Source organism: Enoplosus armatus, chromosome 11 (genome assembly GCF_043641665.1).
Source record: "Enoplosus armatus isolate fEnoArm2 chromosome 11, fEnoArm2.hap1, whole genome shotgun sequence".
Taxonomy (NCBI): Eukaryota; Metazoa; Chordata; class Actinopteri; order Centrarchiformes; family Enoplosidae; genus Enoplosus; species Enoplosus armatus.
The window spans coordinates 7,927,639-8,143,982 of NC_092190.1; the positions used below are offsets into that span (position 1 = coordinate 7,927,639).

General features: G+C 41.2%; 5 protein-coding genes across 8 annotated transcripts; 3 read left to right on the forward strand and 2 right to left on the reverse strand.

The window, feature by feature from the left end:
* Positions 1-5,362: 5,362 nt before the first annotated feature.
* On the forward strand, positions 5,363-6,680 carry gpr183a (G protein-coupled receptor 183a). The gene has a single exon (XM_070914967.1). It carries the CDS (start codon positions 5,363-5,365, stop codon positions 6,497-6,499), a length of 1,137 nt encoding a protein of 378 aa, XP_070771068.1. The 3' UTR covers positions 6,500-6,680.
* A 4,882-nt stretch (positions 6,681-11,562) lies between these two features.
* gpr18 (G protein-coupled receptor 18) lies at positions 11,563-13,585 on the forward strand. The gene is made up of 2 exons (XM_070915122.1): positions 11,563-11,600; positions 11,955-13,585. Exon 2 carries the CDS (start codon positions 11,962-11,964, stop codon positions 12,979-12,981), a length of 1,020 nt encoding a protein of 339 aa, XP_070771223.1. The 5' UTR covers positions 11,563-11,600; positions 11,955-11,961; the 3' UTR covers positions 12,982-13,585.
* A 10,052-nt stretch (positions 13,586-23,637) lies between these two features.
* Positions 23,638-114,581, reverse strand: dachd (dachshund d). 3 transcript variants are annotated; one of them, XM_070914515.1, is made up of 11 exons: positions 113,898-114,581; positions 67,140-67,255; positions 60,599-60,751; positions 47,370-47,542; positions 47,092-47,227; positions 46,799-46,930; positions 34,571-34,716; positions 31,981-32,128; positions 31,187-31,330; positions 29,905-29,973; positions 23,638-25,863 (listed from the first exon to the last, which is right to left on the reverse strand). In XM_070914515.1, exons 1-11 carry the CDS (start codon positions 114,446-114,448, stop codon positions 25,826-25,828), a joined length of 1,806 nt encoding a protein of 601 aa, XP_070770616.1. In that variant the 5' UTR covers positions 114,449-114,581; the 3' UTR covers positions 23,638-25,825. The 3 variants fall into 3 exon arrangements, with proteins under 3 accessions (XP_070770616.1, XP_070770615.1, XP_070770614.1); XM_070914514.1 differs by having other exon boundaries at positions 31,172-31,330; XM_070914513.1 differs by having other exon boundaries at positions 31,172-31,330; positions 47,059-47,227.
* Positions 114,582-147,658: 33,077 nt separating this feature from the next.
* Positions 147,659-152,218, forward strand: klf5b (Kruppel like factor 5b). The gene is made up of 4 exons (XM_070914731.1): positions 147,659-147,835; positions 148,684-149,608; positions 149,733-149,792; positions 150,184-152,218. The coding sequence occupies exons 1-4, from the start codon at positions 147,659-147,661 to the stop codon at positions 150,360-150,362; spliced, it is 1,341 nt and encodes a 446-aa protein (XP_070770832.1). The 3' UTR covers positions 150,363-152,218.
* Positions 152,219-157,745: 5,527 nt separating this feature from the next.
* Positions 157,746-192,603, reverse strand: klf12b (Kruppel like factor 12b). Of its 2 annotated transcripts, none has more exons than XM_070914896.1 (6): positions 192,545-192,603; positions 177,771-177,853; positions 170,498-171,029; positions 167,290-167,425; positions 160,305-160,462; positions 157,746-157,927 (listed from the first exon to the last, which is right to left on the reverse strand). In XM_070914896.1, the coding sequence occupies exons 2-6, from the start codon at positions 177,834-177,836 to the stop codon at positions 157,746-157,748; spliced, it is 1,074 nt and encodes a 357-aa protein (XP_070770997.1). In that variant the 5' UTR covers positions 177,837-177,853; positions 192,545-192,603. The 2 variants fall into 2 exon arrangements, with proteins under 2 accessions (XP_070770997.1, XP_070770998.1); XM_070914897.1 differs by lacking the exon at positions 192,545-192,603 and adding an exon at positions 192,255-192,311.
* Between the last annotated feature and the right edge of the window lie 23,741 nt (positions 192,604-216,344).

A 216,344-nucleotide genomic window follows, 5' to 3' on the forward strand; every position in this document is an offset into this window, starting at 1 on the left:
ATTAGCTGTGGTTATAGTCAGGTAACAGTGGCAGAACATCTATGAGGCTGTAACTTTTGCCTGCAACAATGTCTTGAATTTATTTGGAGAAGTTGCCTGACACAGCAGTAAAGACATTGCTGCCATCCTGTGACTTACTGAAGTTATAGCACAAGTTTTAGTGTACTGTAAACAGGTGTCAAGTGGGTCAAACCCACTGTACCCACTGTGAACCCAACATGATCTGAAACTCATCAGCCACAGTGCGCTATTCATCTGAGAAGATGTGCCTGGTTTTATAATATGACTTAAAATGTTATATATTGTGCATAGAGGAAAATGTGCTATTTTTGGCCATGTGGTATTTTAAATGTACTCCAAATTCTTTCTTCTGGGCTTATTATTAGAAATGATATATGACTTGATAACCAAATACAGTTATTGAACAAATTACTGTGGCACAGCACAGCAGCAGTAAGTGGAAGAATGGCCTTCAGAATAGAGAGAGGCCTAATAAAAGTCTACAGCATAATCATTAAAACACGTCCTCTTTTGTAACTGGAGCTCTTTCCCAATGATCAGGTCACTGACTTGAACTTTTAAAGGTGTTTAAGGGTGTCAGTGCAGCACTCATAGCCCTTTTAACCCTTGGGGGACCTCTTTTGGCATTGTGGGACTTTATATAAAAAGGGCCACAATTTCTACTCAGTCCATCACATGAGGATGTAGACAGACTTGAATATTGTTTTGTTTTAAATCAAATGTGCTGGAGTGCAGAGCCAACACAACAAAACTGTGTCACTGCCCTAAACATTCTCAACTTACTGTATATTACACAAATAATGCATAATTTGCTCAGAATTTTAGTCCAAATCTGCTGCTTACTAGACTGAAAGTCAAATATAAACAGAAAGTATTGTGGGAAAAGTTATTTACTATAATTTGATGGATGTAAAAATGTAGAAGCACTCCACAGTGTGTGAGAGCAACCATAAAATTTAAGTATTCGGTTTCAATAAATAATACATTATTGTAACTCTTTAGTTGACTACTCTTCGTCATTAAATGCTACATTCAAATACTATCAATAAAATCGAGTGCTGTGAAATGTCATCAGATAGCAGTCTGATGTAAATGTAGTTACCCAACCAATGTATTTTTTCGGAAGAAGCCACAGAAGTTTCCTGTACAACTTTTGCAATCTTATCTCAACCACGTGTTATCCAGACAGCTGAGAGGCCCACTATCACACTATTGACACCATGTAGTAAAAACAATTTTGTCACATGTTTGGTACCAATGGTACAATGTCAATACATTATAGCCATTAAACTGCATTCATGAAATATGACAGATACATGGATACACGTTAAGAACCACATATTTTCATCTTGGTACCACAGCGCAAAAGCAATGCTGAAATATATTCACTCCAGCCAGCACTGTCACACAGTGATCAAACTGTGAAATCATAGCCATATAAGAAGAGAACCTCTAAATACACTGAAAAATGCTAGGGATATGCTAAAGCACTAACACACACAGCACTTCTGAACTGGTCATCGTTATTCTAGACTCATTGCATTCATCCATGGCATCCTGACCATAACCATTGGTTTATATCTTTATTTGAAAATAAGATCCCAACAACAACAAGAACAGAGTGTAAAGAGACTTTTCTTTGGTATTCTGCCCCATTGTCTTCTATGAATAGCCATGGCAGAACACCATGTCTGTTGTCTGTCGGCGATGGGTGTGAGCTGGCTGTCTGAAGCCCAGTGAGTCAGACCCACATGGCAAGGCCGTGAGGAAGTTGAACAGCTTCCTCTGCCTCGCCACCGGACTTGTTTTGAACAAAGGAAGGCTGTGGTCAATAAGAAACAGAAAATTATTCTTGTAGATTTTAGATTTTATTTGTATTCAGCAGCAGTTAACTATCAACACAGTTCTTCACATTCCCCATACCGTCACATGTTTCTTGAGCTGTTGCGTTATCTTGCAAAGGACAAGAAGTCAATACTGAGCACTATTCTTTTTTCTTTTCTGCGTGTAGTAAGATTTTTCCAAAGAAATCAGTTGATTGATTAGAAAAATCAGATGTGCAGGTAAATGTTTATACATACCATCATGCATGCACGATTGTAGTTCATATCCTGTAGCTGAAAACGTGTTGTAGTAGAAAGCAGAGGTGAGCAGGAGTGATACAAAGGTGTGAAAACCGCAGGATAACAGTTAGTGCAGCAAACTTAAGTACGTGTTCGGCAACCTCTGAGTCTACTGCTTTTGGGTACACAATTACACTTATTGTTTAACTTAACATAATGGAACATTTTCTAAAAATCCTCTCATTTTGAAAGTGTAGCTGGTCACTGTTGGAGTCACATACACTTTCTTTCTCTTGACCACATCTTACATTTAAAATGGTCTCTGATCTCTCACTCCAAAGCACATCTATGTTTTTTCAGTGTGATGCTACTCCTACATCTGAAATCACAGCCTTTACTTGTTTGCTAAGGCCTTTATGACCTATGTGGCATCAGTATGCTCTCACCGCAGGAAGGCATTGTTGACTTTCAGGCAGAAAAGTCATACCTGCATTCACAACTGATGACACACAAGATACTCAGTGCTTGAAAGCAAATGATCAATTGTTTCAAAGCCTTCAAAAGAAATAATTGTTGAGTCGTGTTGCTCTTCTTTTCTAAAAGTCATTCTGAACTCAAAACATCAAAACAAAGGTGTGGTTGCAGCAAAGAGGAAGTTAATTTTGTGCATTTTGCTGTCACTCATTTGCATAGTCTAAAGGGAAACTGGTCTGAAACTGAGAAAGAGTGAATTTGAGTAACAGGGGTTATCAGAGAGAAATGTGATGTAATTAATGTACAATAAAGCACAGCTTTTGGCATTAGTAAAAGTGTCTTAATACCAATACAACAAGCTAGGTGTCTAATAAAAACAACTCTGGATGGCCTCATCTGTGCAGCTGAAGCCACATCCTCCCAAGAGTACACCCCAGTATGAAACCTAGATTTTTCTTTCCCAAAATATGTCACAGATGGCTCAACCCCCACAGCTCTATCAATCACAAAGGCCACATTCAAATTAAGTATTACATACATCAGGTTATTGTCACATGACGTTGGAAACCTTTTGGGTGCAATCAGTAGGTGTTTCAAAAGTGTGTGCTGATAGAACATTTGAAAGTTTTAGTGAGAGAGATAGAGAGACACGCACACACACATAGGAAGAGAGAGAGAGAGAGAGAGAGAGAGAGCTACAACAGGATATTTTGTCACTATGGTTACTGGCAGCAGATACGGATCTTGATTTCTGTGTGTCATGCTGTTCTCATTCAGGCCAGCGTGGTTGTAGTGCTGTCAGGACAGCCCTTATAATTGAGATGAACTTGGCAAAAAAAGGGTCATGTCTTCTGGATTAATGTGACTTCAATAAATCTCAAGAAAAACATATTCCATCTGTGAGGTAAGCTTCGTTTCCAAACTGTATCTTTTTTAGGGTCAGGGTGAATCCTGCATGGTGACATAGATGGGTTATCGCATGGGGAATGCATTTGGATAATGTATATAACTGTTTCAGTTTGCAGTTGAGCTTGTAATGGATTTACGTTGTGAAGAAAGTGCGGTATTCCACAGTCAGATATCTACCACAAGCAAACGTCTGAAACCTACTCTTGCAAAACGAAGGACAAACTAAATTTGCATTTAAACTACAGCATGGAATTTTCAAATGGCAAATCATCACACCTTTACAAACTATGTTCTCTATAGTTTAAACAGAAGGAATACTGGATTATGAAATAATGTTGGTCTTCTTTGAGGGAAATTCAGTGTGAAAAATACACATTTATATCAGATTGAGCAATCAATTACAGTTACAACACTCAGAGTTAGAAGAAAACCACTTTCACAACAGTCTGAGTGTTACTGGAAAAGTACAAAGTATATTCTTGACATGAAACACAGATTTGATGTCAAATGACTAAATGTATGTGTATAATTTAATTTTAATCATTTGATTTTAATAATAATTTGACAAATACTGCTGCATGTTCACCCCCAAATACCCCTTAACTTGTCTTAATGGGCCAGGAAACAAGTTTCTCCTCTGCACCATGTGCTTGAGCTGATAGCCACAGCTAGGGTGGGTTATAACTTTGGCTCAAACAATATGACTTTCCAAATGCCTACCATTCTGAGGCTGAGCGCCCTGGGGAAGCTGACTTCCTCATGTACAAGTCTGTCTCTCAACACATTTTTGGCAGTGTGTGAGAGTGCTACAGCTGCATTCAGAATCACAGTAAAGGCACGTTATTGTTCACAGACTTCCGTCATGTCACTTTTAACCTCAAACAAAAAAAAACAGCTATGTCCTGTAAGTCAAATACATAGTTTAGTGGTTGAATGGACTAAAGGTTGTGAAGGACGGTTAATATGTCTCTCCTAACTCCTTAATTGTCATCTTTAATTATGCTTTGCTGCTCAAATAATACGCTTTATTTTCACATGTCAAATTACAGAATGAAAAGATAAAAATGTATTGATAGTGATAAGTGTCAACATAGGTGCTTTCCAGCTTGAGTCAGACACCAGAGCATATCAGATCTGAATTGTACCTTTTGTTTTTAGTCTTGAATTGTACTTTCACCTTTTGTTTTAAGAAATGTAAAGGCTTTAGGAAGTGCAAAGTCTTTAGGTTAGTGAAAATGAGGTGAAACGTGAAGGTAGAGTTTTGTCTCTGCCGGGCTTTGCTCAAAAACAACCACATGGTGGCACTAGAAACCACAAAATCAACAGGACAGGTTGTGTCTCAGTACATGACTGTCAGTTACTGATGATAAATCAGCAGAGAGTCCACCTGCTCGAAACCCAAGCAAACAAACTCTGTGCATTCATTTGTTCTTTTTGAGAGCCCTCAAAATATGGTGAAATCATCAAAATCATGATTTGTTTAGCTTTTTTCTACATTATTTTACAATTTATTACAGTTCAGGCAGACATTGTCAGGTTTTTTTTTTGGGGGGGGGGGGGGGGGGGGTTTGATGAAATTGCCAGTAAGTTAGAAATACTGTTAACTTCTTTTACTTCCTTTTTGAAAGCAAGTTCTTATATTTGCAAACCTGTGCCAGGGTTTCATTTCAACATAGGCAGGGACTTGTTTTTTTGGGGGCTTTTTTTCAAACTGACACATGTCTGGTTTTGTTTCCTTTAAATACACATTTTCTGTATTGTGTTTTTTGGATCAGAGGAGAAAGAAAATGAGAAGAGAAAAGATAAGAAAATGCACAATGAAATCTCTGAGTTAAACAAAAGCATTAACACATTTTATTTTATTTTTTACAGGTACTGGTTCCTAAAATATCAAGATGGGTTCTACCACTGTGCCTGTGACCCTGACATCCTCATCCACCAACAATGCCTCTAATAATTCTACCTGTGACACCCTGTACGCCCACCGAGAATATGCCAGGGTCCTCATGCCTCTTGTCTACAGCATTGTGTTCTTTGTGGGACTGCTGGGTAACTGCCTCGCCCTCCACGTCATTCGTCCCAATCTGAAGAAGATCAACTCCACCACCTTATACTCTCTCAACTTGGTCATTTCTGACATCCTCTTCACCCTCTCTCTGCCTGTGAGGATTGCCTACTATGCTCTGGGCTTCCACTGGCCTCTGGGTGAGGCGCTTTGCAAGATCTCAGGCTTCATCTTCTACATCAACACCTACGCAGGGGTCAATTTCATGACCTGCCTCAGCGTGGACCGCTTCATCGCTGTAGTCCTGCCTCTGCGCTTTGCCCGACTCAGAAAGGTCAGTAACGTGCGTTACATTTGTGTTGGTGTGTGGCTGCTGGTCCTGGCACAGACCCTCCCCCTCCTGGGCAGTCGTATGACCAACGAGGAACCTGATGGCTTCATCACCTGCATGGAATACCCCATCTTTGAGGAGATGGAGCATGTTGCAACTATACTGATTGGCGCTGTCTTCATTGGTTATGTCATCCCTGTGGTGACCATCCTTGTGAGTTACTCCGTCTTGTGCTCTAAACTCCACTTCACAGCCAAGAACAACCATTTGACAGACAAGTCTGGCCGGAGCCGCAAGGCCATCGGTGTGATTTGCTGTGTATCCCTGGTGTTTGTTGTCTGCTACAGCCCCTATCACATTGACCTTCTGCAGTACATGATCCGCAAGCTGGTGTCGAGCCCCGATTGTGCTGATCTCACAGCCTTTCAGGTGTCGCTGCACGTCACCGTGTGTCTGATGAACCTCAACTCCTGTTTGGACCCTTTTATCTACTTCTTTGCCTGTAAGGGCTACAAGAGGAAACTTCTGAGGCTGCTGAAGCTACAGGTCAGCATGTCCTTCTCCAGTGTAGTGAGGACATCACCTGAAGGCTCCTCCAAGGATTTTATTGATGGCAACAAGATCCAACTCAACAGCTGTACTGCAGGAACAACCAGTGAGAGACTCACAGAAAGGAGATTACAGCATCTTGAGTGAATGAGAGAACTGAGGCACTGCACCAAGAGTTATGCAAGATGAGAGGACCTTTTATGCGTGGGCATACTTTAATCACAACCAGTCAAATAATGTGACTCACTCATGCCATCAGGGACTCTACGCAGCTACTCAGCATCTGGATCCAAAGAAATTCAGCTGTTTTTGACCAAATTAATTTACACAAGGGGGGGGGGGGGGGTTAAACATCAACAGAATGATTCAGAATTTCAGGAATTTACATATTTTCTCTTTTTTCTTGAGATCAATAAATTACTCAGGAAAGCAGAGATTATTGCAGCTAAGGAAAGAAAGGAGGATACTTTTTTATAAAGCCTGCTTGTCTCCTGCCCGTAGACTGAGCGCTGATGAGGTAGAGCACGTTGAAAGTGGACAGTCAACTGATCAGAGAGCGGAAAGAGAACATCTATGAGTTGACATTAAGTGTGTTCATGTATAGTATGTGAAGAGTTATATTGCTAAATGTATACTCAAGTGAAAAAAACATGTTTGAATTTTAATATTTGCAACCGGACAATGACCTCACATCTGATCTCCTCCTCACAGTGTTACTTTTATGAACTGAGATATTAAAGAAGAAGTAGATATGAATTTCATTCCAAAATGAAATCAGACTCACAATCTCAGGTTTGTTTGTTTTTTTAAGTTTCAGTTCAGCATACAGATGTAATATCTCAGGAAAAATTGACAAACTGTACACTCATTATTTCAACTGCTTGTAAAGTGAATTAACCTTAACTGTTTGGTAAAGCATATTTGTCTGCTTTAACATTCATTTCCTCATGATAAAGGTGGGTGTGGTCTATGATGTCATTTAATTTAAAGGGGTCCTGTGGAGCAAATAAAATAAAAGGTTAAAATAAAAGTGATGTTAACATTCTGTGTTAATGCAATGTACACACATGCTTGAGGTGTATGCATGTTTCTTGTAAGGGAGAAAATATTATATATCTTCACACCATTTGTGCTCAAGAAAACCAAATGTACCAACAATTCCCAGAATTAGCTGAGCAGGCCCTGTAATGAGACTAGATGGGCCAATCCTGATTTAGTTACTAAATCCACAACTTTACTTTACACTTAGATAGATACAGATAGACAAAGGCCACACTGCTTCCTGCACAGTCACTTGCACCAGGTCTAAATCATGAACTGCAGAAACATCCGTTATGAACAAAATCCTCCGGATGCTCAATAAGTGTGATGTAGTCAGTAACACATAGCATGTGTGTGTGTGTGTGTGTGAAGATGTGTGAATGTGTGTGACCTGTTAAACAGTCAGATTGTCTGTAGAAAGAAACTGTATTTACATTTTATTTTTAGTGTTTGCTTTTAGATTTGGGTGTTGCATATGGTGATTCTCCAGTGATTTTTCCTAAATAGCAGGAGATAATTATATTGTTTTTCTTCCCTTCATGAAAGTTCAATTAGTACTTAAAGTAATTTCTTTTAAAATTCAGGTTGTTGTCAAGACCCAGAGATTCAAACACATGTACATGTAATATAACAGACCACTGGGTTAGCAAACTGTGACAAAAGCTTGGCTTGTGTGAGTTATAGGAAGGACATCGTTCCCTCAGTTCTGAAACAATATGCATCTCAACCATTCTTTATGAATCATCACACTCATACATCCGGAAGGCCTCAGCATCAGATGGCTCTGAAACAAGACACAGGTTAAGATAGAGGCAAGAGAAATAAGCAAGAAAAGTTCAACAAAGTTCATTTCATCATGTTGATGGCAACCAGCAAAGCTACTGCCAAGGCTCAAACAAAACCACAGAGCAAAACATGTGCCTGCAGTGGGCTTCCTGTTTGTAAATGTTTGAACTTAACAATACAAATTATTTTTCCTAATAAATAATGAAATAAACTTGACTTTAATGTATTTTTTGTTGTTGCATAACAATCTTATGACAAGAAGGTCATTAACCAAATAATGTAATGAATTAATTCCAGGAACTGTTGACACACACACACACACACACACACACACACACACACACTTTTAAACCTTTAATCCCTTTCTGTATCTGGGCAAATTAACACAGTAAACTAAGATATACTATTCATGGCAATCAACCATAAAACACTACAGGGTATCATTAGATGTTTATTTGCATCTCGACCTCTTAATGTGCTGTATTTACAACTTATACATTTTTTTATTTTATGTTACTGAAACATGTCCCTTGCTGATAGTCTAGCTACTTGTATTGCAACGAACATTGTATTTCACACATATAATTGCCATCTGCTTTATCACTCCCCACCGGATTTCTTTGGGGAATAAGGACAGTGTTCGTTTTAAAGGGATGGGCTGAAGGCATCAGAGAACTTAACAAGGAGAAGAAGTAGGAGACATCTCGTGTTCAGTTTTGAACTCTTGTCCAACTTTTGAAATGAACAATATTTGCGTATTCTGGATTTTTCAGGGGGGAGAAGGAGAAGATGTAATTTTGAGAACTCTCGACACGGTAATTGAACTTTTTCTTTTGTGGAAAAGCCATATCACACACGGATTATCATTCAAAGAAGAGTATTTCCATATCTCTTAAAAATGTCTGGAGGGGGTCTTTAATGTTTGAATTAAAGCAGCCAACTTCAGCTACCAACTCTGATCAGTGATGGAGAAAAGGAAAAAGACAGAAGACCTAAAAAGAAAGAGGGACAGGTGAAGAAAAGGAGACAGAGCAACAGAACAATACATAAAATCATCATTAAGATACAACCGTATTATATTTTGTATAATAAAAGTTTGGAAAAGCTTAAAATGTAACAATGATCTCACTAAGACTTTTTTGCTTTGTAGCTTAAAGGTCTGTTAAGTCATTTTGCATTAATTGCCACAGATGAAATGTCATCTAATACATTATATTACAAAAGCCTAGTCTTACTTGCACAAATAAGAAATTGATTACTCTAAGACTAAATTAATTATTAGGCACAGACTGCTACCTAAACCTCAGTCTTGTAGTGATTGTTTTTGGCCTCTAGAGGACAGTGTAGAACAGGCTAAAGAGGTGACAGTAAAGGAAGTTAAATGGGCTTTTTACAGGCACCTTATAGCTAATCTGAATATTGACAGATGTAACAAGAGTATCAATTTATCTTTAATTTTATTTGACCATTTTCTTTCATATAAGTATATAATAAGTATAAAATAAAATAAAACAATTTAAGGGAAGTACAAAAAGAAAGAACATGATGTAGTCTAGATAGTGAAATTGCACTTATATAGTCTATTACACAGGTGAATAATAAAGACCAAGGATTTATTAAGGAGTGGAGGACTCGCTGAGGCAACCACATGACAAGTATCAAAGAGAGGAAAACATCACACAGACTGTTGTCATAACAACATATTGCAATGAACACAAAGTACCATCTGGTATGAGATTTTTAAGACACATCGAGGGGACAAGCCGAAAGATAATTATTTCCCAGGAATAAGAATTATAAACCCTGTGATGAAAAATAACATAGTGAGCATGGAAAGAAGTTCAGCATCAAAGCAGTCAGACGGCACAAAGGAGGAAATGCTGTAAATCGTGTGAAAGTATGCTTTGCTCTCTATTTTGTGTAATGGGAATGGAAAGTAGCAGTTAGGAAATCAGGGGATGTTTTGATTGCACAATGTTCTTTGAGTCAAATGTCCTAATTCATAGTTGTTATCAGCTCACACACACACATTAATCACACACATTAATCTGTATTCAGTCCGGGTCCAGACTGACCTTGAGCTTTTCACCTGAGGTATGCGCTTTGCATCCATTAAGACAACGCGGTGTAAAACCATCTCACAGCATCAGCGTGAAGTGTCTATTACCACCTTCTTATTTCCTGTTTATATGGCAACTGCCTCAACATCCTGTTTTTAATTACTTCTCTCCAGCAGCAGATGCTTCTCACAGCAACCTGCTGTGGATTACTCCCCTGAGAACTAATGTGCTGTGACAGACCCCACTTTTCCAATCAATAACTCGCCCTAAATCTGCCATCTCTCTGCCTGCCAAACACACTCCCACTTCTAATGGCACATCATTTTCTTTAAGGGGGTGTAATTGCAGACTGTGGAAAGCTGTGGCCCTTTGTGTTCCAACTACGTAGATACTGTAAAGGAATCTAAAGTACAGAAACTACAGCTCACAGTCAACACAGGAAGTGATGGGGGTTTACACTGTGCTCAGTCTCGCCACCATTCCATCACATTACCCTTTGAGAAAGCATTCACTTCCCTGTTTTGACCGAGTGCTCAGATAAGTCGCCGTGCTGCTTCATAAACCTGTTGGCGCAAGCTTGTCAGGATGTTTGTGTAATTTCTGTGGTAAGTGCAGTCTTTTTATTGTTCAGGCAAGACTACTTGATCTGTCTGACCTTTAAGATGGATGGGAAAAGTCATTTTGGCTGACATGTTTTATTTCTGTATGTGTGTTTTGTTGCTCAGTTTTGGGACAAACTGATTTAAATCACTCAGCTTATTTAATTTATTTAGCTAGTTTCATTCTGCAGCTTTACATTCATTGGTTTTCTGATTCTTAATGATCACCCACGATTCACAATATACACAACAGACAGTACAGTAGAAAGAATATACTTACTTAAAGGTGAAAGGCGGAAGTCACATGATTTATTATCAAGACACATCAAGTTCACAGGGATAAAGATTTCACTTCCACATTGTACTCTGCTGCTCACCACAGTTACAGTTTTGTTTCTACAGTGTAATGTATATAATGTATACATATGTATACATTATGGAATTACACATCTAGACAGACATGGTTTCTCTTTCTCTTTTTTTCTCGCAGTGCAGCTGCACAGCTTGGAAAAATAAGTATTCAAATTATCAGGCATCAGGTTCTGCAAACTGTAAAACACAGATATGTACATATTTAGAAGCAGCCTCTAGCTAATTCAACCCCACTGTTTCTTCTGGAAACCTAATTGTTTCATACTCTTTTTTTTCTCTCAAACACAGTGCTTGAATGTGTTTATATTGTGCTTTTGTTTGTTTGTTTTTTTCTTAGATTTCAAACTAATGACTGGACTAATGAGGATTACTTCTACATAATGTTCAAAAGTAAGTTGCATTACCAGGTTTTGCTCCTCGGATCATTTGAAACTTAAAATCTTATTCAAAATTGCAATCAGTAAACATGTCTCTTAACATGACTTGGCTGTACTGTTTTTGTAGCTGATAGTAAATCAAAGGACTTTGGTTATCTTAGATTTGATCAATTTCATAATTGAGAGATGCCACATTGGCCAAAATATCCCCTTTTCCTTATTAAGGCTCTGCTAGAAGCACATGACCTTTCAACGTAAATGAATTAACAGGACTTCAACTCCAATCATGAAAAAAAATGGGCAAAAAAATATGATAAAGGAATTGTTCAATGGAAATAAACACCAGTATCTTGCTGTATTCTGTAAGTTTCAGAATGAAGCTAAATCTAAACTTCTCCAAAATGTCTGTGGAGTCTGGTGCTGTAAGGCCGGAGCAGGGACCGGTGGAGTACCGATTGGTAGGCCTGATCTTCTACAGCTTCATCTTCATCATAGGAGTCATAGTCAATCTCACTGCTTTATGGGTGTTTGCCCTCACAACCAAGAAGAGGAACTCTGTCACTGTCTACATGATAAATGTGGCTTTGGTGGACCTCACCTTCATCCTGCTGCTTCCCTTCAGAATGGTTTACCACCACCAGGACTATTGGCCCTTTGGAGATCTTTTCTGCAGAATCAGTTCAGCTCTCACCATCTTCTACCCCTGCATGGCTCTGTGGCTGTTTTCTCTGATCAGCGCTGACCGTTACATGGCCATCGTCCAGCCCAAGCACGGCAAAGAACTGAGGAATGTCCCTAAGGCCGTGGTAGGGAGTTTGGGGGTGTGGCTAATGACTCTGGGCTGCACTGTACCCCTGCTCTTCTCTGAGGACGACCCCGATCGCATCTCCAACTTCACCACCTGCATCAAGATGCAAGACATCATCTACATGCGCAATGACAACCCCGTCAACTTTGTGCGACTCATCTTCTTCTTCCTGGTTCCCATTTGTATAATGATTGGCTGCTATATTGTCATTGTGGATAATCTGATCCACGGCCGCACCTCTAAGCTCAAACCTAAAGTGAAGCAGAAGTCCATCCGGATCATAATCACACTGATCATCCAAGTGTTGGTGTGTTTTGTGCCTTTCCATGTGTCTTTAGTGCTCCGGTTGCTGGGGACAGGCAAAGATGGGGGATTTAGCACATGGGCAGTCTTCACCACGTTCCTGATGAACATGAGCACAGTGCTAGACATCATTCTGTACTACATTGTTTCCAAGCAGTTCCAGGACAGGGTGATCAGCGTGATCCTGTACAGGAACTATCTGCGAAGTGTGCGACGGAAGAGCAGGCACACGCACACAGGCAGCATCCGATCAATGAGCAACCTGACCAGCGCAATGATATGAAACAAGCATCAAACTTTCATGTCAAACAGCACACTGACATGTACTGTTGCACGCTTTGGCACAATGTAACACTGAATGCATCACTGTGTACATGGTTCATTATCGAAAGGATCAAAACTTGCAATTAATTTCCAAGGTGTAATTTACACTCACAGTATGGGAGTGCTGCTGTTGTGGCAAAAACATCTGTGTTCGGAGCTGATTGACTCACCCATGAGACTTGAGATGTTTTCTGTGCGTCTTTGCTCCGACAGACAAAGCACAAGTATCTGTGGCTCAGGTGTAATACATGCAGGCAAAAATAAAGCTTATAATCATTAAAAAACATAGCCCACAGTATCTCAGTGTTTGCTTTGTTATTATGTAGAAACACTGAAACTCTTCTCAGCCTTATATAACTATAACTATAACGCCTGACTGCCTCCACAAGGGGAAACCAACAGGAAACGATGGTGGGTTTGTGAAGGTAGCAGCTTTTCTTTTGTTTGGTGTTTCGCACCATATTTGTAAGACCTCATCATGACTAAATATAACCATCAGTGCTGAATGATGTCATGCACACGAGGTCCAAATAAACTAAGATTGCTTGACTGGTGTCACTTCACCTTGTAATATTTAATATTATATTTATTATATATTCATAAGTCCAACCACTTGAAACTGGACATTATTATAACACTCACCACAAGGACCCTGAAAGTTGCTGTAAACATATTGGCCAGGTGATGGCAGCATGGCACAGGTAGATCCCATCTACCTCCCAGAGTAAATACAAAACAGTGCTTTCTTTACTTGGCAGGATTTTTGATTCTCTGTTTTAAAGTTCTTTATACTTTTCTTTTGTTTCTGCATTTTTATTACATTTTAATAGGCCTTATAAATGCAAATATCTCAGTTTTCATTCTATATATAACCATTCCACCTCATCACAGAGAAGTTGTTAACTACAGTCATAACAGCTTCCTCAACCACGAATCAGACTTAAAGTGTGTTTATGGTGCAACGCGAATCGTATTGATTGGATGTTAAATGATTCAGTCACTTGAAGTGCATTTACAGTAACATACTCAAGAGATATCAGCGAGGCTATTTACTAGATTTAAAGCAACCTTAACCTTAAAAGAGAAAACCTTTTCTGCACAGGGATACTTTAATGTCAGGTCTCTGCTGTGAGTACAAGCACCACGATGCAAGATCCTGCAATTTATCCTCAATTTATTCCTCAAATGACAGACAAGTGATGAGGTAGAGTGCACAGAATGTGTGACAGTCCTATCTCTGTGAAGAGACTGTTTAATTTAAATGAAGGACAAAACTCAGGTTTGAATGTGACAGTATTTGATAGGTGTCCTGCACAAACACCACGCGAGCTAAGAATTGATTTGCCAGTTGCTAAAATAATCAAGTTAGTGTGTCTGCTACACCTACACTGTCCTAACTAGATTAGACAGTGAGTCAGTGTAGCTGAGTAACTATGTAGTGTCTCATGCAATTAGACAGTCAAGGCACCCTGTGGTGTAACCACATGTACCTTGGCAATTCTCGGAATGGCTATCGTACGGCTGATCAATTGCAAACACAACTAAATAAACTGTGTTATACTGTGTAATTCCTTAAAGGGATGCTGGTTGCATCTTCACAAACAAGCACAGTTAAATTCTCACGGAGATAAATGAGTGTAATACGGTGGTAAAAGGATAAACTGCACTGGGAGTCCATATGGTTCTTGGTTGGTTTGTACAGTATTCATAGGTCAAGAAGTGGCCAATCTGTTGGATATAGACAGCCTAGATTTACACAGTGTTTAATAAGAGGAGGCAGACTACAAGATTTCCATCTCACATGGAATTCTGGGAACTGCAGTTCATCACACGATGATAGGTTTATTGGCCAGTGGACTACAAGTGGATTTATAACCAAGAGGTCAAAGGTCAAATGAAACATCAGAGGATCGTCTATCTGTCCCACCTGTTAGACATCAAAGAAAAAACAGGCACGCTGCTCACAGCAACTGGCATTTAAAACAATTAAGTTTCCTGTCAAGTCCCTGTGATGAATTATCCGGAAGCTTTACCCGCTGTAATTCTAAATCTTCCCAACAAGTGCCTTTGTTGTAGAGAAATTAATGAAAACAAGATTGTCTTTCATAGGAGCTGATCTAACAGCGCGACAGCCAGCTGCTCTTCTTTGGGAATAAAAACAGTCAGCATTAAACACAGCGCACACAAAATACTTTTTTTCCCCCTACCACTCGTGTGGAAAACAAATCAGGCGGCGAGCACAGTGGCCATCTGTTTTGTTATTTGATATGTGTGAATACATGTTGTAATGACTTTGTTTGTGAATCACTCTGCGCGGCAGAACACACGAGAGCTCTCGAAGTGCTGGAGTGTTCAAAGCTAATCATATAATTGGACACAATAGTCGATGACAAATGGAGACGCTTGGAGCCAGCCAGCTGGGGAAGTGAATATGTAATCATTGTAAAATCATATCATTTTTGCATATTTGAAGACAGCTTAATAGAGTTTGCGTGTCAGCACACTATCAAATGATGATCAGAGACAGTGTTGCTGTATTTGTTTTTCTAAATAGCACTTTGGGTTGGACTATTTATCTTTACCATGATTAAAAGTGTTTCTCAAGAGTTTGTATCTTACACGTACATTTCTGTTACATGCTATTTTGAATGTTGAAACAGATTTGGGACAAATGACCCCTCTGAATATGAAAAAAGAAATATGGTACAGCAGTAAACAGCCAACAGCAGCAATTCCCAACTAGGGGTAATTGTAACCCTGGGGTACTTATGCATTTGCCAGGAGGTGCGAGCAGAGTCTAAACAGTTAGCTAAAATGAATGGATAAATGGTTAAAATAGATAACTAGAAGTAATGAATAAACAGTTCAAATAGTTAGCTTAAAGTAACAGATGAATGGTTAAAATAGACATCTAAAAGTAATGGTTAAACAATAAGAAGTATTGGATAAATAGTGAAAAGCCTAAAAGTAGTGGATAAATGGTTGAAATAGTTAGCAAACAGAAATGGATTAATAGGCTAGTTGAAATAGTTAGCTAAAAGTAATGGATTAATGGTTGAGATAGTTAACTAGAATTAGCCTAACTGAAATAGTTAGCTAATGAATAAATGGTTGCAATAGATAGCAAACAGTAATGGATTAATAGGCTAGTTGAAATAGTTAGCTAAAAGTAATGGATTAATGGTTGAGATAGTTAACTAGAATTAGCCTAATTGAAATAGTTAGCTAATGAATAAATGGTTGCAATAGATAGCAAACAGTAATGGATTAATAGGCTAGTTGAAATAGTAATAGTAAGCTAAAAGTAATGGATTAGCCTAATTGAAATAGCTAGCTAATAAAATGGTTGAAATAGTTAGTTACTAACAGTAATGGTTAATGGTTGAAATAGTTAGTTCAAAATCAATTCAAATGAACATATTTGGAACATAACGAGTAGTGTCATTGGAGGGGTCCTTGAGTTAGGGCCGGTGGAGATATGTCAGTAAAAAAAGGTAGGGAAGCACCAGTCAGCAGTATACCGTACTGCCAAAAGTCATATGTTACCACGATACTATTAAATATCAGTAATGGTTTAAGCCATTGTAATATATACATATATCTATGTGACCAAATTTGGCCCACACATTTATAGTACAACCTCAAAAACACACAACAGTTTTTGCCACTCCAATGTGTTGTTGTGTTTGACACAGAGACAGAATATGGTTTGGTTTGGAGCACTGTTCCCTACACTTTTACTATACCATCAGTCTTCATATTGTTCCCATTAGAGAGCACGAGGACATGAAAGAGAGCCTATAATGTTATATAGATACTGTACACATCCAGCCTCGCCTGGGCCTCCTCGTCTACTGTACGGCATTAGCAACAAGCAGCTGCCTGCATTTACATCATTTAGCGTTTCTCTCAGGGCACTTTAATACACTGAACCTCTCCCCTGGTAAACTTTACAATAGGATGTTGAAGGATACTTCTGGACTGCCATAGGAAATGAGAGGCACATGTGTGTGGATGTAGCGGCGCAACAGTGGGTTCCCCCCTGTGATGCTGAGCTTTAGGGCTGCACAATAAGACTAATGGATTCCTTTTGCGGACAAAACTAGGTTAAGCACACGAGCTATTGTTCTTATCGGTGGTAGATGTACAATGATATCTTACGTACAGTGGGAACTGTGTGAGGTATTCCTTTAGTGCACGTATTTAGCCAGGATAGCTTTGCAGAGGTAATCTTTTCCTTCGGCAATCGCAATCTACTCCTGCATTGTCTTTCGTCTCCATTAAAAGGAGATAATCTACTGCAAGAGTTTCAAATGCTACTAAACTGACTCCAATTGACCCTGCAGTTAGCAGAGAACAGGAGAAGGAGAGGAAATGTATGGCCTTGATTACAGCTGTGTATCTATTTTAGCAGATTGTTCTGTTGCTGATTCACACACACAGACAGCCACCATTAGCACGTATAAATAATGTAAGGCCCTCATCTCTCTCTGTTAATTTTTTTTCCAACTCTCTACTCTGCTAAGTGCCTGCATGGAAACCTTGGCCTCCTCCTTGTCAGGTTCTCCATAGATTAGTATAAGATTTATTTTAAGTCTGTATAGCAGCATGTTCTTGACAAGTGTTCCGCTCAATGCATGTGGGAATGTTTTTAATTGTATCATGTGAAGTGGAATAGGAGCTCCGGTGGGGACTGTGTCAGATTGTGTTAATATTTAATCCGACCTCACTTCTGTTTCCTCATGATCCACTGTATCGTAAGGGCACAATGAGAAAGCAACATTACAAGATGGATAAAGAGACATTGTAGCTCCAGGACGCTGTGTCACTCAGGATGTAGTGTTGTGAAAAGCTTGTGAAGACACTATTAGGAGATTCCACTTGTGTCTCTCCTCTCTGCCGGCGTGCAGTGTGCCCTGAACAGTGAGTGATATTATGGCAGCTAATGCTAATGCACTCGTTTCAGCTGATGTGCATCTAAAGAGAGCTGACTGACAAATTTAATGTAAAAGCAGGTAGAGAGGAAGAGTTGTGCGTGTGCCTGGGAAGAAAAAGGAGGACACAGCGGTAGCCTGTGGTCTGTGTTTGTGTGTGTGTTAGAGAGGGATGGAGGGTAGGGAAAGAGTGAGAGAAGGAGGGATGGAGGGGAGAGCGAGAGAGGCCTTTCACTTCCTCTGTGTGCACATCACGTCTCCTCTCCCTGAGCTCAATTACAGGATTGATACTCAGAGAGGAAACTTCATCATGTCGTACAGATGTCTTCACCGGGAGAAAGAGGGAGACGATGCATGTTGTCATTTAACGTGACATGGTCTGCGTTCATTCAAAACAAACAAAATGAGAAACAGTTGGACTATAGATTTCATTATAGGCTAATAATAAATATGGAGCACCAGTAAAGAGAGGGAACTCAAGGGAGGAGGACCGGTAAATACTTAACTGACGGAGGAATGAACTGGAGGTGGCCATGCCTGTTGGATAGAGAATTTAACAATTCTGCTGAGTGAATTAATCTAAAACAATAACTTGTAAACAATAATACTCTTTCAGTGAGCCATTCCGCTCCATCATAGTAAACATTTTTTATAACCCAGACAGCTCCATAAAGTGCTTTAGGCATCATTGGGCACAACCGTCATTAGTCAGTGCCTGTGTGTAAATGTGAATAAAACCACGGTGTCTGTGATGCTGCGCAGACACAAGCCCATATCTATTTTACACTGTTTCATTTCAAACGTGACACAAGCAGAGAACACACTCCACAACAATGGCCATGTTTTGCTTTAATTTGATTAGGTTTTGTCTCAGCAAATGCCAAGTCCTGTTTTGCCTCAAGAACATATCTCTTAATCACGTTCCATCCAGACTGTGTCTTTCATCTAAATCTCACAGCCGTGGCTCACACCCAACTTTATTTCGCTGAAAGGTAGAAAAAAAGAAAGCACACACACACACATATGTGTACACACACACAAGCATGCGCACACATCCAACAAGGGGGAATACAATGACAAAAGCCCAGCTCTCATCTCTGTCACATAAAGTGATGTTTTGTGTTTAGCTGTGTGCAACTGAGGTGTGCGTGCGTGCGTGCGTGCGTGCGTGCGTGTGTGTGTGTGTGTGTGTGTGAGTGTGTGTGAGTGTGTGTCTGTCTGCAGGGCTCAGATCCATGTTGTTTGGTTTGCTTCTCCATTAAGAGAGCTGTAAAGGAGAGGGAACAGATGGCTGCTGGCCCGCTCTGTCCTGCATCCTCTCACAACTGCCACACTTCCTGTGCGTCCATTAATCTTCTCTCACTACTCCTGCAGCACAACTTTATTAAAACAACTCAGGAGAGAGTGAACAACAAGCCCGCGCAGCTGTCAGGAGCAAAAGACAGAACCATTCGTCCACAGAAGAACGGCCTCGGATTTCTAGACGCATCTGTAAAACAGCTCAGAGTAGAATCTGGTTGGCTTTGAAGCCGGTCTCAGCAAAGCGCTCGCCGTACTGGAGACACAATAAATGCTCATTAGAACGCAGCTGGAGCTGCTGTTGTTGCGAAGTTCATAGGCATAGTTTGTCAAACTTAAACATGTGAGGCTCTCGCTGCCTGCCCGGGACAGACTACTGTTTCCTCCTGCTCTGAGAGCATGTGGGAAATGCAGTGTAATAGTAAAGTTTGGCCTGAGTGATGGCTTTGAGAACCCCATAAATACTAAAGCAGTCTGTCTTATAAACAGACTTCTCAACGTGATGGTACATGTTTGTTTTCATAAATGAATAAAATGGTTCCCTTTGCTAATTAGTGTGGACCTGTTAGAGGGATATCAAAATAACATTTTCACAAAACACCACATAAAGTGAGAGATAACACCTGATGCTATATCACACAAGGCCTAAATGTGTTGTCCTGCCTGATTGTTCTCTCATATATTACTATTTAGGTGGCCTGTGCAAATTTACATGTAGCGCGCTGTCATGACAAATATTCTGGGAACGTAGCTCTATTTGGCCCTGTGCTCTGTGTCCGTAGCAGTCAGCGGGTAAATTGAAAAATCAATTCCAATTTAAATTATTGGAATAAAGTACTCCAGGAGCCAGAGATAAAAAAAAAAGAAAAAAACCTTCTTCTTCTAGATCCCCTTTAATTGGAAAGTCATTTCTTCAGGGTATTCTAATGGTTCTGAGGGAAGATTGCAAAATAAAGTTGATGAGCTGGGGGGGGGTTAATAGCGCAGGCTTGTGTGTTTGTGTGTGTTCGACTGACCCTGTGTGTTTTCTTTGCTCTGCCACACAGTGTTCAGTCTCCCCCTCCCTTATGACAGAGGCACCAAATGAAGACTAATCCAGTGGGCTCACACACACTCAGACACACACTCCCTCACGCCTGTGGTCACTCGCCTCATCCATCTGCTATCTGGGGGAGTGTCGGGGGGCTCTTGGGTCAAACTAAATTAACCACCCCTCTCTCACAATTGTAAAAATGTAATTGACTTAATATAAGAAACCCTGGTGATTTGGATACTCCGGCTGTGAGTAATTTTGTGGAAGCTTACAGATGCCACTTCAGATCTGAAGCGTATTCAAAGTCTAATATTGTATTGATGTATCATGACATAAAGTGGGTGTTTAAAAATTCTACAGTAAGCTTTGTGGTTGCAGCTAATTTAATTTCTGAGCATTGTAGAGCATCTTTCAGCTCATTGGGTTTTACGGCGCGTAACTGTACTGTTTTGGTTCACTCTTCTTCACATCGTTTTGGCAACTAAAGGCAACTAAAGGCAGCTTAGTCAGCGAAAAAGCTTGAAAAACCCACTGTATGCTGCCTACCCAGCATTGCCTTCAGGAGTTGGTGATGACCAAAAGCAGAGCTAAAAGAGAGAGAATACTGGACTTGAATTTGTCAGATGGTCAGATACAAGACTTTAAATGAATGCTAATGTTGCTCCGTGTCTGTTTGACGTGTAATATTCAACTTGAAAGGTGATACTACCGTACGTCAATGTTGTGTTTACAGCTTGTTTTCTCTGCCTCCTAGTGGCCAAAAATATTGGTTATTGCAGGTATTACACTGTGCGCAATTCTGTAGCTGTAAGTGATTATCCAACATGGCCGAGTGACACATCAAAAAAAAAAAAATAGAATAGAATAGACAGAAGTGATGTATTATGACTTGTCTTAAAGTTTCTGGTAGTCATTAAAAGCGGAACATGTACCTGTGCGTTGGTTTACACATGAACTAGTTGAAATAGTTGTAATGAACAAGCTAATTGGATAGTTGTTAATTAAAATCATTACAAAATAATATATAAATTATCGAATCTCATCTCTGCTTGTGCAAAGACATCACCTCCGTCATTCCTGCTGTTTGACCATTATCACTTCAGTAAGCCTTAAATTGGCACGTCACAATCCACAGGGATCAACGTTGTCTGCATTAAAAAAAAAAATGTTGCAAATCAATCTGCCTTTCTTTCGACCCCTCTTGTGCCAAACTGGTCCGAGACCTTTCTGCGCTGCCTTGTTGACATTAAAGAAGCACTGCGCGGAGACATTTCCATTCAAGAAACTTGTTGACATAGTTATCAGACATCAAAGAGCCTTGTGCCATTTTGAAAAGGCCTTACGAGAGTAATGGAGATGTTAAAGGGCGTGTTGGCCCCAAATATCACAAAAGGATGAGAGGATATGAACATGCTTTGACTGAAAGACTGAAAGGAGAGAGAGCATGATAAAAAAAACAAAAAACCCCACTGAAATACATTCTCTAGAGAGAGAGAGAGAGAGAGAGAGAGAGAGAGGGAAGCGCTCGGCTCCATTTCCGCCTAAGAAGCGCAGAGTTAAAAGGTGGACCCTGTACAAATGAAACTCAATTTCACGCCACATTATCCCTCCCTGTTCTCTTTCCTGGCTTTCATTTTCATTAAGACCAGAGACAATCATAAATTAATAATTACTGCCGAATGTCTAAGCGCAGGCCGCAGTCCTAGCCCTCCCCTCGCCTCTGTGGTCTTCCATGTTCACGCTTGCAAAATGTTAATTTAGGTAATGTGGCCTGGCCCTTGTCAGATAAAACTGTTTTGTAGTTTCGCTAATACATAATGGTCTATCTGATTAGGTGACATTAGTCCCATCTTTCAGACGATCAGCCTGCACCTTCCTAATGTGTCTCTGCAGACTCAGGGCACCACTGAGTTATCAAGAGACATGCGATGTTACTGCTTTCACTAAATGGCCATCTCCTGCTCGTGCTGATGAGCAAGGAGTTAGCTCAGTCAGGGGTTGACAATGCAGTTGACAATATGCTGAAGTATAAATACAACTTTGTTTCTCTCTTGTGAAACTTTTTTATCCTTAGATAAAAAAAACATCCGTCAGCAGTGTCAGGAGAAACACGTTGCTTCAGCTGGTCAAGCAAGCGCAAAAGCAACAACAAATTGTGCAATGTGACGTTAGGCAAACCAACAGTGAAATAAGAGGCGGGATCATGCGGAATAATCATGTCTGGATGATGTCTTCATGAGCACATCTCCAAGTCAAACCAAGTAAATAAAGCACACCGCTCACACGGCTCTGAATGCTGTGAATATACAATCAGCGCTGTGCTTTCTACACCACAGCCAAGTCAAATGCAACAACACAGCTATAATGCACATTTGGTATTTAAAGCCTTCGTGCCTCATGGTCATATTTGTACTGAATTGAATTTATTACAAAATGTGCAGTGATATGAAACATGTAGCTGCGGGGCCTCTTCGCTCAGACGCCAATGCAGAGAAAAAAGGCATCAGATAGAGAAATAAACAGAATATCTGAGTAATAGCTGTGAACAGCCCACGTCTCACAAGCTTATTGGAGGCGAGTGGAGTGAATCTTTCGCTGCAGCAAAAAGAGGGAACGATTGAGTCATTAAATGGATAAAGTGGACGTGATGTCAGAGTTTCTTTCACTCCAGAGTGAGCTCAAGTTCCGAGTCTGAACTCGACGAGGAGCGTGGTTTCATGATTGATCGCCCATTGTGTGTCATATTGTTCTTTCAAGGTTGATTGAAACTTTAACCTCATTTTTAATAAAAAAGAAGAAAAGCTTGAAATATTTCAGGCCTTGGATTTTTACAATGCAGCATTGAATTATGCAGCAATCAGTCAATTATTCATCTCTGTGGCTGCGTTACGGCCATGCTTTAAAAAGCATGCAAAATGGGTACGGGCCAAGCATGCTGTGTCAACACATTTCACTCAGAACTGCTTACTGGAGAAATTTGTCTCTCAATGTCGATTTCATATTTTTTTTGATGCTGTTTTAAGAGCTGTACCTGTTATTGTCGTTCTGAAATGATCCCTGTGGATAACTATTGTGTCTCGAGAGCAAAACAAATAATGTCACTCAAGAACAGTCAGAACAAATTATAATTAAAAACACACACAAAGAAAAATGCATGAATAAAAACTGTCACATTTGCAAAACAGAATAATTTGACAACTGCAACATTAACGGAGAAGCTTCATCATTTCCCAACAGCGGCCTCAAAGCTTAAGTGTTATATGAAGTGAATATTAGGATGCGCGACCCTGCAGTGACTGTTGTGTATTCTATGGTGATATACTGTGAATTAGTGTCATACACTTGAAAGTACACATGAAATAATTTATTTACAGTGAGCTTGGTCACACCCTCATTTACATAGTTTGTCTAGGATTAGCCTGTGCATTTCTTTAAAAAAAAAACACACTCACACATGCAAGTCAAAGGGCACACACACACACACACACACTCGCATTCACACACAGTGAAAAGAAAGGAAAACTTACACAAGACATTCTCATCATTTCATTTGATTACTCATACATGTTTTTTTTACTGCTATACAAAGTGAAGAACAATATGCTCATTTATTTTTCTACAGTACAGTTTACCTGCAGTGTGTTTTTTTTAGGCAATACATAATACACAGAAACGAGTTAAAAGACTGAGGGCTGATTGTAAAGGTCTTAAAAACGAATACGGAAAAACACAACAATGATTCAGCATCGCAAAAAAAATATATAAGAAAAGGAGCTGCCCTCAACGCTTGCTTACATTTGTACCAGATCATCTTGAACTGATATGTTTGGCCGTCTCCGTGGCGATGATCTACATGTTTATGTGTTGGTGGCCTTTCCTGTGTCCAGCTGCGTCTGGCGTGTTAAACCAGTGTGTGACTTCTGACAGACAGAGCGACAGAGAAGCGTGTTCAAGACCTCGGGCAACACAGTTTATCATCAACATGTTAACTTTATTTGAATTTGAAGTACAATGAAGAGATGATTCGAGAAGCTATATAAGTTATCAGTGACAACAGACCTAGACACTCAGAACAAAAAGAACAAACACATCGTGAACATGGGACACTCCTCCTCCTCTCCTGATTGTAACACATAAGGTCTAAACTGTTTTGCAGTTAAAGGACTGACATCAACTTATGTCTAGAGAATATACACAGGTGTTTCAGCACCGAAATCCAAAAGTCTTCAGGGAAAGTAACAGGAAAATTATAACTTATTATGACTTTGTTTTCTTTCTTTTTTTTCATCAGGATATCATGAAACACTCAAAAAAGAAAAGTGTGTTTGTGTTGGTTCAACAGGGATTTGAGCAACGTAAATAAATCGCATTCAGTTTTTTGAAAAAAGTTGTGTCATGACTGATTGTTTCTCAAGCTGACACGTGATCAGAATTAGTCTGGATGTTTGTTTTTTCCTTTTTTAAAAAAGCATTGAGAGGTGCTGATTTTGAGTGTGTCTCATGACAAAAATGTACAGTAAATTCCAAGAAATATTACCTCTGTTACAAAGATTACAGTACTATTGACAGCAAAAGTCTTCATTTTGAAAGTGAAATGTTTGATAATTATGTTTTCAAAATCATCTGGGCTTGAGTGAGTCAACCCTAGTATTTGTTCAGCACAATATAGGATTTATTAAATATCATAATTCCAGGACAAACATTTACATGCCTGCATGCTTTCTCACCAAAATGGCAGCTATAGGAAAGAATGATGGCTCAGAAATAGAACAAAACAAAACTGTAGGTTTATATAAATGGTGGTATCGTTTGCCTAATAGCTCTACTGCATACACAATACCTCTTAACGTTATATACACATACCTTATCAATCCGCTCGGGTTCGATAGAGTTTTCCTATCATTATCATCAGATCTTGTATATACACAAATGGTAAAAAGGAAACTTGATTGTATTGTCATCTAATTTAGAAAACATGAGAATCAAACATCAGTCTTCTCTTTTTGATGAACACATGGATAGATTCACATTTTTTATTTCCTCTGACAAGGTTCATCTCCACGTGTCATTTTTAGCTTCTCAAAATTCAATTTGAAATACAAAAACAAAACTTCAGTCGAATTTCTTTTTCGAAGCTTTCTCGCTGGCTGAGATACAGTATAAAAATCTTCAGTGCTGAGAATTTATGAGTTATTACCAACAGTGTACCATGGGTACATTTTTACTGTGCTCGATATATATGTTTATCCTTCACGCTGGCCAAGCTGCTACGTCAAAACCTGCTTCATCAAACTATTTAATGTCGGCCTCTGTGAGAAAAAGACTTCTTATTCTACATTCAGACACAACCTCCTCAAGCATTTGAGTGAATACAGCATTTCCATTGAACTCCTACAAGCAGCTTGACTTCTTTCCTCTACTAAATCAGCCTGGTTAAGGGCTCTTGAGAATCTTCATGGGTTTTCTTTTCTTTCTTTTTTTTTTTTTTCTTCCTTTTTTTCTGAAATTTTTATTTCCTCCAGCTCCTCGCGGCCTTATCAGTACATCACTGTGGTTTTCAGGAACAGTCTTCCATCTGCAACAGAGGACACACAGGAGCCAAGGATTAGCCAACAGCGAACATCCTGCTGACGCAAATGCACTATTCAGGATGTGATTGTTGATGAAACGTAACTTCAAAATGTTGCCCTCTGGTCTTTCAATTTCAGCAGTGTTACTATGGATTCAGAAACTGATTTAAGGATAAGATTAAGTTAGCAACCGTGACAAATATGATTAAATATCATGTGCAGTAATTTACTTTATTACTTGCAACAAATATTTGTGTCATTTATTGGAGCACCTTGTTGGTGTCAGGTAGAAAGAAAATAACCAAAATACTTTACCCTTTGTATTTAAGATCACATACAGCACATCAGTCAGGACGCACAAATATAATTACACTGTTACATGCATATTTCATTACCAACAAAGCACACACGGCAAAAGCAGCTCTGATAACCACACTGGAAGCATCAGAATTGTTTGCCACATGTGTTTAAGACATCTCTACTGATACGCTTGTTTGAACATAGTACTGCACTCACGATGTAAAGCGCTCTCTAAGTGACATTTCCTGCATGGAAATAGTGTTTATTGAAAACGGCAGACATTCCTCTGCTGCGTTATCTCCAGACACCTTCAACCTAACGAGCTTTGTCCATTTCCAGTGAACACTCTTGTCTGAGTGTTCGCCTGAGCGAGCAGTGCTGCTTCGACGCCGAGCTGGTAAAAGCATCTGTTAGGCACAGCTCAGGAGCATGTTTGACGTTTATTACCTTCACAATTCCTCCGCCGGAGAATGCTACAGTAATGCCTTTAAAAGATCCACACGTCTCTATGGCAGCTCGCCTAAATAATTCAACGTTAAAGACAAACGCACACAAAGACATTTAGCAGCGCAAGTTGTTGGACATGACACCAGCCGCGCAGGACATCGGAGACAATGCTTGACTCTTATTCTGCAGAGACGTAGAGAATACACCTGGTTACAATGTCTGAAAGTGCTTTTGCCTCAGCTGGGAATCACGCTTTAAGCATCAGGTTATTTTCTATAATTAAAAAGATACTTTTTGCTTATTTCACCACCGAGAATTCAGCCACATTTAAAATCTGTACTCATTACGTTATCAATATTCTATCAATTAGGCCTGTTGTCCCTTTTAGCCGGTGTTTTATGTATTGTCGTGAAGAGTGGAGACAACAAAGGCTTGTTGTGTGTGTGTGTGTGTACAGTATGTGTGTGTTGGGGGGGTTGGGGGTGGTTGGGTGGTGTACAAACACACAGGCTAATTACCCAGCACTGCCGTAGGTCTCAAAGGCATTGCACTCTGGCTGCCTTTATTCAAGCAGCAACCACCGAGTTCAGTGTAAAAGTCATTACAGCATGAATGCAGCGCTACGAAGAGCAGACAGCCAAGGAGGGGGCCGGTGAGTGTTAAGAGTGTGGGCCGGGATACACAACTTGATACACACAAACACGCCTTTCATAACAACAGCAGATGAAACATCACACGCTCACCTCACAGTCTGTCTACCTGCCCCCCCCACCCCCACCCCCCCGAGTTTATAGGGGTGTTAATGAAACCGAAGACGATTTGATTATTTGACGGATGATGACATTTAATACGTCGTCGAGAGCAGGTTAGATATTGCAGCATTTTACCTCTGATAGATGACGATTATCACGAAAGACAGGGGAGTGTGTGTGTGTGTGTGTGTGTGGGGGGGGGGGGGTCTGATAACCAAATTGCACTAATTCAAATTCGTTTTCAAATCAGGGCGCGATATTAGTGCAAATGTTGAAACATCTGCTTTTCACACATGACGAGAAAAAATTGGTGACGTCTTGGCATGTTGTTCTATGAAAGGCAGTCTCATTAAAATATGTTAAAACTTTAGTATTTTTATATTCAAATCAAGATGAAAAGTTCATTAAAGAGAATAAATATTTCATTAGATGCTAAATAAAACAAAGGGAATTTTTGGCTTCTCTCAGCATAAAATTCCTTTGAAAGATTAATTAATACATGTAAATTATGCAAATTATGCCCATGCAAATATTTTATGAAGACAATTAAGGGATCCATTAATTACAGTCTTTTTTGCTTCAGTGACATTCATTCATTTAATTTTAATTTCACTTTAACTGTTTTGATGTTTAATCTTGCAACAAAGAACTTTATCTCTGCGCACAGGGTCGTGTAAACTTGCCGAACACATCGAGTGGGAAGCAGCAGGGAACCAGAGAAGATACTGGGGGAAGATATTCACATGTGCACCGTTGCCAGGCAGTACTGGCAAGGTACAGTCCCAGTAGCTCGCCTGCCTGTGAAAAGAGCCACGTTCCCACTTGGACCCGATTCAAAACACTGTAAAAGCAATTAATAAACACAGACTGTGTTAATATCGCAGAATTAGAGAAGTGTGACAAAAGACAAATAGAAATAATTAGTTCTCTAAAATTATGCCCTCATTATTTTTTTCCCTCTCCCTCTCTCCCTCCATTCGCCTCCCTCAGTTTGGAGTTGTGAATATACCCACACATTTCTCTCGGCTTTCATGCGAGTGATAGGCTCGTTTTTTCCCCTTCTGCTTGTGTAATTTATCAACATCATTTTTTGCCATTTGAGGTTAATTATACAGCGAGGCTCGCAGAGTAGAGCAGAGGAGACATGGGTGGCAGACAAATGCTTCTCTAATTGAACGAAAACACAAAATGCAGCCTGTTATTCAGTTTCCTCCTTCATGCCACTCTTCAAGGCAAGGATCAGAGTGATTGAGAGAAAGCAAAAAAATGATACGCTCTATGGCTGCATCACACTGCTCCTAACAGGGATTTTATAAAAAAAAAAAAGAAAAAACATTAAAAAAAGAAATAAAATCTAATTCTGTTTCATTTCAACTTAGATTATAGATTTAAGCGGCTGCTGTCGCTATAAGTGTAAAGCTTTAACACATTTAATTTGAAACAATTACACTACAAAAGGGCCAGCTCTTCATATAAGTGTAAAGAAATTAAAGTGGCTAAATATACTAATTTGGTATGAAATAGGGGGCTATAATTACGCTGTATCTAGAAGTTATCTTTATATTTAAATGATGACATATGGATTTCCTTTTTTGGGACATCAAACTGTTTCAGATCCCTGCAGTGACTGAATGACATTTAATTACGGAGGAGTCATCACTTCTCTCAGTACATTTTCTTTCTTTTTGCCCTTTCACAAAATATCAGTTCAAGTAGACTAATCAAACATTAAAGAGTTAAAAGGGACCCAACTTATTCTTGCACACAAAGATGAATATTTTCCACTTTTCACAGCAAATTACATGGAGCATTTTTCCGGATAAATTGGGACCTCTCCCACTGATAAGGGCGCTTCTGAGCAGACGCAGCTGAGGCGTATTAAAGGAAGACGTTCGAGTAATAATGAGGATATTCAACCTCTGCAAGGTGTCTTGTATCTGGGTAAACACAGATAGCAGACAGTCTACAGAGGTTATCACTGGAGCGCCCTTCCCCAAACACATACTGCACCCCCAAGGCTAACAAACAAACAAACCATTAAAAATGTACAAGGCTTATTCATAAAATGGATTGATTTGCCCCGTTTATTACTATCAAAGGGGGGATTCCACTGCTTTTTGTGGTTTTATGACTCATTAATGCTTCCTGAGCTGTAAACAAACCACTTCTTTCATTCTTTCCCAGCGACCTTCTAGGTTTGTTGTGTCACTATTTTATCTACTGTATTGTACAGAGTTTTGATCAAACAAGGATCTGTTTCCTTAAAGCATCACAGCCACTAAAAGTCAAGCAAAAGAACAATATTATTTCTACAGAAAACCAATGATCTTGACCTAGTGCTGTGGCCCAGATGGTGAGCTGTATGCCTGAACAGCAGGCACAGAAACACTAATGTTCATAAGCTGAAGCAGTGTGTGTGTGTGAGGGAGTGAGAGAGGAAGTGGTGTGTGTGTGTGTGGGGGGGGGGGGGGGGGCAGAGAGAAAGAGAGCAAGAGTGAGAGCCAGAGAAAGAGAGAGAGATTTATTGTCTCATCTGAGCCCCTGTACCTTGTATTGTCCTTTCAGCATCTGTTCTTCCACTGCTGCGGTCACTCTCCATCTCAGGGGTCAGAGAGTCTGAGAGAAGAGAGGGATCACCGCCGTTAAACATCCCTGACATCCACCTATCACAATGCCAGTTTCACAGCATCGGTCATTCAAAACAAGAGGGCTAAGCCTTCAAGCCATATCTCCAGAACTGTATGAGTGTACTGGATGAATTATGATTCTCTGTGTGCTTATTATCAGTGGTGGGAAAAAAAAAAGTGCTGCAATCCTCGATTCAACACTTTGGAATAATTATCTACTAAAGGTGTGAGCCTGCATTCAAACGTTTGCTTAAATAAAAGCCAAGATGTGTTGGTAGCGTGTGTCAAAGGTGAAAATGTACTCAGATTTGACTTTATGTATGAAAAATATCTGCATCACTCACTGGCATATTAATATGAAATCTTCTGACACACTGGCGACTTTAAACTCGGACATTAAATCATATTTTATGAGCTCATCGTGTTTTGTATGCAAAACCTAAACTCTGCAAACCAGCTAGTAACTCCTGTCAGACACAAGCAATGAACAATAACTGTATTTAAGTTTAGTGCTTGAATATATGTGGTTAGTTACAATAACTGAAATGTCCTGTAAATATGAATTACATGATTTAACTCTGGATGAGACATTTTTATGTTTTGCTGTGTGTACTCAGGGCACAGTAGCACTGATTAATCTGCAGCTATTTTGATAATCAGTTAATTTGTCAAGCAAACATTTGAATCCAGCTTCTAAATTGTGAGGCTTTGCTGCTTTTCTCGGTTTCCTATCATTGTAAACTGAACATTTGAGGGTTTTGGACTGTTGGTTGGGCAAAACAAGGCATGTGACGACATCACCATTAGACATTTCACAGACTAAATGATTAATCAAGAACATAATGGAGACATTAATATAAAATGAAAATAATCATAAGATGCAGTCATTGCGCACAGCATGCAAAACTTCATATGAAATAATGGGAATGGAAAGCAAACGTAAAAAAGTTGCACTTTAGATAAGATAGTATTCATATTTTGAGTGAAACAGCATTATTATGTATATAATATTATATACATATATATACATAATATATATATATTATGTTTTAGAGTTTGAGATCACAATATTTGCTTTGGGTTTATCTCCTGAAAATCTAACATTTTGGATTGACACATTTGCTTTTCTCCCCTCATTTGTCCCACTAGAAACTGTGGAAGTGAAATGTTCAGTAGGAGTGTCTCACTGTGGAGCGTCTGACCGTTGAGTGAACGCATGCTGTCAGAGGGCGAGGGCTGCTTCAGGGTCTGCTCAACCTGCTCTCTCCTCTTGGATTCATACTCCAGAGCTTCTTGGAGTTTCCTCTTGGCCTTCTTCTCCTTCTTCAGACGCTTCTGAATGATTGCTAAGAAGGGGAAAAGACCACAGTGACAATAAATGAGCAATGGGGCAACTGAAATCTGATTATCGTAGCTACTGCATTCTTGCAGGAAAAGATAATAACGTCATTTTTAAAAGGGAAATCAATTAAACCTAAATATTTTATAATATATAAAGACCTTCCTTAATAAAAGAAAATACTGACTGCGACTTAACAAACTGCTAGAGGGAATCAAAGCAAATTGAAAAATGTATTGGGATATTTTTCATGAATTTCTCTCATTAAACATAAACGACACAGTTAGCGTATGAAGCTGATGCATTTAACATGAGACTGAGAGTGAATTTCTCTAAGTTAATGTGTATTACCAATTACGTTAACTGACTAAGAGCAGGAAAACCCGGCGCTAAGCAGATCACTGTACGTGTAACCAAAGAAACATAGCCGCTTACTGTATGTCAGTGTTTCAACGAGAAACATACACGCGGAACTGTGTATGTACAATCAGGAGCTATCACGTCTACATGAGCACAGGCCTGTGAAGTCTGAGCCGCTGAGAAAACACACACATTTACGCGTGCCCACACACACACACACACACACACACACACACACACACACACACACACACGGCTGACAGGAGGATTCAGCGCCAGGTAGTCGTCAGGCAGTACCTCTGTTCTTCTGCTCCATGGCGAGCTGCTTCTCCAGAGTCTCCCTCAGCTCTCTCTCTCTGAACAGCTCCATCTTCAGCTCCGTCTTCTCCAGCTGCACCTGCTTCTCTTGAGCCCGCGCATTGTCAATTGCCACTTTGAGCAGGCCCTGTACAAACACACACACACACACACACACATGAATATATACACTTGGAGACATACAGAAAAACAGGAGAGAGGGGGGGGCAGGGAAAGAGAGAGTGATGTGGGCTATTTAAGAGCTTCAAGATGAAGTGACAGCAAACCACACTGAAAGTATGTCACAGCAGTTCTTTGTGCTGCCCACAGTAGTGAAGCAGAACACAGGGCCAAAAGCTGACTGCTGCTACATGATTCCTTTCAGGCACGTATTACACGTATTACCACCTTGCTGGTCCTTTTATCTGCAAAGACGTCATTATCGTTCAGCTGCTCCCACAAGATCTAGAAACATGAACATAGATCTACCCGTTTTTGTACTGATCATTTTTTCAAATAATGATAGCTGATGTGAGAGTGCTGAGTACGTCTGACCCCTTTTGGTCAAAGCTGTGAAATACAAGCGTAGATAGATGTTTCACTTTCTCACCGAACCAGAGAGACATTCGCCTGATTGAGACGGTTGAAGGAGAAAACACCACCAAGGGTTAAGAAAGAGCTCCCCTCTTGGTCAAAGCTCCAGTTCTACTAAGCAGAGGTGAAGGTTTATAGGCAAGGTCAGCATTACTCCACAGACTCTTTATATCTTTATGTTTCTTTCTATACTTCTCTTACATCTTCCCATTTAACTACACAGCTGACAACTGTAACGGGATTGGTGTAAATATACAGTATTAGTCTCTGTGGCACATTTTCAAGCTCCTCACACAGCACCGCAGGAATGAATAACATGAATGCCAAGTATCTTATCATGTATCAATTATATTACTGCCATCTCAAATATACTCCTGACAGCCCCGAATTGAAAGATACTGCGTTCTCACGTGAAAGCTGTACAGTACCGCAGCCATTTTCATCACAATTATTCCCCATCCACATGCAATTATATCAAATGCACTGGGCTATATCTTACTAATTGTTGATTCTTCTGACCCCAATTTATTCTAAGTTGCTTTATCTTAATTTTCTGCTTGGTTTCATTTTGTTGATTTGTATATAAATATTCAACGTGAAGATCATTATCAAAGATGACTTAGTGGAGTGTTGGGAGCTCGCGACGGGTTTACTTCTGGCTTTCTAATTACCACACGGAGCCAAAGGAGAAGCAGGACTCTGATGCCAACCGTACAAGTGCAATGAGAAGGGCAGCAGTGTACACACATCATTACACTCAGACAGAAGGCAAATACATTCATCTTTCTGACTGAGGGTGTTTGAGCTGAAGCCTAAATGGCACTCTGAGTAGATGGGTATTGTTAAGGTATGCAGATTTACACATGAGTGTATCTGTATTCCTAATGTTCATATATATTTGAAGGAGGATGTGGATGACGGCCACCTTTTTTTTTTTTAAACTAAAAATGAGCCTGCAACATGCCAATGACTTTTACCAACATGATTTAGGATGAAAAGCCATACATTGTGGAGAAACTACGGTAGTGTTATATGAGTCATTAAGCTCCTAGAGATCTGGCAAAAATAGCATACAAAATATTTAGATATAATGAGTGGAAAGCACTGGCTGTAAAAACACCTGCTCAGTCTTTTTTTCTACTGATTTAGTCTCAGTCATTGACAACAAATTAGATTGTTTGTCAGTGGATTTCAAAATGACCCATATGAGCGTTTTAGGCTCTGCCAAACTGACGGTGATGGTGCGGTTAGTTGAGGAAACTAATACTACTAGGTTAAAATCTTATATTAACATTGCCTTGCTAGCTATTTCCAGAGCTTTAAAATGCATCTCAAAGTATTTTCCAGCAGATGGAGTTTGCTCAACTGCGTAGGACAACAGCAGTTGAACGCTTCAGAAAAGCTAGTTAGTCGACCTTGAGTTAAGATATTTTCGTCAAAGCACTTTTTTCAAGGTCTAGAATGAACTTTCATGCCCTTCTTGGGTTATATTTGGAAAAAATGTCGGTCATAGTTACATTAATGTAAAGTTCGGTAGGAGACGGGACATACACAGGTCTCTATCATCAAAGTCAAATACTCTGCAGGCCCAATTAGCAACCAACCTCAACAATCGTACTATCCGATCGATCTGAAGTATTTCGACAATATATTTCTTAAAAAAGCTTAAGGAATGTAATAATGTTCTACTTTGGCGCCCTCAAGTGGTAGTTAAAGCAAAACATTGTGGCAGACACAGGATGAACCAGGATTGTCTCCTTGTTCTATACCAAGCACTTCTCAGAATAATTTCAAATATGCCCCAATCACATTAAAATGTCACACACAGCAGCTTGAAACAATCAATGTTAGTGAAATGGCTTGGCTAGGTGAGGCTAAAGGCACAGTGCAGAGATCCTTTACTGTATAAACCATCAGAAGATGCTGAAGTTACTGCTCCTAACAGTTGCATCAAAATCTGTTAACTCTGCGCGACTCAGAGGGCAGTAGGCAGTACCTGTATGTTGGTGAGGAGAGTCTCTATTGACGACAAGCCATCTGGGAAGAGAAATGGTGAGGGGAAGCCAGGAGGCAGGGCCTGTCCAGCCAATGACAACCTCTCGTAGCTATCTCTTGCTGTTGGGGTGCACATTATGTTATCCTCTGCAAAGACAAATAATGACATTGATTTGAAATTGATTAATCATTCATGGAATACCATTTGTGAAACTTGAAAACAAGCTAAGTGGTGGAACACGGGAGTCGTTTTTGGTGATGCTGACACATATTGATCCTGCCTTGAACTGACTAGTAGCAATGACTTGGTCTGTATTGATCTCCAGCAGCCAATCCCAGCTCTCCCCTCCTCTCACAAATATAGTGGACCGACTGGTCCCTTGGAGATTCCTTTGTGTTGCTTCTTCTCAAGGTCCGAGTGTGGGGTTAAACAATATCAAGCACGACATTAATCCAGCTTCCCCCATTTAAGAGATGTCATGTGGACTCCAAAATCAGAAGCAGGCCCACAGTTCGACCCCAGAGGCTCGGGCTTCCTTTGTGTATGCACGCACGGGTGCCTGTCAAACCTAAGATGACATCATCCTCCATTCATCACCGGCAGAGGGGTAGGGCCCTGCCATCTGCTGTCCAGCCTCTCCACCAGGCCTCGGAGGAGGGAAGAGGAGCAGAAGAGGGAGGGAGGGAAAGCAGGAGGAAAACCAGCAGACACAGATGCAGCCTGGTCAAACTAAAACAGTATGGACACTGCCGTTTGTTGCAGATCTGACACATGTTTTTGTCCAGTGAGCTTTTATCAAGCCAACAATTTGTAAGTGCTACCATCTTGCAGAGAGACAGTTTATTAAACACACCCAGTCTAAAAAGGTCTCCACAGGAAGTCTGCACCATCAGCTGGTTAATTGTTAATTTAATAAAAGGGGGGAAAAGTTTTATTTGTAATGTGGAGCCCTGGCTGTGTTGTGCACAGCACCTCTCTGCTCTCATCCAGTATTCATATCTGTTTATGTGGCAGGCTGAATCTTGTACAAACAGCGAGTGGAGCTGAACAGCCCTGCCTCTCCCTCCCATCAATATTCACCAACGCTAGCCAAGTGCTGGGAACAGCTGGTCTTACATTAATTAGTTTAAAGTATTTATTTCACCCATCCTCAGAGCAGATTGAGCAAAAACATTGGAGATTATTTCAAGCATCTGCAAATGCCCTGGAAACATCTCTGCGCCAAAAGTCGAGTGTTAGGATTCACAGTTTAGGTTTGTAATTTGAAGAACATTTTCTTTTTTTTCTGAGAGGGGAAGATGGAGAAATATGCACCGCTGGTCCGTGGAGAGAGAGTAAACAACCTTTCTCCTTTTTCAGATGGAGTTCACTCCTGTTGATTAATTAGAATGGATGGTTGCCTAATGGATTAAAATTTGTTTATAATTTGACTTCATAAAAATAATGAATTGCCTACTTTTAAGAAGCCACTCCTGTGGTAATTTGTTTTGTTTGGTGCAGTCCTGTCTGCATTTTGAGGTGGGCGTCTAGGTGGAGATATAAAATGCACTCCCCTTATACAGTGGCACAACATGAAAGTCCCATTTTATCTCAATAAAATAACTAATCAAAGATCAAAAGCATTACAGTTGGCTCCAGCTCAGGTTGATATAGATGTATTGCATGCATTATATGCATGCATCACCCACCTCCAATAAAATCACCATAACAACTAGAGACGTTAGTAGACCTCGGGGAAAGGTCTGCTGTTGTAGCTTTGTAATTGATTTGTACTGTAGGCACTTTGTCCCTTATTTAGTGTTGGCATTAATCATAAATCATTGCTTTAACAAACTCCGGCTTCCCACTCAGCAGGCCTCCCCTCCAACACAATGTTGGATCACACAGAATATTTGATGGCTTTGTTGCAGGGGAAACAACCTGTCATGCTCTGGGAAAAGCAAACAGCGTGTTTTGTTCGACAGACTCCAACTACCGTACAGCACCCCTTGTCAGATAACATTTCCACCAGGAGCTATGCATAAATACAGGCGTTTTCAAAAAAAAGTAATGGGAAGCTAATAGGTGACTAATTTAATCAATATAATCAAAACAGACTTAATGAAACTCAAATGTAAATTCCAGCAGAACACGATCTAGATCTGTGGTTTCTGTGCTTCTAATGTTATTGCCCCCCGCCCCCCCCCCCCCTTTTTCTCTGTGCCTGCCTGCAAATGCTGGCATGTGTTTGCATGTTTATTTCTCACCATCGCTCCAGAATCATTGACTTCAACTTAATTACAGCGACAGGCGTTGGAGTGATGGGGGCCGGTGGAATGGAGTACTCTGTTTCCAGGTGATATTTCTCCACTAGCAAGGCTGCCAACAGCAGCTGTGACAGCCTCTTGTGCTTACCGTACGGTAAAGGTACAGTTAAGGCCCCCGACTATGAAATACTGTGTGGAAAAACACTCGCAGGTCACCCCTGTCACAAATAACATTTCATGCACAACTGTTTCGGCGGATAATAGGAGCCACAAATAAAAATGGGACGCTGTAAATACAATGCATTCTGAATGAAATGCCATAATTTAAAACAACGCCCCCCCCCTCTCCGTCCTCCTCCTCCACCCTGCTCTCAATAGCTGCAGAGGGAGTCCTTGACAGTGTGCTAGCAATGATGAATCACCTATCCAGTTAATTTTCTCACTCCTCATGTGTTGTGCTGCTAAAACAGGGGCCCAGGAATTGACTTGACAAACTATGAATGTAAAAAATATCACTTGGAGGGATCTGGGCTTATCTCCAATTTACATGTTATTAGATTTGTGTTGCAAGCGGCACTTGGACCTAGCAAAGCTGAGGCAAAAAAGATGGGGCACATGATAACCAGAGATAAAACATGTCTAAAACCCACTTGAAAGCCTTTGAAATACTTGATGGAAAGTCACAGGGAGCGGAGAGAAGCAGAGGAAACTGGCCTGATTTAAAATGTGACAGACACACATTGCAATCTGTGGTAAATCTAGAAGAAACCTTGGGAAATTTAGCTGCAATCTCTGGATAAATAGCTGTAATTGACCTTGGGAGTTGAAAATGTGCCATATGTTTCTGGTTCCTGTGTTTGAAACTGGGTCCCTCAGGACATTTCAGCTGAGTCCTCACACGAAGGCAGCGGGAGGAGAGGAAGATACAGAAAGACACACAAAGAGAGAGAGGGAGAGAGAGAGAGAGAGAAAGAGGGCGAGAAGGATGCCAGGAATGAGAGATAGATGGTTGAAGACAGAAGATGGATGGATGGATAGATAGGTGAGGCAGAGTCTGAGGAAGAGGAGGCTGGGATAGAATGGGTGTGCAGAGAATGAAAGACTGACAGAGAGGAAGAGAGATAGGAGAGAGAGGGGGAAAGAGAGAGGGAGAGCAGAGGTACATTTGGCTGGCCAGTCAGTGTGATATATTGACAGGTGAAGCCTTTGTCCTTGCAAACCTGTGTTCCTCCCAGCAGGAGAACTGAAGGCTAAACCTGGAGGTTGTCAGCACAGCCAACACAAAGCAAGGCACTGCTTTTCACTGCACAATTACATTGGATTTGACCTGCCAGGGCTGCGGAAAAACCAGCCTCCTTCAAATGGAGTAGTTATGACCTCTCGGACAGCCATTAGCAGCCAACACAGCATTATTCCACCTGCACTTAAAGCGCTGGATTTGGAAAATCTTGTCAAGGGAAATATCTGTCTTCTGGAACACATGCAGTCATGCAGAGCTGGGCAAAAAAAAGTAGTTGCACGCAATTTAGGCACTTAAAAAAAACATGAGCCTAGCTTATCTTGCAAGTGATGTCTGCACTCTGGAAGATAAATTCAGCTTTAACTGTATGATAGTTTAAAAAAAAGTACTGTAATATCTTATAGGCTTAAAACTGTAGCTATTATTGTATGTCTCTTGTTTTTAAATTGTAATCTCGGTACACTTGTAAAAGTAGGTTTCCAAGTGTTAACAACGGTTGAAATTAATTTATTCACATCATCTAGACAGAAAAATTATGATAGTACATAATCTAACTACTGGAGGGTTAGATGACTTGTAGGCACACTTTTCTTAAAGTAGGAAGCTGCAGGACCTACTGTGAGAATGTGTGTGATGATCCATACAAGACAAATTCCTTTAGAATGACTATCACTTGCATATGTTGTGCATATGTGTGTGTAATGTACTGTATACACAGTGAAGAAAGAGAAAACACACACATGCATGCTCACCCTCAAACACATACACACTCGTTACACACACGCACGGCACACACACTAATGTGCCCTCATCACATTTAAGCTAATTTCCTTTTCATCACGGAGAGAGGAAAATGAGTGTTTGCCCCATCCCTGCTGGGGGACAAAGTCAAGAGCCCCGGTCGGTTTGGGCTAGATTAACAGGTAACATTTGGCTCCCACTCTCTTATCACAGCATGAAAATCAAACCGCGTGTTTTCCTCTATCGCTCTCTCTTTCTCCCTCCCTAATGTTCCCTTCACTTAGAGATGAAATCGCTTGCTGCACAAACCCATTTGGAGAGAGGAGAGAAGGTGAGCGGGATAATCAGGCTGGCCACTGGGCCGTGTTTCCTAAATGCTCTCCAAAACATTACTGTGCACAGGCATAAAATTAGCGCCGGGACCTTAAAATGTTGACATTTAGCATGACTTTTTGGAGAGTGACACCCTCATATTTTCTTGTTGGATATCATTAAATTTCAACTGCCCTATGGCTGTGCCTTTCCATTAATAACCAATTCAGTGTGTCACTTCTCCCTCTTTCTCACTCTCTCTCTTGCCACCTTTTTAAAGTAATGAGTCCATTGCTTTGCCTTAATAAATTGAATCGTATTCTCAAGGCCATATGAAGATAGAGCCACAGATGGACAGGCTGCATGGAGGAAATAACCATAAATCCTTTACTGTCAGAGAGGCGGTCTGAGGTGACAAAAGAAGACAATTGCGATGCTCAATTGGGATCACACCGAGATTACAAAAGACAGTAAAAGGTTGATTCTCTCTGTTAAAATGGTGTGGATAAAGATATATAAGGATATTTTTTACTGCTTTCCTTGCTGAGGAAACACTCGCTAATGATTAAATGTAAGAATCTAATCATGCATTAAGATTCGAAAACAGGTGATTATCCATAATATTCTGCAGTGTACATTATGAACTACAAATTGTGCCTTTGGAGCATAGATTGCACTATTTTGGTGCAAACAATTAAAATCAATTTCATCATTTGTTTAACTGTTAGCTGGAAAAAGGAGGGAGAGAAAAAAAACAGCAAGGGAGCGAGGGAAGGAGAAAGGGAAACAGAGAGAGAGCAGGAGGCAAGGGAGCAGAATCCGTGTTGACTTCCATTCAGGAGGAAGATATCTTGTCTTTTTATGCGGCCCATGTCATATTTATTGCATAAAGGTCAGAGTGTTCATTTGTTCAAAGTCAGCGTTTTCCCTCTCTCCTCTCCTCCATGTAATAAATGCAGGGGCTATGTCATTATCGGACCTCTGAGGATTACAGGCTTGGCTGACTGTGATGACTGCATAAAAGCATACAGGACTTTTGTTTCTGCCAGCGCGCACCTTCAAATGAGCTCTTAAAGCGAACAGGAGTGGAGACAAAATGGCATTTTGTAGAGCGACGATCACAGTTAGAATGGTCGAAACTGAGCGGGCCATGGTGATTTAAGGTTAGCGATCACAGCGCTAAATCCATGACCTTAGTTTTTAGTCAAACCAGGAGGGTAAAGCTCAGGTTGGAGGAGCGAAAATAAACTTGTGGCTCTGAAAAGAAAATGACAGCCAGGCAGACATGAATAGATTTCTGGAATTCATCTATTGACTATGAGCCCAAACTGTCAGGAAGATACTCGAAGAAGGACATTATAGTGAGGCACTTTGAAGGTGTTTAGATTGTCTTTGCATATTGACCTCCGTTGGCCGGGTCCACTTATTGACAGAAGAATCCCAGAGATTAAATTGGCCTAAACTATTGATTGGGTATTTTGCCTGAATCATTCTCATTTCAGAGGGGGATCATTTGTACTGTATACCCCACTAATCTCTCTGACCCACTAATCATCAAGCCATTTATTTTCTCACTCTTTGTTTAGTTCTCCTTTGTTTAGCATTTATTAATTCATTAGAGCGACTTCTCATGCAGCTTAACTTAGACAGTGACTGGGGAGTCCTGTTTCTACCCGATAGCAATGTGCATTCCAGTAAAATATGCCACCGAATACGCACCCAACATCACAATACACATGCCAATTACATATTGATAATTAAGCATTCAAACAAACAAACAGAGAGGAAATCCCCCATAATCACCGGGTTTTAATGGAACAAGTATTAGCTTGGTGTGGTTGGCCAGATAGCTTGCTGCTAGATCAGAGCTTCGCTGTTTTTGGGAGAGGGGGGGGGGGGCAGGGAGACACATTGGTGTCATTGCCTGGCATTGCAATCCTACAGGGAGAGGCGATGCCGTTCTGTTGCTGCTGAACGAGCGTCGACGATGGCTGGCGCTAATCCAGACTGGATATACTGAGCTGCTTTTAAATGAAGATGAAAGAACAAAAGAGGAAGTGGGAAATGTAAACTTTAAAAGGCCTGGCTTAGGAGCACTTGCTCTGTGCTGCCTGGCGTAGAAGCTCAAAAATGGATGCAAATCCATTAGTAGTCCTGGTTTCACAGTTATAAAAATACTTAAGGGGTTTTAATAGGAGCAACGTGTTAAACGTGTGGAAATCTGTTTTGATAACATTATTCATAACACTGGCTTTGCGCTGTGTGAATTAATAACACTTCATTTACAGACGGAAGAAAGCTGGCATGGTATTTCCAGTTAAAGAGATTAATTTTTAAACACCTAATTGACAGGCTGGGGTTAGGCAGGATAAGCAACAGACTATAAGGCTGCAGCTGCAAAGTCAAGGTGACTGGAATACTCAGAGAAAGGCTTTCAAAAAGCAGAATGGAGAGCAGAGAGAGAGAGAGGGAGTGAAGAGAATTAGTCCTCAAGCACTTTTCCCTCCGCCCCCTATTCTTCCTCTCTTTATTAGGAATGATTTACTTTCTCAGTGAAAGGATATAAAAGCTCAAGTATAGCAGCGTAATTATCGCAGAGTGAAAATTTAAAGGTTTGACTCACAATGTCCTCAAGTCAGCGAGTATACTGCCAGACGATAAGAGTGACTGTGTTCAACACTCGGCATCCAATTGGTTGTGTTTTATGGGCTTTGCCAAGGAAGAGCACACAAACAGCACTCGGCTCCGCAAGTCTGTAAACATGATGGACTGTGGCAAACTACTAGGGCTGGTGTTTACCTTGGCAGAGCCTGGCCCTGGCATGTCGGTAGCATCACTTAATTACTGTTTACATGCAAATATTAAATTATACAAACAACCTCACAGAATGTCTCCAAAAGTACAGAAATACATATTCAGGGTCAACCTTATCTGTCTGCAACAGTTGCCACTGCTAAGCTATGAATTGTTTTGAATCACAAATTTTCTGCATTGTACATAATCTTCATAATTGTTTAATGCTGTTGTCCAAGGGCATTCGGGTAAATATGTTCACATAATCTGCATAATAGCAGATGCTCAGATATGTAAAACGCACCTTGTGTTCTCAGAGAGGAAGAACTAAAAAAAAAAAAAAGGTTATTGTTCAAAACTGTTTTATCAGGAATAAGGACTATGATCATTAATGTGTCCAGTCAAGACCGATAGATGATTGCTTTGATTACAGACCTGTTTCCCTGACAGTCCAGAGAAGCATATATAGTAGAGCACTGGTGCCTACTGTGCATCTCTGGTATGGCTGAGTAAAGCACTTGTTCATTTGCAGTGAAGGGTAACATGAAACAGGCCTCAGCCTTCTGATGGACAGGGAGATTTCACCTTCGCCAGTGAATGATAATGCATTATTAAATTTGCCTCTCTGCTCACTAGATACACTTAGCTGACCACAGCATATTTATCTCCCCATCCGAGGCTCACGTCTTGGCAGGAGAAAGCATTCTGTCACTTTTGAGGCATTTCAAAGATTAAAAAGAACCTCTCTCTTTTCAACGTCCCTAAAAGCTTCCCCCCTTTTCAGTGAAATGTGATTAGCAGGAGATGGTGTCACGCAATGGAACATTCATGAGGGGGAGAACAAATATCCAAATGAACTCCCATGTCCTCGAGGAATAGCCCCTCTCTGCACCATCAGCAATCTCTCTCACATGGGCTGGGGAAATTTGATTGATCCTCTATTGAATTATTTTTTTGCACTCTTTCATTTCAACAGGACGCACTGACAAGTTGTTTGATCATAAAGCATTATTGTCTGCCAAGTCACATTTCAGGGTTGTGATGGCTAATGATCTTGCCTCCTGACTTAGGGAAAGTCAGGTAGTCAGCATGTGTTTGAAGCTTGCAACGCCAAGGACATCGGGAGGACTGAACAAAACACTATGCATTAAAGTCAGAAAGATGAAGAGAAGGAGCTTACACTGAACATATCGAACTTTTAATGATACTGTACGGGGATACCATCAATGTCAGTGAAATATTTACACCGCAAAAAGAGCATAAAATGGATGCCGAAACTTTTGCCTGACCCAAAGTCCCCTAACTTCCTTTTTATCATTGCAAATGCTTATGCAAAGAAGGAACAGAACAAAGACTACAAAGGCTAGAAATCATTTGTCTTTTTCATCTTTTTTTCAAACTATATCCCTCTCTCTACATGAGCCAATCAGCGTCCACAGGTCCTTGCCCAAAGCAGCTGTGTGTAATAGACTGTGACACTGGGACCTGCTCCGCTTCATCATTCAGGCAGTAAACTGGGACTGCAGACAGTGCACAGTGCACCAGCCCCAAGCACATCAACCGGACATCTAGGCAGCATCCTGACAAAGAAAAGGCGTGGCAAATCAGCTTTGTCCATTGTGGTCACACCAGTGCTGGATACATCAATGATTGCCCAGTTGATAGCAAGCATGAAAGGATGCACCTCTAGGTGACATAATACACCACAAGCATCCATTTGTGCTTGGGAGGACATTATGAGTGCATCTCCTGTTGTGTCAACACGGATATATAACGTTTACCAGGGAAGTGCCAATATCATATTACCAGTGAATTACCCACTTTTAAAATATGGTTTACAGAATCAGTTTACATACTGTAGTTGCCTCTGACTCTCCAGTCAGGCATTTCAGCTCAGTGTAAAAGAGATGTGGCATGTTTAACTGCAGTGGGAGGGCTGAGGTAAAGTGGTGAAATTTGTTGTTGGCAAAATGCTTAAACTGCCACATGGTATTTACAGAAAACTCTTATACTTCAACGTACATACATATGGCTTGTGTTTCAAACACCTTTTCCCCCAAGGAAATAAAATGATGTCAAGTGTTTGATGTCCAAAGTGAGTTTACAGCCAAAGGCTTCCGTACCTTTCAAATTTCCCCTTGTTTGTCAGCTACCTGCTGTTTCACGAGACAGAGGCTTGTCGGAAGCTATCGCCACAGACTTTCTGTTTGAAGCAATTCAATTAGTCACATGCGAGATAACACTTAGCTTTCTACTAGCCTTTTTTCTTACACATCATCTAATCTCCCCTTTTTTTCTCAGACAGAATTTGGACAAAAAAGAATCAAGTTCAAACAACCCCCCCCCCCCCCACACACACACACACACACACGCACACAAAAAAGTAACCATCTGGTTATTCTGCACTGGGTGACACAACTTTGGAAACAGTCTTTTTTAGACAACAACAAACAGCCTTTGTCCTTCATCAGCAGAGATGACATGAAAAAGATGAGAAAATGTTCATAGGATATGAGTGATGTGACATTATAGTGGCTGTCTCTGAGGTGTCTGGCTATTTAAATAGCCTCCATATGAGCCAGGGCACTGCATCCTTCCTCTGCGCCCACCATGCTCTTTCCTAAGACTGCATTGCAAGAGATTAATTTAATGCTCTGCCAGGATCATAAAGATCAAACAAGTGGAGAGATATCATTAAACCATTGGAATGTTATCTCATTTATCTAAACAAACTGATGCGATGAACAAGCCTAATTAAAAAGCTCACCATAAACAAAGCTTTGGATGGTGAGGCCTCTCCCCTCCTTAACAATGGAACACATTTATTTTATTAATCTAATGCATCATGTATCATATCATTACAGTTCAATATATCTATCATTAATTTTATTCCCTTCACTTAAAGCTTTTATTGGAATTACTTTGGTTATTAGTTGGTTCTAATGTATTGGTTACCTCTGAATCTGGCTGCTACAATCTCTCTTATCTCGCTGCATAAACCTGTGCATGTTATTCAAATTGCCTCATTTATTATGATAGCTTCCTCATGTAAATTGTGCTGACTGCTCGCCCTTGCACAGTCCTCATTAGACTAATGAAAACCTTCAAACGAAAAAACTAAACAACCTGCCAAATAAAGGTCTGGGGTTATTATGAAAATTACAACTGTGGGAGCCGGGAGAAGCTCTCTTCATTAATTCATGCTCAGCAAATTGGTAACTAATTTAGTTGCACTCCTCTGCATTAATGGGTTATTTTATAAAAATGTTTTCCACAGCCCGAGACCTCTGGTGCACACACTGGAGAGCTCAGAATCCTAATCAAGTCCAGTGACATATTAGGAATTGACAATCTCAAAGATAATACGGCGCGTGTTTGCGGGTAGATGTGTGTGGGTCAACTAGCTAGAATTGGTGTGGATTGCTGGGTCATTTGCTTTCTCCTCTAATATTGCGAAGAAATTACAGTCCATTTGTGTTGATTATCTGAGTATGGAGGAGGCACTTCAGTTAAGAAGTAAGATTTCTGCTACTGAGGAAACATTCAGTTGATTTATTATGTGGATACTTGGTTAAATCTCCTCCTTTCTCTATTTGTGTTGCTCTATTTGCCTGACTCTCTTTTTATCACACACACACACACACACACACATGCACTCAGACACGTGCATAGACAGTTAGACAGTTTGTGACCCATAAATTCAGCTCATGATCCCGCTAATTATTACTATTCACTGCTTCACACCCTGTGAGTGAAGGTCTAACACTGATCTTCACGTCAGCCTAGCCAACAGGGAACATACAGCCCAATGATTTCCATAGTGGTTTTAATATCATTATCAGCTTCACCCCACCCTGTATCACCCAGCCCAGCACAGCACAGCATCGCCCGCCCCTGCTCTGCTCAAAACCAACAGAGAATACTAAAATCTATTATTTGCCTTATTTTGTATCTAATCCGCCACGCTTAGTAGATTTCTATCTTTTTTCTTTTTTTTTTAACAGCACAGCAACATTCAAATGAAATTATGCCAGCAATTAATAATAAAAACATTTACTCATGACAGGCTCAGAATTTTGAATATTTAATTTCGAAGTTCAGAGTTAATGGGGATGATAGGAAATGTAACATGTGAGCAAGTCTACTGCTTCATACAAAGGGCTCCTTATTTCTCACATTTCTGTAAACGTATCAGTATTAATTTGGTATATAAGAAAAATGGTAAAATTCTGATTTAAAAAAATTAATGATGTAAAATCTGATAATACAAAACCTATTTCTAAGATTCAGTAGACGCACTGTTTATGTTAATGTTTTTATAATTACTTAAGACAACTCAGAGCAGCTCTTTTACATTTCTACACGATCTTTCTTTTTTCTTCCTGTTCTGAGCTGTCCACGCCTGTTCACTGTAACTGCAGTGAACAGTCCTATCCGATTAATGTACAGCAGAGGACATGTGCATTGTAACTTTTGAAAATTAGTTGAAAGTGATCTGAGCCTTTCAAAATATGCAGTTTTGTTTCTGTTTTTTTTGCAGAAAATTGTTAAAAACAATGCGCTTTATCTATTGATTTTTATTGGAAGAGGTTGTCATATATGTTGTTATATTATAGGCTCCTAGAGCCTGTCCAGTACAAGTAGTATGTACAAATGTAGTATTCAGTCACTTGTTTCTCTTAACATCTGTCATTTTCATACATTGTGAACATCGCAAAGAAGGAACTAAAAGCTACATTTTAAGTCCCTTCAAATAAGATTTTGTGATATTGTATGTTTAAAAAAGAGAACATAATCATTTCTGTAGCAGGAATTCTGAAAATCCTTGACAGCATACAGCGTATCATGTAGACTATACCACTCAAACTTCTTTCTTTAAAATGAAACCTGACCCACCTTTGTCAGTATGCATCCTCTTTACTTCATGGCTCATGTCGTGGGCCAGGTCTCCCTCTTTAGGCCCAGGCGGCATGTTGGGGGACAGGCCTAGGAGGGCGTGGTTCATGGACAAGCCATTGTGGTGTGCCGCTGGAGAGAGGGGGACAAAGCAGGAGTGGCGTTAGGAACATTACTAAGAAGACATGTTTCTACTCCATCTTTGTACATTAGATAAAACGACAACTGTCTGGACAGCACATTTGGCTTTTTTTCTTCACCATTTATCTGTGTTCTCTTATAAAGAGACGTACGTATCCTGTCTGAGGAGCTTTCTGTGTGGGCTGGGGAGCTGGACACACTGCTGCTGCGGTGGGACGATGGGTGACTGCCTGGCCTCCTGTTGTCTTCTAAGGAGGGCGCAGGGGAGGGACTGTCCGGCACACGTTCCTGGAACCCCAGCAGCGACAAAAAACCCACACACACAAAATAAATATACAATATAGACTGAACCATCACACCACAGGAAGGAGGAAGTTAGCATTAAACCATGCAGTATTGTGGCATGGCTGCGTTCAGTTTATAAATTTACCTTTATAACAGAGGTGACCATTCTGGAGGGCAGACTCTGGCCCTGTGCTGCGGCGGCCATGTTTGCGATGGTGCTGAGGTGGTTCATCTGGCTCATCGCCATGGTGACAGAGGCTGGGGGCAGGCTGACTGGGATCAGGGGGTGTGGCATCATCATGAAGGGGAGTTCCAGGCCTGAGACACATGAAGAGGTCGTTGGTTACTCAATGATGCATATTATGAGTGAGATATTCACAGGGGAAACTTCTGAGGCTCTGGCCGAAAAACTCAAAACCTGCTGCTGTTAATTCAGCAATCAGGAATTCCCACCACTGAGATACCCTTTAAAAGTGGTGTCCAATAACACTAAAGCTTTACACTGCCATCCATTAGAGAAAAAGTGGAATAATTCATATTAATCGCTTCTCGGGTATCTTTCCATGTTAACATAATACACATAAATGTTTTACAACATACGTTAATAATAGATAATACTGCAATAATAATAAAGAAAGCGGGGATGATAACTATATACACAGTCATTCAAAGACCAAAGTTTACACAGCAATAAAGATGCATCAATTATTCTATGATGAATAAAAAGGGCACATTATGGAAATTGTCTCAATATTTACATATAAAAAATATCTGTAAAAACAAAGGCAATCTTGAAAGCCATTACCCAAATGACTAGTTAAATGTGCTAATGACAAACAAGTACCATCAGACCACAGTATGGCAATGACTTTAGGCTAATTATAGCAGCCTATATTCTAGACAAGAGAGAGAAGAAGAGAGCGAGACCAAAACGAGTAAAGTCACTTTCAGCTCACACAATAATGGGATTTTCATTTCTTTCTCTTTTATATGCACACAAATTATTCCATTACAACATCAGAGCTATCTTACAAATGTTTTCAATTATTCAATTGCTGTCTAGCAATAGACGCCTAATTGGGAAAATGTAACCATTAGTAGTCCGAAAATGTAAAGAATGTCTAATAAAGATACCATAGGGGGTTAGTAGTTAGTCAAACTGTGGTTCTGCACTGTGCTTCTGAATGGCTTAATGAAAACAAGCCAACTTTCAAAGGACATGAGCGCAGAGAGAAGGTCAAAGCTAGGTGTCTGTACCCCCCCCCCCCCCAACCACGGCACCCCCTCCCTCCCCCTCTGCTCTATGGGGACTTTGAACTGGTAGGATCAAAAGTGACTGGGAACAGTTTGGTCTCATTCCTCCGCCACTCAGATGCTTTTCCTCAAATCCTTTAAAGAAAACCTCATAGACACTATTGGATCTGATTGAGCCTCTCTGTTGATTTTTCACTCCTTTTTTCTCTCTTTTTCTTGGCAGCCCGGTTCAAGGTAAAAAAGCTGCGTGAGAGAAAGAGGGAAAAAAAGATACTGCACTACAGAAAGCTGATCCACAAAACAACTCCACTCTTCTTTTCTGACAAAACATCAGTAGCCAAAGGGCAAGGAGATCTGCATGGCGAAGCCTCTAAAGAGAAGGACACTGGTTGAAAATGAAAGGACATGAGAAGTACTCCTCTCTGTCATTCTCCTCCTTCCAAAAGAAGCATTGATTTCCATAAGAAAGATGGCATGCAGTTTCTCAGTGGCGAGTATTCCCAAACAATATAAAGCAGCAGAGATTAAAGAAAGGCGGAAGCCAAGCAGCACCTTGTATCAGCGCCTCTGCTGTAGCTCAGACTGAATCAATTACCACTCAGCAGGCTAAGCTCAATTAAAAAACACCACAGAGGGCCTGATTGCAGGGGTACTTACTGTAGGACAACATGGAGAGGTTTAGGCTACCTATCAGCCTTTCAAGGCCACTCAAGGGCCAGAGTGAAGAGACTTATTTTGCCTTTGAGGTGGATACATTACACCCATTCAATCAAACGCAGCTACACGCACAGAGACACATGGACTTCAGCAGCCAAATTTTCACCAAATCAATAAACTAAGAAAACGTGGCGAATTCTTCTGCTTGTATCTTTGTTATATCTTGTACTTGATGGTATATGAATTTTGATGATGTGTCTCCACCTGACAAGACAGCCTGGTGGGGAAACACTGGACCTCTGTTCGCTGTAAGTGGTATTAGTCTCGCTTTCAGAGCCTGTCCAGCCCCTTTCATGTCACCCCATCCTAAAGCGGTGTTTCTCCCATAAAGGCCCATTCAGGCCACTGTAGGGGAATGTGCCACAGACCAACGAGGGTCCACCAAATCCCTTTATTTGTAGCTGAAAGGAGCCAGGTGAGGAGGATATTGGTTTATTCAAGGAATCTGGCATTTTTGCAAGTGTCCTTGTTTCATTCATATGTATTTCTTCCCATTTGCTAGATTTATTCTTGCTAAATAAAAGGACCACAAGCAACTACAGTAAATAGTCCTGAAGAATTTCTAAGTTGGTAATAATAATATGCAGGGATTTCTGTCTAATTCCTCCTCCAAAAACAGAATCAACACGCATTAGTTAGACTCATTAATCACCTCGATATTGTGTATATATTCCAGTGGGCAAACCGTTAGAAACATATTTGTCAGTTAGTGTTTATCTCCGATACAGAAGTTCAGACCTGATGAGAGGTGAATTCCCACAAGCTCCCCCTCTCTCCTGAAGGGCATAAACAATGCATTTGGAGTAATTTACCTGAAGTAAGCCTGAGGGACCTGCAAAGGTGAACTCCTATTTACCATCATTAAAACTACAAATCACTTAATACCAATATAAACAGCTCAGCTATTATGTCGTGCAGTGCTTGGGAGTTCACACATGGATAAGCAAAGATCTGAATCGCGGAGGATGAATTGAATGAATTAAAACAGCCCTCAGTAACAATATGATTAAAAAGCTGTTACATCAGAACCAAGCCGCTCAGCTGACGGTAGGTCCGATACTCAAAAGAATCACAATGAAAGAAGATTGAATGCTGAATGTTTTAAAATGATTAGGAAGAGAGCAGTAATTTATTTTGATGACAGAAATGATAACCTGCAGTGATTTGTGCAGCAGTTAATCTTCATCTAAACAGGACTTTCAGCCGTTCTGGCCGTCCAACCCTACAGAGGAAAATAAGAAAAAAGAAACTAAGCCCGTTGTCATTGAAAATGGTATGGAGGTAGCAGCCAGCCCCTTACCCTTAACTCTGTTGTGGACAGATTTCCCCTGACAAAAATTAAACTAGCTCCTACTTGGCACTTTATTATCTCTTCAACTGAATGATTTATTGTTTGTGGAGCGAAAGAACCAAAGAGAGGGGGAAGATTACATTTCCAGCCAAAGCTCAGGCCTGATCTCGTTTTTTACTCCCTCTGTCCAGGAAAAAAGCTCCCGACAAACAATAATGTCAGCTGTAATTGATCGGAGGTCGCCGGCTGGGCCTGCAGTAAAAGCGCACTATTTAAGCGACAATCGGCCCCGCGCTCTTCAGACGCTGGCTAATGAAGCTGTCTGTCTGGGCTATTTACCTTCTCTTAAATGGAAGGGGAGAGATGTACTGTAAGAGACAGGGCTGGAGAGGATCTGCCTCTCCTTCCCGTGAAATAGGACCTGCACATGCCTCAGGAATGTATAATTGGTTGGCGCAGCCAAAGCTGGGGATCCGGTGCTAATTAAATGACTTGTTTAAAGCCTATCTGTCTTTGTTTGGGAGGCTCTGGGCTTCAGAACAATGCATTGTAAATGCTGTTGTCAAACAAACATTCCTGGTTATCCTTTGATTTGAATTGAACAAGACAAAGGGCTGATTTGCTCAGCGCTAAGCCTTTGGTTTTCATGGCGTTGAGATATTTTTTCCTCCTCTGATCTGTCAAACTGAACAGGACCATTCCAGTCAAGCAACTAAATGAACTGACTCACTGCACAATGCATATGCAGTCTGCCGCTACAAAACAATCTCCGTTTTCCTCCTAATTGTGCTTGTAAAATGCCCCCATGTCGTGTATGTATTTTTCCAACAAAGGTGAGACGGCAGTGCACACACGGAGAGTCTTTGTTGTGGTCGTATCAAGGATTTGCACACCAGTCCCAAAAGGAAATGAATGGCTCATGACAAAGTGTCTGTCATTTAGAGGTCTCTCCATAGCACTAATCAGCTATTCATCTATACTATAACTGTTAATCTCCTGTAAAATCAGAAGCCCTGCCATGTGAGATGGAGGGAGCCTTATAGCCATTAGATCAAACATAAGACACAGCCTCCATAAATATGTTGTCTGGCATCGTGGTGCCACTTTACACAACACAAGCGTATGCTTACATATGCACAGAAACACATCCCGCATTCACACACAAGCGCACGCACACACATACACACACACACACACACACACACACACACACACACACACACACACATGCAAACAAGAAAAAACAGACACACACAGATGGCAGGTTCAGTCAAGGCTGGTGAGTCCTGTTTCTCATTAAAATGGGGGGAGAGAGGAAGGTATTGAGCTTTGATGTAGCCACCCACAGCCCCTCAGTGTCATTGAATGAAACTTTGAAGCCTTTTGTGTTTACGCAGTTAATGTTGATAATAAAGCAAACATCTTGCCTTTGTTAAATACCTGCTGTACACTCACATATGCACACACACACACACACACACGCACACGCGCACACACACACACACACACACACACACAAGGAAAAGAATACATCTCACAGTAACAAGGAGAGGTAAACATGAAAACGTACGGGTACACACTCAGACAACGATGCAGGAGAGATAATCGTGTATAGGTACATGTACGCATGGAGCCCGCCAGACATTAAAAACACATGCAAAGAATATTCTTTACATTCCAAAAGCCATGATGATTGGACACATTTGAAGCTAATTCACATCAACAAACCAAATGTGTTTAGCGTGCCAAGATAAAGAGATACACAATGATTCAGGTGGGCAAAGATTTCCTGCCAAGATGCCTAATGTAATGTAATGTAAGAGAAAGTATGATAAGAAAACATTTCTGGTTTGATGAGGTAACATAATTGCTTTCCTACCCAAACCACTGGAGTGTAACATGTGGTAGAAATTATCAAGGAGACAGACAGAGGTGTTTGTCCTTTAAGGGTATAAAATCTAAGGCAGGCAACTTTTATGGGATAATTTAAATCCTTGGCTCTAATGGCACGCATTCCTTATGAAAATTGAAAGATCAATCATCTCTGTGGCAGATCTGTTGTGAAAAAAGTTCTTCCTATCTTTGAAGAGAAAATGCTAAACACGTTTCGCCGTTGCCCCACCCACACCAGCCCCTATTTTAGCTGTCTATTTGTCTCTTTGCTGAAAATGTTAACGAACAGGGCAATAATCAAGCCATATGCTTGCATGTGGCAAATCTCATTACAGTAAATGACCTTTACCAACCAATGCCAACATCCTTGTGCTTGATAACACAGAGCGTATAGAGTGAGGGAGACAATGGTGGGTTTAGTTAACGCAATCATGCACATGGCCGGGGGTGGCCAGGACAGCCAGGACTTCAGGGCACATTAGCGAACACCGTTCGCTTCTCTAATTTGGGTCGGAACCAGGCTCACTTTACATTTGTCACACATCACTCCTGATAAATACGCAACATCGGCACGAGAGCGCCAACATCTGATCGCTGACAATAAGCCGTGGCAGAGAAAGTGCGGTGAGCAGAAGAGCAGAGCAGAAGGAGAGGAGAGATATTACAAGCAGCTGTTACTACTGCGGGTGCAATATATTCAAGCCCAATCAATAAAGCTCCTACAGACAGTGACACCCAAGCAGACAGAGGAATCATTTTCATCTGATACTTAGCAAAGGCTCCCCTTTTAAAAAGATTGCTTTCAGTCAATGACAACCAGTTGTCATTTGACTAAGGCTTCTGAAATGAAATATATTGACGAGCGTTATCAATCACGGCCCACTCTGCCGTCATATCTCTTTGGTGGAAAAGGGGGGATCGGTTTGCATGTGGTCATCAGATCATCCGTTTTAATTACAAAATTAGCATCACTACCTCCTGTGCTCTCACTTCCTCCATTACAATCACCTCATGAGAGAAAATCAGTAATGCAGTGTATAGTTTACAGATTACAGCAGTGCAAATGAGTTCAAGGTGAACTGACTGTAACATGTGAATTTTATATCCCTGCAGTCCAAAAAAATGTTGTTTGTTTGGATTTAATCACATTTAAGTACACAGATAGAATAACAACTAACATTATGTTGAGGTTATTTCAATTATTTTGTTGGAATGACTATTTTGTTAGGGCTTCTAAACACAATTTATCAAGAAATACCTTCCTGTGTTTGTTCACACTGTGAAGGACATGCTGAGATTGTGAAATTCCTTAACATTGTTTGAACTTGCTCACTCTCTCCCTCTTTATCTTGGTCCCAGAGGAGAGGCTGTGTGATGGTGAAGATGTCTGGGCTCAGTATGGCTGATAGCTGTATTTGGATGAGGGTTCCCATATCATAATTGAGAAGAAACACCTTTTCGGTTCAGGCAACCAACAGAGTGCTTTTGTGGAACAGAACCAACTATTTCAAATGCTCTTTGATTCTCCCCCTGATTGCGGCAACATCTTTATTGGGTAATCACAGTAAAAGAGATTGTCATTTTGTTGTTGTCATCGCTGTATTGTCATTACTGTTATTGTGTACACAGTAATATTATTACTCTATGCTAATGTTTCCTCTTAGACATAATCATAGTGAAATGAGAGCACGATATCCAGCCTCTAATGCTGCACCATCTTAGCTGTGTATGTGAAAACTGCTCCACATTCTACGCAATTACACGCTGAGCATATTTCACATTTCTCCAACCTGCGAAAGCTCATCATCACTGAAAGGTTGAATGTCATTTATTACACGTATCACATTTACACCAAGTGACATTGTCTTTTCAAATTGTGTTGATCTCTTCACTTTCAAAGGTCAGCCCCTTCCCTGGCTAAATTCAACCTGACAGAGAATAGTGAGGAGGGGACAGCCGAACGCATGCATCACCCCCGCATCAAAGCACTCCAAATTAATCTATCCAATTAATGAAGAATGAGGCCTAATGTTGATGAGGGATGACAACTCGACTGGTCAGTTGTTTTTTATAGCTCTGCTCCTGCTATTGTGAACTAACCACAAGAGACAATCGAACAAATATTTCCATGACACGAGGTTTGTCTAGCGTGTTGTCTCTCCTTGTGTCTATTCCTCTCTATAACTCCGCTGCCACTCAAAAGATGATAGAACTTGATATGGATCATTACGGAAATAATGTTTAATCAATTCCCCCTGTTATTGTAATGTATTTTTGCAGTTGTCTGCGCTTGTGTATTTTAGTAGCTACATCCGTGTGCCTCACAATTTCCCAATCATGCATATTCAAGTATTACGCTGATGCTTAACAGCCGACGCAACTGGAATTAGAACGAGGACATTAGACTTCATTAAAAAGAGAAATGATTATCAGGTTTATCTTTTGAAATGTCTATTAAAATGTGTGTGTCGTTCTTCACTTATCTGTCACCTGGCTCCCATGAGCCTGGCAGACTAATAGAGAGATGGTGAGGGCCAAAGCCCAAGAGAGAGACAGAGACCCATCAAGCTCTTTACTCAGGCTGGAAGGCTGTCTGTCTATTCTGCCACTCTGTCTAGCTCAGTGTGTCTGACTCAGTTACTAACACTACTCCCCCTTTTCCCCAACACTTGCAGCTTAAACGGACCCTATTTTGTCCGGTGCCGCCTTGATATCAGAATAAAGAAAATCAAAAACAAACCGCATTGTAATTGCATAAATCAGACAAGACAATACTCTGTGGCAGTGAAAGAGGTGTTATGATATGATCGTGAAATGAATTCTATTCAGCCTATGGCTACAATCTAGTCTCTCTCAAGAGCTTCGGCTGACAAAGGCTCCCACAAGAGAGCTAGAGAGGAAGATGGATGAAGTTGCCCCTAGACACTCATATCAGGTCAGTATGTGCTTTATCCCCTAATGGTTAAGGTTAGGATTGAGTAGGGGGTGATACTAGATCTGAGCCTGAGGGCCATTGTTCTGTCTACAGGAGCAGGAAGTAGCCACCATCCTCCATCATGGCCCACATTTAGCTGCGCTGGGCCACCAGCACTTTTGCAGCTAGCAGGTTGGAGCGCTCAGCTAGCTAGTTGGATGTGTCCTTCCACCCAGAGAGCTTTATTATTAGAAAGGACATAAACAGACTAATTAAATCGCAGCAGTGGAGCTGGGCTGACAGCTGGCGCAGAGAGTGTGACCAAACAGATCCCTATCAAAGTGCAGGAGCAGTGTCGCTATATGTGTCCTGCTTTTGTGTGCACGACCGTCCACTGACACGCATGCCTGTATGTTTTGTAGGTATACATCCGTGTGTGGCTGTTAATTTGACCCATTTTAGACTCGTTTTTATTTTATAATTGATGACGATCATTTTTTCCACTGTAATTTCATTCATACACACCATCATCTTAATGTCTTATTTATCTGTCTAGCGCAGAGCACATTGACTCACTGATATGATCCAAAATGGTACAAATGCTATCCAGCAGAGCAGTAAACACTCCAGTAATTAGTGCGTGGTCTCCAGGCTGACTCCACTCAGCTCTGCAGCATGGCCAAGCGTGGACCCCATATAGAGAGGAGCCTAGTTATGCATTGATCTTAGAAAATTAAGGCTAACTGCCCCAGATTGCAGCGTCTTGATGTACCTTCTGGATGAGCAATGTACTATACTTGTATTGTTTGTAGAGTAAACAGGATGATTTGGACTCGCTGTGCTTTAAAATGAATACATCTTGAATAATTAATGATGCTCCCTTAAAGCGCTGTTATCTGTGTGACCGCAAACGTAAAACCACTGATGATGAGAAAATATGGTTTAACAAGTCAATAATGGTGAGTGCAACAAGAACAGCCTAATCAATGAGGCTGCAACGTTTGCAAACAAGGACTTGAATTATAACGCCAATAATTGATCTCTTCCATTTTTTCCTCTCTCCTTCGTGTGATGTCATTGTTTATTGATTGCTTCCTGCCAGTGAGGGATGATGGGAAGTTTCAGAGTTTGTTTTTGCTATGACTTTTGCCCCCCCTCCCCTTCCCCACCACCTTTCCCTCCTTTCTCTCCCCCCTCAACCCCCCCTTCTCCATTTGAAATTTGCAAGCTGTAGCACCAGCTTAACCAAAAAGGATTAAGTCCCATACCCAACTGAGAACACAGATAATGCTCAGTAATTGGTAAAAAATGAAGATGAATGGGACAGCTAGATAAGGACCAATTAGCTGCTGGGAGTGTACAGCTGTGGTCTCCTCACAGAGCGCTCTCAGGGGCCAAGGCCCCCTCTTTCTCTCTCACGCGAGCATGCACACACGCATACACACTAACACGCATACGCACATACAAACACAAGCATGAGGGTGGGGCCTGCAGAAATTAGCCTGATGACCCTGGGAAGAGAGAATGATGCTTCCTCATCATCTCACCCAGAACCTCTTCTCTCAACTCTCAGTCAGGCAACACTCCAGGTACCTGTCACCATCCGTCCAGCTCCAGCCTAGCATGTGGCTCTCCACTCCCTGTTGGGAGCAGGCAGCCTGGACCGAAGCCACAGATGTGAGACAAAGGGCTTTCAGGTTTTGAAGTAGTGCTTGTACAGCTTAGATGTGGCGTTACAGCTTTAGGATCGATTTAAAATGTACAGTAAAATGTGAAAGTTAGCAGTTCCCTTTTCACTGCGGCTCTGTCTGTCGGCTAGTTATTTGGTCGTGGCATCATCTGGCTGATGACAGTGGAATTCCCATATCTAATTACAAACAGGATTTCGGCTCCATTAGAGTTGTGTGGTGAGGAGTCAGATGAGTGGCAGGGCAGCACCCAGTGGCCAAAGAGAGACAGAGGGTGGAAGACAGAGAAGTAAGTGAGACAGAGAAAAGAGGACAAGGGTGAACGCTGCCTTATCTTTTCTTCCCACTCCTTTTCTGCAGGTCTAAGAAACACTTTATTTTCCTTCCGCGGCTGAAAAAAGCAATTCCTTCTCTTGAAATTGGCAGGTGTTTGTTAGTGGGCAGCTGACAATATTTTCTCTCCCAGTAATGAAGGTTGTGGCTGGGGTCAATGCACTGGGAGGGAACGGCAGGCTGTTTATCCCCCTCAAGGCCCAGCGCCACACGTGTTTTGCTTGGTCTGTGATCTGTAATTGTGGCATTTCCTGAGAGGCGCAGGAACAATCCACATTGTGCTTTGAGAGGGCTCCCTCTGCCCAACTAAAGAGTGTGAGAGAAAATCAAAGAAAGACACCCCCACACACACACACACACCTCTCACTCTATCTCTCTTTACATTTATTTTCATGTCCCTCCATCATCATGTCCTTTTATCTGTCTCTCCCTCTCTCACTCAGGATGTTTGGTTATTTCGGCTGAGAGTCGAACTGAGCTGTTTTTTCCTTATAATTAATAACATTGATGCAAACAGGAAGGTCTAATTGTGATGAATATTTAATGCGAGGGAGAAATATTAGCCTGTTCAATTTACATCAACACAAAGACAACGACGGGCAATCCAACTCTACAAACAGAACAGAGCGTCCTTCACTGGCTGTCTCTGCTGTGCTTTGCTTTAAGCGCTTCACAAAGATCTGCTTCACACAAACACTGAGATGAGGCACCTGTATTTTAGCCCAAGGAGGATTTTTTTTAATGGGTTTATGTAGTAGCTCTTTCTGATTAAATGGGTCCCTGTCCTTAGTGGTATAATCTGAAGCATGCTCATTATCATATCAATTCCTATCACGGTAGGTAACATAATTTGTGTAAGTAAACGCATCCGTTTGTGTGCGTCTTAGTTTAAGCTGGATGATTATAAAATTCCAGTCCATTTCCTCAGAGCAGCTGTGGTCTGAGTCTCTTAAAAACAGAATGAAGTCATACCCTCAGTCAGTACTGTGAACAACACAGTCCCAATAAAGCTACAGCCAAATACAGTTCCCCCTCTGCCCACTTCATGCTATATCAGTCAAGTGATTTATAAGCTTGGATTGTATTGGATAATGGGCTTGAGAGCTAGACATATTAGGCATTCACACTCCAAAATAGCTTGTGAAAGCAGGCCATAGTGAGACACTTTTGGAATGTTAAATAATTCTGTAATCACGTTTTCTTGTAAGTCAGTTCATATTCTTGTGAAATTACAAAATGCTTTTATTAAAAATAAACATGTGAGTGGAAGCCTGAGGCTAGATGAAAAAGACAGCATGCTGCTAGCTGTGTTTCATGGCCCCGCGGTGCCAAGCAGGCCATATTTCTCCCACGTATTATCAGGATGACTCCTGCTGGCCACCCTGTCACAGAAGAGTGCTTGATATAAACAAGAGATTGCTGCGACACCCAGTAATCAATATTAGGATGGTTTCAGTACCAAACATCATTTGTCTCTGCGACCATTCCTTTGACCAAACGAAGCATTAATTCAAATCATAAATCTGAGCTGATTTAAATCCGAGGAGAGTGAGGGAGAGAGAGAGGCCCCTGTCTGACTGCCTGCCCCTAATGATTTATTTTCTACATTTCTGCGAGCGAGAGATTTGTCCATACTCACTGACAGGTCACCTTCAAACGCCAGTGGCAGACTGTTCATCACCATGCAGACGAGCATCTCATCGCTGCGAGTAAATATTAAAGGAAAAGAATCCAATTGATTGTGGATGGGGCCGAGAGGCGTCACTGCCATATATTTCACTCAGAGAGCTAATGCTGTGGCCCATGCACCCACACCTAGAGCTGCTCCCCCTTGCCAGAATTATGATTCTACCGGGAGCCTGTGTGGCTGGCTGTGGGCTCAAGGTTACAATTTAAATTGTAAAAAGATAAAACAGTTTCTTATTAGCTCCATTGCCATAGCCTTGCTGTTGGTACTCACATTTATCTTTATTTCCGTGACCTCGTAGGCTCGTTTTTTTTTTTTTTTTACATACTCCATTCTCTTGGAGTGATGACCTCACACTTTATGCATTTTGCATTGTTAAATCTGCTTAGAAACACATCCTGTTTTCATCTCGCACACCATAAGCTCCATGGTGTCAAGTATTACTGATGAAATGTATTCAGGAGTCAAGCCATTTATTACAGTAAGTGAATCAAAACCTCCATTTAGCAACCAAAGCTACAGGGATTACATTTGGTTTATAATTTGGAATGGGCTCATGGATCCGCACTAACATACATTATCATTCTATTTAATACACTAAGTGGTTCTGTGTGATATTACATAAATCCTTCTGCATTTTAGGGCTAATAATTAATTGAAATGGCACATAGTGAAAAAGCAATGCTCTCCCAGCAATTCAATTAGACCTTATAAAAAGCTGATAGCTTTGGGAAACTGCGCTCACAGTTTCACTTAGCGTTTCAGAAGATTTTTTTTCTTTCAACAGTGTTCAGTGTAACACTTCAAGAGAAAACAAGTCTTTCCTCACCAAGGTGACTTATTTGGTTTAAATCAAGCTGTATATATAGGATTATCTATTACCTCTGGCTATTGCCTCATGGAAGCATGGAAAGTAATGTTATTTATTTTTTGGGAGTCTATAAGTATAGGCCACACCCTTTTCAGCCTAAACAGATTGTCCCTATTTTAAATTTTTGAAAAAGCAGCTTTTCCCATACTCCTAGAAGATGTTTCATCACCTCTTCACCAAAGTTGGTGCATTAAACATTTGCATGAGTTCTGAAAAGAAATGTTATTTATTGGTTTTATGATACGCCCTACCATTTTCCAATAATCGGTTGCCAACTTCTTGTGAGCGGCCTAATTAACAGAAACTGCATTAACCCTTCAACACAACAAACACACATTTACTCCTAGCTATCCTGCATACATTTATAGTATTCTGCCCATAGGTGGCGCTAACGAAACTTCAAATGGTCACAACTCATAAGTCATGAGTCTGTCTCACTTGAAATTAATTCCTCTACAAACCCCTAATTTTTGGACATGATTTAAGATTTCTTCAAAAATCAGCAAATCATTCTGCATTATTTTGAATCCATATGTGTATTTTGATGCAGATCTAGCTGCAGATTCATAAGTGTCTTAACATTTATTTTTCTGTTTTCAAATTAGCACAGAGATGATTTGTGGACTTGCGTACAAGAACATAAAATAGAAGCATGCGTTTGTCTTCCGCTTACGTGAGTGCGAATGTGTTTGTGTTTGTGACAGTGCGTGTGAAGGGCATCCTCACCGACGCTGGAGCTGAGGTCTCCATTCTCTCCGTCGGCCCCATGGTGGTTGGCGTTGCTGTGGTAGCTGCTCATCGCCTCCAGCTTGATCTTCTTGACCTTCATGGCCTCTGCGATGGCTGCGTTGGCAGCTGCTGCCGCCGCTGCTGTCAGGCCTGGAGAGAGGAGGCAGAAGAGACAGAGCGCTTACAGACCGCTACATGTCTGCTGGGGCTGAGCCACTGCACCTGCAAAACCTTTTAGAAACCTGCTCTGGAGAATAAAAAACCCCCAAAGAAAAAGGACTTTTGAAATAATAAAACAATGAATAATTTTATACACTATGGGGAATAAGCGCCTATGAGATCACAGCTTGGTTTTTCATCTTCTGACAGGGGATATCTTCACAGCAGGTTATCATGCTGATGGGATGGATCGCTGTGTGTGTGGCAGCATATGATTTTTATGAATGTTTCACAGACTCCGGTAGTCCTCGCCACTAGATTGATGTATTTGTACCTTGATGGGAACAGATGCAGTCAAGATAACAGTGCATGATGCAAGCATTTTGTCTGTACAACTTTTAATACACAAAGTATGTGTATATATAATAGAGGCACTGTGATACAGTGTGACATGGGAGGTTTCAGGGAGAGAAAAATTGAGGCAGGTTCAATATGTGAACAAATACATTGAGAGAACTGTGCTTTAAAAATCTTTTTATCGAGGGTACTTCAGTGATACCTTCTAATGTATTCAACAGATCTAATCGCCCTGAATAATGCCTAACATTGGTATTCAAATTCTTCACGGCTATATACTGTAGTGTCTCATAATAACAGGGCTCTTCTGAGTGTCAAGGCCAGTCATCAAGCAGAATGGAAAACTATAAACAATGTACCAAGGATTCAAGTTTTTTCTTTTATTCTTTAACACTTGTTAATGGCTTTGAGTGTGTTCAATACTTATGGGCCATGTGTGAAAATGAATTAAAGAATATGCTCCGCAAAAAACATGAAGGAATGTTTGAAATTCAATATGATCTCTATTACATTCTCAAAAGAACCTCAACATACTCAGGACCTTTGAGGCAGATTTGAATAAAAAAATATATATATGTAAATATAAAAAGTACATATTTGTACTCTTACAGTCTTGCCTCTGTAATATAGGCTGCTCAGATGATCATACTGTTTTATGGTAACTTCAATCTTACAATACACCAATTATAATACACTCTTTAGTCTGCATATCACTTGAAAAATGCCAAATATCTTTGAGAATCTCACATGGATTCCCCTCAGGCAGGAGGCTGCTGTTTTCATGAGCACACTAAATGACTATTGACATCACATTTTAAATGATCATTCAGATTTCCACTGCCATCTCTGAATATATACTGGAATAGCAATATTGGACATGGTCGTCCACCTCGATCAAAATGGACCTGATATGATTGATATAGTGCGTCTGAGATTATTCACATACATATGCTGAGCACACTGCAGAGATCATAAAGCACTGGTTTGTCATTGTAGTATTTCCAGGGTTCTGGTGTATTGAACGTGACTGAAATCTTTATTCATGAGGCTGGTCTCAAACAGCAGGGACAGATAGTGCTAAAGCTCCTCTAGGCCTGCCGTGTCTCAGGAGAGTTCCACCACTCCTCTTGCCAACCCCAGCAACAAAATCAAAAGATGTACGGCGAGAAAAAGATATGTACCTATTAGTGGAATCACTCATATCCACAATACGGTATATCACCTGCTTTTTTACAGACGCTGCTTATACTGGATATGCAGGTTTGCCTTACGTTTGACACAGAACAAGGCAACGTCTGCGTTTATCATCACTAAGCTGTCACGTCTCCATGATGGGACTCAAGAGCAGCTATTAGCCATGCATCTGAGGGGAGACACAAGTACAAGGAGAGGTAGAAATCGAACATGTGGCTCTAATAGATACATGCGAGCATGCGCACCCACAGACACAAACACACACTGACAAACACAAGAACATACCGGCCTGGGCACCCTCTCTTCTCATCCCCCAGCTGATAGGCAGATGGCGAGAGTCACTCTGAGCCACTGACATGGAGGTGCATATAATTTAAAGCCTTGTTTGCATCTTAAAATACATCAGTACCATATTGACGTACAGTATACATCATGTCAGCGAGGGCCCTCTCGTTTGCAATGGGCCCTGGCTGCTGTTCAATATGCATAGGCAGAGCAGGGGAAAAAAGCCACTGCCTCATAAGAAGGTGATACTTCTCCACATAATGAATGTGGCCTCTGCCCAGTCTGAAGGTCAGCCTTCATTTGTGTATAATGGGCAAGAGTCAACTGTTTTCCAAATGAGACGTATGCAGAACAGACTGCCGAGTAAATATTGAAATCACCTCTGGGCTGTTTGTGTGATAAATTCCCCCCACAAATCAGGTGCCGCTCAAAGCAGTGCCGCAGCGGTGCTTTCTGATGCTCTCTAACTTTGGCTGTGAGAACACTGTGGTTTATTGCACTGCAGCCTCACCATTTCTTTTTCTAAAGGAAACTGGACTACATTGTAAGAACAACAAAACAAAGAGAAAAAAAAAGGAAATGATCCACCCCTGAAGAAGAGGGTGACAGGTTTTGATCATATGTGTACTGAGTAAATAAAGACTAAGAGATTGATTTGTACTATTGTGAAACAGATGGAATGATCACTTTTCCATTTTTCATTTATCATTCTGCTCCAACCTCCACCCCGTCTTTGACTAAGTGACACACTCCATAAATCGAAAACTTTGTTCTGATAATTGTTTCATTTCACCAGATCAATTGTCATATCCTCATAACACACACCTCAATACAGTGGATGTAATGAGGAAGCCAGGGAGATGTTGGCGCCCAGCAACAAGTCTATTAAGCCACTAGAAAGTCTAAACGTCAACAAGACCAATCCCACTCAGTGCTAATCTGCATTCATTACTATGCAAACAAAACAATCCTGCCTCATATATTCTTTCAAAGTCACCTTTAGATTCAGACACTTTTCTCATATGGGCACACGGGCAAGTCAGAATTCTCCTGAGCACAAAACAAACAGCGCATCACAGCCGCATGTAGAGAGCCACGCCAGTGAGAGAACAGAAAAGGGAACATTTCAACAAATAGAGAATAGCATGGCACTGTCACATGGGGAGCACAAAACAGCAAATAACAGAGACAAGGTCTGATGGTAGCCCTTGGAGCAGCTGTCATATTAAATAATAATGAAGGATCTATTAATATGCAAAGGAAGCAGCAGCCGACTGGCTTAACGCTGTCATGCCTCTGCATATTGTCAGGATCTTCATCATTAATTAACATGCTAGCTGCCCCATACCTGCGCCAATGTCAGAACATTCTTACAACAAACACCCCAATGCCTGTGCCCTCCGCAACTAACTCGTATAATTAAATTAAAATCAGATTAACTTCACATCAGTACACAAAAGACTGACTTTTACGACTTTCTCTAGCAGTGATTAAAAAAAGAAAATAACCAGAGCTTATCTGTTGTGTTTCTGTTCTGTCTCTGTTAGGGACTGCAGCATGGGCAACAATGAAAACACACTTTATTTATCGGGCAAGCAGGATAAGTAGGGAAGAGAGACACTCCATGTCAATGAGCATGGCCGCCTAATTTTATGCATGGACTGGTGGCAGCACAGCAATGACAAACTGGGGTTGGGAACAACGCGACTCTTAGGTACACTGCACCACTTGAACTGTGCTATCCACATCATGACAAATTTAGTATCAATTACACAGCGCGCTAACCTTATGACAAGCAGCGGACTGAAAGAGGAGGGGTAGAGACACAAAGAACTGACACTAAATTACCTGGTGCATACTGGATCTATTTTAAAGCAGCTTGAAGTGGCACCGGATTAGATGATCCACTCTAGGAGCTGACGTACTAATTGTACATCAAAAGAACATAAATATTACATATGTCTCCACCTACAGTGCTTGCATGAAGAACCAGCTCTCCGAGGCACTGGAATCCACACACAGACTTGCAGTAAGGCAGAGCCAGGCAGCATTAGAAAATATTGTTTTTTATCAGTAAAGTACAGGATGCAGCCTGGTAAGATGTAGGTGACATTCATTCCTCTAATGGTAAATGCAGTACTCTTGCCTTATTCAAAAGGTTGAAGCCATATCTAGGACATAAATGAATTATATTGAAGCTGCTGCTTAAGTACTGGCCAGAGTGTGAGTGGAGGCCCTCCACTTTAAAGGAGATGTCATCTCAGTGTGGTGTCAGTCCACAGCAAATAATCCGATTTGGGGGCCAATCTGCCTGTAATGCATCAGCAACTGGAAAGGCTCCAGCGCACCCCCCCCACCCCCACCCCTCGGGGGCATGAACGCAAGCATGCACGCCTTCAGACACTCATGCATCCACACTTGGGCTTTCACACACATATGAGGGTATTTCCTTAAATGGAAACCTAAGCATATTAAGATGTCCTTTCCTAAATGGAACTGGTGTCAAGGGCAAAGATACATATGTTAACAATGTGTTTCACATAGGCCTTTCTGGTCCTGTTAGAGTGTGAAGAAGACATCTTTCCACTGTGTTGAATATGGTCATTGATTTGAATCTAATATGATTTGAGTCTGTGTCTAATGTCTATGTCTAATATCTAAAAAAAGACATTGGCTGATTGCTGTTTGCAGGAAGAAATCACAGCAAACCTACAACAGTCAATTGAGAACGCCACATTGGTCCAGGTTGGTTCATGTCGTACTGACTTCTATGGCTACGAGATTAGATCAATGAAAAACGTCCTGTATCTACAATAAAGTGAGACCTTTTTCAAAATTTGAGCTCCAGTCAGCCACTCCTGAGTGATAAGGAGCTGGGGAGGAAGCACCAGCATAGTGCATTTGCAAATGTAACACTGTAGAGAAATGACATGCTACTGTGAACAAAACATTTCATGGAGTGCTTCGCTCTTTCTCTGTAGCCCAAATTAAACGGTGCAGTGGCTTTTTCGCTGCGTCTTGGGAGTATTGGTGAAGCCTCAGGAAAAGCCGTCGGCCCACATTCTGTCTGTGTGTGCAGGCGTTAACTCATCTGAAAAATGAACTAATATGACATGACATGATAGTGTAACTATTTAAGACAGTTTCTCAATGTCGGTTTTTTATCATCAATCAGTATATTTGAACATGACAGGGAGATCAATTAGTCGCCTACTCAGATGCTGACTTATGTGTGGTCAATTATACTTAATTATCAATCTGTCAAAATATGTAACTTCCTTGACATTTAATGCTTAATACTATAATCAAAACAATAAATGATTTAATCATAACACAGAAACTGACGGAAAAGTTCTGTCTCGCCACAGTTAGGAAGCTTAAGGCAGTTATGAGAAGACCAAAAACCTCAATTACTTTATCTCTGCCCCCTGAATACCCTGACTAAATGTCAAGATCATAGAGTCCCTCTGGGCTTAAAGGGGATGATATCAAAAGGCTTTTCTGTTGCTTTATGTTCCACTAAATAACACGGGTCTTTCTCATCATTGTCCTTCTCTGTGTTCACTCCGGCCTTTAAGTTCGCCTTCTATACCATGGCGCAGATAGCCAGTGACCTCACCCTATTCCCAGAGTTCAAAGCACTAGCCTGTGAGCCTCCATTGTACTGAATCACGAGGATGGCCCAATCTGTGTTTAATATTGAACTTCAAACACCTCACAGACGCTGCATTGCTGCCTCTTGGAGAAAGAGAAGGAAAAAAAAACACTTCCAGACTGTTTTTACAGATTAGGATAATTACAAGTCTGTTAAAATTGTTATACACCAAAGATTACTGTGGAAAACCAGCTGTGGTGTTTAATCTCTTTGCAAAGTACTACAGTTAATAGTTGGTTAAATACAATGTGTACTGTACACTGAAGCTCCGTTCAACAGTACAATATCATTAAAGACATATCAAGAAGGAGAGCAAAATATGCAAATCAGAGCACTTACAGCCACCAACATCAAAGCAGTCACAATGAAGCCAGCCACAAATAGAACAAAAGCATTAGTTGCAATAAGACTTGGCCCAGGGGTAAGTTAGGGCACAAACGGTTGTTGTTGATTCTTGTGGCGATAAGCTTGCTTTAGCATCACCACCGCCTATGTACATATACCAGTGGAGTGGATTTAATCGCACTAATTAGAATGCACTCAAGGCAAAATGCAACATCTACTGGAATAATCTGAGAGAAAAGATCTCCACTCCAATTTATTCTCCCCCTCTTGGTTTCCGGGGGTTGAGCACAGGATCTGTTTTTGGTAAACGAGTGAGCGGCTGGTGTCTGGTGGTTGGGTGCATGTGTCACATTGGACTGGTTGCCATTTCGAGGACAAGCTGCGGGGAGGCCACTGGTAGGGAGGTTGTGTATGTGTGTAAATGAGTGTGTGTGTGTGTGACAGAAAGAAAGAGAGGGATAGAAAAGACCCAGACAGAGTGAATGTGAGTCAGTGAGTCTTAGCAACAATGACAGAGCGCTACAGACTAAGACCAGACCATACCTGTGGGTGGGATCATGCCAGGGGACATGAGGCCAGGGACTGAGTGGGGCATGATGTGGGGGTTCTCCGGCGATGTCACACTCTGGGTCCTCTTCGGAGGCCGACCGGGTCTGGAGCTAAAACACCGGGCAGACAAGGAGGAGAACGTGGGTGAGAGACGAGGAGGAGACTGGCAGGGGGAGGAGGAGGGGTTGTGTGGGTGGTGGTGGTGGCAGCGGCGGGGGGGTGTTAACATTTGGTGCACTCCAGAATGCAATTCCATTCCAAATAGCTAACATGTACTGTAAATAAATTTCTTTTCAAGGACAGTTGCTTTCTGCAGCTCAACATAATAGACTTCCATAACTAATTAGATTACACGGTGAATTCATTTCCTTTATTGAAGATCAACCACTTTTTGATGCATAATTCATAACCCGTACCTCGTTACCTGTTCCTCCGTATTAATATCCCCACACTATTTGAATTGCCTCGTTTGCATATGCTAAAATCCAGCGCGCGGCCCTCGGCCTGGAAATTACATGTTAACTTGTTATAATTATTGCAGTCAGGCCACTATTGATTTATGAGACTTTTAAAAACCAAATATGTGTAGTTCTGGTAATGAATGATATTTTAAGGTTCTTCAGGAAATTAAAAGGCAATGGCTGCCTTAGGAAATGTTCTGCTTGCTTGATTTAATGCGTGCCTTAGCTGGAAGGTGGTATGACAGAGTGATTCAGACCTGTTGGACGGTTCTGATGGGGGAGTTTTATTACACCAAACGAGGGGCACAGATCCAGCCGTGATAAATGACTGTGCCACCTTACTGTGGAGGAGAAAAGGCCTTCAAAGCAGATACACCTCTGACTTTCCACACATCTTACTCATTCACTTATTAATACAGCTTCGAGTTGCAATCAATACCTACTTTGTTGGCTCATAGTTACAAAGAAAAGCCTATAGGGTGAAAAAAAAAAACGCAATGAGCATATAATGAGGGAGTGTATAGAGGTATATTCTTTATGAACAAGGAGCTGGATGTCTCAGCTGAAGATGAATTATGGTGACTTGACACAGGTGACATATTGGCTTCATACATTATTTCACATACAATAGTCTATTTTCAAGCTTTACCAGGATACTAAGTCCTCTCTAATGTGAACTGAGTTTAATCCATCTTTAAAACACCAAAGGGTTTCCGTAGCGTGATGTAACTGTGAGAGGAAACCTGGACAAACAGGAGTAAATTTCACAAAGACGGGACAGGGCAGGAAATCAAACCTGGGACGTGTTGGCTGAGCTTCTGTCCGGCCCTTTTAGAGGAGTGCATTCAAGTTCATTTTATTCTATTAATAAGGTTTGAAGGGGTGTGCCAACATCCTTACACAGTAATGCGATTGTCAAGTTTCTTATAAGGTGTAATTTATTTTGTCTAATCCCGAGAAAAATCTCTCCACAAATATATCTTACTAGGTACTAATTATTTTGATGATACATTACTGTAATCACAAGAATTAATTTACTGTTTACTTGTTTATTACTTTGTCTGGTTTTGAATCTTTGGCATGATTACTGACTTATGTTTGTTTTTTTTTTAGGAGCTGTTTATAACCAACAAAGATTTAAAATCAAACAAATCAATGTAACCAACTCATGAGCTGTGTTTTTTTAACAACGATGTCTCATTCTGGACTTAACAACCACTACAGTATATGAAGCTGTTCATGTTACAGTACATTTCACTACATTTCCCAAAGGCAGTATCTACAGAGTGATGCAGTGTTTTAGTTCTGATACCACACAGCCTTAGTAGTCGAATTTATTCAGCCGTGCCTTGTGAGGTTTATTTACCTCAGTCCTGCTAATAGAGTGCACTCGCTCTATCTGTCTGAATGTGCTGACTCTCTCATATGCCGGCTCTGGAGGTTTTAGGACTAAAAGCAGACCTTCACCCAACTGTGTCCCTTTGGAGGGAAAATACAAGTGATAGAAAGAAGTAGCGAGAGGGGGAGCGAACGACAGAAAGTGAGAGGGAGGTAGAGAGGGAGAGAGAGAGAGGGGCAGAAAGAGAAATGAGTGCCCGCTCAACCTAGGAACGTCTGGAAATGTAATTCCTATTTCTATAGAAGCACCTCTTTGATCTTATGAGAGGGAGAGATCGCACACAGTTTTGCTGTCATCACTTTCACTTGTACTCTGGCTGAATTATTTATGAAAGACCTCAATAGAGGGTATGTGATGGGTAAAAGGCTTTTTTACCAACAATACTAAAAGCAAAAAGGCCCTCAAATGGACAAAAAAATGTCACATCAACCTTAGATCATGTCAAAGGATGTGAACCCAGGTACAAAGACCCAGTTAAGTAAAGGTAATGTTTAGATAGGCCGCAAGAGAATCTGTCTGTGTGTTTGAAGGGATAACATTTCAGTTACTCTCTGCACACCAATAACACTGGCTGGCCATGAAAGCAATACACCAACTGAAAAGGAGCTTTGAACTGAGGAACCTCCGAGCTACAGGAAAGCCTCTCAGAAGTTAAGGTTATCGTCTGCTTTTCTTATGACATTTAGGTGCATAAATGTACATTTAGGTGTATAAATGTACAAAAACAGCATACACTTCATTATAGAGTGAGTCATGACTATTTTCCTCTTTTATTCAACGCTTTCACAGCCTTGTGATTCACGTCGTTTTGCGTAATGTTTCTTAATAATATGTAATGTTGTATGAAACGCCACAGCTGAGGCATGCATGCTAACATCAGTGCAGATCTGCTATGGTCAGAGCCATCCAGGCTAATACGCTGGGTCCAGAGAGGAACCCAACCTGGCCTCAAACAAAAGAGCCAGGCTATTTATCAAGCAGCAGATGCTGATTCCCTAAATAGCCTGGCACAGAAACTGCTCCAAACTAGGCCATTATTGCAAAAAAAAAAAAAAGATAGCACAACTGGATTTATGATTGGAATTTTTGGTACTTCTCATGTCTTTTACGCTGTTTTCTTTTCTAATCTTTCTTGCCGTCTTTTCATTTTCTCTTCTCTACTTTAAAATGTAAAAATAAGAACCTCTGGGCTTAAAATTGGACTTATTTGGACAATATTATTTCTGTATTGGAGGTCAATCATGAAAGAATTTTATTCCCTGCTTTATTTATATTTATACTAAAGATATTCAGGGCCCTCATATCTCTGGCTTCAATTAAGGAAACAAAATAGGCCCCACCAGCTTTGGGCTGGGGCCACAAATATGTTACACATCTATTCTCTCTTTTTTGTTTCGCTACCATGGTGAAAAGAAAATAGCGGTGAACTTTCCCTGAACCAGACTTCCTTTAATGGCCCGGCCGTGTGTTGACCCAGCAGAGTCGGCTGGAACCTGATACTATCCAACACACTACGCTGTGCAGGCAATCAGATTACACAGGGCCCAACAATACACTCCACACGAGTCCAATTTCAGCGCTACAATGCAATAAAAGCACAATAATTAAATTCACGTTCTCACCCCGTTTACAGGAAGCCAACACAGGGTGATAGGCATAATAAGAGGTATAATATCGCATGAGATATCAGGACGGTTTTTGATCTCATGGCAAAATTCTGACATCTCACTATCAGACTCTTTTCTGTCGACGGAAGCAGTGACTGAGATCTTATTACCCAGAACGCCGTTAATGCAGCGATTATGATCTGTTATAAATCAATTGAAACCACAAATGTAATGTTTAGCCCAAGTGAGCACACTCCCTTAGTGGATTTAGTTACGCACAAAAGTCGTCTGCTCCTCCCATCTTCGGATATCTTTAGGAATTCAACCTGATTATGTCAATAGTGACTCCAGTTTGCAGAGAAAGAGCATAATATTATTTCCTGGTGGTTATGATTGAGCCATTAACCTTTTATCTCAGTCTTTTGTTTGACGTTTCTAAAAGGTAAGGATGAAGATATTTATTCCATTTCCGCCCAGTCGGCCAAAACAAGCGAGTGAATCATTCCGTCTGGGGCTTGTGTAAACAAAAGGCCTCTCCAGGTCTCTGCCAATCAGGCCTTATAAAATATTAACCCAATGTCATTGCCCTTTTAAAATCTCTCACCTAGAATTCCCTAATTGTTCCTTTTCTTTATCTCTCCAGTGCAGAGAGTAAATAAATTAACAAAATAGCTTTTATCGCCCCGAGTAACCTTTTAACTGAAGGATTATCTGGGGTTTATTTTTCATTTCTCTCACAGCGATAGCAGAGCATGCCCCATTGATTGGTTTGCTGGGGTGGTGACCAGCCATGAAAACAAGGTCTTATTGATAAAACAAAGCAGCTCCTTACCTTTTAAGTGCCAGGTCAGGCAGAAATTCAGAGGCCTCAGACCATCAGGGGCCTGAATATGCTGAGGTTTTTTTTTATTTGGTTCAATCAAACAGTTTAACAATATGCACGCAACTCCCATGAGAGGTTAACTATGTTTGTTGAAAGACAGGGATAACATGGCTGTGGTGTATTACTACCAATTTAAAATCCCCACAGATAAGATAACAGGGTCGGTCGAGGCGAAAAGACGAAATGTTTAATTTTAATTCTAGAAATCAGTTATTTTAGAAACAAGCTCTGCTGTTTGTTTTCTCCGCTTTGAAGAAAAAGCTGCCTTATGGCAATAAAAGCAAGATTGACATGCAAGCATTAAACTTTTATTCAAGCTACAGTGTAGAGTCAAAAAGGAACAAACGCTGATTTCCCACTGTGGGTTTGTGGTGATAACATATATGTCTAATTAATTGTAGGCTGATTTGAATGTGGTCTCAGTTCTCTGGTTCCCACCTTGACCAGCAGCCTTTAACAATAATGTTAGCACAGAAGCACAGATAACATCCCTGCCTATGCAAACTATCAGATGAGGAACCAACAAGTATTTTATTAATCATCTACATGTTTCCATTTGAAGAGGATATCCTTTTTTAAACTCGAAACATCTAACATTAAACATTATTTAAAAACTAATCAGCAACCATTTTATAATTGATTAATCATTTAAGAACTTAATCAAGCAAAAATGTCAAGCATTCTCTGGTTTTGCATCCTAAATGGTCACATTTGCTGCTTTCCAGTTTTTGTATGAATGAAAACCAAATATTTTATGTGGGTTTTAGTCTGGATGGACAAAAGCCATTTTTCACTTTTCTTCTAGACCAAACAATTAATAAATTATTTTTTAAAAATAATTGTCAGATTAATTGATAATAGCAATGTGACATAACAGTCATAATACTTTGACAAAACAAAGCCACAGAAAATGACAGGAATATATGTTGCCTTCAACAAAAAGGAGGGGGGGTGATTTATATTTCCTGCTGACCTTGGCAGTCTATTGGTTGTGATGATCATAATCTCAGAGTCACAGTGTGATACATGGGAATGTATTCACTCATCCATCTTTTTCATGCATCCATCTATCCTCACCCTCATCTTGTATCTGTATTTGCATTGAACCTATTCTTGGATTATCTCAATCAGCTTCCCCTTGCACCTGTCAAACACCGCCTCGCACAGGTAGCCACATCGCGCTTATCTGATCTAGATAGCTGGATTACAGCGAGTTTGTGAGTGCGAGGAGAGAAAAAAAAAAAACGCACTTTTATTTATTAGGGGTAGGAACAGCTGCATCCGCCTGCAAACTGTGAACCTTTGTTACGGAACAATATATCACAGATCAAATGGTGTGAAATCAAAGGCGGGAGAGAGTTAGCATCAATCCCACTAAAACCCCTTTTAAAGTGCTGTCTGTGCTCTGATCCCTGTGTGGACTAATGTGTAGGGTTGAGATCAGTAGTAGTTGGGAGAGTGGGTGTCTTCCTGGTGCCTTTGTCTGGGCTCAGGCCTGATTAGAACCACGCTGGGTGAGACCATCACACAGTCTGATGGCACGGAGGAACTTGGAGCCAGTCACTCTCCTTCCCCTTCCCCTGTCCTCAAGCCTGTGTCAAAAAACCACAGCCAGACTCCAGGAGAAATCCACTGTTACAGTAGCTACAAAGAGCTTACCCTTGTAATCACATTCTATTAGAGGTGTTTGAAGCCTCTCAGCTGTGAAATAGAATCTAAAAAAGATCTAAAACACGATAAATTGCTGATTATTCCCATGCATCATTAATGTTAAAAGCTGATTTCATAATTGTATGTCCCGTAACTACAGAGTCCAGGATTGTTTAGTATCACATCAACAGACTGTGATAATGAGTAAGCAGACTTCCTACACCACGGGAACTGATGAGGAAAGCCTAATTGGTTGACTTTTCCATGCCTAATGGATGATTCCCTTAATTAAAAAGATACTGTACCAAATGTTAGAAATCAGATAGCGCTTAAAGTAAATGCAGTTAATCAAATGTATGAGAATGAGCAGTTCCAGGAAAGCCTAAATGAGATTGGTAGATATGATTTTGCTCCAATATTTATTAATTGCAAGTGCCTTTGGTTAGCAAAACAGAACAGGTCTTATCTTCAAACTGCGAGGAAATTTCATCTAACCACTCTCACTGATCTCTCTTTTTCATGAACTGCGATGCATATGAAACAAGTCTTCAAAACAAGGCTTTAAAAACTTACCCAGTCAGGGTGCCTTTGAGGATATTTAATTAAAATCTAATCCTGCATTCATTAAGGCTCACATAAATTAAGCTGTCATTCATAAGATTTATGGATTCTCATTTGCATATTGCATACAATTCATCAATTACTCAAGTATGAAAGGAGCGCATTTCCCTTGGAGCTGCCTGCTAGCCTGCCAACATTTGAAATGAGAGAAAGAGCACGACTGTCAGGCATTCACTGCAAACTTTTCCCCACAATGTCTGTGCACTGATTAATCTCATTTTCTAGGCATCCCTTACAAGATTGTACACAGTCCAGCTGCACTTTTCAATTATTTCTCCTGTCCTCTCAACTAACTTTGAAAGCAGGACAGGCTAAATGTGGACTGGGGGCTACTTTAGTCTTTATGTATATAACATGTCTTTTTGCCAGGGTAATCATAAATTAGAGAGAGGGGTTTTAGAGATCCTAATGGAAAGGAAATGTAGTAATTTTATTGCAAATCCCATCAGGCAAATATTCTGCATGCTATAATAGCATATTTCCTGTCACATTTAGAGAGGAACACATCCAGCAGGCATTCTGACAGAGGGAGAAAGAGCGAGAAAAAGATAGGGGGGAGGGTGGACGGATGAGAGAGAGAGAGTTGCAGAGAGAAAACAAAAGAGAGGGGGAGAATCTTAGTGCTAAACACATAAAAACTCCCTTTTTGGACGTGAGGCTATGGGAAACACAGTATGGAGTAAGTGCTTAAATCAAGCGAAGCGTGAACGCATCTAAGATAAAAGGTCAGGCAAAAACAAACAGACCACTCGCGAGGACGAATGGAATTAATTGACTCATTAATATGCATGGCTAATAAAGCTCAAAATCCTAAAACAAAAATCATTGTCAACCATTCCCTTTTAATGGCTCTTATTTTCAGCTTGAGAAGAGCTAGTCTACAGGGTGTATCAATCTTAGGAGGGGTGGAGTTCCTCCACCAAACAGGCTTGGGGTAACCTCGGTGTTGTATGCTCATGTCCTCCCCAGCAGACAAAGGCAGAGTTGTTCTGGTAGAGGGATTAATTGAGAATTAATCCCAGTTTCTGGCAGTGGAACAGACCGGCAGTTAGAAGTGAAAGTCATCCTGAAGGGTAGTTAATTGGTTCCCCATAGCAAAAGCTTTGGAGAACAGAAATCAAGCTGCATTTTCATTAATCCTCCCCATTGTTTTGTGAAATTGTTGTGGAGAGTGACTTCAGATAGAGTCAATAGTTAAGGCTTTTAATTTGCTTTTAATTCTGCCAGTGGGGTGACAATTAACAAACCCCAAAGAACAATAGCTGTGAAAATAATGCGTTCGATTGACTCTAAATGACTCTGAAATCAAAAACCGATAAGCAATTAATATACTGTACTCTACAAATGGTAAGTACCTCCAACATGCTTGATGCACTCCATCTCGCTCGGTCTGTCCCTCCAGCTCTCTCCCTCTCTCTCTCTATCACTCTCTCACCACTAAAGCTTTTGAACTTTGGGAATAGCACCACCAGATTGTCGGATATGATTAATTTCAGGTCTAAATGGACACAACAGACAGAAAGGGTGATGTAATCATAACGTGAGGAGTCACAGTGACTAACAGCAGAGGTGGAGGAGGAAGACAAAGCAGAGAAAAAGAGAGACAGAGCATAAGGGAGGAGAGATGTAGACAGAGAGACAGCAACGACTCACAAACACACTCCAAGTTCAAGCTAAACAGGAAGACCATGGTGATTAGCATTAATTGCACTGAGGATTGGAATCCTGTGTGAAACATTAAACAAAAATTATCTACTGTTTATTCACTTTTTTTTTTCTCCTGATTTTCTTTTTTTTTTTTCAATAATTAATGAAAAGTAAATACTTGGAGGAGTCCAAAAATGATCTAGGGAGGAAAAGAAGTGTTTACATAATCAGGAAAAATGTTCCTGTCTTCTCTCTCTCTCTCCCTCTCTCTGTATACATGGAAAGGTTAGGGCTCGAGCCTGTTTCTCACTGTTTCCCCATCAGAAGTAACAGTGTCTGTTCCCCCGAGTGTCGACTGCTGTGAGAGTGTTTGCATATTTAGATACAAGCAGTCCTGTTTATGCAGCCCCACTCTCTGCTGCTCAAGTTCACTCCAACGCAAGCCCTGATCAATTTGGCCAGCTGTGCTTTAAATGCTGTTTACAACAATAACATTGCGGCTAACAGAGCAGAGCCTAGCGTGCAAGCACACTTCCCAGAGAGAGAGAGAGGGAGAGAGAGAGAGAGAGAGAGAGAGAGAGACAACTTCAGAGGGAGCCCCCGGCCTGCACATTCCCAGACGAGCATTTGTACTGAGTTAAAGACGAATCAAAGTCCGACTCCTCTGCAAGACACGGAAGAATTGGATTCCGTCTGTGTACATCTCTGTGATCCTCCCGGAAGAATCTCTGACTACAAGCAAAGAGAGGAAATAACAGGAACTCAAACTAGAGTCCCACCCTGAAGTGGGGCAAATTGAAGGTGGCACGTACCAGTTACAGGCTTTATTCCTGATGAGTGACTGGCACTGAGCACAAAACATAATGTCAGGCTCACTGAAATCCCCACATAAATAACAATTGCCTTCGACAAGCTGCGGTGCGTTTCGCAAATAACTCAGTTTGGGTGAGATACTACTTTCCTTGAGACTTCAGATTTCTCTTAAAAGCTTCATAAGAGATAGAAAAAAAAAACTCCATTTAAGCCTGGCAGGAGAGCAAATAGGCCTGCTCAGCAGATAGCAGTGAAGCTGCTGGTGTCCTCTTGCTTGATGATATAATTCTTAATGTACAGCCTGACTAGACATAAATCTTACCCAAGCATCACCTCACCTGAATTCTTTTCTCCCCCTCTCTCTCTTTCTCTCTCTCTCATGATGAATTGTTTGCTACATCTCGGAGACTAAAACCCTTCAACCTCTTCAAACCCGGGTTTCTAATAACGCGTAGGTGTTGGGGAGAGGTGACAGCATGATGAATATCACAACAGACAGCTCCAATATGGGACAATTTTACCAGATCGATATCTCACTGCAATATCAGAGAAAAGGAGCTGATATTAGTCTACACAGTGTATTACAGATGGGGTACATTTCTTCTCTCTGCACTCCCAGTGAACCTAGGCTATATTTCATCCATGTCGGCAATGGTTTACACACTCACAAATGCTCTGGAAACTAATCATAGCATGGTAGCCACGCCAGATGCATCTGCTTAAAATTATCCATATGTGTGACGCACCCATAACCCCTTGTTCAGCGCGGCGATGGACTTGCAAATAAACTGTGAATCACATTAGAGGATGTTACAGACCATTATTTCTAGTGAGAACAAATGTTTCGTCACATTCTAATAGAGAGATCACGGGTCTCATGTGGGAGATGCGGCAGCTTTTGAAAGGAAAGCTGAGGCAAAAAGGGTTTCTCACATTTGAAAAGAAAAACATGAGAACCACATAGTCACACAAACAGTAAAAGTTTGAATATTTGCTGCAGATATCAGTAACTACCACCATTTCACATCAGGTACAATATCAATGTGAGTGAATATGTTCATACAGGAATTTCACTTTTCTTTTAAAACAAAAACAGTGAAACTAATTAGGTCCACAATTATTAAAAAAAAAAGAAAAAAATAGGGTAAAACAAATTCTAAATGATTTCTTTTATGGCTTTTGGTGTGATTACAACTTTTGTGCTTAATAAATCTTAAGTCCAAGTAAACTGTTTTTTTAATGAAATGGTACATACATATCTGTGTGCGTGTGTGTCATTAGAGGACTGAGTTTAATTTGCAGTAAATTATGGTTCAGGGGATTCATCACAGTACAAACATTTGTTGAGCCCTGGATGAATAAATCAATCACAAACACTCGCTGACAAATTAACTGACACAATTCTCTTTGTCAAGCTCCGTGCGAAACAACGTGGTCAAGTAACGTGTGCCTGCAGAAATAGAATGAGACACCTTTTACTTCCAAGGGAGACAGATGCATATAGGGAGAGAGAGAGAGAGAGAGAGAGAGAGAGAGAGAGAGAAGGAATGACAGAGAGACTGAAGGAGAGAGTGCAGACGTTGCTAATGCTTAATATCTTCTCTCTCCAGGGGGCCAGGGCTGAGGGCCCCTCTGCTGTCAGCTGCAATAGGACCAGCCTTTTTGTGAGTGCCCAAGGTTCCTTAAGGGCTATTAATGGAACACAGTATCCCTTGTGCAGGGAACTTGTCAGTGTTTCATTAGAGACTGATAAACATATAATACATAAATGTCAAACAGTGTGTGTGCAGTGCGATGCAGCGGCGGGAGGGGAACAGGATTTTGGGATTGCAGTACTACAGTCATTCCCATGCTCTACACTGACAATATTAATGATTTCACAAAGAGGGAGGAGTGCGGGGGACACATCAAGACCTGTGGAGCATGCTGTTGGCATCACAGAGAGGAAGTCTATAACTAGGGTGCAGCTTGGCAAACACTGAGTTGTATTATAGTCCTGAATGCTGATCTGAGTAAAGAAACGTATTTTTGGGTCGATATCTAGCCAAGATGAGACAAGCTGGCATATCTCTGTTGTTCTCTTCTAGCAGACTGAGTCCAAAAGTACAAGAAAAAGAAATACATCATATTCAATTAAAGTTCTTTTTTCACCACTACTGAACAAATCAGCCCACAGCTGGGACTCTGGGTCTAGTTCACAAAGTTCTTTTGATCATTTTGTGGCAGTAAGAGAGTTTGGAGTCCCATGGAGTATGGGACCAAGCTGATCTTATTATGATAATTGGGATACATCAACTTCAGATAGCACTAATGGAGTGAGATTTCAGTGATCAAGAGCACATATTCGACTGTAGAAGCAAGTTCACTTTTTTAGAAGGAGTTATTATGCAATGCTCCGCTTGTGTTCCCAGTAGGCAGCTACTGAGACCGCCAGCACAACCAAGAGTATGCTTTTAGCTTTGGTGTTGGAAGCGCCGCTACAGCCTGTGACGTTTAGCGCTGAAGAGAAGTGTTTCTGGGTGAAGTTACATCTATTTCCCCATGAGTGAGTAATTGGTTACCATGGCCATTAATCAGTTAATCTTCTCTTTTTACCCCCTCTCTTCAACAGAGAAATATCAGAGGTTCAATAATTAAAAACGTGTCAGGTGAAAGTCCAACGCGCTTCCTCACACTGTATGTTCTCACATTCCCTGCTTTGTTCATCTTATTAACCTCCTCTCCGCTCGCCGCGCCTTTAAATGAAATCTTTAGCCCCTTACATGTGAAATTAAAACTGCCCTCCCTTGAGCGCTTTTAATTATTCTTCTTCAGGAGAAACTTCCACTTCCACTTTTGTCAGGGCGGCCTTCTTTCTTCCCAGTCGCCCTTTCCTCACTCCCACTCACTGCCCAGGTCTGTCATGCTTCACTCCTCCCTCCAACCCGTTGCTCCCTTTTTTTTTTTCTTTTTTTTTCTTTTTCTCTTCTTCTGCGGGTCTGTTTAATTCTCACCTTGCTCTGCCCTTGTCATCAAGCCGTTGAAGCACAAAGCCAGGAGCAAGGGAGTGTTTACTCATTTCCCCACTACATTACCCCTCCTATTAATCACCACATGGAAACTTCTGGACACTGAAACATCTCTGCAGTCGCTGCCCCAGCTGCCCCCTATGCTAACAAGGCCAACTTTAAATAACTGGCATTCTGAAAATGATCTTGCATTATTTTAAAGGCCTGTGAACAAAGTCACAAACAGCTTGTTTATCCAACTCCAACAATTCAGATAACTCGTCATTATCTTGAAGGGTTCAATATGTCAAACTTTCTAAAATCTATTTCTTTAAATGACTCAAATTACGCCTTTGTGGAAACTAAACATAATGATGGCTCTTGATAAACAAAAATTTGAACTAAACATGAGTTAGTTGACATTGAAATGCATGATACATTATGTGCACACAGGACGGGCAGAGGTTAGTGTCTCTAATTAATCAAATTTAATTGCATGTAAATTGTATTTTAAATGCAGATGAGGGGAAAAAATAAAAAGCTGTTTTTTTTGAAGAGGAGAACGCACACTCTTGTTACTCTTCCCTTGTTCTATTTGCTGAGATCAGTGAGTAGCTGCTGTCTAATATTAAGGTTTAGAGAAGTACTTGATTGTTTTCTATTCGTAATTCTATTCAACAACAACAAAAAAATTAACAAATAAATAGTGAGGGAGAATTCAATTCAGAGTCCCACATGTCCACGCTACCCTGTGAACAAGGCAAAGCTGCTGCAAAAGATTCTTATGAAATTCAATTAACACACCAACAGCTTTCCTTTTCTCTCCTGCCCTAATTCCCACATTCCCGCTGAAATGACTGCATTCCCAGCGATTATGCTAACCGCTTGGAGTGCACCATAAATTCACAGGTCTGGGAAAGGCTGTAACGAGAGCTCCTTAAATATGGGAAGGAGACGTTTGAGAAGATGGATTGCCGTGGGCTAGCGGTCGACCGGCAGTGGGCAGGGGGAACTTGTTTGTGAAACACATGCTACTAGCTGCTATACTGCCTCTAATGAGACTATGGACATAAGCAACATTATCATTAATGATTGAACCCCTCCTTTTCCGGCTTTCTCTTCATTTTTTTTTCCTTTTTCTGCCACAGCCCTCTGTCCTTTTGCAATTACTGTTTTACTGGATAGCCCAAGGCGGCAGGCAGCATGTGTGTCTGCTATATATAGGAGGAAGAAAGAACCCAAAATATTTGAAATTCAAATAAATGAGTAATGTAAATAGTTTTGAGAGAGTTTACCCAGTGAACAATGGCCCCTTATGAGACACAAGTGCAACAGAGGGAGAGAGAACAGGACTGCTGGTGTGGGGACCGGAGCGGTGGGGGTTGGAGGGATGATCCAACACAATGTGGCCCTTCTCCTAAAGCAACTTGTTATCAGGCGCTACGCAGAGCCCCCCATTCAATCTGCATTTAAATACATTTCAGTCCACTCACTCATTTGCATTCATTTCTCCCATTATATTTGAAAATGGCCAAATGTCTAGCCAGCACAATGTGGGAGCCTATCACCGGCCAGGGGAAGCCCACACCTGATGCCAATTTAGCCCGCTTGGATCTATTCATTGCCATGGCCTGATCTGACAACTCCAGCTCTTCCCCATCCAGGAGACTTTTCAATTGGATCTGCTTGTGGTGACAAAATTGTTTTGCTCATTGAGTTTTTCTTTCTTCTTCTGTTTCCCCCCCTTTCCGTCTCGCTCTCCCTCTCTCATCGTCACTCCCTCCGTCTGCGAGTCTGGGTGTCTATTTGGGAGCCATGGGAAAAGGAGAGGCAAATGATTCTCAGTGGCTTCTGATTTCCACTATTTGTTCAGCATTAGGCCCACTTATCTCTGAAAGAAAAAGCAACATGTGGAGAGAAAGTGACAGGCAGAAACTCAGCCTCACTAACAGGCCTATTGTGTGCTGAAGATCTGCATTCAAACATGAGGGGCCCTCTAACTCTTTCTCTCTCTCTTTCTCTCTCTCTCTCACTATAAAACACGCACATACTTGTGCATAGACCTCTGCTGCAGTCAATTACTGCTGCTAATCTGTACTGCAACGGAGAGTAAATATTTCATTACTTTTTCAAATAAACAGTTGGTCTGAGCCCATGAAGTGTCATCTATCCTGTGAAAGGAACGGTGACGTTCACATTCAATTACACCATAAAACCGCCAAGCTTCTGAAGTGGACTTTTTTGTGCTGAGAGTACACTACTTAAATCATTAGACTTGGTAGCAACATCTTGAGATGAAAAGCTGAGTGGAGAGCCCACCATTTACACTACAGCACCTTTTCTTCGGCCCAAAAACATTCTGTGAGCGCTGCCCCCGCCTCCCCTTCCTCTTCCTCAATAATGCTCTCTTCCCTCTCTTTTATGCCTCACAGAAAAGTTCATCAGAGTTGGTGTCTGCGCAGCTCGGCAGAGACACACAACACTGTTTTACCAACTAAGTAGTGTTGTGTGAGATTAGCAGATGAAATAATGCATGGAGCTGGGAGGGCAGGAGGGGAGGGGGGCTGGCGGGGGGTTGACACAGAGATCCCAGAGTCTACTGCTCATTAATCACTGCAGCGTCTTTGACCTTTCATTTGCCAAGGGCGCAAAGAGAGGAGGAGGAGGGTGGCCGCTGCTGCAAACGCTGCCCAGGAAAGAGGGAAGGCGAGCTGGAGTGAGGGAAAAGGCTGGAGAAGAAGCAAAAAGATGACCAAGAGACTGTGTGGTGGTGAAGAGATATGCTGGTGTCCAGAGAAGACACCACAACACATTCTTAATGAAGAGTGAAATTAATCAGCTTCACGGGCTGTTAGATGAATCAGGCATTTCCCAGCCCCTAGGTGGTATCAGCTGCTCTGCTCCGCTCGCCAGGCCTGATAAAGACCGATAGGCCCCTTGCCCATTTACACATGTTATTAAAAGAATTACAAAGATGTCTGCTCGGCTCCCTCCCTTCACACCAGTCTGGGTTTTGGGAACCGGGTGCTGGAAATGGCAGGGGGGTGTGACATTAGCGTGAGGCATATTTTTAGCGTCTGGATGCTCAGCTCTTAGTTACCAGGTGGGATGGGATCACAGAAGGCAGCCAGGCAGTAGCGGTGGTGAGAAAAGCTTGACACACTACAGCTATCAGAGAGAAGTGAGTGTGTATTTGTATGCGTGTGTGTGACAGAGAAGTGAAAGAGAAGAGAGCAAGTGACAGAGAGAAAAGTTTTTTACAGCTATAAAAGCTGGATTCTGACCCTGCTTTCAACACTCGTGTTGATTAATATGTAGAACGATGCCTGTTAGACATCATTACATCTCTATTGTCTATTGTAACTTGGAAAACACTCTCCTGTAATTAGATAATGAAGTCTCAATGTTTCACAATGAGAGCGCTGTAAAAAAAATACTCTGGTCTAAATAATTAAGCTACAAATAAGGATGAGAGAAAATAAATGATAATGCGGGCTAATCAAGTGAAAATAATGACACTTACAGAATCAATACAGGGGAAAAGACTGATACAAGTGTAGTATAGCTTAGAATCAAATATGGTGGGCAGTTATTAAAATACATTTAAGCTTATTTTTAACCCTAATTGATGTTCAAGGTTAATCTAATCAGACCAATTGTACCTCTGAAAAGCCTGCTCCAATTTAATTGGCTATTTTTATTGCCTCAGCGAGATTTTAATTGAAACCAAAGGGGATCTAACAACAACTGTGACATGTTGATGTCTGGGGGATAGTTATAAATATGTGACAAAATATGTGCATTATTAATGTGATTTCTTAATGCATTATTGTAATGTGTCCCCAGAAACACAGAGATATTACTTTACGCAACAAGGAGAGGGTGGGGGCAGAAAAATCATTTCATCCTGAATATGTCAACAAAATAACACACATTTTCTTCTGACTCCAGGCAAATCTAGAGATTTAAATCTGAATTCTTTAATGTACATCTTGAGACCGTTGAGGCCTTCTTGTTGATTAAAGTGTTAACTCAGCTATCAGCATATTCAAAGCTTTTGGGCTTTAGATGATGTGATTCAAGAATAGTGTTACCATCTACATTGCAAAAGCGATGAGACCATAAAAAAAAAAGTGTCATTGATTCAAAAGAAGAGATTACATTGTGTCTGACACAGGCGTGAACATTAGCATGACACTCCTGGATCAAATTCTGCACGGCAGCAGTAGCCATTGAAGATATCAATCAGAATCATGGCTACTACGACTATACTTGGGCCACCAGTTGGCACTATGGAAATGTTCTCCCTCTTCTGATAGAGATTGCGGACATTTTCTCTTATATCTGTTTGAATGTCTCTTCTGTGTTTTTCCCATTTGCCAGGGCTGTGATATTAGAGGTAAAAGGCTTATTAATTGCATGCCTGCTTCCTGCTGACAGATCCACTGAGAATTTAAGAGGCACGCAGGATTCAGCACTGGTGGAGTGTTGTTATTTGTCCTCGCAGGGATGACAGTTAGTCTTTACCAGTACTTTAAATATCAGACCTATTTCCAGACCTGAAATGACAGAGGTTAGGAGATAAAGGGAGAGGCAAATAGGGAGACTAGAAGAAGTGAGAAATGGTAAAAATATTAGTATTGCTCTGTCCTCTGCAGATGAAAAGAGAGTACGACGAAGCCCATAGTCCCACAGAAAGAGTGGAAAACACCACCTACTCAAGCCTGACATCTGTATAAAAACAAAAATAATCTGCTGTCAGCAGAATGTTCAATGACTCCTATCACCCGGGTGCTGATAAAGACTCTGGCCGCTGTAAGGATTGGGCTGTTATGCGAGGGGCTCAGTGGATCGGAATGCATGCTAATTGCCATCAGAAATATGTGGTGAGCCTTACAATTTCTGGCATTGCTCCGCACCTTGGCGAAGGACATGCCAGAAGGGTTCTAGCAAAACAAAGATTAATGAACAGTGTTGAATCGCTGTAATGCCATGTCAACAGTACCATACATTTCATTACAGAGGTCACCAGTGCTTCTGTGTTAATGCCATGCGAAAATGTTTCACAGCACAAGTCTTAGTCCCTCCAACAAGCTGAAAACAGGAGATAAACATTTTACTTGTTGGATGATATTATACTGTTGATGTGATTATACGGACCCATTTACAGTCGCCAAATGCACATTTACTCAGCCAAAGGTATAAAAACAGGCTGTTGAAAATGGAAAAGTTCACAGCACCAGCACAGTGACCGCAGAAAAATATATTCAACGTGTCAGTATAATGCAGTGTGTCAGTAAAACCTGATGCTCTAAACAGGAGCAAACCTCCCCTTTTAAATAATTGATATTTTCTGATTAAATGTGGCAGTTTGAAGATAATGAATTCTTTATAGTGTGCCTTGAGCAACTCAACAGCTTTGCCCTCCATGACAGCTTTATGGGGCGTCTTTTTGCCCAAATTTTGAAAGTTTAACCTATGTAGATCAATGTGCTTCCTTAAAAGAGTTTAATAAATTAAAGTGCAGGGGGCTTTTTTTCCTCAGCGAGCAGAAAAAGCTGATGAGACAGGTTTAGTTTAATCTCAGGCAATAGAAGTCATTAACCATTCTCCCAGGAATTAAAATATAGCTTGCCCTTTTCTTCTCTCACTTATCATTAGCATCACTTTAATCTCCCCGCGTTTCACACTGCTATTTTAATCATTACTTACTGCCTTTTGACAACTGAAGAACATGGCTTCTCCCCGCTCAGGCAATATCCTGATTTTAGCTGACAAAATGTAGGACATCATTTAAAAATATCTAAATTTCCTCTTCCTTTTTTATTCTTCTAACTTCCACTCTTCAGACCCCTGAATGTCTGTCTATTTATATCAAAGAAAGCACAAAAGACGAGAGGAGATTGAGTGGACGACATTCAAAATGTAATTTGAGTTAGCTGCAAGGGTAACGAAATGTATAATACAGTTTATTTGTGTCTATCATGTTATTTTAATGGATGGTGAATTGCACATCTTGCTCTATGTGGGTCATGTAGGGTGTTGGGGGTATATTTGTCTGCCCTTGAATCAATGAACATTTACAAGAGAAACCACATATCTCCAGAGCAGAATATAAATAAAGTATTATGGCCAGTCTCTCAATGACAATGACAGATGTAGGGCAAGCAATTTCTTCAACTTTTGTTTCTTTATTGTTACTGGTAACAGTAAAATTGAACAATAGGAGTGGATCTGGAGCATGATTAATTTGGAAATGATGAAAAAAAAGAAGATACAATGGCCGACAGCTGATTGTATTATGATTCTAAATTTGGCATTGTGTGAAATTTGTGGTTTGGGGATGTCATGATCCGAATTCAGCACACAACATACATTTCGTTTTTGAACAATATAATGGATCACCATGGGTACTACTTTCAAAGCATTACATGTGACACAGTACAGGCAACTGATGTAATTCCCATGATTCAGTTTTTGCTGTACATTTGCAAAGAGAAAGTTGCCACAGCTACATGTTTATGCAAATAGACACATTTTGCGTCATTACATTTCAATTCACTGATTCAACAGTAATCCATCTAAGCTAGTGTAGTTCTCCCCTAAAATACATGAAATTGAACTAATCTGCTTTTCCCTCAGTGACTCAGTACTTCACTGCCTTTTCTAAAACTGTGCCAAGATTAAAGGCATTATCAAAGAACAGAAACCTCAAGTCCTTTAGATTAGTGTTCAATTACTTAATCCTTTAATAGAATTTAGGTTTGTCCAAAACAACAAAGTATCTCAAATGCACATTATTACTGCTGTCAAAAGCAACAAGCAGATTAAGTATAACTGTTACAGGAAGGTTTAACTCCTCAGATTCTGTGCACGTGCATGTCTTTTACAAGTGGGAAAACTAATATAACGATCATTTAGTGAAACATATGGATGGCATATTATCCTAATGAGCCACACAAGCAAATGTGGAGCTTGAGACTTTGGAGTAACTTGAAGACTGTATCGAAGAACTCTCCCATACTGAGGGGAATAAAAGCCGCTGTTTTCCTTTCCTTGTCACTGGGTGCACGTGAACATGAAACCAGCACCCTCCCTCCTTTCCTCTCCTCAAACCCCGCGCCTCCCTCCCTTTCTCCTGCCTCAATTTAAAAATCAACACTGAACTTGTTCTCTAAACGGTTGGAAGCAGTTTATGAACATTTCAACAATAAAATCCCCTCCTCTTACATCAAAAAGAAGCTCGATTCATTTCTGATCTCTATCCAAGTTCAAAGGCTAAGTTAAAGTGATACTTCAAAGAAGCGTGTAATCAAAGACATGCAGCTGTTAAAACAATCTTTTGTTAGCTCATTGTCTTCAAACCAGACTCTTCACAAAATCCCCAAATGAAGGGAAGCAGAATCAAATAAGTTACATTCAATCATTCTGAGTGGGAGGCTTTGGTGTCATGCTAGAATAAATGCAACGCTAAAGATTTACTACTATTTACAGCAGCTGAAGAAGTACAATAAGGCTGGTATCCTGCCGCAGGAAAAACTACCATGGTCCTCTTAAATATGCCAAGGGCTCGAGGCACTGTAAAATATGCCCTAGACAAAAGTGAGGCATTTTGACAAATTAAGCACCTAGTTATGAAGGCTACATTGTTATATTTGATGTTGTATCCTTGCCTCTATACTGCAAGGCTCTGTGGCTCTATGTAAGCGGTATAATGTCCTATCAGTCTTTCCACTGTGGCCTGCTGCACTGTGTCATTTGATTTCCTCCACAAGGGCAAGCTGCGACTGTATTAACAAGTCCCTATCACTACTTGATGCCATTGAAATTTTAATGTTAGACCATCCAAAAGGAGGTACATGGAATGGAGAGAAAAAAGGGGGGAGAAAAAAGGAGCTTTGCCAGTCCACTGGCTTGGCTTAATTTTTTAATATGCGTTAGCACCTTGCCTTAATCCGACTCTAATGTACGTCGTCAGGGGTTACTGTTGAGATAGAGAAAGGGGCTGTCAATCAAGGCTTGGTCAAATTATATCCAGACTCCATTAGGTTTAAAATAAAGCGATGAGGTCTTGCGTGAGTCAATCAAATCATTTAAGGATGGCTGTTATAGTTATTACGTTCTACTTGTTATGGAACCTGCTCTTACCTTTATTACCATCACTGGCAAGTGAAAGTGAACGATCACTGAATTGCACCTGTTGTTTTCATGTTAAAATGTTATTGTAAATTTTCCTGGAACTCTGCTTTATATTGTCTCTCATGCAGAGAAACTGAAATGTGCAAACCATCTGTCCCTTACAAACAGTCAGAAAAAGTATCATAATGCAAAAATGAGTTTATTTTCATTGCAGCTCTTATTTAGGCTTATGAAAAAGTAAAAAGTATTGAAAAAGTGGTCCGTTTTAAAATTAAGTCACGTGTAATATGGAAAATCTTTGAATAGAGTAATAATATATCAGAGGTAAGGCTGCCCCCTAGTAATCAACCAAATCGTTAGTCGATGAGAAGTTTTCATTGGTCGGTTGAAAAAAAAAAAAAAAAACGAAATTCAAACTCCTTGCCGTTAGAGCAAGGACGAAAGTATCAGGAGAAGGTTGCAATAAGGACCTTTTCTCTTGTAACATGGAAGACAGGAAAATGCCATCAAGTCCATGCGAAGAAGACCCCGTCATTGAGTCTGGAGCCGAGTTACAGTAGTAAAACAGATTTTTCACTTGGTAAGTAAAAAATACAAAATTAAAGTGTTTTCTGTCTTTAACCTCCTAAGACCTGGCATCCACATGCGTGGACATCACATTTTGGGTTATACCATAATACTTAATTCTGCTTATATGGAAATTCAAAATTGTCCCTGTATGCGGAACCACATCATGTCAACAGATGATGCTTAGTTTTTATACTTATCAGGTCCCAATAAGCCCAAATAGCAAAGAGAAATTAAGATAGAGCTTGGGTCTTAGGAGATTAAGGTAATTTGTTGAAGATTGTAAATGTATATCATCTGTTAGACCTGACTGCAAGCTAAGTATCAGTGAAGGTGTCATTTATCATGCTAGCCTGGTTGTTCCAACGCATTCAGAATCGCTTTTGCCGTTAACATTGTTGTTAACTGACGGCTCGCTTCGTGCATGCGCTTGTTTATGTTTTAAAGGCTCATTATTACGGTTTTGTATTTCTCTGCAATGTAGCACAGCGTTAACAGTGTTACTCATAACATTCTTCCTCAGCACTGGAACTCAAACCATTTTCTGAAAAATTATACATTTAATCATTAACGTGCTATGACTAGTGGACTAATGGCTTGAACTAAAGATTACTAGTCGACTAGGAAAATCTTTGGTTGGGGGCAGCCCTAATCAGAGGACTAGGTGTAGGTGTAGTTTGGTCTGCTTTACATTTTGGTAGTAAAAGACTACGAACCTGTACATCAGAGGATCCAAACAGGAATAGAGCAGGACGCCACATGGAAAAAGAGAAACAAACAAGAGAAAAAGTTAGTATAATGATAAAAGAAACGTATTTTTCGGAGAAGGTAACTTATTAACTGTATTTATTAAGTGAAGGAGAGGAACCATAATGTGTTTCATCTCTAGAATAAAGAGTTTCACATTGTGTTGTGCTTTTTTTGGGCATGACTCCTTAGATGAGTGTAATTGCCAAATAAAACAAAGCACATGCATCTGTTCTGTGAAGCGTCTACAAATTCTTTTGGAGGGAAAATCTGCAAGTGAATAACAGACCAACTGACACTATGTGTAAAATGAGAATACTGTTGTGAAACATTTTCATTTGGACTGTTTGTAAACATGACATGAGCTGTATAACCACCAGGCAGCTCTTAACAGCCACATTTCCAACTAACAGAAAAGTAGGGGAAAGACAAATTGCCAAAAATGACATTATCATTTCCGTATATGTCACAAGGCAAGTAGATCTATGTCAGCCATTGAAAAGAAAGTGTGTGAACCTGTGTGTGAGTGTGTGTGTGTGTGTGTGTGTGTGTGTGTGTGTGTGTGTGTATCTTTGTGTATGTAAGTGAGTGAGTCTGTGTGTGTCTGACCTGCTCCATCTGGAGGATTCGAGCACTCGGGGGCTGTCACACAATAGGGAGACGAAAGCCCGCTGAAGGATAACAAATGACTTCATGGCAAAACAGCCATTGAAATTCTTTCAGTATGTGGCATTAAAAACAACTGAACAAATAGAGATAAGAAGGTGGGTAGGATTTGAAATGAGATTTTTTTTTTTCGCTCTCCCCTCTCCCTTCCTCTCTCCCTCAGCTTAAAAGCTAAACAAAACAAATGGAGCTTATTACTGCAGATTACCTTACACTGGACAGATTCACCGCATGAGGCCTAGTGTAAACAATGTCTTTCTCTCCGTGTACTAACTATGTGCCATTTATAACAGTGAGCAATCATATCCACAGTGCCCATAGATAAAGCAAAATATATCCTGGCCAGCAGTTTAAAAATATAATTGTTTAAGGGGCTGTTTCCATGTGGGTCACCATAGCAAATACTGATAAACCAATTAGAGTCTGTTATATTACTGCTTATATTACCTCTGCATAAACAGCGGCTGCCATAGGAGACTGACTGGGTGTCTATGAGCCAAGGGAAAAGCTGAGCCCTCTCACAGTGTCACTCAGGAGGTGTTGGACATGTTGTTAACACAGCCAAGACCCAAAGAGTCTTTTCTATTTCCATTTACTAATTCACTTTATGAAAGAGTTAATAACATTACATGTACTGTATTGTCCTTTTGACTAGTTCAACCATAACTTTTCCTGTGTCTACAGCCAGGTTTCCATCCAAATTGAGATGGACAATATTGTCAAGAGAAAATGCAAAGTAAGGAACATTTTCATCCACTATTGTTATGCAAATATTAGGAGTTGAACACATCAAATCATCATCATTGAACCACTGAACCACAGAAAAAGAGGGCGCAAGAGATGACGTAATTAAAAGAGAGGTGTGGAAAGAAGTGATGGAAATATGACTTTTCTACTTTTTTTCATGTATTCATTTAAGGAAGGTTACAATCTCCATAATGGTCCACACAGATCTGATGTCTTGTCGTGGAGCGGAAGCTTCAGTGGACGTTTATGTCAAACGTTTCATGTTTCTATTGCACTTTGTCACATTTTGCTTTTATTGATCCACCGTTTCCACCACGGCCAGCATAAGAACTTTTTTCAATATTATGCCTTTTTTTCAAATTGCAAGCATTTCCGCTTCGTTTGTTTAATTCATGAAAAGAAATGAAAATGCACATAAAAACTGGTGGATGGAAAAACTTTATGACTGATGTAAAACACCACAATCTTTTCAAGAGACGGAAAGATCATTTCCTTTACATTTCTCCTGTGAAAAAGCTGTTTTCTGTATTGGGTGTAAACGGCCAAAGGTATGGAGTTTAAAGGCAGTATGATTCACATAAGGTACAGGGGGCATGAAACACACAGCTATTGCACAGAAACAAACTGCTCGAAATTTATCATGCGACCTAGTCGGCCTAACAATCAGGCATTAAAGAGAACAAAAGCCCATTCCAAATAAATTCCCACTGTATTTGTGCTGGGATTTGATTTACTGGCCTGTGGGGAGGCACCATTTGGTAGCACAAGAAGAGGCGGGGAGAGGTAGGTGGTGTCTGAGAGGAGAGTGTATGTGTGTGTATGTATGTGTGTGTGTTTGTGTGTATGAGTGTGAGGGGGCTGGGCACCAGGGGATGGTGGGTAAGGGGGGTGCTCATGTGCCAGAAGTGTTTATTGTGTCATGGTGATTTATTGAGTGAGCTTCATTTCACTGAATGTTCTCAGATATTTATTTCCCTAAAGGCCCCACAAAGATATGAACAGGCCTGCATCCACATATGTCATCATTGCCCATTTTACAGCGTCAGGAGATTTCTCTCAAACTAAGAGGGGGAAGAAAAAGAGAGAGGGAGAGAAACAGCTAGTGGCGATCAGGGCACCTCTCCATCAAAGCCCTGTAAACAATGGTACCTCAGCAACACGGAAATGGCATTTTGGAATATGGCTGATGACTTCTCAGTGTTCATCCCTCCTCCTCTCCCCACTCTTTCCTGCCAAATACATACTTACAGAGCATACATAATTTAAATCAAGACTTTGAAGGTCCACTCAGCAAGACTGGTTCAATGTTAAAGAACTCCTTCAAGTTTTAAGTTTCTAGCTCCTTAAGCAGAACTTCTGGATTCACCAGAGACTCGGATAGCTTTAATATCTGCAAGGAATCAAAGACAAAACCATCATTGAAAACAGGACAGAGTTTGCAGTCAACCCTTGTACATCATACACTGAGAAGTCAGGGGCTACAATTTTAGAGCCGCTTGGAGTCATTTACAGATAGCAATCCTTTCGATTCTGCACACTTGGCAAGCGTTCATATTAAATTAGCATTTAATATGAAATTTCAAAACTGAAATATGATTAGAAAAAAATAAATGCTGTTATTCTTCGTTATAAAGCATGAGGATGATCTTAAATACGGTTATTCCAAAACTTATGCTATGCATAATTCAAATATATACTGCAGATCTGAAAAATGAAAAAATGTGTTTTCCAAGCAGATGTCAGAGTGTAACACAAAGGTGGAAGTAGTAAATATCAGGTTTGGCAGTACAATGTTAATTTTAAAGTCTGAGTTTAACATATGATGGCTTGATGGATGAGGGTCAATTCCATCTTCCCAGTGGTTAAAAAAAGAGGTGTACACACAGGCCAATCAAATGCCTGTTTTCTTTTACCATGTTTATGAATGTTGACAGGCCTTTTTTTTTTAAAACTTGAATGCCATTTTACCTAAGTTTTTTTTTCCAAAAGGCCAAGGAGTGTTATGGCAAAGTACTATCTGGTTGATTCTTATTCTGTGGGGGTAGAGAGTGGGTGAGGCAGCCAGATGGTAGGAGTCTTTGATTCTCCAGATGGCTGTTCTGTGTGGTGCTCAGTGACACTGGGCAGGCTCATTGACATGCTGCCTCCCTCCCCTCCATCTCTTCGCCTCCTCTTCCTTCACCTCCTCCTCCAACATAGTCACTGTTACGAAGATGGATACCAGCCCCCTGGCCTCTAGCTGCAGATCTTGAGAGGATGGGATGGGACTTTCCACTTAGCCCACCAAAGAAAATGTCAATGTTTGGGATCATATTGATGACACCCATTTGCTACTGTCAAATCTACCTAAATTGTCTATGGGAGGTGACTGCTATTGAAACTAGAGTGATTTGAGGGATGAGCAAGCACTGATCTTAGGTCAGCTGCAGCATGTCTACAGGGTAAGTTTTGTATTAGGGTATAAAGTACAGCTCTCAGTTCTGGAGATCTTCAATCACACGTAGCAGCATGTCAAAGAACATATGTTCAGCCCCTCTTCTTATTATTAAATTTCTGAGAGATCTGTTTGGTGCTTATGTGATTATCACTTCTATGTTTGGCAATGTAACAGTGCATAATAAACTTGGCTACTTTTATATGACAATACAACACACACTATTGCATAATTATCATTAGGTCATTTTGTCAGTGTGTAGAAATGATTATATCAGGCATTGACTGCTGACATAGAGAAAAGTGTCATTTTGACCCATATCATTATTTTTATGGGAGGAGAAAAACACACCCTAGCCATACTCACTGCTGAAAATGAATCTACATTCATGCACATCTAAATTAGCCAGTTAAGAAAATTTTGGCCTAATTTGAATTGGACCAGTTAAGACCGTGTTTCTGCAGATCAGCCAAGCTCTGGCATTAAACGCTCCCAGCTTTTATTCCCTGACCCCTGGTGCACCTCTCCTTTTGGGGTCATATCATCATTACCATAGTGCAAGCTCAGAGTCTGTGTTTCTGTGTGCCTTAATTAATGTGTGTTTATAGGGGGCCACAGGAGTGAGTGCACTTAATGAAACATTGCTACGGTGGCCTCCGGGGTCCAGAAGAGACAGCTTCTCTATTGTGCTGCTGATTCTTACAGGCTGTAAACACTTAATTGATCTGAGGAGCACATTTCACTGCACATTCTAGGGAAATCCTTTTCGAATTGGGACCATTCATGATTACTTTTTAACGTCTCTTTAAGGAGGGGTGAAAAAAAATCATCACTGTCTGGTGTCTGTTTATTTGTGCAAAGCAAGGGTTAATTAATGATAACTGTACGCAAACTGAAAGCAAAACAATAAAGAAAGGGAAATGGTAAATGAAGATACAGAAAGAAATCAAGAGAAAGAATGTGTGTGTGTGTGTGTGTGTGTGTGTGTGTGTGGTTATGATGATACCACTGAAAATGATCTCTGATTGTTGTGATGTCACGTCTGGGAGTCTGGGGGGAAAGTATTGGTGCTATAAAAAGGCCTGGAGGTCCCTCTCCTGTGGTGGATTGCTTACCTCTAGCGAAGAGTGATCCCGTGTGTGCGTGTGAGTGTCTGCGTGCGTGTGTGTTCTGGGGCCGATGACAGGGGCCATGGCCTCCACACCCGGGGGACCGGCAATGAGAAAGAAGCATTTCCTCTAACATTCCATGGGTCACAAAAACAATTTGCCCAGAGAAAAGTGGCTAAACAGCCGCAATGCTACTCAGTGGAGCTGGGGGGGGGGTCTAAAACTAACTGCAGGGTTTTCTTTCGCTCTTCAACTTTAATGGGAAAAAACCATGTGCAATACCTTACAATTAAGCAGACAAAACATGACAGCATTTAAAAATATTATTCTGCTAGCTCAACAGCGCTGTATAATTAATAAGTTTGCTGTGTGTGTTCTGAAACTGTTCTGCATTGGAAGAAACAAATTCATTTTTCACGCTTCAATTGCTTTGTGATTACTGTTAATCGAGAACACAGAATGATTCCCTACTTCATTACCCTGTACACATACCATGTCTGCTGCAAAAATGTAACTACGTGACCAACCCCACTGAAGGGTTCCCATCCAAGCAATTCCTATTCTAAATATGTCCACTTCAGTTGGCCATACCATCTAAATATAAACTTGGACGATCAGCAGCGCACACACACACACACACACACACACACAAGCACACACACATGATTATCTGCTGTCCTCTAATCAGCACAGAGTCTGGACCCCCGGAGAACGTTCATGATGACATAACATCAGGTCAAGTGAAACCCGGAGTATATATGCCATGGCTAAGCCCACAAAAAATAAGCCATAGCTAATAGAGACACATGGCTCGAATGCTGCTGGAGCACACAGACCACTTTCACTTTCTTTCTCACAACCCACATGGGCTGACTTCTGGGACAGGTACAGAGAACGGAGCGGACATTCCTCAAAATACTCCCAATCTAGGACAAGTGAAAAACAGACAATGACAAGTGGCTGGTGCAGTGTTACTGAGACAGTAATCTGAAAATAAATAAATAAACAAATACATAACCTTTGTCAAATGACCGTGAGGCTTGCCCATGATAAACTGCTGTGTTGTGGGACACCGTGCGTTTAGGGAAACAGCACAGCTTGGCTTATCCTTTTCACTCATCCAGATAAAAGTTGGCTAGGGCGTGAAGTGGAGTTTTCTCGCTGGCTAAGTATGAAAATGTGTTTAGCGGCAGTCTTAAGAGGAGTTGATTGAGGGGGGGGGGGCTCTCCCTGAACACAGTGCTTTCCCTGGGAGAGTGAGGCCAGGTAGTTAATAGGGGTCAGAGCCAGGGCTGAAGTGTAAATTGGCAGGGGTGCATCAATTAGAGGGTGGCAGAGGCTAGGATAAGGAGAGGAGAGAAGAGCTAGATGGAACAGGAGACAAGCATATAATCTTTATCACCACTGTGAGATGCTGCAGGAGGTCTGTCCAAAGGAAAAAAGGAAAAGCTAAAATATTGCACAAATTAATGAGACAAAGCACTGGCTTTATGTTCGTGTCCAGAATGAGATTTGTGCAATCACTGTGTCGCAAAGAGAAGCTTGTCAAGCTTAGCTTGTCGGACTGGATATATTATGCTTAGTTGTGCCATGTATCTTTCTCTGAAGAAATAGAAATGTGCTTTTTCTACTTCTCGAGTGTCTGCCTCTATTTGCATGAGAGGGATAGAAGCAACCACCCAGCCTACCTGGATACAGAGGAAGTACTTCAACAACATACATAGAATTAGGCATCCATGAGAAAATAACTCAAGTAGGCTCTTTTTCTCTTGTGCAAAGCAACTGAATGGATCTGTTTGTGTGCATACAAATGTGCTCGTGTGTGCCAGTGTGCCCTCTTGTCTGCTAACATGCATGTCCTTGTGTGCATGTGCAGGAGTTATTCAAAAGGAGTGATAGTTGATTATATTGTGTTCACCTATCCAAGTGATCCAAATGATTTGAACATTGAGCATTGGACCAGACGGGCACTACGGAGCTTACATTTGCAATCTTATACCGTTTAAGTGTATATTGGAAAAAAGACAATCTCGCTTATTGAACACATTCACCCTGGAGGGCAAACTGCTACGGTAATGAACACCACACTCTCAGAGAATTACAGTGTCCTTTATCCTGCTGTAGTGGAGGATGAAAAAGGATCTGGCCAACACGTACACACAGACACGCACACACAGAACGAGGCAGAGAAAATAGAAGAAAAGTGGAAGAGAGAGAAAGAGAGCAAACACGCATTTCAAGACCCCATAAACCTGTAAACAAAATCTGTGGAGCAGATAAATTATAAACGCCACAATGCAATTAAAGCTAAATTCAATTTGAGCACACACTGTCCATCTGTCACGGTGAAACAAAAGCCGAGAAGCTCCATTATTACCAAACCCCTGCTCCCGTTAATTTGCTTGCTGGGAGATTTTTAGTTTCTAGGAGCGGGCCGTACTTAAATGCCAGGGTTGCTCACTCAGGGCTGTGTCCTCTGAAAACAGCCTCCAGATGCTCCCAATCAGCCTTCATCAAACTGCCACCTCTTTTTCTCCAATAAGAATATTTTTCTTTTTTCCCTCTGATCTTAATGAGGTTTTTTGTTCAACAAAAACACACCAAAACAAGGAATTCCCAAGCATTTGCTAATGGTGCAACGGAAAATGGCAATAAAAAACAGAAAGAAAATCAAAATATCTAAACAAGAATTTGTATTGGAGTGTGCTTTTTTTAAAAAAATGCTCTTTTGATCACATCAGCATGTCTTACAGGGGATGTCTAAAAGCCCTTCTAACAGGTGAGAAAATAACAGCTGATACAGTCACAGTGTGCATCTAAGATCTTTAGTCAAGCTCTGGTGAATCATTGTGTACGCTTCCTTGGTCCTGGTGAAATAGAAGCGCTCCTCTTCCTAATCCTGTTTGGCCACTTTAGAATGGGAGATAGAGATCTGCGCCCCAGAATCTGAGAGTGGGGTTCAAGGGACTGAGCTTTCGCTGCTTTAAGCCAGCGGGGAAAAAAAAAAAAAAAAGACTATCATCTTCAAAGGTGGAAGAGTGTGTCAATTTAAAATCAGAAATGTATCTGGCATCTTTATGCTTCTTAAACTACAATACATCTAGGCTGATTAAAGCACATCAAAGACAGCTCATTCATTCCTCAGAGCAATGAGGGGAGATTTTAATTGCAAAATGTTAAACCTCACAATTAAAGGCTTTGTGCTACTGAGAACTAACCCAAACACAACCATTAAGGACAGCATACAAATTAGCCTCAGCACGTATTAGACTCAGGGACAAGGATGGTACTAAAAAGTGTGCTGCGTAAATGATAATCTTCCATCAGAACCATCTCAAGTCATCGTACACGCTATTAAGAGACTGAAGATGCAGCTGCTTTTCATGATCTCTCCTTTCTCTGTGACACTTTCTCTTTTCCCACTGAGGGGCACGCCTGCTAATGAGGGGAGAAAACCACTCCACCTTTTTCTTTGACGAACAGATTTTGACAATATACATAAACAGAAAAGTACATATAAACATCAAAATAATTTGCAGACATAGGTGTGTGTATGCATGCAAACAAGTGCGCAAACACACACAAAGATACACACACACACACCATTGAGGTGTCAGTGTGTCAGAAAGGGCTGTGCCTGCCATGATAAGAGGCTGACAATGATACTGTACAGCTATTAGGCTGGAAATAGCCTGCCAATACAAACAGTTGTCGGGCCAGCCCATTGTCAGGCTCTGGATTTACAGTGAAGCCCAAAGAATTTAGTCAACTGCACTTTTGTAGGTAGTTTCCTGAACCTATTAACAACATTGTTTTCCTTCAAAATACTGGAGCATTGATAAAGAAAAATAAACACAATGGAAAGGTGTGACAGTAAGTGAATAGATAAAGCTCGCAATTACCTTGCGCACACACATGCCTCCTTGTAACAAGCACAGAGCCCCTTTTTACAACCCCTCAGAGTAACAACCGTGTCTAATTAAAATTCACATTTCAACCAAAAAAGGAAAACAAGCCATCTTTGAACAATCCCGTCCGTCCTCGCCCTGGTCATGAATTTCAGATAAACACTGTGATACACCGAGAGTAGTGCCACATTAATTAAAAGCCTTGATAGACACGGCTTCCATCTAACAGACCTATCAGGAATTAAATTTGTATCAGCGGCAGAAAGAGCAGTTGAGGGGTCCCTCAGGGGGATTAATGAAACAGACTTTCATAGAGGAGTCATCAGAGCCCTGGACTGAGGGGAGGAGGCAGGGAAGAAAGGGCCAGCAGCAGGATGTCATGTGTGGGTCCGTCGCGTCACTGACCTCTCATTTCATACTTTAATAAAGTCGCACCCAGGTGTCCTTGATGCCTTCCAGTCGCCTGGGGCTCTGGGAAAAGCTAAACAGGAGGCAGCCATAACATAATTCTGAATGCTCACCCCTCCCTTTCTGTGTTCCCTCTGTGGTGTTATGTTATACATCCATGGGCATGCACACACAAGCACTCCTGTAAGCGCACACAAACGCATGTTGCAGACACTCGATATGCTTTGTGTTACCTTCATTGTACAGATTTTAGGCCTTTTATCAAGATGAAACGGCGCTTTGGTTGAGAAACACAGGGCTGTTTCCTCATCGAAGTATTTAAGTGTTCAACTTGTGCAATACAAAGTAACAGTGTTACATCAATTCTGCAAAACAAGCCTCAAATTCTATGTAGTTGGTACAGCGTTTGCCATGTCACTTCAGCTTCATGATTTACTGTCGTGTGCAGTTGGTTACAGGAAATTGGAACAGCGCTGACTTGCTTTTGAATTGTGGTCGAGACAGTTTTCTGTTGAAAACAGAAGCAGATTATCTCGATGAGAAGGCAGCAGATTTAGAGATGTACTGTATGCAATATGTTATCACAACACAGTCAGCCCAGACAGCTGCTATCTGTCATAAACTCTGGCTATTGTTGGCCACACTACACAGCAACATGTGACCTAATCTAGATGAGCAGCCACTGAGCAAATACAGAGTGGAATGGTGTCATTTTTAATAAAGCTGTTTTATGGACTCCAGTCAACAGAGCCAGAGGAACAGGCTGAAACTTCCTTGTGCAAATGATATGGCAGTAGGAGTTTCATAACTTCCTCTGCTCAGACAAGCCTGTGGCAAGTCTTCTAACAGAGCACAGTGCAGCAGTCGGAGAGAGAGAGAAAGAAAAAAAAATAACCTTAGCCTTATCAAGATTTTACAGAGACATTTCTTTAATTAGTTTTAATATTTCTTGTTTAGATAATGTCAGCCAATTGACAATTCGGTCCCAAACGGAACATGGGGGGAACTCTGCACTTCTCTGATACAGAGAAAATGGCTGATTATAAAGATTGCTTACTTCATTTGATTTAAATGCATATGCATATTTTGGACAGGAATCAAATACCTTCGCAGGCACATACTCTCTAGCTGATCTTATCGCTAATGTCTGAATGGTATCACGCCATAGTATTTGTTAAACTCACAAGTAAATTGTTGAAGAAAGAAAGCTATCTCCGAAACATTAATTGTGCAAACACACTCACAACAGCTTTGTGCTTTCCTAGTGTTACGTGCTCTATTTGCTGCCTGGAAGGCGGTGTGGACGTGAAGAGTTCACACTGGTGACGGCGGAGTGATGGAAAAATAATTAGCGTTGCTGAGGAAAAGTTTCCTCTCGCGGAGATCTCAGACAAACACGCTGGGCCTCAACCCCAAAACAATGTTGATCAAAGCACGTAAACATCTGGAGCAATGAGACTCCAGCCTTTGGAACAAAGATATCTATTTATATTTTTCCAAGATTGCCACTAAAGATAACCAGACTGTGCGCATGAGGGAGCATTTAGAATACCAAAGGTTTAGAGTGTGATACTGTAGCCTACCTGCATATCCCCCCACCTGTCTCTCCTATAATCTTTGTATTTTCACAATCCTCACTTCCACATTAACACATTCTCAGGCTTTTGTACTCATGTCGCCTCTCCCTAACCACCTAGCTCTGTCTCCCCCCTCTCCCGTCTCTCCTGCACACACCTTTTCTCTTCACCGGGCAGCAGGTGTTGAGTGGTTGTGTTTACTCCCCCCGCCTCCTTCCTACCCTTCACTCTCACTAAGGCTCTCTTTCCCTTTCTCTCTCTCTCTGTCTTTCTATGGGTGTCTTGCTCTCTCTCTGGCAGCTGGTAGGAGGAGGGAGGATGCTATAACAGCTGCACATGAGGGCGGGTGGAAAAAAAAAAGCACACAAGGCAAACAGCTCCAATCCCCTCAGGGTTGTCAACTCCAATCCCCCCAACCTCTGGCGTTTTTTAACCAGGCAAACAGAGGGAAAACTGTTGCAGTCTGAAGACATCAGGGTCCCCGTTCCATTAGCCCTACCTGGTGATCTCAGCCACAGCGAGCAGAGCTTACACTCCCAGAGGGTCTCTGTGTGGAGCGGTCTAGTAGCCTGCATGAGAAGTATCCACTTAAATCCACTTACTACCATTTAATAATTTCGAGTTTGAAAAACATGTCACTTCCAAATGGAAATTTAGCTGGAGGTACTTACATCTGTTGGAGGAAAACACAAAACAACGGACACCATCAGGGTGCTTTTTTTCTCTCTTTTTTTCAGCCCTCTCAAAGTCTGAGCTGTGTGTGTGTCGTTTTCACAAACAGCATCAAAATACATGAGATCAGCTCTCGGGCTTTGTTTGGTCCTGGCAAGGTTAGGCCAGCCTCATTCCAAATTTCCTGAGGGGGAACAGAGAGAAAAACGATTCCATGCAGATAAATCACTCGCACAGATCAAAAGACAAATCAGTGGCAAAGACAAAAGATGCTGACTTGCAGAGAACAATGGAGACAGGGAGACGTAGGTATCAGAGGAGCCGGCCCTAAGATCCCCAGCTCCGCTCAATCAAACCTGCTAACCAGGGTTTGTATACTAGGTCAAACAAACTCTGTTTCAGCAAGAGAGGAAGTGTATTTAAACTGATCTTGTTGAGCTATTTTTTGGGGGACTGGTGAGCTCTGAATGTTTAGTTTTGTAGAAGTACAAGTAGGATTGAGTTTCTGGCTTTGCAAACTCATCTTCTAGGTATGATTTAATAGCTATCCAGAGAGCGGGATGTGCCCTGGTTTGAAAAGAAAAATGGGAAGAGAAAGAAAGAGAGGGGGTAAACTATTTGATATAGAGCATCGGTGCATGTGTGTGTGTGGGTAGTTGTGCACGCACATCTGTGTGGTTTGATGTATGCGTTCAGCCTGGCTTTCTATAGTTCTGCATCTAAGACAAGGAGTCCTGTCCCATGCAGCCCTTCACGCATCACAGCCCACAGTCTTCTATTAACTTCTTCAATACGAGCAATAAATAAATATATGGAATCCACAACTCTTTATCATCCACTCATCGCTTTAGAGAACTGAGGTGTCACACAGAAAAGGAGCCCTTTGGGAAGTAACGTGTAGGAGACGAGAACCAGCAGCGCCCCTCACCAATATTACCTTTTGATCAAACTGCTTCACAGATATCAGAGGAGGCAACACATCACTTTTACAGCTCTGTTCTCTGTTTAAAAAACAATTCTCACAAAGCAAAGGGTCATATGAAAAGCACCTTGTGATTTAGCTTTAAAGCATATCTTATAATGTAGAGGACAAAATTATGTTCAAAAACACAGTTCACCATGCACCACTGACAGTCATTATTTGATCCCCTCCTCTGAGATCCATGTATGATAACACATCAATTTAGATTAAGGTGATATGAAAGAGAAATGTAAAATAGGTTCCAAGGGGGAGGAGCTGGTGCATTTGAGATGAATAAAATGATATTAAAATTAACATGTTGAGCTTCGCCACAGTCACAATTGACCTGCGAAGTGTGCTTAACAAGAAAATATTTCAAATTGAAGCACTGGGTTCAGATAGGCTGTAATAACTGCCCGTAAAATCTGCTGAACTCGTCAAAAAATGTCACACATGTCTTGACATCAGGCTTTACTCAAATGTCTTAGGGGGATAAGGAGGCCGATAAGGTCAAAGGATTTACCTAATAGATTTGGATGGAGGGTTAGAGCCCCATTCAGGTGTCATGAGGAAGAGTAGGAGAAGCATTAAAATATAACTGTTAAACCGAGCTGGGTCGAGCCCTCCATGAAACTAACCCACGTTCCACACTCCAGTCGCTATCTCCAGTCCAAACAAGTGAGATTTGATACCGCTGTTCTGGCCTAGAACAGAGGGAAAAAACAAGCCCACTGCCACAACAAAGACAGGAAATTCAACATAGATTCCTACTTCTCTCTTTTCTCCTGCCTCTCTATACCTAACAATGCTGGTAATGGAGAGAGAACAGTGCCCGGGGCTGGCAGAGACACCTGCGACATATTTTCTCCCCCACACCACCACCCCCTCTCCCCGCCAACACCCCCGTCCACCCTCCCGCTCTTCCCACCCCCTCGACATTAAAGTCCTTCACAGAAATCAGAATTTAATAAATCACCCCAGAGCCTGACAGAGTTTATCTCCGGGGGTCGCCTCCACTGTGCAGAGACTCACAGACAGACAAAGCCCGGCCCGATAAGATGTGAAATTAAATACAGTTAGCAGTTTGAGACAAAGGAGGGAGAGTGTCACACCGAGCTTTGTACGGTGTAAACGGCTGACTGCTAGTCGGGGCACATACACACGCGCGCACACACTCACACAAACGCCACAGAGACAGCGGGGTGATTCATTTCAGGTTTCCTCTCACATTTAGCCTCATTTGCATCATCCACTGTCAACATATCGCCTCTCCCAGATATGTTCAAGAGCTTTCATTAGACGTCCAGGGGATGACATCCTTTTTACCCAGATGCACCATTATTAATCACTAGCTCTACTCCTATGTGGACTCATCTCCATCACGGATCAAACGCTATCTGCCTGTGTTTCCTTTCATTCAGCAGACATCCCTGACATCAGCCATCACTACAGCTAAAGGAGACTTATGGGAGTGTGTTGGGGCTCAGACGACCTTATGAATGCAGTACATAAGCATTTAGTACTGAGAGGATATAAATGTGAGGATTTGTTCGACACTGGTAGGATCTGTCAGAGCAAACCTCCGGTAGCCTAGCGCACATGCTGTATGGCATACCAACTTGAGGGCTCTGTAAAACAATTAGCGGTACTTTAAAAAATGAAACAAGCGATATGAAATCGCTGCCCGGTGTTATAAAGACGCATGATTGCAATGCTTTCATATGTGTATACAGTTATATTCTTTTCAATTAGCTGTGGTCTCCAATTCGCATCAGGATATGGCCGACCTCAGCTGTTCAAAGCTGATTTTTCCCCTACTCGGTAGTTAAGAGAAAGCACAGTCAGGTTTCCAGGAAGAAGTGGTGCGGGTTGTTTAATAGGCTTAGCCTGGTCGTTGGACCTGACCTTTCCCTTTAACAATACTGAGGCCGACGGACTCAGGCCTGCTCTGGGAACACAATGACCCGTGGGTGAAGCCTAATCTTCTCCAACTCCATTCTCTCTACTGACCAGGCGGCCATCCACAGCCTCTCTGTTGCTCCAACTGAAGTCTTCCTGCTGAGACAACAGTGCCAAGGAACTGTCAACAGGCCTGGCCCAGCAGGGCCCCGATTGGGCCTCTTACACGGAGCCCTTCAGGGTCCACAGGCACCGACACTCGAAGCTCAGATTGCGAGTGCCGCTCGGTAGAATGTCGAGAATGACAGGAATGCTGGGTGCCATCATGCATCCTGATAACGTTCTACATCTAAGAGCATGATTAGCGCGCTCTGTAGTCAGGCCGTCTATGGATGTGATTGAAAAAATGGGCTGCTGGGTATTGTAGGCCTGTCATTACAATGCAGCAGCTTGTCACTTTGAGAGAACCTGATCCTGAACCTCCCACGTCACACATATAACCTTCAACTATAAATCGTGTTGCAGTCACCATAGTAATGCAAAATGATTATATGTGCAAAGTGAAGCTGTAAGTGAAGCTGTAAGACTTCAGAGAACATCAAGTGCTCAGAAACTTAAGATTAACAGAGTGCTATAAATAGAAGTGCAGCGGACTTGAAATCTTACAGGCACACATCCATTTCATCTAAAGCTTTACCATTCTTTTCTAATTATGCGTTTCTATTATATGTCAATGACATATAATGTAAAGAGCAACGCAAACACTACTGCAAACACGAACACACACAGACGCACTCAACAGCCAAGTCCCTGGTGACTATGAATGCCCCCATACAAAGCCTATTGCATGTGGAAAGAGCCTATCAGATAAAGGGAGAAATAAAGAAATGCCTCAGAACCTAAATGTATCCGCTGCTGCATTACTTTAACTTTTTAAGTGTTTGATCTGTGCAGGCGCTGACAAGGCAGTTCATTCTTTTCCAAATACTTTTTTGGTTTTATTTTTCCTATGTTCAAATGATGGGCTGTGAAAGGTTGTTCTTTCTTCTCCATGCAAGTAAACTATACAAAGAGGTGTTTGATCTCTGAAATCCGATCTGTATTTCTAGCATTGTTTCCAGTTCCAACTGTGGCATCTTAAAAGGTCAGGAGTGAAAGGCCATTTGATAACTACAGAAAGACCTTTTGGCTTCATTACACTGCCTTTCATCTCCTTTCCTGCAGAGGTTAAAACAAAGCATTGCATCCTTTGAAAAAGAAAGGATAAAATGGATCGCTTTGGAGCCTCAAGCCTTTTTTTTTGTCACTGGGGGAAGTCCGGCATCTAGTGTACAAGGAAAACTCTAGTGGGATGTGTTTCTGAGAGAGACAAGTCTTCTCAGGCACAATTAGCATATGTCCTCTCAACCTTCTACCAAACCTCTCAATGAGACCCTGAAATCCTATTGAGATATTATTAACACTCAAACAGGGCATTACACAAAACATCTAAAGCATCCACGCACACGCTCATACAGGTGCACACATGCAAAAACACACACACACACAAACACGCACACACATACAATCATAGCTCAATGACACCCACTTCCCACTGAATATTCCTTTCTTTTTAATGGTAACCTTGGGAGACGGGCTGCACCGGCGCAACACTTAACAGCCACTAGTCTGAGAAAAATGTTTTTGATATGCTTGTGTCATTTAATCATCCACATTCTGCCGAGGCTGTGCAGGACAATTTTGCAGGATATTAACTCCCAACTAAACCCTGGCTTGTATCATTTGTGGGGCCAGTCAAGCAGGAGTCCCAGGAGGAGCAGAGACTTCCTCCTCACAGTCGTAGTAATCTAAGCTTGACTGGGCGCACACACTCACACACACACAGAAAACACACAGCTAATAGACAGGTAGAATGATCCATAAAGGAATAAAGGAATCAGGAAATGTAAGGCACAAATGAAGTCCTTTACTGACAGTCGCAACAGTAAAAGGATGAGTCTATTTGTGATTTGGGTGATCAGGTACACAATAATACAGCCAGTAATACAGTTCAGTAAGTAGTGGTAGAAAAATAGCTTAGCGTGTGCTGAAGATATATATATTCACAGACAGCAAAATGACTTCCTTTTCTTTTTATTTCCTCACCAAAGTTAGAGATTGAAGAGCATTCGTAAAAATGTCACTTTAACGTGATCCATTTGGACAGCTCACATTGCTTAATGGGGTAGGAAATTCATTTTTTCTGCTGTGGAACAGACATAGTGGATGATGTGATTCTATGCAAAATATATGAAGCCATTACTAGAAAAATGCATGAGTTTCAATAGTTGAAGGGGGGAAAAGTATTTCATTGCACGGAGGCTATCCCTATTCTTTACCAGGGAGCGTCACATACACACACACAATGCATAAGACAGCAAAGGCAACTGATGAAAACCATTTTTGTTCCATCACAAAGAACTAGGTCACCCTCTCATAATTGTCAATCATGCAATAAATCTCTCTGTGGCACAAATGAATACAGCATTGGAAATGAGACAAAGCTTATTGGCATGCTATGTCAGCTTGACTCAATTCATCCTCCTTTTCACACAAGACCATTCATATGTGAAGTTGTGCGAGGGTGTCTCTCTCTCTCTTTCACACTCTCCCTGTCTCTCTCTCTCTCTCTCTCTCTCTCTCACTCACTCACACACACACACACTCTCTCTCTCTCTCTCTCTCACTGAGCATCTCACACACACACTTGCACACAAGCAGACATACTCACACGGTCCTAATGTGAAAGTTACAGAGGGTTAATGTATATGGACAAATCATTTCAGCCGAGGGCTGCTTTATTATCATAACCATGTTTATTTCCATAGAGAACATGTCTCACTGCATTTTCTGCACTACTGTTGAATTACTAGGAACATACACGAGTAACTGTTACAACGCATTGCTTTCAAGGCATTAGCACAGCATGGAAATGCAGTTTGATGACTTAAGATCACAGTTAAAGTGATTCCTACCATATAAACGTTATTTTTCTGCTGAGTGTTTTCTTTCGTCTGACAACAGTCTGTGATATAGATTTTATATCTTTAAGTAGAGGCAAGCAGAAGACATGTTTTTAATGTATGAAACTGAACTGCACTGAACTGACTCCTGACTTGTCTGCTAACCTCGTAGCAGACCAGATGTACAGTACAGTGGTCTGTTTCATGCTATCTGATTGGCTGGGAGCATTGGCTTGACACAGCACCACAGCTCCATCCACAGAGGTTTGTGTCACATCTCTGAGGACCCGACTGTCACTCTTTAAGAGGAGGGTAATAATAGCCGGGCGCCACAGCAAGTGGTGGCACAGGCGATTTTAAAGAAACATCAGGGAGACGGTGACATTTGAGTCTACGAGGAGAGAAACCCAAGCGCTGCAACCAATAAAGACTCCCACCAATATTCTCACTAGGCTTAGAGGGAAGGAGACAGAAGCAGAGAGAGAGAGTGAAAGGCAAAGAGAGATGTCAGTGTTAGATGAAAATGTGTTGACCTGGTGATATTGATACCCCGCTCATAACCTCTACAGGTGTGCAATGCCGTCAGGAAGCAGCTCTGGGTGTGGCTATCTCTATGGATAACAGCCAAAATTGCAGACCTTATCATTTTACAGTACACCGAACGAGCTGCCTCGTCCACTTTGAACTGCTGACGACTGAAATGATTCTGTATTTAATATAGAGCTACTGTACATATAATACATTTATACACAGCACAGAATATTGTATTCAACATTTGTATTCTTTTTATTAATTTGAATTTTCAAGAACATAAGTACTGGATCAGGTTGTTAAAAAAAGATAATACATCAGCTAATAAAAAAGACAGATCTTTTTTTATTTGACAGTGGGAACATTATAGCTTGTTACTTTTTCTTGATTTTCTAATTTAAGAAATAGTCAGCTGACAATGACCTTAAGATTAATGACTTTACTGATTAATGAATTTTGATTGAGCTGATTTAGCAAGGTTATAGTGATTTTTTTCATCACTTGAAAGACAGATCTGGAACAATCTGCTGATCATGTTGTAAGAGAGCAATCTAAATTGGTATTTTAGCATTTGTGGCACACTGAAATTACAGAGCACTGATCGTACAAAATATTGCGAAAGTGGAGAAAGGCATGTTGCTGCGAAAAATGAATATAAATCACTTACTTTGATTGTTGTCATCATGATTGTTTATGTTTGCTGGTTTAGTTTACCTTCAGTTAAAAAAATTTTTTTTATTTTAAATGTATTTACTTTTAAAATAGTTTAACGCTAAATAGTTATACACCAAAACCTGAATCAAACACCAGAGTCTCCGAAGCTCCAAAACCAGACACAAGAGAGCAGTTTAGTGTCTAGCCTGCTGGCTCAACAGGAACTCATTTTATGCACATTGTTAGTTATAATTCAATGCAACAAATTGACTGCATAAAGTGTTTCTGGTGTCTAAGTGAATTCAGACTTCACATAAATAGCTGTGGGGCCGTTTTCTTAGTTTTTCATCAGAAGGTATTGACTGAGCAGATGCTTTGAACCACCATAGAATGTGCTGCTAGTCTCAAGTGTCATTAGCTTCAGGGCTTTTCCAGCTAGCGCCAGGTAAAGATTAGATAACAATCAGCCCTTTAATAGATACTGTTGGAGGCACTGGAGCCGTTCCTGTGCTGCGCCGTTCATCTGAAGCTAACAACAGAAGAAGAGAGAGTGGAAACCGATGTCATTTCCTCCCTGATTTCTTTTCTGTGATGTGCCGCTGAGCCCAGCAAGGAACACGGTTGTTGTTAAATTACATGTAACTGTTGGCTCAAACTGGTGACATTGTACAGTGTGTCTGTCTGTCTGTGTTTGGGCAGGTCCAACTAGAATTAGAAAACATTTATAGTGTGGGGTCTATTAAATAGAAATAAATTGCAATATAGTGAAGACATTTTGAAAATCAATTGATATATTTGATTATTTTGGTATTAAACGTTTTTAACAAAAATGCATGCATCTACTCTGCAGTCACCTGCCATAAACACAATACTGTCCTAACACTGTCATATTAAACTTTAAACAAGATGTCATTCAAAATGCATGATATTGGATAAATAGTCTCTTTACATAAAGAAAGGTACATCTGTGAGTGTTTCCCAACTTTCAGTAAAATAAGAAAAAAAGTTGTGCTACCTTAATATGATGGGCATTACTTCACTGAAATTCCAAAAGTACAAAGGGCTTTTTGTTGGATGACATTCCTTTCTTAATATACTTCAATTATTAGGAGGAGTCCTTTGTATTGAGTAGAGAGCTCCAAAAACATTGACACTGAAGGAATAACATCTGCGTGTTTACTCAGGAGAAGATTCATCCCTGATAGCCTCCACGAAAATGAAGCGGGGGAGAAAAAACAAGTGGAGGAAATTTGTGGAATCCCATCTGAGATTGCTTCCCTGATGGATTCCTTTTCCTGTCAGCTCAGACGAGAAATGAAGCCGGGGAAAATTAACTCCTGATACAGTTACGCTGAATTAGACAGAGAGGGGGGAAAAAAACCTACACACTTTTTAAGGATTCCAGCCTTGTCATTTTCAATTTTCTGCTCTTTGGACATGCTTGTATTCAGATTCCCCAACATCTATTCGCCATATCAATCCTAATTAGACAATCTGGGCCCACGAAGGATGGGAGCGGAGTTATTTGCATAATTTAATCATAAATACTCAGTGATACATATTTCCAAATGCATTTGTACAATTATCTTTTCATCCTTGGGGCAAAAGTATTAATATGATTAGGCAATAATTCTTTAAAAAAGGGGGAAAATAGGAAACCAGCAAGTGTGCACTCTTTTTTAAACTCCAGCTTTGGGCTATATGAAAAATTAATTAATTTCTGAGGAAAATCAATTTCTCTATGTGACCATATTAGACAGAGCAAGGCAAGGGCCTGCATTCCTTCTCCAATCAGGAAATCTCATCTGCTCCCTCTAACTTCTGTCAGTAGTATTTAACATCCTGGTACCAGCGTCAGTGACTTCCGCCATGCTCCCTAAATGTGCTGTAATGTGAAGGAGCCCGTGAGTAAAGACAAGCAAGGGAGCAGTGACTGGGGAAAGAGGAGAACGGAAATCAGAGTGACCCAAAATCTATTGCTGGCCTGTCAGGCAATCAGTCTCAAGTGCAAAATTATCAGGTAAAATCACTGCTAACAAATCTAGTTTAATATGCTAGATAAGTCATATTGACAGATAGATTTTAAACAGCTTACGTCTGTTGTCTATAAAAATCAAAGCTAATACTCCTTTATGGTTGGTGAACGTAGTAAAAATAGGTCATTTTAATATACTGATCACCGTGGAAAGACCTGATGTCGATGTGTGATTTTAAACCATTTCATTTGGTAGAAGAATTAATTGGTAATTCAATTGCTGTCGCCGATCCAGTAAAGGCATGCAAATAAGATAGGAGCTTGGACGACTAATGCATCCAACAGGCAAATTAACAATACAGGCCTCTTTGCCATGCAAATAGCCTCTAAATCCACAAATGACATTAGACAGTGTCAAACAAAGCCTCTTTAATAAGTGAAATCTGTGGATTCGGCAGTCCTGGCTCAGCTTCATTGTAAGATACAAAAACTTCATTTCTTAAACGAAATGAAGAAAATGAATATTACTTTTGTCAACTGAGCTAGTCTGTGGATTTCTCTAAAAAAATGTTTTAATTTGCACTTGTTCCAGCTGAATGAATGTCAAGTCAATAAAGCAATTCTGATTTTCAAGGAGACTATTTGTTTGAAAAAAAAAACAAAACACCTTGCCGCCATCTGCCAACTGCACAGTTGACTTGAGCACATGTACTGTACCTAATCAAATTTAGCAGAGCCCCACTGAAGGATTAAAAATGTAAAAAAAAAGAGAGAGAGAACTTGAAATGCTTTTTTTCCCTTCAATAAAGAAACAACACACAATATGAGGGCCAATTTGACTTCAAGAAAGTACTTGAATAGATTTGGATTTTAAACAGCTTTGTATACCATTCTCTCTCTCTCTCTCTCTCTCTCTTTCCCTCTCTCTCTCTCTCTCTCTCTCTCTTTCCCTCTCTCTCTCTTTCTCTCTCTCTCTGTTTCCCTCTCTCTCTCTCTCTCTCTAATCAGGCATCTGTCACTCTGTTTTTGAAGTTATTATCGCCCAAGCTCCCTCTTGGATGTGGTTGCTGGGTGACGGGTATCTTAGCACCCACTCTGACTGGGAATGATTTGAATGGAATCCAGAAATCTCCCCTGAGTACCTGTAAACACATCCGTGCCTTGTAGAAAACAAATATATTATAAGAGAGCTCAGCAGAGGAGAGGAGGGAGAGAGACAAGCTGGCACCCTCAGTGGCAGCTCACACTGAGCGCTAAACAAAACAATTACCGTCATTTGCAAATATGTGTGTTTAGGCATAAACACTCTTGAAATAGGAACAAGAGAGGTGATAGCTCTCATAACACTCTCTGTCATATCAGTATCAATTAAATATATCTATTAAAGAAAAAGTCTTTTCACTGTGACCTGTCACATTTCAGAGTAAGATCTGTTTGACTGAAACGAGCCGGGGAAAATCTATTTAAGAAGGGCATGTAAGTGAAAAGCCATCCCATTCCCAGTGGTGGGACATTGTCTGGGGCGTGTGGTTAACCTTCAAGGGTAGACAATGATTGTCAATTAACTGCTGCATTTCTGCGCCCCAGCATCGGATAGCCTGCCTCCACAAAGCAGACCAATGAGAGATATGCGATATCTCTGCACCGCCCCCTGTGTTATAATAACCTTTCAGAGAGTTCAAGTGTCACACAGCAATAAGAACCTTTTCCATCCCACCACAGGGAAAATGAAAAGGAAAACAAGTAGCTGGAACAGAGGGCTCCTGGAGGGCTCCTGGAGGGCCAGAGTCATAATGTAGGAGAGATTACTGAACCTGGATCAGTCTGGGAGTGAGAGCGAACACTGCTAATCTGGCACGAGAGTCCTTAAGAAAATGAAGGGGTCGAGAATTACTATATTCCTAGTATCTTTAAAGATGACAGTAATTACTAAAATACTGTGTCGCTTATTAGGCAAAGTACACATAGTTCAAACACTTACAGTAAAAGTATGCAAAAGGAATTTTACATTATAAATTCAAATTTTTTAATCCATCACTAAAGAAAACACTACACTGCGTTTCTGTTTCCCATTTAATGTGTTCAAAACGTGTTATGCTAAAGTGAGCATAGTAGGGAACAATTTGGTTGGAGCTTGTTTGTGTCCACATCAAAACTAAAACAGCGGGATGCAGCGGTTCTCTGTGATGCTATTCACATTCACACTGTGTGCAAAATGAGAGTAGTGTTCTTTTAACACAATAGGCCATGGGAGGGAAAAACAGCATGTGAAATAGTAAGACCCATTGTACAGGAGTATCATTCACTTCATTGTTACCACTCTGCTGCTGTATAAAAAGAGTAGTGACATTGTAGTAATAGGGCGAGATGAAAAGCTAAACTATCTCAGGCAGCAGGCTGTTGTTGTGTAACCTGAGCGGGTTAACCAGTGAACTCTAACTGACAGTAAGTCGGTGCAAAACGGAACATCGACTTTGGAGAGGGAACTCGTTTTCACCTACAGGGCAACCTGTGTCCTGTTTACTCAGACTGATCATTTTGTCAGCAGCAATTCAATGACAGACGGTGTAAAGCACACATCTCTGCAAATAAAATCAACTCTTTCTAAGTAACAGAAGCCTTTTATCCAGCGGATGCCTCACTGTTCCATGATGTAATTCTCCAAATGGGGCAGGCAGGCGGGCAGGCCGGGTCTGAGTGATTGATTTCAGCCCAGCACCGGGAGTACCTGGCTGCTTTCAGAGACAATTACAGTCCTGTCCATGTGCCCGTAATAGCCCAGCACTTTAGCGTCATTAAAGCGACGCGAGGCACTGCATTATCCTTTAACCCCATCGCTGGCCATCCCTCCATTGACAACCCGGAGAGTTCAACCACATACTTTGTCACCTGAAGCCCCACGCCAGGCTTGAGAGGAGGATCACCGCACGGTATGTCTTTCTCTATAGAAGGAGGGGGGGGTCTGCTCCCTTGATGCTTTATGTAAATGATGCTTAAGCACCAAAGTGCACAGGTGAGTTGTTGAGACGATTGCTACTGGAATATGGAACTGCAGTACATTTATATGCTCCAAATATTATATGTAGATATTTGAGGCTGACTGTTCTGCACAAGAAGAACTGTGTTTATTGTGGGCTACTAAATGAGAAAAAAGATTTAGAATTAAAAATGTTTCATTCTAATAATATGCCTCTCAAAGTCTTTCTCAAAACGTTTTGCAAGTTATTTGATTTTGCTTTTTGTGACCAGGCCTAATAGTGCACTTTGCAGTTAAAGCAAATGCTTTGAGGCTTAAAATGTATTCAACCTCATCGTACATATGGATCTTTTTAATGGTACAAAAATGTTACATAAAAATAGTTTGTTCGCACAGCAAATTATGTATGTGTGTGCATGTTTGTTTGGGTCTATTTTCACGTGTGCATCTGAAAGTCAAAATTAAGTTTAATCTCACACTATAATTTTCCAGAAGGCTGTATGCTTTTAAACTGAGACAACCAAGTGACTCAAGTGTTTATTGCTATTCCCCACTGATGTGAGCCTTTCCATCATATTTGCATTTCCAGCTCATTTCTGGGTAGGAGATCAATATGGAATCAATCATAGTGACAGGTAAGATGGTAAATTTGACCAGGCTGAACCATCCTGCGAGACTGAGCGATACATCACAGCTAGGAGCAACAGGGCAGCAAAAATGGCTTTTAATCAAATATTGATCCCCACTTAAATCACTCCATATTAAAACATATAAAGCTCAAAATATTTGATTTGGTAATATGGCTTAATGCATTAATTTTCATGTGTGTAGTTGTTTACCTCACTCACTGTATTGATTTCCTTGTTTAATAGAAAACAAGGATGTTTGATTAAGGCACACTCTCATGTGTATGTGTGTGTGTGACAATTATCATTAGCATTTAGAATGAGAAAATAACTGGCTTCATACACTATTTTTCAACAGGAGCCGTAAGTGTACTGTAACACCCTTAAGAAATGTACTGGCTGTCAATACTAAGAAAACAATTACTACAAAAAATGTTCCATGTCATCTAATTATGATAAGCTGGATTTGACTTGTTTACTTTCTGAAAATCAAAGTTATCATAATTGAAATTGTAGTGCCCCTGTGGCAAGGGCACATAATAAGGCATAACCTAGTTTTATTCCAGTCATTTAAAAATATAGTTCAGCGAAAAGTTTCCTTAAATTAAGAGGAATTACAGTAAAGTAAGGCTCATAAAAGATGACTGGGCTCTTGTTTATGATATTGTCGTTGCAGTGGCAGCTCTACACCTAAAGTTTATTCAACAGCATTGTGAAACTCAGCCGAGGTGTAGCCTACATTATCGATTCATTTGTTCTGATGCAGACAGGCTATCCATCATGGCACAGCTTTGCCCTGCACGTGTTAAAAACTTTCACTAAACTTTTTCACTGATGTTGCGCGCTGGCCACTTCCCGTCCCAACAGACAACTACGAGCACATTGCTTGGATGAAGTTTGAACCCCATGCTCAGGCATATTCACACACTTACACACACACCACAGCCGATTATTAAATTGGGCTGATAACATCACATTGTTTTACAAAAGGAAAAATGTCTCCCCCTTCCTTGCTCCCGCGCCTTTACGCACGACTGTCCGTAAAGACATTTAAACCAAAATGCCGTACAGAGCTCTCCACTAACCTCGCATTGGTGCAGTCGTTGTACAGGGTCTCGAAGTCTTTTCTGGAGATGAGTTTACAGCGGTTCACCCCGGGTTGGATGGCGCCGAGCCCTCTGAGGATGCGGACCTGCTCCACATTGCACACCACCGGCGTGATCTCCAGCCGCTTCAGCTTGGTGTAGACCGTGTGCAGTCCGCCGACCAGGTGCTTCAGGAACAGGTCGAAAGCCTGAGGAAGGCAGATGAGCTCGCAGCCGTCCACGGTGAAAGAGGCCACCTTGGCACCGCGCAACTCGACCATCTTGCACTCATTGTTTTGCGGTATGTTTTCAACAGGCGACGGGGTCGAGTACACGGGTTTGCCGGGGGGTAGAGCCGCGTTTGGGATGCCCGGGCTGCCGGTGGCGAGGAGCTCTGATCTGAATAGGTTCTGTCCGGGTCCGGATGGGGGGGCCAAGGATGGAGATGGTGATGAAGTTGTCGACGGTGGGGACGTCGTCGCGGAGGGAGTCGAGATCGGTGGCGGTGGGACCAGAGGAGTTGGTGGGATCAGAGCAGCCGGTACGGCCATGGTCACCTACAGGAGGGGAAGAGAGTAGCCGAAGTTCAAAGTATAAAACCCAGCCTGCCGAGACACCCCTAAATGAAAGAATCCACGAGAGTTTAGCTCCTCAGATAAGTTGGGAAGTAAAAAGAGCTGCCGAAAAAGGCGTGCTGAGTGAGGGTTCTGGGGGGGCTGAGCGGCGGGACAATGATCAAAGATAGGAGGAGGAATGACAGGAGGAAAATGAGCTGAAAAGTGCAGCTCCGCTCTGTGGATGAGTTGTTGTTGTCACACGGTACAGAGAGGGAGGAGCTAGGGGACAGTGGAAGCCTTTGAAGAACAGATAACTGGGCTTGGGCTACCACTGAAATGCTTCAGGTCTGTTAAAATGTTGCACTGTTTATTCCACACAAGAGAGATCCGGTCCAAATACGCATGTTTTTCTGTGGTCAAAAAGCATGCACTCACAAGGTATATCTGAAAATTCAGTTAATAGTTATTTCTGGTTCTAACAACACGTTTGTTTTTTTTACAGCCACACGTTACACCTGCTATCCAACAGTATGCGCACCCACTGCACCACAGTGATCTTATTGAGAGTTGATCGCCCTATAAGCGCCAAAATGTTTAGAAAAGCTCGTGCACTCTGTTTGCTTACATCCTGCAACTGTTTCTGCAACTCAGCACTTTGCAAACTTGTAATTTTCCTTTCATCTGTGCATTAATGCTGCAATGCCTTTTTACTTTAATTCTAATGTCATATTTTCTGACTGAGCATGCCAGTGTGAGTCCCGGTTCGAGCTACACCATATCCGTGGAGAAAGGCAAATATGTCTAATTTAATTAGTCCTCTCTGATTATTGTCTTTGCACAGCCAAAGTGACAACAGCTTTTTGTATGAAGCGACAGCATGACACAACATGAGGCTATGGTTGTTAGCGAGAGATGGAAGTTTTATATGCAAACTAAAACCACTATTTAGATTACAGTGTATACTACATATATAGTACATATGTACAGTTACTAATCAAGGTTCGACTGTAGTCACTAATCTCCAATGGAATGCATAGTAAACGTTTTATCACCCTACATGTGCAGTGCTTCATAGTTGTTTTCCATTTACTGTTAAATACTCATGATTGCTTTATGTAAGAATTACAGGTGAGCAGGTGCAACATGTCACAGTGTTAAAATTGTCACTAACTCAAATGTGATAAAGAGGCACTACCTGAGAGAAACCAAAACCTTCATACTGCCAGAGCCCATTACATTTAAGAATTTGAGGAATTGTGAGAGCACAAGACAGGCAAATACTAAATTAAAACTTAAAAGTAAAACTAACATTTGAACACTGACCATGAAAAACTGTAACATTCTGGGTGTCTTGCACAGTGATGCAGTGTCAACTTTGGCCACTGTACACACACTGCACAACCTTAGAGACAGAACACCAGCTTGCTCAAGGGTTTTGCTATGTTATGATGCTTCTCTCAATCTCGGACAGTATAGGAGAGAAGGATAAAGGCAGAGAGGGAGAAGATGCGGCGCTGCATCATGGGGTAGAGTCAAGTCCACGTGCAGTAAGAGCACATACACAGTTTACTCATGTATTCAACCACTGTAGCACATCATGAATTACAGTACCTTTCTTCCAGCCTTTCTTAGCAAATCAATCAGTTGGTGTAAGATAGTGAACTATGTAAACATGCAGCTGGATTACCCTTATTTAGATAATTCAGTAATAGATCAGTTAGATATGTTAGATGGTGGCAGAAAACCATAAGTGGATTTTCAACTCTGATTTGCAGGAAGCTTGTTTGGAGTTTTGCAGTGATGTTTAAAATTTGTTTTCAGTCAGCACAACTGTAACAGTCTTTTCCTTCCATTCCCCAATTTGATAGCGCTCATTAGGTGACATTAGATTTCCAAATAACCAGTGGGTCGTCATATATGATAATGTAAGTCAAAGCTGTCTTAGTTTTGCTTTTACTTTGCACAGTTTTTATCAAAAGTGTGTATTTGCTGTTAGATGTGTCCTGTTGTGTCAGATCAGCTTTAAGATAAGCAGTGTGCCATTTTAAAATTATCATTCAGGGAAAGAGGTAGCTTGTAGTGTAAAATCAATAGCTGCTTAAAATTCATTGCCAGGCAATCCATTTGCCCTTTATGTTGCTAACCTTTCACTTAAATATGCACCATATTAAGATTTCATTATATACAATGAATGTCACAACAGTTTGCCCACTATTTCCCTTGTTTGCATGGGTTAACTGCAAATCATTGTGCTTGTAATGTCTGAAAAATGACTTTCATTAACAATATGCAGGAAAAAAGGAAAATATATGAGCCTGAGTAGCCTAATACGTATTAAAAGGCACCACAGGATATGTATGATGTTTTAGATACAAAGGCCTTTCAACAGACTGGGTGGGCTGCATGTGTGTGACCCCAGTTATGAAAACAAAGTGCAACACAAAAATAAAGCCTGTGCACTGGTGCTATACATTACACCACAATACTTTGTTGATATAATTCAGCACAAATGCAAAATCATTACTGCATGTTAAAATCCTGTATGGGAACCTATGAAAGGGAACAGGAAACAAGAAGACTGATTACTTGTGACAAAAATGTGTCTTTTCTTCAGGTACAGTGCAACTAAGTTGTGGCAGTTTCAAAGTGTCCTTGCAGAAAAAGTTGGAAGTTAGTACCATGAATGAAGTTTCCAGCGTGACTGAATACTTGGTCAACTAAGTAACATTAACAGTTAACAGAGTTTTCCTAAAAGTACACAGAAGTACAGTACATGTGGATGAGATTGCGGTAAACAAATGACTACGTCAAAATGTAATCACCCAGTATGATGTATGGCATCAGGAAAGTGTTTCAAAATGTATGGATATGGGACAAGACTTGTGTATGATCAATGACACAGTATATTGTTTGATGTAATAATTTATTCACCCCATAAAGCTTTGATAAAACAATGTTGAAAAGCAATTTAAATTGAATTCATTTAAATGTCAATTCTCATGGTTAGGACTTTTCTATAATTGGCTATTTAATTAAAATAATTTTCATAGTCATTAATACAGCCGGCAACTTGTAGCGCACTGACGTGTTTTAATTACATGGTATTAACAAAATTGATATGCTTTAGAAAGCATGGTGAATAAGAAATAATTAGACCAATCATACATCATCCTCTTATGGACATTAAGTGTATCACAATATAATTGATGAACTTGAAAAACAAGAGAGATAAATAACTTTAATTGAACAGAGTTGGTGTACAGAGCTTGGAACAAAGAATCATACTCACGATGTATTATATTTCAGAGGCAATTCATTATCTGTAACATCACTTAGCTCTCAGTGCCCAGCACTCTCCCCTAACCTATGATTACATGACATTTGAAAGCAGTGATACTGTGTAGTCTTTTAAAACGTCCTTTTACCTAGTCTGCATAAATCTTCAAACTGCTTTTCCGCATGGGCGAATGAGGGGGAGAGAAGCTGCTTCAGACATAAGAATCATTTAGATGCTTGGAATAAAGCACTTATTGATCATGAATATTTGTTTCTCCAAGGTTACACTGCCTTGACCCCATCTATCCTTAGACACCGTCCAACACAAACATGCCACTTGGGGTGAAGGGGAGATGTCAGAGAGCACACATATCAATTGCATTCTAGTTACAAATAACAGTATAGGTCTTCTCTCATAATGTTAACTTATTGAGAGTGTCGGTACTCTTCTGACCAGAAGCACTAACTTTTCAGTCACAGTCTAAAATGTGTCTGTATTAGAGCTGAAACGATAATTGATTAGTCGATCGACAGAAAATCTGTAGCTATTTTGATAATCGATTCATCATTTAAGTCATTTCTGTCCAAATACTACAAATATTCTCTGATTCCAGCTTCTCCAATCAGAGAATTTGCTGTTTTATATCACTGCAAATGTAGTCTCTTTGAGTATTGGACTGTCGAGGACTTTTTGACATTTTATAGACTGAAAGATTAATAGAGAAAATATCCAGCAGATTAATCGATAATGAAAATAATCATTAGTTGCAGCCCTAGTCCACATAAAAATTTCTTCACAGTTGTTGCTTATATAGTTATACTTATACAACCATATAGTTTTATGGTCAAGTCTTATGAACAAAGTTAAAGTCACCTCATGTGTAAAGCATATTTAAACACACATTGACCAAAGTAATCAAAGAGAAGCATACAACAAAGAAAACAGAAAATAAAGTTAGAAAAGTCAGAAAAGGAAGACACAATCCACATATCCAAGATAATTTAGTACCAGTAGCTATTTGCACAGTAGAGTTAACCTAAACAGACATGCACTGTAAATATGGGTGGTGTACATACACAATCTTCCACCTCTCCATGCAACTGTTACAGGCAGGACTTGGATTCAGCTGAGCTAATAGAATGCTCCTTCACACAAAGTATGTAAAATAACAGCTTTCTGGTAATGTAACTGCTCAAAAGAGGAGCAAAATGAGCTCACTTCATTTTCAAAGAGCCAGCCTCAACGATAGTCCCACAATTAGAGTAGTCACGGCCCACATGCTACAGCACTTCATTTGCTGCCATGCAGCTTCCAATATAACCGGAGTGCAAGAAACAGAGAGATTTGTGGATATCTAAATTGCTAAAGCAGAAACCTGTATAAACAGCGGTAATTACCGGGCCATTGACAGTCTTTCAGTGTTGTGCTCATTCTGCCACAGCCGCAGTGATTAAAATGAATCCTCATCGACTTCTCCATTAAAGCGCTGGCAGGAGCGATCCCGTGACCTTTCCCCATTGATTGAACATAACAATCACAATTCAATTGTAATGCAAAGAGAACATTTGTTATAATGTACACGAGATGCATGAGCCATTTCCTGGGAGCGGGGAAGGGTAATCAATGGAGTGACTCTTGGCGTGATGCAAGGAGAATGAGGCTGTGTTTCAAGGCCCTAATTCATACAGCCTGCAGTGTATGATGGAAGGCAATGATATGCATGTAAACACTCTGATTTCTCTCTGCTCGTCGTTCAATAGGATAACAGCAAATCCTGATTTCTTTATCCATATACACTAACAGCCAACGCTGCTGTGATTGGCAGTGACGTAGCTACGCACAGTCTGATACACTTCTGATTCAATCTGAGATCAAAGTTTGAATCATGTATCGCGTTACGTGGCAATATCTCTTCCAAATTATCTTTCAGAGAACAGCTACTGCCATCTTTCAAGAGGAGTGACTTAATGTAACATATGACTTCAGAGACAACAAGGCTCTTGCCTTGACACTCGTAGAATTACTAAGTGGACTGACTGAGTACCCTCATAAACCTATATACTATTGGAACAATCTACAATGCAGCTATACTGTATGTTCTGGTGATAGTCCAGCAAGGACAAGCTTGTAAAAGTGTAATTACTAATGATTAGCTAAACTCAAGCAAGTGAAACCACAACTTGCACAATCCATGGGCCACAGAAAAGAAAACCATGATAGGCAGAACAACCCATCACGGTTCAGTCCCTCTTTAAAAGCTGCACTCGATCATGTCTTTCAAAAACTGTCTTATGAAGAGTGTATGCGAATGATGTCCTTAAGGGATTTCTTTTTAGAATCAGGAGATTATAGTTTACACGGACATTAAACAGATTAAACCAGCCAGCTCTCTAAAGGCAGTTTATCTAATGGAGAAAATGTGGTATGCTAATTGAGAAATTCCGATGGTAAAATTATATGTAAACCCCCCACCCCTCTCTCTCTCTCTCTCTCTCTCTCTCTCTGCTGGAGGATTTTAGTTTGGCTTGATGAAATCAAATGGCTAATCACAGCCATAAGCTGTGAGACGTTAGCTGAGTGAAACAGTGTTTGCCATGCTAAAAGGTAATTGTCTCAGAAAACTTCATCGATGACAGATTCAATTCCATTTAGTAAATGTTTAATAAATGCTGTACAAACAGGCAGCCCTATCTCGCTGTGCTTAGAAAACAAAGGGAAACTTTAATTGCTTTAATCATCCCTAGCTTTGACGTTGTTATTGGCCTTAAAAATAGCAGTTAACAGAAACTGTCCTGCTGAGGAAATTGAACCACATTTGGAGTATGATCCGTAATTAAGATAGGGGCATCCCGAGCAGCTAGGTCCAGGCAAACTGTTGTGACTAGGAAAAACATTCCAAGTCATACAAAGCTATTCAATTAACAGAAGGACCCAAGGAAAACAACCTCCCTATTATGTATCACTTACTTTAATCAGATCGAAAGCGATTGTATTCCTTTTTGAAAATCCCTTAACACAAACATGTTAATTAACAGATAGGAGGGTGGAAAGATGTATTTTTCATTAGTGGGTGAAATAATGTTCCCCTTTAACATCAAGGAAAATCAACTGCTTACTGCAGTTAAACCAGTCAGCGGTGTAAATTCCCTGCCAGCATTTTTATTTAAAACCTCATTAATGTGTTTCAACCCAGCATAGCTGTACCTTTAATCTGCACTAAAAGGAAATAATGCGTTTCCTGCTTTATTTACCAGCCTTACTTAACAAGTGTTCCTGTACAATTAGAATTGTTAATAGATCTGGAAACAAAAGGACTTTGAAGGTGGGAAAGTGCTGACATTATTTCACAGGGGAAAAACACTCTTGAGAAAAAAGATCTGCTGTAAATGTAGTTTCCTGGAACACAGGCGCACTGCAATGTTGGTCTCTCTCATTAGAAATGCCATGCACAGGACATAAATCAAGGCCCGTAAAACATTTCATTGCCACACCACACTAAATTACACACTTGCTGGTTTGCCACACTGATTGTGTTTAAACATTGTAATTTTACTTTATTCCCATTAAATCTATGCAGAGTTTTACAATCCATAAACAGAGTATCTGTAATAAAAGTTAATAAATGTCAGAATTTGCATTTGGAAAAAAAAAACACTCTGCTATATTTTTGCAAATATCAATCTATGAACCTTTCAACATTTCGTCAAACAAAATGCTAATTGTACCTTTAGGAATTTAGAAGACAAGTGACAAGAAATGAGATGCAATGTCCTTTAGAATCAGGAAATCAGCTAAACTGGAATACATTAAGTGTGAGGCCAAAGCAAAGTGGAGGAAGACGGTTTGTAAAGAACAAAAGACAGCAACAGGATATATATTCATACAGTTTTGTATGTTCAGGTGTAATTTAATTGCACTTAAGTAGACCAGTAGTATTTAAGACTGTAAGAAGTTTGACTCTTGTTTGTTAGCGCATTCTGTTGACTACTGTTTCTTCTCCTCCCTTTCCTCTTCTTCTTCTTATTGAATGGCACTGTATTGATATCAGATACATGAAATTATTCATGGTAACACTACAGATGAATATCTGAAAAAATATTATGTTACAGTTGATTACGATTGAAAATAACATTGACCTTTTGTTGACTGTATTTTCAGACATTAATCTGTCATCTTAGTTATCACTGATTGCTAAGTAACTGCATATCAAGGTCTTTGAATTAGTTCAAGCAATCCTGTGCTTCTTCATGAACTAAGAAAGCCCCAACTCTACTCTTTATCTCCCGATACTGATTCCAATCAAGGTATTCGCCCTGATCCACTACCAGCATATTGTTTTCATTTTCAGTTCAAAATATGTATTCCTAACTGGAACTAAATGAGCATGTAAGGTAACATGAAGCTGTAACTACACTTCATTTCTTAGCTATTGCAGGAAAGTTTGTGTACATTTGAATGCATTGTTCTAAAAGATTTATAAAAATGAACTGTTCCAGTTTCATATAACTTCATTAGAATAAAAACTATTTAACATGGATTGCTCATGTCTTGCCAATACCCAGTTAGTTAAGGTCAGCATCAGCACTGATACCGATCCAGCATATCGGATCATTATGTCATTGACATGACCACCAAAAGACAAACTTCAAATTACTTTATTGTTATGCAAGCCAAGCTAAATAGAAGCTGCTCCAACAGCACCAACAGGCTGCAACAATAGAAGGTATCAGTGATGTGTAACATTATCAGTGTGTCACATGGGTCATGTTTATGTTTAGTTATCATGATCACCATATGATACTGATATTATGGTGCATGATACTAAAACTTTATATTGTGAGTTAATGCAAGAAGTCATTCTTCATTTTAGTATCCAAGCTGTAATACATCAAAAAGTCGAGGCAGGGCAGCCCCTTGTGCTATAATATCTCTGCGTTTGCAGTAGGTCACTATCCTCTGCTGACTTAATAAACTATGCATCCAACAACAAAGATTATTCATGTCATTCTTCAAAGGTCCTTGAGAGGATCTTGATGCTGCAGCGATTCAACCTTTCGTATTAATTCAAGCTTGGCTAAGATTGTACCATCTGGGCTCTTGTACTTCATGATTAATGCCAAAGAGTTGATTCATATGTGCAATTGGAGTTTAATAAACAAGGATTTCAGAGTTAAATGGCACATACAAATGCTTGGGATGAACTCATTCATAGTATCTAATTTGTGTTCTTGGTAATAAAGCCCAGTCATAATTGCTCACTACAATCATCTCCCAAATACACAAATACAGGGATTTTGTGATTAACATAATGTGTTTCTTCCAGAGAGGAAATAATCCTACAATTGTAAGATGCCTTCAGACATATGTACATAAGAATCTTTATTTGGTCCAAATTAACTTACCACTGGTACAGCATGATTAACACAGGCACAAAAAAATAATTACTGTTCATCATTGTACAGATTAAGCATCAAGAAACTTTTCCCTTTTAAAACAACATTGTTTGTACTAGACATTATGGCTTTGCAAACAAAGTTAACTTTGTAATTCTCTTCTCGCTCACATTGTCTTAGTCTATTTCAATGTCACAGTACTTGCTGCAGACTTCACAAAAAGAAGGTATAAGGGCTGCTGATGGTATCCCAATCTGACAGAGGCACCACTCAACAGTGACCTCTACAGGAACCTAGAACACATCAACTGCAATCTAGTTCATGCTTATTGTAATACTGTTACATGCCTTTTCTTGTCTCACGGATGGTTTCAGGTCAAGGACGCCAAAATGGATGCATTAAGCCTTTAATTTACCAGATTTTGTTCTACAAAAGAAAGATCTTTGTTACTGATAAAGTAGTTTTATTTTATTCATCATGTTATCACACAATCAAAGTGTGAAGGAGTTCTGAGAGATGCTTTGACTGTATATAATGTATGATATCATCATGAAAGAAAATTATTCCTGCTTTACCTTTGTTTTGTTTGGATCTAAATTTGATATTATTGTTAGTTTTTTATTATTATTACTATAAACTGAATAAAGAAGCAGATCAAGATGCAGAAAGACATATTGGCAAGATGCAATGCAAACAGGTGAGGCTGCTGCATATCAACAAGTAATGCCCTCACACACCCCAACCCCTCTGCTTTTAGTTGAAGACAAAGAACAGTGCAGAGCAGTGTCTTTAGTGGGATAGAGCAGGAATGGGAGGGTGCCAAGCCACGCAGACCACAGCCAAGTGCAGGATCACAGAGGAGGAATGAATGATGCTTAGATAAGGGACAAAGTAAAGAGGGCAGACCAAACAGGAAAACTAAGAAGGGAGAATGTGCGGGGCGTTGCCTGCCTGAGCAGGAAAATGTGCTGATACGAATATGTTGCTTTCTTTTTTGTTTTGTCTTTTTGTGTTGTGTAATGTTGCGCTGTTTTTTGGAAGGTTTTTTTACCTGAAGAAGCAATAACAGAAAACATCCCAGTTCAGTTTACACATATCAATCAGGGCATAAGTGGAACACATGGCCAGTGCAAAACTCCAATGCTATCATTAAAATTTTAGGTTATTTTATGACAAACAAATCCTTTCAGGTTTGAGAGGTCTCTGTTAGTTGTACAGCTAATATAAGACAGTCCTGCATAAGGAAATCCTAGACCCAGAGCCCTACCAGAATCTAATCCTTCTCTCCTTGGCACATGGCCCATCTGTCTGCCAAATTTCGCACAAATCTGTTGAGGTTTTGAGATATCTAGCTGACAGAGAGGCACGAAAATGAACTAACTAGGCAGAAACATGTAACTTCTTTAGAGGAAGCAATACATCTGTGCAACACTTTTACTGCAAAGCAATGTATCTGTGACAGATTTGTGAAGTGGGAATGGATACTTTCATTAGAAATAAATGAACTACCATTGAAGAGCCATTTATTTGACACTTTGTCACACAAAGTGTGATGTGTGAAGGTAAGACATGCAGTTCTTGAGCTTATGTACTCAACGCACATTTGCAGACCTCAAAATATAAAATTAATAATTGAGAATAGGGCAGGAATGGGGAAAAAAACGTAGGGTAATCTGCCTCTTTTCCCACACAAGGGACCAGGAGAACACAGGCTATGTTGTACCCCCCTTTCCTTCTTATCCGAGTTCTCCTTTATGTATTCAAATTCACTTCAGCAGCATAAAATTCTCCCAAGAGACAGCATTGTCCTCCTACTTGTCCCTTGGGCTTCCCATCTCTCAGTAACATCTCTTCACTCCACACAATTTAGCCCTACACCTAGCAGACAGATTTTTTCCACAGTACTCTCTTTTTAAATAGTTCAATGCAATTTAATGAAAATTAATTAAAATGCTTTTAACAGCCACCACTGAATGCACAGAATGTTTAAAGGCTTTGTTCAAATTACTCCAGTTTTCAGTTTTTTAGTAGGACAGTCTGAAACAAATGCACTGAATAGCCTTTCACTGGTTTTACCCCCTGAATAATAATCTCTGTTGTGTTATTATGTGTGAAAATAAAGGGTACACACATTTCTCCCTCTCTCTGTCTCGCTGCATTCAGGAAACTTAGAATAGCACATTTTACACTGATGGCTGAGCTGCAATTGCAGTTACAAATGTACGAACACTATACTTTCATAATAACGCGGTCCAAATGCTTCAAAAGGCGCGTAGGTCTGCTCTAGTGAACTTGAATGTGTGGTCTTTGGTGCATAAAGTAAGCATGAGGCCAACTCTATAGCAATGAAGCTTTCCTGAATGAAATGAAAAGCCTAAGGCATCAGAGTTAATACATTAACTTAGGGGAGGACTAACAGACAGAAATACTAAGACCTGGAATGAAATAATAATTATTCTGGCATATATTTTGACAAGTCTTTCACATTTAAGTGGTGATCATCAGTTACAGTTTAAAGGTGCAAATCTGTAATGTTTTAGGTAAAACTAAATGAATGTGGGCACTCTCCGATAGCATGTGGGGTACTGCCAGAGGCTCTCACCACAAAAAAATCATCACATAAACCACTTTTGTGGGAGTGATTCTAAAGTATCACAATATTATCATATCTATTCACTCCTAGCATGATGCAAATAGGCTCAATGGCATGCTTGCCTCTACAAAACTCTCCCACAGGGTTCTAATAAAACAGTACAATTTCCCACTCTCCATTCTCCCTCAGAAATGTACCAGTCTGCAGCCCTGTGATCTGCGACAGACAAAATGAGACGCAGCAGCTACAACAGAACTGAGACACAGTCAGAGTATTCCCTGCGCTCCTTGAATAGATAATGCTTTTCCTTCACATTCCTTTATTCTTTCAAAAAGAATGCATCAGAGGCCAAATATTAATTCTTCTCGTCATATGGAGGAGCTACGCAAGTAGCATACTAGGATGAGTTTTTGAATGATTAAGGGAACACATAAAGGGTTTCTTGTGGCGCTTTGAACTTTTTGCAGAGTTCTGAGAACTCTCCACTTATTCCCCACTCTGCAGGAGACTTGATGTTAAAAGACAACATTAATGAAAGCTCTGTAACAGGTAGAGACAGAGGGATTAATGCAATCTAAACACAGCAAGCCTCTCAGAACTGGCTCTGGCTAGCAGGTGAATTGGGAACCACTTTTCCTCACTTTTCCTCTGTCCTCCCACCATGAATCTCCTTTAAAGAAATGCCAATAGATCTGATTGCCTGATTCTCTATTCCCTCCCTCTCTCCCCAGGCCCACGAAGATGCACGTGTGGGGGAATCACTTCAAGGAATGACATTGACTGGGGATGTGCTGACTTGCACCACTGTTTGTCTTTTGATGTGAGAGATCAAATCAATGTACACGCCGTTCTCCGAGCAATGTGCAGGCAGATTAGCATTAGCCCGAAGGTGCCTGCTTGCCCTCAATCATTAGCGTTTACGTCTTGCTCTCCAAATAATCAGGATTTACTCAGTGCTGTTGTGCGCTGCATTGATAGGTGCAAAAACAGCATAACATTTAAGATGGAGGGTAATGTAAGGCTGTCATAATGAGACTAACACCTACATAAGCCATAGACACTGCCTGACACTGACATTTGTTATTGGTGTGAGCTGCGTTATTTGTCACTGGTCTGGTGTGCAATGGTGCCTTCACATGGAAAATACCACGATGAGATCTCCTGAGTGCTTAAGTCAGATGGATTGAATGCTCTTGAACACTGATAAAGGTTGATTTCAGGTTGTGCCAACATTGTTGTGGGCAAACTAATGCAGAATAATTGTCATATTTTGTCCTGTCAAAACCCAGAACAATGACATCTTTAATGCTCTAAAGTTTGCCTTTGCATCACAAGGGAGAAATTAGCCCATTGTATCAATATTTTAGTATATATTGATTTATGTTTTTGTGTACTTTCTTACAAATGCATATCCTTACTGTCAGAGTTAAAACAGGAGTACTCAAACAATAATTGTGTAAAGAAACTACTAAGGGGTGCAACTCTGAGATTAAAAAGGCATAAGGATCTTGGCAGTGCATTTCTGCCACATTTGAATTCATACTGTTTGCCTGTAACTTCATGCTAATGATCAAAGTTGAGGGGGGGGATTCTCCTGAGTGCAAGTTATGAAGATGAGATGAAGAGAGAGAGGGAATGGGAGAGGGAGAGAGAAACTGCTTTGCTGCCCTGCTTTGAACACTTTTACACTTTCCAACAAGCTTTGTTTTTTAATTGGCTGAAATTAATCTTAGGGATGTAGATGCCTGATTTGCATTCATTAAAACCCAACCAAAAGAAGTCATGCTTAATTCCAATCAAATTTGCTTAATTATGCATGGCGAGATATTCCCAAATGAGCTGTGGATTTTTGTTAGACCCTTTTTTTGTTTCCTATAGCAAATAAAATGTAATGAAGCTGTCTTTTTGTGTTTTACTGAATGTTGAGGAGCATATGAGGAGCACCTTGAGCCTGGGCTGAAAACAATATTACTGCTAAAGTAATTATAAGAATCTGCATTTTTCATTGTTAATTGTGGATGTCAGCATCATTAATTTTAATTTACGGCAGGCAATAAAATTAAGAATACTTTGTGCTGATGTTTTAAATCATGCCTGTGAAGGGGACACATAATGCAACTTAAATCTCAAGTAGATATTGATTGGGGTGGATGGTCTTTTCTATGAATCTTAAATAGGCAGACGCTGGGAATCTGCTTGAGACTTCACTTTTACGAGTTAACTCCAGCAGCAGATAGCACAAGTGCAATACAATTAAAGAAGTGTCAGTTTATGCACACACGCATATGAGCGCGTGCACACACACTTAATCAGCAAACTGCATAACAACAGAATGATGTTGAACCAGATAACAGTCATTAAGGAGCAAATGCAAAACAATAAAATCTAACCATGACTAACCTCTTCATGAAGAGTTTAGAATAATAACACACCTACATATCCAAATCAAATTCATCTGCATCATGCTACCTCTTCTGAGCAGTTTTCAATAGTCCTTGTTTTGATATTTTGACAATCGTATTAATTAGATCGTCTGACAATGTAAGGCTGTTTGTACAGACAGAATGAAAGCAGAATGATTTGAGGTGCGGTACCGTACAGTGCGTGGTCTATGGGGATGACATTATGTGTTTCTGCTCCAACACTTGATTTATAGCTTCATTTGGACCGCGCTTGTACGAAACACATCCTGCTGCTGCAGGAGCTTTAGTGCATTGTAGTCTGAAAACAAAGGAAGAATAAAATTGATCTTTCTGGACACACACAAAATCAATGAATGGCTATTTCCTGTTCCATGGCATGTTAGTCCAACTGACTTGCTCAATCCTTGAACTTTCCTTGAGTCCTCATTGCTGGAGAGGAAAGGTCTTCAGAGTTCAGTGGAAACTTAAGATGATGTCATTGCGGATCCTTTGGATCAGAGAATTTTTGTTTTCACTCCCTGCCTTGACCCCTAAAAGGAAGATATTAAAAGGACCTCGGGTTCATATCTATGTTGTTGTTGTTTGCTTATTACAACTGATGTTATAAAAGTTTTACATTTGTATTCTGCTGACTTTTGTGGTAGCCTACCTTTCTGTGAAATAATATTACAGCCAAAGGGAAAAGGGAAAAAAACAAAACATCACTCATAAATGTATGTCTTGAAATATGTGGACTAAATTCCACGGGCTCGACTATTATTCCAGAGGATGTGTTTGTACCTGTTGTACAATGCATTCTGTTCTCTAACAAGGTGATTGTGTTTCCAACACAAAAAGACTCAACAGTGATGTTCAATTGTTCTCTTTCAGGCTGGCTGTTAGCCAGCGGCTCCTTCATGACACATGGAGCTGGTACACTATCAGCTCCCCTCTCCTCTTCCTGTCTGCTTTCCTGGCGGTGACTGAAGCAAGTCACTCTAATGCAACAATGATGGTGATTTCACTCTGCTTATCGAAGCGAGTAAGTACTTAAGCAGCTGCTTGTACTTTGATCCAATTTACTTCCTGAATGTGTGCTTCCTCATGCACAGTAAACAGGCCTGCCTAAGTTGTCATTAGTTCAAACCCAAGGCAAATAGTTCACATGATTATTGTTTGCCCATTTTTTTTTCTGCTTTGAACAGTAGCTCTGTTAACAGAAGTGAGTTAACTTTAGTGACAGGCCCTCTCAATATGGGGCGTATTTCAGGTATCAATTTGTACGTTATGGCAATGGCTGTAATTCAATATTGCCAGCGGAGCTCTGGAGGTTGAATGGAAAAGCCATAAGTTGAATACCGCAACCTTTAACATCATTGTGTGCTTGACTCATCCCCAAGGACAGGACAGATAAAAGATGATCAGTAAGGAAATTGATAGCACTGATTTAATAAACATCCTCAAAATGATCTCTGTGACCTGCAGGTAGCGCGGCAGTCACTCGTACTTCGCCTGGGTTAAAGAATCAAGTGAGATGATTCATTTGAGTGACTGAGGTAGTTGAGTTTGATGGATCATTCCTAAAAGCATCATTGCTAATCTTCAGCTCCTCTTTTTTAGGTTATTCACAGATCAGTGAGTTTTCCGGCTAATCCTGGACCTGACGCTGCTCTTGTCTGTGTACATGGTATTCATCATACTCTGACAGGGAGAGTCCTTCAGACGACAAATAACCTTCAGAGAGGGGAGGCAGGCAAGCAGTAGGTGTGCAGTTATTTTGGATACATTTCACAGTGGAGTAGGAAAGCTGCATGGGGAGATGTATGGTGTCCTTGTTGGGTGCGGAGAGATGGACCCCTCTCCGTTTCCTAGCATAATCATTCTGAGCCTCAGCCATGCCTTCGACAACTCAATCAGACAGCCCTCTACCTGTAAAGTGGCTGGGTTGATTTGATTGCCATTTTTATTGGATCCCGGTCACATAAATCAAACCAATGGGGACAGCTGTACAGACGTGACCACTCGTCATTCGCTAGTAGCCTTGGAAACATTGTTCCGGGGCCGCGTGGCTGTCATCGGAGGTAAATCAGGGGTCTGAAGTTTCTTTCCTCCAACACAGGAGCATGGAGTTAAATCATCTCGAAAATTGATGTCACTGTGCCCAAGTGTTTTCACCTATCCCTTGGATAGAGTCCCATCAACTGGTGACAATGTCAGCACTTTTACCCTCCTCTCAAAAAAGGGATGTTTCCTGTCGTCAGGCCTAGAGGCCTGTTGTGGCTGATAAGAGATGATACAGTTTTGACCTTTTTCATTATAGATTTTTGTCTGCTTGTTTAAAATATAATAAATGTTTTGCTGCTAATCCAAACAACTAGAAACTTTAAAGTTTACAGGCAAATGTGCATTACACCTTTAGTGGTAAATTTGTTGCCTCAGTTCAGAACAACTAAATCAGACAGTTAGGTCTATTTGTATTGTGAGAGTAATGTGTCTTGTGAAATTAAGTAGGCCTCCATTCTAGGTGCTAAACTCAGAGACCCTGTCTTTGAAACTTTATACATTGTTCATCGCTAAGCACTGTCTGGTGAGCTTTTTGATTCAGTGTGAACTGATTAAGTCTATCATGTCCACCAGCGCTTACAGTGGGAACATATTAGATTAAATACAGGTAGCTAATTTCCTCCTCTGCATGGGTGAGTGGGAGTATGAATGAAAGTGATGTAAAATTAATTTAGACCTCTAAAATTTTGATCACGCCGAGGCTATTTTGGTTCTCATGATGACAAGTAATAGGAGGTTGTTGCTTTCTAACCTCACAATATTAACACGTTTGCCTATAGGGCTTTCAGGATCAATTTCATTCAGCATAAATATCACTTGATCTGTAAAACAAATTAGAAATAATAAAAGCAATAAAAATGCACCCAAGCTCTATTGAGATGTCCCTCCAAGCCATGTGTCAAGACTGAAGACATTAATGATACACGGAGGAGAGAAAATTACCATCTAGGATACGTCCGAACCAGTAAACTGGTAAACAAGCTGGCCGTTAGGAGTGGGGATGATTTGAATCAACAAGGGTGAACAGATATGGATACTCGGCGCATTAGTGTTAATAGGAATAGATTATGGAGGGATTTCGTGGAGTGACCTTCAGTGCACTAATTGAAATAGTATTCCGAGTCAGCAGTGGAGTAATCAACTTAAACACAGAATCATAAATCATCATGAATAGCGCTGTCACAACCAAGCCATTAGCCTCGTGTTTTTTCCCCAGCAACCTCATGAAAATATCTGCCACACCGATCCGTAGGTTAATAGGAACAGAAATGGCATTTAGAGTCTATTTGGATCAAATGTACTGTGAGCTTGAAAGTAGAACTTTGCTAATTTGCAGGTAATGTGAATTGATGTAGTAAGGGTTGAAGATAGTTCAGGCAACGAGTCAACACAATAACTCAGTGGAAAAAAACGCAAGAGCTTAGTAAAGCCTTGATCATACACACTGCTTTGTGACAAGTCTTCTCTCCTCTGTATGTGACTAAGGGCCCGGTAGTGGCTAGATATGTTATCATGCAGAGGTTAGGTAATCATGTTGGCTTGGTGTGACCTTTGTCTTTTGTTATTAATTATGGCTGACAAAAACGCAATAAATCGTGGGACCATAGAGCTACACTTGCTTTCTCTCAGAATGTGCAGTGAGCAACTTTTGTGATCACTGCACTATTCACAACAACACTGTGATATTGCAGGTAGTTAGTAACTACATGGGTCTAATCCACATAATGCAAGTTTATTTACTTATTATCACTTAATGGCACATTTATTTCATGTATCAATACAGAGTGCTTTGTCAAAGTTTACAACATCTATATTAATATCAACAAGTGCTCTCGCGGTAAATAGCTTTTTAATTGAAACTAAAGTGAACGAATTAGATTCTAAACAGTCGGTTAGTGTCAGTAAAACGTCTTTCACACAACAATACCCAGCAAACTTGTCAGAAATGCTGATAAGAGGGCCGATCCTGAGCGCTTACACGGCATTAATCAAATAGCAGGTCTAATTAAAAGCGCTTTAAACAAAGCTTTTTTTCTAAATGTTGCTCAGGTATGGCAATAATTTTTGATCAGCCAAGCCTGGAAGACAAATAATTAGAACTGCCACAGCGGCCTGATGAGTGATGTCAGCATCTCCGAGTGACCTTCCCCTGCTAATTAATTTTCATTCCAGGGAAAAAAGACCCCGTTGTTGCACATTATTAATTGAGTTCATGAAAAGATGCACCTGATTAATTTTTGTTGATAATACTTGTCATTCTGGCCACCGTTCGTAATCATTTTATGGGTTTTCATCTTAGTGTTTTTCAAAGTTGATCTAAGTCATCTTTACTGGAGATTAATTTGTCCAAAGTAGAGCTGCCCTGTCCCAACAGACAGCAGGGCCTCAGTCTGTCTCACTTAGATGCCTGGTGAACACATGGTTTCTCTTTATCAGCATTTGTTTATTCTTATTCATCCTAACATATTTATAGTGGGCGCATTGCAAGGGTAAGTGAGAATAATTAACCTTACCAATTAATAATTAACTTTTATTACCAAACCACGTGAAGTATGTATAAAAATGCCACTACAACACTAAATTCAAGTTATGGCATCAAAAACCTTTAAGCCACACTCCAATAGGTTTACTGCTAGATATTTTTCCACATCTCATGTATTAAAGTAGATGAATGTATGCACCACAGAGAATACTGGGAAAAACTAGCAAGAATGGAACCAATGAAAAGGTTGTTTCCTTGAATGTGTTATTGCTGAAACGATATGTATAATATTATAGCAGGTGATGTGATCGGCAATAATTGACGCAGTTCCCCCAAACTTATGGAAAAGTTAAAGAGCTGTCCTCATGCTCTTTAGGGGTTAACTTACCTCTCAAGCCCTTTATATCATATAAGATTATAATGATGACTAGACTCCGAACACAGCCAACAATTACAAATGAGACCCAGGATTTCTGCTGGGTCAAGTTTTAGGTTCATCTGTACGGAAAATAGTTTCGTATAAACTAATATAAAATGGCAAACCATTCACAAACACGAGGTGTAATTGTTCCTGGTATTTTGTGAAATGTAATGTGGTTTCAGATTAGCTGGGCATCCAGGCTGTAAACACAAAAATGAAAGTGGAAGAGACATACGATCCAGGAAGCCTAATTTGAGTAATAGATCAATGAGTTTGAGGGCTTATCAGATGCCAAAGCACAGCACAGTGTTTTATAATACTTTGAGACTGGATTGTACAACTCGAGCACAAGGTAAACTTTAGAATTACCCCGCTTAAGTTACATTGCTGGATGATGTTGCATTGCGTGGTGGCAAGATCTGGGCCACGTTCAACTTTACTGGTAAGACGGCCTCGCATTTTTTCTGCTGTGCCAACACAGTGGCCTCATTCTGGCTGGTAAAATGACGGAGTTCAGGAGGGAGCCAGCATCATGTCTAACTGATGTGCTGGTGCCTTTTTCCCAAAAGCTGGCAGTAGCCTCTGCTTCTACTGTTGTGAGCTGTACTATTTATCATAGGTGCAGCAAAGATTCTTCTTAAGGAAATGTTAAATGTATATGACAGTTGGGTTGGGGTTTGATAGCTGAACTGAATACAGTATTAAATCTGTTACACTGCCGTTGCTGCTTTCTAAAGTTAATAACTATGAACTTATTTTATCTGGTCAAAAGTGTTACCTTGACTTGAGGTCGACTTGTCACATCATTTCGGGAATCAGAGCAGCTTGCCAACATTAAGGAGCCAGGAGGAGTGGATGGACGGTACCGCAGCTGCTTTGCTCAGATAATCCCACACACTGAAAATTTAAAGCATGTCGTCCCATTAGGTTGTTAGTATTACCTATATCACACACTAAACTGTAATGCAAATACACTTAACATTAGCTTTATTTTTATTGACCTTAAGTCCACTCTTCTAAGCATTTTATACTGTCCACCATAACAAGTCCACAAAATGGAAAAAGAAACACAAACATCATTAGCGAATGATAGTTACATGAGGGAAATGTAATGTGGGAAATGAGGGAAAAAATGAGGGAAAAATAAAAATTTAGGCAAAATGAAAATAGCTATCCTTAGATGAATGAATGAATGAATAATGCTCAGTAACAACAGTAGCACTGACCATCAGCATATCAATATTTAGTTTCTGACCAATTAGGAGCAACTACAATTATAAAGCCAGAACTCAGTACCCTCCCCTACCCTTGTACAATGTTATAATTTCTTCATTTTGTGGTAGGTGTGGCACCCTAACCCTGATAAAATCCACCTGCACACTATATTCCTATGCGAGTCAACAGTATAAAAAAAAGGCTCTTTAAGTCCCTAGCAGACATGAGCAGGTGACAAAATTGATGTCACACGGATGCTCACAGCCAAATGGATCAGGAAAGAGTGATTTCAGCTTAAGCTAATTTGAAGTAATTTGATTCAATGTTACATGGAGCCAATCCCAGCTGACAATAGGCGAGAGGCAGGGTACATCCTGGACAGGTCGCCAGTAAATCACAAATAAAAAAAACCTGTCGGCCAGATAGGGTGGCAGGTTTGAACACCACAGGTTGTGTGAAGTTAAATTTTATCAGTGAAATGGTATTGGACCATTACAGGTGTGCCATTACTATGCATCTGTATTTCCACAGTTCAACCATGGCACTCCATTAATGTCTAAATTACTATTAACAGGTTGCCAAACATATATCCCTGCAATATGTTGATGATTGTCACTTTCAATAACTTTCATGCTAAACCCTGAAATCAGTTACTTTCCCCATAGCAAAGGAGTACCTGTGAAGTTGTGAAGGAGTTGATGGTGAGGTTGTGTCACCTCAAGCAGTGAAAATATAATCACCCAATAAAGTATCATGAGCCATAAAGGTGAATCAACACCTCTCTGACACAGTCTCAACAAAAATGTTATACTTTAAGTTTCACCATGGTAGGATTTATGGCCAGGCTCTTGTGCTGGGTGGCATTATATGTTATTGTACGGGGGGGGGGGGGGGGGGGTATATTTCCTGGTCACAGACTGTAAAATATTCTGACTGTTAAATATATGTATTTGAATTTAGCCAATGTTTCATCACATCGTCTTTGCGTCTTACCTGACCAAACTTTCAGGAAACCAGTAGATTATATTATATAACAAGTCCTGATCCCTGATATTTCTGTGATGCTGTCTTTCTAATCTGTGATGAACAGGGAAAACACATATGCTGTATATCATCTACATACCACAATGTTTCCAAAATGTGACATGGCAGGTCCTCCATAAGCATTTTGCAGTGTGCTTTTTGCTGTAGGTGTTGCAGTCATCAGAGTCCATTTATTTTTACCAAACCATGAGAGGGAAAGTCAGTCTTTGTGGAAGTCAAATAGGACATAGGCCATCACCTGAAAAAAAAAAAACAATGCAATTTTAGGCTTACAATATTCAACCCCTTGCATTACTCAAGTTTGACAACTTAATGAACTTATAGAAGTGTCGGCACCCTTGCCTAATAAAGTATTACATACAGTATCAGCACTTTCACAACAGATTAGGTTAGCTTTATACACCCAACAATATATTTGCAACATAGTACCTTTCATCTCGAAGTTAGCTGTCGGCTAACTTTAGTCTTTCGCCAACATTAAACAAAAACTGCATTAGCTTAAGGTTAATCTACACTTTTTAAGCTAACACTGTCTTAGCTAACATTGGCTAAAAACAGTCCCTCTGTATTTCTGTGGTAGCTGTAGTGGCCACGCTTTATGCCATTTTCTAAGTGAACAGCTTTTAAGCTAACAAAACCGGAGCTATTTAAGCTAACGTTTTACGGCTAACATTAACAAATCTTGGACCACTTTATTACTAAAACTGTAGTTTTCTTACCACGTTACTAACGCGCGTCCTTTTGCACACTTCCGTGAAATGTTCGTGTTCGTGTGCGTGACGGCCTCCATGGTGACGGCCTCCATGGTGACGCCCGCTGGAGCTGCTCAGAGTGAATGTACTGCTGCTGTTGGCTCTGTTTTTGGATGGTCTGGTGGTTAACTGGACGTCAAACACCACAGTGGTGGAGAGAGCCCTGCTCAAAATAAGGGTCAGAAAACATGCTCAGCCTACGACCCAACATACTTTGCTTACCTGCACCTTACCTTGTACTGTATATGGACACATAGTGCTTTGATGACTGTGACACTGCTGTACCACGGCAGTGTTTGTGCCTTGGCCATTACCATGTAACACTCGGCCTATTTACACCATGACCAGTATCCTCGCCAGTGCCATGGTCTATTATTTACAGTATATCGTGGCCAATACATTCACAGTACCCTTATACTTTTTGTAGGCCTAAGGAAGAGTTGGCTAAACATGTATTTTACAAAATAGTTGAAAGATTGACTGAAAAATCAATGAGGGATTCGTGCAAATTTGTATTTTTGGACCTTTGCAGCTGATGGAGTGCAGGCAAAATGTTGGGATTGAATCAGTTGACTAAATTAGTTTAATCAGTGTTTACACATTATAACATTATACTTGGAATACTTAGACCCAGTGCTGACTTCATCATACTTAAATCATTATTGGTAATACTTTTAATTAGACTCAGAATATTACTTTGACGTTATGCTAAAATAGTTTGTACAACAGATCACCTGATTGTACCTAAAGAAATCAATCACCAGTCGAGAATTTTAAGTTCAGTTTATGTTCATTTGTCATCTTTTAGAATGAATAAAACCATCACAATTTTAAGGATTAGGCTTATCTGAGGAGTAAGGACAACAGTCTCCATGTTAATGTATGCCTTGAGCTTTGTGGAATGTAAACTTTTTTTACTTCAAATTAGGTAACAGGATTTTCATTTGTTGTTTTACTGTGTTGTGTTGAGACTCCTGAAACAGAAACCTTAACAATGCATTGCAGGTTTTTTTTTTCATCTTCTTGTTCTTAATGGAAAATACCTTTACAGCCACAGAAGCCTGCTATTGTATGATAAGCTACAAATGTAGAGAGGTGTCTGAAAAAATCCATTTAGAATTAATAATACCAAAATCATTCCGGTTAATGAAAAAGTGTAATTTATCTGAAGAGGCTCAGAGTCGTCTTTGAAATGCAAGATGTCACTGAGCTGGTATAAATGCAGGTTTTAATGGATACATTGACAGTGCTACTGTATTGTTCTTGACGGTAGAAAATGATGTGAATAGCTTTGCTTGTCATTGTTGTGAAACTATTAATAGATCTGTAATTATGGTGGGCAAATTGTTGATTTTTTTTTCCTCTGTGGTATTTGATATGCTCAGCACAATGAGGAGATGAATTAGGACTAATAAACAGGTCTCATGATTCTGTCTCTAATTGGAGGATCATTATATCTCTTCCACAGAGATGCCCACAGCTAAAGCCTTTAACAGCACTATTTCAAACAGGACACAAAGGCCTTAATGAATACTCCTGTGACTTCACACCATCTCTCACAAAGGGAAGCACATATTCTGTTTTTATCTTACACATAGTTTCCTGTAATTGTTGGATTGAGGTGCAAGATCAACCCTGCTTCCCTTGGAAACCACAATAATTATACCAAGGTTGTATTTAGGTTAAAGAGCTAAAAGATCATTTGAAGATGTGTTAGTAACTTAAGATGCCAGTGGCATCAAACTATAATAACTTTAGAGTAAACCTGGTGTGTGTGTGCATATGTATGGGGGGGGTGAATATTTCTATAAAAAATCTGATATTGCTATGGTGTAATTTCAAATGTTTTACAATGCCCTTACATGCATACTTATGCATTACCATTAGAACACTATAAGGAAAATAAGGAGAGCAAATGTAATGCATGCTCAGGGAATGTGTTGAAATCTCTGGGTGCCATTTGCTCCCATCAGTGTAGCTGATAGAGTCATTAGAGAGCTGCTGCGGCTCGGCTCTGGGGTCTCTCTCTTGTAAATGGCCCTGTTGGATGGGTGAACAACCTTCACATGGCTCCGCGGCCTCAGAGCACTTCACTAAAGCTAATAGGTCATAGCTGCAGAGATGGGTGACAAAAGCATGAGTGTTAACAATGGATAATGTGAGAATGGATTGCAGTTATCTGGTGCTTTCTCTGTCTCTCGATTCAAAGTGTTTGACATTGCATCAAGTGAATTTCAAGCATAAGGCACGTTGTTTTTTTCTCTGACTGCAATGACAGCAAAGTTTGGGAATTTTTACATTACACATATGACCTCCATGCTAATGGAGGACCCTGCTCTTTATCTATTAGTGACTAACGTGATCACCCTTGGACGGCTGGAAAACCAAAAGTGCTGAAATCGTCTAAATGATGAGCTAAAGGATCTGTGGGTTTTTGCATATCACACCTTCTCTATGGCTTTAAGAAAAAGGGTGAGAGAGGTCAGCTCAATATGCATATAATTTGGGGTTACATTCGAAGTTTGGGTTTTAAGCTTCTTGATGAAAGACAGCTATGAATAAATGTAATCTTTTCTCTCACATATGGTCATTTGCTGAGGGCTAGAAAAAAGTCTTTGTGTGGGCGTTCACTATTAATATTCCTTATTACTGTTCTTTGAGGTTCATTGTCCTTCTGAAACACCCTAAATGATTGAGCAATGTCACTGATTTCAGATCTTTATTTACAGAAGTGAAGTTACCACTGATTTGCTTTACCCAACATACCATCACAAGAGAATATTGTTACTGTCATGTTTTATGCCCTCAGTTCGTCATGGATGAATGTATGGGAAAAGTTTAGGCCACACTGTAGAGGAACTTATTTGTTGAGCAAGGGAAAACACAACGAGACGAGGGCAGACTGTCAAAGGACTGAACGCCATTCATCTGCTAACCTGTTCAAGGTGTGCCTGGTTGATGTCCTCCTCCTTTGGTGGGGAACATATGTCCACAGCAGCTGTGCCACTGTGAATAGGCAGTGATTGTGTGCGAGCTAACTGCATTCCTGGGAGCCAGGCCAAGTCTGAGTGGAGTGAGCTGTCCCATTTTTGATACAAGCGTCTCCTACATTCCACCTGATTTACATGTCTCTTTTTCCACAGAACTGGTGGACACTCACTCTGGCCAAAATACCTGACTTAGAAGATCTCATTTTTTTTTCAGACCAAAGATGCTGAAGAAGTGATCATGAGACATATTTCAGTGCTATGAGGCGTGTGACTTGAACAGGTGTGTTACTGTATCCTCCCAGTGACACAGTTTTCAAGAGCTACAGTATAGGCTCTAGTGGTATAACTCTTGTTCTAATGATGTATGATAAAAAATTGATACACGCTAGATTGTCCAGTCAGGCAAAGCTATTTCTGTTTGGCACAAGTGAAAGCAGAAGATAGAAACGTCTGTAGCTAAAAGAAATAAGAATATTAATATTGACCTCAAATAATAGCATGAAAATAATCAGAGCTCGGCAGCGATGAGTACTTCATCCCTAACCCTATTTTCAAATGTGTCATTCATCCTCTCTCAAACACCTGTAATTGTTATCAGACACAGGAAACCAGGGCCTGTAAAGGCAATCTAAATGTAAACATTAAAAGGCAGTTGCGAAATGGAAATCTCATTTCTGTGTGGGCTGATGTCTGATCATACAAACAAACAATAGACAGCTGCAATATTTCTCTGTCCTATCACAGACCTCCATCCCATGAGGAACAAGGTCAACAGAAGAGCTCTGAATGGGATGGCGATCCCAAAATAACAATCCCCCCCCCCCCTCTCTTAAACAACACAATCACACAATCAAAGCCCTACTGCCTTTCCCTCATTGTTTAATTTCTGCTGGCTATCTTAGATATCTCTGCGGCTGTTCTTATCTTTGACCTTCAGCTTGTTGCTTTGTCGTCGCCCCCTCCCTCCACCCACCTACCTGCTCCCACCCCCACGCCAGTGTGCTGCGACCTTCAGAGGGGTGTCATTACTCCCTGACCCATTTGACGATCCCCTCATGTGGAATGTGCATATGCCGAATCGCTGCGGATCTGCACAGTATGGGGTGAGGTGAAGTACTTACAGAAATATGACTTGACACGCTTTATCAAATGGGGAAAGATGAAGACGAAACAGCTGCTGGTGCTGTCGTAAGCAATCTGGCCGTGATTGAATAAAAGTGTCAGGAAAAGGGCCGCTTGATGGTCTTTTGTTCTCCCCCATCCAGCTTGATGTTAGTTTGAGCTGTCAGGAGGGAATCACAGCTGGGTGATTTATCAATACTTGGAGTGACCTTGCAGCCACACTGCTGTGTGTATGTATGTGTGTGTGTGTGTGAGAGAAAGAGTGTGTGTGTGTGTGTTTGTGCACACGCTCGTATCTGTGTGTGGCTCTCATGGATTAAAAAGACACAAAGTGGAATATTTTCAAAATAGTTGGCACACATAGACAAAGACTTGGCTTGACTTGGAACAAAACTCTCTCCTCTCTTAGACACAGTAAGTGGATTGTTCTGCCAACACGATAAGGGTATTTTTCTCAACATCAGAGCACTCAAAGTACCACCAGCAAATGTTTGGGAGATGTGTGTCTCTTTTAACTAATGCTGCTTTTGAACAGGTTTTTTCCCTAAATCTCTAGACTATTTTTTTCCTAACCTGTCCACTCTGTCTCTTCACCTCAGTACTTTCTTTGAGATGTACTTGGACAGCCTGTTTTCACAGCAGCCATTGACTGTCTCTGTTGTGATTAAGCAGATGTTTTATTGCAGACTGGAACAGTCATTACTGCCATAAACCCATCTGTGGAATTGCTTTTTATGCAAATTTACAAAGCATCTGCATAAATAAAGTTCTAATTAATACCTTTCTGCAAACCTCTGCGCTCTTTGATTCCTAAGTGTTCTTAATTGTGTACAAGCAGGTAGAAAGTACAAATCAATGCTCGCAACATGAGAGGGTTTTCTTCTCCATCTACACCTTTTGTGATCGTTTTCTATAACTCTTTAAGTTGAACTGTGAATAAATAAATATATGTTGTTTGGCAATATTTTACACATTTATAGATTTTTGAAAGCACACTGCTCAGCTGTTATTTAAAGATATACAGGATATTTATAAATAATTACATTTTGACAACCCAATGTGGTTAATTATTGACAAATCTTTGATTAAGAATGAGCTTAAAGTAATTTCAATCAAGGATAACATTTATGTAGAGTTGCAGTGAGTAGCATTTTTAGCTCCCGTTGTAGGTTACAAGGGAAATAAAACAAAATCTGCTGCTACCGGTTGATTGGGAACTACTGAAGAGTAAAGTTTCCCTGAGAACATTAAGGCTGCTTTATAGATCCCTTTGTTGTGAGGGTGCCAATGGAAGCTCATTAATTTCCCCAGGTTTTTAATGGGGAGTGTTGAACATGTGGCAAGAGTTGTCTTGGTGGGACCCTTATGAGTTGCACCTCTGCTGTTGAAGGGATGCCATGCTTTTTAATTGTAAAGGTGTCCCTTTGCTAAGTAATCAAGCGCATTTTATTGTTTGGAAAATTGTACAATCCTATTTATTTAAGCAGTGTGATTGATGATTCATTTTTTAAATGTATTTTTAAATGTTGTCACTTTTAATATGCCATATTATATTTGTCAGTTATTTTAGCTGTAAACTGTCAACAGCTTCCTGTTTTGTAAAAATAATGGTATCAATAATTAATTTTCAGCTCACATTCCCTTATGCTTATGATCTCTGTAAAGTACATCATTATAATGAACCTAACTTAGTGTAGCTTTGGTATGGCTGTTCTTGTATACCAAAGAAAAAGTAAATATAAAAACTAAAAGGCATTTAGAGTTGAACTGGAACTTCCATTACCTTTGAAATCAGAAGAAGAAAGAATTTTTGTGAATAAAGAAAGACTTTGTTTAATGATTAAACAAGGCATCGAGTGAGGAGGAGGGGCTGCAGTCAGTGAGGTCAGGGAAAATGAAGAATGGCTTCAAAAAGTGTGTTGGGATGATGCCAGGGCTGTCTGCATTTAACTTTTATTTTGTAGGGATTAAGGAACGGCACTGTTTCCAAAGCAAATGGATTTCCTAGTTGCTTGAACTTCTGAATGTTACTTTCAAGTGTGAAACGACAGATCATCTTAAGTGAATTCACTAGGTGGCAGTGTCACTTTTTAAACACATTAGAACTTGAGTAACACTGTGCTATACAATATGTGGTAACTGCTGTATGTGATTGGGTTACTATGCTTAGTTTATTTGTGTGGAGACAAAGATATTACTGGACACTGGAAATTAGCATTAAATATCACATTACGTTATGGTTACTGACTGCTGTATATAGAAGTTGGTACCATTCACTTTTCTAACTTGGTGACAGCTCTCTGGTAATAAAGTGCAAACACTCTGATAGAGGAGAGTCTGCTTTCAGCAGCATTGCAATGCAGAGCCAGGATTTCTTGTACAGCACAAAATACAAACACAGGTTATATGCTACTCTGTCTCTCTCTCCGTCTCATCAGCTAGTGAGATCTAGCAACTTTTAGCATAATGAATTTAGCAGGGATGCCTTCTCTACACAGTCCATCAGGCCTGCCATCTAGGAGATTAAATTATGTCTGTAAGCATTAAAGCTTTGATGCTGTATTTGGGCGGCATGCATGCATCCATTTGCAAAATTCTATATAACAAAATTAAAAACATGGACACCTATGGAAAATGGCTTGGCACTAGCACTTAAACCCAACCACTCCAAACAGTCTGCTGACTAATGCATTTCTAATCATTTCTGTGATCAATGTTAGCTACTGTGCAATAAGATTAATCAGCCATATGCAAAGCTAGGATCACCTTGAACACGGCGAGAAGAAAGAAAAAAAGGGAGATAAAAGGACTGAAAGAAAGTGTCTTAGCTATTATGTATGATAAGCACACTATACAGAAATAAAGCACACCTGCATTATTCACGTTTTTCATGCCGTGGGTTTTGTGTGTGTTTGAGCGGCGTTACTCTGCTGTGCACCCCTCAGCTGTGCTTTGGCATCTGTGCGTGGCCATCTCACTGCTGAATAGCTGCCTGATTATTCCAAATCTAAGGGAATATTCAAACAAGGCCGATAATGCATTCTTCCATATGATTCTCCAGAGCTGGGACAGCTGTTCAGCAGCTTTCAATGCCATGTTCAGAAAGGGACAGATTTCTCTGCTCAATTAATAGGCCCCATTAAAAAGCAGGGAGAAGTTTGACAAATGAGGCAGAGATTCAGTTTGTCTTAGAAAGAAGGCTTCAAAAATAACTATCTCATATAGCTGATAAATAGCTAACCAAAATGATTTGGAAATTAATGTTTAACTTCATAATCAATGGCCACACAGGATTTCAACTGCTCTGATTCACTGTATTGAAATCTGCTTCTGTGAGCACACAAAGCCTGCACTATACGAAGAGTGCCGTTTACATTTCCAGACAATAACTGTCAGTAACTTTGTCACAAATGCAGTTGTCCAAATCAAACAGATTACAACCCGGGTCAATTTTACAAACCTGTCCAACAAAATGATAAAACTTTAATGACAAGAATTTGTCAGCTGTATCAGACAGGAGGAATTACTGGAGATCAGTGTTTCTTTGTTCACTTCACTTTTGGCCACACAGTGATTTGAGAATGCAGAGTGGTGCTGCTGTGCCGGTGCCTTGTAAAGTTTCAACTGGCAGATGAATTCTTTCAGTCTGGCTTTCCCCCGTCTCTCTCTCTCTCTCTCTCTCTCTCTCTCTCTCTCTCTAGAACAACGAGGAGGTTGTCTGTCCAAGGGCACACCTGTAAGGTGCAGACCCTCGACAGGCTTACCTCAGTGGCCTCTCCTGCTGTATTCAAAAGGCAATTATTCCTCCCAGAAGATAGAGCACTGTCAACTTCAAACAGAGGACATTCTTTAGGCAGATTAGACTTAAATTATGTTTTATTATTTGGGCCCTGAAGAGTGAATTGGACTCTATTTGGTCGTCTTTGTGATGAAATCCAAGACAGTTTAAATGGCAGAGGTATGTTTGGAGTCGGGGTATTACTCTGGTGTCTTTATGAAAGGGCAACAGAGAGGATCAGATTAGAAACTGAACAGCGAGAGTCTTTCAGTGCGGCTGTGCTATCATCTCTGTCTTCTTGTCCGTGCCTGTAGAGAGGTTAAATTAAATGGCTGTAATAAATGTTTTGGTCTTGCTGATGTGGTATGGCTGGCTATCAAACGAAAACACTGTGGAGAAACGGCATGGTGGAAGATCAGAGAGAGGAACAAATGGAGGGTGGGAGAACTATGTCAGCACATTACCAACATTAGAAACGGACTTGTTTTCACTTAAACCTCAATTATAATGGTGGCTCCAGAAACAATTATATTGATGAATGCTTTCTAAGTTACTGTAATTAAATTATTCCATTTAATTAACGAATTATATTGAATTTCTCCCCAGAGGACGGCATTAGCCTCATCTGCTGTTTTACAAACAGGAGTACTCTAATGTTGTGTGCTATATGGAAATGATTACTAATGAAACTGTGTCAGATCAGATAAATGCTGTACAGAGTCAACAAGCCAAGCTTGTACCACAGCCAAACTTGAGACGAAATAATAAAGCCAAAGAAGAAATTATTGATTGTGTTTTTTCAAGGACAGGCTTTGTAAAGCTGACATCAAATAAATTATGATTCTGAGTGCCTGCTCGAGGTTTTAAACTGAGTATGGAAAGTCAAACAAAATACGTATTAAGCAAGCTTTTTAAAATAAGCATTCTTACATACATATGTAAGATTTTAATTTTGAATGAAAATAAGTGTTTTAAAATTAACATGCATGTTTCATCAAAAGCACATTCAGACAAAAAAAATCTTAATAGCACTAAATGAAAGTGTCAATAGATTGCATAAAAAAGCTGTTTCCACTCACTGGCTATAGGAGGTTATTATACACAACATAAAACTGGAACGCATTAACAGTTTTACTTTGATGGTTCAGCACTACAAAGCTACAGTACGTAAATGCACAAGTGAGGTTCCACTGCAGCTGACCATTGCCCTCTGGTGGGAGTGCCAAGCACCTGCTTGAATTTAGACTATATATAGAGCATACGATTTGTTAGTATTTCTTGTGTTACACTGAATGTCACCTCATTTAAGGTTATTCACAGACAAACAAAGATAAGATGCACACAAATATACACAGACCATTAGTGCTATCAATTTCACACACAAAACACCAAATCATTCGATCCGCTTATTGAGAGTTGTTTTACCCTTTCAAAATAAATAAAACACTCTGTGCTTACAGTAGCAATGTGCTGCATGTGTTTATTGTCCTATCCCCTCTTGGCTTGGCCATATTAGTCCATGTGAGAGGAGAGAGGGGTTGTGATGCTGTAAGCACATACCGTGCATTCTCTCTCCTCCGCTGTGCAGTTGTTGGGCATATTGTGAGGTTTTAATACGGGGGATATGGAGGAGGGCTCGGCTCACATTCGCCGTACAGGAAGAGCCACAGCCAAGAATGACAGTTGCTCCTCTTGGAGCTGAGACATCCATGGATTTAAATTGCACTTTGAAAGGTCAGCACATGACAAGCAATCAGTCAGCTCCTAATTGGATGATCAGCAGTCATTTGAATATGTTTCAGATTTCTTTACTGCATCATGAAAAATATGAAGAAGTGAGTGTTGAGCGATCATTCTGATAACATTAGTACTTTGAGGAAATTTTGATCAACAATACCATCACATAATCAGAATAAACATGTATAAAGCATTTCACAGCAAAACAAGTATAACACAGTAACAGAGGGTAAAAAAATTAAATAAAACAAATACAACAACAACAGTGAGTTAGGAGAATGCCATAAGATAAGAATTTGTTTTGAGGAGGGATTTATGAAAGGAAAAGGACTGAAGACAGAGCTTCACAGCTGCGGAGCCTGGACAGCAGAGACCTGTTACTTATAAACCCCAAATAAAGAGCAGTGTATGAAAATGCTTTTTCAGTGTATGCATGGTAAAGATTTGATTTCAATATGTTTATGTTTCACATATGACCCTATATAACCTGAGAGGAACTCACATTGAAAACGTGTTCAGTCAAGCCTACAGTGGGTGCAGTTACAACATTTTAATGAGAGGACAAAAACTGCCTGAAGAAAAACATGGGAGTGGCAGTAAATGTCACTTTAAAAAACACTCACTGATTTTTTTTTTCTTATTATTATGAAATGTTGCTTGGCCTTGTCCACATTCGTGCCAATGTTGTGGCATACCTATGTTTCCAGTTCCAGCATGTCGCACTGGCAGTATCATTGGCATGGGGTGATACTTCATACACCTGTGCGGGGGAAAAAACAAAATCCTGTCAAGTGAGTTCTGTTTTGTTAAGCTGAGGTATAAAGCTGCTGTCACTGTGATCTCAGGAGGGCTCATCAACATCTCAGGATGTTGGATTACTGATTGTTTTTCATTGCTGAGTTTATCGAAGGATGTAAAGAACAAAAAAAAAGGCAGATAAAAACATCATATGTCACAGTTCCTACAAGGACACAACAAAAGGCATGTGAAGAGTAAAAATAAGTTCCTGAATGCAGCATTTGCAGTTTAGTTTGGTTTGTTATCGAGCAAAGTTACGACAACTGCAGGCAGGTTCAGCGCAGATCATCACTGCTGAATGTAAGTATGACCCACAATGTATTTGAGAGAAATGCTGAGCTACTTTGATGGAAACATCCACTGCCAGTATATGTGTGCAGGCTTCACTGCTGGCTCAGGAATGTTGGCATCAAGTATGCAGTCCTGACAGACAGCTGCACTGCAGTGGCGTTTTTAACATGCCAGACCAGGACCCAAGCGTGCTGGAGGCTCTAAAGAAAATCAGAAACTGCGTCAAAAAAATGATTGTACTAACTTGATTTACTGTGGTGGCAGGTGGGACACCCCTTTGAATTTGTCCATAGAGGCCTTAGAGGTCAAAAATGACTGAGTCAACCTTTGTTATAAAATTTGTAAAAAAAAAAATTAAAAAAAACTTTCACAAGTGATATGGAAGTTAATGAAAGCACACAGCCTGTTCAACGTGCTCCTGAGGAATACTGCACTGATTAAACCAGTTTTTACTCACTCACTTTATTCTGAAGTCTGGGAATAAAATGCCCATTTATTCACACAAACACTTGACACGTTCATCTTCCTCAATAGCCTCGTTATCCCCACGTGTCGAGTGTTATTTCTACTCCTCAGCCATTTCACCTCAGCATACAACCACAGTATTCATTACACTAGGTGTATCCCGATCGCCTGATTGTCCTGTTTATTTTGTACATGTTCAGCCCCGCCCTGCAGACGCGCGGATATCACGCAGTTGCGTAATTTGACAAGCCAGCGCAAAATAGGGAGAATGAACGTTTGACAGCTGGCTCTTTGCTCGTACAGATTGTTTCGCAACAAAAGAACACATATGCTTAATTTATTAGTTAAAGATTTCGGATAGTTAGACAGTATCTGCTTTTATGGCCGCTGCCGTGAGGAATAATGTTTGGGTTGCTCCGGGGCAGGACGCGCAGTTTCTCCATAAAGCCACCGCACCAGTGACAGGCGACGGTCTGAGAGGTGAAGATCATGGACAAGTGCTCTGTAACACGAGGGATGCCAGCCCGGGAACTTCCTCTTTTCATGATTACAATATGGTAGGGGATTGCATTTTATCTTTTGCATCTGCCTCAGAGCATCACGTTGTTTACTGATGCCTGCTGCTTTGACGTAGAAAGACTGTGTGTTGCTGATCAAAGCAAAACAGGCTGTTTCCATTTAAAGATGTAAGCCTGATATATTAGAGGTGGGCCTGCGTGTTTGTTTGTTTATTGCAACATGCACAGCTACTGTCCCAACACGTCCCACTGAAATTCGCTTTGGGTGTCTTGATGTGTTGATGCTGACATTCACTGACCAGGTTGAATCTCAAGCAGGGCACGGCCGGGATGTGAAACGTTGCACCCGCTGCCGAAACTTGCGAGGAAGAGATGCATAGCGCTGCAGAGCAACTGGATGTTCTAATTTCAGCCATGTATTTCCAAACAGCTTAGGCTGGAGCGTTTCAGAAGGGCGTCTGCTGCTTGTAAAGGGGGGAGGGGGGGGGGCGTCTTTGATGTGGCAGTGTGTACCACAAGTGCAGGCCCCAAATGCATCCCCATATTTATTCACACCAGTTAGTTTTGTTATTTTGTCAGTCTTTTGATGCCTCAGCATCAGTGGGGAATGGAGGGTAGTTCTGGTCATGGTTTTCATTCAGCTGCCGGCCTTTATTTATGCATTGAACTCTTTATTTCAGAAGAAGAGGAGCTGTAGAAAACTAGAGGCATTCAGCCAGAGCCATGCTGGCTGTGCATCTATCTGTGTTAAAGGAAAATCTTATATACCAATTACCCATGTGGGAGCCTGAATCAATGAGTTGCCACTTGTGCTTTTCTAATACATTGCATTTGGATTGACAGACCCAACTTTTACATGGCTGACCTGATCATTTTTTGTCTTTCAGGGTAAATCAGAGATGGACAGCTACCTGTCTCCGCACCAGCACGACATAGCAAATTCCAAGATCCTGTGCCGGGACAGCGCTCTGATGCTGGAGCCGCCTTTCACCGAGGACTTCGCCTCCCCTTACAGCGTCAACATGAGCCTGCTGCTTCCTGACGTCACGTACCTGCACCCTGGTCTCTGCAGGACTATGAGACAGATCAAAACAGAGCCGTCACACTCTCTGATGCACGCCACCTGTCAGGGCAACGGAGTGCCACCAACGCTCCCAGAATACCCAGGTGTTTTTAGTGCAGCCGACACCGCTAGCGGTAACTTCTTCATCAAACAGGAGGTGCCAGATTTCCAGGATGTTCCCCTGTTTCAGCTTTTGAACTCTGACTTGGAGCAGCTCGTTCATGGGTCGCAGCTGAACTCCATCCCCATGGCCCCATTAAGTCTTCCTGTTGGGAACGTCCATGTAGGCCAAGTGCAGAATTCTGCCAAACCCACAAGCACTCCTCAGAATGAATGTTTTCCGTTTAATCGACACCATCAGCAGAGACCAACCTACTTGCCACCTTCTCCACCGAACTCTGAGCCCTCAAGTCCAGACAGGGGGAAGGAGCTCCACCACAATCTGTCCCCGCCTCCCTCCTACCAAGCCAGCATCGCCTCTAAGTTAACTTTTCAGAGCCATAATCCCATTGATCCAGGACAGACTTCTAGTGTAGCTCCAGTCCAAAGCCAAGACCAGAATTCAAATGTTGGATTAGTCCGAAGCCCAAGTGCTGGACCAGCCCAACGTTCGACCCTGACACCAGTTCAGACAACACCAGGTGTTGGCCCACTGTCTCCAGTGTTGGCCCAGTCGGCTGCATTTAAGTACAACAGAAGGAGTAATCCTGATCTGGAGAGACGGCGGATTCACCACTGTGATGTCCCAGGTGAGTCTGCTGTCCGGTAGAGTTTAGAGTTTTGCAGAATTAAAACTGAAGTGTTTCTATTTTTAGGCCAATATCCAAGTGAGAGGAAAGTATTTTGATCTTAATGAGCTTTCTTCTTGTTTAGGGTGCAAGAAAGTATACACCAAGTCTTCTCATTTAAAAGCCCACCTACGGACCCACACAGGTAAAATCTTTTGAGTTGCACTTCTTATTTTGGGGTGAAAGCGGTGTTGTTGCCACGCAGAAAAATTGTACTTGGCATGCAGATGCATTCTGTCTGCTGACAGACCTGGCCCACATCTCACTGCTGTCAAATCACATAAACCCCGCAGCTCTCATAAAGGGGGCAGAGGAAAAGACAGGACACGCTGTGATTTATGGCTCACAGTTGAGGTGCGTGTATGAAAAAGTATCCGCTTTTTCATCATCAAAAGCATGTTATTAGTAATTTGAGATATGTAGATATATTCCATACTTTTAAGTAATGGCATTTATTGAGGGAAATGTATATAATGATGTGCTGTCTGTCTGGCGTAGCCTCATCTTTTTTCTCTCTTTTTTTGTGTCTGCTGAAGGGGAGAAGCCGTACCAGTGCTCCTGGGAGGGATGTGAGTGGCGCTTCGCCCGTTCTGATGAGCTGACTCGCCATTTCAGGAAACATACCGGGGCGAAGCCTTTCCAGTGTGGTGTGTGTAACCGCTGTTTCTCCAGGTCAGACCACCTGGCGCTGCACATGAAGAGACACCAGAGCTAGAAACCCTCTCATGCAAATCCAGTCAATCTTTTTATTTTTCTGTAAACATGGACAAAGAACTGGCACTAACAAACAAATCAAAAACTCCCCAGTGGAGACTTTCTTAGCAGTGCTGGCCCACAAGTAAATGTTTCTTTTATTGTAAAAAGATTAAATATTACTATTGCCTTATTTTATTTCCACACGTATGTCCCAATATTGGGGGACATTTGCAAAGGTGTCAGTCAAAAATCATTAGCCAAATGTAACAACAAAATAATATTTAATATTTTTAAGCCTTTATTTTCATTAGATTTTGTTGTACTGCCAAGTACACGATCAACTTTAAATATCAATATTTTATTTTCAAGTTTTTCCTCGTACAGATCATATCATGGTACAGACATTTATTTAATTAACTTAAATAGCAAACTGCCATACTATAAGTGCAGATATAGTATTGCTATTAACTGGAAGGTCAAGGAATGTGTGTGTGTGTGTGTGTGTGTGTGTGTGTGTGTATGTAAGATAGTAAGCAACAGCAGTTAGTTAAAGTTGTATGTAAACAAGTTGTGGATTTACTAAAAGACACAGTAGGAGAAATACATATTTGGGATGAGCACTGTTTGTTAGCCATGTGGTGAGTGCAGTGCTTACAGCTTGACTTTAACACTGCCAGATTTATGGGTTACTTTGCCTCTGAGGTCAACGAAATTTACAGGAATAAAAGGAAGATAATGGGTATGAGACATGAATCATTTGGATAGCATTATGAATGTTCTATATCTATGCCCCTATATTGTAACATAGATATGGTCATTATAGAAAGTATTAAATGTCTTTCAGGCAGGTGCAGATCTGAATCCAAATGGTGCATTTCTGATTTTTAAGGACTTCTATGAACAATTCATGGTTTTATTTAATTATTGAAAAAAGGTTTAACTTTTTTAGATGGGCTTGTTTTGTCCCATGTTCTTTTCAGCCACACAGCAACATCTCCTTTTACACTGAGGATGGTAAAAGAGAAGTGCTCAAACAAAATTTACAGCTTTGAATACATGACATTTCAGAAGCAGGTCAGAGTTATTTTCTTTCTACTGGAAGTTGTAATGGGGGAAAAATCGAGACGCTGTTTTGGTTGCAAATTATGGGTCCGAACGTTAGGTATCTTGCAACAGGATTACAGCATCATGTTACTGATGATTTGTCTTCATAAGCGGTTTCAAAGTGATGTCTGTGAGCTTGAGATTTTCTTTAGACCTGCCAGTCTGAACATCTGTGTAAGCTTTTGGTTTCTCTGACTATGATCCACGTATTCAAACACCTTTTGAAAGTGCCTTTAACTGCTTCTTTTTGGATCAAGGAAAAACAAACTTTTGTCAGGTACTAAAACGATTCTGTATGTCGGCTGCCCCTCCTTATTTCCTCAATATAACTATCTCTATCTATGACCAAGTTCCTTTTCTTTTTTAATTTGACTCAAGTTGAACAAAATGGATTCTTAAAGTCTAATTTGTTAGGATGTATATATTTTGTATCTGCTGTCTAAGGATACAATCTATTGATTGTTTTTGGGGGTGTAAAGATTTTAAACTTTTATTTTTAATTACAGAGACAGTTTATTTTTATTATTTTTTTTTTTTTGGCAAGTCTAAGAAGGATCAAATTATAGAACATTGTTACAGTCTAAACTGTAATCGCTTTTTTTCCAGCCAAGGTAGCAGCTCAGTGGAGTATGTGCCAGTGAATTATTGCAATACTTTTCAAATATATATGCACACACAAATATTTTGACATGAAGATGTAACCTAAATTGATTCAATGTGCGTTGAAGCCATGTGACCGTCACAGTGCAAATAAAAGTTTTGTGTTGAATATTTCTTCCTGAATGTCTGATTTTTTTTACTATTGTTAAATACATAACCTTTTTCTCCACATTATCCATGTGTTTCCATATTAAATCCCCTCACTTTTTGAAATACATACAGCTTTTAGATTGCAGGTGACTACAGTCATGTTGATCTTCTGCATTGGTTCTTGTTTGTAGAAGTTTCTTCAGCACAGTAGAGGTCTCGCACCTTTACCTTTTGCATGAAAATAGCATGGATGTTTTAAAAGTATGAATTATTATTTGTTTCACAGAGATTTAATGTTTTTAGTTACAAGTTGAAAATATTAGATTTAGTAATAGATTTATTCAAATGTACGTTCTGATAAATGCTAGTTAAGAAGGAGCACTGATAGACAACCACTTGAAAAGAGGAAACAAGAGAACAGATATTGCAGAATTTGACAGATGTAGTTTTTGTAGTTTGACAGATGTAGTTTTTGTAGTTTTGTAATTCTAAATTCAAAACCGGTCCACATGTTATTCTTCCTTCACATCTCCCAGTGTTTGATCGTCTCAGAACTTCTTTTTGGTCCTTGGTGGAACAGCAACATGTGTTTTACTCCGGTATGTAATAATTATTCAGGAGCACACTCTTAATGCATTTGTGCTTTTTAACACAATCCTTGACATGAGTCATAGCAGAAGTGCTGACAAAAGGTGCCAAGAGAAGCTGTACAAACCAGGGAAGTTGTCTGAGCTTGTCCTGAGAGCAGAGGAAGTTCCCTGTGGGGATTGGTATATCCGTCCTATTTGCTTTCAGCTTCTTTTGACTGTACTTTGCTTGAACAGTATAGCCGACACAGTGTGGCCTCTTGTGAGTGATAAATCACACATTTGTGATATACTGCACAACGAAATGCTGAGTGGAGTGGGAATTGAAAACATTGTTATTGTAATCATCTGAATCCTTTGCTGGCTGACAGAAACATTCATCCGGATCCAGCTATAATAGAGTACCGTACAGGATGTACTGGGCGTTTTCTTTTAAGTGCAACCTGTTCTCAGAAACTGTATTTCCTACATGCTCTTAAAACATACCAGGTCTTAATACCACTCTCTTTTGGTACTAGATAATAACAAAGCAATGTGATATTACACAGAGGTACACAACATTTTACTTGGGTGTTTAAATACACGTGAGGGAGGAGTTTCAGGTAGGTTTTTATATATACTGTAAATTGAAATAAGCAGGTGAGTCAATGGTTATCCAAGATTTTCTTGTAACGATCAGATGCACTCTGTGTACAAGCTACTGTACTGTATATCACCTATAATTTAAAATGCCTTCCCTAATACCAAGATTAGGTTTCTGAATGCCAGAGAATGTGAGTACAGTACTCAGATGTCTAAGTGACATCGAAACCACATACCACCCCTCTCAGTCATAGATAGCAACTAGCCCCATACCAGTGTGTTACATACAAAATGCAACTTTATTAACCTTCATGCCTCCATTCATATTGATATACATGTATATGTTTGAACTTATTTAAATTTCACAGCTCCATCCATATGAAAAATACAGAGAAAAAGGCAAAACACTGACTGGATACTTAAACAACTCCTGGAGAAAAGAAAAGCGTAACAGAAAAAAAAAAGGAGGACACCTGTTCTTGAAGTTTTGAAAAATATCAGGATTAAAAATTTCTTTTACAGATGTGGAATTCCATGAGAAGAATCTCCCTTTTGAAGCGATGCTGAGCAATACCACAACTTTTTTTTTTTTTAACGTTAAGAATGAAATAATCTGAATATATTTACACTACACTCACTTTACATAAATACAGGAACAACGATTACTGTACGTAATATCAGCAAACTTGAAACATAGGCATTGGCTTCACTACTTAAATTTTCAAAACCAGGAAATCAAAAGCAGATGTTACACAGAAAGTAAAATAGATATTGAACTGACAGAGAAGTGTAAGATCAGTATTCATTAACAAAAGGCATCACTCTACAGCCACAGGATTTTTTTCCCCCTGTGAGTAAGATTCCTCATTATCTTCCATGGAATCACCGCGTTGAACTCATGTGATGAAGCTGAAACATCAAGAGGCCTTTGTAACTCAGTTTTGTTCCCCTTAGAGGAAGTGACTTATTGCAAGCAAAGTAATAACGTGAGCTATAAACAGCCTGTGAAAGTGTTATGGGAGGATGCTGCATTTGACACAATGGCATAAGGCTCAGTGCGAAAAGACAGTTAAACATTAGAGGTCCGACTTGCATAACGTTGTTTGTGCTTTGTTTCCCCCCAAAATTCATGGTTTCCCATTTGAAATTAATTAATTTGAGCACACATGTTGAAATCGAAATGCTGCACAGAGCAGTTGATATTACAAGTTTGCAATATGAGGCACTATTCATTATTATTGCATAACTTTGACCCTGGTTACCGTTACAAAATTATGCTTTAAAATGAGGAAAGAGATGCTGAAGGGAAATATAATACACCCTGTCCTGTGGAGACACCATATTCAAGTCTAATTGAATTGAGCAAAAACTGGTGTATTAAGGCATGCAACGTCATACACTGGATACGAGAGTACACGTGTTGTTGATATGTGCTTGATCAATATAATTTCTTGTCAGGGTATAGCAAAATAGCAACACAGGGAATCGAGTACCTTAATACGTTCAATGTATATAAATAATTTGTTGATTATAGCAAACACTGGTTCAGCCTTGGGAATAAAAATGATTTGCTCATGAACGTATTTGACCACAAACCAAAGAAAGCAAACTGTTATATAACATCACATATGATCATTTACATGATGAATACCATTAGCCCCATTTATATCAAATTAGATAAATTACAGTCTCTGAAAAAGACTTTACATGTATAAATGTATTTCCTGCATCTACTAATCAAAAGCCCTATTTTTCCAATGTATATACAGGCTGTAGAACTTTGTAATAAGTTTTATCTTCACTATCACATATATTACAACATTTCAAAAGATCCTTTTTACAGAAGAAAAAAAGTTATATGCAATGATGAAGTGCCCCTCAATAATAATAATGTTCTCATACATTATATGGATGATACAATATGATGATTATTTGTTTATAAATCAACATCTGAAATAAAATAATTTGAAAATCATACTAATAAACAAACAAGGTGCTGATATGCTTTTTGCCAAAATGATAATACAACTGGGCATAATGACATGTGCGCAAACAATATACATAAATAATGATAACATACATTACCATTCTCCATTACATCAAAGGGGTGTCACATACGCTGGGTGCATGTGTGGGAATGACTTCCTGGATTTGGCTACTTTACTGAAAGTGAGGACGTTCAATGCAAGCGTGCAGGTTTGTGTGTGTGTGTGTGTGTGTGTGTGTGTGTGTGTGTGTGTGTGTGTATATGTGCATGAGTGTGTGAGCGTATGGTTTTCAAGGTGCTATTATCAAAAAGGTTACCATTTCTTTTTACTGGCTTCGGTCCAATAAATGCATTTAGCCGCACTATCAAATAATATGGGTTGGCCTGATGCTCTGAGTTTATGTCCGCAGGTCTTACACAGCATGAAGAGTATTGGAAATACTTGTCCGTTATTATGACTGTAAAAACATTTTTAATTACATTTCCTGATTAAGGTTAAGCGATGTTCTCTAAGAGATAAGACATTTCTGCATCTAAAATGTCTTCTTACTGTACACACATAATGTATTCATGTATGTACATGTGTATGTCTTTTTTTATATATGTAATATGTATGTATGCATATGTCATTCCTCCATTTTTCAGCATTTTATATAGCCAAATCTCAGGTATGTCAGATAATAATCGTAACATATATCTGGTCTGAGGTGAGAACATTTCAAGTGACTGTCTGTATTTGAGACACATAAAATTAAACAAAAATAAAATGATTCGGAATAACTCACACATCAGATTAGAGCCTTGTGCTGGAGCTACACACCAATCAACAGAGGGAGTCGTGGTACAGACTGAGGAGTCGGCTCAGCTAGAAACGTCTCCTCCGGTATTGACATCAGCAAACAGAACCCAGAGGAGGTTGACGTTCCTTCTCATTTCTTTGTTCTGTATGTATTGCTCTTCTGTATTGTACATCAGGTACCACACTATCCCTGTAACACTGCAGCTGATGTCAGTTTCAGCTTATGGTCAAGTGCTGCTGTGCAAAAACCACAAAGCAAGTTTCCTTACACTGTCAAAACCCAGCTGGGAAAACAGGGCTGAATAATAAAAACAGATAGATCGGGACAGAATGAAAGCATGAGTGTGTAAGGTGCCTCGATTTTTCTTTTTTTCACATACTGGAAATCTCCTCTGATTGTTTCAAAGTTCACTGTACATGAGGGGTTGTATTTTTCTGAGTCAAACATAAGCAATAAGCAGGCATTAAAAAAAAAAGCAAGATTCAATAAACAAAACGTTGTCATACTGAAAGTATATTTATCCTTTAAGATTGCACTTTACTGATTGCTAATCACAGCACAAAATCCACCAAAGATTTTTTTTTTAAAGAAAATGCTTTCAAGAGGCTCAACATAAAGAATAGCACTGATGAGATTTGGGTTTGTCCGGCCCTGTGAGTGGGTCATAAAATGGTGTTTCTTTGCTGGTGTGATGATATGCATGACCAGTTTTTCATTGTTTGAAATAAAGCAATGAATATCTGAAACAGCGGATGTGTTGATGAGGTTGATCCATTCAGGTTGTGGCTATTTGAGTTAATGTCAACTTATTGTTTGCTGGCTGTGAGAGCGGTGAAAGTCCAGCTCTGTTTTAGCTTCTACATGGCATGCCTCGGAGAGAAGAGCAGGATCCAGCAGGCAAAGGAAACCATCTGTGGCAAAATGGCGCCCTCTGCTGGTCACAAATCAGACTCACAGGGAGGCACGGCGCAACAACACTGCCTGTAACTCCAACTAGGCCCAGGTCCTTTCTTGTGATCCAGTCCAGGCCTACAGGAAATCCATTCCATACAACGGGGTCTTTCACATTATGAATGCTGGAAAAGCAGCCATTTGAACGACAATGAAAAGAAAGATACCAAAAAAAGAGACAGTTGCGATTGCATTATATATATTTTTTTGTCCAAATAAAGAGTGCGAGTTCATCTTAAAAATCAAAGTGAAACATTTACAAACAGTGCTGTAAAAGACAGTTCCCTATTATACTCCAAACAATGACAATAACAGATCCTGCCGTCTATTCCTTCCAAACCAAAGAGGATCCAGAAGTGACCCTGTTTTGTGCTCCATAAGCTCTGTGCACCCCTCCATCTTCTTCTCCTCATGACGGATGAGAGTGTGTGTGTGTGTGTGTGTATGTGTGTGTGTGTGTGTGCGTTTATGTGTGTGTGTGTGTGTGTGTGTGTGTGTGAGTGAGTGAGTGAGTGAGTGTGCGTCCAGGCCAGCTGAAAAACATTCATAGGGAGATCCCGCTCCCCCGGCTGCCTGTATGTGTGTGTGTCTGTTCCATTGATCTCTCTCTCTCTCTCTCTCTTTATCTCCCTTCATCTGATTCACACCAGCATGTGTCTCCGTCGGTGCAGGGCCAAGTGGTCAGATCTGGAGAAGCTGCGGTCACAGTCTGCACACTTGAAGGGCTTCACCCCCGTGTGTTTTCTGTAATGCCTCGTCAGCTCGTCGGAGCGGGCGAACTTCCACGTGCAGCCGTCCCAGGTGCATTTGTATGGCTTTTCCCCTGAAGACGAAGGCAGAAAACACAGTGCACAGTCAGTAGCTTGTACATCACATGTTCAGTACTGTCACTGGCTACTTTACATAGAGTTACTCAGAGTTTTTTTTTTTAATTCTACTATCTATCCTGTGCACACGACATCTATTGCATGTCTGTCCATCCAGGGAGAGGGATCCCTTCCTCTGTTGCTCCTCCTTCCTTCCATTTTTCCTGTTAAAAGTGTTTTTAGGAGGAGTTTTTCCTCATCTGAATCGAGGGTCTAAGGACAGATGATGTTGTATGCTGTACAGATTGTAAAACCCCTTGAAGCAAATGTGAGATTTGTGATATAAATAAAACTGACTTGACTTGACTCAGCTAGTGGCCATACTTTTGCCTTGATGCTTCATAAATGATGATATGTCTCCCAAAAAGTTGGTTGATTTTCTATGAGGTTCACATCTATAATGCATTATAAGAATAGCTAAAAGCCTTTATAGTATAATTATATCTTATTAAAACAATCATGAGGTATCATATTATCATAAATCATATAAATAAGTAAAGCATACACATGTATAGCTGACATTTTTGCCGACTATTTCTGAATGCATGCTACATGCATGCTACATACGTTTTCATACATCTAGTGGTTTCCATTCATTTCCGCACGGTATGAAAATCAATTAGCAGACTCTCGAAACTTGCTTGAGTTGTGTAATCCATCACAGTGAACATCAAGTCTGAATATTTTTTTGCCAGTGGTACGTTATCATCGCATAGTAATGCAGGTGGATTTGAAAATTCTGCACTTGTTGCCTCGTAACAATAATGGAACTTAAATGAACGCTGACTTGATGTTCACTCTGATGGATGTGTCAACTCAAGCAAGTTTCAAGAGTCTGCTAATGGATTTTCATGTTGTTCGAAAATCGATGGACACTGCAGCATGGTTTGCAAAACGGTTAGCTGCATTGTAAAATCTACATGACCTCATGGTGATTAAATGGGCTAAACCATATCACTGGTATAGTTCTTTACGGCTTCATGTAACTATATATTTGGTGCAATAGCAGAATGCAATGGAGAGAAGAACGCAACTGCAGTCTGTTGCACTGTTGATGATGCTATTAATTATAGAAATTGACATGATTAAATAATATTAAATTTGTATTAAATAGAATTACACTTTACTGTGATTGTACCTTATATGATTACATGTGACAAATAAACTTGATTGACTGATTGATTGATTAACAATTAACAAATGCGTGCTGTCTGGTGTAGTAGCAACATTCTTTTATCATTTTTATTTACTGTAAACAACAAAAAAAACATGCATGATTAACACCTTTGTGCCAATGTACTATCCAGTTCACCATGGAACAGAATAGGCAAGTTAAGCCAAATGCTATATTACAACCTGTCAACTACAACGCTGCTAAATGTAAAAAGTTAACATTTCACTATGAAAAATTAATCACTTACAGTTTTAAAGTTAAGTGCTGAGAGTTACACTGTTACAAAGGTCAGCCTCATGTTACACATCAACACGTGATCATTTGTATGTGTATTCCATTTGGCTATATGAAGAGTGACACATGAGAGGTAGTGTAGGTAGAGAAGGTGTGTAATTGACTGACATTCACACTCGTATTTTCTGATGTTATCTATGAACAGGAATGTGTTAACTTCCACTTTTAATGTCTGCTTTGTATTACAGACTTAAGAGAAAGAGTTCCCCTTTACGTTTGACTGACTGATAATAATATTGATCATCCAGAATAAATCAGGCAACTTTAACAGGTTTCTCATGATCATGGTCTCCGTTTTGGTTTTGTGCCTATTTTATGTCTTTTATTTAATTTCATTCTAACGAAATTTATTTCACTCTGGTTTTTATTGATTGTTTTTAATGTCATGCTAATGCTTTGTCTTGCCTATGTAAAGTACTATGAATTGCCTCTGTGTTTGAAATGTGCTATATAAATAATGCTGCCTTGCCTTGTCTGTCTGGATTCAGGTCTGGCTAGCTTTCCATGATTGACCTTAGTCTTCCACTCAAGCTACATGAAAGACATGTCAATGTAATGACGTTTGGTCCAGTTGGAACCAATGTGTGAAAGTGTCTACATGTGTCTATGCGCAGATTAGTCAATTCACAGTAATTAGAAGGATTAGAAGAATTAAGACATTTTATGTCTTTTTCTTGTTTTGTGGTTTGTTACTAAACCACCCTTTGACCTGTTCCACATTCAAATGTGACTTCTTCAAAGAGACTCAGACTCAGAAGGTGTGTCACTTATTTGCAAGCTCATGGCACTGGGCAACACAAATAAGTCTGTGACTTTTTGAGCATGTAAATGTCGGCATTTAAACATACACACTGAGACATACTGACCTGTATGCGTCCTCCGGTGTGCTTTTAAATGGGAGCTTTTGGTGTACACCTTATTGCAGCCCTCAAAGTCACATCTGTGGATTCTTCTCTTTTTGGAATCGGGTGACTCTGACCTCCGAGGGCGTCGTATGCTGTCAATACTGAACGGGGACATGGAGCTGCAACAGGAGAATAAGAATCAACATTAAAGCATTATTAGACTGTGAAATAACTATTACATTTTATTTTACAATTGCTAACTCACATTTCTCTATACTGAGTTCACTTTTTGTAACATAACATTCACCATCTCATCCAGTCACAGAGTGGTTTACAGCCCATCCCAGGATGGAGTCGGTTTTCCTTCCACTTTACTCTCCATTCCTTGACCCTATAGAGGAATTATTCTCCTCATGGAGGTGGTATCATCACAAGCCACATGATCAGATGTTCCTCTTGGACGCAATGAATGCTGGATGTCTGGACATATCTGCAGAAGATTGCCAGGGATGCATCAGGCATGCAAAAAGATTCTTTCCCAGGTGGATTGCAAGAGAAGACTTAAGGTGTGATGTGGATGAGAACTTGTGGTCACATGCAGAAGACAGGGTTGATAAGCACTGTTGTATTTCTATATCTGTAGCTGTCATATACAAGTATGTATATTGAATGTGTATGGTTTTGTATTGTATTACTGGAATTACTTTAGTTTCATTTTGTGTACATGGAATTAGTCTGCCAAAATGACAAAAAAAAATCCTATTGAAGCACATTGCAGCACTTCTAATTGATCTCTGTGACATTTACTGAAAGGTAGCACAACCCATGTAGTAAAGAAGTGACCTTCTAGTTTATGATAAATACATAAATAAATAAATGAAAATTACTTTCACAAAGACAATGGTAACCCTAATTGTAATGCTACCTTTTTTTAGTGGTTAGTTATGGTCATTATATAATGAGTGTTACTGTTGGCAGACAAAGAGTTGATTCTGAGATGTGTATGAAGTGTTTTGGCTGCATTTGTGCATTTTGGATGTGAGATTAACTGTTGTGCTGAGTTGAAAGTCGGTAAAAAGACCTATGTGAAATGAACTCAGTATGGAGAAATGCATGTAAAACTGTGCTTGACGTTCAATGACGCTAGTATGATTTGTGGATGATCATCAAGTGCAAAATTGTATACTATAAAGATTAGTATATACTGTAATACATACAGACAATTATCATGTAAGGTAGTGGGACAGTAGCTTTGCCAGCAGGTGGCAGTGTAACACTGCTGCACAGTAACTCTGAGGGAGTAGATGAGGTAAGAAGGCTGGTATTCTTATTGCTCCGATACTTTCATCAATCAAAGGTGGAGGGATAAAAGAGTTTTATTTCCCAATGTTGTTCAATGAGGTTAATGACTCCTGTGCTATTTCTGTCATCAATACATTTTGGCATGACATTTCCTCTCCAATAACTCGTCAATATCACTGTTGATTATATAATTTGTCACTTCTAACAGTGACACCTTGTAGAAAAGTGTGTGTGCGTGTGTGTGTGTGTGTGTGCGTGCTTTTGCATGCAAGACTTGTGTGAGCATTTGCTGTGTATCACTTCTGTGCTCATGCATCACTTATCTGAACTCACACACACAGAAAGAAAATCCAGGAAGGAACAAAAAGAGGGTAGGGTTGTGGTGGATGGTCAGTAGTTCATGTCTCACCAGTGATTGTCGACTGTGAAACAGTGAGCACCTTTTACACGACACTGCTGCACACACACACAACAAATGGGCAAGGAAGAGAAAGAAAAGACAGAAAACAGAAAACAAGAACATCTCTGTTTACTAGAAGGGAGGAGTAATATCTGTGGGATATATCTAACTGTCAGCAGCGGTGGAGCGCAGCTGCTTTTCTTTCAGGTCTCAGAGTCCCTGCTGTGGACATTGAGAAACAGGTAAGAGGGAGAAGGGGGGAGAGGGGAAGGAGGGAGAGTGCGAACGGAACAGCTTCGGTCATGTTAGAGGGATTTGAAAGAGGAGCAGGGGCTGCCAGACGGGCCCTCCAGTGGACTGTCTCCACCACACACACACACACACACACATATACACAACCCACTTCCTGTCTCTCTGTGTTTCACTGAGGCACGACTTGTCAAATGCAGACTCAGATACACGCGTGCAGTCAAGATACACGCAGGCTACAAATACACAGAAATACAGAAAAGCACACATACAAGCAGATCACCTGTTGCTCTTGGCTTACTGCCAATCTGAAGCTGTACAGGAAATGAGCACATGGGTCAGATATGAAGTGGACTCCAACTCCCCTCTCTCTCTCTCTCTCTCTCTCTCTCTCTCTCTCTCTCTCTCTCGCTACAGTGTGTCTCTAAAAGTTCAGAAAATATCGCACAGCAACGTGATGTCAAAACTGAACATTTAGACAAAGAAGTGTATTCATAGAGCAGAAGGAAAACATCTTGTTTTCCTTAAAAATGATTGATGAGATTAACGGACCAACTAATAATCTAACAGAGAAATGTAGACAAGCATCTAGAGTCTGAGGTACTGTAGGCCTGTGTGTGTGTGTGTGTGTGTGTGTGTGTGTGTGTGTGTGTGTGTATGTGTGTCCAGGGTAGTGAAGAGGAGAGGCAGGATTTACAGTGGAAACACTCTGAGCTCAGACATCTAGCAGATGAGGCGGATGTTTACATTCTGACTTCATCCATGAGGTGACTCCATGATTATGATATAATTTAGGAAGGTCTGAGTACAACAGCTTCTAAAACAAAGAACGAGCGGCGGCTCATTACTCATCACAAATTAATTCATTTAATGTGTAACAACAACTGCTTCCCCACTGCTGGTGATAATTCGTCATCAAAGCTCCACTTCAAGAGCTCGGTGACAGATTTCTGGTTTAATCCATTTTGGGAAATTTCACAATGTGAAACGCACTACTGACAAGAGTTACAAACTTCAAAATCCACTTTAGGTCACGACAGAAAAGTAACAGAATTCAGTGAGAGAAAATAAAATGTAAGCATTTAAATTAAATTAAACAGGATAAAAGAAAGAAATATAGCAATAAAATCATCTGCTGATTAATCAGCTAGTCAATCGATAGAAAGTTAATTACTACACTAACTATTTTGATCTATTCATCGTTTAAGTCATCTATCAAGAAAAAAATGTATTTGCTGGTTTTGTCTTTACCAATGTGAGGATTCTCTGTTTTACATCACTGAAAATCTGAGTTTTCAATTGTCGGTCGGATCATTAACACTTACACATACTCAGGGAAACTGTGATGGACATTTTTTTACAATTTTCTGACACTAAGGCTGAACGATTAATCGAAAAGATAACGGGGTTAATCCACAATGAAAATGCTTATCTGCAGACTTAAATGGAAGCTTTTCCACGTTGCTCTGGTCATGTAAAGAAAAAAAAAAACCTCATGGCTTGTCACGTTTTAACTGCAGCTGAAGGATTTTCATGCTTCTCTGTGGGTTGAGAAAATTTCACCACTACTGGTCTATTCTTTCTAGCTTCTGGAAAGATGGTACTAGCAGTGTTGAGTTGCTATTTATATCAGCAGGTTTACTGTATGTGTAAATACATAGCAAAAGATCACTGTGCTCACACTCACACTTCAACTGGTGCCTTTAAACCAGCAAAATCAGCAACTAGTCCAACTAGAGTCCAGCTAGAGGTCGACTGGTTCACACTGAAAGTTAAAAGTATAATTATAACAGGGAGAAGTTATGTTTAGATGTTTTATTTTGGGCTCAGATTAATAACTTTCTCAAGTAATGAGACAAAAATGTCATCTTTAGAAAACAATAAACACAAAGTTGTGAGAAGGGTGTGTTTATTCGCATAAACAATATCCGTCTTGAACACCACGTCTCTGGCTATATGTGTCGTAGCTGTTTTTCTGAGAATCAATTTGTTGTATTTTCTCATGTGAGCCCAGGGGCAAACCCACACTGCCTTGAACCCTGTGTCACCACGGCACCATGGCTGTGTGAATGTGTCCGTTTGTGTCTCCCAGAGCAGCAGAGAGAAATAGGAAGTGGAGCTGAGAACGATTTCAAACAGAGCTGTTCTCTGTTTTAGTTCCTTTGTTTCCTCATTTTCTCCTCCCCTCTTCATCCGCTGCTCGCCACGAGCACGACAGCGAGACAGAGGCGAAGAGGAATAGCGAGGGAGTGTGTGAGTGTGTGTGTGTGTGTGTGTGTCTGTCACCTGTACCAGGGGTTTCCCGCAATGCAATCACAATACATAACTTTTCATAGGAAACAAGGTCATGACAACAGACGTTTCACAGCAACAGAGCTACGTGGTTCTTAAACAGACCTACAGTAATAGTGGATTTATCAAGAAAACAGGAAGGGAGTGTGTGTGACTGTGTGTGTGCATTGGAAGCCTGCCCACTGGGCATTCCTGTACCTGTCTGAGGATACTACCCCTTGCCTCACCCCCCTCCCCTTCCTCCACCTGCTCTGCTCCGTGGCCCCAGGTCCTTGGGGACCAGCCAGACTTCAGCAGAGATAACCCTTCCAACACAAGCCCCTAAACCCCAACACACACACATACACTCACTCACACACCTTCTCTCCCTCTCCTCTCTCTCTCTCTCTAACTGTCTTCCTCTCTTTCACTTGCGCTCTCCCACAATAGCCTATCCACCGTCCCCAGGGAAACGCATGAATATGGAGGAGGCTGCCCAAGAAGCACATGACACACACACTCTCTCTCTCTCTCTCGATCTCACTCTCTCCTTTCACTCATTTATTTATATATGGATACCTGGATTGGAAGCTGCAGGCACTCCCATCCTCCGCCCTTACACTTGCTCTCTGGATGACTGCTTGTGTAAATGTGGATACTAAATTACATAAAGCAGTTCTTTCTACACTCACGGTGCACACGTTTAAACGAAAAGAAAAGAAATACAGCAACACAATGGACTGATACGTTTCAAAGAAGTGCTATCGGCTTCTGTTGCAGTGCAGATGTCCTTAGAGCGCATGTGTTGTGTCAATACCGAATGCACATTCTTCCTCTATGTGGCCAAACCGGCGTGTAACTCAAGAAGACTACAGACTGCTTTGTTTTTCACAGACAAACATGCAAGTCTGTGTTCCTGTTGACAATGGCTGACCTCCTTCTGGAACCAGCTGTTCTGTCCACTGTGCAAAAACACGTGCATGCATACAGTACAAACACACATACACCAGAGGATTAATACTTACAGACGTACACACATACTTTTTCACACGCGCGGCCACATACACAGCCCGCACACAGGAGCACAGTTTCCACAGAGCACAGTCTGCACTTTGCACACAGAGAAGTGAGTGTGTGGGCAGGCCCTGGCAGGGCATTGCTAAGCCTGGCTGGTGATTTCTCTCCATAGTGAAAGCTTGGGCAGTGAAAGGTTGGCTACTGCCAACCTCTGTTCTCCTCTGACCACCCGGTGCCCACGTGTGGCACTCAGGGGCACGCCTGTCCCTTTCAATAACCTGCATCGAAACCTGAGTCCTCTAGTGAGTCTGTGTGTGTGTGTGGGTGTGTGAGGAGATGTGTGTCTTCCCTGAAACACTGCAACCTCTACTTGTACCACTGAACAAGTGCAGCCGGAGAACTTGTTTTTATCACAATGTGTTGTACAGCGCCACCATAATACCTCATTTAGTTTCATTACTGTAGACGTTCACATAGCCAGCAGTGCTCAAACAGACAATACAACGTCTTGTACACAATTTCAACCACGTAAACTGGACTGTTACCACCAAAACACAGCCAGTTGGGGATGGGCTACCTCAGCCTTGTTAATGTTGCTACATCATTAGCGGGATTCTCACAGAGTCCTGGAATACTTTCCTTACAGTTAGTCTAAATAAAAGTCCTATGGGCATTAACTTGAGTCTGGCCAGGCGGCTAGTTATGACTGTTCTGGGTTTATGGGCAGCAGGGGGAGGAGGGCAGGGCAGAGCCAAATCTTTCTCTGCGTCTGATTTCCTGTTTCTGATCAGGAGTACTGTAAGCTGTCATCCACTGGAGAGGAGAAGTCTTTTCATTCAACACAGATGGACTGGCACCACAGGAGTTGTGATGTCTGTAGGCTGAACAGGGCATAAAGTATGTCTGAGCCATATGCAGTCAGGCATATAGATGCACACCCACGCAGATACATCCAAATGTGCAGTTACAAAAGCACACAGACATGCACAACGCCAGCCTTTACACTGGGTTTATTTGCAAATGATGTCCTCATCCAAGGTGACTGACAATGCGCAATGTAATAGAAAACATTTTCAACCTCTGTACTCTGAACTTGGTAATGTCAGAGCTCTCATTTTTCAAACTTAATGTGCATTGTACTTTTTCAATTTGTACAGTTTATAAAAAACTTTCAAAAAATGTTCGTATTGTTAATTAATTAATTCTACCTTTTATTTTTTATATATATTTATATTAATTTAACCAAAACCTCACCAGCTTGATAAACAATGGCTGGAACTACATACATTGCAGCAAACTACATCTTCAAAATAAAAGCCCCTAATAGAGATCTGCATATACTGTACATGTATTTTAAGATGTTAGAATATTTTTCTCAAAAAAAACAACTTTTACCCTTCATGTTGTTTTTTTATTTGTTTGGTGAGTAATACAAGGTGCTGTAAAGCATTTACTTTAATAAATAACTACATTGTAATGTGATAATTGTGATAATGTGAAGGAAAGTTAGTTTGAGGAAAAATACTCCAACACTAAGAATACTATAACAATGGAACAAATTGAAACTCCCATATTACCAAATACAGCAGCCAACAGTGAGGAGTCAAAGTATCAAGACTCTACTTCCCAAACATCTTCCTGTGACCAGACGGAACAGAAATAACTTAAGATAGAAATACGAGGTTATTTTAAGAGCTGTTAGGGTCTGCAGAGGTGAAAAAGTCAGTATAGAGATTCAACATTTCATGTACAGATCCTGATACTCACTCTTGTACAGCGCGGGCTATAGACAGCGCAGTGGAGCCGGTCTCATTAACACTGTCCAAGGTCACGTTTGGCAGGTCGTCGTCATCGCTGTCACTTTTGATCTGCCTTGGCGACAGGCCGTTGTGGTCTATGTGTGCTGTAAAGATGGGACACAGACACAGCAGTCAGTGGGAACATTTGAACATTTGTTATTGTGTGTGTGTGTGTGTGTGAATACTGAATATGTCCAAGTTAAAAGTATGTGTGCATGCATGAGTGCTACTCTGCTGAGCACTCTGTGCTCTATTCCCCTACATGTGCAACTGACAGAGAATCATATTCATGATAATGACAAACTTACACATAAAAGGCCTGAAGACAATACAAAATCTAAATAAATCCATTCACTGCTGTACTCTTTTCAGAGAACATCCTGATAATTAGTAAGCTAGCTTCGTCCCTTCTTTCATTCTTTTCTTTTGCACAGCAACCAAGAAAAAAACATGCTGAACGTTTGACTGGCCAGCATTAACTGTGACCCTCTGAGCCAATGAGCGCAGAGGTCTCTGTCTCTTGAGCTGCATGACAAAGTTACATCTATTCCACAAGTTGTGACAACTTCTCCCCTGGACAACTCATTGGATATATTGCCAGAGCCTGCAGTCATTCTGTCATCTCTGTCTCCATGGACACAGGCTGCGTACATCCTTGATAACTCAAGAGATGAATGTAAAAAAAATAGAAAAAATAACTGCCAGAGACTACTTGTCAAAGAAAAGTTGCTGGAAATTCCCCCGGACTAAACCCTGATTGAGTTAAATAGTAACTTAGACAACATACAGAAGAATACACAACTTGGAAACTGCTTGGCTAAGACATTACAATAACTAACAACTATAATTGTTTCTGACGATGTAATCGCTAACACTGAATATATTGTGATACATTTTCCACTGAGCTCTGCAGCATCCCCAATTACTGTAAGCCTGGTGCTTTTATAAGCTATCAGGACTTCACCTCCTCTGCCCTCTCAGCCGAGACTGTGGCCATAATGGCCCATAATAAGGGTCTAGAGTTAGGAGCAGACATGGTGTTATTACTGGGGGGGGGGGGGGTAATGCCGTAACTCTGTTGGAGCTTTTGCTTTTAAAGGTTTCTAACTGTTGTCGTAGACTAGACTAAGACATGCAGAGTGGTGACCAGCTCGCCTACCCTATGGAAAACCTGTAATTAGTTAGAAATGCATCGTGTGTTGGAAAGGGGTATTTTGAGCGAGGGACACAAAGGAGGAGTGGTGGAGAGGTGGGCAGAGCACTGGATTTCTTTCTTTCTCTCCTGTTGTTTCCAGTCAAGCCCTGTTTCCATGGCAACCTCCTGCCGGAGACAGGGAGACAGCAGTGAAAGGAAGGGTACCCGCCCTCTCTTAAAGAGGATGGCCAACCTGTGTGTGTGTGTGTGTGTGTGTGCGCGCGCACGTGCATGTGGGTGAGTGGAAGTGTGTGTGTGTGTGTATGTGCATGCAAGTGTTTTTGCATCTGTGTTGAAAGCTTCAGTATGACTGAGACTTGCATCATTGCACATGGTTGTTGGGTTTGTATCAAGTCAAACAAGGTAAATCTGGGCTCTTGACCCTCATTACCCACATTAAACTCCATATGGGGGGAAATGGACTTTAGTTAGTGACTCCCCCGATGCCAACAACTTATTTTTTCCAGCCACAATCCAATAGTGACACCTGAAAGGGAAAACTGCAGATAAGATGGGACCAAAAAGAAATCAACTTACATCTAAACAAAAATATGATATCTTGTAGCACTTCATTCTTTCTCATTTGACTTTGACTGTGGGAATTTTCAGGTAAATGTTCCCATTAAGTCACATTAAGGCTAATAAATGGCAAAATGTTCTTGTTGTCTACTGCGGTCTCATTAAAAGTGACTGTATCTACCACACCCAACACTCAACACTTATTCACCCCATTTCCTTTTGTGTTTGGTGCCTTCAGAGCTGGGCAGAGCTGATGCTGAACTGTAAATTTGTGTGCGTGCATGTGTCTGCCACCAATCTTCAATATCCATCCACACCCTCTTATGCAAGTGTTGTTTTTCCTGTCCGTCCTTCTTTCCTCTCCTCTCCTTGGGAGCAGACATCCAGCGTTTAAAACGCCCATCTCTAAGGGGACCACCGCACCCAGCCGGCCAAGTGTCTGTCTGAGCACATGCTCTCATTATACATTGTTTGTTTGCTTTCACGTACATGCATGGGTGTGAGTTAAAGTCTAAGTGTGTCTGTCCATCCTGCAGGGTGTGACGAGAGGCAACCTCTTTTACAACCAACAGTTGCCCTGTGTATGGCTCGGAGTTGGACAGAAACACCTACTGTAGGCCTACTCCCCGTGGTTGGGAGTAAAACCACACCCAGAGAGAAAACCAATAACACAGTCTAGGCCAGGCCAGTGATGTCTAATACTCAAACTGGCCCAGATTTTTGCTTCTCAATAGAAAGAAAGGTAACAACTGGTGTGGCCCTGCTTACCTGCACCAGAGGCTATTTAAGACAGCCAAGCAAACTGTCAGTTAAAGACGGAGAGAGCCTTTCAACCTGTAAACCTCATCTTCTCTCTGAAAGGGGGGAACATCGCCTGAAGGGCCGTCTCTAAAAGAATGTACACACACTGTCAGCTTCCACAGCATTGTGTCTGCAAGTTCTTTGACTGAAGAAGGCAGGGCAAATATACCATCATAAACAGCTTGTCATTGGGATATCTCAAGCACCATCACATAGGTATTGCAGCTACTTCGTCATTGCCTGATGCCAGCATCTTTGTCATCCCTTGTTTTTGACCCAGAAACAGTCAGACATGAAGAGGTTTCCAATTAAAGTTTTTCATTATTTTGGGAGGCTTTTAAGCACCCCTTAGAACGTGTATTGTAATAGTTTACAACTGGTAATTGAAAATATTCAACTATATTGACTTAGGGTATTATTCGTGAGATAATTGATTTCTAATTGATGTTTCTCAGTTGGTGGAGAAATGTTCTATTAAAGCTGGAGACACATCAGACATGTAAAATGAGTATAATCTTGAGGTACTAGCACAAAGTCTGAATCATAAAGCATAATTTCCTTACATTACAGCGTGACTTACTGGAAATTATAAAAGAGGTTTAATAGAAATCCCAAAAGAAAAAGCCACCCATATGAATGTGTTCGGAGAGCACGGTCTCACCTTTGCCCTGGCTTTTGGCCTCATCCAGCAGAGGTAGCATGATGGCGTTGTTGAGGCTGGAGGGTGATCGAACGGCAGTGGTGTACATGAGGGGAAGTGACTGTACCACAACTGGGATGCGGTGAACATGGCTGGCCAGCTTCCCTGCTCCCTGCAGGCTCAGAGGGCTGGATGGAGGCGGCGGCACAGAGTGCAGGATGTGCAAATACGGCTGACCTCTCACCCCGGTTCCGGGGGCGACCAGAGGGCCTGGCGTGAGCACCGATGAGGCTGAGGTGATAACCGATGGAGAGGAGGAGGAGGAGGATGACGACGATAAAGAAGACGGGGAGAAAGCGGATCTGAGAGGGGAGGATGATGAGGTGGTGGATGAAAAGGAGGGGCGGGGTTTGTTGATTGACAGGTCGACAGGCTCGGTCTGTGTGTGGAAGTGCAGGTCGTGAGCGAGCAGGTCTTCTGGAGGTTCGGGTTTAACTCTGCTGAGGAAGAAGGGGACGCCGTCCATTGCAGAATAAGGGCGCACTTTAGGTGACTGTGGGAGTAAAAGAAGCATAGATGTTAGACTTTTCCTCCACTGAATCATTTTTGTCATTTTAATGCCTTTCAAATACACTAGACTACCACACAGAACAGGGAAAGACATAAATAAGTGAAACAATATGTCTACAATGAATGTATTTATGGCATGAAATTTTACATTTCTACTCCTGTCCTGCCATAACTTGAACTCCTTTTATCAGTCAGGCCAGAAAGTGATATGTAAATGAATTCAGATCAAGAACGATTGTCTTTCTGAAGTGTTCAGCTTCAGGAACAATAATACAGCCTGATAGAGATATGTCGGAAATGTATATGCAGTGACATTTATTGTGGAAGGAGCAGTTAATTTCCTCAAGTCCATTCAAGCATTCAGCTCCTCCTGAGAAGCTCCCCCTTGGTTAGCATGATGTCATACGCAGATGAAACGCAGGAGTAAAGATAGTGTCTCTCACAATCGCCTCCTTTCACCGTCTATTTTCTCTCTTTCTTTTCTCTTGGCGTGGGCTGCGCTCTCTCCCTCTCTTTTCCTCCTGTTTTCCATCACTCCCACAGAAACGTCGCTCTCTTGGCTCCCCTTGTATCTCTCCTAAATCTACTTTGTGACGGTGGAAAAAACATCATATGGGCTCAATTTCCTGACCGTCTCTCTCTCTCTCGGTCTCTCAGCGATGGGCCTCCTAAGGCCAACGCTGGTGGCTCAGTATATCCCTCAACACATCTTTCACTTAACACCAAGCAGACTGTAACACAACCACCCCATCTGTCTGCACAAGTTTCAGGAACCTGTTTACGTGGAAAAGATAATGAAGAACATACACAGTAGAAAAACGACACTCACCCTGCTACTAGCTATTTGTGTCTCCGGACTCCCATACTTCAGACCATCGCTGATATCTCAATTTTTGTCATAATGTCAAATGAACCAGTTACATGTGATGTAGGAGATCTGGACTCACTATGTTCAATGTGGGAGGGGTGCTAGAGTGTGTGGTGAGTGGTGTTGATCCTCACAGTGGAGCCTTTCAGAGGCTGAGTCACAGTTCGGGCCATCAGGGAGGGAGCACATCCAGGATTTTTACTAATCATACTGGAAAAGCTCATTAAAGCAAAGGGAAAAACCTCTAACTCGCACTCCAATCGCAGCTGCAGCAGATATGACAAACGCTCTGCACTGTGGATCTTCATCCTCACTTTTGTTTTTGAGACTCACATTTCTTTCCCCTTATGTAATGCTGGCTGAGAGTGGATCTGTGGTGAATTACAAATTTTTCTGAGTGGTGTGTGTGCTCTTTTATGTAGTAGCCTACTATTTTTACTCCAGGCTTGTATACTCGTTTTCGGCCTACAGGAAATGTTACGACCCCATGAATCAAAGCGTGCCTCTCCCTGTGTAACTCCTCCTCAGTTGGAAAACAAACACTGCTCATGAAATATGCCCTCTGATGACCTCTGGACCCTGGTGGGGTTCAGCTCAGGGTCAGTGGTGTCAGGTCAAGGTTCACAACACATTGTGGTCTGCTTCATAATGCCACCCACTGAGAATTCTTAGTGGGTTTTTACACAACTTTATGTATATATCAAGCTTTGGATTTAATGCTTTTTTACATCACATAAACAACCTTACATATCACAACTGAAAAAACCTTCACCCCAGTTTTTGTGAGAAATTGGATGAGGTTATTTTTGTTTTGCTGTGGTGATGAAATCGTCATGCCTCCTTCATGGAAACTCCTTAGTTTCTTTGTAGTAATGACTACGGCTCAGTCAGAGGAACTTCCCTCAAGGAATTGACCATTTATAGCCAATCGTTATACAGTTATATTTGGCAGAAAAGGCTTTGCTCTTTGAGGGAGCTCTCAAAAAATCCAAGAGGCAATGAGGTTTCTGCTGGGAGAACTAACCCTTCTTAATAAAGACACACATACATTATTAGATAGCAAAGTGAGCAATACCAAAAGCTTCAAAACGGCAGGGGAAGCTGTGGTGGACGAGGAAGCTGCAGACGCATATGGTATTGGCATGAGGGTATTAGTAGTGAGAGGTGTCAGGCTGTAATGGCTATCCAGTAAGAATATGATTGGATTTCAATTGTCAGCTGGTAGCCACGCAGCTAATGAATGAGCCACTGATGGTAAAGCATGAATGAAGCAGCTGACGTGAAGCTTTACTTCATTGCCTGAATTAACGCAAGGCTCCACCTATGAGTTTCGATTGTTGGCTGTTGAGTTATTTTGTCCACTCGTAAAGCTAATATGTCTCTTGGGTATTTGTGAAGTTATGACTCTGATGGGTGGAGACTCATATAAACACAATCATGCATAGCAACAGATCAGTAACACTTTACTTTAAGATCCCCTATTTAGCATTTATAAGAAGTACACAAACATTTCATAAATGTATAACGTAGTTGTATGCAGCTATAAGGACATTTTAAGTGCTTATTAATGTACAGTAGTCAACAATTCTAACTTCTCCTATGAAGACATATTTCATATAATTACATCAATTTTACTATATTGTTATTCACTCCACTTATGGGTGCCTACAGGAGGAGTTATAGTTGTTAACAAATACATTAATAAACACTTATATCCGTTTACCAATGCTCTACAGTGTGTTATAAATATTTTACGAAATATTAAAGTGCTCAATTGCTAAATAGGGGGACTTAAAATAAAGTGTTGCTGCAGAGTCTAGTCTAGTCTCTCCTAACCAAAAGATCCCTCCCTTGGGCTATTTAAGTTCTCTAAGTGCTCAACAGCTTTACCTTGAGAAACATTTCAAAAGAAATATCACTTAACTGATAATATGTATGTTTGTGATGTCAAATGTCCTGTGTGTGTCTCTCGCATCAACTCATGCATTAACTCCATGTAGCCTTTCTTGACAGACCCTCAGGCTATTATCCAGCTGCTTTTGCACGTGGTCTCCCTGTGTTGCATGTTCTGTATAGGATATGAGTGTCACAGACCGCCTGGAGCTATACTGCCTGAAGGCTTTGAAGTCAGTAGATCTGTTGAAGCCGATCTCAGTGTTTTGGAAATCTTGTCTTTCTCTGTAAGTGCTCTTAAGAGTGTGTCTGGTTGGCTACTAAAGTTCTGCAGTATTGCCAGTTCTTCTGCTAAAAGAAGACAGAATTAAAAGAGGAAGCTGAGGAAAATATATGTGTAAACCACAAGTATAATCTGAATGCTGTTCAGTGATATTTCATGATTAACATACAGATATGCTATTCCAGCCCTAAACTCTGATTGGCTGAGCCACGTTTGAACCTGTTGTGACAAATATACAAACACGTGTTCCAGCAATTAAATTCTGAATTCTTTCAGATATATCAGTATACGCGTATATGTCGAATAATGAGTAACAAGAAACAGAAATGCTAAAGATATGTGTGAGTTTATTATAGTTTATAAGTGTCACTATTATATAGTTTGTCCACCAGAGAGCACTGCCTTAATTTTCTTTAAAAAAAAACAATTTAAAGGGTCCCACATTTTTTATTGTTGTTGAATATCTATTATTATTACAGAGCTATCTGATCTTTTTAACTCTCAAATTTCTATTTGAGTATCAGTTATTGTCTGCATTTGGTTAGCAGTCAAATACCAACGTATTAATTGGTACAGTTTCAATGATTATTATCAATATTTAGGATTTATTAAATGTTGGTGTCTTTTGTTGCTCGTATCTGCTTTCATTAAAGCAATAAGCCACATGGAAAGGCATGTGATTATACGGAGGTTAACGACTATATAGGAGAGACATTAGCTTTTGTGCTTGCACCTGACCCCTTTAACTGTGGTATAATCAGTGTGACAAAACACACAACATTTCTTCAAATGGCTTACTGCTTATGAAAGCAGGTGATAGCAAAAAGAGAGACCAACATTCAACAAATCATGTGCCTCATTGCTTAAAGTGAGTCTAAGTAACTTTTGCTGAACAGCAGCTACTTTGACGGACTTACAGTTTGTCTTACAGATGTTACCATTAGAAAACCTGGCTGAGAGTTAGTCGAGCAATGCTCAAGTAATGCTGTTACCTTTGTGATAAAATCACTAAAATGTTTATCAGTGATTTGATCACACATTCCAGCACTAGTGGACTCCTAAAATAGCAAACTGACCCAATAACATCAGTTTAACAGTAATGTCGAGCCAGCTAACATTAGCTAACTTTATCCACTGGTCACACCCAATAGAGCTGTCACGTTTTATTCAAAATTTTAGCTACCATTCAAATATATATATAATATAAAAAATTTAATATTTGCAAATATTTGATCTGTAATGATCGGCTCAAATTCATCTTACTGGACTCCAGGTCTCTCTTGTTCTTTTCGCTAACACAAAATGGAAAACATAAGCAAGCTGTTCTGAACGGTTAATAGTGACACCAAACCATCGAGAAGTAACGAGAGGAAGCACTTTGGATTCGATACCATAGACGGGAAGAAAAATTCAAAGAACAGGGTGTAAAGCTAAAGTTGTAATGCAACTGACTTTAACATTAGCTTGTCATTCAAGTGAAGAAGTGGAGGCACTGCAAATCATCGTCAATTTATTTAAGCAACATGTGTTGTTTCAAATGAATGAGAACGAATTACATGTTAGTTTGAATTTGTTCAATCTTGTATTTTGTGTATTAAGTGTCAGCCCTGATACCCGACCGAGAACGTCGCGGCTGAGTGAACTGAACTGAAGATGGGTGACGACTTCCACTTTTCATTTGAATAAAAAAAAGAATGAATGTGCTGTCTGAAGTGTTAGGCTCACTTTCATTGTAGCTTTTCTGTTTGTTCAGTGATCCTGATCATGACAGTCAGCAACATAGTCAGTTACTGACGACCTGTTAAAATTGGCCAATCCTGTGTGGCTCCTGTGTAAGAAAGGGGAACACTTGTGTGGAAAGTTCAAAACAACAGAGTGTATAGTGTTACACAAAAGTGAAAACAGAAGGTTAGTTGCATTTTGGGGTTAGCTGCTCAGACACATCTCAACCAGCACAAATGGAAAACTTAAGCCACCCCCACTCTCATTCTGACAAACACATGTACGCGCTCCAACCTACACATACTCACACACGCTGACACACGTATAAAGATATGCTCGACCCGCCTGCCTGCCTCTGTCCTCATGCCATTGTCTTTATTAGGGGATACTGGTTAGCAGGGCAGATTTTCCAGCCCCTTGCGGGCGAATTGCCTAACGAGGCAGACCATTTCCAGCAAGCCCTTGGCCCCCCGCCACCCAAATGAAGACCACATTTCTGCAGCAGCCTAAACTGTCTGTCTGCGTCTGCCGTCTGAAGGGAAGCACAGTCTGTTAGGGCAAGATTGAATCTTGGTGCACTTCAAAGCCGTGTGGGCTGCAGTGCTCACATCCTGTCTGTGACTGACATCACTGCAAGTATGGTGAATGACTTCAAACAGCAGGTATTAGGTAGCAGCGCAGGAGCACGGCTCTCAAACCCTTGAGCCACAGCTGAGAGCAGGACACCCAGAAAACCACCTGCTGCCTCTCTGTCAAGTCTTTAGATGTCATATCAATACAAAGCACCTACATAGCCAGGCAATTCTCTACAAGACTTGACGTAACCTGACGGGTTATCAGCAGCCGGTATTTTTCTCATCCATCATGGGCTAATGCTCTCCTATTCGTCTCAACAGAAACTATTTTGCTCTTCTCCCTCAAAGTGCTCTTGGTGATATATTAGGGGCCAAGATATTATTGATATGTTATGAATGGAAATAAATAATACCTGAACACTGATTCATCATGATTACAAATATTAAGTGGCCTGCACCCGCTGCACACACAGCTGTGGCAGCCACACAAAAGCCCTTGTAACCTAGCAACAGCTTCTCCATAACAAGACCACTTTATTTCTAGGTATGTTGGACCAGAGAGCACTGATACTGTATGTGGGCCACGAAATCCCTGCATGAGGTAAGTCCATTATCCCTAACATGGTCAATACACACAGTCTAATTGAACACAATATTTGAAAATGAGATTGAATTGTGCAATGTAGGATTTTGAGTAAAACAAACTCACAAAACATTGCTGGTGCAAATTTAACAATTCTTGTAGTGACAATTAACTTCTTATCCCTGATGAATTCCTATTGAGTGATAAAAACAACAGAGGTGAGCACTGTGAGGGAGTAGAGGCATGCATGAGATACAATAAAGGAAGAGATGGAGCTGTGATAGTGTTTGCAGAGGAACAGCATAGTGTGGTCTATTTGTCTGTGTGTATTTGCGTTTGTGTGCAAGAGAGAGAGATTATTCATGTGTGAGAAAGAAGGGTATGGGAGGATGAAGGGAAATTGAGAGACGTAGAGGGGCAGGAACAGGCAGAGATAGATAAGATTTAAGTTTCCCATGTGACCCTCCTCCCCAGAGCAGTGACTACATCTGCGCAATCACCCTCAGCCAGCCCGGACTCTCTGCTGGCTCCAGTCACCTCCCAGAAACACCCCCCAATGCATTCCTGCTCCAGCTGTGGCTCTCCTCCTCTCCTTGGTTCTTCTCCTCTTCCTGCTTACTACCATGCTCTCCGACCACTCCTCTTAGCCCCCACGCTCACGCACTCACTCTCTCACTCACTTGCTCGGGCCTGGGAGTGATTATCGGCCCATTGCCCGGGAGGAGGAAAGACGGAAAAAGGAAAGCAGGGAGAAGAAAAAAAGAAAAAGGGAATTGTCTGGAAAACAACTGCTCTCTTACCCCTTGTTCCGATTCCAGGGGCTCAGCTTTGACTCGGACTGCAGGCATTCCGTCAAGCATTAACATCCTGTTTCTTAGGCTGCCTGTGAAGGGATACAGAGGAGGTGTAAGACGGGTGTTTTAGCATGACTAAGCAGGTCCCACACTCAGTTATTCACGCATGGACATCTACAATGTTGTGCTTGCACCCACTGAGAAATAAACACATTTTAAATAGACACAAATTCATGTTTCAAAACCATCAGAAGCTGGCAGACAAAAGATGTGCGCAAACTGTGTAAACTCAGTCAGTGCACAGCATGACTCCCTCTTCTCCATAATAAAGATTTTCAATTGCCTGGTGGGCTGCTGCGGGGCTAATAACACTTCATAACGCTGAATAAAATCCTCTTAAGACTTCAATGAAATACAAATACTTGCTTTGATATACAGTTACTAAACTGCAATGGCAGCAGCACAGCCAGACGTAGCTTCCTCTCTCACCATGTGATATAATAAAAGAATAATTGGTTATGGAAAAGTGAAACTTTGACACTTCTAAAGATAATATTTTATACTCATATATATACTTAATATCTGCAATACTAATACCATGACAGAACACTTACGCCCATGCAAACACACACCCATAAACACACTTCTTAGTACATGTATACATTCATCCTCCCCTCTGCTGCCTCTGAGCACAGTGCCTCTGCAAAGTGGGCAGCAATGCCCGGCTCCTCAGCTCCGTGCTGTGGCTTTAAGAGGGATACTCAGATGGAGCCAATGACAACAATGCATGTTCCGTATCCCTCAGCTGGGGCCGACCTGAGGTAACCCTCCCTCTTATTATTTTAGCAGCAGTACATGGAGGAATGCAAGCAAGGCAAATAGACTCTAAACATCTCTATTACTCTTCACTGCTGGCACCAGCAGCAGGACGTGTGGCCCAATCCTTGCAGTCAGCAGCGGCCATCATGACCACTCTCGTACGGAGAAGAAAAGCTCAGCCAATCATGAATGTACTCTTTCTCTGCAGCCAGTTGCCTGATCATCTAACTATACTAAACCATCTCAGATAACACACTACATCCATGAAGCATGTCCACTAATCAAGATTTTTTTTTTACTCACCAGAAAATCCACTCAAGATAGTTATCAAAAACATTTCGTTTTACAGAAAAAATTGCAACAGAAAAATAATTGAATGCCATGTATTGTTCCACCACCTCTTAGATTCTCAAGCAAAAGGCTAATCCTGACTGTGTTTGTGTGCGAGGGAGGTAGAGAAAGAGGGAGGATTTAGTCTCTCAATCTGCAACCCCCCAGATCTCGCCTCTCAGGTCTAAGTCCCTCAGGTACCCTGGCTGTGCTGCTATTGTATTGTTGTCCAGGATGTCCTTCGGCTTCAGGTCTTGGTAGGCCCAGATAGCGTTGCCATAGTAACGGCTGGGCGGGTGGAGCTGCAGCCTCAGTCCAGCCTCAAGCCATGTGTTGAGGAGGAGAAGAAGAGAGACGAGTGCACTAAGAGAGGCAGAAAGTGAGGTTTGTTTTCCTCAAGATGACCATCATTCTGGCAGAGACAAATTCCTCCTTCCCAGAGAAAAAATATTTTTTTCCAAAGGAGACACAGATAAAATCTTGATTTTCATTTTTTCCAAAAGGCTCTTTTTTGAGCCTCACAAAAGTTGACTACATCCAAACTTATTTGTTCTCTATGCTAAATGTGCACACTCACAATAAAACAACACCTTTTGATTTCGCACAGCATGGCACAGTCAGATATGCGCATGTCTTCAAAATACATTTCTTGAAGACAACAACCTTTCCCAGTGAGCCTACAGTCCAGTTAATCCAGTGGTTTGTGATCACCTTCCTAATGAACTGGCCTGCAGCAGGTTTTTCATAGGAAATCAATGGCCATTGCATACCTCTGCTTGTGACTGTAATGTCCAAAGAGCTAACAGCAGTGAAAGAGACCTAACACTGAGTAATGAGCTAACAGAGGGGCACTGTGTATTGAGGAGGTCACGTCGAAATACTTTGACCAGAGTCAACTGTCAAATGCTTTTGCCCCCTGGAAAGGATCATCTGCCAGTTAGTACTTCAGGATCACAAACCAAAGAGATAAACACTATGAACAAAGATTGAGTTTGAAATGAGGAGAATTTGTTCAGGGTAATAAACCAATGTGTATCCAGTATTCTCCATCACTAAATTTGGTCTGCTGGCGACAGGCTTAGGCAACCAGCAGTGTGCTGTCCATCAGCGGTATGAGGCTCTGTGTGTGGGAGATGGAGAGAGGGAGGGGGGTTAGAGGGAAACAGGGTAGATTAAGATCACCTTTCCATTTGCTGCACTCTGAAATGAAATGGCCATCCCAGGTGTGTGGGGGTGTTGCGGATGGAGAGTGGAGGGCAGTGGAGTGTTGAGGCATCTAATTTCTCTCTCCTACCCGCCCTCCCGTCCCCACCTAAATCCCTCGAATAAAAAAACAAGTAAAGGCAGCAGGTGAAGATTGAGGCCAGTCCTAGCACCAAAGAAAAAAAAGCTTGAAATATACATATTCCAGTGTCTGCTGCTCTCTTAGCTTTTCTGTTTGTGCTTATTTGTGTGTCTGTTAATGCATTTCAAAGTATGAATTGAAACTCCCACCACATTGCTGCATCTATGACTTCAGGTCCACTGTCTCCAAGTTCACTGACGGCAATCAGCTCTGTGCTGACGGAGGCGATAGCAACTACCTGAAGTGGAGGGATAAAACCAAGGCAAAACAACCCTGAACAGACTAACTGGATCAATTAGAGGTGCCAAAGCTCTCTAGAAAGCCTCTGAGACCAAATGTTGGCCTCATACACTGGTGACATCATCCACGCCTATACACACACGTGCAGATGTCCACACACACCTAAACCCAAAAAGGGTCAAAAGTAAAACATGTAAAAAGTCTAACTAGCCTACAAAACCAATCAGCAAGTGTTCAGTGACTCACTCATGACTTGATCTAACCTGTGCTGTGAGTTCATGTTCTCTCAGCACATGTGAGTGTGAAGACAGATCCTACTTAATGCTGTCTCTGGGAGTTCACTCACACAGCAGTAAAACACATTTTTTGTTTAAGTGAAAGTTAAGCTTAAACAAACTCATGAAACCAGATTTAGTATCTGGCTGTGTGTATCATCTCTCTCTCTCTCTCTCCCTCTCCCTCTCTCATGCACACATACACACAAACATCACACACCCTGAAACACACTGTAACAGACGGGCCCGCCAATGCTTCGTTCCCATGTCGAGCGCCCAGAGCAACTGGGTGCATCTGTGTCACAGAGGCTGGACCTGCTGCCACGGGCTGGGATGGAAGAGAGATGGAAGAGGGTGAGGGGAAGAGAAGGGAAGGGGAGGGGGCAATTAATTATGGGAGATACATAAATAAGTGCTAAGGAAGGTGATAGCAAGAGAAGTGAAGGTGGAGATTTGTTGAAGAGCACAGAGTTGCTGTCAGGAGCAGTGGTCAGGGAAGCAACCAAGGGGAGTTGAGGAGGTTGGGGGGGGGGTGTTTAGTGGGAAGGAGGAGGGACGGGAGTCAGAGAAGCGAGAGAGGGTAGAGAGGGGATATGGACCCGAGCCAAGGCCCGGTCGAGCGCAAAGCACACGGTGCAAGAATGCCAACAGACCCCCTCCCACCAGGTCCTCTACCAAAGAGAGGAGAGAAAGAAGAAGGGAAAGCAATAGAGGGAAACAGCGAGGAAAAACATTCCAAATGTTGCAAATCAGAAACAAATGATTAACCAGTACTATATGTCCAAATGCATAAAAAGGACAGCTGTAGGTGATGTGCGATGAGCATTTCCCGTGTTTTGCCTGTATTGAGTGCTGCTGGCCTCTTTGCCGCAACTCACTTCCCCTTTCTGTGCCCCTGGACACCCTGATGTGACACATTGGCCTGATAACCAGCCTACAACTACTAGCTCACCAGCACACTCCTCTGCTTCCTCTCTTTTGAGTCACTCAGTGCAGCAACTTTTTAGAAAAGCAGTGAAAGCTGACTACGTTCACAACATGCTCATTAGTTGCCAGGTTATAAACGCCCTACAAGAGACCATGTAAAGTAGGTCTAATATGTTTAATAAAATCATGTATCTTGTTTGCTAGTAGTGTAGACACAATAGAGCCACAGCTGAACCAAAGCTGATTTTCAATCTCAACCTCAACCTCAGTCTGCTTCATGTTAAGCTGTGTCTGTTTATGACTTCATCTTGTTGGCCTCGTTCTGGTCTTGAGAGCCCATTCAAATGGTTACAGAGTTACTTCATAAAGAGTAACTGCAACCCGGCAAATAACGGCGCTTGGTGTGGTCAAAGGTTCGACAGATTTGAACCGTCAATGCACAGGTCAGTGCTGCCCTACAAAGCCAAAAGGAATAAAAAACATATTTAGTCAAAACCAGAATCTGACTTTTTGACGTTTGTTTACTCTTTATAAAATATAATAAATATATTATGCCATAGAAATGTGTAATTTTTGACTAAAAACAAAAACAGCATGTAATATCTGTAGCAACAGTAAAATGGAGATTAAAAACCAAACCAGCCTTAACTAGTTGGAGTGCAGTCCCAGCTAGCCTTGGCAAAAACTAATTCACCAACTGACCTGTTCTGTTCTGACCTGTTTCCTGTAATTATTTTTAATCTATTTTGATGCCCCAACATCTTAGTTGAGTTTGTTGTACCACATTAATGTCAGTAACTAAATGTAATCATATAGAGAAGTGCTGCTGAAAGGTACCTAGCTTAGACGCCTTTTGGATTGCCGAAATATAGGTTGTCCAAACATAAGGGGTGATAATCATCTTCAAAAGGCATAAGGTTAAGGCTTCACAACTTATATACTTCTCACACATTTTGTCTAAGCAGCCTTCAAACTTGACAGAGTTTACAGAGTACTGCAATGCTTTTCCTCCACATAAGATCTAATAAGGAGTTAGTCTTTAAGAGGAGGAAGTGGAATGTAGAGTTGTGCTCTCACAAGAGACAGACCAAAGTCTCTCAAAATCAAATATGAGATATCCTGACTTTTAGTCTTAGTAGTATGGGTCAAACTCCAAACACATTGGATCCTACATTTCCCGTAAAGCAACCAATACAATAGTTTTTCATCTGGTAAATGTCCACATATTTCAAATTGATGTCCCAAATGTTTAACACATACATTATATTATAAATGGTGGAGCGGGTCGACTGATCACAGGGTTGGCGGTTTGAGCCCCAGCTCCTCCTGTCCACATGTCCAAGTGTCCTTAGGCAACTTTCAAGGGGGGGTCAAGGGACAGTGAACCCCAAATTGCTCCTGATGGTCAGACCAGCACCTTCTGGCTAAAATCGGTGTGCCAGTGTGTGTAAATGGGTGAATGAGAGGCAAATTGTAAAAAGCTTTGGATGAAAGCGCTACATAAATGCAACCATTTATTTACTATTTCAATTTGTCTCCAACCTCTGACGACATCATCAGGGCTTATTTTGCTTACTTGACAAAACTCCCTCCAGAGCCACAGAAGACACATAACATATCATTCCCCATGACGAGTTCAGTGACCTTTATGTGTAAAATCGGTGGAATTCCCCTTTAATTTAAGTCTAACCCTAAACAGCACATACCAGGTGAACAGTGTTGATGCTGTTTGTTTTGTGTGTGTGTGAGCAAGGTGGGGATGTGTGTTTTCCCTCAGACTTCACTCCTCGATGTACTGAGATGGACATAGTCTCTTTTTTTTCTAATCATTCCTGGCACTCTGTGAATGGTCTCAGAATTTCCATTTCATAAGCCGTATTTTCCTTGGCAGGAGCAGCAGGCGAAGTCTTTTGGATGCTTCTGGGACATTTTTGAACGGGACTCAAGAGAGCAGAGTGCTGCTACCTCGCTGCTCATAGAGGCGTGGACATCTCTAACCCCAGACAAGCACAATGGCATTAAACCACAGTTTATAAGCACTACCCTTTGAAAAGAAGTTCCCTTTAGGGTTAAAACCCCCTTAGAGATGCACTCAACTGATGCACTTTACCTCACAACACCCTGCCCTTTTCCTCTGGGAATAAATCAGTTCCACAGAGGGAAAACACAGCTTTCTTCATGAACACAGCTATTGAGCTATTATTAGACAGAATACACTTCTCATGATGCTTTCATCTCTGGGACATACAGCCAATCTTGGGGGGCTTATCAGGTCCCATCAATTTAAAGGGAATGTCATCCTCTATCTGTCTGATACTATCCAGGCTTCACTTGTTGTTGAATTTGATGTGGCGTACATGAATGACTGGGCTCCCTACTGCACTCTCACATGTAGCCTGCAATTCAAAAAACATCCACCACTGTTTCTTGAAATCACAAAACACTCACCTGTCACGAGCAACAAAATACTCTAAAGACTGCATGACCACTCTTAAAGCTGGTTGTGAGGGAGGATGTTATCGACAAAATGCTTGTCAAAAAATGCCATGTACAGGAAAAAAATAAGCATTTTTAGACTGAGACAAGACTGACCATGTGCACAGGCTGAATGGAGATGGCAATGGGTGAGTATTGATTTGATTGATCCGTACATCAGAATACAAATCAATCTCCATTGTGGAAAACCTCAAAAAAACGCACATTTGTGACCCAGTTCAGAAACAGAAACAAACACATTGTGGGACTCTTCATAGACCACAGACCTTTCCATTTAAAGATTTAAATGGCCTATTTTATAGTGGACAGCAATGCAGAATGGGTTCCATGTAATGTGCCTGGATTCAGTGGGTGTGATACAGTATCTGTACGTGGAAATGGGCTCAGCAACAATGCCAAATTTTTTTTACTGCAGCACAATGACCTCATTATGTAAGTTCCCGTACACGTCTCATACAAAAATGTTATCCTTCATATACAGCATATTGTCTAATAGACAGCAAATTCTCTATGCTGCACGAGCAATGACTGACGAGTCAGATGGGTAAAACAGGGGTGTGTGAGTGAGTGTGTGTGTGTGTGTGTGAGAAAGAGCAATGAAATCATGTTCTCGCCTGAGCTAGAGAGCACAGCACCTGGGAGGAAACCAGCTCCATTTATAGAGTTGATACCCATGTAAATACACGGACAACACACACACACACACACACACACACACACACACACACACACACACAAAATAATACACATTCGCACACTAGCACGGCCCACGGAAGTTCCCATATTCTGGTGGATTGCCCTTGGGTCCTTGCTATTTCTGCCAGGGGCAGGGGGGATCCTGTGTCAGTAATCCTGTCGGGATGAGGGGGATGAGGTTGCCGGATGCAGCTCAAGTCCACTGCCTTCACTAGCACACACACATACACACACACACACACACACGCGTACACGTAATTTGTAGGAACACTTTGCTGAATGGACACTACATACAGCACTACAACTGTGTCAGTGTGTTTACACAAGACAATAAATGTACATGTTTTTAATAAAAGGTGCTCAAACAGCAGGCGGAAACACAGCTAAACATGCTGAATAGAAAAAGCTCACATACTGTCATTGTCAGCCCAAACACAGCTATTTAAACCAAGCAGATGACATGTTGACATGATGAAATGTAAGTCGTGTCAGTAATAATACGTTAACCAGACATGTCTCTTAAAATGTTGAATGTTAGGATAAAAAAACTCAACACCGTGCATTTCTTTATCAGCCCGTCTGAAATATCAGTTTTTAATAGGACTAAAGGGAAATCTTTTGTGAATTTTCTAATTCTTTTGTGACTTTTTGTCTTTGTGAAAGCTCTCCACCTCCGCCAATACCACCTCCGTCCTTTCTAAGGTCTTGTGAAACAGCGGGAAATGAAGAAGCTACTTATTCTGAGAGGAAACACTCAAAGCGAAAAAGGAGAGTCGGTCGCTGTCTGGTTCGTCTGTGTCTCCGTCTGTGTGTCAAATGCACTTTTTATGAAGCTGACTTCCTGAGCCCCAGCTCTCTTCTACAATCTGGCTACCACATACACACACACACACGCACACACACACACACACACACACAAACCTTGTGACCTCTGCCTGCACCCACGATGAACCATATTTTTATCTTAGATTAAGAGACAGACACACACACAACTCTGTCTCTCAATATTGCAGCTCTGCTCCTGAAAGAAGAATAAAGATGCCCATTCAACACAAACAGCCACCCACACACACCTACACGCACACACCAAAAACACGCACAAATACGCACACACACACTCCTCCACAGTGCTCCAGAGAGAGGTAAACAGAAGAGTCTGACATCCTCTTGCATCATGTGCCTCAAATGCAGCAGAGAAACAGCTAAACAAGCTGTGACCGTGACAGCGCTAAAGTGAGGTGGCATTACTCAAGTGAGCTTCGACTTAGAAGTCAAAGCAATTTGTGACACCATTCGAGACAATTTATGTTCAATTGAAGATCATTTTGATGTAATCATGAGAAAGAATAAGTTAAATATTCTGTGTGAGGATGCCAAACCACAAACAGATGCCACAAAACAGCTCCTAAAGAGCCAATACACTATGAGGTCTTCTTGCTTCAACATAATCGGGTGACCTCTCTGGAACACCCTTCACACACACACACACACACACACACACACACACCCCCCTCAGTAAATGCAGTAGGGTCAGTGGCTGTGCATCTAAAATAGCCTCTGACATAAAAACCTCACTTGTACCAAAGGAGGGGGGGAGGTGGAGCCGAGCAAACCAGGATAAACGTGTGGAGCAAGCGGCACAACCTTTCAAGATACTGAAGGTACTGCAATATTCTTTGCATGTTTATGGTGGTTTACACAGTGCAGGGCTGCACTGTATGTGTGCCTGAGAGAGAGGAAGATAGAGAAAAAAGAGGTTAGCTCCAGTGAATCAATAAAAAATGCACTCAGTGACTCTTGTTCTCGTCTCTTATTTACTCTCAGTGCACAGGTCCTGGGTTGAGGTGACCAAACTGCAGTACTTAATAATCATCTCAAACTGACAGAGGTGCATCGTGGGCACAGTCCTGTACAATATTCACAGTAAATAAAAGGACAGGAAAACCTGTGAATATTTCCTTACGAATAGCTACAGTGTAAGGAAACCACTACAAAGTGGAGAAAGTATTGTAGACAGTCTGTTATATATATTCATTATGGATGTATAAGCGAATGAATCATGACATCACTGCGCCTCTCATGCAAAGGTTATAGCTGAATTTCTATATACTGAAGCAGTGGGTCAGAGTGAAGCCCTGCTCTCATCTCTTGCCCTAACAGAGAGGTGGGATGCATTAGATTAGCATCCTCACAATAACCTGCATCCTTCCCACTACCACCAAAAACCACCCACATACTCTCATTTCCTCCCCTCCCCAAGGGATGACAGTACATTCCTGCCCTAATGGGGGGGTTCTTTGAGTAGGCTACTGCCTTTTATCCCCCGAGGCTCTGATAGTGTGTGCTTGTGTTACAACATGTATGTCTGAATGTGTGTGTGAGCGATCCCCCTTCCCCCAACATATGCACTGTGTACATACCACTCACAATACGCTTGTCTGACTGAATGCACATGTGCACTCACATGCACTCTCATAGATCGACCTAGATGTTTTACAATAACTGTACAATGCAAGCATGCAGAGGCACCGACACACTGACTCATCTACAGTATCTACTGTAAACAAGTCACACAGAAATAATATCTGCTCAAACACTTAAACACACTCTCTTATTATTTTTTCACTTTTCAACCCGTGCCCTTTTTTTCCTCACTCGCTCTCTCATGTGATACAAACAAAGTGAAGCATGCAGGCATATACGCAGACACACACGAGCATTTCACTTAGTGTTTAATAGTCTTGCAGAGTCCTCTTGATGCAGCATCACGAAGCATCTACCCTATCTAACCTCACTTTGTGCTGACACAGCCAAATCCAGCCCAAACGCACAGCACATGGAAACAGACAATAAGGGACCAACCAAAACATTCCAACACACTGACACTTGTTACATTAAATGCGTGCGCAGTTATTTTCAATCACAAGCTTTTTCCCCCTGGTTTGACCCATTCCAGCTCTCCAACACCACTCAATAAAAGCCAGCAGCTGTGTTTACCTCTATTACTCATCACGACTTCACTTCGATTCTTTTTCCTCTCTTTTTCAACTGATGCTGTGCCATGCTGATACCTGGTTGGAGCAGCTAATTGAGAGGAGTTACGGTCCATAGCAAGAACCTCCATTCGGTTGTGTTAAAGCCAAAGAGCCTGTGGAATGCCACAGGCACCCCAAATGGATTCCACATGTTGTTTGCATAATTTCCTCCCCTAACAGTTGACCTACAGTACAACTGGAAACAAAGTTCACTGTGATCTGTGCAGCATCCTTACGCAGGTCTGCTGAAGCCATCTGCACTGAGGCTAGAGAGATGCAGCTCCCCAAAGATTCTATAAAGGGAAACTCTTCCTGTAAAGCAAGCTCAAAAAGGGTCCAAAACACTCAGAAAATGCTGACTTTGAATGCTCCACCATCCTCTTTTCTTGGCTTCCTTTCTTTTCTCCTTCCTCCTGTTCACCAACCATATTTGGCCAAAGTAAAACACACACTGGGTTGAAAGGGGGAACATCACCACAGATAGACAGGCCTTCCATTGACATACCTTTCCATCCTAGCCATGGAAACATGTCGAGCAACGTTAAATCAGAGTCTGGGGGCAAGCTCTGCTAAATGAGTCACTTCCAGTAAGCACTAAGTGTGCTACTCTAGAGATGGTGTCATAACTAGAAAAAAAAAAACTTGGATCAACCCGCTGGTCCGGCTACATCATGTTAAATTTCTGCCTCCTTTAAGTCTGTTTGTTGTTTTATGGCAGTTTTTCTTCCTATCTGAAGATAAGCTTGTGTGCTCTAGAGAGGCTTCAAACAATAACAGCCTCCTTATAAGTATTCAACAGAATAGCAAAAATTCACCCATGTTGGATTGTAGTTTTTTCTGTTTGTGTTCACTATTTAGACTATCAACCTCAGAGTCACTGGCTGTTGCACAATACTTTCCGTTCTCTCTCTCTCTCTCTCTCTCTCTCTCTCTCTGTCTCTCTTTCTCTCTCTCTCAGTCACAAAACACACATGCTCTTGCACTCCGTGTACACCCTTAACTCAATTTTGGTAAACAAACATGGGCTGGACACTGGGGTCAAAGGTTGAATCCACAAGAGAAATCGCAATGGGAGAGAACATTTTGTCATCTTCTGATATGGTGAAATAACAGCACGGGGAGTTCAGCTCACAGCCATCACTTATTAATATTAATCCTTAATCCTTAATTTCTCACACAGCAAGTTCAACATAACTACCAACGCATGTCTCGCTATTCTGAATGAAATCTGCAGATGTTTTGGGTGTTTAACGCTCCCTCTCCATGACCTTTTTGTCCTGTCAATTTAGTTACATCTATCAATATACAAAGTCACCCATCTATTTGGGTGCAGTCTGTCTCACACATTGCATATGCATGCCCTTGACATGCTGGTCTATTGTAAGAGCCTGTGTGTGTGTGTGTGTGTGTGTGTGTCATTGTGCATGCGTTTCAGGGCATATGGCAGTCTCCTGCAGCTAAAAAATCTGGGGTTTGACGCAACGCCGTCTCTATGACCATGGGCCACAGGATATTCCACAATGCACCTTTAGCATATCCGACCTCTATAATCTGCCTCACTCCTCTTTGGCCATGGCTCACAGTCAGGGACCCAAATGAATCCAGCCATATAGTGCACTGCAGTCTATCTGCAATCAATGGCGATACACTCCATAACACCCACCTGGATCAATGGTACAGCAGTCAGTCAATATGCCAGCAGTTAACCCAGCTGATTAGGGCTAATACAGGGAATTTCACATCTCCCTGAGTAAGACAGTGAGCCTTGTTAGATTGCACATACTGGAGCACAGCGCTTCTTCCTGAAAGATTCAATCTGTCAACATGCGCTCAATTTTATGTGTTGTGATCTGTGGCAGACAGATGATGCCTTTAGTGGAGGAATCCTGCCACGCAATTAAATGCTCTGGGCAGAGCGGTGTTGATGGACAGATAGAGTCTATCCGTTGGTGATTGGCTTTTTAATTGACTCCCCCCACCTGCAATGATCTCTATCATAATCCCTTGGACCGTGTCTTGGGTTGGGGGGGGGGTGCATTGAAGGAAAAGTGGCAGTAGCAGCTTGATGCAGTTAAGGGGGAAAATAACTAGGAAAAATGCTGTGAGAAGATAGCAGCTGGAGATGGAAGTTACAAAGCACTTTGCTGATTCAAAGATTCCTAGTCGCTCATTTGCAGTCACTGACTGTGTATTTTGTTCTGTTTTCAAAGATAACCGATTGCATCATTGTTTAACTGAATTTTAGCACTTACATCAGTAAGTGAACACATCACCGTTCATACTGCTGAGACATTTTCAGTTCAATGGTATGGACCGTCTTAGCTGGCTCTGTTGCTGGTTCAAGCCATTATGTTCAGTTCAGCACAAAATGAGCGAGTCATCATATAAACATTGTTTCTGTTGCTTTCGTGGTCTTTCAATATGCTTCTAAGAGACGTACTGTGTATCACAACTGAGCTGAAAACAATGCTTTCGGGCACCAGCGAGGGGAGCTCCACTGCTAAAAGCCACTGATTCCTTAAGTGACAGTGATGAATCAATATAATCCGTTCAGTTTGAAGATTCAGTGTTAAAAAATTTGTTCGTACATGTGTTGAACGCCCCTGATAGCAGTTTCACTACCCAGTGCTAACTATGACACCTCAACTACAGACATGTGGCTCAATGTTGCAGCAATTAACATTAAGAGTACTCTTCAACACTTTATCATATGGTCATGAATATCCCCATCATAAAAATACCCTACAGAATTATAATATTATTTTCAGGTAATATCACCCCCTCCTAACAGCAACCTTTATTGATTTGTTCATCAATCGCAGGAAATATTTGTCTGTTGCCTGTTCTGCTTCAGAGCTCCAGTGTGATTCTTCTTCGCTGTCCATGCACAGTGTAAGAGTCTTCTCTACATGTGCGGTAATATCAGCCTGCTTATTCATGCACAGGGAGAAGGGCCCTTTGTAAATGGATTTAAGTGAGAGTTTAAATGGACACTAATCTCCCTCGCTGAACATCCGTGAGCTGCAGGGGGTCTCATCCATACACACCCATGACCCAACCCCCCTTCTTTTTTATTTTTATTTTTTTGGTGGATGAGACCCCCACTTAAACACCCCCTACCGCTGTCAAACAGTTAAAGGCAAGGCAGGGCCTCTCCACAACGTGGGGGTAAAGTCACAGAGGTCAGTGCTCAGTTTCCACATCAAACCCAGGAGCAGAGGCCAGAGTCTCATCCCCCTCCCACTCTTCTCCCTCCCTCCTGCTCTCTCTTGCTCCAGCCCTCCCCTCCTCTTGCCGCCACCCCACCACCACCACCACCACCACCACACACACCCTCCTCCTCCCCCTTCCTGGATGTACAAATGCCTTTGCTGTCAGCTCTGCCCTGGTCCCCTGTAATTGAAAATAACAGCCAAGGGCCAGCCCCCGGCCACTCTCCCCAACCTGGTGGCTCTCTGCCTCTCTGACAGCCACCCATCAATACCAATGACTATTACCCTGGAAGTGAGAGCGCTGCCGATGACATCCAAGACACCACCCCTGCAACACTCCCACACACACACACACACACACACACACACACATACACACACACACACCTCCCCCCCCAGTGTCCTTCCTCCGCTACCCGAGCCTCCTAATGTTTAACCCGTTGCTAACAGCCTCATTTCTCTGTCTCTAAGCTGCTACAGTAGGCAACGGTAGGCAAACAAGCCTAGTCTCACACACACCACAATGCTTCACACAAATGCACACACACACACAACTCTCTTAAGGCCTGCACAAAACTCTTGACAAGCAGCAAACTTTTTTCCAATGAGAAGTGCTGAGAGAGAGTTTAGTGCGGTGCTGTCTCACTTCTCTTCTGTCTTATATTTCCCCACCAAGACATTCAGTCAGTATTATTCTACAACACTGCTGCACTGCAAAGCTGATGTGTTGTGAAGTTGCTTTAGAGGTAAATAAGTGAGACACAAGAGATTTCACAACTCGTGCCGGCACTGTGAAGTCAGGATGTTGCTCACGCCCATGGTCATTCAGTGTATAATCACTTTTCCCCCCCCTCTGTTGTCATGACAGCTTGTGAATTTACATTGGGAATAAGTGTTACATGTCCAGTCAGCACCACACAGGGTCTCTTGTTTTCCCACCCCCCGCTGACAGACACCAAACACAATGCCATAGGTGATCTGAGCTGTCATCTGCTTTGACAGAGAAATGACAGCTGAACGAGACGCACTGAACACAAGCACAAAGCCCGGCAACGTGACAAATGAAGCACACAACAGCAGCCAGCAGAGGAACAGGACGAAAGAAATGCACAGACCTTGTCAGAAGCTGCAGAGCCGTGGAGACCAAGAGACTGTTTTCCTTTCTACAGTCCTCTCTGTCTCCTCTCCTCCTCTCCCTCTCCTCTTCTCTCCTCTCACTCTGCCTGTATGTATGTGTGTGTGTGTGTGTGTATGTGTGTGTGTGTGTGTGCATGTGTGTGAGTGAGTGTGAGTGTATGTGAGTGAGCAGCTCCCTCCCCTTCTGCCTCTCAGCTGCTCAGCTCAGGCAGTTCTCAGGAAATGAATGGGAGCGCACAGAGAACTGTTGTACTTGCAAATGACTTACCCCGAGTCACATGATCCGCTAAATGTAGGGTGGGCCGGTGGGTGGAGGCTTCATAAGCAAAGGGAAGACAATATACTCTAAGCTTTAACAGCATGCATCGAATTACACGGGGCCCCTCCGGGGAGGTTTCCGACGCGTCCGCTCTCAGCCAGCCCGAACTCCCTCACTACCCCTCCCGGAGCGCAGCGGAGAGCCCCGGGCTGGGGGTGAGCACCGGAGCACCTCCCCGTTTAAAGGGGACGGAGAGGAAAGGTGTACGCGAAGAAGAGACAGTTCATTATTTTAACTGTTTTCATTTACAACTAAACATTATTTAGTAGTATTAATTAATAGTAGTTTATTTGAGGATCAATCATTTGATAATAATTGATAAGCGTGAATGTCGAATGTCTTCGTTAATAGTTACTTTAAATAAACTTACATTGTTTAAAATACTTTAATAAAAACATTTTATAAAGTATTTTATTTACATTAGAGCTGAAAGGAGTAGTTGATTAATCCATTAGTCCATCAGAAAATTAGTTGGAAACTCTTGATACTCGATGAATCCATTAATTGAAGAAATAATTGATTGATCGATAATGCAAATACTTTCCACAGTTCAGGTAGGCTTTTCACCAATATATATGAAATACTTTGATCTGTAGATGAAAAATGATTTGATTTAAAAATATGTATCTTTTAATGATTAGAATATAGGTCTAGTACTTTTTTTTACGCCTATGTTTACAAACATCACAGCTGTAACAAACCTCTATTAACAACACTGACAAAAAGCATTAAATAATGAATATACTAGGGTGGAAACCAACCTGTTATCATTTTTTATTAGAGATTAATAAAATATTTAGTTAATTATTGATTATTATTATTATTTTCTTGATTAATCGTTTGCTCTTTAAAACGTCAGAAATAGTGCATCAAAGTTGATGTTGTTTTGTTCGACCACAGTCCAAAACCCAAAGATATTCAATTTACTTTATGAAAAGCAAAATTCACGTCTGAGAAGTCGGAAGCAGTGCATTTAGGGCATTTTTGCATTAAAAAAATTACCCCAACATTCAATCGAAATTGCTGCTTGACGAGTAATCAACAAATCAACTAATCATTTCAGCTCTAATAGACTGAATTGTATGAATAATAGAGTTACTATTTCTCTACTCTCTATTGGCTTTTAGTTTCTATTCCTACAGCAAAACAGCACATTTCTGCCTGCTGTTTAAGTGACCAGCCTTGAATAACATGGAGGAACATTTCCCCATAATGACTGCTTTTAAATTCTCTTCTGTACAGTGCCTGAGCCACTCTGCCCATGTCAGTTCTCATCTCGGTGTTCTCTGGCTTGATGAAAGGTATCCCTGTGGTATGAGAGGCTGATGCTGATGCTGCTCAGCGCCCACAGCCAGAGTCCCCTGGGAGCTCTAATTAAGGTAAAGGAAGCAGGACTCATCTGCATGGCTGATGGAGCTCGTACCACTTCATCATGGAGCTCGAGAAGCATGATTGAGTGAGCCAGAGATGATAGAGAGAGAGAGAGAGACAGAGAGGGAAAAAGAGACTATTTACAGTAGTAGAGTGAGCCTGGTCCAACTGCTACCCGCTTAATATTCATTCTGTTTCACGTCAGATACTGTATGTCTTCTGTTTGCAATGAATGGAGGATAAAATGGTTGGGTGGAGACGAGAGGATGGAACGAAAGGACGAGATTAATAAGGTTGGATAGGCAGGATAGAGGGATGGTCTGGTGGTTGTGTGCGGGTGAATTAAGAAGTGTATTTTGTGGCTGCCTGGATAGGAGGGGCTCTAGGTGTCCAATGGGAAGAGGGGTTGGTTGAATGAATGGATGAATGGATGGATAGAATAATGGAGAGGAGGGATGATCTGGCCGTGGTGTAAATTCTAATGGGATATAATTGCAGACTACAAAACCATTCAGCTATAGAGGGGTGGCTCAATCTTGGTGTTTTTTTAAACATGTTGATAAAGAGTTGTAATATGTGCATGTAAAGCTTTTATGATTTTACATATCTTTATCTAAAGATTTGTTTGAATACATTCTAAAAACTATATTATAGCTGATACCAGTGAATTTAAATTAGTTTCACCCTTATTTTTATTGAATAGGGTGAAGTAAGGTTCTGTTATACAATTTCTATCCTCAGTAAAAAGCTTTTCTGTGTGTGGTTTCCATGACACCTACAATACCCAGCCACCTACCAACCAATCACATCATAAGAGCAGCTCTTAGGGTGGGAAAAAAACACAGCTAGACTTGAACAAAATTGAACTGTCGTTGAACGCACAGCTAAATGCTCACTACATTTTTTTAGTTTTAGTTTTAATGCTTGAATGGTCAGTACACAAATCCTTTCATAACAAGATGACACGCAAACAGTTTTTCTTAGAAATGAGCAGATGTAAGGCGAACATGTTGCAAACAAAATAAATAATATGGCAAAAGTGAGGCACAAAAACTCAATAATGTGACATATTGCGGACAAACAGAAGGTGACATGCAACTGAAGCTGTGTGAGAATATGAACATGTTGTTTTGGTTGCAAAATGCTATCAAATTTCCTCCACTGTCATTCTCTTCTCAGCATAAACTGACCTACCTGCCATCCAATTACCTGTTGTTTCAAGCAATCAGTGACTCTGCACAAAGCTGCACAATTACATAAAACCACAAACACAAAATTCAAATTACATATTCATCTCATGGTCTCCAGTACATCGATACATGAGAATGGTCAGTTACAGATTAATATGAAATTACCAATCTCAGATAAAAATTCTGATTTGCGTGATTGGGAGGGCTGGCTTGTTAATAGGCGCTTTGAAGGCTCCGTGTGTGATGGAACACTAATGTAATATCAGCCATAAGGCCCGGTGATGATCCTTATAATGACGTCCTGAGGAGCTCTTTCAAATGAAATCCTCGCTGTGTAACTGGTGCCCCAGGAGTCCTGGCATGTGTTGAAGGAAGGCAGGCAGAATGGAGCGCAAACAGGCGCTTCAAGGGAGGTGGAAGAGGGAGGAGTATGGGCGGAAAAAGGGGGGAAGAAGCTACAGAGTTCTGTTGAGGAGAGTTTAAAGAGGAGGAAAAAAGAGAGAGGATGATCGGAGATGGTCTGAGGGACATGGGGGAGGGGTCACAGAAGGGATAGAGCAGGCATGGGAAGGAATGTATCTGAAGGGGGTCGGATGCTCGAGTCAGAGCTCCCAGCTTCATCCTGGTGCCCCCAGTAGGGCTTATTAAACACCTGAGACACAAGCACCTCTCTGAAGGCTACACCAACTCCAGACAGGTTGCTAATGCGTCACCCTGGGGTGGGAGCAGTTCAAAGACAGCGTGGGTGTCTGGGGGGATCATTTGTGGAGCGGCATAATAAGCTGTAAGACATCAAGAAGAGCATTATCATTACACACTTCCCCCTTGCATCATCTGACCCAATCTCATCAAATTATTGTAACACCATTCATCATTTAGTCACACGCTACAAAATTTCTACACTGAGGGGGCGAGCATTCTTACTGTGCAAAGGAAGCCGGTATTTGTCTAAGCAAAAAAATCTGTGTGTGTGTGTTGTGAAATGCTATGAGTGAGCGATGTAATGCTCCCTTCCTGTTGTCTCTGGCTGAACTTTAGACTCTGGACTGAAAGAACAGAAAATGCCAGACGAGGAAGTAGGGAGCAGAGAAGCTAAACATAACCTGTTACTGCATAGTCGGTGTGTGTGTCTGTGTGTGTGTGTGTGGGGTGAAATTTACAGAACATGAATAAAAAATGTTGTCACAAGCTGAAGACTTCATTAAATTCATCAGGGAGTGAAACAATTAATTAAAAAATTGCTGGTGGGTGCCTGTTTTTGTGCTTCAGATATTGTTGGTTGCATTATAATTCTCTATTCCCCTGTAAATAGTTTAGATTGTTATCTCCTGTTATATTATCTTAAGTACTGTATCCATTTTATTCCTGTTTGACACAGACTTTCCATGACCTACCTTCATTAATTCATAACTCTATGTCTTCACTGCATGATTAACAGGAAATGAACTGTATATCGAGTGTATACAACACACTAAGAATGATGGCCTGTCCTTTTACATACTGATAATGTTGCACAACATCTCTGGTTTTTAATGAATTGAACATAAGGATTGCCTTCCTCCTTTTATTTTTTTCACACATACAGTATGTATGTGCAGCTGATTCAGACAGGCCGCTCCTCATATGGTGCAATGCCTTCAGGACTTTGAGATAATTCAGTGAAATTTGGCTGGTTTGTCTCAATAGAACTGAGGGTTTGGACATGGAAGTGGACACCGTGCATCTAAGTCAAGTAATATTCTGCTATATGGATATTATAATAATGAACACTGGTGAAGACAGCTATAAGGAGTAAATTATTGATTCATACATACACTCATACATCTATTTATTCATGTGCATCTGTCATCAACTAATAGATTCCAAGTATGCAGCACTGTATGGTCTGTGACATTGGCTGGTTCACTACTGACAGACCAAAATATCTGAAATGATCGTGTGCTTAAAAATAAAACACACTATTGGAGTGTAACACTTTACAAGCATCATTTAGACACGTTTCTATGGGCTATCATGTTCCACTATGTAACATCATAATAAGTGATGATGGGGCTGCAAGTCCGATAGAGAAGATTGTGACAAATGAAAGGAGACAGAAGAGAAAATAAAAACCAGCAATGAGAGTGACCATGAGAAATCCAGAAGAAAGGTAACATAGAGAAATGGAGCGTTAGGACATCTGCTTGCTCAGGGGGCCTCCCCTGGTCCAGTGGCTATGCATGCATGCGTGTGTGTGTGTGTGTGCGTGCGGGTGTGTTTGTCCAGGCGTCAGTACACCTGCACAGACTGAGTGGGTTGGCTCAGTGGGTTGGCTCAGTGGGTTGGCTCAGTGGGCTGGCGTGGAGCTCCGTGGATCCCCCTCCAGGCCAGCTCTCTGTCAGGCCCTGCCAAGGTCAGCCTCCTGCCAGGGGGAGGGGGCGGGGGCGGGGAGGGGGAACGCTTAAGCGTGACCACCAGGGCTTCAGCACACTGTGTCTAATAGCAACCGCAAAGCTCTTGCACACACAAACACTCCTAGAATGAACTTTAACACCAATACAGAGACACACAATAAAGTTGCAAAAAGCAAACGCTGATAGACATAGGGACATATTCAAGAAAGGGGGTGCCTATAGCTCTCACATTTTTTTCTCTGCAAATAAGATAAGACAAAAGAAAAGGTACAAAGAGACGGAAATAGTTTGGATTAGCTGATGAAGTAACTATAGCTCCTGAGCTTAAGAGGATGACAGGGTAGCTAGGAAAGTAACAAGGAGACCTGTGTGTTTTAAAACTGCTAGCTCCGTATTATGTCCATTCCATAGCTATCCATTACCTGGATCATCTTACCGGGTGGCTAGACCCAGGCCGGCAAAGCCATCCTAACATACCTGAGTCACTTGTGTACACACAAGAAGTGCTGCAAGAAAGACAAACGTGAAAAAGTTGTGATTAAAATATCAAGCATCAACGAAACCACCAAGTGAAAATGCAACACCTTCATACCTACATGGGGAAGGTTCACTATGGTGGCAACTTGAGCCAAACCTTTAAAGGTGTGATGATGAGAATATCAACTTTTCAATTAAATTCAAAGGAATTTATTGGCATGAAAATTTCAAAAACAATGTTGCCAAAAGCATCAAAATACAAGTACAATTCACATTCAATGCATCAATGTTCTGCTTCACTCTAGTTTCAACCAGAAGATACAGTGAGCAGTGGCTGAGAGATAAGCCTCCTTACATGGCAATGGAGACACCTGAATTGTATGGCAGCATTGAAGCAATTATCCACTGCCACTCCTCCACATCCCCCCTCTGCTGTCAGGCCTGTCATCAACACCGTTGTGTGTGTGGATCAGGGGCTGATCAGCCACCAGAGCCCTCTGCGTTGCTCTTTTGTTGCTCTTTTCCCAGCCAGCAGCCCTTTGGTTTTGTGGCAACGAGACCTCGTGTTGTTCCCCTTTGGCAGCTCGACCCCTCCCAGATGCCCCCCCCTCCCTCACCTCCTTCTCCCTCACCTCCCTCCACTCCCCTCCCAGGCGTTGGGTAGAGAGGGAACAGCCAGTGCTCTCCAAACACAAGGACAGAAGCTGCCAGCAGGTAGCCATGGCAACAGCTTCTCTCTCACCCGCCACTTCCCCGCTCGGTAAAAGGGAGTGTGGAAAATTGCAGGGCCCCTCTCTCCTCTCTACGCTCTCACACAGCCCAAATTAGACGGGTCACAGTGTTTTTCTGGCACCCGTTTAAATAATCATAGAGATGGATGTGCGTAGAGGGAGAAGGAGGAAGAAAGAGAGGTGAGGCGGGGGCACGCCAAGGAAGTAGAATGGGGGTGTTAATCAAAAAGACGCAGATTGCTGCACAACAAATGATTTTTTTTACCAGACATAAGACTGTGGTGGGTGGAGACAAGGATGCTTGAGATATTTGCAAGCCATGGTACAGAACTTATCTCGCTAATGCAAGTGCAGGAGGGAAGGCTCAAGTCGTAATAATTTCAATTGCTGTGTCTCAGTGAGAGGATGTGAAATGTCTGGAAGACAAATCAATTCCTTCTTCCAACCTCGCTGTTAATGTGATTTTGAAGGTTCGTTTCCAGATCCATTTCTGTAACTTGTAGTTTAGTGTCTGAAACATCAGCACAAAGTACATGAACAGTAGTGCTTATCCAGACCTCTTCAACTCTCATTTGCTCGTACATGGCCTCTGGCAGATATACTGTACAGCACAGGTCTTACACATTTTTTGTTGCGCATATGTTTCTATACACTTCTGCAGCGGGCTGATGTAAAGCACTTGGTGCCCTTCTGAAAGTTTATGTATTCCACGAAGAGGTGCTGATATTAAGAACAAGGAGTTGTATGATGGAAAACCCAGAAATGTTTTCTTTTCATGAGCTGCAGCCACGGGCCTGCTCTGGCTTAATAGCACGCTGGCTTTTGAAAATAATTCAACCCTGCTTATTTTCTACTTGATTTACTCTGTGCAAGCCTTCCCTCATCAGGCCAGGGTTTTGATATTAAGCCAAAATAAATCAGTTTCCCTTTTCAGCGATATGTTGAGCCTGCACCAGCAGCAGAAAGAAAACTTTAGAGTACAGCCACGGGATTACATCACAGCCAAACAATGTCTATTTTTACCTCAGCTAAAGTTTTTCTTACTTCCAGGAATTTCCAAAACAGGAGAAATGTGAAAGATTGAGCACAGTGCTGTAAAAATTAAATTAAACTGCAGCCGTAAAAGCAGGGTCAAAAGAGGGATTAAACATTGTCCAGGGTTGTTTGGAATTGCTATCTAAGGGGGTTAGGAGTCTTTGTAAAGGTTCCAGGTTTCTGTCTCAGAAGGTTTTCTTGCTGAAAAAGCTGTAATATATTGACATATACACTAACACTCTAATAACAATACATCTAACTTGAAATAGTATAATTGAATTACAGTCTACAGTATGTTGGCCCTTTATGATATGTGAAAGTGTGAGAAACCTTTCAGTGAATGCTCTCTCTTTAACATTCTGTAAGTTTGACTGTTTTATGGTTTTAATAAGAAGATGCCTCATGAATAATTAATAAAATGCAGAAGTAAATACATTACGCCATTAGAAGGATGTTTTCATCAAGTGGACATGGTGTTTGTATTAGTCAAGCAACAGACAGCTGCAAGCTTAGCGTATCTAAGTTGAATGGTGTAAAAGGTGACAGAGTCTGAATGAGAGGTCACCGACATGATGTTCAGGTGCTGTCCCCCGAACCTCTCAGAGATTCAAAATCATGTCTGTGTGTGTGTGTGTATGTGTGTATGTGTGTAAGGGGGGGGGGGGGGGGGGGGGTGAATGGGTGTGAATGTGTGTGTGCTCTCACAAGCTTGTTTGACTTCCCCACATTGATACCAGATGGCCCTTCCCGTCATGGCCAATGGAGGAATTCAGCTGGCAGGACCCCTTCTTGTTCATGGTCAGTGTGTGGGTGTGTGTATGTATGTGTGTGTGCGTGTGTGTCCCTCCCTGTGCCCCTCCTCTCTCACCACACACTGACCTATTTGTATTCTGGGCAGAGCAGATGAGGCTCCAGGCCCGTTGCCCTGCTCCCCTCTAGCCTGTCCCCCCGGGAGGGCATCTGTGGGTCTGCGCTGGGCAGATAGGGCAGACCCATCATGGCAACACTTTAAAGACCACCTCACTGGTCCACAGAGAGGGAATTTGTTTGGATTTTGGGTGTGTGGGCCTCTGTGTTGGCCTGCTGAGATGTCCCTCCTTCCATTTCTTTGTCTCAAGCAGTGTTGTTTCTTGCTCTGACCAGAATTCTGCTAACAAAAGAAATCACCTGACTCCAATAGCCTGAAAAAGTCACGGGCAAGTTGTAATGATTACTCAGGAAATCATGATGACAATTCATTGTATGGTAACACATCTACTGTAACTTAGATGTTTTCTGCAATAAAGGAAGCCTTTAAAATGAACTGATAATTGCCAGTGGGAGTTGTTGAGACTCTCCATCTCACACTGATTAGTCACTCAGAAAGGGCATGTCTCCATCCTCTCCAAGACGGTGCATGGTCAGCCCATATGTGTTCTGTGTGAGTGTGTGTTTCAATTGAAACTTAGATGGGCTCATTTGAAATCACCCAAGCATCTCTGATGGACCCCTATTTTCAACCCCCACCTCCTCTCCACATCCATTCACCCTACAAACATTATTTGTTGATTTGCAGTAACACACATACACCCAGAAACACACACTCATACTGCAAAAGTGTGTATGTGTAGAAGTGTATGCACACACACGCGCGCGCGCACACAAGCGTGCGCACACACAGACGGGGGTGCCGAGCCATAAAGGAATGCAGAGCGGTATAATCACAGCATCATCAGCTCTGTCCTCAGAGAGAGCGGGCCAATAATGCCCCTCTAATTGAATAACTTATCCACAGCTATTTCCCAGGGGGCCGAGCTGCAAGGCACAGTCGCAGAGAGAGGGGGGCAGATGGCGCTGAACAGAGCAGATCAGCATCCTCCAAGTACCACAATGAAAGGTGGAGTTAGACAAACACATATAATCACTCAGTGTAGTGCATTCTCGCACACAGGCAGCAACTTTATTGTCCTTTTCATTTCATATTTCCAAGAATTGACAAATATAGCAACATAAATTGTATACATGCACTTCAAACAAGAACCACTGTATCTGATGAATAACCAAGCACTGAAACTTCTCTCTCTATCAAAGTACATAGCTCAGCCTTTGTTTCCCTTTTCTCTTTCAGCATTGTTGAATCTCCCTGTGTATGTCGACGAGAGCAGGGCTCCTCTCTTATGTGAGGCTGAAAAGCCTGCTATATCCCCAAGCCAGAGGGTGAGGATAATTCCCCTTAAGACCTCCCAAATTCTGGCTCCGTGTTCATCCACCCTTGGGCTAACTACAGGGGGTAACTATACATTCTGTTTCCTTTTCTCCCATCAGACAGCATGCCGCCCTGGGAGAGAACACACACATGCTGTACATAATACCTTCCAAGTAAGCATTGCTGCGTTAGGATCATTACATCCCCCTGATATTCAGCCGCTGTGGAAATTGGCCAATCATACAGTACTACAATCTTACAGTATGTACAGTAAGGTGGTTCTGAGTTCATTAGGAACACTGCCGCATGCCAAAACCTCATGTTGCCAGTTTGATTGAACCGAGATCTCGAGTCCTGATGATTCAGTGGGGGTTTTTTTGTGGAGGCTAACTAGCTGAACTCCTCTCTGGTGAGCTGTACCTGATCAGCACTCATGATGTTTACCCAGGTCGATACCTTTATGCCCACAAGCATAGTTGAAGTCAATGGAATTTTTATTAGGAAACAATAATGGGGGGTGGGGGTATGTTGGGGTGAGGTGGAGTTAGAGAAAGAAAGGTGTAGAGAGAGGTAGTACATTGATTTACCCTTCATAGTTCGTTGCACTACATTTACCCAGCAGAGTGCTCAAATTAGTGCCCTCCAGCGCTCTCCCAATTAGTTTCCACAGAGACGAGGTGTAAAGCCAGTCACTGGCCTCATTACCTCTCCTCTCTCCTCCTCTTGCCCCCCCCCCCCCTCTCTCTCTGAGTAAACCACCCTCCAACTATATTTCTCTCTGTTTTTTAGTTTCCCCCTCTCTCTCTCCACTCCAGCCTCTCTCATCTCCTCCACTTTTTTTCCATTTCAGTCCTTCTATGCCTTTATTTGTGCACTCTCTTTCTGTCTCTCCATTTCAACATTTGTGTATTTCCCTCTGTTTAAAGTGCAGAGCAGACTGAGGAGAGTACATTCATCTCTGTGAACATGAAACTCAACTACCTGATGAAGAATAGATGATGTTTCCCTTTTGTCGCCGTGACTCTGTGGAGCTCTCTAGTTCAGCATAGTCAAGGACACTGTATGCATATTCTTGACAATACAATAGAGAGATTCTTTCAGCATTTCTTTTAATCACATTCAGACCTTTCCTGAAAGATGCTCTTCAACATACTATAACTATTTGTGACTTGTGGTTAACAATAAAGAATGTAAATGTATTCCTAAAGTTCATATAAAGTTCATAGATTTGTTGTTTGTGGCATTCACAGCATCTTTACCCCTCTGGCTTTTAACAGTTTTTTCCTGTGTTATCCAACTACTGAATAGTTTTTATACTCTGACAGTCTTGCTGATACTCAAACAGTATTTCCTTTACCATGATGTCTTTACTCTTGATTTCCTGTTGGAGTTTGAATATCTATAGGTGGCATTCTTCTTGCTGTCTGTTCCAAGGCTGGATTACAAGTCAGGCAAGGTAGGCAACTGCCCTGGGGGCTCAGACCCTCAGGGGTCCCAACTTCCTCAGGTACACTGTGTTAATTATGTTCCAGTAATTTGAAAATTGCTCATTTGTTTGGGAATATACACAATATCAACTGACATTATATGCGATTTAAGGCAGCTCCTGTATTTTTATCATCATGAGGCCCTGCCGTGATGTGTTAAAATCTAGTTTTATTAAATGTATTATTTCAGTTTATATTGTGCTTGTATGCAGCATATTCCTGAATAAACATGTGTCTAATCAAGCCGTGACCAAAATTCATTCACTACTGCTTATAAAATATACACTTACTAGTTAATTCTACAGTGAGCAGTAATTTGAGATTTCAGACACTGATGGATCATCGTCATCACTGACAGGTGTCAGGTTACACAACAGTTATTTATTGCATCTATAAAATGCAATGCATTTCACTGTGAGATTAAGGGTAGATGTAATGCACTACATATTAAATAGGGTGTCAGCCACAGTCGGGGCAGGGTAGTGTTCGAGAACAAAGTTAGTACTGGTTGGTTTGTGGGGGTCTGGGCAAAATAATACTGAAGCTGCCATGTGTAGTCTGCGGTGTGCAGTGTACCTGATGGGTGCTTAAAGGCAACGAGATACTCATAAAATACACAGAGTGTGGAGAAATTGTGGGCCAATAGGGGTCTGCAGCTCAATTTTGCCCTGGAGCCCCCTAGGCCCCTGGTCTGTTCTACCATAGTGGTTATCGTTGTTCACTCCAGCTACCCAACTTTTAAACTATATAATTTTTCTTGGCTTTGAGAGGTTGCCTTAACAAAGGAGCATGGTAATATTTTAGACATTTTATTGTCTATTACTGAAATCTCATCATTATTCTTTCAGCAACAACAGCAGCATGGTTCTAGGGAAGGCTCTGTCAGTCAGTCTGTTCACCTCTTTGGTCCATACTGAAATATTTAAACTGAATTTTGTACAGACATTCATCATCCCCAGAGGATGAATCCTGATGACTTTTGGTGATCCTCTGACTTTTATTTTAGCGCTCATGAGGCTCACATTTGTTTTAGGTGAAATGTCCCGACAACTACTGAATGGATTGACATGAAATTCAGTACAGACATTAATGTAATAACTTGATTTTCTAACTTTAATCGACATTCCCAACAGTTACTTTGTTTTTAGTGCTAATTAGCAAATGTTAGCATGCTAACACTCTGTGACAGGCTGTGAATATGGTAAACATTATACCTGCTAAACATCAGCATGTTAGCATTGTCCCTGTGACCATGTTAGACGTTAGCATTTAGCTCAAAGCACCACTGTGCTTAAATATAACGTCACAGAGACAAGGCTGAATAGACTCTTGTTTTCATGTTTTGACAATACAATACAATACAGTTATATAAAAAATTCAGAGAAATTACAGCAGAGTTATCCCAGAATATTTCTCATCTAAAAATAGAATCAATTTTCGCACAAATACTATGGTATAAGCAGTCTTGATAATATATCCTTGGCCTTGGAACAGATAAATTTTGCCTGCAGAAAAACAAACACCTTTCCTTCCCCGATTACACCCCACAGCAATTTCTCCTCCCCTCCTTCCCTCCCTCCCTCCCCCATGTAGAAACCCAGAGAGAATCTGGGTGAGGTGTCAGGCCAATGTACTGCCTGCAAACAAAAGCCGCCCTGTCCACCCCAGACCCAGATGTTCCTTATTGATCCCCCTGTGGATTTGGCTGAATGTAACCGCTCCAAAATTTCCCTCTCTCTCGCTTTCCCTCTCTCTCTCTCTCTCTCTATCTATCTCTCATATGCTTCCACTGCTCACGCTGCGTACATATGTGTTACTCTCCTCATATGTATGGTCATGCATGTCCAGTCAAAGCTGGAAGTGCTGTTTCCCTTCTGAAGTTTATACTGCAACAACCAGCAGTTTGGGACTAAAATCCCTCTGATTCTCTCTCTCTCTCTCTCTCCGTCTCACTCTCTCCCTCATGTCCACGATCTCGTCCTCGACAGCCCCTCTTGGCTGTTTCTGGTTAATAATGTAGCATGCCTCGCTGTCTGATGTTGCATTGGGTTGCTGTGGCACCGCAGAAAGGCTGTCTACCTTTCTGGGAGACGCTGCAACTGGTTGCCAAGGAGTTGGTTTCAGAGGGGAGGCGAGGGAGGAGGGGGAGTGTAAAGTAGAGGTCTGGCAGAGACAGAGCAAGAGAAAACAGCAAAGACAAAGAGAGTGAGAGGAAACAGACCGGGAGTGTGAGGGGGAGAAAAGAGTAAGAGACAGAAAGCATATGAGTTGGGAAAAAAAACTGAGCAAGACGAGGCAGCCCAGCCCTAGCTCCTACTACACCGTTGCTCATCACAATGCACAAATCTTGTTCATAATGATAAAAACAGACAAAGCAGGTGGAATACTTCTGGGGCAGGTTTAGCGTAAGAGATACAGCACAGGAATGGTGGTGGTGTTTGTCAAATGTCCTTTGGTGTAATGTGGGTGGTACTGAGGATTTGAGAGGTTCATTGTGTGGATCACACAGACGCTTTAAGAAACGTGACTGAGCCAACCAGGTAGGATAAAATGCCCATTGAATTCCCAAAAGAGATGTTCGGGTTTACATTTGAACTTTCTTTGTAAATTCCTACAAGAAAAGAAAAGACCATAAAGTATTAAGACATGTAGTTTGTGGACTGCATTGTGGGTGGAACATGTCATTCACAGGCTCCACAGTGCATATTTATGTCATTACAAGCATAGACATGGCTCCTGAAGGAATTGATGGATTGAGCTGCTTGAAAATGTTTCATTTAAAGGTCTTTCCACCAGGTTTATGGCATGTACACACACATATTTACATATACAGATACACCATAACTGCTTGATATGTATGTAAAAGCTGACTCTACGCCTTCAAGCCTTAGCACAATATTTTTGTGGTAGTTAATCTGATTCTGTAGCAAGGGTAACGCAAGCAGGGTTGTGTCAGAGATGTCTCTTTTCACCAGTGAGCTGCTCCTACATCAATGAGATTGTCTTTATCTGCCTGCTTGCAGCTTGGGCTCAGATTCTGCCCTCTATATACGGGCGCTGGGTCGTGGGAGGCATGTGGGCGAAGGTGCGTGGCATCCGGCCTAATGCACAGCCTGGAGAGAAATACTAACACTTCATATTCACTGTGACTTCAACACCGCCACAGTTGAGGCTCTCACATTTGGATAGAGATTTTCAGTGAATGAGTCACAGGTTTGAAAGATATTCCATGGGACATGGTCTTCTAATTTAGTTGTGGTGTGAAATGAAAAGAGTCAAATGAAAGCCGATTGCAGGCATCCATGTTGCGTTGTCAGCCGCACAAGAGGATGGTGTGCTGAGTGTCATCTATCTTAATATAAAAACGCAGTTTGTAAAAGTCACAAAGTGCCCCTCCTCAGACCCCAGGACTGCCTTGTGTTTGACTCAGGATATTCCCTGCTGTACCACATTCCACTGTTGTTCCGTTATTCTGGACCGGGTCCCTGCCTCTTCCTGCCAAAACACTCCCATAAACACACATCCAACCCTGAAGTCCTCACTCTGCAGGGGGCATTCCAGAAGTGTTAGTTTTCTGAGCCTTCCTCCACATTCAAAGACACACATGCACACATACTGTACATGCAGACACACTGTTACCCTTGCCCTAAAAATACAAGAAACGACTCACTTGTGTTTTTAAGACTGTAACAGACCATACGACATGAATCAAACACTATTATAACTCAAGTTTGGTTCATTTTATACACTTTTCAGCTGTATAATATCAACCGGTAATACCCAATGCTGCCTTATCTAGACACACGTATCATTTTGTCAAATGGAGATCCACTATCAATGTGTCTGTGATGCTTTTTAGCCCTCAAACTATTGAAAAAACGGACCAGTGACAAATTCTATAACATCACGTTTACCAACAGCTGTTGCTTCACCTCTCACTTGACTTCATAAATGAAGCATGTTTCCTCAACTCAGTTCAGCTACAGTGTACAGAACTTTTATTGAGAACATTTGTGAGATGGCTTTGACTTTTATTTTTTATTATAAAAGGGAGATATCGTGTTGAAACATTTCTTCACTTCATGTTACTGCCTCATGTTTCTTGGCTGTTTTACAGTGTCAACTCCCATTACCCATGAGGTAGTTGTTGCTTGGCTCTATCAGTAGTACACATTTGAGACACTTGGTGTCTCTTATCAGTCTAGGCAACGGGAATAATTTTACTCTTTATCATGTGGTTTACATTCATTTATATTCTCATCTAATGTCAGTGTCAATGTGATAATTAGTAACAGTGACATTTTCTAATGAGCAAATCTCTGTTTCAATTTTTATATAAGATATGTAAAAGTACAATTATTCCAAATTCTGGCAAAAGTTTTAATTCATACACCACCTTAGCACTTTCTCCTTCAAATCTGTACAGGAGCAAGTGCACACACGGTGGTCAGTGTGTTCAGAAAAACTCTTGAGGTGTTCCCGAGTGACCTCTGCACATCAATTATTCAGTTCGATCACCTAGCCTCCTTGCTGTCTCTGTCTTAGTCTTGCTTCTTGCAGTAGAAGGACCTGCTCTGCCATACAGGCAGGCACAGGCAGGTGCAGTCGGGGGGGGGGGGGCAGCCCTGCAGATAGCCTGACTGGAGCCAGAACGGGCTGGAACAGTAGTATTCATTAAAGTCGCACCCAAGAGCACAGGCATAGGAGAGGATAACAAGACCCTAGGGTGGCTGGTGTGGGCCCTCACTCCTCAAAAACCATAAATGTATTCCCCTTCATCCAGACAAATCCACAGTCTACTGTGTCAGCAAAAATATACACACACACATCCACCTTTGCTGGAACATAGACTCTTCACTTTTTGTTTTACCTTATACTTTGTTCATAACTTGAAATATAGGACAAAGAAAATTACAACTTGGGTCTTTTCTTGATTAGTTATACAGTAACATCTTAGTCAGGAACGATTTCACTATGCCAGACTTTTGCAGGGCAAACAAATAAGCAATCAGACAAGCTTTAAAAACCAAGGCCAATCTAGTTTTTGCTGACCTCCAGTGGTTTAGCTTCTCACCATAATGACATCACTCTTAGGTGGTGGTTTGGTAGTCTTTGGTCTAAGGTGCCACACAGCCAATTACTGACCTCACCCAACCACACCCATCATCAGATGTGCAGCAGATTTCAAACTTTAAATGAGGGCAATGAAACACTGCTTTTCTGGTATTGAGTTCAATATTCTGAGAACTTCATTTATTTGCTTTCTTGTTGAGTTAGATGACAAGATACCCCTCTCATGTCTGTACAATACATACGTAGGTGGAGCCAGCAGCCATGTAGCTTAGCATAAAGACTGGAAACAGGTGGAAACAGCTAGCCTGACTCAGCAGGCATCTCTAAAGTTCACAATCACATTATATCTCTCTCTCTTATTTTTATTTTTATTCTTATTTTACCTTTTATATTCTACACATTTGTTGTCAAAACAATAGCACCTTCAGACCACGGCAAATTCCTTGTAATGTATGTTACTTGGCAATAAACAGTTTCTGATTCTGATTCTGAGTTTCTGATTCTATGTACAAAAACCAAAGTGTAAAAACGACAACTCACCGTCACAAAGGTGTTGCTGGTGAACCAGTTGCCAAGCAACCAGCAGAGTCTTCAGAAAGTTACTGGTCCTGGCAAAGAAAGTGAGGTGCTGGTGGGCGGATTTTGTTTGGACAGAGCCAGGACAGCTGTTTACCCCTGTTTCCAGTCTTTATTGTAAGTTAAGCTAAACAGCTGTTGGGTCGGGCTGCATATTCATTGTAGAGACATGAGCGTGGTGTCAATATTCTCATCTAGGTCTCTGCAAGAAAGGGAATAGCCACTTCCTGATTCATCTTTGACCCTAGTGTACTTTGAAGAAGTTTTCAATTACTTGGTTAAACTGGGGATTTGTTTAAAACCTGCCTGGTCTTCAGAACACTTACCTGAGAAATTCCAGACCAGGGGTGTCACCACATCCCCATGTCCATGCAATAAAATGTGGTGAGCATAATGTCACCATAAATAATGAGAATGAGGCCCATAGCTGTGAAAACAGACCCAGGTCTTTTTTCTTCCTTTTAAGTCTGTAAGTTATTTTTAGCTGCAATATCACAGAGCAGGGCAAACAAATACTGTCATGTGTAAAACAATACAGAAGACAATACACTCAGCATACTTTAAAAGATGTTGAGTCTTTAATTGTTTTTTTATCCAGCCGTTGACTATTGGCTATCCAATAACTCTCACCTCCATGTATCGAGCAGAGGTGCAGAGAAGCATTTAAAAGAGCCATAACTAACTGAACGACTCCTGGGGGAGGCTGCTCTGACTGACGTATGTGTCTCTGGGGTCTCTGAGATCTAACTGCACAGGGCTGTTGTTCTCCCTTGTCTGCCTTCCTGGCCTGTTGGGCCCCATACCACTGCTTTCCAGAAAGACCCCCAAGCGATGCTGCATTCAGCCAGGCTGAGCAGTAAGCTGAAATTAAAGCTGTTTCACTGCGGTTAGTTAAATAGTTGGACAGTGAGAGCATGGGGTGGCCCCGAGTCAAGGCTAAGGCTGTCTGGGCTAGTGAGTGGAAATCTCAAAAAAGGCTGAGGGCTGGGGAGGGGAGAGGGGAACATGCAAAATAAAGGATCAGAGGAAACTCTCATTGTGACCTGGTTAGAAGGTTTCTGGTTTCTTTGGGTGCGAGAAAGCTAGGGAATGGATGTGGTTGTATTCTGGAGAACTGCGAATCTATTACGTTTACTGTCACTGCTCTTTTGCCTGCTTGCATAGTGGCACACTGGGAAGGAATGCATTACATAAGATGATAAGATATTCACTCAACAGGACATACACAGAGTCAGCACATTCAGTGGTCATCTAAATGTGAACAGGGGAGGCTGAAAGATATTTGTAAATGTTTTATGAAGAAAATATTTACCTTCAGTCCTATATTATCCAGCTGCCATACATATCCATCATCCAAAATATGTTATAGCTGCTTAATTATTTCCAATTGCTCTATAATTAGTTTGTAGTAATGCAACAGAAAATGCTGATTATGTGGATGTCTGAGGCTTAGATGGCGTGTGGCTGGACTTCAGCAACAGAGTTGGAAGTGTTTATTGAATTATATAACTGTTTGGCATAAATCTGGGCTAAGGAGCAAGGGGTGGGTCTACAAGGTCCTTCTACCCCCCATGACTAGCTGGGTTTGACCACAAGTCCGGCCCACATTCTTCAGCCTCTGCTCGCTGTGTTTTGAGGGGATCTGTGCTCTGAAAGGGACTCAATGCAAAAATGAATAAAACCACATCAAACTTGTCAGCAGCAAGTTTCCTGACAGATGATTTCATCCCTGGGCCCCTGGTCTATACTGCGTGATGGTAATCACAACATTGCACTGGCTTTTATTTTCTATTTTTATGCATGTTGGATGCTGTACAAGAGAAACATTTTCCTAATGTTTCCAGACTACAGTGATTTGGCCATACATAATGACTGGAATGGAGGAGAGTAAATTCCTAAGCCAAGGTCCTTTAAATCCACGGGGGGTTCACACAACGTATGGGATCAGTCTTCCAAGAGGAAAAGGAGCCAAGACATCTGTGTGACTAGCAAGGACTGATCCCCTCTACCAGAACACTGGGAAAAGGAAAACCAGGATTATCTGGTCACATTGAATATCACAGGCATATATTCTCTGCACAACAGTACATGCCCTGCCTCGCTGCTATCCATAAAGTGCTCTGTGTCAAATTCATAATGCAATTTGAATAATGCATCCCAATTAGCATGTATTGTTAGACGTGCACACATATTTGTGAGGTGGAACTCAAGGGAAACACTCAGTGAGAGTGTATCCCTCCCTACGATCTACTCTGTGTGGAGGTTTTCATTATCCACTATCCTCTGTGTTCCTGTTCAGTGGGGTCTCTGTGCCCAGTTAAGAGTCCCACTAGCCTGAGGGTAAAAGGATGGTAATGGGGATGACGGGAGAGCAGGGCTTAACTATTTCACTGCATTATGTTTTACACTTGCAATAATGCAGTAAAAGTAGAAGATTATTTCATCACTGCGTGATTATGATATCCACCATGCTTGTAATTTTACTTTGTAGGGTGACTAAATCAAAGAATTTTGAAATGGTGGACGGCTACTGGGAGACACACAGCTTGAAACTGTGACATCAATCAGTACTGTGCTATCGATTTAGAGCTTTAGTGTGATTTGTCAGTGGACGTGGAGGTTTCATTCGATATTTTTGCATGCAGAATATCTACACAGTGTATTGTGAAGTATATGTGTATATGACAAGAGTCTGTGTTTATACATGCAGGAGCGTACAGGAATGGAAGCTTGTGTTCTCACATATGTGACCTCCTGTGTCCTAGAATGTTGCCTCCACCCAACCACACCCCCTGGTACACACACACACACACACACACACACACACACACACACCGCACACACACATACACACACGTATTCCACCCTAGACAGGCCAGGTTGCCAGAGCTACACAAACTCCCACCCATTAGCGGCAGGATTCCAGGATAACCATGGCAACCAGTCTCTCACCCCCGGGGAGACGAGCAGTAGAACTGAAAGGCTCCATTCAATTTCCACATCCCAGTACAGCACACACAAAAGGACACACATGCACACTTTTCACACACTAACACACACTCACTGACAAGCACACACTCACAGATTCACACTCACTCACACACACACACACACACACACACAGACATGGACACATCCAACGCAACCCACTTGCTCTAACAGCCTCGCAGTCACTCCAACCTTCCCTGCCTGCCTCCACTGGGGTGAGTGGGAGCTTGTTAGAGAGACCGCACACTACATCCTCTCACCCACGGTCCTCGACTGCACATACACAGCGCACCAGTGAAACATTAATTACACCTCACTCATTGTGATTAGAGACACTTTTAGAGGAAGTTGACAGACTCTTTATTTTATGCACAAAGATTATCTTTCTTGCTCCCCGGAGGCATGGAGCATCTTATCAACGACAAGGCGCTGTACTGGGTCATATCACCTGACTGCATCCACAGTGACAATATGGCATGTGCATTCTTGTCTACCACGGGGTGTTATGTTACATGGCAGATACAGGGAGGCGAGATTGGTATCACGTAGAGTAATTTTCTTTGACACCTCTTCAGTATCTCTTCTGTGCACAGACATAAAAACAAAGGTTTGAGAGACATTATGTAACACAGAGCAAGGCAGAAGGAAATATTAGTATATGATAAGAGAGAGAGAGAAGTGCCATTACAGTAACAATTCAATGGCTAATAAGGATATAGTTATGATCGCTTGTGAAACCCCCATCCCACTTGAGTGAGCGCAGCATGGTCCCCAAGTCTTCTCCGTCTCAAACAGCGGAACGTACTCGCCGGGTTTAACCAAGAGGAGAGAGAAAAGGTTAATGACGCACAGTGGGAAATCAACCTTTGAGTATCACAGACAGTATCACAGGAAATGGGATGGAGAGGTATAGAGGTTTAAGAGAATGGGTAGAAAAAGGCTATGTGAGAAGGAGCAGATGATGAGATCCTGAGAGAAAAATGAAGGAAGGCAATGAGAAGGTACGGGAAGAAAGAGACAGTCATAGAAATATAAATGAATGACAAACACAGCTCAGAAATGCAGGGTGTTGATTATCTCCTGTTCGCATTAGAGCCCACACAGACCATTAGATGTGAGCCCAGCTTGAATCAATTAAGAAATTATCTATTCAAGAAAATCTTGAGTGGCAAGCACACAGCACTCTTTTTACCAACACAATACTGGCTGTTTTTGTCATCTCGGTGGCAGATAGTGGGTAGTTGAAGATGTGCGAGGGTGCAGTGTCTTGTTTAGATGGATGGACAGGTGGGAAGACTGGCAGAAATTAGGTCAAATATTATAAAAGGGTGTGGTGTTGTTTTGGAAACAATGTAGGAGAGAGCGAGGGAGGGAGACAGATCTGGAACAGGGGAGGGATGGAGGAAGAGTGGAGTGAGGCTGGCACTAATGACGGGTGCGCCCAGGGCCACACAAGTACAGCTGTCTCCCCTCCCAACTTCAGCAATGTCAGATCAGCATAATAAAACCCAGTGTGTTAGTCTGTGCTCACAGGAACAGCTGGGTGGCTTGGCGAAAAAAAAAAAAATGAACAAGGGAGAGGAGAATTGCGCATCACGAAATCCTATCATCTCTGCCCTGAGCTTGTAGAGCTTCTTGAACAAATCCCAGCGATGCTCAGGGCAACTATGGTTTAGAAAGGAGCGAGTGGCGGTGGACACTTAAACCTCTGGCAGCCTCTGCTTGGACAAATCACTTTGCTTTCATCGAGTTTCCAGAGGCTGACGTCAGAATGTGTCCAGAGCACACTGAGTCACACACATGCAGGCTCCGCTCGCCACCTCGTCCTTTTGTTTGTGCCCTTAGTGGCCTTGTGAAAAGGATGTACGCACACACTTTGAATGATGTCAGAAGTACTTCTCCGACCTCACCTCACACCCAGAGTCCCTTATCGCTGATATCATACACCCAGGTCTTACAGGGCTGAACACACAAACAGATTAAGTCAGCTCAAAGACCGTCTATACTGGACTTGATCTTTACATATTATTTGCACTTTTATTGGATGGACCTACATGTAGGAGGATATCTGCCTGTCTGACTCACTCCTTGTCTGTCTGACCACCCCCTCCTTCTAGCCTGCCAGCACTCTCTTTGTGTCTCTCGCGGTGTCTTTCTCCTCTTCTCTTGCCTGTGTTTGTCTTAATCATTGCTGAGGTGATGTGGGCCAGGCAGAGCCAGTGGATAATGTGATTAGAAGGGGCTCAGGCGCAAAGTCTCTACTCTGATCATCCCAGTCACCTGGGACTTCAGTCACATTTGTCGGGGATCTCCAGGTGGAAAAATTGCCTCAATAAGATCTTCTTGTTACTTACGGTGTTTGAGCTTCACTTCACCTCTTTTTAGCCTTGTTTTTAAAAGTGTCACTATGTGTGCACCAGCCCTGCCCGAGATATCTGTGAGCACGGCCGTGGAGCATGGAGGCCAGAGAGAATAGAGGGTTTGGGCAGCCTGTCTGTGGCTGTTTAAAGTGCATATGTGTGTACATATATTCGTAATCCCAATGTGTGCGTGCGTCTAAGGATACTGAGTGTGGGGTTTTTTCAGGCCTCCAGAGGCTGCACAGATGAATGAAGCATTGGATCAGGTAAGCCGGGCAATACTCCCCAGCATGTGCTGCAGCTGGCCCCGGGGGATTTTGACTAGTGTGTCTGCCATACCGCCGGGGAGCGGGTGAGGAGAGGCTCTCGTCAGGAAAAAGATGAAGAGGGTTTAGACATGACAGGCGTGTCATTAATCACAAGATTCTCCAGGCGGTGTTTGTGGATCTACCTGCTCTCGATGGAAGGAATGAAAGGTATGGACTGGACTAGTCATGGGAATAGGAAGAGTGTGTGTTTAGTTCAGTGTTTCTTTCTTCGGCTTCATTATTTCCAGATTCCCTATTCCTTCTGCCTTTCCTGGCTCTGGCCATTTACCATAAGCCCCTCTGGCAGCCATATCCATGACAGGTACAGAGAGAGAAAAGCACTCTGTAGGAAGCAAATCTGTCACTGTGCTAACTAAAACATGTCAGTGTAGTGGTGCCGTGTCTTGGTGCATGTCTGTGCAGCATGGACAGCTGATTGGAATCCAAGGCTGCTATAGTGAAGAGTTTATTTCATGGCTCTAAAGAAGGAAGAGACAAGGAAGGAGCTTTGAAAGAGCTGGAGCAGCCGGTGTATCTGCAAAATAGGGGGATAGGGGGGAAAGATGGGTAGAGAAATCAAGGCACAGCTAAACTATGAGACGCGGTGAAATGTGTCTGTGAGTGTGTGTGTGTGTGTGTTCCTGGCCTCAGGGGAGCCAACTCCTCTCTCTGGACTAGACTGAGCCCACCTGAGTCTCTCACCCACCCCTCCAGCTGTTTCCCTCTCCACCTCCAAACCCCCCCCCCCAATCATCCTTATCTCCTTCCTCCAAATTCAGTAACACCCAATCTCTGTCTGCAGCTACAAGCCTGGTGCCGCTCAAATGAGCTGATGTATTTCTGCAGTTGTGTAATGTTTGTGTTTCAGCCTTCGAACCACATTATTGATTTGAATTGTGGATAATCGCTCTGCAAAGTTGAGCTGTTGCATATTTGATATTCCATGACCCATAATACTTTGTACTGATGGCTATAGTGCAGTGTTTTCTACTGAAACAACTCCAGCTTTTACACTGCGCCACAAGCGGAGCAGTATGAATTCCCATATAAGGCATGAGGACCCTTTCTAACCTTCTGCCTCCTCCTCCTCCTCCCCCACTCTCCCTCTTCTACCCCTTCACTCCTTCATTGCAACCAGCTCACCCTGTCAGCTCACTCTTCCCTCTCTGCTGAGACCGTTTCAGTCTGTCATCCACTGAAATACCTGTCTGGTCATCTGCACTGCTGTATTTTCTTCTGTAAGCTCCCCAACACCAAAGCTTTAGATTTAGATCGAGCCTCACAATCCAATGGGAGGGATGAGGAGAGCAGGAAAGCAGAGTGGGAGGTAGAGATGGATTGAAAGATGATGATAGTTATGACAGAGAAGAAGAAAAAAAAAACACAAACAGAGCTGATAAGACCTTCGGCAGAGGAAGTGTCGTTCTCAGCCAATCCCCAGTGGACTTCCAGTATCCCACTCTTCCCCTGCTGCAGGATGTAACCTCGTGTGGGAATACGTAAGGAATGTGGCCCCTTTTGTTTAGTGTGCGATAGGCTCCTGTTTGGCGGTCATTTGTGTGTCTTATGTGTGAC

Coding starts and splice junctions, on each gene's coding strand:
- gpr183a (XM_070914967.1), top strand. CDS start 5,363: ATGGGTTCTACCACTGTGCCTGTGACCCTGACATCCTCATCCACCAAC.
- gpr18 (XM_070915122.1), top strand. CDS start 11,962: ATGAAGCTAAATCTAAACTTCTCCAAAATGTCTGTGGAGTCTGGTGCT.
- dachd (XM_070914513.1), bottom strand. CDS start 114,448: ATGGCCGTACCGGCTGCTCTGATCCCACCAACTCCTCTGGTCCCACCG. Junction 60,752..67,139: donor TGGCATGATCCCACCCACAG/GTATGGTCTGGT, acceptor TCCTCTCTCCAG/GCCTGACAGCAGCGGCGGCA. Junction 31,331..31,980: donor CATGGAGCAGAAGAACAGAG/GTACTGCCTGAC, acceptor TCCCCTTCTTAG/CAATCATTCAGAAGCGTCTG.
- klf5b (XM_070914731.1), top strand. CDS start 147,659: ATGGCCGCTGCCGTGAGGAATAATGTTTGGGTTGCTCCGGGGCAGGAC. Junction 147,836..148,683: donor CTTTTCATGATTACAATATG/GTAGGGGATTGC, acceptor TTTGTCTTTCAG/GGTAAATCAGAGATGGACAG. Junction 149,793..150,183: donor CCACCTACGGACCCACACAG/GTAAAATCTTTT, acceptor TGTCTGCTGAAG/GGGAGAAGCCGTACCAGTGC.
- klf12b (XM_070914896.1), bottom strand. CDS start 177,836: ATGTTAATGCTTGACGGAATGCCTGCAGTCCGAGTCAAAGCTGAGCCC. Junction 160,463..167,289: donor ATAGCCCGCGCTGTACAAGA/GTGAGTATCAGG, acceptor CTCCTGTTGCAG/CTCCATGTCCCCGTTCAGTA. Junction 157,928..160,304: donor ACACCGGAGGACGCATACAG/GTCAGTATGTCT, acceptor CTTCGTCTTCAG/GGGAAAAGCCATACAAATGC.